Raw genomic sequence first — 262,613 nt, forward strand, 5'->3', positions numbered from 1 at the left:
AATACAAAAGACATGGGAAACTTTATGTCTGATTTCCAGCATCTGCTGTTCTTTTGATTTTTCAAGAGTTACAGCTTGGCTTTACTACTTCAGCTGGCTTTTACTCTTTTTATTAAAAAGCAACAATTTACATTTTGCTGTCAGGTGTAAATTTAGAAAAACAAACAAACAAATAAACTATTCTCTTTCTATTCCTTACATGTTGCCTTCCCACGTATGGTCAATAAATTTGGATTTATTGCACTAAAATAAACCAAACAACTGCAGATGCTAGAGATCCAAAACAAAAACAGATCTGGTAGCAGCTGTAGAGAGAAAACAGCTAACATCAAGTTCTATGGCCATCCTGAACTTGACTTTGGATTCCACTTTAATTCTGTAGGACTCAATCAAGTTAAGAAAGATCATACGAATTGATGTTAACTGTTCTCTCTACAATTGCTACCAGACCTGCTGAATTTCTCCAATGTCTTTTTGTTTGTTTTGGATAATATTGTGCTTCGTCCCTTCATCACAACTATGAATTCAAATTGCAAGTAGCTAAACTCAAAAGATTGAGCCTTATGGTAACCATCTAGCTACATCCTGCCAACTCAATTGTTATGCTCAATGTTTTCTGTTTGCTCACAAATCCTTGATCCATGCCAATATGTTAGCCCTCCCACAGTTATAGTATGAAGTTTTGGGTTGCTAACTACTGGCAGCTCAATTAGCTGGTTTACAATGCAGTGACACCAACAGCAGTTTCAATTTCCATAACTGGCTGAGGTCACCAAAAAGGTCCTGTCTTTTCATTCCTTACCCGACCTGTTGACTGAGGTTACAGGTGCCACCAGTTGCGTATTTCTAATGATTGTGCATCCTATTAGTCCTGTAGTGACTTCATCAGTGGAAGAAGATAATGTTTATGACGTGGTATACTTCAATTGCCAGAAGACATTTGATATAATGCCTCACACCAGACTTGAGAAATAGTGTAGGCCATAAACTAGAGGGACAATGGCAACATGAAAATAAAATTGGCTGAGTGGTAAGAAACAAAAACATAACAGTTTTGTGGAGGAGATCCCCAGAGATCTGAATTGGGAGGCTTGCCTTTCATATTATATATATCTTGGTTATCTATATTTAAACAAAAAGAAGTGGCCTGGATCTTAGTGTGATGGGGACAATTTCCAAATTTGAGCATGACCCAAAACTTGATTGGTGAACTGTGAAGAGGCAGGAAGGAAATATAAAACACATGGAAAACTGAGGAGAAGTGCAAGGTAATGCATTTTGGGTGGAAAAAATATTGCAAGACAATACAAAATAGCAGGTACAATTCTAAAGGGAGTGCAGGAGCAAAGGGACCGTGGTACATACATTTACAACTTATTGAGAACAAGTGGACACCGCAGTGAATAAGCACAGTGGTTTTAGCTTTATTAATATAGACTTTAAGAGCAAGGAGGTGATGTTGAACTTAAACAAGGTACTTATTGACTTCAGTTCAAGATTTAATAAACAGACACTGAGAAAATAGTGACTAGGAAAAAGTGAGGACTGCAGATGCTGGATATCAGGGTCAAAAAGCAGGGCACTGGAAGAGCACATCTCTAGAAAAGCCCAGCAGGTCAGGCACCAGAGGAACAGGACAGTCAACGTTTCAGACATAAGCCCTTCCTCAAGACTGCCCCCCCACCCACCTTTCAATCTTGGAGATGACAAAGCCAGGTGGGAGTGTAAAGTGCAAAGAGGATGGAGAGATGCTTCAGCACGATTTAGACCAAATAGCCAAGTTGCACAGCAGGTGCAGTCTAATGTAAATAAACATGAAGTTATCCATTTGGGTAGCAAAATCTGGAAGGCAGATTATCTGAATGGCTATAAACACAAGGAGGGTAATGTACAATGACTTGCAGGTCTTGTTGCATATCAATCACTTAAGGTACATATGTAGGTGGGACAGGCAGTAAAAGCAGCAAAATGGTTGGTTGACCATCATAGAGACACGATTTGAGTACCTGAACAGGGATGTCTTGCTGCAAATATACAAAGCTTTGCTGAAACTACATCCAGAATATTGTATGCAGTTTTAGTCTCTACATAAGGAACCATATTGTGTCAAAGGCAGTGCAAAAGATATACCACATTGATTCCTGGAATTGAAAGACTCATACAGAAGGAGAGATTGAGACAGCTCAGATTGTATTCACTAGAGTTTAGAAGAACAAGAGGGATCTTCGAAACCTATAAAATCCTAAATAGGACGAAACATAAATACAACATGGATGTTTCTGATGATAGAGGGAGTATAGAAACAAGGGTCATGGGTTAAGGATTAGGGTAAACCATTTAGGAACCAAGATTGGGAGAAATTTCTTCAGAGCATCAGGATCCTGTGAATTTTAATACCACAGCAAGCAGGAGGCAAAAACTACACAATATTTTGAAGGAATTAGATATAATAGTTTTAGCCTGAACTACTAAAAAGAACATGGCAGGGGGCAGTGAAGTAGGAATATGCTAATAAAAGGAAAATGATCAGCCATGATCTTATCTTCAAAGTCAGCCTGAAGTTTTACAATTCTTCCAACACATTCAAAACTGGAACCATTGGTAGGACTGGAGATTGAATATTGTTGACCTGGTTTTGGTTCATTACCTGGATCTATACAAACACTGTACTCAAATTTCTCTTTGATGTCTATAACTGAAGAATGTCTTTACTACTAAGAGTTTTTGGATTTGTTCATGCAAGGACCTTGGCATAGCATTCCAGGCCTGCATTTATTGCCCAATGGGCAGAAGAGTCAAATACAGTGTCATGGGTCTGGAGTCACATGTAGGCAAGACCACACAAGGACATTAGAGAACACCACAAGATTCACCCTACCCCACTGCAAGAGAATATATAGGTTCTTGGTGAATTATTCTTTATTGAAATCATTTTCAAATTCTCCAAATTCCAATATCTACTATAACAATTTGAAACTGGCTCCCCAGAACTTGGCCTAGGTCTCCGGATTAATCTAGGTGATAATCTAAGTCATCACCTGATTAAACAAACACTATCATAAAAGGTAGTTCATTGTGTGACTAAATGTCCAAAGGCAAAGTGAATTGCATTTTAAAGAATAAAGAAAACAGCTTTACTGCTGAAATTCATAAGGGAGACTGGATTTTGGCAAACTAAAAGAAAATTTAACACTGAACCTCTTAAAATCAATGTTAGAGACAATTTTTTTGAAAATATCCCGATCCTACTACCCAATATTATCCTCTAGTCTCTTCAAAAAGAAAAAAAGATGACCACATCTTTTGATTAGATACAATTATGAGTGGGTCACTTCCAAGATGTCAAACATTTGTGGTCTCTATCATGCGTTTCCATCTCCCACACAGTTTAGTTTTGTATCAAGAAGCACATAGTTGTCAGGCATTAGTGCTACTCATTGCATTGAGGCACCACCCTTCAAAACCACAATTTTCCCAGTACTTGCTTTGCTGCAATTTTTAAAAAAAAATTAATTGTTTGTTACCTTTTGATGGGGTACCCTTATTCTTCTGAATTTCTTTCACAGGGGAACTCTTCCATGATGAAATAATCAATTGCCAAATAACATCTAGAGGACCTTTCACTTCATGAATCCCTTTGAAGAAAGACAGCTGTTGTGTTGAAGTCAGTTTTTTTTAAAGTTTATCTTGGATATCTGAGCCAGGCCATTTCTTGACAATATCCTGAAACAAATGTGTTGATGAGTGTTCAGCATGGAACCTTCAAACAGTAAGCAATGTTTAAAATTCTTAATCTGAAGTGTGTTCAGCCTTCACTTCCAGTTACAGATTAGAATCTGTCCTCTGTGGGTGCCTTACTAGCAAACTCAAGATGTTAACCTCAGTCATGCTACTTAAGCACAGCTGCTGATTTAGCTCTGTTGCTAAATTCATTATTTCCTCGAATTCATTTCTTCATTTGAATCTATTGTCACAAATTGGTTCACCAAGTGATGTTGGTGGCAAACAATTGGATTGCTCAAGGAGGTCAAAACATGCCGTCCTAATTTTTGTTTCCATCTGAAACTTTGTTAGCTTCTGACATCTGACTTTATCTCCAAAGATAAATATTTCTTCCAAACCTTTGGTCAGATTTCCATCCAATTGATGGAGAATCAATTTTCTTTCACCAAAATAAGGTAATCTTAAATTGGATTCCACCACAAGTCGAGCAAACCGGATTCAATCTTTTGTCCCTTATTCCAAAAAAAAAGGACTCTGAATAGTTGTTGACTGACTTGTCTTTGGACTGAATTGGCATAATTTAGACTCTGAAGAAAGGCTTATCCCTGAAATGTCGATTCTCCTGCTCCTCGGATGCTGCCTGGCCTGCTGTGTTTTTCCAGCACCACATTTTTCAACCATAATTTAGACTCTACCTGATTTGCAAATAATTGCTTTATTTTTACATTTGAGTAACTTGGAGGGGTTTCTAGGTAATAAAACCAATTCTCTTGCACACAATTTTTGTCTTGAAAGCAGCTCTCAGAACCATATAGTTCTATCTCTGGAGGCTATAACTTCTGTTTTTCAGCCATGATAATTAATCTGTTAAGACCTGTCCTTTTGTCCGGTTTAAGGAAAGCGATACATCCATTGATTTCACATTAATTTTCCAAATGAAGCAAAAAAAATGCTGTGGCTGCTGGAAATCTGAATCAGTACTGAAGAAGATTCTATTGAACTCAACCCTGAACTTTCTCTCTCCAGATGCTGCCAAATCTGTGGAATTTCTTGAGAAATTTTTATTATTTTCTATGGGCCATGGAGAATGAGGCACTCTTTGCTCTTAGTTTTTTGCTTTTTTGGGGAAAATTCCAAAAGCCAACAATCTCTGGTTCACCACTACTACTTGCTACATGCTATTTTTTCCTTTCAGTTTGATACTATTCTCAACTTGCTTGGCAACCATAATCAGTTTACCCTCTTCAAAATCTTCTTCACTAGGAAGAGTCTTTGCTGTGACCCATGAACTATTTCCTCAAACATCTTTCATTATTCCCAAACAGCCTTTTAAGCTAAAATCCTTTCAAAAGTAGAGACCAACCAACTCCACTCATTCCTTTGTAATTACCTCACTGAGTTTAAAAACAGTTGTTCATGATCCAAGTTCCTCCCTCAAACCGAATGCAATTTTCTACTATGTTATGGTCACTTTTCTAGTGCATCTTTTATTCCAAGGTCATTGATAAACCTGCCTCATTTGCACATTACCAGGTCCAAAATAACCTTAGCTCCTGTTTAGATCCACCACATAGTGGAAGAAACTGTCCCAAATATACCCAATTCAGTGTTATTGTTATCTTTACCAATTACATCTTACAGTCTAAAAGAAATTTTAGAAGATTAACATGGACTTTTCTACAGGCCTTCAGTAGTTCCTGATATGTCCTATTGACTAGTTGTTGGAAAGGAGTCTGTAGCACCAGTCGTATGGATGCTACATCATCTGATCAAAGTTAACTTCTAGCTATTGGGTTGAAAACTCTGCCATTACCCTTTTCTCCTTGTCCTTGAGAAAAGGAGCCATGTAGGTCTGAACTTTAATATTCTCACAATGATGTTTCCATAATGTCATGCTTGTTGAACAATTTTCTTATTTCTGAATACTGCATGCATTTAAGTAATATTTGTGCCATACAAATGTCAGGTATGGACAGTCTTGATTTTCAAAATGCCTCTTGATTTTCAAATGCTATTATCATCCCTTAATCCCCCACAACCAATGCTTTGGGGTTACGGATGACCAGAAACTAACTTGGACTGATCAACGCAAGAGCTGCAAGAACAGATCAGAGGCTCAATACTGCAAAGGTAACTCACAGACTGCCCAAAGCCTGACCACCATCTACAAAGTCAAGTCAGTAATGTGATGGCTTAGGCATCACCATCAAACTCAATCACTTCCATCTAGAAAAGACAGAGGCAGTGGATAAGTGGGAACACTACCATCTGCAAGTTCCCTCTGAAGGCAATCACCATCCAGACTTGGAAGTATATTGCCAGTCCTTCACTTTTGCCAATCGAAACCCTTGAATTGCCTCCTCAATAATGGTGTGTCAACCCACAGCATTTGGACTGGAGCTGTTCAAGGAGGCAGTTCACCACTACCTTCAAGGGTAGCTAGGGACAAACAATAAATGCTGGCCAAACAGAGACACCCACATCTCAGAACAGATTTTAGAAAAAGTATAATTTTGCCTATTCCCCCATTTGCATTTTAAGAAATGCTTCGGTACTGTCCATTCTTGTCCAACTCCTTTTAATTTTCAAGCCAATGTATTCCCTGCACCTCACCCAAATCCTGCCCCAGCCATATAATTAGCTTAAAGCCTCATCTTCAATCAGTTATTTGCATTTGCTAGGACACTGATTCTAACAAAGTTCAAATTAAGCCTATCCCTCAACCCCAGTATTGGTACCAGTGCCTTGTCAACTGAAACCTGTTCCATCCACAGCAGTCTTAAAACCACACATTCAACTCCTTGACTTCATTTTGTCATAGTTTACCCATGGCTTAGGTCAGAGTCAGATGTACAACACAGCAACAGACACTTTGGTCAAACTCATCCATTTGAACCTACAAAGCATAACTTCTTTCAAACAGAACCTGCTTTCTAGTCATGAGTACCAATGTAGAGGACAATGGGATCCTTCTCATTATCCTGTGACGATATCCTTAGCGCTGGCACCAGCCAGGTAGAAGCCTTGAACACTCATGACTGTACAGAACAGTATCTGTCTCCCCAAATCATGTTGCCTCTGACCATTACTATATTCCTATTTCTTTCTCCAACTAGAATGGTTGTGTATCAAGATGGCCTAATCAATTCACATCCTTCCTCTAGTTCCCAGTCAACCATTCAACTTGTAAAGAGCCTTGTAATTGTTAGACAGTTGTAGGGGCAGGGGATGTCCTTTGTGTCCCATACCTGCCTTTACAGACAGGCAGTCACTCTTGTGTTTGATCACAGACAAATGTTTCAATTCTCTGAAGCAGGTTGTCACCAACCTCGTAAAAGCGGAGACCATGTAAATTCCCCCACCCCTGATACAGTGCAGGGTCTGCAGATTAGGTTCCTGTTCCTCAACTCACATCCAGAACTGTTCAGACTGCAAACAAGTTGACTGCATTATCTTGGTCTCCAGCAACTGCAAGGTGCTGCAGCACATTGTGTAATGTCTGATTGCTGTAATTGAATTACTATCTTTGTTTTTGTTTTAAAAAATTGAAGTCTCCACTCAAGCTTTTCCTGAAAAGTAGTCAAAATTTTATATTTAAGAGAATATTTTTAAGAGAAGACTGGAAATACCCAAATAGCTACTATGTTAACCAAAAGCAAAAAACTGTTCAGTACAATAGGGGAATAGTCAACTCCAGCACTTCCCCCTGTCACTGATCCTTCCACAAATTTCTCTGCAGGTTTCACGGTGTAGCTGCTGCAGCTAATGACTAGCCATCTGAGTAATTCTTAAATTCAAAGATTTTAAAAGCATAATGCCCAGCACCGCACCTAGATCTACTGAAATTCTCATTATGGTTACATTATAATAGGTAGTCAATGTGATTGAATAAAATGTGATCTGTGAACAGTGTTGTGTTGTATTTTAGAATGCCAAACCACTGGCAGCTTGTGGTCAGGGTAGTTAGATGTTGCTGAGTCTTAAGAGACTTGTAATTTAGGATATTTAAATGCAGGATTACAATGATGTACAAGTAACAAGACAAAAAAAAAAATCATCAAGATCTAATCTCCAAGATTAACCCCTGCAGAACCATTATGTTCTACAACAAATCCCCATGAACTTAATTGTTCCAACTTCTTCGATAGCTTCCAATGCTTATTTGGAACATAGTGGCCACATGCAGTGCATTGGTTCAATCTAAACTATTTATTCTGAATGGATAAGGGGAGGCAGCAACCTGGTGCTATTATCACTGGACAGTTTATACAGAGACCCAGGGAATGTTTGGGTACTTCAGGTTCAGATCCCATGATTTGCTCTGGTGGGTCTTGAATTCACTAAAAATGTAGAAGAGTGTAATGACCATGAAATCTTTGTCAATTGCCAAAAAAAAAAACACTTTCTCAATTGCTAGTTCACAGACATCCTTCAGGAGAAAAAAAAAATTGCCATCCTTACCTGGTTTGGCCTAAATTAACAGCAGACCCATCCAACTGCCCTCTGTGCAATAAATGCTGGCCTAGACCAGGACACACATCCCACGTGAGGAAAAACAACAGCTCAAGTCCAAGATTATTAACTACTAACATTCAACTTTTGAAGCCAAACAACAAATAATGGTAATATTATATTCTACTCCTGAACCTAATGAACCAATTCTGTTCATCTCCAAAAAGACATTGCTATTGAGTTTAACAGGAAACTTAAAGATGAATATCTTCAGCGATCCATTCAAGCCCAGGACAATTGATCCAGCTATTAACTTATGCAAGTTTGATCTTAAAGATTAGATGCTAAAACTGGTTTAAGCGTGATAACTTAAGATCAAACTGCAGTTCTTAACAGATGAATACACTTTCCATTTGGCACAGAACAATTGCAATTAACATGTTTGAACTTGGGAACAATTAAGTATAACTGTTAGGAAGCAATTTTGTTTGTATTGTTGTGATTGGACTTGCTTTTCCAGAGAAGAGAATAAGTAGCCTAAAAGGTCAGTGTTGGACCAGAAATTAAGGAATTATTTCTTAATTGCTGTTTCTCCCTTTTAAAGAGTTAAAAATAAGTTTCCGAATCAACAGTTTTGTTTTTAATTTTTAAAAAAACTCTTCTAACCAGACTAAAGCCCCTTCCTACCTGTATTGTAACCTATGAAACATCAGAACTTTCATTTTTAAAATGCAAATTGGAAGTATTCATTATCAATGGAATTTAAAATCATTGAAGTCAAAGTGACTCATAACACTGAAGTCTGAATACATCAGGTTTAGGAAAGAAAAGTAATCAATTTGAAGGGAGAAAAAAAAATCTACTGAAGAAGAATGAGGTATTTTCTTAATTTTAAGTGTTATGACAGACTATAGTCTAAAATAATGGCAACCATTCTGGATACACGACCAAGCCTGTGCACATACTCTGCCCATACTGACAGCAGAAGCCTTCATGAATTTATCCACCACCTCACACAATCTGAACTTTCAATTGATTCTTGGAAGGATCATCGTAGTAGAACCAAGTACTTAACAAGAATATGAAAATTTCTAAATTAAATATTTAATTCACTATAATGTCCTAGTTCTGAAGCATTCTAAACAGTAGAAATTAATCATAGATTAAATCATAGCATGGCTTAAAAATAAAGCTAGCTTTACAGAGTGAACTAGAGATTGCTAAAGGTAAATTCGTCTAAATATTGGAGACATTTACCATAAACAAGACAAACTGAACTCTTGGCTCAGATTAGCTTGTGGAAAAGGAATATGGGAAAAATGTAGACCTCGCATTTCAATTAATGTTTGTTACAGATTGCAAGAGGCATAGAAGAAAAAATAATAGTGGCCTGGAATTACTGCACAAGATGATGGAAGCAAAGAAATTTCAAAAATAAATTGACTTGGCATAGAAGAAATTAACCTCCCAGGACTAGGGCAATATAGTGAACAACATCAATGAGAATAAAATTCCTTATTACTAGAACCAGGTGCACAGAAAAGATTAGACAAGTCAGGACTGTGTTCTTTGGAGCAGAGAAGTGGTTTGATAAAAATATTAAAAGCACTAGGACCTTATGTTATTATTGCTGGACCATTATTGTAGAGACTCAGGATGGGGGGGGGCAAGGGTAATGTTCTGGGGACCTGCATTGAAACCTGCTATGGCAGATGTTGGAATTGAATTCAATTTGGAATTAAAAGTCTAAATAATGATCATGATTCAATTGTCAGAAGAACCTATCTGGTTCATTGATGCTCTTGAGGAAAATACCATCCTTACCAGATTTGCACTACCCGTGACTCTAGAACCATAACATAGTAATGCTATCGACTTTTTGACAGCCTTATTGACAACAAAATGCAAGTAAAAACTCCTGGCTTGGCTAGTTCTCATTCATATCCCATGAATGAATAAGAAAGTCTGTTTAGTTTTGATGGAGATAAACTACACCTATTGGTAGGGGCATGAACATAACAGGTTAAAGTAATTGGAAATAAAAGGTGGTGACAAAGAAAAATTTGTGACATGGTGATGGTTAGGATCTGGAAATGTATTCTTCAGAAGGGTTAATTAAGGCTTACAAAAAAAAAAGTGGGATCATTATTTGTCAATTAGCAGCTCAAATGATGGTGGTAGGGGTGAGGGGCACCAGCTGAATTGCTTCTTCAGTGAAACATTATAAAGTCATATAGGAAGGATGACATCCTGTGACTTGAGAAGCAGAGTAGTGAAACAAATAGATTGCTCTACAGGCACAGTATCCAGAGGGTCTGTTTCTGTACATCAATCTCTTCAGTCCAACTGTGTTAACCAGCTATTCTAACCTAACTTAGTTCCATTTACCAGCATTTGGGTTGTTTCTCTCCAAACCCTTCCTATTCATGTACTCATTCAGATGTCTTTTAAGTGTTGCAATTGTACTAGCCTCCACCACTTCCTCTAGTGGCTCATTCCATACACATCACTCTCCATTTCAAAGAGTTACCAGAGGCCTTTTTAACATCTTTCCCCAAACTTATACCCTCTAGGTTTGGACTCCCTACTTGGGTGAAAAACCCTATCCACACCCCTCACTTTATGCAAGGTCATCCTTCAACCTCAAAACTTCACACGAAAAAAAACCACAAAAGGCTATTCAACTTCTGCCTATAGCTCAAACCCTTCAACTCCATCAACATCTTTAAGTCTTTTCTGAACCCTTTTAAGTTTCAGAACACATTACTAATAAGCTGTGGGCTGAGAAGAAAATCAGCAATAACTACCACGGTTGCCCTTAAATACTTGCATTACAACTTGACAGAGTCTTTTGTTTCCTCATCAGCATACACAAAGTAGCCACATTCCTCTTGCTGTGCATCAGACCCATACCTTCATAAAGTTACTACAGCCAACTTCACTCAAGATTGAAGATCCCACTTCTCTGCCACAGGAGTTTATCACATCCTACATCCTTCCAGTTAATGTATGCATTTTGGGATGTCACCACTTATTCCTACTTAATGCTTATCCAGTTGTAGAATTTTCTTGAACAGCTCTACATACTACATCTGCAAGCAAACAACTCTGAAGATCATCCCAAGATGGGAGATAGGGAATAATATAGTATATTGTCTGACTACAAAAGGTAATAGATACAGAGCTGAGCATCAAGAGTAAGAAATATTACAGGAAAAAGCCTTTTTAAAAAAAAAACCCACTATGGTTCGTGCAACAAATTCTGAAAAAGAGATACACCATCATTGTGTCAGGAAAAATAAAAAAACTATATCACACAAAATATCAGCTGAAAGAAAAGAAAATACCCAAAATAATCAGTCATAAGAAGGATAAAAGATCAAATCCATAAGAAGGAAAAACTGAGAAGGGTCACTTTATTTAGCAAGGAAATACAAACAGGTGTGTGGCATTGAACAAAAGCAATTTAAAGGGGAATCATGTTGGATTACTCTCTCTTAATTGCTTTGGGTTCTCTTAATGATTGACAGAGAATTCTAGTTAATAAAATCTTGCTCCTGGCCTCAATTAATTTATCATGTTAATTTTTTTCTCTTTGTCAATCCTAGCCTTGAGCACTGTATCCACCCAATTTCCTCACTCAGTATGTCACCAGTCAAATTCATTGAGTGATCAGCTTAAAAACAGACAATAAAAAGTTTAAACGACATATGGAGAATTTTAATTATAGCAGATATTATCCATTCACTGGTCTTTTGTCCCACTGTAACCAGCAGTAACAGATTGGTCATCACAGATTTAATTGTTATCAATTTCCAAAGGAGAGAAATGACCTGTATTTTCCAAGATACAAACCATTTGCACCAACCACACCAACATAGCATTAAAACCAATCTTCTGCACCATATGAGAGTTGGAAAAAAGGGATCTGCTGGGGTTTGGTGATCCAGACTTTGATCTGGCTCAGTCCATTAAAGTTGATTTTGCTGGAGTTCAACTGAATATTTGTGGAGTTAGTTTCAGGAAGGACATTGGTATTTGTTCAACGGTCCTCCCATTACATCTGAAGGGTGGGATGGAGATGCTGCTGATTTTATTTGTGAGAACGATAACTTTTTATTCTTCTATATTTTGATCGTGGACTGAAATGGGAAAAGGGGGAGAAAGTGAGGGCTGGAGATCAGAGCTGAGAGTGTGGCGCTGGAAAAGCACAGCTGGTCAGGCAGCATCTGAGGAGCAGCATAATCGACATTTCAAGCATAAGCTCTTCATCAGGAATGCTCCCGATGAAGAGCTCATGCTTAAAACATCGATTCTCCTGCTCCTCGGATGCTGCCTGACCAGGTGTGCTTTTCCAGTACAACATTCTCGACTGAAATGGGAAAATGACTGCTTTAAAAGCAAAAATTATGAAATAGTTTGCTGTATCTTTTAAAAATAGGTTATTCAGTGTAAGTCATACTTTCACTGCTACTTTGTTCAGTCAGAGGGGTGAGGTTTGTTGCAGACTGACTGGCATCAGGGCATGTGTGCAAAATGAGATTTGGTTGGCAGCGAGTAGCTGATTGGTTTGTGAAGTTGTGACCAGGTGTGAATGACAAAGGACAGCTGCCTGCCAAAAACTATGTGATTGGTTCTTGGGCAGTTGAACAGCTCATGAGTATTAATGCTGTTGTCAGACATCTCTAGACTTCTGGAAGAGAAGGTGGTTTGTCTCTAGTAAAAAGAATCTGAAGCTTGAAGAAAGTTGGTTTCCTTCTCCCACAGATTGCTGATTGCTGTTGTTTTCAAACTGATAAGTCAGATACCCTATAAATAGTGAGCCAGTTATTTTTTGTCACTTGCAAAGTGAAAAGTATTTTTCAAAGTGAGCATGAAGCACAGCCAGTCCTCGCAAAGGATCATCTCAATGAACCCGATGGACTGGAGCCACTGAATATCCTTCCCATGTTTTCCCTCCACCAATAAAACCAACTTTATGGTTGTATAAGTGTAATTTTAAAAGAGCTTAGAATTTTGATTAGTACAGTCTTATGTCACCAATTAATGATTATTTACCTGTAGCTATGATCTATTTATATATAATAATTAGTAGCCTTGTTAAGTATGTCAAGGGCTCTCACTCTTGCCTCATTACATTTGGACTAAAACTGTAATGAGGTCAGAGGGTGAGTGCTCCAGGGAGAATGCAAGCTGTGCATCAGTGAGCAGGTTATTACTGCGTAGATTTATAATGCTGTAAATGACAATCACTTTGCTAATGCTTGAGAGTAGACTGGTAGGGTGGTAATTGTCTGGGCTGGATTTGGTCTGATATTTTGTGGACAGGACATAGCTGGGCAATTTTCCAAATTATTGAGTCAGACTGAAACAGTTTGGGACGGGGTGCAGGTAACTCCAGACAATAAGTCTGGAATGTTGTCACAGTAGTTAGTCTTTGCAGCATTCAATGCTTTCAGCCATTTCTCGATGTCAAATCGAGGGAATCAAATTGGCTGAAGACCGGCCTCTGTGATGCTAGGGATCTTTAGCCAAGATGCATGATATGTTTGCTATGTTTAACCGAAAGGAAGGCAAATGCTTTTGCTTTGTCTTCTGCACTGATGTGCTGGTCTCCCCTATCATTGAGGAAGGGATGTTTGTGCTGCTTCTTCCTGCTTTTAATTGTTACATTTTCCACTACCCATTTACATGTTGAGTTCTGCAGAATGTGGAATTGATCTGGTGGTTATGGGATCTCACAGCCCTGTCTATTACTTGCTGCTGTTTAACATGTAAGTACTCCTGGATTGTGATTTCACCAGGTTGACACCTTAGTTTTAGATATTTCTGGTGCTGTCCCTGACATGCCCTCCTGCACTCCTTGGTGAACCAGGTTTGATGCCTTAGTTTGATTGTAAAGAGAAAGTGGGGGTTACGCTGTACCATAAGCTTATTGATTGTGCTTGAGCATAGTTCTGCTGCTGCTGATATCCCATGGTATCTCATGGATGCCCAGACTTGAGTTGCTATCCCATTTAGTAGACTGTCCCTGGAGTGTTGTTGAACAGAGATTCAGGTACGCAGTTCCTTGAAAGTGCATCACAGATAGATAGGGTGATAAAGGCAATTTGGCATGCTTTCCTTCATTTGGCAGAATACTGAGTACAGGAGTTGGGATGTCATGTTACGGCTGTATAAGATATTACTGAGGCAACCTTTGAAGTACTGTGTACTGTTCTAGCTGCAGTGCAGTTATTATGGATGTCATTAAACTGGAAAAGATGCTGAAAAGATTTACAAGAATGCTATGGGGTCTGGAGGATTTGAGTTATATGGTGAGGCTAGATAGGCTGGGACTTTTTGCCCTGGAGCAAAGGAAGTTGGGGGCTGATCTTAGAGGTTTATAAAATCATGACAAGCAAAGATTAGATGAATAATAAAAGTATTTTCCCTTGGGTAGGGGAGTTCAAGAGTGGAGGGCATAGATTTAAGGTGAGAAGGGAAAGATTTTAAAAAAACCCGAGGAGCAATATTTTCACACAGGATTGTACATATGTGGAATGTGGAGGAGGTGGTTGATACAGGCACAGTTACAACATTTAAAAGACATTTGGATAAGCACATGAATAAGATAGGTTTAGAGAGATATTGGCCAAATGCAGACAAATGGGACTAGTCCACTTTGGGAAACCTGGTTGGTATAGACGAGTTGGACTGAAGGATTGTTTGCATGCTGTATGACTTTATACTACACGTTTTACATACATCTAGGTCCAAGGAGACAGGGAAATTGGAAATGTGTGTGCGTACTTTGAACTTTAGTGATGGGAATGGTAGGTCTTGATTTCCTGGTGCATGAATTACAAAAGGTGAGAATGCAGGCACGGGAAGTAATCAGGAAAAAAGAATTGAATGTTACCATTTGCTGCAAAGGCAATAGTAGGGTGAGGGTTAGTTGTCACAGGGTTAGGCGAAGTAGGGAGGGTATGCTTCGGTCATAAAGGTGTGACCAGATCTGGAGTACTGTGCATAATATTTGTCACCTTTTTAATAAATATGAAGATGCATTGCAATCAGTACAGGGAATGTTTACCAGAACTGGAATGGGCCAGTTTACTGATGAGCTGAAAATGTGTTGCTGGAAAAGCGCAGCAGGTCAGGCAGCATTCAAGGAACAGGAGATTCGACATTTCGGGCATAAGCCCTTCTTCAGGAATGCCTGAAACGTCGAATCTCCTGTTCCTTGGATGCTGCCTGCCCTGCTGCTCTGTTCCAGCAACACATTTTCAGCTCTGATCTCCAGCATCTGCAGACCTCACTTTCTCCTCCAGTTTACTGATGAGGAAACATGGATAGGCTAAGCTTGTACCTGCTGGGTTTATAAGAGAAAAAAGTGATTTGATTGAAACATGTCATATCCCGAGGGGTCTTGACACAATGTGAAGTGTGGGGGAATCCTATGGGGAATCTGGAACCAATGTTTAAAAATCCGAGATCACTCATTGAAGTAGAAATTAGGCAAATTATTTTTTTGGTGGATCAGGTATCTTTGGAACTCTGTACTTGAAATGAGATGGAAGCAGAGGACTTGAAAATTTTTAAGGAAGAAATGGATAGATTCTTAGTAAGCAAGGGTATGAAAGGTTATTGGGGTTGATGGCATCACCAGTTCACATCTAAAGTTTCTTCCTTTACCATCCTTACAGGCAGTGAATTCTAAATCCCCACCAGACTCTGGGTGGCAAAAGATTTTCCTCATATCTTTTCTAAACTTCCTACTTCTTACCCTAAATTTATGACCCTGGTCATTGATCCCTACATGAAGGAGGAACCTTCTTTCCTGACTAGCCTTTGTCCCTCATAATTTTATATATCTCAATCATATAATCCCTCAATCTCCTCTACTGAAAGGAAAACAAATCCAGTCTATCCAATCTGTGTTCATAACGGAAACTATCCAGCCCAGGTAACATCCTGGTAAATCCCACCTCAGCATCCTCTCCAGTGCTATCGCATCCCTCCGATAATGTTGGGTTCCAGAATTGCCCACAATACTATAGCTATGGACTCACCAACATTTTAACATAGCCTCCTGCTCTTAAACTCTGTGTATCAGCTAATAATATGTTTCCTTAACCACTTTATCCGCCTGTTCTGATAACTTAAGGCATATATGCACACCAAAATACTCTGATCCTTGGTGCTTCCTTGAGTTCTACCAATCACTGTGCATTCTCTTGAATAGTTGGTCCTGCCCAAGTACATCATCTCACATTTATCCAGATTCAATTCCATTTGCCACTCTTTAGTCCATCTGACCAGCCATGTAGATCCTCCTGTGATCTAAGGCTATCCTATTTGGTATTTACCATCTCACCAATTTGTGTATCATCTGTAAACTTACTGATCAACCCTCCCACATTCAAGTCTAAATCATTTATATAAACAAAGAGCAAGGTCCTCAACAGACCACCAGTCAGAAAAACACCCCTCAACAATCAGCTTGCAATTCTAATCTCCTACCTATTGGAAGGACGTTGTGAAAGTTGAAAGGGTTCAGAAAAGATTTACAAGGATATTGCTAGGGTTGGAGGATTTGAGCTATAGGGAGAAGCTGAGTGGCTGGGGCTGCTTTCCCTGGAGCATCTGAGGGGTGACCTTAGAGAAGTCCATAGAATCATGAGGGGCAAAGATAGGATAAATAGACAAAGTCTTTTCCCTGGGATGGGGGAGTCCAGAACTAGAGGGCACTGGTTTGGGGGGGAAGATATAAGAGGGACCCAAGGGGCAACTTTTTCACGCAGAAGGTAGTACATGTATGGAATTAACTGCCAAAGGAAATAGTGGAGGCTAGTACAATTACAGTATTTGAAAGGCATCTGGATGGGTATATGAATAGGAAGGGTTTAGAGTGATATGGGCCAAGTGCTGGTAAATGGGACTAGATTGGGTTAGGATATCTGGTCGGCATGAATGAGTTGGACCGAAGGATCTGTTTCCATGCTGCTCATCTCTATGATTCTATTACTCTATCTGCTTCCTGCCAATTTACCAAATACCCTTGGATCCCATGGGCTCTTGCCTTTGCTGTCAGTCTCCCATATCAGATCTTATAAAAGGACTTGCTGAAGTCCAAGTAGACTACATCAAAAGCATTGCCCTTATCTACACACGTGGTCACCTCTTTGAAAAATTCAATCAAGTTGGTCAGACATAAATTCTCTTAAACAAAATTATGGTGATTTGTTTTTGATTTGTCCCTGCAAATCTGTCCCTCGGAATTCCAGTAGTTTCCCCACCATCAAGGTTTGAATGTTGGCCTGTAGTTTCCTGGTTTATCCCCGGTCATTATCATCAGGAAACTATTTCAGGTTTGAGAAATTTCTTGGACATCCAAACCATTGGAACTCAGTCCACAGAGTCATGCAATTTACTCAGTCAATTGGTTTCGGGGTGACCTTGCCAACTGGATATGTAAATGGATTAATGGCAGGAGACACATAGTAATGGTGGAGAGTTGCTTTTGGACTGGAGGCCTCTGACCAGTGGTGTTCCACAGGGATGAGTTTTGGATCCTCTTTTGTTTGTCATTTATATAAATGATTTGGATGAGAACATAGAAGGCATGGTTAGTACATTTGTGGATGACACCAAAGTTGGTGGCATAGTAGACAATGAAGAAATTTTTCTAAGATTACAAGAGGATCTTGATCCAATGGATCAATGGGCTGAAAAATGGCAGATGGAGTTCAATCTGGATAAATGTGAGGTATTGCATTTAGGTACAATAATCAAGGATGGGGTTATAGAATTACTGGTAGGGCCTTAGGTCGTGTTGTAGAAAGAAGTACTGCTGGGGTACAGGTACCTAATTCTTTAAAGTTTGCATCATATATAGTCAGGATGGTTAACAAAGTATTTGGCACACTTGCCTTCATTCCTCAGTCCTTTGAGTGCAGGAGTTTGGACATTCTGTTGAGGTTGTACAGTACATTGGTGAGGCTTCTTCTGGAATACGGTGTGCAGTTCTGGTCGCCCAGGAAGGATATTATTGAGCTGGAGAGGTTCAGAAGAGATTTGCAAGGATGTTGATGGGTATGAAAGGTTTGAGTTATAAAGAAAGGCTGCATAGGCTGGGATTTCTTTGACTGGAGTGTAGGAGGTTGAGAGGTCACCTGAAAGAAGTTTATAAAATAATGAGAGGTATATATAGAGCTGATGGTAGTTGCCTTTTTGGGAATTTCAAGGCTAGGGGGCAAATGTTTTAAGGTGAGAGGAAAGAGATTTTTAAAAAAAGATCTGAGGCAAATGTTTTACATAGAGAGTAGTTCACGTGTGGAATGAACTTCCTGAGGAATAGGTGGATGCATGTACAATTAGAACATTAACAGATCTTTCGACAGGTATATAAATAGGGAAGGTTTGGAAGGATATGGACCGGGGCAGGCAGGTGGGACTAGTTTAGTTTGGGATTATTGTTGACATGGACTGGTTTGACCAATGGGTCTTTTCTCGTGCTGTATGACTCTATGATGGTATAGTGAAAATGTCAGTGGACCGATAATCCAGAGGTCACATCTAATGTCCAGAGGACACCAATTGAAATCTGACTATATCAGCTAGTCACATTTAAATTCAATATAGCTCTCAAAAAATTTTGCAAGTGAAAACTAATCTCAGAAACCATCATTTATTGCTATACCAACCATCTCATTCAGTAATGTTAATTAGGAAAGAAAATGTGCCATCCACGCCCAATTTGACCTATATGTGACTCCAGACCCAGAGCAATGTGCTTGACTCTTAACTGCCAGCTGACGTAGCCTACTCGGAAAAAGGGCAATTAGGGATGAACAACAAATATTGACTTTGCTAGCAATGCCCAAATTCCATGAAAGAATAAAATAAACATTTTTTTGGTCAATTCAATGAAGAATTCCTGTCATAATAAAATAATGTGGATGCTGGAGGTCTGAAACAAAAAAAAATCCAAGTCTGTTGGAGAAACTGATAAGGTCAGGTAGCAACTGTGGAGAGAAAATCAGAGCTAACATTTCCAGTCCAGTGACGCTTCTTCAGCTCTGTTCTGCTCTGAGGAGGAATCATACCTGACTCAAAACATTAACTCCATTTCTCTCCACAGATGCTGCAAAACTGGCTGATTTTTAAAAATGTACTCTCTTTTTTGATTGTTTGAAATGCTCCTGATGTTGCATTTGTCTAGCAACAGAGACTACATCCGAGGCTCTTCTGGATTCTGTAGGCCACATTGTCTTCCTGGGAGGATTTTACCTGCCTGAGCAGTAGAGCAGTAGCTTTACACTTAAATATTTTACCATGACTTCCCTTATCTGTGGGTTTTTTTAAGAATCTGGAGGGTTAATATATTGGCATTTGCTGTTTTGTCAATCTTCATCACTTTTCTATGACATATTTTGAACTATTACAAACACTTCAGACAGTTGAATGACATTGATGTTTTTAATGATATTGTCAGAGTAACCTGTATGTTCACTGCTGTTTGTCTTGTCATGTATGTCGTCACAGTTTGACTTGTTAATCACTTCATTTACGTGCCTCTGGCAAGGTACCAGATAATATTTTACTGTGGTTGGCTGGACCACTTGTTTTCAATGTGGAGTGATGCCAAATAGTACATACGACATCACCCATTTCACAATAAGTGAAAACCTCAGCCATTTTATGTTCCATTTCTGTGTAGAAAGACATGATTTGCAGGTGCTGGTGTTGGACTGAAGTGTACAAAGTTAAAAATCACACAACACCAGGTTAAAAATCACACAACACCAGGTTATAGTCCAACAGGTTTAATTGGAAGCACTAGCTTTCGGAGCACTGCTCCTTCATCAGGTGGCTGTGGAGTATAAAATCGTAAGGCACAGAATTTATAGTCGAAGTTTGCAGTGTCGCAACTGAACTGATATATTGAAAAAGACCTGGATTGTTTGTTAAGTCTCTCATCTTTTAGAATGACCATGTTGGTTTCAGTTCTTTCATATGTAAACTTTTTAAAATTACATTCTCAAGTGAACTTTAACAATAGGTGCCATATTAGCTCAGATAATGCATTGAAGGTATGAGGTGTCCTGTGTGAGGCTGTCTATGTCCCAATGTTCAGACTGATTCTAATCAAAAAAAGGGATTTACAGAATCTTACATGGATTCATGCAGTTTTTGAGCAAAACAAAATATAATTCTGCAAGTACAAATTCACCCCTCAAACCTAGGGGTGTGCGTGTGCGTGTCTGTGGGGGGGCATGCGAGTTTCTGTGAGAGAGTGTGTGTCTGTGTGAGTGTAAATGGGTATATGTCTGCGAGAGGGTGCATGTGAGAGTGTGAGGGGAGCATGTGTGAGCATGTGAGAGCTTGTTTGATTAGATTAGATTACTTACAGTGTGGAAACAGGCCCTTCGGGCAACAAGTCCACACCAACCCGCTGAAGCGCAACCCACCCATACCCCTAATCTAACACTAGGGCAATTTAGCATGGCCAATTCACCTGACCTGCACATCTTTGGACTGTTGGAGGAGACCCACGCAGACACGGGGAGAATGTGCAAACTCCACACAGTCAGTCGCCTGAGTCGGGAATTGAACCAGGTTTCTAGCGCTGTGAGGCAGCAGTGCTAACCACTGTGCCACCGTGCCGCCCACATGTGTATGAGAGAGGGTCTGTGTGTGTGTTTGGGTAAATCAGAGTGTGTGTGTGTGTGTGTGTGTGTGTGTGTGTGTGTGGAGTGGTGAGTGTCTGTGAGACAGTATGAATGTGTATGTATGTGAGTCTCAAGGAGTATAAGTCTGTGAGAGGGTACATGTGTGGCAATGAGTGTGGGGGGTGCATATGTCTGAGCGTTTGAGAGAGAGGTTGTGTATGAGAGAGGGTTTACATGAGTGTGTGGATTCTGTAATTCCCTTTTTTACATACATATTCAGATTTCTGTCCAGTTAAACACACCATGAGACTGTGCATGCCCACATAAACACCCTTCTGGAAGGATGTGCCTTCCCTTTAAATGTGCCCTGCAAGAATTGCCTGCCCCTTTCAATACACTGTGACTGTTGTGCCTGCACCTTTGAACAGGCTACAAGAGGGATCTACCTTCCCCTTTAAACACATACATTACAGAGAGATGTACAGATTCCTTTATACATGTCAAAGATCCCTGACTCTTTTAAACATAGAACATAATTTGTTCTGTAGAAGAACCATACTAGTCTCAGAACATTAACCCTACTTTTCTCCACAGGCACTGCCAGACCTGCTGAACCTCTGCAGCATTTTCTGTTTATTCTGTTTCTTATTATGTATGTGTGCCTCTAAACACATCCCATGGTGGATGTGCCGACTTTGTGAAACATGCTGCAAGGTGGATGTGCCTGCCCGACTGATGAGGGATAGTCAGCATGGCTTTGAGTGTGGGAAAACATGTTTCACAAACTTGATTGAGTTTTTTGAGGAAGTAATAAAGAGGATTGATGAGGGCAGAGCGGTAGATGTAATCTATATAGACTTCTGTATAGTGTTCGACAAAGTTCCCCATGGGAGACTGGTTAACAAGGTTGATCTCATGGAATACAGGGAGGACCAACATTTTGGATACAGAACTGGCTCAAAGGTAGAAGACAGAGAGTGGTGGTAGAGGTTGTTTTTCAGACTGGAGGCCTGTGACCAGTGGAGTGCCACAAGGGTTGGTGCTGGGACCTCTACTTTTCATCATTCATATAAATGATTTGGATGTCAGCATAGGTGGTATAGTTAGTAAATTTGCAGATGACACCAAAATTGGAGGTGTGGTGTTTAGTGAAGAAGGTTACCTCAGATTACAACAGGATCTTGATCAGATGGACCACTGAGCCGACGAGTGGCAGACAGAATTTAATTTCAATAAATGTGAGGTGTTCCATTTTTGGAAAGCTAATCTTTGCAGGACTTATACACTTAATGGGAAGGTCCGAGGGAGTGTTGCTGAACAAAGAGACCTTGGAGTGCAGGTTCATAGCTCCTTGAAAGTCAACTCAAAGGCAGATAGGGTAGTGAAGAAGATGTTTGGTATGCTTTCCTTTTTTGGTCAGAGTATTGAGTACAGGAGTTGGAAGGTCATGTTGCGGTGGTACAGGACATTGGTTAGGCCACTGTTGGAATATTGCGTGCAATTCTGGTCTCCCTCCTATTGAAAAGATGTTGTGAAACTTGAAAGGGTTCAGAAAAGACTTACAAAGATGCTGCCAGGATTGGAGGATTTGAGCAATAGGGAGAGACTGAATAGGCTGGGGCTGTTTTCCCTGGACAGTCGGAGGCTGAAGGGTGACCTTATAGAGGTTTATAAAATCTTGAAGCACATGGATAAGATTAATTGCCAAAGTCTTTTCCCTGGCTTGGGGGGAGTCCAAAACTAGAAGGGATAGGTTTAGGGTGAGAGGGGAGAGATATAAAAGATTTCTAAAGTTAACATTTTCACGGAGAGGGTGGTGCGTGTATGGTATGAGCTGCCAGAGGAGGTGGCAGAGGCTGGTACAATTACTGCATTAAAAGGCAACTAATGGGTATATGAATAGGAATAGTTCGGAGGGATATGAGACGGATGCTGGCAAGTAGGACTAGATAAGGTTGGGATATCTGGTCGACATGAATGAGTTGGACCGAAGGGTCAGTTTCCGTGCTATACATCTTTGTGACTCCATGACTTTATGACTTTCTATATTGCATCAGCCTGCTCTTAACCCCTGGAAGATTAAAGTGGATTTGCTTGCCCCTTTAAATATGCCCCATGATGCATTGATTAGTCGTTTAAACATGCCACATGCTGGATATGCCTGCATCTTGGAATGGACGTGCTTGCTGCCTTTATACATGCCCTACGGTGTGTGTGCCTGCTCCTTGGTAGTTCGTGGTAGAAATGTCTGTCACTTGAAATACACTCCATGGTAGATGTGCATAGGATTTTAAACATGTCCCATAGTAGATGTGTCTGTCCCTTTAAACACGCTCCATGTGAATACTGCTGCCACCTTACACCTACCTTTTGTGAATATATCTGCCCCTTTAATGTGGCACTTGCTGAAGGTGCTTAATCCTCCTTTTCCGTACCCTATGTTGTGCATGCCTGCTCCTTAAGATGCTTCATGGTGGTAGTACCTGCCCTTTTTAAATACACTTTATGGTGAATGTTACTGCCTTTTGAACACAACACATGGTGCACATATTTGCTCCTTCAAATACACCCTATGGCAGACATGCCGGATCATTCAGAATGTCCCATGGAAGATGTGCCTACCCCTCTAAACATGCCTCATAGTATATCTGCCTGCCACTTTAAACAGTCCATGTGGTAAACGTACTTGGCCTAAAAACAGACTCTGGAGTGGAAGTGCTTGCTTCTTATATGTGCCTAGTGGTGTGTGAGTGCTTGCCCCTTTAAAAATACAGTATTGTGATGTGCCTGCCCCTTTAACAATATACCAGTGTGAGTGAACATGCCTGCCCCTTTACACACACCCTATGTTGTATGTGCTTGCTCCTTTAAATGGCCTCATAGTGAATGTGCCTGTTCCTTTAAGCACGAATCATGCACACTGGTGGATATGGTTACTTCTTTAAACACTCCCACAGCAGTGATGTTCTTGCCCCTTTAACCATGCACCCTATTAATGTTCCTGCCTCTTTATATGTGCATTGTATAAATATGCTTACCCTTTCAGACCCATCCTGTGGTGAATGTGTCTGTCCCTTTAAACATACCCCATGGGGTACATGCCTGCCCTTTAAACATACCCTGTGGTGGATGTAGGTGCCCCTTTAAACATTCTCTCACTAATGATTGTGCCTGCCTCTTTAAACATGTCTCACAGTGAATATGCCTGTACCTTTTAAACAAACCGTGGAGATGAATGTGCCTTCCCCTTTAAACACTCTATGTCATGGACGTGACTGTGTCTTTAAACCCTCTCCCTGGTGGATGTGCCTGCCCTTTTAAACACATGTCTGCACGTTTTAAAGTGCCCATGATGGATGTGCCAGTTGATTTAAATCATGGATATGCCTGCTCCTTTAAATCTATCACCTGTTGAATGTGCCTTCACCTTTAAACAGATCCCCTGTTGCATGTGCCTGTGCCTTAATATGCCTCTTGGTGTTAGTGACTGCCCCTTTACATGCATCTTCTGGTAGATGGTGCTGCCCTTTTGAACACATTCCATGATGCACATGCTTATTCCGTTAAATATGCCCTGTGGCAGGCAGGCCTGATCACTTAAAACACCCATAGAGAGTGTTTTACCTCTTCAGTCACTCCCTATCATAGGTGTGCCTGCCTCTTCAAAAACAGCCAGTGGTTGATGTGTCAACCTGTTTAAACAACTTAAATGGTGCGTAAGCTTGCTACTTAACAGACACCAGAGTGGATTGCCTGCCCCTTTACACACAAACAAACACACACACTATGGAGAATGTGCCTGGCACTTTAAACAACCTCATAGTATGTGCCTGCTGATATAAACATGGCCCTGATGAATGTGTCTGGCTCGTTAACAATGCCACTGGAAGTGCCTGCCCTTGCAAACAAGCCCCTGGTGGATGCACCTGACCTTTTAAAAAATTCCCCTTGGTATATAGTTTTAAAAAAAATCACTTGACCTTTAAACTGTTAACTGATTTCTCTCCATAGATGCTGCCAGACCTGCTGAGCTTTTCCAGCTGCTTCTGTTTTTGTTCTGCCGATGGGTGTGTCTGCTCCTTTAAACATGCCCCCTTGGTGTGAGAACATGGCCCTGGTGGGAGACCCTGTCACTTTAACCAAATCCCTTGGTGGGAGAGCCTGCACCTTTAAGAACACCCCCTGGTGGGAGAGCCTGGTCCTTTAAGCATGCCTTCTGGTGGGATAACCTCCCCGTTTAAGCACGCTGCCTCTTGAGGTGTGCCTGCCCCTTTGAGCATGCCCCCTAGTGGGAGGGCCTGGCCCTTTAAGCATGCTCCCTAGTGGGAGAGCCCGTCCCTTTCAGCATGCTCTCTAGTGGGAGAGCTTGGCCATTTCAGCATGCCTTCTGGTGGGATAACCTCCCCCTTTAAACAAGCTGCCTCTTGGGGTGTGCCTGCCCCTTCGAGCATGATCCTGGTAGGGTGTGCCTGGCCCTTTAAGCATGCCCCCTAGTGGGAAGGCCTGGCCCTTTAAGCATGCCCTCTAGTGGGAGAGCCTGGCCCTGTCAGCATGCCCCCTAGTGGGAGAGCCTGGCCCTTGAAGCACGCCGTCTCTTGGGGTAGGCCTGCTCCTTTAAGCATGCCCCCCTGGAGGGGAAAGTGGTGGAAGAATAGCCTATTAAGCACGCCCCCTGGCGGGATGGGCCTTGATGTGTAAGCGCGCCCACCCTGGCGGGGCGAGCCTGGCCCTTTAAGCGCGCCCCCTCTGGTGGGTGTGTCTGTGTCTTCGGAGACGCCCCTCCCGGGGGGGGCGGGGTCGGGTGGGGTGTGGCGCGCGGCGCGCGGCGCGCGATTTGGTTTGTTCTCACGAGATCATCGGCGTCGTCCGAGGCGGGAGCGGTCAGTTAGAGAGACTGAGTCGGAGCGGGCCTCGAGCCTCCAGCCTGACAGACAGAGACACCGCCTCAGGGAGCCGCACAGAGTGAGTTACCGAGATCCCCCTCCCACCGTCCTCCCCGGCCCTGAGAGCTGCCGGAGCGGGCGGTTTTGTTGTTAAACCGCCTGACCAGGCTCGGGTTGGTGTGTGTGTGTGTGTGGGTGGGTGGGTGAGATGGAGCGATCGGGGCTGTGGGCAAGGTGACTGAAAGGGTGAGGCCTATCCCCTCCCCCCTCCCCCCCTCCCCTCATCTCCCCCCTCCCCCCCTCCCCTCATCTCCCCCCTCCCCCCCTCCCCTCATCTCCCCCCTCCCCCCCCTCCTCATCTCCCCCCTTCCCCCCCCCCCCCCCCTCATCCCCCCCCCCCTCCCCTCATCCCCCCCCCCTCCCCTCATCCCCCCCCCTCCCCTCATCCCTGACCCCCCGGTGGTCACCCTCAGTGCTGGGACTGCAGATTGCCCGGTTTGCTGATCAGTCTGGTTCGCTGCATCTCACGTTTTGGCGGCTGCCTTTTTCGCTCCTGTGAGGCACTCGGTGCAGTCTGCGCTGTTCCAGCCTCGGCCAGTCCAGTTTTACATTTTCTGCATTCTCTATTTTTTTTTCAAAAGTTCTGATGCGGATTTGCCGAAACCGTATCTTGTGATGCAGCTGAGGGGGAATGTCTGTCCAAGGTAAAAAAATCGCACAACAGGTTGTAGTCCAACCGGTTTATTTGGAAGCACTAGCTTTCGGAGCGATGCCCCTTCATCATGTGTTTGTGGAAAATAAGATTGTAAGACATAGAATTTTTGATATAAATTCTGTACATTACAATCTTGAGCGCTGTTCCTCCATCAGGTGGTTGTGGAGTGTCAGATTTGAGGATATATAATTTATAGCAAAAATTCTATGTCTTTGCTACCACCTCATGAAGGAGCAGTGCTCTGAAAGCTAGTGCTTCCAACAAACCTGCTAGACTTTAACCTAGTGTGGTGTGATTTTTACTTAGTCCTCCCCCTGTCCAACATTAGCACCTCCAAATTATGACTCCTTCGTCAGGTGGTTGTGTCTGTCCAAAGACAGTCTTATTTTTACAGAAGAATCCACACACTAAACAAACGATTCCTGGTGAAGGGCTCTGGCCCGAAACGTCGAATTTCTTGTTCCTTGGATGCTGCCTAACCTGCTGTGCTTTAACCAGCAACACATTTTCAGTCTTATTTTTCTTTGGCTTTTGTGGTCTGTGGTGCTGCGTACTGAACAAAGCATTCAGATTGACGCAGGTTTGCTGATGCTGGCTGGCTGAAACAAAGCAAAACAGCAACTGTTGGAGAAGGTCAGCAGGTCTGTCAGCATCTGCAGGAAGAAAACAGTTCAAGTGACAGTGACATATGTCAGAACTAATGAAGTGTCACTGGACTTGATGTTAACTTCTGTCCTCAGATGTGGGCAGATGTGCTGAATTTTTCTGGTAATTTTGTTTTTGTTCCAAGCATCCAAATTATTTGTATTGATACACTATCTCTCTGCTTTGTCCCTTGATTTTAAAAGTTTGCCTTGGAAGTTTTTTCTTTTGGAAATAACTGTGACGTGTGTAGCTTGTTGGTTTTGAATGGGGAAAAAAAAAATCATGTTTCTCCATTGGTATTGTGGCTCATGTGCATCAGTGCCTGAGTGGTATTTGGTTTACTGAAGCCTGGAGAACAGTTTGCATCTCATGTTTTACTTTCATTGTTTCTATGCTTAGAGTGGAGGCAACTGTGTATGTATTCCACTGATCACCTTTTCCCATGGCAACTTAATGGAGGCAGCCGATGTAAACCTGTTGCCATATACTGCATGTAGTGGGGTGAGTTGAGTGCAGAATTCAGTTGCTCTAATGACATCACCAGTGTTAGAATATGTACATTGGAAATGCAGACAGAAGTACTGAATGTATGAACTTAAAATGGGATTTATGTTACAGTTTTCACCAGCACCATATGTTGAGAGGAATCACATGCATATTATTTTATTATATTTACCATATTCTAGTCTTAATTTGCCTTTCCAAACACCATATGATGAGCTTGCAGGATTGGTGTTTGGAAAGGCAAATTAAGACTAGAATATGGTAAATATAATAAAATAATATGCAGTGAATATAGTTATATAATCTCTAGTTGATCTAAAAATCATTCCCTGTTAGACACTTGTCTGAGCAGTGCACAGACACATTGCAATTAGTGCTACATTGGCACATAGTTATTTTCTAACTACTGTGATTATTCTGTGTGATTTTGTTGAATGTTTTTGGAAGGATGTGTGTTATGGAGTGAGAAGCTCAACGTGAAGTGTTTAAAACAATCTGAGATCTGAGTTTTTTTTTTGTTCAAGGCTTGTTTCACTGTCGCTGTTTTTACATTGAGAGCAATAGAACAAGTTGGAAATGTAGTGTTCCTGTGTTTAGTACATGGGTGGTGTTGATCGTCACTGTCATCAAGCATGCTGCAAGTTGTCCAAATCTTTGTCCTGCTTGCCCTTTTTATATGTTGCAAAATCTTGGCAGTTATAAACAGACTTTTTTTTTTAAAAAAGCCTTATTTCTCTAGTCAAACCAAAGGATATTGTTGGTATGTGCAACACTAGTCCATATTAGGTACCCATTAGCCCCAATGTGTTAGGACCATAAGATATCAAATTGGGGGATGTGGATGGGGTGAATAGTCAGTTCTTTTTCCAGGGTAGGGAAGTCCCAAGGTAGAGGGCAGAGATCTAAGGGGAAAGATTGAAAAAGGACTTGAGGAGTTGACCTTTTCATGCAGGGGGTGTAATGCATGTATGGAAGAGGAAGTGGTGGTGGCTGGTACAATGACAACGTTTAAAAGGCATCTGGATGGAAAGGTTTAGAGGGATTTGGGCCAAATGCTGGCAAACGGGACTAGGTCAGATTGGGACTTGTAGTCTGTGTGGATGAGTTGGCTGAAAGTCTTGCTTCTGTGCAGTATGAATCTCTACAGGAATGTAATTGGAAATCATCTCTACTCTGCCATTTAGTCATGGCTGACATGTTTGTCAGTTTCATTCCCCTGCCTTGTGTACGTGGCTTTTGATCCCCATACCTACTAAGAGCCTAGCTATCTCTGTGTTAAATACACTGACTTGGCCTGCAACTGTCATCTGCAGCAATTAATTCTACAGATTGACCATCCTGTGAAAAAATTCTCCTCCTCTTAATTCTGAAGGGCCATACCTTTGCTCTGAGGCAGTGCCCACACACCTTTATTCTCCTAATGGAAATATCTTTGTCATGTTCTTTTAGTATTCTGAGAGTTTCAATAAGATCCCCCTCATCCTTCTGAACTCAGTTGCATACAGACCCAGAGTCCTCAACTGCATGTATGACAAGCTCTTCATGCCAAGAATCATGTTTGTAAATATCCTCTGAACCCAACTCCACCCCACCCATGCCCACACATCCATCCTCGGACACGGAGCCCAAAACTGCTCACAGTATTCCAAATGTAGTTGACCAGAACCTTTTAAGCCTCAGTACATCTCTCTTCTTGTATTCTTGCCCCCTTGAAGTGAATGCTAACATGGCATTTGCCTTCCTAACTGTCAGCTGAACCTGCATGTCCACCTTAAGAGAATCCTAAACTAGGACTCCTAAGTCCCTTTGTGCTTCAGATTTCTTACGCCTTTCCCATTTAGAAAATGTTTGTTCTTCCTTGCACACCCAGCTAGCTTGATCAAGTCCTTCTGTAGCTCCCATGCTTCCTCAACACCACAATTCCTCCATCTGTCTTTGTGTCTTTAATGCCATGTACAGAACTTCCTTACATGGACTCTATCTCAGCAATAATTCTACTCTCAGCAAAGCTTTTGTTGAATACCTGATTTTAGAGAGAGGTTGGTGGATAGTTCCCAGTGTTACTGCTTTGGTAGAATTTGCAAGGGCTTCTCATTTTATTTGTATTTAAATGTTGCATCCAGGTGAAGTGCAGCAAAGAGATGATATTAGTTTTTACATGTATGTTGATTACCCCCAGCTCTACCTCAACAGCCACTTCTGTCAACTCCTGCATTGTTGCCAAGTTATCACACTATGCATTCAGCATTGATTATCAAATAAGCAAAGATTTCCACTTAAGTATTGTGAATGAAGCCATGGATTGGGTTACCCACTCAAGTCTGTTCCTTGACTATTCCATCTCTTTCTGGCAACTGTCTTGGATTGAGCTGCATAGTTTATGGCATCATGCTTGATCCTGAGTTGACTTAATCTCATTTGTATGATTTCGAAGACTGGTTATTTCCACCTCCGTAATATTGCTGGATCTTACTCCTGTCTCCAGACGTGAATCCATGCCTTTGTTACCTTTTAGACTCGACTATTCCAGTGCCCTTCTGGTTGGCTTCTGAAATTCTGTTCTTGTTATCATGAGTTTGCAAAAACCCCTATTGCTCATACATCAATTCACAGTTGACCTATATTGATGCCTAATTGAGCAACATCTTGATTTTAAAAAATATTCATTTGCTTTCTAATCACTGTAAACTAACCTCTCCTGATCTCTCATATTCACAACCCTGCATAATGTGATCCTCTGATTCTGGTCTCTTGTGCGTTACCAATCACGTAGATGTACCATTGGTTGTATAGGCTCATGTACTGCAATTAGTTCCTCAACCTCTACCCTGTTTTCTGTCTGTAAGACACGTGTTAAAATTTGTTTTCTTCAACCAAATTCTGGTCATCAGACCTAATATTTCATTATGTGGCTCAGTTTCATTCTGTTTTATGACACTTTGTGACTTTGTGAACAAGCACCTTGTGATGTTTTCTTAACTCCATAACACCTTTTAATGTAACTTATTGTTGGGCTGAATGAATGCATAGCAATCCATGTAGTTTTAGATGCCTTCATTTTAAGGCATCGTGGTGAGTGTCTTGGAGTAGAGTTGTTGGGCTCCCATTCAACTATCTCTCTCAATCTGTTGTGTTGCCATTCTAAATCACCCTTTTGGGAAGTTCTCTCGATTTGCCTTGATATACCTAATTATGTCGTTTAAAAGTATGAAGGCCAGTGACTGCTTAATAGTGAACTTTCAAGGAAAAATTCAGTCTTATTAGCTGTTCACGCTCATCGACTTTGACTCTGCAGCTCTTGTTCAATCATGTGTTTGAATTATTTATGTTTGCTAATCAGACTGTAAACGTTGCTTGGATTCCAGTAGACTATTGCCAAGGAATGTTTGAAATTTTTCAATTTCCACTTGGAGTGGTAACCAGTTAGCAGAACAGTCATCTACTTTTCTGCATTGTTACAGGTCTGTTGGTGAAGTTGTAAAAACTGCACAATTAACATTCTTATTGTACGACATGGCCCTTTCCAAGCAAAATCCTTCTGGAGAAAAGCCTTGGTAGCCACATTATGTTCTTTCTGCCATCTTTTTTCCCCAATTGCTTATCCTGTGTACATTACTGTGCAGACACTTTTGTCATCCTCACCACTTGCTGTTCCATTTATTTTTGTCATCCACAAGCCTGATAATAGCATGTTTGTTTTTCTTGTGTAAATCAGTGTATATTTATAAATAATTGTGGTCTCAGTACTGATCCCTGTGACACTTCACTGGTTAGTTACGGGTTACCATCATGAAAAAAACCCTCTTAATGAAATGTTTTCTATTAATGTCATAGTAACAGAAGCAGGAGTAGGCCATTTGGCCTGTTGAACCTCCTTTGCCAATCAATAAGATCATGGCTGATCTATCCATCGTCTCGGCCCCTCCTACCTGCATTATCCCCATAACTCTAAAATCCTCATCTATGCATTGAAAACCAATATTCTGTTTGCCTTCCTGATAACCTGTTGCACCTGTAAATCAACTTTGTGATTCATGTAGGAGTTCTGCCAAGTCCTCTACACAACAGTATGCTGCAGTCTTTCAGCATTTATTAAATAATACGCTGACCTCTTATTTTTACTTCCAAAGTGGATATGTCACATTTACCAACATTGTATTCTATCTGCCAGACCCTTGCCCACTCACTTAACCTATCTAAATCTCTCTGCAGACCCCCCACATTCTCTACGCAGTTTGCCTTTTCACTCAATTTAGTGTCATCAGCAAACTTGGAAATGTTACTCTCCACCTCCTCTTCCAAATCATTTATACATGTCATGAACAGTTGTGGGCATAACACTGACCCTTGTGGTATCCTGCTCACCACTGATTTCCAACCAGAGAAACATCCATTTATCTCTCTGCTTTCTGTTGGCTAAGCAGACCTCTTTTCATGCTAGTATGTTCCCTGCCAGCTCCATGCATACTTATCCTGTGGATGAGTCTTTTATGTGGCACCTTATTGAACGCCTTCTGGAAATCAAAGTATACAACATCCACTTGTTCCCTTCCATCTACCACGCTTGTTACATCCTCAAAGAACTCCAGTAAGTTTGTCAAGTGTGACCTTCGCTTCCTGAATCCATGCTGCGTCTGCCTGATGGAATCCTTTCCATCCAGATGTCTTACTTTCTTCTTTAATGAAAGCCTCCAGCATTTTCCTGACTACAAATGTTAAGCTAACTGGCCTATAATTACCTGCCTTTTGCCTGCACCCTTTTTTAAATAGTGGCGTGACATTTGCTGTGTTTCAGTCTGCTGGGACTTGCCCGAAGTCTAGTGAATTTCGGTAAATTACCACTAATGGATCTACTATAACTTCCGCCATTTCTTTTGGAGCTCTGGGTTGCGTTTCATTAGGACCAGGGGACTTTAGACCCTCGAGTTTGCTCAACTCTATCCGTTTGGTGGGAACAATTGAATTGAGGTCCTCTCCTCCCATTGTATCCTTAACATCATTTTTTTGGCATGTTAGACATATCTTCCACTGTGAAGACTGAAATAAAATAGTTAGAATGGAATAGAATCCCGACAGTGTGAAAACAGGCCATTTGGTCCAACAAGTCCACAATGACCTTCCAAAGAGTATCCCACCAGACCCATTTCCCTACCCTATCACTCCACATTTCCCCTGATTAATGCCCCAACCTACACATCCCTGAAGACTCTGGGCAATTTAGCATGGCCAATTCACCTGACCTGCACATCTTCTGATTGTGGAGGAAATCAGAGCACCTGGAGGAAACCGATAGAGAGACATTAGAAGAATGTGCAAACTCCACACAGACAGTCACCCAGAGGCTGGAATTGAACCGGGGTCCCTGGTGCTGTGAGGCAGTAGTGCTAACCAAGAAGTCATGGTGCCGCCCCACTCAAGGCCTCGGCTGTTTCAGCATTAACCAATATTAATTCACCTTTCTCATCCTGCAAGGGACCTGTGTCCACTTTAGCCACTCTATTCCGTTTTTATACCTTTGTATTAGGTAGCCACTCCTCTGACCATAACAATATAGTGCTGTCAAAACCACGGGCTACGAGTCCAGCATGTGTTACTTAATAAAGTGCCTTCTGAAAATCAAAATATATTACATCTCTTACCTCTTTATCAATTCTGTTTGTTACTTCTTCAAAAAATGATTGTAAGTAGTTTATCAGAAATGATTTTCCTATCATGAAGCCATGCTAGCTTTGCTTGATTTATATAATGATTTTCTATTCTCTGCTTTACATCCTTGATAATAGGCTAATATTTTCTCAACAGATGTTACACTAAATGGTCCACAATTTTGTTTTTTTGTTGTTGCCTTTTACTTTTATTCAAAGAAGTATGTTGTGAATTGTCAGAGGCTTGGAAAACTGCCAATTTTCTGCAATCTCAGGAAAATTATTAGAATATCACTACCAATGCTTTCACTAACTCTGTCGCTGCTTTCTTTAACATCCCAGAATGCATCCCATAGATCCAGGGAACATCAGCTTGTAACTTCCTGAGTACTTTATGTATCGTGATAGTTATATTTTGTTTCTTCTCTCTTATGCTCTTTGACATGACTTTATTATTTTTGGAATGTCTTCTAATGTAAAGATTGCTGAATATTATTTGTTCAACTCCTGCCTTTTTCACGTGAGCCTCTCATTTTTTCATGCTTAAAGAAACTCTTCCTGTCTATCTTGATGCTACTTGAAAGTTCTTAATCGTAGTTTGTCAGATTTTAGAACTTTTTCAACTCTTAACTTCAGTAATTAACCATGTTTGGTTGTCCTGATCCTAGAATCCTTCCTCACTGAGATAGATTTGTTGTGAGCCATGAATGTATTTTCTTGAATGTCTGCCCTTGTTCTTTAATGACCTTAGTTGCTAAACCCCTTTCCCAGTCTGTTCCAGCTAGGTCTGACCTCATTCCTTTGTAAGCTGAGCACAGTAGTTACAAGACCCATGTATTCTGTTTGAGGGGAGAAACATGATTTGACCATGTTATGGTCACTGCTTCATAGAGGATCTTTTACTCATCATTTATGAAACCTGCCTCATGACATATTTTCAGGTTCAGAACAGCCTGATTGGGGTGGGATTCACAACATATTCTTCTTGGTAATTGTTCTGAATGTATTTTGTGTATTTTTCCTTGTGTCTATCTCTGCCAATTTGGCCTTCCCAATCGACATGTAGATTAACGTCATGCATGAGTTCATATTGTGCCTTTTTTAATATGTGCTCATTCTCTCCTGATTTATGTTGCCATATCAAAGAATAATACAGAACAGGCTCAGGCCCTCTGACCATGCGCTGATACATTTTGCCCATCGTCTCTCACAGAATCTGTATCCCTCTCTTCCCTTCTTATTCAGGCATTCGTCCAGGTGCTTATTGAATGCTGCTATAGTGTCTGCTTCCACCACCATCTCTGGCAGCACTTGGCAGGCATTCACTATTTTTTTTAAAAGAAAGGAACTTGCCTCACCCATTTGTTTCAACCCCCCCAGCCCATCTCTACCTGCACTTTGAAACTGTAACCATGAGCAATTGACTCCTCTGCCCGGGAAAAAAAAACACAACTTCCACTCTAACCATGCCATTCGCAATCGTATAAACTTTATCAGGTCACCCACTCAACTTTACAGTGAAACAAACCCAGTCTACCCAATCTTCGTAGCTAAAATCCCTCATACCAGGCAACGTCCTGGTAAATCCATCGTTTTGCCACCGTTAGAGGGGCTGTAGTGCCATCTTCTGTTATTTTTTGCTTTCAGCCAAACAGAATCTACATTTCCTCATCCAAGATCATTTCTTGCTTTCATACATATTTCATCTTGTATGAACAAACAGTTTTTACTTTCTGCCTGCCCTTTGAAAAGTTAAGGTATAGTTCCCAGCCTTGATCTCCTTGTAGTTATACATTATAATGCCTCTAAGATCATGCCCATTATGTATTTGTACCTTTTTTATTTGCTTTTTTTTCCCCTGAATGCATTAATGTGATCTCTTTATCACACACCACCACCTCCCCCCAGCCCTGTTTACTGCTGGTTTCCTATGTTTATACACTGTCACTTCCTGCCCCAATATGGTTATCCAAATAACTGCTGTATGATGCTGCCAAATTCTTCTGCTTTGTTAGACTACATTTCCCCTTTCCTGCACCACCACCGCCTGCCCCCCGCCCAATGACTTTTGAAGTCCTTTTTGTGTTCCAAGTTATTTGATTCATGAGGGCACTCATCCCAGCATAGTTCAAATGAAACCTATCCAGCTGGAACAGTTTCCTCCAACAGCAGTGCTGATGCCCCCATAGACTTAAACCCGTTAGATATTTGCTCGTGAGAGGGATAATGTGAATATAGAAATTAGTCAGAAGGGCGGTGGTATACATAAAGAAATTAGCATAGAGGAGATTGTTAATCGTCTGTCAGGCTTATAAGTAGATAAATCTCCAGGTCCTCATAAAATGTATCCCAGGGTTGTTGAGAGGCTTGAGAAGAAATGACAGGGGTGTTGGCATTTTCTCTCTGGCCACAAATGTCAGAGGATTGGAAGATATTAGAGTCACAAGGAATAAACCAGGAAACTGGGTTATAAGAGCAGCGAGTTTGTGGTGCAGATCTTTCATTCGGCCACAGTTGCAGTTCTGGTATCTGCACAACAGGAACAATGTGATTTGCGCTGATGGTTGCAGAGGAGGTTCATCAGAATGTTTCCTGGGATGCAGCATCCGAGTTACAAAAGCTGGATTAAACTGGTTGTTTCCTTTTAGAGCAGAGAATGTTAAGGGAGATCTGATAAAGATATAGAAGGTTCAAGAGTATTGGTAGGTTGGTTAGAAAGTAGTTGTTTACATTGGTTGAAAGGTTGATTACAAGGATGCACACCTTTTAAAGTGAAAGGGGGGAGGTTTAGAGGGGATTTGAAGAAATGCCTTTTCACCCAGAGGGTGGTAGATATCTGGACTGCACAGCTGGGGAGGATAGTTGAGACAGGTAGCTTCAAATCTTCTAAACCATTTGGGTAAGCATGTGAAACATCATAACGTTAAAGGTTATGGGCCTCCAGTGGGAAAGTGGTTTAATGTACGTAATAGTACATTTTTGGTAGAACAGACTTGATGGGCTCCAGGGCCTCTTTTGTATTGTGATACTGGGTCAGTCAGTCTAACCTCAGTGGATGGGGTACCACTGGAAACAATTCTGCAATAGGGATTGAGCAAGAGCATTCAGCATGGTTCTGAGGGGAGGTCATGGTCTGACCAACTACTTTTGAATTTTTCACTGGTGGCCAGGTTCTGTCCTTTTTCCCTGATGTGGGCAAAGTCTCCAGCTGGAACTCTGGTTCTTGAACTCAGATCCAAAAGTCCTTCAGCTTCAATGTGTTCAGTCTGAAATCATTGTGTTTAGCAGCTTCCATGATTGTGCAGCAGCAATGTATTACCTGTTCGATCATCCCTGTCATAGTTCATTTAATTTATAATTATTCTAGATTTTGTTCTTTAATTAGTTTTCTTAAAAACAACTTGTACTTAATCAGCTATTTCTTACAGAGGAAAAAGCGCTTGAAACTTAAATGCAAACTGAACACCTTGTTTTTTGTTTGAGGACTAGAAGTATTCACCAGTCAGCTGATTTTAATGTATGACATTATGATGTAGTTCATGATCGCACTCTGCCTTTGTTTCGTCTATTATACCTTCTATCCTATCTTACAGGAGTACTTACATCTTGTAGTTAACCTTAATTAAAGCGCTTCTAGCCCCCCTTGCACCAAATTGCCAGCGTAACTCGTTGGCCTCTGTTTCACTCTGACAAAATCTTCACTTTAATTCACACTTGGAGAAAATGAGGACTGCAGATGCTGGAGATCAGAGTCAAAAAGGGGGGCCCTGGAAAAGCACGCCTGGTCAGGCAGCATCCGAGAAGCAGGAGAGTCGACGTTTTGAGCATAAGCTCTTAATCAGGAATGTTAATGATGAAGAGCTTATGCTCAAAACGTGGACTCTCATGCTCTTTGGATGCTGCCTGACCAGCTGTGCTTTACCAGCACCACACTTTTTAACTCTGCACTTCATACGCTTGTAATGCAGTGTTTAAAAAGGGAAAAAAAAATGGCTTCGTATGGATTTCCTCAGTCACTTCTGACTGTTGTCATCCAGCATTTCATGTGTGTTATGATCCACTGGTGTAATGACTGCCTCATCTGTGTCATACTGTATTGTTGACTGTGTACTTGTACTATGCGTGACTCGAATATGTTCAGCAAGTGTTGGTGATGCTGCTGCTGCTTGTCCAGTACCTTACAGTTGTGCACTTTCTTCGATCCAGCACATTGTCAAACTAATTTTGTAAGTTTTCCACAATAACTTGGCATCAGCCGCAAATTTGATGGCTTAGCATTTTTAAAAAAAAGTAACTTTTTTTTAGCTGAAAATGTGTTGCTGGAAAAGCGCAGCAGGTCAGGCAGCATCCAAGGAACAGGAGATTCGATGTTTCGGGCATGAGCCCTTCTTCAGATTCCTGAAGAAGAACTTATGTCCGAAACGTCGAATCTCCTGTTCCTTGGATGCTGCCTGACCTGCTGCGCTCTTCCAGCATCACATTTTCAGCTCTGACCTCCAGCATTTGCAGTCCTCACTTTTTCCTCGATAACCTTTTTTTTAATCAATCTGTTCAGAGATATTGACAGTTCTGGAGCAGCTGGGACTTGAACCTGAACCTCTTGGTTTAAGGGGTATGGGCATCACAAATGGGCCCCCAAAAAGATTTAACCTATTTTCCCAATCAACCTGTTCAGAAATGATGAAACACCTCTCGAGCAAGTGGAACTAACCCTTGGACTTGGAGGCTTGGGTTTAAGGTCTCTACCACTGTGTCACAAGAGGGCCCCACTTAGTATTGATTGACCCTGTCATTATAATTGGAAATACCTGTGTTCCGATGACTGAATTGCTGAGTCACCCTACTTAGCACTTCTCCCCTTCACTGGACATTTGTTCTTTGGTACCAGTTCTGGTACCAGCTCTTTGTTAGCGTTTAGTGCTGGACTAATAGCAGTTTATCATAACTTTTTAGGTCTTGATATGCAAGAGCTTGGTGACTTTTTGTCTTTTTTGAGATACCAGCAATTCAGCTTAAAACCATTGTAATGATCTGCTTGGGGACTCTGCAGACTTTTCGACTCAATATCGAGTTCAATAACTTGATGGACGGCACAATGGCTTCATGGTTAGCACTGCTGCCTCAGCGCCAGGGACCCAGGTTCGTTCTAACCTCGGGCAACTGTCTACGTGGAGTCCGTACATTTTCCCCGTGTCTGCATGGGTTTTCTCTGGGTGCTCTGTCTTCCTCCCACAATCCAGAGATGTACAGGCTAGATGAATTGGTCATGCTAAATTGCCCAGAGTGTTCAGGAATGTATAGGGTTGGTAGATCAGGGGTAATTATAGGGGAGTGGGTCTGGGTGGGCTACTTTTTGTACGGTCACTGTGGACTTGTTGGGCTGAATGGCCTGTTTCTACACTGTAGGGATTCTCTTATTAAGAGCAGTGTAATGATCCAGGCAAAACATAACTAACCAGTAAGAGGAACAGAGGGGATTTCAAATCGCCTTCTTCTGTTTGTAGCTAAAAGGTCTGTGCAACTTAAATATCCCGAGAGTTTCTTATGAACTACCATTTCTTGTTTGACTTATTTTTCTGCAGTTAACTTATTTTTATCTCATTGCACACTTGCTGCAACTGCATGTTTGGCTGGTTGAGAAAGTAGGGTTCCAGTGCTTAAATTTAAATAATTCTCCACTTTATAATGTGATGCATTGCCTTAATGGATACGGATTCTATTTCTAATTTATTTATGGCTGGTCATGTTCTGATGTGTTCCCGTTGTAGTGACTACTACTGCTGATTGAGGTTGGACTATTGAAACAGTCAGTTTATCTCAAAATCTGGACTGGTGTTCATCCTGTGTTGCCTAATCCAGCTGTCTTGCTAATGAGATAAGAGTGTATCTGGAGTATTTGACTGGATGGTGAAGTTATCGCAGTTGTTTCTTCTTGAGAAATTCACTATAGATTGACTATTTTTTTGAGTGGAACCCAACTGAACCCCTCTGATGTGGAGTGCGAAAATTTAAACAGCCTGAGTTCCTATGCTGATTAAACCCCAATGATGATTTACCTACCATAAACCCTAATTTTTAAAGAATTTTTTTTGCATCAATTTTTTAGAATTATATTAGCTTTCGCTGTGTTGCACTTGGGACAGTGCCAGGTTGGTTTAGGGGAACAAAAAGTGAACAATTTTAAAATTGAAGTGCATAAAGTTGGGAAAGGAGTGCCTAACTGGCTCCTGCAAATTGAGGGCTCTTTTCAATCAACTTTTGAAGAATATGGGCATACTTCAAGTCTTTTGTTACACTATGAAGATCGACACCCAAATTAACTCTGCCTGCGTAGCACTATATTTGTGACACAGCAAAAATTAAAATATGCAGTGATCCTGAATTGATTCCAATATTTCCCTACCAGACTGTTTGAATAACCAGTCCCATACTTTGTCAATCAGTGTCTAGGTTTATAGCTTTAACAAAAGCTTTAGCAATGTACTAATAGTACAGTGGCTTTAGCAGAGCAAAGTTCAACAACAATATAATTGAATGAGTGTTTGTGATTTCAACCCAAACTCTATGGAATGTACCCAACCGCCGCCAGAAGGTACTTCTACAGTGCACAAACTTGGTTGCCAAGTATTGTGTAGGCTTGGATTTTGGTCATCGAGTCCTGAATGAGACTTAACCCTTGGGTTTCAGCAAAAGTTTCTTCTCGAGCCATTGCTAACACTCTGGGCCATAGGGTATTATTGCTGTGATTCTATGCAAGTTAAAATTAGCATCGTCTGCAGAGTTTTTGTCTCAACTTTGTTCCCTTCCCAGCTGTGCAAACCGTGTTCATAATTCACTGCAGTTTGAAATGAATGCACGTGCATGCGAGGGAAGGGAAGGTTTCCATGAAGCCTTTGTTCTTCCCAGATGTAAATCATAATTACTTCAAAGTTATCAGTTGTATGGAAAGTACAGGACTATACTGTAAGATGTCACAATGAGACAGAAGTGCCCCTCCTGATGTTTGTATTCCATGCTTGGTATATGGTTTGAAGTTTTCTTTATATACTGCCTTTGGGTGATCACTATTCATAGGTGAGTCTTAAGAACAGTGGGTGGAGCTGAGAACTATGTTTGAGCATGATTGGATGAAGGATTTCTTGTTCCCAAATCAGGGGCAAGGTGAAACCTGGATACTTCTAGCCTTACTGTTGCAGATTGTCACTGGACCCATAGGGGAGTGATTGGGTACCTTGCTGAGATACTTGTCTCATTGTTAATAGTGGTGAGGTGCCAGAAGACTGGAGATTGGCTAACGTGCCACTATTTAAGAAAGGTGTTTTAAAAAAAAACACCAGGGAACTATAGACCGGTGAGCCTGACATTGATGTTGGGCAAGTTGTTGGAGGGAATCCTGAGGGACAGGATGTATATGTATTTGGAAAGGCAAGGACTGATTAGAGATAGTCAACATGGCTTTGAGCGTGGCAAATCATACCTAACTTGGTTGAGTTCTTTGAAGAAGTAGCGAAAAGGCTTGATGAGGGCAGGACAGACATGATCTATGTAGACTTCAGTAAGGCGTTCAACAAGGTTCCTCATGGTGGACTGGTTAGCAAGATTAGATCATGTGGAATACAGGGAGAAGTAACTACTTGGATACAGAACTGGTTCGAAGATAAAAGACAGAGGGTGATGGTGGAGGGTTGCTTTTCAGACTGGAGGCCTGTGACCAGTGGTGTGCCACAAGGATCTGTGCTGGATTTTTGTTATTTATATAAATTATTTGGGTGTGAACATAGGTGGTATAGATGGTAAGTTTGCAGATAACCCCAAAATTGGAGATGTAGTGGACAGTGAAGAAGGTTACCTCCGATTACAATTGGATCTTGATCAGATGGGCCAATGGAACAAGGAGTGGCAGACGGAGATTAATTTAGATTAATATGAGGTGCTGCGTTTTGGGCAGGCAAATCTGAGCAGGACTTATACACTTAATGGTAAGGTCCTAGGGAGTGTTGCTGAACAAAGAGATCTTGGAGTGCAGGTTCATAGCTCCTTGAAAGTAGAGTCGCAGGTAGATAGGATAGTGAAGAAGGCATTTGTTATGCTTTCCTTTATTGGTCAGAAGTTGGGAGTACAGGAGTTGGGAGGTCATGTTGTGGCTTTACAGGACATTGGTTAGGCCACTGTTGGAATATTACGTGCAGCTCTGGTCTTCTTCCTATAAAAAGGTTGTTGGGAAACTTGGAAGGGTTCAGAAAAGATTTATAAAGATGTTGCCAAGATTGTAGGATTGAGTTATCTGGAGAAGCTGAATAAAGTGGGGCTGTTTTCCCTGGAGTGTCGGAGGCCGAGTGGTGACCTTCTCGAGGTTTACAAAATCATGAGGTCATGGATAGGGTAAATAGACAAAGTCTTTTCCCTGGGGTGGGGGAGTCCCGAACTAGAGGGCATAGGTTCAGGGTGAGAGGGGAAAGATATAAAAGGGACAACCTTTTTTCCCACAGGGTGGTGCATGTATACAATGAACTGCCAGACGAAGTGGTGGAGGCTGATGCAATTACAGCATTTGAAAGGCAGCTGGATAGGTATATGAACAGGAAGGGTTTAGAGGGATTTGGGCAAACTGCTGGCAAATGGGACTAGATTAGTTTAGGATATCTGGGTATGGAGTAGTTTGACCGAAGGGTCTGTATTCATGCTGTACATCTTGATGACTTTATCTCAATTAATTTCATTGATTCCATTCATGATTTCAAACTTGTATGTACTTAGATCTGCTCTTTGCACAAACCCATGTTAGTCAGTCAACTTAATTCTTGAGGCTTCTTGTTCAAGATTCAATCATCCTAAGACTGTAAGAGAGGAGCATAATTTGACCCATTGAGTCTGCTCCACCATTTGATCATGATTGATATGTTCTTCAACATCATTTTGCCTTCCCTCCTTCCATAACCTTTTATCCCCTGTCTAACCAAATCAAAACTATCTGTTTTACATAAAATCAATGATTTTTCCACAACCCCATGAAGCAGTGAGTTCCATCGATCTGCTATCTTCTAACTCCTCCTCCTGTTCTGAAGGGTTGTCCCTTCTCTCTCTGCGGCTATCTCCCTGCGACCTAGTCTCTTCTTGTGGAAACGTCATCTCCATGTACTGGCCCCTCAGTGTTCCACAAGTTTGAATGAGATTCCCTCTTCATTCCATCCTGGCCTTGTCCCCACCCTTCATCCTTTTAAACTCCACTGGCTACATACCGGCAGTCCTCAGCCTTTCCTCATATGATGCATCATTCTTGTAAATACTTTTAGGACTTTATCCAAGGCCGGCACGTTCATCCTTGTGACAATGTGTATAGGATATGAGCAGGTAGGGAAATAGTAAAGTTTTGAGAAACAAGAGGTTGAGCTAAGCATTGCTTTCCCCATTTAGAAAATAGTCTGTTTCTATTCTTCCGATCAAAACTCATAAGCTTTTGCTTTCTCACATTGTATTTTGTCAGCCACTTCTTTGCCCACTCTTCTAGCCTGTCCAATTTCCAGGAATTTGAGCTAGATTGTCATGCCTCCACTGTTGCTCGGTCGAAATCCTGCTGGGTAAGATTACAGCAGATGGACTGCAGGTCCTGGTAACATTAGGTACAATTAGGAATAGGTAGTAATGTTGGCATAGCCAGTGACATTCACATCCGATTAATTTTAAAATAAACCTAGGGTTATATGCAGCTCTGCTCTTTTCAGTAACTATTAAGTCCAATTCATCCAATGCCTGCTGTAACGTTTAAAAACTGTTTTGAGAATGTAACTGCTTCTGGTCAGGCCAGTTTTCATCCACCTGGAGAAGGTGGTGATGATGGTACTGAGTTGCTGCCTTGAACCATTGTAATCATGTGGTATAGGGCAATCTGTAGTGGTGTGATGAAGGGAGTTGCAGGATTTTGCCCCAGTGAACACAGTGCTAATCACCTTTTTTTATATCTTTGTTTATTTTGCACAGTAAATGCTTTATACAGGCCAGACACAGCAGCATTTACAAATACAGAACTTGGTGCTGGGCAACTATGCTTTGCACGAATGTCTCGACCAGAAATCTGTCAGTTCATTGTTTGTAGTATTGGATTTATTCAGTCTGAAAAGTAGTCAGTAGAATGTGTGATTGAGTTGTCTGGTTAGTGATAAGTTGAGTTTCTTTCATGAACCAAGGCTGAGAGTTGGGTTTTGTGTTGAAAGCAAACAACAGGGTCACTTAAACTGTGTTCAGCCAGCTTATTTGTTTTGCTGCTGCATCTTTGTATATCAGCTACTGGGGAGATCTCCAGTTCCTCATGGGCCTTACAATAAAATTTTGTGAAATATTCCTTCTGCAAGGCTTACTGACTTCAGTTATTTTTGTGTATCCTATAATCTTGACTTGATAAAATTGTAATAATTTCTCCTCCTTTCTGACCCCCTACCCTCACTTTCCCCTTCTAAAAGTACAACCTATTGCAACATGTTCTTATCAGGTATATTCACATGGATGCTCTTGGGATTCACTGCATTTCCATGCTCCATACCTGTTTTCTGAATTGTGGTACCAAGACCACCTCTGTTGACTTGGATGTACTAGACTAGACTTAGTGTGGAAACAGGCCCTTCGGCCCAACAAGTCCACACCGACCTGCCGAAGCGCAACCCACCCATACATTAACCCCTTACCTAACATTATGGGCAATTTAGCATAGCCAATTCGCCTCACCTGCACATCTTTGGACTGTGGGAGGAAACCGGAGCACCCGGAGGAAACCCACGCAGACACGGGGAGAACGTGCAAACTCCACACAGTCAGTCGCCTGAGTCGGGAATTGAACCCGGGTCTCTGGTGCTGTGAGACAGCAGTGCTAACCACTGTGCCACCGTGCCGCCCACCACTGTGCCACCGTGCCGCCCACCACTGTGCCCCCGTGCCGTACTATTCTGGCTGAGATCTCGGTACATAATGAAATTTTAAAATTTTGCTACTTTCTCGACTTCCGTTTACACAATTGTTGTGTAATTTGCCAACTTGGATTCAATTAATACAGTATTACCCTTGAACATCAGATCTTACATCCTGGCAGTTGGATATTTCCCTTATTCCTATCAGCTCCTGTCAACAAATTACTAACTCATTTTACAATGTTACTTGCAATTTTGTGCTATCGATTTTACTGATAGGCTGCTTGTAAGAGATCAGCCAACACACTTTTTGGAAACAGACAGAATTCATAGTCACTTCCCTAACCACCATGATAGTAGTGATTACCTCAGGAATTTATCTGGATTAGTCAAATGTTTCTTAACTCTGTGCTGGTCTCTTTGATTTTGTCCAAATGCTCAGTCACATAGAGTCACAGAGATAAACAGCACAGAAATAGACCCTTTGGTCCAACTCGTCCATGCCAACCAGATATCCCAACCCAATCTAGTTCCACTTGCCAGAACCTGGCCCATATCCCTCCAAACCCTTCCTATTCATATACGCATCCAGATGCCTTTTTAATGCTTTAATTGTATCAGCTTCCACCACTTCCTCTGGCAGCTCATTCCATACACGCACTGCCCTCTGTGTAAAAAGATGCCCCTTGGGTCCCTTTTATATATTTCCCCTCTGACTCTAAACCACCCCAGGGAGAAGGTTTTGTCTATTTATCCTATCCATGCCCTCATGATTTTATTAACTTCTATAAGGTCACCCCTCAGCCTCTGACACTCCAGGGAAAACAGCTCTAGCGTATTCAACCTCTCCCTATAGCTCAAATCCTCCAACCCTGGCAACATCCTTGTGAATCTTTTCTGAACCCTTTCAAGTTTCACAACATCTTTCTGATAGGAAGGAGACCAGAATTGCATGCAATATTCCACAAGTGGCCTAACCAATGTCATGTACAGCCGTGACATGACCTCCCAGCTCCTGTACTCAATACTCTTACCCTTAGGAAACATTATTGGTCAGTTCCACACATCTAACATGAAACTGACTGTCAGATCTGTAGTTTCCTGGTTTCTCCCTTCTTCCTTTCTGTGTTAAATGATGGATTGGCATTTTAAGTCCAGAGGTGTAACTTTTGATTATAAGGAACCCTTGGAAATAATTTCTTTTGTTTTTGATTCCTGAGGGTGACAACTATTGGATATGGAGATTTCAGTCTGCATTGTATCCCATTATGTTCTCCATTAACTTCAGTAAATTCCTCAGCTTCAGTTATTTTCAGATTCCTTTGCAAGTTCAAATGTCTTTTTCTCTATTGTGAAAATGGATGCAGTATGAACTTAACAGATCTGTAATTATTACCCCTTTATAGTTCTCGTGTATATTGTCTTTCATTGGTCCACCAACATACACTTTGTGTAACTTAATGAATCTTGCAGAAGTTTTTCTATTTCAATGTTTTGTTCTGTCCTTGCATTGCTTCATGATTTCCTTTTGCTTTGTTGGATTTCCATATTTTCTTGCATTTGTGTAAGCCACATTTAAATGTCTCTGGTCTGGTTTATTATTCACAGTTGCTTAAATGTTCACTTTTTCCCCCCTAGAAGAGGTAAGTGCTAATGCCATACCAAATTTACCCCTCAGATGAATGGTTCATAAAGAAAATCAGATGACACTATGTTGAACAAATGCAGGCGAGTTTTTCATGGTATCTTGATGAATCCCTCGATCAGAAACACGTTTGTGCAATCATTATTGTCACCACCTCTGGATGTTGGTAGGGGTAATGTTTTTGTCCTGTCTGTTGGCTTATTTGTCAGTAAACAATACATCTCAAACTTATGGACACATGTCACTGAGACTTGGTGCACAGGATATAGCCCAATGAAGGGCAGATCAGCTTTTGGTGATGGTGTGGATCTGGATGCCAGAAAAGTTTTTGAATGATCTGTTAACATAATCAGTTTTTCTACAATGCAATGGTTGTGTTCTTGTACAACTCTGCATTCGAGAAAAGTTTGCTTTAGAAACCGCACTTGAAGTGTTGGTACCGTTGTTCAAGTACCTATTTGAGACAGTTCAGGAAATGTCTGATGGACTCTACTCTTCGTTTGTCCCAGAGATCATACTCCGTGGTAGTCTAGAATATAAAACTCTTGCAGACAGTTTAGTTTAAATGATTACCTTTATTTACCAATGGCATCCATGTTACACGATAACATAGATACCTCCAAGCCAGGCTTGAGCTAAGGTTCTGCAACCTTCAGCAGAGTAGTGGTGCCAGCTTTTATCCCAAAGAGCTCTCTCGGGCTACTCCCATTATTGCTGCAAACCAGCTGTCTTTATATGGAAGTTGGTATTAAAATTACAGAAATGGCACTTGTCCTTAATCAATAAGCAGCAATAAAATAGCAAAAGTTTGCAGAGAATTAAAACTGATTGCTAGGTCTGAGTACGCTGGACTAATTAAGCTACATGGACATCAAAGCGGTAACCCTGGATCAAGGCAGGTTAGACGGTCAGTTGTTTTGGCTCGTACATCATAACAAAAGATGACTCTAAGTTATGCGGAAAAGGTCATGAGGTAATCTTGCTCACATCTGTCCAGTATCATTGTCCTACAAAATAGCTTTTTCTTTTAAAATCATAATTCCCAGAATGCAAATTCAATTCATAACATTACTGGAACAATGCACAAACATTCAATCCATGACAAACCAGTTTTCACTCATATCAGACCACAAAGGGTTAATTTTTCCACCAGCTTTCATCATATCTCAGTTTCTGTCTCTGTCCCTTCAGCCCTTCAATCAGTGAATGTAATTTACAGAAGAAAGTTTTCTTTCTCTAGCACCTTACTATGCCACTTTCAGTCGTTGTGTTTTCCTAGCCTGTAAGGGTAATGAGACATTCCTATTTCTAGGACAGTCAAAATGAGAGAGCTGAGCTTCATAAATTCAAATCTGCTCAGTCTGGTATACATGAAAATATATCAGGGTTGTTCTATTATGTGCATATTCCACTCAGCTTATTAAATTAAAAGTTCTTTTCCTGTTGAGTATGAGTCTTGTTAAGAGTCTTGGATAACTAAATTGCTGGATAATATCAAACATCCTATTGTGAAATGTATGCCTCTGGTGTGAGAAGGAAGTACTGCCACACATTCCACAAGTGAATAAATGTTAACACCTTATTTACACCGATCCATTGACACTGAGAACAGATGTCCCCAATTCTTCTGAACAAGCACTTTCCTGCATTCTCTGCAGCAGATGTGTCACATATAAGGCTATGTGCATTCTCACTGTAATCACGTTACGACCAACACGTTTTAAAAGTTCGCACTTTGCAAATAGTGTTCCCAATTCGTCAGTTCTTTGCATTGAAATGTGCATTTCCTGAAAACAAACATAGCAGAACAACTTTTAATTGGTAGATGGGCTAAATCAACTTTTGTGCTGTTTCCTGGAGTGGTGTGCTGGAAATCAAGCCCTGCTAATTCCAAGTTCAAGGTTTTAAAAAGTAGGCAAGATTTCCCAATTTCTCTACTAAAATAAAACTAAGAACTGCTGATGGTGGAGATCTAAAATAAACAAAAACAGAAATTGCTAAGATGATTCTTTTGGCTTGGCAGGATTTGCTGCTGCTTGATTCTACTTGTCTTGAGTATTTTCACTTCCTTGCAGGGAATCCATTCCAATTAGTTAAAAAAAATTTAAGTCTCTGATATATTGATTTTTAAAGGAACAATTTACAGCAACTATTTGGAAAATAAACGGATTTTTCTTCAGGCTTTAACTGTTTATTTTCCCAAAAAACAGGAAGACAAATCCTTCTTTTCCAGAGGTCTGAAGGCTTCTGCCTTATTGTTTGCACCCACAACTGTTTAGATAACTTGGAATCGATCACATCATTGTTGGCAGACAGAGGGCCTTTGTCATCAACAATTGCTAAGTAGTTTGGAGACTGATAGCCAGTTGTAGATGGCTGAATCTCTGTTTGTTCACTAAATTACTGAATTATGGGTTTGAACATTTAGATATTTTGTATGACTCCTATTGGAATTGTATGGAGGACTTGTCTGTTGTTTGGAATCTGAATTCTTCCCTGAATTCATTTTCCTTTCAGTTTCAGCCTTACAAACCTTCAAGAATAATGCATTTTTTCATTTTGACTGTTGCATTTATCTATTATCTTGGTCTGCCATTAGTAGCTGTCTTAAGATGTCAATATCTCTATTCTAAAGTTCTAGAATTACCCACCTAAAACCCTCCAGCCACTTCTTGTTTCTTTGTCTCTCCCTCAATTCATCTCCTTCTCCCCAAACCCAAAAAAAGCAACAGAAATATTGAAAAACCTACCTATTTGATCAAACTTTGGTCTCTGATCCAAAGTCCCCTTATGGTGCTTGGATCTTCTTTCATCATGCATGGGATGAGGTTGTCGCTGCCTAGGCAGCATTTAATACCCTTCGCTGTAATTGCAGCGAAGAGGGCAGTTAAGAGTCAACCTAATGGGTCTGGAATCGCGTGCAGGTCAGAATGGCATTTCCTTCCCTGAAGGTCATGAGTGGACCAGATGGGTTTTTTAAACATCAATTCATGGTCATTATTAGACTCTTAATTCTAGATATGTATTGAATTCAAACTCCAGCAACTGCTGTGGTGGAATTTGAACCCCAGGTCCTCAGAATATTGCCTGGGTTTCTGGGCTAACAGTCTAGTGATAATATCACTCTACCTGATGAAGGGCTTATACCCAAAACGTCAACTCTTCTGCTTGGAGGCTGCCTGATGAGCTGTGCTTTTCCTGCGCCACTCTTTTTTTTGACTCTGACCTCTAGCATCTGCAGTCCTCACTTTCTTCCCTTCTTATTGGTTGGTTATACTCCTGAAAAAGCATGAGGTTATTGTATTATCTTGTTTATTTTCAGAAAATGCTAAGAATTTCAGTATTTCATTACCTCTAATTTGTGTCTGTGCTTTGAGCCTTTGCCTTCGCTTAGTTTCAAATGCTTTCTGGAAAGTTTAAGGCTGAACCTTCTCTAGAACTGAAGCTGATCGTCAAAGCAGTGTGCTTTCCCTCAATTGTGCATACAAAATGCTGAAGGCCTGCCCAAACCTAGGTCTTTATTACGTGCAGTAGTTTGTTATTGTACTTCATTTGGGTTTTCATTTCATAAACTGGTTTTAAAAGTTTCCTGAAAAATTGACTTGGATCATTGATTTTAAAACTTTCTCCATTCTCTGTTTGGAAAGGAATTTATTGATCATTTTGGCCTCACTAACCTTGTTCTTTGTTTAAAAAAAATCACACTCAAATGTGGCAATAGTTTGTAAATATTTAATGAGGGATTTATGTTGACCAATGACAGCTGTGTACATAGCAGTGTCTCCAAGTTGTGGTTAGTCTGCTATGTGATGTGAAACGTATGGTATTTTCTCCGCCTTTTCTGGAAATATTCAGAAGAAGCAGGAAGTCATAGACATTGGCCATGGTTAATGCTCTTCATTCCTATTTTTTGAGTGCCTATTTTTAGTGACTTGCACTCCCAGTTTGAAATCAGAGTATTATAAATTACTTAACCCAGTTTCCAGTAGTTAATTTTAAAATAGCTTGAATTGTGGCATATTTGTTCGGGTAAGTATTCTTACATTTTGTATGTACAATCACTTGATATTAGCTTAGATGTTGAGTGATGTGCAAATTGAGCTTGTGCAAATAACTGGCAGGATAGATAAAAGGGGAGCAGTAAATATACACTCTCTCTAATTTCTAAAAGGCATCTGATAAGATTCCATAGGGAAGGTTAGAGATAAAAGCTGTAGAATTGGGATTGCAGATTGGCATGGCTGGAGCATTTGGTTAATGGACAGAAAACAAAGTAGAAGTTTCTGTGATTAGGAATGCTGAAAAGACCAGCTTCCGCTATTTACAGTTGAGAAAGCAGGTAGCCTTACACATCTGCTAAGGAGATGTTGGAAGGTAGTTGACCATAGTAGGGGGGTGGGTCCATTTGTTCAGATGATTTAAAGATGTCTGTTCTTAGTGTCAATGGATTGGTGTAAATAATGTGGTAACGTTTATTTACTTGTGGAATGTGTGGCAGTCCTTCTTCCTTACCTCCGGGGCTGCAGGCATGCATATGTCACAGTCGGATGTCGGATAACAGGGCCAGTCAAAGACAGAAATGGGAAGTTGTGTGCGGACCCTGTGGAGATCAGAGAGGTGCTGAACGAATTTCTCATCGGTTTTCACTCAGGAAAAGGAGAATATGTAGAGGAGGAGAATGAGATATGAGGTCCTTAGACTAGAAAGGATCGAGGTTAGTAAGGAGGTGGTATTATCAATTCTAGAAGGAGTGAAAGTAGACCATTCCCCTGGGCTGGATGGGATTTATCTGAACATTCCCTAGGAAGCTAGGGAGGAGATGGCGGAGCCTTTGGCTTTGATCTTTGAGTCATCATTGTCTACAGGTTTAATATCAGAGGACTGGAGGATTGCCCTTTTTCAAGAAGGGCAGTAGAGCTGACCCAGGTAATCGTAGACAAGTGAGCCTTACGTCTGTTGAAAGAAAAGTTTTGGAAAGGATTATAAGAGATAGGATTTATAATCCTCGAGCAAGCAACAGTTTGATTTCAGATAGTCAGCATGGTTTTATCAAGGGCAAGTCATGTCTCACAAACCTCATTGAGTTTTTTGAGAAGGTGACCAAGCATGTGGATGAGGGTAGGGCACTTGACGGTGTATATGGACTTCAGGAAAGCCTTTGATAAGGTTCCACATGGTAGGCTGCTGGAGAAAATGGAGAGGCATGGGATTGAGGGTGATTTATCTGTTTGGATTAGAAATTGGCTGTCTGGAAGATGGCAACGAGTGGTGGTTGATGAAAAATATTTAGCCTGGAGTCCGATTACTAGTGGTGTGCCACAGGGATCTGTTTTGGGACCACTGCTGTTTATCATTTTTATGAATGACTTGAATGCAGGCATAGGTCACTGGGTTAGTAAGTTTGCAGATGATACTAAAGTCTGTGGAGTAATGGACAGTGGAAGAATGTTGCACATTGTAGGGGGACTTGGATAAATTGCAGAATTGCGCTGAGAGGTGGCAGTGGAGTTCAATGCAGCTAAATATGAGGTGATTCACTTTGGGAAGGATAGCAAGAAGGCAGAATACTGGGTCAATGGAAAGATTCTTGGTAGTGTAGATGTGCAGAGGGATCCTGACGTCCATGTACATAGATCCCTGAATGTTGCCATCCAGTTCACAGTGCTGTTAAGAAGGCATGTGGTGTGTTAGGTTTATTGGTAGAGGGATTGAATTCCAGAGCCATGATGCTGCAACTGTACAAAACGCTAGTGCAGCCGCACTTGGACGATTGTGTACAGTTCTGGTCACCTCATTACAGGGAGGATGTGGAAGCATTGGAAAAGGTGTAGAGGAGATTTATCAGGCTGTTGCCTGGTCTGGAGTGAAGGCCTTTAATCTGCTCTCATTGGAGAGAAGAAGGCTAACAGGGGATTTGATAGAGACGTAAAAAATGATCAGATGGTTAGATAGGTAGGCAGTCGGAGTCTTTTTCCGAGGATGATGCCGTCAGCTTGTGTGAGGAGGCATAACTGTAAATTGTAGGGTGATAGATTTAAGAAAGATGTCAGAGGCAGGTTCTTTACTCAGAGTGGTAAGGGTGTGGAATGCCCTGCCTGCCAATGTAGTTAACTTGGCCGCATTAGGGAGATTTAAACGATCCTTGGATAAGCACATGGTTGATGATGATGGGATAGTGTAGGGGGATGAGCTTAGATGAGTTGACAGGTCGGCACAACATCAAGGGCCATAGGGCCTGTTCTGTGCTGTATTGTTCTATGTTCTTGTTCTATAACTAAATTTCTGGTCTATATTGAAGACTGTTAACAAAAAACTCATCCTCAATAGGAAAAGAACGTGTAATTTAATAAGCTGAGTGGAATATGCATTAGAAAAGTCCTGAAACATTTTCGCGTATACTGCTCTGAGCAGATTTGAATTTATGAAGCTCAGTTCCCTCATCTTGACTGTTCTGGAAGGTGACTGTCTCATTACCTGTACAAGCTAGGAAAGCAAGAAGGCTGAAACTGACATAGTAAAAAAGTTGCAAGTTGCTCATATGTGAGAGAGAGAAAATATTCTCCTGTAAATTACATTCACTTACTGAAGGGTTCGAGGGGTGCAGAGAAGGGGCGAGAGACACAGAGCGGAAGCTGGTGGGAAGATTAACTCTTTTGTGGTCTGATTTGAGTGAACACTGGCTTGTCGTGGATTGAATGTGTGCTGTTCCTGGGAGCTCGAGATCCGGGAATGTTTGAATTTAATTTGCATTCTGGGAATCTAAGATCTTTTTAAAAGAAAAAGCCATTTTACAGGACAATGATGCTGGGTTTGTGAGCTGAGTGAGGTTACCTCATGACCTTTTCCACATTAGCTTAAACTAGTTCCTCATTATGATGTACTAGCCAAAACAACTGGCCATTTTGGCCTGGCTTGATCCAGGGTTCCCACTTAGATGTGCATATAGCTTAATTAGTCAAGCTTACTCAGACCTGTTAATGAGTTTCTCTTCCTCTGCAAACTTCTGTTATTTTATTGCTGCTTATTGATGAAGGACATGTGGTGATTTTGTAATTTTAATATCAAATTCTGGATGAAGACAGCTTGCTTACAGAAATAAGGCGAGTGGCCAGAGATAGCTTTTACGGGTAAGAACTGGTGCCACTACTCTGCTAATGGTTTTAGAACCTTAACTCAAGCCTACCTTGTAGGTATCTATGTTATAGTGTAACATTGATGCCATTGGTAAATGAAGATAATAATTTAAACTAAACTGCCTGTAAGAATTTTATATTCCAGACTACCACAGTGTATGATATCTGGGACAAACCAAGCAAGGCTTATAGGTAGAGTCCATCAGGGATTCCCTGAGCTGTCTCGAATAGGTACTTTAACACAATGTACATTAACACCTTAGACCAGGCCTTCCTAAAGTGGTTGGGGTTACAAACTGAAATCCTGCTCAAGATTGAATGCATTAATGGCTATCAAAGAGCCTAGACCAAATAAATAATGTCAGTGCTCCCTGCTCTAACAGGGCCCTGCTCGCTCAGCTCCCTCCTTTCCAAAACTCCACTGTTGCACTTCTCACTGAGGGTTGTGCTAATTTTCAAGCTTCAGTTGAGAAAAGTTTGGGGTAGCAATGCCTTTATATATTAGTCTGTTTCTTTGTCTGTTGATGAGACAAAGCTCAATGGGACTGCTAAAATATGTTAAGTGAGTGGGTAGCAAGATAGGTGGCGTATTTTCTGGGAAATGTGAGGTTATTGACATTGTAAAAATTTTAAAAGCGTGTGGGATATAGGTAAAGTAATGTTACTTCTGCAATTATAATTAATTATACAAAGTAAATGAACTCTCACTTGTGTGTAATTGTTTCAGCCAAGAGCGGAGTCAACAAGAATGGAAACTATGTAGAGGAAATGCATAATTTTTTTTTGTATTAGCTAAAAATGTATGCAAGAAAGAAACGGGACTGCAAAACAATGGTAGAAATACAGGCGAATAGATAAGATGCTGTGAGGAGAGGCTAGATACGCTAGTTAAGCTAGATACGCCTGTACAAACAGTAGGTATAAACATCTGTTTCCCACTTTTACAGAAACACAAGAACAAACCCCAATTAAAAGGGTCTTAACGATCTGTATGAGAGCGGTGGCACAGATGGAGGGAGTAGATGATGGTAAGGAAAGGATATGCCTAACAATGACCCACAGCGGGATGAGGTCAAGAGATAAACAGGAGTAATGGGTGCCATTCTTAGGGAAGTGGAAGATGTAAACAGGGGAGGAGCAATGAAATAAAAAAAATTATAGAAACCAAATTATATAAATATCAAGTGTTCGTTGAATTCGATGTGTGAGTCCCTTGCCTTATAGACTTCACACCCTCTTGCAAGAGTAAAATAAAGGACACTACTGATTCAGATTTTGTCTCGGACTGAAATTATTGAAGTGTGTGAGCTTAGTTTCTCACAAGCGGAATAATAAAAATGTCTAACTTGTAACTGTTCAGAGACAAAGGTGTATTTGTAAGGAGCAGAGTATGCAGGCGCATTAAGCAGTGAAAGCAAATGGGAAATACTTGTAGTTGATCTTTTTCAAACATGTTATGATGTGTGTCTTGCGTAGGTGGGAGTTGAACCTGGGTTTACTGTTTGAGGTAGGGACATTATCACTCGCAACAAGAACTGTCCAAGTAATTTTTTTCATTCACTCACTGGTGGGCGTGGCTGATTGGGCCAGCATTTATTGCACACCCCTAGTTGCCTTAAGGAGGTGGGACTGAGCTGCTGCCTGAACAGCTACCGTCCATGTGCTTTAGGTAGACTGATAATACTGTTAAGAAGGGTGTCCAGGATTTTGACATAGTGACACCTAAGGAACAGCAACTATGTTTGCATGTCAGGGTGGAAAATGCAAGTGGTGGTGTTCCCATGATCTGTTGCCTTTGTCTTTCTAAATGGTTGTGTTTGTGGGTTAAGAAAGTGCTGTCCAAGGAGCTTTGGTGAATTTCTGTGGTGCATCTTGAAAATGGTACACAGTGGTCTGTAGCAACATCTGAGGACTTAGTGGATGTTTGTGGATTTGGTGCCAATCAAGCAGGCTACTTTGTCCTAGATGGTGTCAAGCTTCTTGAATGTTGTTTGAGCTTTAACATTTCTTGAGCATACATGTCCTAAGAAGAAGTGTTTTGCATCGGATTGCATTTCTATTGACCACGTTGTTTTTCCTCCCCAGGTCAAAAGTAAAATCAAAGAGTAGCATAATGTGTTGTTGCTTCATTCCTCCTTTTTTTTTCTCAGGAGAAAAGTATTTAAATGTCTGCATACTCAATGAATGACCGCTTATTCATTAACTCAGTAATTTGACTACAAAATCCCAAGAAAAATGAGTTGAGGTTAAGAATGAATAAATCTTGCTTTGTGAACTCTGAAATTGATGCTAATTTAGATAATATCTTGACAGGTTTAAAAATTGCTGATCAGTTGATTGTTGACTTTAATCATTGGATTCAGCATTGAGCCCTATGGGATCCTCAAAGATTGGGTTTCATGTACATTATCAGAATGGTGTTGAAGGTTCGGGTTCATGAGTTAAACAGAGTAAATGATAAACAGTGTGAGAAACAAAGCTCACTCACTTCAATAATTTCAGTCCAAGACAAAATCTGAATCAGTAGTGTCATTTATTTTACACTTGCTGTCCACAAAACACACCAGATTCAACAAATACTCGATATTTATATAATTTGGTTCCTGCATATTTTTTCTTATTTCATTGTTTTCCTCCCCCCCCCCCCCCCCCCCCCTGCTGTTTACATTCTCCACTTCCCTAAGACTGGTACCCATTACTCCTGTTTATCTCTTGTCTTATCCGGCCTTGTCTGTGATAGAAATGCTTATTCCTGTTCTCAAGGCCATTTGACCTCATCCCATCCTTTGCTCACTATTATCTACTCCCTCCATCTGTGCTGCCCCTCACAGCATCTTATCACTAAGCCCTTTTAATTGGGGTTTGTTCCTGTGTTTCTGTAAGAGTGGGAAACAAATGTTTATACCTACTGTTTATACAGGCATATCTAATTTAACTGCCTCTCTTTACAGCATTTTATCTAGTGCCTGTATTTCTACCATTGTCTTGCAGTCCCGTTTCTTTCTTCCATACATTTTTAGCTAATACAAAGAAACAATTATGCATTTCCTCCACATAGTTTCCATTCTTGTTGACTCAGCTCCTGGCTGAAACAATTACACACTGATGTGAGTTCACTTATTTTTATATAATCAATTATAATTGCAGAAGTAACATTAATTTACCTATAGCCCACAACAGTGAGCAATACCTTGCTCATGTAGTTTTGTTCCCTTTTTAAATAAAAACAAATACAGGAAACTGCTTTCGCTGCATTTCACAGCAAGATTTTTTTTCTTTCTACTGGTTGCCAGAAGAGTCCTTTCTTCAACAGTTAGTATTCCATGAGGACAGGGATACTTGCAGTGTGCAGTGTAAGTAATTATGTTGAAGGCAGCCAAATTTTTTGTGTATTTTGTTATACAGTTGAATTATTTGCACAATTTTGTATCCTAGGCACTGCTACCAGTGTTCTAATTTTATTTCTTGCCAGTTTCTTCACTATATTTAAACAAAACTTTGTTTTACAGGTGAGAATTTCCCATCTCAACAATGTCGCAATCTTCAGACAAGTTTAAGGTATGGTTTTTTAAACTTATGCTTGGAACTGTTAAGTTGGTGAACTAAGTACACTTGTTTTCCTCCTTTTCTAAGAGACACTTAAGAGTAATAGAGATGGAAACTGACCCTTTGATCCAATTCTCATACGTGCCGACCAGATATCCTAAATGAATTTGAATGGATTTGTTCTCGGCTGAGGCTGAAGAAATAAATGTTTGAATGCCTGTGTTGAGATGAGTGAACACCTGATATATGAATGAAAATATGCATGAAAGTAACTCCTCCCAGGTCTTCCGCCTTTTTATTTCCTTGTATATAAACAAAATATCGAAACCAGGAGCAGTAGTAGAGCAAAAGGTCTTTGACCCTTCTTTGCCATTGTGTATTTGTGGCTTATCCTTTGTCAGTGCTATATTCCTGTTTATCCATACCCTTTACCTCCTAACAGCTAAAACTGTATCTATGTCTTGAATATTTTCAGTGAACTTTGCCTCTATAGACTTCTGTGGCAGAGGATTCCACAAGTTTGTTACCCTTGTTGAAGGAAAAATTTTTTAAAAAATTGATCTAAAAGGCTTACCCTGTCTACTGAGATGGTAATCCCTTGGTTCTCCTAAGACCCCAGATGGGTAAAGTATCCTCATCCTGTACAAGGTACAAGAATTTTATAATTGCAATTGCATTCACACTCAGCCTTCTGAACCAAAGTGAAAGCAGGCTCAATGGAGCTAATCTGCCAGTTTCCAAAGGCTCTACTGTCCTAGTTATCAGCTGAATGAATGTCTGTTGCACTCCCTCTCTGGCAAGTATAACATTACTGAGGAAACCAAAACTACATGCTATGCTCCAGATGTGATTGTATCAAGACCCTGTACATTTGCAGTAAGATATCTTTAATTCTGAACTCCATTCCTCTTGCACAGAGGTCAGTATACCAGTTGCCTTCTGAGTTTATGCAGTTGTCTGTTAGCTTGCTGTCTCTCCATGGATGATGTTTGGACATGCTGTGATTTCCAGCAACTTTTATTTTCAAAGTAGATGCCAGCATCTGCAATAATCTGCTCCTGCCTGACTTCATTGTCTGGTGTATAAGAATGCCCAAATGCTTTGTACATCCGTGTTTACTAATGTATCACTGTTTAAATAATACTCTTCTGGTTTTCACACCAAAGTGTATAACCTTTTACCGTCAGCTACGTAATGCTGCATTTGCCCATTGTTTGCCCACTTGCTCAACCTATCTAAATTACACTGAAGCTTCCATGCATCCTCTTCACTATTTGCATTCCTATCCAGTTTTGCTGTGAGCAAACTTGCAAATGTTGCATTTGGTTCTGTCCACATATATGCACCTATGTAGTGATTACTTGAGGCCCAAGTAGCCATTTTTGTGGTACTCCACTAGTCATTGTTTACCACCCTGGGGGGAAAAAATGTTTTTTTAAACACTTTTTCCTATTAGGCAACCTGTTTTCTCTCTATGCCAATGTATTTTCACTCTCCTGTGTATTTTTGGTTTTGTTCCACTAGCTTCTTGGATGAGACTTCATCAAAGCCTTGTGAAAATTGAAATTATATCTGATCACTGGTTCTCTTCCTTTGTGTTAATTACATCTTCAGATTTGTTAAGCATGATTTACCTTTCATAATCCATGCTGGTTTTGTCCAATCCTGCTAATGTTTTGCAAATATTCTGTTATCCCACTTTATAGTAGACTCCAGCATATTTCCCACCACTGATGTTTGGCTAACCGGTCTCTGTAATTCTGTTTAAATAGTGGGTTACCTTTGCAACCTTAAATTTGAAGAACTGTTCCAGAGTTAGTAGAATTTTGGAAAGTGGCCACTAATGCTTGGTGTATTTCTGTGGCCGCTTCATGTATTCCTGAAGAATTCAGGGATGTGTGTTATTGGACCCTGATGATTTGTCAGCGTTTAACCCCATTCATTTCTCCAGCATTATTTTCTCATGAATATTGATTTCTTTAATTCCACCTTTCTTTTGCTGGACCCTTGAACTGAATGGCTCTTTCAGCCATTTTTTGAGTAAAGTTGAGTGTTAAATAGTATTAGTGTTAGTATCAGTATTAATCTGGATAGATTGGGGAATGTTACTCGAAGTGATGATGGTGGAAGGCAACTTAAATACTCAAGCGCATGGATGAACTGCAACATTCGGTCATTCCCTGTCAGGTGCAGGAGAAACGTGGAAAAAGGTTGCTACATGTTACGGAGTACAGTATGAGATTCCAGGAGGTGGCATATAAATTGACCAGAAAAAAAACAACAGACTTAAGAAGTGGGAGCAGCGTAAAATTCAACAAGGAGGGCCAAGAGTTTAAAGGAAAATTTAGGTATCAGAATAATCTTGCAAGGAATGTAAAAACTGATCATAAAAGTTTGTGAAGAGAAAAAGGTCAAAGACGAATGTTAGTCCGACAGTCAGAAATGGGTATTTATAATGGGGAACAAAGAAATGACTGACCAGTTAAGTATGTACATTGTGTTCACAGCGGAGAACACACATAACAGGGAATGCTGGGGAGTAAAGGAGAATATGAAGGAAATCTATATTGGTGTTGGGGAAATTGATGGGATCAAAAGTTGATAGCTATAGAGATGTACAGCACGGAAACAGACCTTTCTGTCCAACTCGTCCATGCCAACCAGATATGCCAACCGTATCTAGTCCCATTTGCCAGCACCCAGCCCATTTCCCTCCAAACCCTTCTTATTCAAATACCCATCCAGATACAATTATAACATTTAAAAAGGTATCAGCCTCCACCACTTCCTCTGGCAGCTCATTCCACACACATGCCATTCTCTGCATGGAAACGTTGACCCTTAGGTCTCTTTTATATCTTTTCCCTCTCACCCGAAACCTATGTCCTCTAGTTCTGGACTCCCTCACCTCAGGGAAAAGACTTTGTCTATTGACCCTATCCATGGCCCTCTGCAAGGTCACCCCTCAGCCTCCGATGCTCCAGGGAAAACAGCCCCAGCCTATTCAACCTCTCCCTATAGCTCAAATTCTCCAACCCTCGCAACATCTTTGTAAATGTTTTCAGAAGGCTGCCTTCACTGTCCTATCTACCTGTGACTCCACTTTCAAGGAACTATCAACCTACACTCCAAGGTCTATTTGTTCAGCAACACTCCCCAGGACCTTGCCATTGAGGTATACAAGTCCTGCCCTGATTTGCCCTTCCAAAATGCAGCACTTCACATTTACCTAATTATACTCCATGACCCATTGGCCTAACTGATCAAGGTCCCACTGTACTCTGAGGTAATTCTCTTCGCTGTCTGCTACACCACATATTTTGATGCTATCTCCAAACTTATTAATCATACCTCCTGTATTCATATCCAAATCATTTATTATGTGACAAAAAAAGTGGACCCAGCATTAATTCTTGCGTCTACCACTACTACCACCAAGACTACCAAAGCAACTCTACCATCACCACCCTCTGTCCCCAACGTTTGAGCCTATTTTATACTTAAATGGCTAGCTCTCCCTGGATTCCATTTGACTTAACTTTGCTAACCAGTCTACAATGTGGAACTTGGTAAAATGCCTTGCTGAAGTCCGTACAGACAACATCCACTAATTTGCCTTCGTGAATTCTCTATGACACTTCTTCCAAAAACTCATTCAAGTTGGTGAGACACGATTTCCCCACATTGACTATCCCAAATTAGTCCAAGTGCATACAAGTCCCTCAGAAACCCCTCCAACAACTTAGCCATACTGTTTTCTACCAGTCAATCTTCTATCCATGCTGATTTAACCCTGCATTGAACTTGCCTTCCACAGTAACGTATAGTGTGGCACCTTACCAAACGCTTTCTGGAAATCCACCTGAATTACAAGTTCCCCATTATCCACTGTGGACATTGTCTTCAAAAGAACTGCAAAAAATTGGTTAAACACTCTTTCCCTTTGGAGCCATTCTGACTCTTCCTGATTACCTCTTTTTTTTTTCTAAATGCACTGTATAATTTCTAATAACCTATTTGAAGATCTACACAACAGATGTCAAACTAACTGATCTCTTGCTTTATTCTCTGCCGCCTTCCCTCCTTGAATAGAGTTTGCTGCTTGCTACTGCAAGGAAACCTTTCCTGAATCTAGGGAATTTTGGAAAACAAACATCAAGGTATTACTAGCTCATTGACCACCTGTCGAGGTGTGGATGAAATCCATCTGGAGCTGGATACTTGTTAGTCAGCGATACTTGTAGTTTGCTTGATGCCTCTTCCCTATTGATTGCAATTACACCACGTTCCTCTCTCTCTTTCACCTAATTTATAACTATTGCTAGAACCAAGTAGTTAAAAATGTGAACAGAGGTTCTGTATTTCAGTTGACCATCTAGCTCTCCTAAATGACTCTGCAAAATCTCCTTCAATTCTCTGCCTATGCTGTTGGTACTTACGTGGACCCCAGCCATGACAAACTTCTCTCACTCTTGTGTTTTAAACTCAGCACCAGACAGGCAACACAGCAGTTTGGACTCATGCAGAGAGTAGCAGTTACCACCCACCACAACAATCACCCACTGCTTCATTTCTTGTTGCTTCCCCACTTGAATGACTTTCTGTACCATGCCAATTTGCAAATTGTTTTATTCATTCATGGGGTGTGGTTATTGTGGTTTGGCCAACCTAAGTTGCCTATCCCTACTTATCCAAAGAACAGTTAGAGGAGTCAATACCCACAGCAATGTGGTTGACTCACACAAAGGCCAGAATAGGTAAGGATTGCAGACTTCCTTCCTTATAAAAAAAATGACAATTGGCAATGGTTATATGGTCTCTATTCCAGATTTTAGCAGATTCCAGTTTCACTGTCTGCCATGATGGAATTCAAATCAATATCATCAGAACAATTGCCTAGTGGTCTTCATCAGGCCAGATATTACCATTATGCCAAATACAGTGCAAAACTATAGTTGCATTTAAAATATAGTCAGTATACGTGCACTCACTGAAGATATAGTATGGAATGCATTGCAGCTTTATTGTAAGCATATACATGCACTAACTGTTGCAGAAAAGTTACAGAATCCATTGCTGAAAGTTTCATTTTCCCGGCAGCAATTTAAATACCTAGCTCCAGCACTTACGAGGAAGTCGTGCAAAACCTCATCAGCGAATACGAAAAGCAAACACAACTTGAGAGATTAACCATCATCCAGTTTTCTGTGGAAACATAGAAGTAGGCCATTCAGTTCTTTAAGGCTTCTCTGCCACTTATTAAATCACAGTTGATTTAATAATTCAGTGGTCTGTACCTGTTTTCCATCCCAGATCATTTGATCCATTTAATCCCAAGTGTAACATCCAACTCCTCAGTGAAATTTCACAACATTTTGGCCTTAACTTGCTGTGGTAGCAAATTCTATGAAGCTCACCATTTTCTGTCTAAAGAAATATCTCCTCTTAAATGGCTTACTCCATATCATTAGACAGTGACACCTGGTTCTGGATTCCTCGTCCTCAGAAACATCCTTCCTATTCCATATGGAAAAAAAGAGATCCAGGCGATGCTCCCTCATTCTTCTGCAAATATAATCCTAATTGGTTCAACCTCTCCTTTTATGACAGTCCCACCATCCCAAGGATCAGTCAGGTAAATTTTCAATAACCTTCCTCCATACCAACAATGTCCCTTTCCAAATAAGGCAGCCAAAACTGCACACAATTTTCCAGGTGTGGTCACACCAAGGCTCAAATGCATGGCTGAGGAGCTGGTGTACGGGAGAAGGATTCACATTTTTGTATCATTGGAATCTCTTTTGGGGTAGAAGTGACCTGTACAAATTGGACGGATTGCACCTGAAGTGGAAGGGGACTAATGTACTGGCAGGGAGATTTGCTAGAGTTGCTGGGGGAGATTTAAACTAGTAAGGGTGGGAGGTGGGACCCAGGAACATAGTGAGGAAAGAGATCAATCTGAGACCGGAACAGTTGGGAAAAGGAGCTAGTCCAAGAGTCAGGGCAGACAGGGACAAAGCAGAGAACAAGGTAGGACTGATAAATTTGCACTCAGGGTATGGTTAGGAACATGGGACTGGAATATCATAGCAATTCCAGAAATGTTTCTCAGGGATGGACAGGACTGGCAGCTTAATATTCCAGGATACAAATGCTCTGGGAAGGACAGAAAGGGAGGCAAGAGAGGAGGGGGAGTGGATACTTTGATAAGGGATAGCATTACAGCTGTACTGAGGGAGGATATTCCCTGAGGTACATCCAGAGAAGTTATTTGGGTGGAATTGAGAAGTAAGAAAGGGATGATCACTTTATTGGGATTGTATTATAGACTCCCTAATAGTCAGAAGGAAAGTGAGAAACTGATTTGTGAGGAGATATCCGCTATCTGTAAGAACAATAGGGTGGTTATGGTAGGTGATTTTAACTCTCCAAACAAATTGGGACTGCTGTGTTGTTAAGGGTTTAGACAGAGAGGAATTTGTACCAGAAAATTTTGATTCAATATGTGGATGTACCTACTAGAGAAGGCAGGAATAGGTGATTGAGGTGCCAGTGGGGGAGCACTTTGGGGCCAGTGACCATAATTCTATTTGTTTTAAAATAGTGATGGAAAAGGATAGACCAGATCTAAAAGTTGAAGTTCTAAATTGGAGGAAGGCTAATTTTGACAATATTCGGCAAGAATTTTCAAAAGTTGATTGGGGGCAGATGTTCACCAGTAAAGGGACGACTGAAAAATGGGAAGCCTTCAAAAATGAGATAACGAGTGTCTAGACACTTTTAGGGTGAAAGGAAAGGCTGGTAAGTGTAGAGAATGCTGGCTGACTAAAGAAATTAAGCGTTTCTTTAAGAAAAAGAATTAAACATATGCCAGGTATAGACATGATACATTGAGTGAATCCTTAGAGTATAAAAGATTAGGAGTATACTTAAGAGGGAAATCAGGAGGGCAAAAAGGGGACATAGCTTTGGCAAATAGAATTAAGGAGAATCCAAAGGGTTTTTACAAATACATTAAGTACAAAAGGGTAACTAGGGAGTGAACAAGGCTCCTCAAAGGTCAGCAAGGCGGCCTTTGTGTGGATCCGCAGGAGATGAGGGAGAATACGAAATGAGTATTTTGCATCAGTGTTTACTGTGGAAAAGGACATAGAAGATATATAATATGAGGAAATAGATGGTGACATCTTGAAAAATGTCCATTTTACAGAGATAGTGGTGCTGGATGTCTTGAAACAAATAAATCCCCAGGACCTGATCAGGTGGACCCCAGAACTCTGTGGGAAGCTAGGGAAGTGATTGCTGGGTCCCTTGCTAAGTTATTTGTTACATCGAAAGTCACGGGTGAGGTGCCGGAAGACTGGCGGTTGGCTAACGTGGTGCCCCTGTTTAAGAAGGGCGGTAAAGACAAGCTATGGAACTATAGACTGGTGAGCCTGATGTCGGTGGAGGGCAAGTTGTTGGAGGGAATCCTGAGGGACAGGGTACAGAATTGGGAGGGAAGATGTGTTGTGTTAGCTAAATGGGATATCAAGGTGGACAGGTCCCCAGGACCAGATAGGATCTATCCCAGGTTGCTGAGGGAGGCGAGAAAGAAAATAGCTGGGGCCTTGACAGATTTTTGTAGCATCCTTAAGCACAGGCGAGGTGCCGGAGGACTGGAGGGTTGCTCATGTTGTCCCCCTGTACAAGAAGAGTGGTAGGAACATTCGAGGTAACTACCGACCAGTGAGCCTGACGTCAGTGATGGGCAAGTTGCCGGACAAGGTAGAGGGATAAAATCTATTTATATTTGGAAAAGACTGGGCTTATCAGTGATCGACAACATGATTTTGTGCGGGGGAGATCATGCCTTATCAACTTAAGAGTTCTTTGAGGAAGTGACCAAGTTAATAGAGGAGGGAAGGACTAGATGTCATATACATGGACTTTAGTAAGGCATTTGATAAGGTTCCCAATGGTAACTTAATGGAGAAAATGAAGTCACATGGTGTTAAGGATGTTCTAACTAGGTGGATAAAGAACTGGTTGAGCAACAGGAGACAGTAGCAGTTGAAGGGAGTTTCTTGAAATGGGAAAACCCAGTGGTTTTTCACAGGGATCAGTGCTGGGGCCACTGTTGTTTGTGATATACACCAATGATCTGGAAGCGAGCACTGCTGGTCTGATCAGTAAGTTTGCAGATGACAAAGATTGGTGGAGTAGCAGAAAGCCTAGGGGACTGTCAAAGAATACAGGAGAATACAGATAGACTGGAGAGTTGGAAAGAGAAGTGGCAGACGGCGTTCAATCCAGGCAAATGTGAGGTGATGCATTTTGGGAGGTCTAATTCTAGAGCAAACTATACTGTAAAGGGAAGTGCCTTAGGAAAAATTGATGAGCAGGGACATCTGGGAGTTCAGGTCCATTGTTCCCTGAAGGTGGCTGCACAGATGGATAGAGTTGATCAAGAAGGCATATGGTATACTTGCCTTTATCGTATGAAGTATTGAGTATGAGAGCTGGCAGGTGGATATGATCGTGAATGCAGCATTTGATATGGTTTCCTTTATTGGTCAGAGTATTGATTACAGGAGTTGGGAGGTCATGTGGAAGAATATTGTGAAACTTGACAGGCTTCAGAAAAGATTTACAAGGATGTTGCCAGGGTTGGAGAATTTGAGTCATCAGGAGAGGTTGAATAGGCTAGGGCTGTTTTCCCTAGAACGTCTGGGGCTGAGGGATGACCTCATAGAGGTTTACAAAATCATGAGGGCATGGATAGGATAAATAGATAAAGTCTTTTCCCTGGGGTCGGGAAGTCCAGAACTAGAGGGCATAGGTTTAGGATGAGAGGGGAAAGATATAAAAGGGACCTAAGGGGCGACCTTTTCACGCAGAAAGTGGTACGTGTATGGAATGAGTTGCCAGAGGAAGTGATGGAGGCTAGTGCAATTGCAACATTTAAAAGGCATCTGGATGGGTATATGAATAGGAAGAATTTAGAAGGATATGGGTCAAGTGCTAGCAAATGGGAATATATTAGGTTGGGATATCTGGTCAGCATGGACGAGTTGGACTGAAGGGTATGTTTCCGTGCTGTACGTCTCCATGACTCTGACTAAGTACTGGACAATGAAGGGTACCCTGTCTGTTGCAGCTTGTATCTGTCTCCTGAGGAGATCATTACGGTTTCTTGCTGTGGCACATTGGAACTGGTGGTCGATGAGTTGATCGTTGTACCCTCTTCTTATGAATTCATCCTTTAAGTGTCGTCACGTTCCCTCTCATCTGAACGTAGGGCTTGTCCATTGGGGATGGCTATTCTAATGTTTTGGGTGGGAGCTAGAGAAGTTAAGCATCGTGGGTTTGCAATAGTGATTTACTGAGGTGCCTGTACTTTATGGAGATGCATGTGTCCAAGAATGCGACAGATACTGAAGAGTAGTCCATGGTAAGTCTAGTGGAATAAAACTCATTGATGTCCACTGTGTCGCTTATGGGGTGAATTTGTTTTGGGAAAATTATATTTTATTTCACTGCATGAATCCATGTAAAACTCTGTAGAGCTATACAGAGGGTTTGTCAGTCTGACATAGCATTGGGACATAGACAGCCTTCGCACGAAAGCTAGTGTGCTTCCAATTAAACTTGTTGGACTATAACCTGGTGTTGTGTGATTTTTAACTTGTACACCCCAGACTCCACATGTAAAAAAACTGAGCTACCTTGAGAATGTAATTTAAAAGTAGTTCTGGGATTTGCATATCAAAGTGCAGAAACCATATCCCATTATAAAAGATGCAAGTTTTCATCTAAGTTTGTTTACTGTATCACATCTCCATGATACTGGACTCCTTTGGTATAAATTCTGTGAGCATGATCTTAACCTCCACAACCACTTGGTGACTGAGCGGTGCTCCAAAAGCTAGTGCTTCCAAATAAACGTTTTGGACTATAACCTGGCGTTGTGGATTGTTAACTTTGTCCACCCCAATCCAATACTGGCACCTCCAAGTTATGTTTGAACAGGAGGAGAGTGGCCACCCTGGGAATGTTTATGCTGCTGTCTGAAGGATGTATATTCCACCAGTATTTCTGTTGTGTAATTTGGTATCTCTGTAAACACAGCTATTTCTTTGCTGCCATCAGGAGACAGAGGTGATATTTCAGTCAGGATTTGTATTAGTCAGGATTTAGTTTGGGGGCGCGGGGGTGGGATGGTGCAGTGGTTCATTTAATTATTTGTGGTCTTGAAGTAAATCGAAACACTACGAAACAACTGTTCAAACAGACCAATATTTCTTTATGAATAAAAACAGACAATTGTAGCAATACTCCAATCTATTTGGCAGTCTCAGTGGAGAGAGAAACAGTCAGTATTTCAGAGTTTTGACTCTTCATCAGTTCTGAAGTAATTTGTTTTGTTCTGAACCAGATACTGCCAACCTGTTTTTCCTGCGTTTTGTATTTACGCATCTTAGATTATCTTGTTTTAGTCATTTGCACTACTTTGTTGTAAGAAGTGTTACAGTTGAGGCAAAACTCTTATTCTGTATGCAGTTTATAGGGATGGGCCATTCAGCTCCTTGAGCCAGTTTTGCTGTTCAATGAGATCATGGCTAATCTCAGGCCTAGCTCCATATACCTGCCTTTGGCCCATATCCCTTAATAGCTTTTTCTTATCAAAAATTGATCTATCTCAGATTCAGAATTACCAATTGATCCAGCACCCACTGTCATTTGTCAGCTTTTAATCCCTTTCTGCTCCAGTGAACAAACGTCCCAGTCTCTCTCTCTCCCTCTCCCTCTCTCTCTCTCTCTCTCTCTCTGGCCTTCTATTGGTGGGAAGACAATTGTAACAGCTGAAAATGGTTTGATCAAAGACACTTCCTTGAGGAACTCCTGGAGTTTAGATGACCACTGCATGATCCAACCACTGTAACCATCTTCATTTGTCCATATCTTCATATGACTTCAGTCAGGGAAGAGATCTTTTTCCCACATTTTTCTATCGACTCCAGTTGTGCTGGTCCTTGTTTTAAGGTACAAAGGAAAGATAGAAAACCCATGTCTGTTGTTCAGTGTCATATCTTATGCACAATCTGATTCTTGTGACACTATCACTTCTGCTGGCCAACCTGTTTGGTTCTCTGCATGAAAATGGCTAATTAACACCCCTGTTTAAGCGTGGAGGGAGGCAGAATTATAGGCTGATTAGCCTGGCATCTTTTGTAAGATTTTAGAGTTCATTGTTGAGGAGGAGATAATGGAGTACTTGGCAGGGTTTGGTAAAATAGGGCTCATTTTGCACAACATCATCAAGGGAAGGTCATGCCTGACAAATCTGATAGAATTCTTTGAAGAGGTAATAAGCAACTTAGACAAAGGAGTGCCAGTAGATGTGATTTATTAGGATTTGCATAAGGCCTTTGACAAAATGCTGTCACAGAAGGTGTTAGGGCCAAAATGCTGATGTAGATAGAAGATTAGTTAACTTGCAGAAAGCAGAGAATGGGGAATAAGGTGGGTTTTTCAGGATGGCAGCTGGTGATGAGAGGAGTTCTGAATGAGTTACAATGAATTAGAATTCATTGCCATGAAAGGCTGTGGAGGCAAGGTCATTGAGTGTATTTGAGTCTGAGGTTCTTGATTGTCAAGGGGATCAAGGGTTATGTGAAGAAAGCAGGAGAATGGGATTGAGAAAGATAGCCATGATTGAATTGCAGAGCAGACTCAATGGATTGAGTGGCCTAACCTCTCCTTTGTCTGAGGGTCTTACGAGTCCGTGTTAGGTCTACAACTGTACATTAACAATCTGGACAAAGGAAGTATGGGCCTTGTTCAAGTTTACAGATGATAAAGATAGGTAGAGGGGCAGGGGAAACTGAGAGGCTGCAGAAGGACTTGAACACGCGAGAAGACTAGGCAACGTGGCGCACAGAATACAATGTGGGAAAATGAGGTTTTCCATTCTGGTCAGAAGAATAGAGGGTTCGTCTATTTTCTAAACAAGGAAAGGTTTCAGAAATCTGAGGGACTTCTAAATCCTAGTTCAGGATTCTCAAGGTTAACATGCAAATTCATTTGGCAGTTATAAAGGCAAATGTATGTTAGCATTCATTTTGAGAGGGCTGATACAGATGCAGAACCTCTATAAGGCTTTGGTCAGTGTGCATTTGGAATGTTGTCAGCAGTTTTGGGCCCTGCATCTAAGGAAGGATGTGCTGGCATTCGGGGTCCAGTGGCAGTTCATGAGAATGAACCTGGGGATCGAGGGTTTGTCATAATGAGTAGTTGAGGACTCTAGATCTGTACTTGATGGACCTTAGAAAGATGAGGAGGGAATCTGGTTGAAACTTAGAGTATATGATTCAGAGAAGACAGAGATTTGGATAGTGGACATTTGAAGATGCCTCCACTAGTCAGGAGACTGGGACCAAAGTGCAGAGTTTCTGGGATGTGCCTTTACAACCGAGATCAGGAAGACTTTCTTCAGCCCGAGGGTGATGAATCTGTGGAACTCATGGTTGCAGTAAACTGTAGAGACCAATTCATAGTGTATTTAAGACATTCTTGATTGGTAGGGGGAATCAAGGATTACAAGGAGAACCCAAAAGAATGGGGTTGAGAAACATCAGCTATGATTGTAAGGTAGAACAAACTCCATAGACTAAATGGCCTAACTTTCCTTCATCTTATGGTTCTATGGTGCTAAAATGTCTGGTCAATGACATTTTTTTCAGAGCTGGAAAATATTGCTCTTTAGCTTTTTCCAGTTCTGGCAAAAGTTTGTTGACCCAGGACATGAACACTGTTTCTCACTCCATGCGCATTTTCAAACCTTCCCACTGTTTGAATCAAATTCTGTGTCTTTCAGATTGCCAGCATCCAAAATGTTTGACTTTCAAACTGTTAGATGAACTTGGAACTGTCAAAGCCAATATACAATCATAACCAGGGAATGCAAAATACAATTTAAGATCATAGAAGTGTCAGTAGTATCTCAAATGTTTTATTGATGCTTTCCTGACCACTATCCATTTTAGTTTCTGGGCATGCGACGTAGCTCCATCCAGCTGCTTGGGACAACTTTTGATCCAGTTATGTACACTAGAAATGAGTGGCAGAGCAATGGTGAATGTAGTTGGATTTGATTCAATTGAATGAGATCGCAAGGAGTATGAGCAAAATTAAGGGTGAAGGGTGTTTGAAAATGTAAAATTATCCATTTTAAATCAATTACTTGCCCTGACCTTCAGCAACATCACCATAGCCTCATCCATCATTCTACATCACTACTTAAGCGCCATCTCTAAGAGCAAATCAGAAGCTTGGTAACCTGCTCTGGTTGGCTAACTGAAATCCCTTTGTATACGAGGTGGAAAGTTTGACTTGTTAGGTGTACCCAAGAAGCCTGTCAACATTTAGGATGAATGTATTGCCTGATTAGCCCAGGTGCTACTGGGCTCTATTCATTATCTTAATTTCAAAATGCAAAATACATCTTTCACCTGCAATCTGTAGGATGCATCTTGTACCATGTTCGCTTTGATACCTCACTTGCATGCAACTCCTCCCATGAGAAACTAGACTGGAGTGTAGAGTGTGGTGGACACCATTGCCGCGTACCACAGCTTCCGATGTGGATCTGTCTAACTGTTGATTTTATCTCCAGTGGTCAATAACTAGAATTCCCTGTAACACTATGTGGGGTATTAGTATCACAAAGATTGCAGAGTTGGGAGAAGCACCATAAACTATGTCAAGTTGAATGGGACTGGGTATTATTGACCAACTAATGACGCATGTTACAATAATTAATAACTCACTTATTCCATTAGGTCTACGCTCATGTTTTTACGCAAATGGGCATCTTTTCTCATCACCTCTTTGGACCCTGTCAGCATATCTATTTCTTTGTTCTTCATGCCTATTGAGATTTTGCCACGAATGAATGTAATTTTTCTCAAATACACCATGTAGTAAGTTCCATATTCTCTTTACGTTCTCCGAAAAAGTTGGACCTGAACCACTGTTGGTAGAAGTGTAAGGTCTTTGCTCTCTGTTTCTCCCCACTACTAGTGAAATCTTCACATTTTCTCTCTAGTACTCTTTCGAACCCCTTCACCATCAGTTTGACCTCTTCTCCCCCTCACAGTTCTGTTCTCCTCTTGTTCCCATGTGCATGCGGCATGCTTTCTCAGACCTTGCTGTTAAGGCCACTATTACTGTCTGCTGTTCAGAAAATGTGGTTCATCTCCTTGAACTGTTGTGGTCCATGTAGTAGAGGTACATACAGTAGTAAAGAAGCATTGGAATTTTTACCAGAGAGCCCACTCAGCCTACTTTATCCATGCCAATTGAGGAAGAAATAGTGAACTTAAATTCACCTTTTTGCACTAAGTTCAATAGGTCCCTGCTGTTCAAATGCACTAAAGTTGTTAAATGTGGTGTTACAGAAGGAATTTCAGAATCTTGGCAGCCATATTGAAGGAAGTGTGGTGTCACAGACCAACTTGCCTTAGAACGATTTGAGAATATATAAGTATTCTAGGATGGTAGAGGTTGTTGATTTAGGGTTGTGTGTAAGGAGTCTTGTTGATGGCTTTTTGATAGTGCATAGAGGCAGTGTGGAAGAAGTGAGTGTTTAATTTGAGCAGTGTCAATCATGGACTGTTTATATCCTGGATGATGTTGAGCATCTCGTGTTGTTGGAGCTGCATTCGGGCAATTGGAGCTTATTGAGTCACACTCCTGGCTGACAGACTTTGGGAAGTTTGAGTTGCTTGCTGCAAAATAACTGTCTCTGACCTGGAAGCCTTAGGTATTTGTGTGGTGGGTTCAGTTAAGCTCCGGGTTAATATTAACCACAGGATGTTGAGATTTAGCCATTACGTGTCAAATGGAGATACCGGTAATTGTTTCTGTTAAGAAAATTTAATCAGTGCCTGTATTGGTTTGTTGATGTTACTTGCTGTTTTATTAGCCTAGCCTGAATGTTGTTCAGACCTCGCTGCATCACCTTCCATTTTGTGACGAGTAACAAATGGAGTTGAGCACTATTTCATAAGAGATCGTTTCTATTTCTGGTCAAATGGCAGCAAGGCTATAGACAAAACAGTCGAGAACCCAAAATAAGTTCTACAGTAACATTCTGGGGCTAAACTGGTGTTTAGGCCCAAAAGTGCACATCATTTGAAGGTATGGGCTAATCTTTCAGTACTTTAAGAATAGACTTATTTAAGTACCAGTGTTGAGTATAAACTGAAATTGGGAAAATGTAGTTGATTAATATTTCTGATTAGGTGGGCTATTGCATTTTCAAATGTAGAAAATGTAAAAAGCTGTATGGTGAGGAGTTGTATGTGGACAACAAAAGAGTCCATGAGTGCATTTGTCCTCTGAAGAATTCTACTTTTTTAATCACATTTGTTCAAATTATACCTTTTAAACTTTTTTTTAGTTTTTAAAAATCTTATTTTGGGTATTAACAGTTTCTTACCCAATCACTTAAAATTAAAACAAAATTCAGCATTTTTAGAGGTAGTTAGAATTTTGTATTGCCCTGCAGTTGCATGGTAACTACTGAAGACTTGAATTTTAAAGCATTAGAGAGAGAGAGAGAAGTCTCTGCAGATGGATAAACAAACTTTGCTTGGCCTCAGGGCTATATTGTTACGTTGTGTACATATGACTGGTGTTTCAGACTACTTCTGTGAAGAAGCTGGAGCAGGATGGAATGAGTCCGAAGTCTACAACTCTGAAGTTGAATTGAACGGTGTGATAATCAAGTCTGAATCCTTTGAATGTTAACTGTCAGCAAAATTGTTTGCAATACAAGCAAAACATCAGTATGTAGTGACTGGAGAGAAGCAAATTGATTTTGAGCACTGCAAGAAGTTGAGTAACTGATGAATACAAATCAAATATTTTTCAAATGTTCTTCAGTCTCTTTTAAGTGTTGAATCTCTTGTAAATGTACTGTGTTGGGAAAACCTTCCATTTTGCTTAAGTTTCAAGCTGTTTGTCAAATTTAATGCATTAGTCTTGCGTTTGGGGAAAAAGGTGAAGAAGTGCGGCACGGTGGCACAGTGGTTAGCACTGCTGCCTCACAGCACCAGAGACCTGGGTTCAATTCCTGCCTCAGGCGACCGACTGTGTGGAGTTTGCACGTTCTCCCCGTGTCTGCGTGGGTTTCCTCCGGGTGCTCCGGTTTCCTCCCACAGTCCAAAGATGTGCGGGTCAGGTGAATTGGCCATGCTAAATTGCCTGTAGTGTTAGGTAAGGGGTAAATGTAGGGGTATGGGTGGGTTGTGCTTCAGCGGGTCGGTGTGGACTTGTTGGGCCGAAGGGCCTGTTTCCACACTAAGTAATCTAATCTAATCTAAGTACAAGAATGGTATAATTCATTAAAAGTTATGATTTACAGCATTTGGACCAAGGAGGATTTGCTATGGATTTACAGGAAGATTACAAATTATTTTTGGATTCACGTTTTGTGAAGTGCAGGTGCTAAAAGATTCAATGTGGAACCACAGCAGTTTCTAATTTTGTCTAAACTCATGTTTTGCAGATGCTGCAGCAGCAGCAACAACAACTGTTACAGCAACAGCAGCAGCAGCAGCAAGCTCAATTCACAAACCCAGAGACTCCTGGCTATGTGGGGTTTGCCAATCTCCCTAACCAGGTGCATCGCAAATCTGTGAAGAAGGGGTTTGAATTCACACTGATGGTAGTTGGTAAGTGCGATTTGCTTGTTTTCCTTGAGTTTTAGTATTTCTGTAAATGTTGGTCTTTTCCCGTGTTGGAATGGGCAACTGAGGATTTTCTTTTCCTGTCGACAAGGTGTTTCATTTTGAGGTTTTGAAGTGTTGAGTCTCATTCTAGCGTTGGGCAGTTCCTTGCTCAGGTTTAATACAAAGTTGAGTATAATGTCGAGAAGTATGAAAGTGTTCACTTTGGCAGGAAGAGTCGGGGGGGAAAAAATCAAATATTACTTAGTTGGAGCACCACTAGAATTTGAGGGTGCAGGGAGATCTAGGTTTCTCCTGTACGAGTCACAAAAGGTTAGCATGTAGGTAAGCAAATCATTAGTAGGCTAGTGGAATGCTATGCTTTCTTTGACAGGAATTGAGTATAAAAGGATCAAAAACAAATTGCCAGAAAAGCTCAGAAGGTCTCATAGCATCTTTAGAGAGAAATCAGAGTTAACCTTTCGGGCCTAGTGACCTTTCATCAGAACTGTTCATAGCTAGGAAATGTTTTTTATTCAGAAGATAGGTGGTGAGGAGGGGTAAGGAGTCAACAAGAGGTGGAGACTGCTTAAAGAGGGAGAAGAGCAGTTGAACAGACATAGAGATAGATAATCTGATTTGGAGACTAATTCGCTATTAATTGGGATGCTAAGTGCCTACTGATGGATTGTGTGAGATAGCAGCCCATGTGGTACCAAGGCCTGCTGTGTCGGGGTTGGGTTAAGGATATGGGAGAAGGTGCCTCAGTTCTACAATTGTTGAACTTATTATTGAGTCCAGAGGCCTGTAGAATTTCCAAGCAGAGAATGAGATGCTATTCTTTCAGCTGGTGCTGAGCTTTGTTGGAGCACTGCAGCAAGTCTGAGACCGATTATGTTATGCAGGGAACAAGGTGATGTGTTGAGACCAGTCAACAGGCCTCCATTAGCTTAGGACAATGAACAACTACTAATCATTTATTCACTCCTCCTTTTTCTGTCCAACTGTTGTTCTTTCTATTTGGGATCCATCTCCACCTATTATTAGATTAGATTACTTTATTAGATTAGTTTTTTTATTAGATTACTTAGTGTGGGAACAAGCCCTTCGGCCCAACAAGTCCACACTGACCCTCTGGCAACCCACCCAGACCCATTCCCCTATATTTACCCTTTCACCTAACACTAGGGGCAATTTAGCATGGCCAATCCACCTAACCTGCACATTTTTTGGGCTGTGGCAGGAAACCGGAGCACCCGGAGGAAACCCACGCTAACACGGAGAGAACGTGCAAACTCCACACAGACAGTTGCCTGAGGCGGGAATTGAACCTGGGTCTCTGGCACTGTGAGGCAACCATGCTAACCACTGTGCCACCGTGCTGTCTATTGTTGCACTCCACCCACCACCACCAACCCAAAGTCTTTGGCATAGAAACTTTTTCTCTAGCTGCTGTCAGCTCTGAGGAAGGGTTCTGGACCTAAAATGTTAACTCTGATTTCTCCACAGATGCTGCCAAACCTACTAGGCTTTTCCAACAGGGTTGGAGGGTATGACCTATAGGGAGTGGCTGAATAGGCTGGGCTGTTTTTTTTTCCTGGAGCGTTGGAAACTGAGTGACCTTGCAGAGGTTTATAAAATCATGAGGGGCATGGAAAGGGTAAATAGAGAAGGTCTTTTTCCCTGGGCTGGAGGAGTCTGGAACCAGAGGGTATAGATTTAGGGTGGGAGGGGAAAGATTGACAAGGGAACTAAGGGGCAACTTTTTTCTTGCAGAGGGTGATGGAGGCTGCTACAGTTACAACATTTAAAAGGTATCCGGATGGGTATACGCATAGGAAGGATGAATCGAGGTATGTGGGCCAAGTGGTGGCAAATGGGACTCGACTTAATTTAGGATATCTAGTTGGCATGGATGAGTTGGACCAATAGGTCTGTTTCTCTGTTGACCACCTCTAAGACGCAATGTGGAAAGAATGTTTCTTGTGAGTGTAGAAAGGATGTCTCTTGTGAGCACAGTTTTAAAGTTTAGAAATTGCACTTTTAGGATGGCCATGAGGTGCAGTCATTTCCTGAGGGTTTTGTGACTTTGGAATCGTCCACCTTGGAATGCGGTATAGGTGGGATCATTAAATTTTTTTCAATACAGGTGTTGATTCATTTTAGGAAGTGCAATCAAAAGTTATTGGAGATCAAAAGTGGAATTCAAAATCCAGATCAAGCATAATTTAGCTGAATGATGAAGCTGGCTTGTAGGACTGCATGGAATTGAATGTGATATTGTCACTGAAGTAACAATTCAGGAACCCAGCCTTGGATTCTAGGAACATGGGTTTGAATCCTATCCGAGCAGATGGTAAAATCTTGAATTTATTTCAATAAAAGTCTGAAATTAAAAGCATGTAATCACTGTTGTTTGTTATTGGAAACCATCTGGTTCACATATGTCCTAGGAGAAGGAAATTTGCCATTCTTCCTGGTCTAGTCTACATGTAATTCCAGACCCATAGCAACATGACTGACTTGTAACTGCCATCTCAGCAGTTAGACCAACACTTATTGCCCATCTAGCGACATTGAAATCCCACTGAATGAACTTAAAAGAGAATGCCCTATTTTGTATGTTGTTGAGGGTGGAGGATAGATGATCAGCCAAAATTTAAAATTTGATATATCAATTTGTTACAAAATGATATTTACATTTTCCTTGAGGTTAATTGCTTCAGAAAAACTTTACATTCATTTTAAAAAGGAAACAAAATGAAAACACTGCTTAGTTTGATTAATTTTGTATTTAATTTGGGTAAGATTAAATGACTTGGAAGTTCTTTGAAGTACCTTCCATTTGGAGCTGAGGCATTTTGAATGCACTTTTCTTTGTGCAACCGCTCTTCAGACCATTGTATCCACTCTGGTCACCAAGAACCTATCTACTTTAATCTTGTAGCCTGTATTCTATGATACTTGAAGTGATTTGTCTCATCTGAATAAAATGTTGTGACGATTCTTGCCTCCCTTTTGTGTGTTCCAGAAACATGCTATCCTATAGGTGACAACATTTTAAAAAAAAATCTCCCTTTAAACCTCTTGCCCATGTCCCTAGAACCCAAGGCTGGGTTCCTGAATTGTTACTTCAGTGACATGACGGCCCCAGGTTATTGATCACTACTAATTTGTTTCCTATGTACTTTATCCATGCCTTTGATAATTGTGTACCCGTCAATCAGGGCCCCCCCACAACCTTGTCTGCACTAAGGGAAACAACTGCAACCAATTTGTTCTGCCTTCATAGTTGAAACACATTATCCCAGGCAACATCTTGGTGAACTTCCTATGCGCTCTTTTCTACTGCAATCACATCCACACAATAGTGTGGTAACCAAAGCTGTACACAGTACTCTAACTGTGCCCTACATAACATGTTGTTATACAGCTCCATCATAACCTTTCTGCTGTAGCCTTTATTAGCAGAGGCATTGAATATCGGTCTCTTGTATGTCTTAACCAACTTATTCACCTGTCCTATTGCCTTGAAGGATTCTTCTGATCATTTGTACTTTGAAGGGTCATACAGCTAATTGATATAAATCTGAATCGTGAGTACTACACACTCCGTTTTATGTATTTTTGCCTAGTGGTATGCTCTCTATGCAGTTTTTTCCAACTGAGTTTGTGTGGCATTGGGTGCAGTGAAGTCCAGCACACATTCGCGGTGTAGAATGTTGTGCAGCTTCAGCATGGTGCCTGGATCTTAGCTCCAGCTTTGGCTCCAAATCTTTCATTTCATTTGCTTTCTCTCCATTCCTTGTCTGTTCTGGTTAGGTCTGGCATAGTTGTCCTCCAGCTATGAATGATTTGAAATCTCAGTAGGAAGCTGGTTGAGCTGTGATCCACACAGACCATGTTATGGGAATCATGTGCTTGAAGCATTTGTACTTCCGAAAGTGAGTATAGTAGAGATAATCATGGAAGAATTGCATAGGCACTGACTGAAAGTTAATCGTGCTTGGAGGAAGAAATGGAATGGGGGTTGTAAAGCCCTATGTTTAGTTGAGATTTTGTTCCTGATATCAATAGCACAAAGCAACTTGGATAGTGTTCTTCTAAATGTTGTACATCTTTATTGAACTACTGAGTAATTCTACATACAATGATGTTAGTTGCTTAGTTCTATAAACTAGGATATGTCTTGGGTGGCTAATCCATTGACAGATCTCCAAACATTCCTTTGACGCAATTGATCAAACTGTTCTCCCCACTGCAGCCACAAGTCCTTTTCTCACTCATTTAATTGTTTTAATTAAACCGCTGCACTGTTGGAAGCTGTACTGTCTCTGGGCCTTTATCTCGAGGCTACATGTGAACAAACACAGATGTATAAGCTCCCATCTCTGACATCCTAAACAATCTCCAATGCTGCAGTGAAGCATTTTTATGGTGTCACATTCTGGGTCCATCTTAAACTTGTGAGAGCTAAGAGAGGAAGAATTATTAATTTAGTGTTATTGATCTTAGTATGTCTTGGATTGAGTTTCACAACCAGTCTTTTTGTTTTCAAACCCACAGTGTAATTCTTCAGTCAGGATAGAATTTTTCCTTCAATGCTGTGTGCCACAGCCATGAGATGGACTCTGCCAGAGCCAGAGTATGCCATTAATTTGCAAAAAATATTCTATGATTCAAAGTGTTTACAACGGTGCATAATTAGATGATACCTTGGTTTCCAGTGGCCTGAGTGTTTGTGAAATGCAATGACATGACTGGTTTGAGCACAATGGCACCAGGTGTGCTTCTGAAGGGAGTTTGGGAAGCGCTGGATACTAAAGTAACTCTCTCTGATGTTTAGAAGAGGTATAAACTGGGAGCAATTGTTCCACGGAGAGGACACAGCAGACATGTGGAGACTGTGTTTAAGGAGCATTTGTTGTGAGTGATGCACAATTATTTTCCTCTGAGACAGGTAAGGATGGGTAAGATTAAGGAACCTTGAATGACGAGAGGAGACTATCTTCCCGTCATAAGGCAGAAGGCAGCTTACATAGGGCGGAGGAAGCCAGAATCTAGCACAGCTTTAGAGGACTAGAGGCTTGTGAGAAAGGAGGTCAGAAATGGACTGAGGAGAGCCTGGACGGAGCACGAAACAGACTTGGTAAGAAGGATTAGGGAGAACCCAAAGGCATTTTACTTATACGTGAGGGATAAGAGAATGATCAGGGAGAACATAGGGCTGATCAAGGATACCGTAGGGAACTTGTGCGTGGAGTCCTTGCAGATAGTGGAAGCCCTGAATGAGTTTTTTGCTTTGGTTTTCACTAAGGAAGGGGACCTTTTTGTGAATGATAACTTTGAGGAGCTGGGATATAGGCTTGAACAGATCAATATTGATGATGTTGATGTGCTGAAAAGTTTGGAAAACATTAAGATTGCGAAGTTCCCAGGGCCAGACCAGATTTATCCTAGGCTGCTCTGGGAAGCAAGAAAAGAAGGTGCTAAACCGCTGGCAAAGATCTTTGCTTCCTCACTTTCCATGGGAGTAATCTGGAGGATTTGAAGGAGGAAAATGTTGTTCGTTTTTCAAGAAGGGTAATAGGGAAATCCTTGGCAATTACAGGCCAGTCAGTGTTACGTCTGTGGTTAGCAAAGTTTTGGAAAGAATCCTGAGGGATAGGATTTGTGACAATTTGGAAAAGCACAGCGTGATTAAAGACAGTCAGCATGGCTTTGTCAGGTGCAGGTCATGCCTCCCAAATCTTATCGAGCTCTTTGAGGAGGTGACAAAACAGGCCGAGCAGTGGATGTTGGGGTATATGGACCTCAGCAAGGCATTTGATAGGGTCATTGATAAAGTCAGGAAGTATGGGATACAGGCAGATTTCGCTATCTGGATTCGGAATTAGCTGGCTGACAGAAGGCAGAGAGTGGTTGTAGATGGGAAGTATTCTGCCTGGAGGTCAGTGAGTGGACACCTGCAGGACTCTGTTCTTGGGCCTCTGCTCTTTATAGCTTTTATAAATGACTTGGATGAGGAGGTTGAGGGGTGGGTTAGTAAATTTACAGATGACAAAGGTTGGAGGTGCAGTTGATAGTATCAAGGGCTATTGTAGGCTGCAGAGCGACATAGATAGGATGCAGAGCTGGGCTGAGAAATGGCAGATGGAGTTCAACCTGGATAAATGCGAAGTGATATATTTTTGGAAGGTCGAACTCGAATGCTGAATATAGGATTAAAGACATGATTCTTGGCAGTGTGGAGGAACAGAAGGATCTGGGTGTACAAGTACATAGGTCCCTCAAAATTGCCACCCAAATGGATAGGGTTGTTATCGAAAGCCAAAACACCATATGCTTGCTTAACAGGGCGATCAAGTTTAAGAGCCGCGAGGTTTTGCTACAGCTCTACAAGTCCCTGATGAGACCACACTTGGAATATTGTGTCCAGTTCTGGTCGCCCTATTATAGGAAAGATTAGAGACTTTGGAGAGGGTGCAAAGAAGGTTTACCAGTATGCTGCCTGGACTGGAGGGGCTTGCCTTATGAAGAGAGGTTGACTAGCCTGTGACTTTTCTCTCTGGAGAGGAGGAGGAAGAGAGGTGACCTGATTGAGATATGCAAGGTAATGAGAGGAATGGATAGAGTCAATAGCCAGATACTTTTCCCCAGGGCAGGATTGACTGGCACAAGCGGTCATAGTTTTAAGGTATTAGGCGAAAGATATAAATGGAACGTCAGAAGAAGGTTCTTTACGCAGAGAGTTGTGAATGCATGGAATGCGTTGCTAGCGGTGGTGGTGGAAGCAGAGTCATTGGGGACATGTAAGCTACTGCTGGACATGCATGTGGATAGCAGTGAATTGACCGATGCGTAGTTATAAGTTATTTTATTTTACATTAGGATTAATCCTTGGCACAACATCGTGGGCCAAACGGCCTGTTCTGTGCTGTACTTTTCTATGTTCTAATTTTCTATGTTCTAATTGAGGTATAGCAGATGCTAAAGCGCAATGATCAAGTAGATGTACAGAGGAGGTTTTCTCTGAAGGGGCAACCTAGAGCAAGAAGTAGTCGTGTAAGATAAGGAATGGCAAATTTAAAACGTGAGCAATTAATTCTTTCAAAGGGTTGTTAATCTGTGGCATTCACTACCTCACTGGAGTGGATATTGAGTAAATGAGGTGATATACATTTTACTTGTAATGGAATAAAAGGCAATGGATAGTGGGCAGGAAGGCAAAGTTGAGGCTAACATGAAATTAGCTGTGATTGTATTAAATGGTGGAACAAGCTCGAGAGGCTCAATATGCTTATTCCTGCTCTTGATCCTAGTTTTTAGCATATGCTTCTGCATCTGCAGTGCGGTTTCACGTGAATCAAACTTGATTGAGTTTTTCGACAAAGTAACAAAGAGGATTGAGGATAGAGTGGTAGACGTGATCTATATGGACTTCAGTAAGGTGTTTGACAAGGTTAGATCACGTGGAATACAGGGAGAATTAGCCATTTGGATAAAGAACTGGTTCAAAGGTGGAAGACAGAGGGGGTGGTGAAGGGTTGTTTTTCAGACTGGAGACCTGTGACCAGCGGAGTGCCACAAGGATCGGTGCTTGGTCCACTACTTTTCATCGTTTATAAAAATAATTTGAATGTGAGCATCAGAGATTTAGTTCGTAAAGGTTGCAGATGACACCAGAATTGGAGGTGCAGTGGACAGTGAAGAAGGTTACCTCAGATTACAATGGGATCTTGATCAGATGGGCCAATAGGCTGAGAAGTGGCAGATGGAGTTTAATTCAGATAAATGTGAGGTGCTGCATTTTGGGGAAATCAAATCTTAGCAGGATTTATACACTTAATGGTAAGGTCCTAGGGAGTGTTGCTGAATAAAGAGACCTTGGAGTGCAAGTTCATAGCTCCTTGAAAGGGGAGTTGCAGGTCGATAGGATAGTGAAGAAGGCTTTCCTTTTTGGTCAGAGTATTGAGTACTGGAGTTGGGAGGTTGTGTTGCAGCTGTACAGGACATTGGTTGGACCACTTTTTTGGAATTGCGCGTGCAGTTCTGGTCTCCCTCCTACCGGAAGGATGTTGTGAAACTTGCAAGGGTTCAGAAAAGATTTCCAAGGATGTTACCAGGGTTGGAGGATTTGAGCTATAGGGAGAGGTTGAATAGGCTAGGGCTGTTTTCCCTGGAGAGTTGGAGGCCGAGGGGTGACCTCATGGAGGCTTACAAAATCATGAGGGGGATGGATAGGATAAATAGACAGTCTTTTCCCTGGGGTCAGGGCATTGGTTTAGGGTGAGAGGGGAAAGATATAAAAGAACCCTGAGGGGCAACTTTTTCATGCAGAGGGTGATGCATATGTGGAATAAGCTGCTAGAGGAAGTGGTGGAGGCTGGTAGAATTGCAACATTTACAAGGCATCTGGATGGGTATATGGATAGGAAGGATTGAGGGAAATGGGCGGGATGCTGGCAGGTGGGACTAGATTGGATTGGGATACCTAATGGGCATGGACAAGTTGAACCGAAGGGTCTGTTTCCATGCTGTACATCTGTGACTCGCTATGACCAAATGAGTCTGAGTAAAAATTAAAAGAAAGACACAAACTCTACCTACAATTGCAAATCCTATGGCTTTTTTGGGGAATTTATGCTGGTTTCAAGTATTAGCACCTAATTGTCAGTCCTTTAGAAAAACATGCATTGTCTATTAGAAGGATGGGAAGAAACCAATCCAGAAACCACCCAATCATTCACCCTAACTATACTAACCTTTATATGTTAAATTTCATTTGCCACTTAACTTGCAGACTGGATAGCTTATCTTTTTCTGCTTAATGTTTACCTTTCGATTACTGATCATGTTTTAAATTCAGCCCTTGAAGTTCCAAGATTGGGTTATCATTAAGGAGCATTTAGCAGGGGCTACACTCTTCATCTAGACCTAAGGTCATTGATTTTATCATAAACAGAAGATACCACAAAACAACATCATATCATTATCATCATTTTCAAAAAAAAATGTCATTCCCATTTATAAATAGTCTAGCTCCCTACAAAATTCTTGAGAATGCATTGAAGATAGGCTTCATTCAGGCAATAGGTTTCGGTGATGAGGATCAGCTTTTTTGAATGTTGACTTGAGGGCCATCAAACCGCTTTGTGTTGATTTGATGGTGAATCTTACAGCTATCCATATGGGAGTTCCATGTGGACTGCTTGGAGTTGGAAAACATGATAACGATTAATACACTGGCCTCCAGAATTTCAACTTGTAAATTTTCACTTGCTTCATTTCCTCAACAATTGGGGTAAAATTGTAAATTGTTTTGCACTAACTAATGCGTTTCAGTGTTCCTAGCAGTGTGGAAATCGTCTATTTAAACATGTTTATTTTATATTTAGGTGAGTCTGGCTTGGGCAAGTCAACATTAATCAACAGTCTCTTTCTGACTGACCTCTATCCTGAGAGAGTTATACCTGGAGCTGCAGGTAAAGTGCTGCTGATGTAACTACTTTTATAAATATCATTAAACGCATGTGCATGTTATGCAGAATGATTGAGCTGAAGGAAATGTTGGTTACAGGGTGGGGGATCTAGTTTGATATTATTTTTTGAAGAAAAGGGAAGAAGAGCTTTTCTCATCAGCTGGCGTGTTACTTGTAGTCTTGGATTACTGTTCTGCGCAGATCTCACAATCTCAAATGTTTGAGTATGGAAGGAGGCCATTTGGCCCACTGGCTTTCTGAGCAGTTTAACTTAATGCCACATCTTCTAGCTTTTTTCCTTGTAATCCTGCACATTGCTTCTTTTAAATAGTTATTCAACACCACCTTGAATGCCTCCAAGTGACCATCCTTCCACCACTTCCCGACAGTGCATTCCACACTCTTTTAGTACTTGCTGTTCGAAAACTCTCTTCCTTGCCCCCTCGCTTCTTTTGCAAGAACACTAAAACTCCGTCTTCTGGTTATTAATCTGTTTAGAAGTGGGAACACTTTCTCCCTATCCACTCTGACCATTGCTTTGCAAGCTATCATTATTTGCTCTTAGCTGTCTCCTCTCCAGGGAAATCAGTCCCAACCTTTTCAATTTATCCTTGTAACTGCCCAACCCCTAGAACCATTCTATACTTCCTATTGCTTGTGCTGGAGGCATACCTCAGAAGGAGTTCAGTCCTGGTTTTGTTCAGGTGTACGTGCTGTCTTTCCCCAGGAATCTGAAGCCCTCCTTCATGCTCTACCTTTTGTCACACATTCACTCACCTTTCACTCTCACATTCTTCAGTCATGTCTTCCTATTTCTGTACTCATTTGTATGTGACACTGCAAATATTCCAAAGATCAGCTACCAGGACCTCCGAAGGTAGTAATTTTCTACCTGCTCCATAAATTCCTGTTCTCTTATTCATGTGGACAAGACCTCTGACTGTTCACTCTGCTCTGATGTCATTGACCGTAGCACCAGCAAAACACCAACCCACCTTGGAATCGCATGCCTGTCTGTTCCTATAACTGAAGAAGTCCCAATCGGTATTGTGCTTCCATTCCTCTTCCCCTCCTGTACAGCTGGGCCGCCTGTGATGTCACAGCCTTTGCTTTTGCTGCACTCGTTCAAGGACCTGTCTCCTCACCAGTGAACAAAATGAAAACCAGTTTGTGAGCTGGACCTCTCTGGGGTCATCTGCACTCTGTTTCTCCTTGCCCAAATTTGCAGTGTAGCCACCTCTTTGAGCATGCTATCAATGTAGTTCTCTGCCACGTTGGTGCATCTCAGTGACAGCAGCTGCATCTTAAGCTCTGAAACTGAGTGCTCCACCTTGTGCAGCCAGTGACATTTGATGCACATAGGCTCATCTAGGAAGTGTTCACTGCTCCCCACATGTCACAAAATAAACTTTCCACTTGGTCATGATCTTAACTTTTAAGTTACTCACTTAATGTAACTTAAATTACTATAACCTTATTCTTGTGCTGTTAACAGGACTGCAGCTTAGTTGAAATTAGAATTTTTTCACCTTTATACTCAAATTGGCTTCTCCCCTGGTGCTTTTAGATTCTTCCTTTATCCTTTGCTAGTTTGGAAATTTTGGTTTTCAATTTTTTGCAGTTAAGAGTCCCCTAAGGCAGCTGCTCAACAACTTAATGTATTATTAAGAGTCATTAATGCACAGAACAAACAATTGGGATTAACTGGTTTCAAGCCCATTTTATAATATGGTTTTCAAATTCACTGCCCTCACTCCACAGGAAATAGAGAATGAAAGGCACCTTGGTGTGAATTTCCACAGATTCTTGAAGGCAATAAAAGTTTTTTTTTGGAAAAAAAGGTGGCTTTGAGGGCAAATGGAATATTTGCCTTCTAGTCTCGGCATTGAATACAAAAGCAAGGAGGTTATGATGGAGTTGTGTATAATACTAGTCAGGCCACAACTGAATAATGTGTGCAGTTCTGGCTGCTACACAAGGGAAGGATGTAATTGAACTAGAGAGAGTGCAGAGGAGATTCATCGGGATATTGCTTAGGCTGGAGTGAGTCCACTATGAAGAGCTGGGGTTGTTTTTCCTTACAGTGGAAAAGGCTGAGGGGAGCCCTGATTTGAGAGGTACAAATTCTGAAGATGTTTAGACAACTTGTTGTTTTTGAAAACTTTCCCCTTCAAGGAGTCAGTAACTGGGGAACAGTTATAAGGGAAGGAGCAGGTGGTTTTGACAACCCAGAGGACAGTAAGTATCTGGAAGTCCACCTAAAAAGGGTGTTAAAGACCAGAACCCTGAGATATCTGAAATATTATTTGGATGAGTATTTGTAACATAGAGTGCCAAGTGTTGGATAATGGGGTTAGAATAGATGGATGTTTGACTGGCAGAGACGCAATGAGCCAAAGAGCATCTTTCTGTGCTGTGTATATTGACACTGACTTCCCGATTGCTTGGGCTTCTGGTCCTGGTTTGTACTGTGTTTCTTGTCCTTGTTGAACTACATGATTTATCTTGGCCTCTGTCTGCTGTTCTAGCTCCCCCTCCTATAATATGATTTCTTTCGACAGTTTGTGGCCTCTTTCAAGGCCATGTTTGCTCCTGGACCCATTGTTCAAGATTCTCCTCTGATTTCTTAAGTCCCATCTTTCAACTCTGACCTCAGAATTACAATATTACTCTGGGCAAGTAAGATCCCAGACTGGAACTTGTCCTTTCAAGCCGTGGTTTGATTGGTTTTTGTTTTTTTTAAATTAAATGGTCTGTTGCTGAAACATAAGCATTGCTGCACATTTCGCTTTCACAAGAACAAATTTATGAAGTAAAGAAACAAAGATAAAATATAATGAACCAAACCATCTACATGTACAAATTCAAAGTTTTTTTTAAACACCAAGTGTAATCTCGTTAATCCCAAATCACCTGATAAATTAAAAGAAAATCAGTTTTTGTTTCATACCCAAAATATAACTTGTACACGACTCTCGCCAGAGTTCCTGTATTCTAACGTCTTGGCACATTTAAGCTCCTTAGATTGGAATTGCAGAGAGCTCTCAGTATACTCAGTTTTAAGAAATCTCTTCAAGATTGTATTCCAACACTTCTGATCTGGGACTAATACTAATTTTTCATTTGAGGTAACCTAGTTCAACTGTCTGTCCTTCTCCATCCTAAAGCCCTCTCCCATTGTCTCATTCTACTTGGCTCTCGGCAGAGAGGATCCATTTTTTTCTCTTCCACATCTTTAATTTATACCCATTTTGTTTTACATCTCTGCTTTCAACGCAGTTAGCAATCCCTTTATTTTCTGAATGGAGCCTCCATAGCATGAGTTTCCCTCACTGCTCCTTTGCCTGTGTCAAAAGTACAAAAGCCACCATTTTTTAAACACTTTTATTTTAGTCCTGAAGCAATTTTAGTAGACTGTGATATGAACTATTTCTTTGGATCCACTTCCAAACCTCCTGAGTTTCTCCATTTTTATGTCAATTGTAACAGTTTGATACTCAAAGCTGTGCAACTTTTGGATGTGAGATGTATCTGGTGCCTCATTATTTTCTATAATTGCTCTAAAATCTGAAAAGCTGCAGTCCATACCAAGTAATCTTGAAGCGTGTACCCAAACTATCTGATTCCTATGCTGTACAATTTCTTTTTTTGTCTTTGCCATAACCTTTTTTGCATCCTCCTCTCTTGCATGATGAAACATATCTCCCACATTGAAACAGATTTCTGATGGCCTTGCCTTCCTCCTTGAGGTTCACTAAAGGCCTTTCTCCTGCAAGCAGTCTATTCGAATACTCTGGAAAAAGTACCAAGACAAAAAGTGTTTTATTCTTTATCCCATGCCCTTAAATCAATTGCATGACCTTGATGACCTCTCTAAGGGCAGACTTAGTATATGTTTTGATACTGTCCTTCAAGATTTCTTTCAAACCTCAAATCTATCACTTAACTCTTCTATGAGCTTATTATCTTTTTCCCTTTTAGTTCAGCATCCCTTGCTGTAAGTTTCTATCTTGTAGAAGATAAATGATCCATTTGCCTATATCCTTTTAACACTATTGGCTTTTGTCTTCTAATTCTAATTTTTCTAAAATCTATTTGTGCACATCTTTGGAGCAGGTGGGACTTGAACCTGGGCTCTTGCTTCATTAAAGACACTGGCATAGCATCGCAAGAGCCGTAAATCAATTTGATTATACTCTGAGCATTTCTGGGTTTCATTTGGTTATTGTAAATCCCAAATTCTCTTCATTTCTCAAAATGATCAGTACTTCTGTTCTTGTTTCTGTTAGTTACAGCTCTCTTTTTGTAGAGTCACCAATGAGCCATTTTCTGCCAATTTTATACTCCAAAAAATAAGTATTCAAACAGAATTCAATTAACTACAATCAAGCTCTTGCATAAGCCCTTCTTCAGGAATGAGGAGGGTGTCCTGAAGAAGGGCTTATGCCTGAAATGATGATTCCCCTACTCCTTGGATGCTGCCTGACCTTTTTCAGCAACACATTTTTCAGCTCTGATCTCCAGCATCTGCAGTCCTCACTTTCTCCTACAATCAAGCTCTACCACTGATTACTATTTTCCATATTTTTGCAGCTAATTCAAACCCTTAATCTATCCATCACCTTTTCCCTCATTCCATTAAGTCTCAGGCATTCCTCCAGGTCCTTATCATCTAATGTATTGACACAGTGGACATTAGGCTGTTTCGGCTTGTGGGTGAGTCCATGACTAGGGGACACCTTTTTAACATTTTAAGATGGAGATGAGGGCAAACGTTTTTTGAGGTTTGCGAGACTTTGGAACACAGTGTCAAAAGGCAGTGGGCATGTAGTTATTGAATACCTAAGGTAGAGGTAGATTATTGTTAGTCGGGAATTGAAGGATTATTGGTGTAGATGGGAATGTGGATTTGGGAACACATACTGATCAGAGCAAGGTTAAAGAGCCAAATGGTCCATTACTCTTGATTCCAATGTTCATTATGCATGGAGAAACCCAAACACTGTTAATGAAACATCAGTTTGGTCACATAGTGGCTCATAAGCATTTGTTTTTATTTCAGAGAAAATTGAAAGAACAGTCCAGATTGAGGCTTCAACTGTTGAGATTGAGGAGCGTGGTGTAAAACTGCGCCTGACTGTGGTTGACACGCCTGGATATGGGGATGCCATCAACAGTCAAGACTGGTATGCTAGCTTGTTGTAAATTGCAATTGGAATGACTTTTGTGATCCAAGTTTCAACAAGCAATTGTTTAAACTTTGGTTTCTTGTGATCTGTTAGCAGTTTGCAAGTGTCGTAAGTCTACCTAAGAGTGCTTGCTGCCATTTTTAATGGCTTGTCAATCGGTACATAAAAATGCTTCTGCTCGTGGAGCGATTTTATATCTATTTTATTTTCTACGGCTGTAGTGGTGTTCCTTACATTGGCACTGTCATAGGATGACATACTTTCAGCTTCTAGCAGTTTATTACTGGGATTTCTGGAATAATTGTGAGCATAATAAAATTTGACATACTGACTTTTGAAGAATTGCTGCAACAGTAACACTGTAGACAGGTTGCAAAACATTTGGATTGCAAGTTTGAGTTTTTATTGAAGGTTTGTTTGTCCCTGTCCAGTTTGTTGATTGTTATGATATTTTTCAGTTTTAAGACAATTATTTCATATATCGATGACCAGTTTGAGCGGTACCTTCATGATGAAAGTGGATTGAACAGAAGGCACATTATTGATAACCGGGTCCATTGCTGCTTTTATTTCATCTCTCCTTTTGGCCATGGGTAAGCATGATTCCTGGTTTGGTGTAATAAAATAATTTGTGTTCATTTTGCTTCCAATTATTGATATGGTTCAAACTATCACTTGGACTTTTAAAGCAATGTGCAATTGTATATCTAATCTGTGGTCAGGAATGGAAAACTGGCGAATGCAACCACAAACTATTTTGGCATGAATGATTACCTGGTCAGTATGCCTGCTGAAATGAGAATGAAAGAGCTTGGTATTTGTGCATAAAATTTAATTTTTATCCATATCACTTTGTCATACTTTCTCTTTCTATCTACCAAGCATAATTGAAGGAAAGCTGTATTTAGGAGGCACATCAGCAGTGCTTAAAATAGCCTGTCAGCAAACACTTCCCACTATCTGTTAATGGAATCATAGAAAGGATACAATACAAAAGGAGACCGCTTGGCCTGTTGTCTGCCACTTCTCTGCAAGAACAATTTTAGTTGGGGCCCTTTTTTTTAACCTCCAACCCTATAATTTTTGTTCCTCTTCAGATTATCTTCTAATTCTGTTTTGAAAGCTATGATTACATCTGCTTCCATCACACAATTGAGGATTGGTTTCAAGACCTTTAAATATTTGCTGTGTTTAAATATAAAAAATCTTTTTTTTTATTAATGCTGCCATTGCTGCTTTTGTCAATCACTTTTTAATTCAGTATCTTCTGGTTCCCAATCTGACCAGAGGGAACAGTTCATCCCCATCTAATCTGTTCAAGACCCCCCTGGTGATTTTGAATAACTCCCATGAACTAGCTCTTTTGACCTTCCTCTAAGTAAGGAGAATAGTCTCAACTTTGCCCATATATCTGTACAACTGAAGTTTCTTAATCCTGGAACAATTTCCATAAACGATTCAGCAGCCTAATACCTGCTCATTTTTGCTGAAATCTGATGTCAAGAACTGACCACTATACCAGTTGAGGCTAAGCTAAGTTTTCTGAAGGGTTCAACAGAACTTCCTTGCTTTTGTTCACTCTGTTTCCATTTATTAAGGCAAGGCCCCACATGCTTTCATTGTTCTCTCCACTAACCCTGGCACTTTTCTAATGATTATCTTCCCAGCCCCTCCTTCTGGTGCGCTCTCTCCAGAATTGTAAGTTTTCTTCTATTCCCTCCTCACTATTCTTCCTATTAAAATGAATCACTTATGCATTAAATTCCATCTGTCACTTTTGTCCAGCCGTTTTACCAAAATGCCTGGTCTGTCTGTCTTTTTTTAAGGTCATCTCAACTCCGATTTCATAATATTTCCTAGTTTTCTTTGCGCATTTTGAAATTGTGCACTGTACACCAAGTATTGGTAATTAATTTCAAAAGTAGGGGATTCGAACAGTGACCTTTGCGATTGCTGAAGTGCTTATTTAATCTGAAGACAGTTGTTTTCCACTACCATTTCATGTTACTCAGCCAACTTTATATCCAAGTTGCTACTCCCCTTTTATTCCATTAGCTCAAACTTTGCTCACAAATCAGTGTGGTGTGTTATCAAATTGTATTTGTCTGTTTTTTTTAAAAGACTGAAGCCCCTAGATGTGGAGTTCATGAAAGCCATACACAATAAAGTGAATGTTGTTCCTGTTATTGCTAAGGCAGACACTCTTACACTGAAGGAAAGAGAGAGACTCAAAAGAAGGGTAGGTATAGTAAAAAGTGTTTGGAAATTTAGTGTCACTGTCAAACTTTATGTGGAGAAATTTGAAGCTCTATTATTAGTGTGAAATTGATGTATGGTGCCAATGTCTTAAACCGAATCAGGGTTGCCATCTTTCCATACCCTGGTCTTATGGTAATGCTTTTCTTGAGCTTCCATTCATGAACTGCTTGGAAGTTAACTGTTCGTCTCTTTGTATACAAGTTGTGCAGTCTCTCTCCATTTCCAGGTGCAAAGTTTCACAAGGACACTTCTATTAAATGATCATTTACAACTGATTAACATGATTTGAGAAAGAACATCCTAATATGATGTGCTGAAGGTTTAATCAGCCAAGTGCAGCACATTGGACTGGACGTGGTTCTGTGTCTAGTTTCCCACAAGTTCCTAATTCAGTCAAACTGATTTGAAGCAATTACATAGTGAGAGGCCTAAAGAGAAGTAAAACCACAAGGTCACCAGTATTGTTTAAATGGAGTCTACCTACTTCCCCAGATTTTGCATTTGGAATACTGTTTAAATGGAGGGATACTTCAGAACTCGACAACACTGGGATCTGGGCATTCTGGTACATGAGTCCTAAAGTTGTAAAGGTGGAGCAGATGAATTGGAAGGCAAATGCAATGTTGTCATTTATTGCAAGAAAACAAATGTAAAAGATTTTTTTTCAGTGTTACAAGATGTTTGTGAGACCAGCTGGAGAATTATGCGCAGTTTTGGTCTCCGTTTTTGAAAACTGATGTAATTGAATTAGAATCCATTTGGAGAAAATTCATTTAAATGTTTCCTGGCATAAGAACTTGAAAGATTTGTCAGGGTTGGTCTAAATTCATTGCAGTTTAGAAGAATGAGAGGTGGTTATTGGAATGTAAGATCTAAACTGGACGTGATAGGGCAGATACTGACAGGATGTGTCTCCTTGAGAGAAAGTTGAGCGAAGGAGCCTGGTTCTAAATAGTGCCTTTCAATTAGTATGGTAATTAGAATAAGTTAATCTGTGGAATTCTGTTGGAGAGCAGTCAAGACAGGGTCATTGCATATTTTTAAGGCACAGTTAGGTAGTTTTTGTTGAATAAGTCAAAAGGTGTAAGATGTCAGCACAGTTGAGTTTGCAATCCAGTGACAGGCTCAAGGACCCAAGTGATCACTCCCTACTGTTTTGCGTGTGTTCGCTGGAGACTGAAACAGTCTCAAGTTCTAGAAGTGTTTGACATGTCAGGTTTGTGATCAGTTGTGCTTTAAACTATCCTTGTTCTTAGTCTGAAGGGTTGGATTCTCAAGTATTTCTACCTATTTATAGGACTTGTATTGCCATCCACACAGATGTGCAGGAAGCCATTGTGAAGACCTATTTATGGACTTTCCCAGAATGTCACTATTTGGAGTCTCTGATTCCAGGACAAATTGAGTAGCTGAAGGCCAAAAAATCCTACTGGTGAACTGTGCCGCAATGTTTGTGGACCTCCTCACTTGGATTGAAAAGACTAAATTTGTGATGAGTTAAATGAGGCTAAATAAGTTCCCTAGCTTTAGCTGAACAGAGTCACGAGGAAAGGAGCCTCATTTGGAATGTGCTGGCTCTTTGTTATTTACAATTTCCTGCCCCATAGCTACTAATGTCTTGATGTCATTACCCTATAAATCTTAATACCAAATCATGATTTGTTGAACATTGTTACCTACATATAATCAACCGCACTGGCCTTATTACTACTCCATAAAATTACACTGTGAAGTTTTGTCAAACGTGATTTAGCTTTAAGAGGTCACTGCTTATATATGTTCGAAAAAATGTTATCTAGTTTGGACCATGAAATCGCAGATTCCTGCAGAAGATTGGCTGCAGGGGCTGGTTTATCCGCTCTTTCCACCCCCCCCCCCACCCAATACAGCTTTCCCAGTCTTGTGCACCACCCCATATCTAAAAGAGGATTTGAACATTGACCAGTTGCTCCACAGTTTCCACTCCTCTCCTTTCTCAAACTTGGATATGTCCCAAAATCCACACTGAGAATTTTTTAAAAATCCTACTCCACTGTTATTTCTGTTTTTATTGCTACATAGAGTCATAGTCATAGAACATAGAACATAGAAAAATACAGCGCAGTACAGGCCCTTCGGCCCTCGATGTTGCGCCGACCGAAGCCTACCTAACCTACACTAGCCCAATAACCTCCATATGCTTATCCAATGCCCGCTTAAATGACCATAAAGAGGGAAAGTCCACCACTGCTACTGGCAGGGCATTCCATGAACTCACAACCCGCTGAGTAAAGAATCTACCCCTACCATCTGTCCTATACATACCGCCCCTTAATTTTTTTAATAGATATTTTTATTAGAAATTTAACATTTTAACAAATTTACAAAAATAAACAAAACTCTCAAGTACAAACATTGATATAGAAATAAATCTTAAATATACAATAATCAAAATTTAACAAAAGAAAAATACCAAAAGAGAAAAACAAAACTCAATTAACTACTAATCTAACCTACAATTAGCTAGAGTGTATAATTGAGTCACTTACATCTTTCAAATAGAGAAAATGAGAGAAAAAAAAAGAAGTGGGAGGGATAAAAAAACCCCCCAATGATTAACATAGAAGTTGGATATTAAAATACTTGCTCGGAATGTGTTAACATCATATATAACAAAACCCGTATTCGTATGGGATTCCTCTTCCAAGGGGCCCCGGACCAGCCATGTTTGTAATCTCAATTAAATAAAAGCCCTTGTTAGGATAGCCAAAATATCTATGTAAAAGGGCTGCCATATTTTATAAAAAAAAATTCGGTCTTTCGGTGCACCATATTTATAAGGAAGTCAAGGGGAATACATTCCATGATTAATCTATGCCAATTTGAAAATCCAGGGGAACCTTCAACCACCCAGTTTACCAAAATAAAATGACTGATCAACCATAATCATCTGGGTAAATCCGAGACCCCCCGGGAGGGGAAACCCTATCTAAAACATCTCGAGCAAAGAGCATATAGAATTTATAAAAATAAAGGTTCTCTAATACACTCATAACAGTATGATAAAAAGGAAACTATTTCTAAATAATAAAAAAAAACATATTTGAATGGAGATTATCCCCCTTATTCCCAGGGGGTATCACTTCTTTTCCAATGGTCCATCATATCCTCTCCCAACCAGTGCCCCACCCTTGACCCAGGCGCTCCTTAATAGGATGAGGAGAATTCAGATATAATACCGAGCTAGAGTTAACAGTGAACACCCTACAGCCCCCCCCCCCCCCCCACCACACCTGAGTATATTTGGTAGTATCAATACCATGTATAAACATATATAACTATAAAATTACAACTTCAACAAATTATAATTAAATATAATAATATAAAATAGCAAGGGAAAATAACCCCGCTCCTGGAGGCAAAAATAAAATAGAATAAGATAAGCACCTCTCCCCACCAACATTAACTAAACCCCCTGGTTTTTATATATATATACACACACACACACACAAATACACACTTACATACGTATAATAATAAAATTTTTAAAAACCCTAAGGGGGGGGAGAAAATCGTTAAATGGAAAGCAAATAAATAATTCCCTCTTTTCCCCCCCCCCCCCCCCCAAGATGATAATAAACAGTAAGATAGGAGAAAGGAAAAAAAGGGGGGATATAAATCGGAGTGGAGAAAAGGCAAACCAACATACATTGTCTCTTACGATTTATTTAAGAGAGTCCAAAAATTCCTTAGCCTTTTCTGGTGATCTAAAATTATACCCGGAAACTTCGTGGTTAAAACATAGCGTCGCTGGGTAGCGTAAGGTGTATTGAATATTTAAGTCCCTTAAACACTTCTTCACCTCATCGAACGCCTTCCTCCTTCGGGCCAGAGCCGGGGAGAAGTCCTGAAATAACATGATCTTGGATCCTTTATAGATCATGGCTTTAGGATCTTTTCCAAGATTTCTAGAGGCATCTAGGAGTATCTGCTTCTCCCTATAGCTCTGCAGCCGGAACAGGACCGGGCGCGGGCGCTGGTTCGAGCCAGGCCCGCGTATTGTGACCCGGTAGGCCCATTCTACCCACACCTGGCCTGATCCAGCCTCCAGATCCAAAAATTGTGGCAACCACTGCTCCAGGAATGCTGTGAGCTGGCCTTTCTCTTCCCGTTCGGGAAGGCCCAGCAAACGAATATTTTTTCGGTGACCTCGATTATCGAGGTCGTCGATGTAATTCTCTCTAAGGTCCGGACTCGCTGTTCGAGAGTCCGGACCTGTTCCGCAGCTGATTGAGCTGCAGTTTCGGAGGTCGCGGCCTTTAACTCCGCCCCTCCAACTCAGCACTCGAGTTCCTGGATGTCTCGGCCGTGCTTCTGCAGCTCGGCTGAGAGTGATTCCCAGCGATGTCGGGACTCTTCGATAAATGCGTCGATCTTCGCATCCAGCTTGGTAATCATCTCCACAAGGCTCGTTATTGTCGGTAAGTCCCCCCGGGGCGGCTATGGACGCCTCAGCTGCAGCTGGAGAGGGAGAGGGTAGGGGAGGGGTTCCTGCTTGCTGAGAGCTGTGGGCTCTCCTCCGTTTAGCCATTTTTCCTAAGAGATTAGATTATTTAAATTTAATACTAACACTACCAAACAACTAATTATATTAAATAAGAGCTATTTTAGATGATTTGGTGAGTGTGGTGGGGGTGGGAGATCCACTTTGCCCAAGTCTTGGAAGGAGCACTGTAGGCTCAGACTTGCTGAGTTGCCGCCATCTTGAATCTCCCACCACCCCTTAATTTAAAGCTGTGTCCCCTAGTAACAGCTGATTCCATTAGCGGAAAAAGCTTCTCACTGTCAACCCTATCTAAACCCCTAATCATCTTGTACACCTCTATCAAATCTCCCCTAAACCTTCTTTTCTCCAATGAGAACAGCCCCAAGTGCCTCAGCTTTTCCTCATACGATCTTCCTACCATGCCAGGCAACATCCTGGTAAACCACCTCTGCACTCGTTCCAATGCCTCCACATCCTTCCTATAGTATGGTGACCAAAACTGCACACAATACTCCAGATGAGGCCGCACCAGAGTCTTATACAACTGCAACATGGAGTTGTGCAGTCATAGAGATGTGCAGCATGGAAACAGGCCCTTCAGTCCAACATGTCCATGCCAACCAGATATCCTGCAGGATCCTCTTTGAAAATTAGTTTCAAGTAATCTTTTAATGCCTCTGGCATTCATATTGGCTCCACAGATCCCTTTCGAGCCATAATTAAGCCCACTGTTTGCCTATTTGTTTTGTAAATGGGTCCTCATTTATTTAACTGCAAATATTCTCCCATTAACTGTGGATTTATTCCTGGCTTATGTTTGAAGCAAACCAGGTGAATTTTCTAGTCAAGCGGTTCTGGGAATTGACTGTGTGACAATATCAATAAGTGTTGAATTCTGTGGGACCAAGGTAGAAAGCTCAATCATGCACTTATTTAAAAAAAGCACCTGTGGGATGTAGGTGTTGCTGGCTGGACCAGCACCTATTGCCTATTCCTGGTTGCCCTTGAAAAGCTCGTAGGGAGCTGTCGTCTTGCACTGGTGTAGACCACTTGCTGAGGGTTGACCCACAATGCTTTAGGAATGAAATTCACTTCTAGAAGCTCTAGTTTTCTAGTTGACTGGCTACTCTGGTATCAGACACTCGACGACTGTGGACCTCCAGCGCAATAAGTATAATATTGCATGCAATCAAAGACAAGTAAAAAAAGACCATCATTGTCTAACTACAAAATAAATAATGGCATGGCACAAGAATGTATCTATCCCTAGTCTGGACCAATATCCATCATCAAAGATGGGCAGTGTTGATAGATGACACGTGTCACACATTATTTGAGGAAAGGTGATGGCCTAAGTGGCATCATTGTTGGACTGTTGATCCAAAGTCTGGATCATGTTCTGCAGACCAGGGTTTGAACACCACCAAAGCAAATTGTGGGAATTTGAATTGAATTTTAAATATCTGGAACCAAGAGTCTAAATCTCTATTGTCAATTGATTCACCAGTGCCCTTTAGGGAAGGAAACTGCCATCTTTACCAGGTCTGGCCTACATTTGACTATGAATTAAAAGAAAGTACTGAAATGCTATGGTTACTGGAGCTCCTCAGTGATTTCTTATACTGGAATAGAGTTGTAATTGATCCTTTGTGGTTGGAGTGATACTTAGGATTCAAACTAATTAGATAGTACTTCATGGGCAATTCCTAACTGATTCTTATTGATGGAGCTTGAAATTTAATAGGTTGCAAACTGAACCAATGCTATACAGGTTATATATAGATATTGCAGGTGGGAGGGGATTAACAGCATGGAAATGGGCCATTTGTTCCTAAAGATCTATGCTATTGGCATAATCTTGTTTCCTCAGCCTTGCTGTTTAGAACTGAATCCTCAAAACCCAATTATGAGCAAACCGCCTCTTTGTAGCCCTCCTAACAAAAGCTTGTTTATCTTTGTTTATCTTTCTCCATTAATTGTGTGAAAACAAACTGAATAAGATGAGGTAGAACTTATTGCATGCTTGACTGTTATTCTATCAATTCTATCATTCTGCTATGGAGCTGGCTTAATGATTTGATCCCATATCTGAAGTCATTTTAGGAATAACTTGTTTGTAGAGAGAAATCTGACCGAAGTAGAACTATAGATGCTGTAACTCTCCAGTTCATTCTTTGTTTGTAGCCATACTTGAGTATGGAGAAAGTGTGGATTGCAGATGCTGGAGTTCAAAATCAAAAACTGTGGTGTTGGAAAAGCACAGTCGGTCAGGTAGCATCTGAGGAGCAGAGAATTGACCTTTTGAGCATAAGTTCTTCATCAAGAATGCACATTCCTGATTAAGAGCTTATGCTTGAAACGTTGACACTTCGACTCTTTGGGTGTTGCCTGACTGGCTGTGCTTTTCCAGCACCACATTTTTTGATCCCGCATTACTTGTGTGCCAAGTGTATCATTTTGTAGGTGTTGCTAATGAGCAAAAACACTGATTTGAAGAAAACGATGTCTCCTGAAAAAAGCCATAATGTGTATTCAGTTGCCATTGTCTAGGATCCTAACCATGTGTAGATTGTTCTGATTCCCAAAGTTAAAATTCTCAATTGAATTTAAACTCTTTAACTAGCGTGAGGTAGTGACTTGATTGTTGTGTTAAGCCTCTTTCGTTAATTTCATCTTTTTTAAAGATCCTCGATGAGATAGAGGAACACAGTATTAGGATATACCATCTTCCAGATGCGGAGTCTGATGAGGATGAGGATTTCAAGGAGCAAACTCGAATCCTTAAGGTATTTAAAAGCAGGAATTAAAACAGAAGTTGTGATTGATGCATAACTAGTGGGTGGGGGGATGTGGTAGAGTGGAATGTATTTCTTGCTATTGCATTGGGAAACAATCACCTTTGTCGGTCAGCTTCCACCAAAAAAAATAAGTGAGCTGCTGTCCGAATGGTAATGTTGGGCCATCATTCGTTGACATCTTCTGAGTTTATTTCATTTTGCTCGTACTGAAATAATCTCTTGCAGTCTTATTTGGATTGGTTTATTTCTGCCATTGTTAAGAATTTATAAGAAAATGAATTGGTCAGTTCTTGAAGGTTGTATTACATTATACATGGGCCAAGATTGTGGTGATGATGCTCCTTTAGTAAGGTTACGTTGTCTTTGCTTTTTTTGTCCCCCAGAGGGGTCATAAATGCAGAGTTTTCAAGAGGTCATGGTTTGAAGGGTTTAGAGCCAATTTGATTATAGCTACACAAACTGCCTCAGGCAGAGGCTGTCAAGTTTTTTTTTAAATCTTGTACAATGAAAGGGCAGTGGCCTGTTCTCCCAGTTTGTTTTTTTTTACTCTGGTTTGGTTTGGGTTGGTTTTAGCAGGCAGTCAGTTGTAAACCTGCTCGACCCAATAAAGTAGGTCCATGCTGATCCTCCCTCAACATCTCTTGTGCCAAGGGGTGTTTATGAGGATTGTTGCATGTATTTGGAACAGCATCATTGAGTTGGGATAGTCTGTTGAGTTTTTGGGTAGATTAAGTTATTCTGAATTCTGTTCTCTTTGGTTTGTGTTTGATTCGGTAATTTTGCAAATAAATTCTGTTTTGTTTGAAACTAAGTGGTTGGGCCAGCTTCAAATATTCCTGCTATATCCACTTCACATTTGCTTAACACAACTGGTACATTTAGGGTCCGGGGTACTACCTGAAATGTTTTGAGGTGGTCTGGCCTGATCCATAACAATATTGTATAAATGTGCATTGGAATTAAAGTTTAAACTGTGAATTTAGAATTTAGGAAGCTTCACTGTACTGATAAAACAAATATAGTCTCAGGAACAATTTGAAGAAATTGAGAAAAAAAAATTGACTATAACTTTTGAGTTGGAAATTTTTGATTGCTCATTGAGAGCCTAAATCGGAACTGAGACTTATATATCATTGTCTAGACTAATTGAGAAGAGATTTGGTTCTAAGGAGAATCAAACAAATTCCATTGATGTTGGATAATGAGGTAAATAAGTGGTTTTTAAAAAATATTTAGCAATTCCTTAGGTCTTGGAGGTCATTGTCTTCCATTAGTATTTTCCTGTGACATGTCAACAGAACAATAGAATTTGTGAAATTAAACTACTGTCTTAAGGTATTATGGAAATTTACAGAATTTGTCCATTTTGGACGTGCCTAAATTGTCATTTTAAAATTGAACACACAAAAGCTTACCTCGCCTCATAATTGAGTGACACAGAACTACCCAAATTCCACTATTTAAAATTATTAATTTTATTCTTTAACACTAAAAGTGAACATTAAGCAACAGCAATTTACAACTCTCAGCCTCCTTTCTCTTTAAAGAGTTGTTATCTACCTTCCACTCTTTAACAATATACTGATTCCATAAAGCTTCTATTAAATTTGCAACAACTTCATTTTCAAAACCAGACAGCAGCTGTCCAATCCAGTGTTGATCTTCCTGTGTTTGTAGATCTCCCTGGGTCATCTTCGGTCTTTGGCTGCAAAGATGTTTCATATAAAAAAAGGTACCTTTTTACAGAGTGTGGTGAATAGCAGTTTTTCAATGACAGTTGGTGCTCTTTTTGACTAACTGTCGAAAATGCCTGCTTTTTTTGATACCCCAAACATTAGATTTGTCCTCATTGGTTCGATGTTGTGAAAACCGTAAAATTGAAATTCAGTTGGGTTTTAGTATCTTGAGGCATAATTTAAACTGGTTAAATTCAAACAGCTATGAAAACAACGGCGGTATCTAGGTTACAGCCAAATGTTACATCTTTCAATTCTCCAGCACACTCTGACTGCCAATCAGTCACACTACAGGTGCTTGCCAGCTTTCAGCTTTTACTGACTCTAAAAGGTACAGTACGTGCCTTCAATTTCATAATCGATCTGACACTCATGGGTTTTCTACTGTAGATTGTTACTAATACCTGAAATACAGCAGAGGCAACACTGTGGTGTTCTTCATTGTTCATGGTGGCTCAGCATCCACATCAAATAACCATGCTTAAATATCAAATTAATTTTTTTAACTGTTTCTTCAGTTGCCCAGATGGCAGTCAACAGCATTAAGTTGATAAGACAGCTTATTATGAATCCATCCTCATCCATTTGTGAATGTTACATACGCATTTTTTTCAGAAAATACCTTTTTTTACACTGTTAAGACATATCAAGTGTCAAATTGTAATTATTGACAATGAGTGGTAAGACCATCTGCACTTTTGTCCTTGTGTTTTGCGATCAAATTAAATCAACTTCAGCTAAGTTAGCCCTTGGTATTCCACGTCTATCCATTGATGTGTAAAAAGTAAAGGAGATAGAGCAACACAAGGTTTTTTTTTGGGTAATGAGATACAATAATTTAGCACACCATCCTTTTTGAGATTTTAGAACTTGAGAACTCAACCTTCCTCAGAAATTAAAGTAGAGAAAATCAGTGTTTCTGACGTATAATAATGTTAATTCACTTGCTTTGGTAGCCATTAGACGTGTGATCAACATGTATGGTGCACCCATACATCAGTAATCTGAGTTTTCTGTTCCTGGAAATACCAGATGTGTAAATATAAGATCATACTTGGTCTTTAAGATTGATGTATTTGTGTTTTTGTACTGTACGGAACAACTGAGATTTTTGTGCAAATGTTTCCAAGTTTTGGTAGCAAAGCCTTGCAGAATTGTTTCTAGTGGATCTGTCTTGGAAAGCTGTGATATTGTCCTAAAATGTTCTATCTTTTGAATGCAGGCCAGTATCCCTTTTGCTGTGGTTGGATCAAATCAGTTGATTGAGGCAAAAGGTAAAAAAGTCCGAGGGCGTTTGTATCCATGGGGAGTAGTGGAGGTGGAGAATCCGGAGCACAATGACTTCCTGAAGCTAAGAACCATGCTCATGTAAGTTCTTTAGCTAGACATGGTATAGTAATGTTGATGCATGTACCCCCTAAATTGGTATTCAGGTTGATGTTGAGGGAAGGCTGTTGTACAGTGGTAATGTACTGGACTAATACTCCAGAGGTGCAGGGTAATGGGAAATGCGTTTGAATATCAAGACTGATATCAAACAATATATCGGGTTCACCATTTGCAGCCAGCAGCATGCAACTCATGCTCAACCTGTGCTTCCAAGCCATAGAAAAGCATATCCACCATTAGGTGTGATTTTATTACTGGAAGTCATTCATAACTAAACTGGTTTCCAGTGAAATAGTTGGCACAATCCAAATCAAGATTGAGTCAAGCCTGCAGTGTGCATAAATTATTAGGACCCTGGTTTTTATGTAGGCAAGAGAAATTTTTATATGCTTTACACCTTTTTCAAGAAAAGCTGTATGAAGACTGCCAAACTCTGCAGCATCCCCTGTCATTTATCCGCCTGGTCTGAGACTCAAAATTGACAGTTAATTGTCGCTCAGATCCAGCCAATAGTGGTCCAACCAGTGAGTACCCTCTACTCATTGTGTTAAGTGCTGTTCCTCTTTACTTGCCTGTTTCTCATGTCCCAGTTCTGGCAAGTGAAAGTTGACAAGTTTTGACTTCAATCTCCTCTTAAGAAAATCTACAAGTGAAATGTAGCCAAATAGCAATCAGGCTAATTAAGTAGTATCATATAGTTTGTTCCTAAAAAAATTTCTGGTTCTGAAATTTGTATTTCTCTTAACTTGTTCAGAACACACATGCAGGATCTGCAGGAGGTGACCCAGGATCTTCACTATGAAAACTTCCGCTCGGAGCGTCTCAAACGGGGTGGCAGGTTGTCATCACATGGTTACGTTCTCCCTCTCTCTCCTTTGTACGTATCTGTCACCTGTCTCTTTACCTTCTCACCCTCTGAAAGCAATTTAAGCAGAAGTTTCTGGTATACCATATCCTACACCCAGTGTGTGAAGGGACAGAAAGGAGTTAGCATGAGACAAGGGTATGCAATTGATCTAAATTTCCATTCATCTAATTCTCCTATTGGGAATTGTCTGGATTAACCCAAATAGGATTCCTAGCCCTGAATGGACTAAATTCAACTAATTATTACCGTAGCCTTGGGACTGAAACTAGGCACATTCTTAAAACCAGAAAGTAAGAATCCTCTTCTCTGACAGATGGAATTGTTTCTTTGAAGCCATCTAATCTGTGTCTGAAAAGGAAATTGTGGAACATGTCAGCCTCCGCACAACCTGAATTGGACCTTTGCCTTCTGCTGCTCAATTTTAAGCTGGTTGTTAACTTGTTTTCTGTGAATAGCCGCCAATAAAAATGACTGACTGACTTCAAGACTCCAATCAGGCTATAAGACACATGAGTGTGTGAATTATTCAGCTATTTATAATAACATTTCAAAAAGTCTTAAAACATTGTCCCTGACCCACTTTGGTGAAATTCATGGCCTCACCTCATGTTAAGTACGCTTTCAGAAATAGTCTTATTATCTCTGGGCTTCTTTCAGAGATTGACTAATGTTGGCACTCTAGGCTTTAGCTAGCTAAACAGATGAAGCAGCACAAGATTGACGAGATGAGCTTGCAGCCTGCAGTAGCTGCTGCACTGAAGCTGTTTTAATTCTGCCAACAAGGAAATGCTTTTGAAAAATGAAGTCTTTAAAGGTAAAATTGTTTGAACTTTTTTAGTGTTTCCAGTTTCAGGAATATGCTTAGCGGTATTACTAACACCAAAATGTTCACCTCATGCTATCAATTCTATTTTAACCTTCAATTTATTGCACTCCTGCAACAAGACATGGTACTTTTGGGCGATTTAATGAGTACCTTCTTGCCCTTCCAAGTAGGATCCAAAATGCATTATCTCATGTTCTGAACAACAGTGTTTATAAAACTGATTCCAGAGTGAATAATATGTATGAGTTGGTCTCTGGGAGTTCCAGAATGTTTGTTTGACACACTGGGGTAAGGTGTGGTATGCAGCAACATTGGCAAAAACCTGAGGAGTTGAGAAGGTCTTTTTGATCTATTTCCTACTATTCTTTCTTATTAAATCTTTTGTATCCAACGTATGACCAGAGGTGAGAGCCAATGGGGGACACTAATGAAGAAACTGGTTACAAACTGTGCTGTGAATTGAATCTTCGAGTCCATGAGGCCAGACTTTAGTAAATCTTTCAAAATGTTTGAAATTCAAGAAGATTCTCTAGTAATGTTTTAATATTTCATAATTTCCCTGAGCAGCACAATTCCTGATATGAAGGCATATGGATTAAATAAACAATGTTTCTCTGATTTTGGTAGGAATAACTTTAAGATTGTTTTGAACTCAAAAGTACATCCAAACCCGCTTTATGTGCCTGTGACTGATACAAGATGCACTGGTACAACTTTGTTTCCATGGATGGGGCAAGTTTACATAGTGTAATTGACTGATTGCAGTAAGGTAATCAGCTTTGATATTTGTTTGTATTGCTGCAGCTGCTCATCTGTTGTTGGTTGATGCCATTGCTATGAAATTGCAGCTCTTTTGCGATGGGTAATTGGCAAAAAATTATTAGTTTGTTGATTGAAAAGAAAGTCACTTCATTTTAGTTGGGTTACTGGAGGAGCAGAATCTACTGTATTCATACTTCAGCCTATTTTTTTCCCCATATCAACTGAATTGTCAAATGGGCATACTTTCTTTTATTATTAAATACCATCCTGCTACAAAAGCCATATGGATCTTTGCTGAATGGTCTACCTTGGCTTCCATAGCCTTCATGACTGCATGCATTCTGCTGCACATAGAAAGATTAAAGTGTGTGGTATTCATCATGCTAATTCATGTTCTGACTGTATGTTTGAGCCAGAATATTCAATCCTTTAAAGAATGCCAACTGAAATATATTCAAATCTGTATATGTGATTGGTTGGATGAGAGAACATTTACATCAATCCTGTACAACTTCACAAACTTCAGTGGAAACAAGATAAGCAAATTAAACAAATATTCAATTTGCCTATGTAGGAACCATGCAGTCTGACCTTACTTTCACCGTTTTTTGAGTGGTACCCTCCAGTAATTTGTTGAATTTCCTTTTTAAGTGTTGTGATAAAACAGTCCACACTATCAACATATTGTGTGAAAACACTTCCTGAAGATTAACAAGATTAACCCAAACAGCTTTACCATGATAAGTTGCCCATAACTAATTTGGTGCCCTTCAAACAAAGTAGTAAAGCAGTGTGCTTCAATGCTTCATTAACAAGTGGAAAAGTGGTGTGTGTCAAACCTAGCCTTCCAATAATATCTAAACAAGCTGGAACTTCATTTTGCTTCCTTTTTCCCGTTTTGTTTTTGTTTACACTTTATATTTGAGAGATGACACACAATAATGATTGTGATTTTAAAGTTGCTAGTTGTTGAGATTAATCATCTAAAGAGTTTGTTGGTGACGCTTCGCATTTAATCCCATTTTTCTGAAATGGGAAGCAAGTTCTGAAGAAGAAATTGAGCAGTCTTGCAGCTTTTGTGGAGAGGAACAGTTTATGTTAGGAGTATACTATAACTCCTATTCAGAACTAAAAAGTGTTAACATCTTTAAATACTTTGACCAAGGCAGTAGCAGAGGAAGAGCAAGACCACAGAAGGTGCAGGTGCCTTGTGCAAAAGACAAAGGGGCTTGTTAGTGCTGTTGAAAGAGATACAAAATAGGTATAATTCATTTGCACCCATGTTACATTACTGTTTCTGTTTCATTACCATTAACAAGCCCCTCTTGTCTTTTTCACCAGTTTTATATATCACTTCTGCCTCTGTCATAAGTATTTACAAAAAAAAAGTTCCAACTGCTTTCAGCTCTAAAGAGGAATACTGAAGCAGAAATGTTAACTGTTTCTCTCTGTACAAATGCTGCCAGGCCAGCTATGTTTTTCCAGCTTCCTCAGCTTGTTTCAGATTTCCAGTTTCCACGGTGTTTTGCTTCTATTCAGCTGACAGATCTGAGTTCGTACAATTTTCCTTATCTTTACTACTATTTTCCTCTTTCCTTTCATATGATTGTGCTTTTTTTCTCTTTTTCAACATTCATCTTCACTGTTTCAAAGTGTTTTCCAGGGTTTCATCATGTTAATTTATTGGATGGGTTTGGAAGTATGGAAAATGAGAACTTGAAGGAAGAGTATCTTGATGCTCACAATGACAAGTGTTAGTGGCATTGGGCCTGATATTTCAGAACAAGCATAAATATGAACAAATATTGTGAATAGATTGTTCTTATTTGGGTTCGATTCCTTTTAATGACAATCTCAATGTCATAGTAAGCTGCTGGCTGAAGATGTCAAATTTAAACTAAGCTGAACCTTTTGAAATGATATTCCATTACTCTACCTGTGGCAGACCATTTACATCTTGATGCTGTATGAAGCTTAATGGTTAGGGTCACAAGACCATTACATGGAATCTGCTTTCTATGTTGGTAGTTTAAAAAATAACTTTTTGGAAGTATTGGGTTGGGAATTGTGCTGTTCCCAAGTTTGAATGTAGCTCAGCCAGATTGAGGTCTGATTTTGCCCAGGACAGGACAAATGAAAGTGCCTTTCACTATTAAGGAATATGTTGTGAAATGGACCTGAACATAGTCTTGAGTGAGTTGAAAGCACAAATCAGTTTGTTATTGCATGGAGAGAGCAGTTGTGCTGATACCTTTTTGAGGCTCTCCACTTGGGAAACAAAAATTGTTTGGGAAACCACTTCTGATCACTTGGTTAAATTATATGGGGAGGAGAGAGACTGAATTGCCTCAAATCAGGAACTGCTCCACTTGCTGTGCCTTGCCTCAAGTCGTTGCAATATTGTCTACATGGTTAGCGCTTATAAAATACCAAATCTTTGAGAACTGTTGTAAATTGTCAAGGTCATTGAGCCTTTTCATTACTACCTGTTAGGAAACTAAGTGTTTAATCAAATAAAACTTAAATATTCGAATTGGCTACAGGAATGGTTTTCGAGTCAGTGTAGGACTTTCAGTTTTGCCTCCAGGGTATATTCCTCTAATCTGCCACTGTTTTTTATCTACCTATGACAGGTTGACTCTGAAAGGCATCAAAATAAACATGTAAATCAAAGTAGTATCAGGCCCAACGTTTTTGTGAAAGGAACACAATGTGAGAATAAGTTGAATCAAGTTGTGATTGTATGGGAGACCTATTTTAATCCAAGCAGCAATTTGCTGGTAATTTGAAGACCAGTGGGGAGAGTGTTTGTTCTAAATGTCAGGTGCTGAGGTGCTGTATTGTGATCCAGATGAGGCTGGGTATGTGGTTTGGAATAGATCTGTGCTTTTGTGTCTCTAATACTGCCCTATCTCTCAGGAAAGGGGAAGAGCATCCTCAAGATAAGGACCAGATCCTGCTGGAGAAAGAAGCTGAGGTAAGAATTGAAATCTGCAGAAATTATTTTCCAAAAGATCTATTGCTCAGTACCAATGGCTTTTCTCAAGGACTGGCTTAATTTCTATAAGACAATACAGTATACACCACTTCAGGCCCACCTGTCATAAGTTATTTTTATAGATGTAGTTGGAAGGTGAGACTTGTACATTTTTGAGCTTTCAAATGGCTGGACTAATTGTCTCAACTCCTAGACTGCTGTGCAATTGGGCTGTTGTGCCACCAAGACAGCTTGCTCTATTGCATGTCATGTACAGCACAGGAAGTACAGAATCCTTACTTGGAGATGAGATTCCATCCTGTAAGTCAGATTCTTAATGAATGTTCTCATTTTTTGTGAAAAAGGTTTGATGGCTTTTAAGTTATGGTATGCTGTAAGTTATGGTAGGCACTTCATCAGTTCCCCCAGTTTGAAGCCATAACTTTCTATGAAGTCTGACATGTTTGTCAATCTTTTTTTTATAGTTGCTGCTTTATCTTTGAGGAGATAATATCTCTGTATTCTTTTTCACAGTTACGTCGCATGCAGCAGATGATTGCTCAGATGCAGGCTCAAATGCAGATGCAAATGCAGAAGCCAGGAGGAGATGGAGATAGCAGCAGTGTGCACAGTCAACATGTATAATCTGGAGAGTGAGTATTTATTCTTGCAAGCTACCATTTAACCAAGTTAAAATGATTTGGCTAGGAAGTTTAAGTGGAATTGGTGTACAGCTGTTATCCCTGTAATCTGATGGAGCAATTTACAGATGCCACTGAAGCAGTCAATATGGGCATTGGCATGGAATGTGGTCAGAACTCTGAAATGAATATATGATAATCCTGGGAAAGAGTTCAGTTACTGTAGATCAAACAGAAGCTGGAAGAAGGGCAAGGTGCTGGGAAACAGTAAGTCTGGGAAAAAGAGATGGAGAGCTGGTATTTTATATCAATCTGGATATTTGTGGTTTAGATTTGAAATCATTAGGGCAGTATTTAACAAGCTTTTTCCCATTGTGGCACCATTTTTGTGACTTGCAAGTTGTTGAGAGCAGGGGTGAGAGCAATGTACAAGAGCAGGTGATTGGGTGAGAAGGTCTGTTCAAGTGGAAGCAAAGGGGGCAAAGCTCCTCAGTGGCCTTGACCCCACTTTAGGAAGCCCTGATTTAAGGTCAGAAAGCTTTCTGCAATACAGTTGTATTTCAGCATAAAAAGAGCGCAGTGTTTGAAATTTGAGTCATATAGGAGGGAATATTGTCTGTCTATATTTCAGTCTAATGAAATTTGAAGGATAGTATGTTTTTAAAAACAACTTCCAACAACCCAGAGCACATTAAATGAATAAAATGTAAACAATAGCTTTTCTATTGTTTTAAAACAGTATTAAATAAAATTTCTAAAGGAGTCTGTTGTGCAATGTACGAAATATAAAGTCAGAACTGAAAAGTGACCAAATGTTGTTAGTTAGATTTCATGAAGGACTTGAGGAAAGGTAAAGAGGGGTTTCAAGATAGCCTCAGCTGTTAAAGACCAATCTGCCACTGGGGCAGGTTTTATAACCTATTCCTGTTATTTGAGTATGGACCATTTTACTTGCTATCTCCTGAGTCTGTATGGTTCAGTACCACAGATGTTAGATTTGAAAGAGAAGACCAAATGTAGGATCTAGTTCTTGATCATTGTTGTCAGTAGACTTTCAGGATATATGCTAGACTGCAGAACATTGTTGTACTGATTTAGGAGATCTTAATACATAAATCTCAAAATAGTTCAGGTAATAGGCAAGACAAATGAATGTTGACCTTTGTCAAAGGTATAAAAAGAGGCTAGTCTTGTTAAAACTATAAAAGGCACAGGTCAAACCACAACTGGAATACTGTGAACAATTTTAATCCCTTTTATGTAAGGAAACCTTGAAGGCAATCCAGTAAAAACTAACCAGATTGATCAGTTGCTCAGTGGAAGCAGTAAGTACTGCAACCTCACAGTGCCAGGGACCTGGGTTCAGTTCCAGCCTTGGGCGAATGTCTGTGCGAATTCCAGCCTTGGGCGAATTCTCCCTGTGTCTGCATGGGTTTCCTCCAGGTGCTCTAGTTTCTTCCCATGTCCAAAGATGTGCAGATTAGGTGGATTGGCCATGCTAAACTGCCCATGATGTCTAGGGATGTGTATGTTAGTGCAATAGTCAAGGGAAATGAAGAGTAGTAGGGTAGGGGAATGGGTCCGGATGGGATGCTCTTTGGAGAATCGGTGTGGATTTATTGGGCCAAATGGCCTGTTTCCAAACTGTAAGGATTCTACGATCTTGGATTTGGAGGGATTTAACAGATTTTGGGTTTGTATTCACTGGAGATTTGAGGTGACTTTACTGAAACAAAGGATTCTTAAGGGACTTTTCAGGAAAGAATTAGAAAGGTTATTTCCCCTTGTGGGAAATAGGACCGAGGGCAAAATGTCAGAGTAATGGATCGCCAGTTTAAAACAGTGGACAATCAATCTGTGAATATTCTCAATAATCCAACCTTGAAAGTCCCTGGTGTGAAGACTTTAAAAGCTGAAGTTTCACAGTACTGAACCATGAAATAAATCCAGGATTATAGGGAAAGACAGGAAAGTAGAGTTGAGGATTATCGTTTCTTTTATGATATTATTGAATGCGCCGTGTTGTCTACTTCTCCTGCATCTTTATACAGGTGTACAATCCTTTATCTGACATGCCTGGGACCAACTGGTTTTTGGAAATAAGAATTTTTCAAATTTCAGAATTAGTGACAGTTTGGTGAAATTGTAAAAAAAACAATCTTAGCGGAGGAGCAGCCTCGCTGAATAAAACAGGCCTTGAGACAGAATTGAGGTCTGCCAGTGCTGGGCCACCGAACCCCCCCCCACATCAAATCTGAGTGACACACATCAAGTGGTTGTTGTCTTGGGTTAAGTGTTTGCATGCCAAATAATCTTGTTAATGAGAAAAATAGTTCCCAAGAAAACCTTCAGACTTTGGAACTTTCTGGATTTTGGATAAAGGGTTGTCTGCCTGTTTAGGTCTTGTGGTCGCCACTACTAATATACAATCATTTATCACAATCTGTTACAGACAAAGATTGAAGATCACCTTGAAGCAGAAGTGGAGAGGGATTTAAAGTGTGGAAATAATGGCAGCCAGTGTTGACAGCTAATTTCAATGTTTAGTTCACAATGCAGTATTGTAATCCTTTGTACCCTGATTTTTGCCATTTTTTTTACTGTGGTAATTTTTTTTTATATTGTACTGTGATGTTCTTCCGTTACACTTTTGGTTAATTTTTGTACACATGAAGTTGTAGCTTTCGAGTATGAAGTATTAACAATGATGATTAAGGGTGCAAAAGCCACTATTTTTGGGAAAGCATTTGCTTATAAAAGAACTGTAGCCTGTTCTATTAAATAATACAATTTGGTTTAATGTGTGAGGTTGGAAGGTGTGGAGAGACGAATGAGGTATAGTTGCTCTATAGTTACTGCAGATAGATGCATGCTGTACTTTGTCTCTGGATCTTAATGTTTAATACTTTTATGGTGATGTATGTACAAAGACTTACTGAATGCTTGCTTCTCTTGTGTTCTGCACAATAGTATCTCTCGGGGCTAAGAACTGAATTATTCCTCAAGTACATCGGTTTAGTGACTAGTTTGATGCCCTTCTCTTGTTGATGACTTGCTCCTTTGCTGCAAGGCTTCTATTCTGTACTTCTCGTGAAGGGACAGGCCCATGATTCCACTTGGCAGACAGATTTGAAAAGCATGCTCTTTTATGGTGTTGGCTCATGTGACAGTGAGTTTTGATGTCTCTTGGTGTAGATCTGTGTGTTGAATTTCCCTTGTGTAATATCAAATTGACTTTCTGCACCCCCCTGCACTGCCCCCCCCAAAAAAAAAACTCATTCCTTGATGGAAGGAGAGAGATAGTGGCATTTTGTAATTGCTCCTGTTTCCTACAAGTCAATGTTGTCTTCTCACAAGCTGCTGCTTTTTTATAAGAGACGTGTAAGTAGATGGTATGAAAATTGTCCTTTTTTTGTAACATGGACAAAATTAGGTAGAACCTTTTGAATAACTAGGGAAGAGGTTTGTTTACCATATGATCCTTAAGGATAAATAATCCACAGAATTCTCCAGTAGATTTTATATTTTTAATCCTTTGTACCTTCATTCAGTAAAATGTTTTGATGTCCTCTAGAAATGGTGCAATATGCACACTGTTAGACAATGCAATTGCAAACAAATCTGTTGTAATATCCTCAGTGCACTGTCACCATTTGATCTGATCCTTCATTAATTTACTACTTCAGGTTTTTGTTAGTACATTTCGCTGGATAGCTGGTCTGTGATGCCGTGTGACTCCAAAAGTATGGGTTCAACTTCACACCAGTTGAGGTTACCGTGAAGGACTTTTCTTCTTCTCAACCTCTTCGCTGTTGCTCTTGCTGTCTAATGGGAGAACAACCCTATGGTCACTCAATCTTGCCTTCTTCTGGGAAGCTATACACACAAGATCTGATGCCATCAGTAGTAAACACTTTGTTATTTCATTTTCAGTCCTATTTAAAAAAAAAACCTGTGGATGGCTTGACTGAAATACCTATTTCTAAATCATCGATCTGTCTTTGAGCTCACACCAGATTCATCACAAGCTACATTAAGATGTTAGAATGGTTATTGAATGGAAGACGGTTATTCATCTCCTGCTGCTGTGTTATAATGATTGCTTTTGATAGGCTTTGAACTAGCTTCCTAAAAGGTTTAGTGTGATTGAGTATAGTGTATCTAGCTTACACATTGAGTAAATGCTGATGTCAGTGAGTACAGAAATGTCAGCGACCTTAAATCTTTGTAAAAAGAGTACTGTCATTATTAACAGCAAATCTGATTGAAGTAAATTCCTTGCCAATTGTTCAGATTTGGGTCAGAGCACATGCTTTTAATTTTCTTGGTGCTCAGTGGCGGTGATTGAATACTTTGTGACTTGCTGTTCTGAGTTAATTGCCTGGAGGTTTAGTTTGTTGAACACATCCAATTACAATTTTTCAAGAACTGGGCATTTAAAATAAAACGCTGCCCCAATGAATGTAGCAGAAGAAGTACGGCATTGCATTTTCAAGCCCTGAAGTTTCTTAACAACGTATTATAGTAATACCCTAAATGTACAGTTTATGCTTATTTTTACATATTTGGTTTTCAAATTGCTTTCATGGCTCTCACATCTGTAATTTTAGATGATAGTGATGCTCATTACAATATCCTATGTTTAACTCCCTCTAAACATGGCCAAATAAATTTATTTTCTGTAATTAGACCAATAGCAGAGTCTCTGGGCACTGTTTTTTGTGGTCTATATGAATGAAGACCTGCAGCCTGTGATTGAGGAAAGTTGCTATCAAGTCCAAATCTAAATCCATATTCCCACTCTCAATCGGAGTATAACTGAAGTTGCTAGTTGTGTCAGACTTAGGATTTACTGATCAGCAAAGAAAAGCTGTTTCCAAGCATGTGGGTATGAGAAAAAGCAGTTTGGATAGGCTGCAGTGCAGTCATAAAAATGAACTGAATATTACAATATTTGGAGCAATGGATGCTAGTGGAGTGAGACCAACAGAAGATGATTGACAGTTTGTGATGATCACAGTAAAGTTGGATATGGATAGACATGAAACTAATTAATTTTCCATCTCTAACATCTGATAACGTTAAGATGCTTGCGATTAAATGAATGGTGTGCCTTGGGCTGAAGTGAATTCATTGCAGAAGTCACCATTCCCTAGCAGTCCATAAACCTATGCTTTGTACTTGCAGTTGCATATGTTTAGGTCTGCACTTTTTCTTCAAGTACTTGCTTGATACTAAAGCCATTGTTTTTATTTAATTGGCGAGTTCTATAGTTGCTGAACATGGGCCTGTTGCAAAATGGGAGTCTGTTGTTCCTTGACCTAGTATAATTGTTTCTTTGCCATCTTATGATATCATATACATCAGCCCACTCTTGTATAAATGTCTGCACAACATTAATATACTGTGAATAAAGTTTGTGAGAAGATTTGTAGATCGGGTGCTCGTTGTTGTGGTTCTGTTCGCCGAGCTGGGAGTTTTTGTTGCAAACGTTTCGTCCCCTTTCTAGGTGACATCTTCAGTGCTTGGGAGCCTCCTGTGAAGCGCTTCTGTGCTGATTCCTCCGGCATTTATACTGGTTTGAATCTGCCGCTTCCGGTTGTCAGTTGCTGTCCGCTGCAGTGGTCGGTATATAGGGTCTAGTTCGATGTGTTTGTTGATGGCATGGCACTCATCCACAAATGCCGGAGGAATCAGCACAGAAGTGCTTCACAGAAGGCTCCCAAGAACTGAAGATGTCACCTAGAAAGGGGACGAAACGTTTGCAACAAAAACTCCCAGCTCGGCGAACAGAACCACAACAATACTGTGAATCCAAAAGGTTTCTTTCTATCACAGGACTAAGTCATAGTCGTAAGGTCACACAGCCAATGATTCTTCCCTACATTTAGTTTTCAAATTGGCTCAGGTTTATAAACTAGTGTACAAATGAGTCCTGGAATTGAGGTTTTTTTTGTAGTTTTCACAATTTTTCTACTTAAAGTCTTAAACAAATGAACATTGTAGTGGTAGAGTTGGCCATCTGCCTCAGTGAAATGTCATGATTTAATATCACTTTCTAAGTGAGCTTTGAGAAATGGGATAGTAGGAAGGAAAAAGTCATTTATGTACTTACCTAATAACTATAACTGTTTTACTTTTGAAACTTTTATTCCTGATCCTAGTGTGTGTGGTACATGTTGCCTATTTTGAGACTGAAACAAGAAAAAAGTACAAACTTGTTTGTTCCCATCATGGGAGTTACTTCCAATATTAGTACAGATTTTCCCTTGTAATTTCAATGAAAATTTTGAAAATAATCCAGACTGTGCTTATGTTTTGGTTTAATATTTATTTAGAAGGGGCAAAACTGATTTCAACGTGAGGGGAGCTACAGTTCTCCCAATTATGCAAGCTGTTTCTGGGCAATTCTGGAAGAGTTGTGTATCTTTTTCTGATTTGCTATTCCATTCTGATTGGAGTGCCACTGATCGATTTGGACACCAAATTGCCAAGTTGTGAAGCTTTATTACTGCCAAAATATTGACTGACTGTGTTACTTTCATATGTTTTTCAAGTCTTGGATTTCAGAAGCTATTTTGGAACGATTAACCATTACAGTATTGTGTCCAATGTCTGAGTTCTCTGGTAGATTTAGAAGTGATGCTGGATTCTCAAGTATTGTCTGATTAGCCTGCAGGTCAACTGCATTGGCTGATATACTGCAAGTTAAGGCAGTAACAATGATACAATCCTGCCTGACTTAAGTTTAACAATGTCATTACATGTATATTCTTCACTAAAATGTCACAATAAACTTGCAAAAACACCCAAATAAGTTGTCTTTTTTTAATAAATCTAGACTAAAATAATTATGACTTGTCACAGTTTTCATCTCCCAAAATCAGTGAAAAGGGGATCTTACAGTTTGTCATACCACTGCTTTACGCTCTTCAAAGCAATATGCACAGTGCTGAGCCTAACTAACGCAAACTGCTCATAATGCAGAATTGCTGCCCTTTGGGGTGAGAGGCTATCAAGATAGGCAAATTGGATAGCTCTTCTTACCCACTTCATATTTCAATTTTCTTTTCCCTTTGCTTTTGTTTTCGTGATAGGGTGAGAAGGACAATAAAATGCAAGATTTCAGGGTGCTGAGATTTTGGCAAGATTTCATAGTGTATGACCAAGGGAAATGGAACAAGTGAAACAAAATCTGTCGAGACGATGTGTCAGTGTCAGAATTGCAGTAATCTGAATGCAAAATAAATTGAGAAATTGAAATAGTTGGGCTGAATTGATCTAATCATTGAAATCAAAACTGCCTTCTGAGCTCAGCATTATGATTTTATTGTTTGTCTTGGTTTATTTCTTTTTCTTTGGCAGGATAGCAGCTGCCTAAACAATCATATCTTTTGGACCACTTTTTTTGTTTCTTGTACCAATACCATTCAACTTGGCATTGCAATATGAAACCTTTTGCTGCCTAATTCAATGAGCAGTCACAGCATTTTCTACTTGTATCCCCTGAGTAATTGGTAGATGGAGATGAAGCCCAGAGAGAGAACAACAACTGGGGAGACAAAGAATGGGTAAACATCAGCCTTGGGGAACCAATAGCTGCTAATTGGGATCATTTGTAGCTAACAATGAGTTGGTTGTGGTAACAGTCTGTGATAAGGCCTGGTCCGTGGGGGCTGGCGTAAGAGTATGAAAGAACGTGCTCAGGCCCTAAATTATTGAACTAAACATTGAGTCCCAAAAGCTGTGGAGTCCCCAAGTGGCAAATGAGATGCTGTTCCTTCAGCTTGTGCTGAGCTTTATTGGAGCACTGCAACAAGCCTGAGACAGAGGTTGGCCAGGAACTTGATGTGTTAAAGTGTCAGGCAGTAGGATGCTAAGGATCACTTTGTGTTCAGAATGTAGGTGTTCTGCAAAGTGGTTGTCCAGTTTGTTTCAAGTTTTATCTTCCCAGTGTAGAAGTGCCTACATTGTGAGCAATGAATATAGTAGACTGGATTGACTGAAATGCAAGTAAATCTCTGCTTTATCTGGGGTCTTGAATAGTGACGAGGGAGGAAATAAATGGGCAGATGTTGTGCATTCTGCAATTGGATGGGAAGGTGCCATAGAGTTGTGAGGAGATGTTGGAAATGGAGGAGTGGACCATGGTGTCCTAAAGATAACTGCCCCATTGGAAGGACAGGAGAGAGTAATGTGTCTGGTGGCATTCCACTGGAGGTAGCAGAAATGGCAGCTAATGATCCTATGGTTGTTAATGCTGGTGGGATAGAAGTGAGGACTGGGGGATCCTATCACAGTTGTGGGGGCAGAAGAGAGGAGTGAAGGCCCAAGGGCCGGAGATGAGTCAGATTGTGGCCTGTGTCCACCATCCACCATGGTGATGGGGAATCCTTGGTTGAGGAAGGAGGTGGACATTTTGGAGGCTCCCTTATAGAATCTAGCATCATTGGAACAGATGCGACAGAAAAACTGGGAGAATGGAATAGAGTCTTTACGGAAAACACAGTGTGAAGATGTATAGTCAAGGTAATTGTAGGATTAGTGGATATTGATGGCCAGCCCGTACAGAGAAATGGAAACTGATGTTGAGGAAGGTAGGAGTCAAAGATGGACCAGGTGAAGGTGAGAGTGGGTGGAAATTGAGTGAAATAGAAACTTCCATGGGTGAGAGGGAAAAGATATAAAAGAGACCTAAGGGGCAACTTTTTCACGCAGAGGGTAGTACATGTATGGAATGAGCTGCCAGAGGATATGGTGGAGGCTGGTACAATTGCAACATGTAAGAGGCATCTGGATGGGTATATGAATAGGAAGGGTTTGGAGGGATATGGGCCGGGTGCTGGCAGATGGGACTAGATTGGGTTGGGATATCTGGGTGGCATAGACTGGTTGGACCGAAGGGTCTGTTTCCATGCTGTATATCTCTATGACTGTGTACCCCACAAAGAGACTAGTATAACCAGGGTTACCTTTTGACCTGCAGCAACTGAGGTGAGTTAAAGAGGGACAAGTTTGGCTGGGCAGATGAGGCTGGCGGTAGATGGGGTTGATTCAGGAAGAATCAGAACTTTGAGCTCATCCTGATGGGGAATGGACATGTACATCCATGGTGAAGAGACAGTGGCTGGAGTCCATGAACTGGAAATTCTGAAACTGTCATAGAGTATCAGAAACATCATGAAGGTAAATGGAATGCGACTGAACTTGTGGACCAGACAGGCGCTGTTTCTAGCATCTGCTCCTCATCAACATTCCTGATGAAGACCTTGCGCTCAAAAGTCAACTGTCCTCCTCTGCTGCTGCCTGACCTGCTGTGCTTTTCTAGTACCACATCTTTTGACTGATCTCTAGCATCTGCAGTCCTCACTTTCTCTCTCAGAAAAAAAAATCTAGTCTAGGTGAAAGAGATGAGTTCTGTTGTGGTTGAACAGGCACAAACAATAGATCTGCGCAGGCAGTTCTGTTTATGGCATTTTGGGAAGGAGGTAAAAGGTATTTAATGGTTTGTGAATTCAGCTTGTGTTTACAAAGAGGGTGTCAACATTAAACTAACCTGACTTAATTTTCCTGATTACTTAAAGTACAAAGTACTGCAGCCTGATATGAAAACAATAATTGCTGAAGATCAGAGCATCCATGGAGACAGCAAGGTTCTAGGTGATGCTTACAGCTGTTGTGCATTCGGGCATGTCTATGAAATGCTGACACACTCTAGATCGGGTTTGCTCCCAAACCAACCTTGAATCTTGGCTACCCATTTCCTCTAATTGTTGGCTTCTCCAATTTCATTGCACTTGCCAATAACAAGAACCAGCCCCAAACAACTGGTCCCCTCTCACCTTACACTAACTCTTGCACCACTTATGAGATCATAGTACTTATCTCCCACCTATCAACCTTGTGTATTTTTAATATAGATATGACAATGGTATATTTGTTGGTAAAGGGATATGTGATGTATAATAACTGGTGAATGTTCAGCAGTCAAAACAAGTTACAGCTTGCTTGTAATCTAAATTTTGATTGTCTAATTTTGGTTTGTTTCTCATCAATTTGACTGTCTGAGAACATCTTGCAAATGGTGACAGTCATTTCATTCCGTTTGTTGTTCGGAAGAAGCAAAATCAAGAATCTATGTTTTGGTAAGGCAAAGGGTTGTTGAAGTAAATTGGATGAGCTATTCTCAGATAAATCCTCTGACAAATCGTGGAGAGGCTTACATAAATGCAAGGAGCTATTAAAATAAGAGGCAACAAATTCTTGAGTTACAATAAATATGAACCAAGACTTAAAAATTTGTTTGGTAGGAAAAATTGAGTATTGTTCAAAAATACATTTTCTTAAAACTTTTAATCCACCACTGAACAGGTCAACTCTCAAAACGATTCAAGGGGGAAAGTCAGCAATTTTTTTTGCTGCAAGATGTGAGTGCAGATTGCTTGTTAACTGGGTTCCGATAGAGGTGTTGCTAACATCATGCACTCATTAATTAGATTGTTAGTTAATTGCCTAGCTGTGTTTAAATTTAAAGCAAGCAGGTTGACTTTGGTTAGGGTGTTTCCCTCAAACTCACCAGTGGATGGTTGTCACCTAACACATACACATACTCTTTCACACTTTCACCATAAAGGCACTTCAGGATAAGTAATTTGGCAACACAATAATGCCATTGAACATGAAGCAAATCTCTCTCCATTTGTTTTCGAGAGAGGAGTTTGTCTTTGTGCAAGGCTTCAATTTTGGTGTGCCTTTTTCCAAAAACAAACAGGAAGAGATGTTTGCCAAGTTTGAATTCCTTTACTCCTAGTCATCCTGCCACAAATCTGGCTTCACTGAAGATGCTGAATCCTTGAAGGCATAACTCCTATCTGATCTGGTACACACACACATTCATATGGTGTAAAAATGTAGCAGAGCTGCAAGGCCTCAAGGCCAACCTTTACATTAATATTAGTAAATCTAATAAAGGGACTGGAATTAACAAGTGTGACTACGTCAACAAGGTTGTATTAATTGGACCTGCCACTCAGCATTACTCAAATGTAACCTAAAAGACACAATGTTAGTTGGACTTTTGCAAGAGCAATGAACTCCCTGATGAAAAATACAATATGTTTCAGCCTCACCATTCACTGTGTATGTATAGGCTGTCCAAGACACGCAAAACGTTATGTTATTTTAATCCATATTTTTACTATTTTTACATTTTTACAAATGAGGACTACAGATGCTGGAGACCAGAGTTGAAAAATGTGATGCTGGAAAAACACAGCAGGCCAGGCAGCATCCGCGGAGCAAGAGAATTGACGTTTCGGGCATGAGCCCTTCTTCAGGGATTCCTGAAGAAGAGCTTATGCCCAAAACGTTGATTTTCCTGCTCCTCGGATGCTGCCTGGCCTGCTGTGTTTTTCCAGCATCACATTTTTCAACTCTGTCCCATTCTGAATAAAAATTGCTCCTCCTTTTACCTGCTGGTTTGATGACAATGTTGCGATTGGTTTTGAGACCAGGGATGGTGTTGGGTTGTGATCAGGTGATGTTTTGCTCTACCTTGTGGGTGTGGCTGATGAATCTGGCGTATATACATTTCCTGACAGTTTGAGCATACATCTCAGGCGGGGCATTGGCCCAGTAAAGGGGTCCAAATCGACGACAACTTTCATCGTTTCTCTATGGATCTCTGTGATGACTGTTAGCTCATCGGGATCACTGCTGACATCTTCGAAGAATTCTCATCCATCTGATGAATTCCTCTATGTCTGCCGTAAGACCACTAGGGTCCATTTTGGTCACGGGACAGAAATTGAGCTCTCTGATGAGAACTTCAATCTCTTCCAGTTGAAGGGTGTGGTCTGATAAGTTGATGATCAATTTCCCTGTGGTGATAACGTTTTCAACTGTGGTGCCAGGGAAGGCTTGGCTACTGCTGGTGGTGATGTCAAGTTTCTTCTTGGTGTGCATGTACGTGGTGTAGTTCTGTAGCCTCGTCTGCTTGGCAGTGTCACATAACTGCAATACCGTGTTTTGAGTGCAAGCTGAGTGTGTGGAATCTATCTTGATTTCCAGGTTATGGCACCCGCTGTAGAGTTGATGCACGGGCTGTTTGAGGAGTTTGTGAAAGGTGTGGCGGCAAAGTCTCTCAGTGTAGTCTATGTTGTAGGTCGACTTGAGTGGGTTAGTGATCTGTAATCCTTTTGGAATCTTTCCTGCTTTCTTGCATTTCTGCAGAAATTTGATGTCTGTGCCAATATTTGCAATCTTGGAGATCCTCTTCATTTTGAGCTGGCAGTTAGCGGTGTCGATGGTAGCCATGATGTTGAGGAGCCGGTGTTGAACTGGGGTGGACAAAGTTACAAATCACACAACACCAGTTTAAAGTCCAACAGGTTTACTTGGAAGCACTCTCTTTCGGAGTGTCACTCCTTTTTCAGGTGGTTGTGTAGCAGGACCATAAGACGCAGAATTTATAGCAAAAGATTACAGTGTCATTAAGTAAAATGATATATTTAACAAATCTCAATTGTAGTTAAGTCTTTCATCTTTTAGAATGGGTTTCAGGTTGTGGTTCATTAATATGTAAATATTACATATGATATGGATTGACTGTCTGCATTGACTGCCTACCGGTTGTGTAGTTTTTGAGAAAAATAGAATACTTCTGTAAATATAACTCTGCAAATACAAAATCACTCCATAGACTTATTCTCAAGATAAATTATGTTTTATAAAAACATAATGAGCTGAAATGTCTGCACAATCTGTAGGCAATCAATGCAACAGTCAATCCATATCATATTTTGTAAATTCCACTTTGGGTATAGAATCAGTCTAAGTTGAGACTGGGATACAGACATACTCTCACCTCACATCTTTAACGCACTGTCTGAGGTGAGATGTCACCCTTTTTTATAAAATCTTAACTTATCTCAAGAATGTGACTTAAAAGGGATTTACATATTAATTAACTGAAATCTATAACCCGTTCTATAAGATGAAAGACTTAACAACAATTGAGGTTTGTTAAATATATCATTTTATTTGTATGACATTGTAATCTTTTACTATAAATTCTGTCTTATGGCCCTGCTACACAAACACCTGAAGAAGGAGCAGCGCACCGAAAGCTAGTGCTTCCATATAAACCTAGTGTTGCGTGATTTGTAAATTTGTCCATCCAGTCCAACACCAGCTCCTTCACGTCATCCCTGAAGGAAGCCAGACATCTGCACTGCAGTACTATGTGGTGATGTAGATTCACCACCCTTGTGTAATTAATCAGTACTCATTGAATTTATTAATTCAGCAAAGTGCACAGTTGTGATCAGTTTTGACACAACCATGCATGTCCAGTAATTTAACAGGAAGCAATTAATTGAATTTACTATAAATTCTAAAAGGTAAATATGGAGAATAATGGGACTTAACAAACTTCCACTACATTGTATTTAAAAGTACTGGTAGATAAAGTACAGAGCCATAGCATATTTGCATTTTCAAAATTTAAAATGTAAGTTTTAACAAAATAGGCATTTTTGGCTTCGAGGGTCAGGATGAGAGACTTAAATCTAAAACAATTGGGCAAAAGTGCCTAACTCTTTGCATCTTAGATTTCTTTAGAAAATATTTTATTCAAATCAAATTAGGGCAATTTAAACACACTGCTTCATTGTATTTCCTCTCCTTGACTCCAGAATTATTTTTTCAAAATGCAAGTCTTCAAAAGAAGAACTTCTCTCTTCACCTCAACTTAAAATGTATTATTTACTGTCCTTTGTGAGAATAAGCATATATTGAGAAAGACTCATGAAGTGTGCAAGGAATCTGCATCTTCCTGGCAAGTAGGCAACAATGGACAGCAGGCTTGAGGATTAGTTGTGAGCTGAAGCATAGTATGGCAAAAAATACAAAATGCCTCAAGAATAGGCTTTTCATATAGTGAATCAAAATAACCAATGGAGAATAGGTTTTTTTTTGTTTTCACCTGAATTATAATAAGCGATACTATCATATAGACATTATCCACTTTACCAATTTATTATCTAGGCAGTTAGGATAAAAATTAACAACAATATTATACTGACATTGAGACATATTGAGTACAAGCAAATGTTTCACATCTGAAAACATGATAAAAGTTTCCAATAATATAAAGCCACCATTATAAATCTTCTGATAAATGGCAAGTTAGTAAAATAGCAAAGAATTTGATCCTGCATTTGTAGATAATCATTTAGGGACTCTTGTTTGGTGATCAGGTACAATGGCCATAATGTTTTCCCTTCCACATCTTAATCATTACAAAAGTGATTTTCAAAGTTTCTGTTTAGCAGCTGCAGCTTACTCAGGAGTAATAACATCCTGTTCCTGTGCCCTTTAACCTGTTTTTATATAATTCCATGTGTGATGCAATTGTCATTTTGACCATTTGTAATATAATAATAGATTGATTTAACTCAAGGCAACTAAAGACTAGGTTATTCTTCTGTCCTCAAAGGTACACGCTGACAGTTCTGAAAATAAAGCTCAGTCAGAACTCTCCACCTTGATCTTCATCATCCCAGCCACATGACTCAATCTGCTCATCCTCGGGGAAATCCACTTCCAGATCATAAACAAACTTTGGGTCACTGGGTTTTTTCTGGTTCTTTTCAAACAGCTCATCCATGATTTTTTTCTTTTTTGCCAACTCATTGTCGTCAAGTTTGTTGAGATCCTCCTCTGGGTTGATAGAGTTTTCCTTCAGGAAGGTCTCCAGGCTCTGGTTAAGACTCAGCCCATTCAGGCTATCCCTCAGGAGCTGATATAATTTCTGCAGCTGCTGCTGCGACACTCTATCGAAATATACTTGGTGCCGAGGGTTATTCTTCATCTGTTCTGCAGCTTGGCCACAATCTATGATCAATTTTCAAAATGGGGAAAAAATGCTGTCATACTATTCAATGCTTCACCCATTTCTTCAACTTTTTCACAATACTGACTAACTAAAGTATACATTAATATAATCTAATCAAGAAAGAAAAGAACTTCAGTTATTAAAGCTCAGATAAGAGATGTAATACAATCCCAGTAAAAATCATGGAAAAAGGAATGAAGACGTCTCATTTTTGTCTAATTTACATGTTGGTGTAATATTATACTTGAGCCTCCTCCCACCTTTTTTTTCATTTATCATCTTAACCCTCTTCTCGCTCAAATATTTGTTCATTTTCTCCTGAAATACATCTATATTATTTCACTCCAATCACTAACTGCAGTATCAAATTCCACATTCTTCTCACTCTTTGGGTGCAGAGATTCCATCTGAATTTTTGATTGGATTTCCGAGTGATTATTTTACACTGAGCCATTGCTGTTGCTTCCAAGAGGAAACATTATCTCTAGCTCCTCTATCAACATCTTTCAGTTTTAAAGACCTCTATTCAGTCATCCCTGAAACTCTTATCAAGACAGAAGAGAGCCAGCAGGCTATCATTTCATGATAAGGATAATATCCAAAATCTATACATATCTGCATGCATGCATGACTGATGTACTGTTTATTCCTACACTTGTACTTTGTCTATTATTTGAATATTCTCCATTGTATTATTATTTTCTTACGTGCCCATTTTTCCTGATTTGCTATCTAAAAGTATTCACATTGAAATTTCCCAGCCCAGTTAGAGGCCATACTTTGGAGAATTGGATGTGTTGGGTTTGGAAAGGGAGCATGCGGAATGGGGAATATAGCACACTGTTCTGCTCAAAGGTGACACACCAGCTATATGGGTAAATGTGCCACTCGCTCTAGTTGTAGACTTGCCTGTGAGGAGTGAGACAAGCATTAATTTGTGTCTTTGTGATGGTTGCAATGGTTAGGAGATTGGAATCATGAAGAGATTGTAAGAATCTTCTGCTCTTAAAGGAATTTTTCATCAAACTTCTGTTTGTGAACATATTTCTGGCACTGGGTGGCATGGTGGCTCAGTGGTTAGCACTACTGCCTCAGCACCAGTGAATTGGGTTCAATTCCACCCTCAGGCAACAGTCCGGGTGGAGTTAACATGTTCTCCCAGTGTCTGCACAGGTTTCTGCCAGGTGCTCTGGTTTCCTCCTTAGGTGGATTGGCCATGCTAAATTGCCCACAGCATTCAGGGATGAATAGGTTAGGTGTGTTAGCCATGGGAAATGGAGGGTTACAGGAAAAGGATAGGTAGTTGGGTCTGAGTGGGGTGCTCTTCGTGGGGTCAGTGTGGACTTGATGTGTCGAATGGCCTATTTCCACACTGATTCTGATGCTGACATTTGAGTGGGTTTAGCTTTTATATATAAAAAAACAAATTGCATTCATACAGTGTCCTTTATCTTCACAATCAACAAACAATCCCCGAAGTGCAATATATAGCCATTACAAATTGTCACCACACTTTATGTAAATGTATTAACTTAACCAGATATCTTTATGTTGTGTGACAGCAATGGTTTGTATGGTTTAAGCACATTATCTTAAATTGTTGCCATACAAACAACATTGGTGGAAAAATGTATAACACATGACCTAACCTAGTGTAATTTAATTAATTTTGAAAGATTTGAGTCCCAATAGTGTGGAAACAGGCCATTTGGCCCAATAAGTCCACACTGAGCCTCCAAAGAGTAACCCATCCAGACCCATTTCCCTACCCTATTACTTTACATTTGCCCCTCACTAATGCATCTAAACTAACATCACTGAACACCATGGGCAATTTATCATGGCCAATTCACCTGTCCTGCACATCTTTGGATTGTGGGAGGAAGCCGGAGCATCCGGAGGAAACCCACCCAGGCATGGGGAGAACATGCAAACTCCATACAGACAGTTGCATGAGGATGGAATCGAACCTGGTTCTCTGGTGCTGTGATGCAGCAGTACTAACCACTGAGCCACTGTTCCACCCATTTTATATAAAATGTTCTAAGTTTAGAAGGGAAACTGTTGTATTAACGTAGTTATTTTAATTATCCAAGTAGTGTAAGAGTAAAATACTTACTTACCATGATTGAATGAAATTGTATCAGCAACAATGCACTTCCACTCCATGTTAAGGCGAACTTTACAATGTCTCCCTGCTTGCTATGATTAGCATCCACATTGTTGATGCAATATTAGATGGGTCATTTAAGATTAAACATAAAACTAGGTTCTCACCTGAAAATTTGGAGAAATTTCGAACAGGTATCATCCTTTGTCGAGTTTTCTTAGTATTTTCATCTTCGTAGATTAAAACAATAGCAGGTGGTTTGAACTTAACACCACACTTCTTTGGAATGTAAGCCATCACATTTCAGCTAGAAGATTCTTTCAGCTTACAGGCAATTCATAACAAGATCAAAGAGTTGGTGATGTTGGGACAGTCAATAACTTTTGTGTCTAGCTCCAGGTATTTTAATAATCATTCTTCTACATTTTAAACTTTTAATAAAAAATAATCCACATGAATATCCTGTATAGGGAAAAATAAAACCATCTAAATCTAAGTGTCAGAAACTCTCTTCTGAACTTCAAAAAACGTATTATGTCGAACATATGGCAGTAAGGAGTAACAGTATTGAATATAGGTGTATTATATCTCTTGAGAGTAAATTGGAACCGGTCATCTATATAACTGAAATAAATAAAGTGCTGAAAAACTCAGCAGGTCTGTGAGCAACTGTGGAGAAGAAAGCACAGTCAACGTTTTGAGTCCAGTGTTCTGAAGAAGGGACACTGGACCTGAAAAATTAATTCTGTTTTGTCAACATGGATACTTACCTGCTGAGTTTCTCCAGCAATTTTTGAAAGTTGGCACTCCCCAACCGTCCCTTCCACCCCACCCGACAACTGTATGAAAAATGAAACGATTATCTAACAGTGTTGTTTAAAATGGTAAAATGACTTCTTCACAGAAGGTAGTCGAAATCTGGAACTCACACCCCTAAAAATAAAGTGCCTGAGGCTAGAGGACAATTGAAGATTTCAAAACTGAGGTTGGTAGAATTTTGTCTGTCAAGCATACCTAGAACAGGGAACGGAGATGGATTCAAGAAGTAAATCAACTTTGATCTAATTGTAGGACAGAAAAAGCTTCTGAAGCTGAAAGACCTACTCTTGTTAGTAATTACAGACTTGAGGTAATTCTCACAATGCCAGAATAATTACTTTAAACCTCAACAAAAAATCCTTGGCATTGTACCGTGAGAAAAATGCTAGTTCTGTGAAATGCTCACATCAAACCTAAGTGGAAAAAAAACCCTGTGAATAAATAACTAAGAAATATCAAAACTGGAGACCTAAAAAGTGAACTAATCCATATTTTCAAATAAAATTATCCCAAACCCAGGGCAATTTTGTATATAAGTGACTTCTGATTTGGTTACACAATGTTTCAGGGCAATCCCTGATGATCCTGAATACACAGGGCAGAGGATAGGTGCTCCTTTGTCTGAAACTAGGTGTATATTCATTTCCAAGGTTAGAATTCAAAACACCATGGAAGGGAACAAGTGCAGGCTAAGATAAATGTTATTTCTCTATTTGACAGTCTGATCTTGTAATTACAATATTTGTTCTGTAATACTGAGTATTCTAAGAATTACACTGACAATCAAAATTTAATGTCATCAGTTGGGCTTGCAGTGTGGAGCACTTTTACGCTCTAGAAATGTTAAACACTGGTCCCTGTTATTTGGAAACAGAACATGTACAGACATTGCACCTATTTAATTTAACAAAATAGAAGACAGATACTTTCTAATTCATCCTCAGATAATACCTTGACTAATCAGTGAAAACCTGTTTGGTATAAATTTTAACAAAGCTTGGCAATTAACTGTAACTCATCATTTAACTGGTACAATATCCTATTAAGCAATCAGCACTTTTCTCATACAATTTAAAATATACTCCCCTTTTAAGTTAGTATTCTCGCGAATTGTGCTGATGAGTGAAAGTTGAAACTCTTCAACAGAATGTCTTTTTTTCAGAAAAAGACAAGTTAGTAATACTTATCGTTATTATAACTCCGGTAATGATTACAGTTAATTACATCATAGTTCTCAATATTAATGCTGGATAGACAAGGTCAAGAGTGATTGATCACAGAAAGGAGTACATATGCTGGAAGCAGCCAGACTAGCTCAGAACAGATAGCAATGGAGTGAATTAACTGCTGAGCTGACTGAGAATTTAGAGGCAGCAATTATTGGTAAAACCAAAATCATTATCTTTGGTTCCCAAGACAGACTCTATTATCCTCCCTGTCCCCTAAAGCTGAAACTGTTTGCACCTTCTGTATTTTATATAGTGTGAATTGATTCTCCTTCCCCATCCTTTCCAATACAATAACATCACTTGCCTCTGCAGTGTTTGTATTTGCTGCTGAAACTGTATCATCTTCAAACCTAACTACTTCTGTACTCTCTTACCCATCCTCCTCCTCAACATCAGTAATTGTCATCTCATTCAAAATCCTACTAACCTATTCTGCATCAGGTCCAATCAGTCATCAACTCTTGCTCCTCTGATATTTGCTTCCATCCCACAGTTGAAATTTACCCAGATTGAAAGAAAATCACAGGAACACATCATTCAGTTAAAGGTAAATGTTTATGATCTTTACTAACTTCTTCCTACCTATCTCAACCTAACCCCACCATTCTTCCATTTTCTTTCTCTGATGTATTTTTCTATATTTCCTATACGTTTCTCAGCAACTCACCTAATCTGCTCCTTACTATAATGGTTCCACATTCTAAAACCAGATTGATGTTGTGTTGCTGTTGTCTTATCAGACCATAGGACCGCACTCTCATTAGAGAGAGAGAACTGGTGGTGATTTAACCTGAGCACCACCATACCTCAGGCAAGGGGAGATTGACAAGGAAAGTCCTTCGTGCTAACTTCGGGAATTGAACCCGTGCTGTTGATTTGCAAAGCAGTACCATGTCAATCATCCATCTAAGCTGACCCCCCAATCACAGGAATTGATATTACCTAATTCTGAATCCTCCCACGGGTGAATAATTTTATTTTCTGTGAAACCATAATTTTTCAAATTATCTTCAATACTGTCATCCTCATGTTTAAATCTCTTCACACCCCCACTGTTTCCCATCTCTAAACTCCTTTAGATGTGCAACCCTCTCCAAACACTGCTTGTTCAGGCCCCAGGGTCTGGAATTTCTTGCTAAACCACTGCTTCTTCATCTCTTCCAATATTTCCTTCTCTGGTGAAACAGCAGTGAGAGTCATAGAGATATACAGCATGGAAACTGCTTCTTCAGTCCAATCTGTCCATGCCAACCAGATATCCTAACCCAATCTAGTCCCACCTGCCAGCACCCGCCCCATATCCCTCCAAACCCTTCCAATTCATACACCCATCCAAATGCCTCTTCAGTGTTCCAATTGTACCAGCCTCCACCACTTCGTCTGGCAGCTCATTCCATACACACACCACTCTCTGCGTGAAAAAGTTGCCCTGTAGGTCTCTGTTATATCTTTCCCCTCTCACCCTAAACCTATGCCCTCTAGTTCTGGACTCCCCCACCCCAGGGAAAAGACTTTGCCTATTTACCCCATCCATGCCCCTTATAATTTTGTAAACCTCTACATGGTCACCTCAGCCTCTGACGCTCCAGGGAAAACAGCCCCAGCCTGTTCAGCCTCTCCCTATATCTCAGATCCTCCAACCCTGGCAACATCCTTGTCAATCTTTTCTGAACCCTTTCAAGTTTCACAACATCTTTCTGATAGGAAGGAGATCAGAATTGCATGCAACCCAGGGAGCCCGGATCATGCCTGCTCCCCCAATTAAGGTACTCTTACTATAGAATATTAAGCTAATAGGAATTCGTAACTAAAGTAATTTAGATCACTGTGGGTAAGTGATCTAAGATCACATTTGCTACAAGGGGGTAGTTCTTGAGGCAGACTATTGACTTGTATACAGTTAGTGTTTAGTTTGTTTAAACAAAAAATCTCATTTTACCCTTGATTAAAAGACTCCTGCAATATTTAATAATTTCTGAGATCAAATCACCACAAATGTATCAATTCTTAAAAATTGATGTTTATACAGCATTTAGTAGGAAAAAAAGTTCTGAGAGTATTTCACAAAGGTGTAATCAAATATACAAAAATAAGTGATTAATATAATTTTACTTTCACTGGTGGAATCTCTCACTGGGGGATTGCTTACGGAATAAGAGAGCTGCAAATGTGTTGCTGGTCAAAGCACAGCAGGCCAGGCAGCATCTCAGGAACAGAGAATTCGACGTTTCGAGCATGAGCCCTTCATCAGGAATAGATGAAGGGCTCATGCTCGAAACGTCGAATTCTCTGTTCCTGAGATGCTGCCTGGCCTGCTGTGCTTTGACCAGCAACACATTTGCAGCTGTGATCTCCAGCATCTGCAGACCTCATTTTTTACTCTACGGAATAAGAGAGACTCATTTAAAACAGATGTGAAGGAATTCACAATTCCAGAGTGCCGTGGTCACTAGGTCACAAAGTATTTAAAAAGGAAGTAGATTTTTGAAAATTGACCACAAAAGACGCAGATCAGCTGTGATCTAATAGAAATGGCAGGGCAGGCTGAAGGGACTGAATGACCTACTCCTGCTCTGAGGAGAAAGTGAGGGCTGGAGATCAGAGTCGAGAATGTGGTGCTGAAAAAGCACAGGTTAGGCAGCAGCGGAGGAGCAGGAGAATCGACATTTTGCCATAAGCCCTTCCTGATGAAGGGCTCACGCCTGTTCCCCAGATGCTGCCTGCCCTGCTGTGATTTTCCAGCGCCACACTCTGTCGTCGACTCCTGCTCCTGTTTCTTTTGCTCTTTACACTAATATTACTGCTGTTAGGTAGTAATAAAATACTAACTAACATTAGTAACATTCCCACCCATCACAGTTATAAATCGCAGTTCCCAGTAAAACTCTCAATTATCACTAATATTGCTCCATATCTATAGTTACCGACTAACCACAATACATTCCCAAAGCACTTTACATCCCGCAAATTGGCTGCCTCTGCACTGATCATGTGAGAGAGTTACCATGCTTTCATGAGTTTTATTACCTTCATAAATCACTAATTACATTTCTATTTCGCTATTTTATTTGTAATCAAACCTGAACTCGGCCCTTGACAACCTCCTCATCCTCATGGCAACCCACCCAATAAAAGACCCCTTCTGCGACTGATTGATCTCCTGCCTGACAGTGAACCATGACTTACCGGCGCCTTGCGCCCATTCTGACAGGGAGGATCGTTCAGGTGGACGACATACCTGTCCGTTCCTCGGTTCCCCGCTGCCACACCGTCAAGGAAGGGACGGTGAACCGAAGGGATGAGCAGGCGGTGCGCTCAGGCAATACAGAGGGCAGCCGCAGTCCGGGTCCTGGGCCGGGCCGCGGGGAGAGGCTGGTGATGGATGTGAGCCGGGCCGTGCTCAGAGCCTGGTGCCTGTGTCTGTGTGTCGCTGTAGTCACATGTAAGAGCAATTACAGGGTAGTCCGTGGGTTCTGGATAGACGGTGGGCTGTTTATGAGCGGAGGCTGTGAATCAGCCTAATTTGACGCGGGCCGAGTCTAACCGCGTCCGGGGGTTGTCAGGGAAGACACCAGACCGACACCTTCCTTTCCCTCCTCTCTGACAAATGCAACTCAGAACTTGAGTCATGTCAGGGGAAGTTTGTTGTCGTTGTCCTCCTCGACGGCATAACAAACTATCACCAAGCGTCAGACGTGAACTTGTCCCTCAGCGAAAAGCCCCGCGGAATCTACAGAGGCTGTTCGGCCCAATAGTTCTCTACCGCCAAAGCGACACTGGTCCCACTTTCCAGCACTAGGCCCATAACCCTGAAAGTTAGGACACTTAAAACTGCAGGTGCTGCAAATCGGCAGCAAAAACAGATATTGCCGGAAATACATAACAAATTTGGTAGCATTAGTAGGGGGAAAACAGCTGGTATTTTTGGTCAATGAAAGGTTAAAAAATGAATATTCGTTAACTTGAAACATTGAGTGTATTCCTCTCTGAAGGTGTTACCTTCCCTCCCGAGTATTTCCAGCATTTCCCGTTTTTGTTTCAGATTGTACCTTGCTTATGAGGTGGGATGATCGTCGAGTCATATAGCAAAGAAACAGACCCTTTAATCTAAGTCTTTTGTGCTGACTATACAATCCAGACATCCTACTCTGGTCCCACTTGACTTAGCTTGGCCCATATCCCTCTAAACCTTTCCTATTCATAAACTCATCCAGGAGCCTTTTAATGTTGTAATTGTACCTGCCTCCACCACTTTCTCTGACAGCTTGTTCCATACGTCCACAACCCTCTGCTATAAACGTTACCCGTCCCAGGTCTTTGTTTAAGTCTTTCTCCTTGGAGCTATGCCTTTTTAGTTTTGGGGTCTTCCCATCCCAGGAAAAATCCTTGACTATTCACCCTTGCCATGCTCGTTGTCCTTTTATAAACTTCTATAAGCTCACCCCTCCGACTCTGACGCTCCAGGGGGAAAAAACCCCAGCCTATCCAGCCTCTCGCTATAACTTGAGCACTGCAGTCCTGGCAACACACTTGTTAATCTTTTCTGCACCCTCTCAAGTTTAATAACATGGTGACCAGAACTGTAGTGGCCTTACTGCTATTCTGGACAGCCACAACATGACATCCCAACTCTTTTGTACTGACCAATGAAGGCAATTCTCTGTTGACTTTTTATTGTCTTGCTGGAATTAACTCTGGAGTTTCTGAAACTACGTGTCATTGTGGAGATAAATTCCTGCCCACAGCTCAAAATTGTCACCTGCATTAATAAACAGCTGAAATTTCCCATCTAGTCACTGTGAAGCAGCAATTGTCGATGTCAGCAGGGAAAGCATAGGTCACTGGAATAGAGAAAACTAATAAAATACTTGGTGTTAAGATCCATGTTTTACCCCATTTTGATTTGAAAATTGTTGGGTGCAGCCTTTGAAATGAATGATGTCATTCCTTATCTTGCAATGGAAGAACATTTATGAAGCGTACAAGGAGGACAGCCAGTTTTCTTTTTCTAGTATCTGGTAGAGGTATGCCTCCTCACAAAGGTGGCATATTAAGATGGGACAACGTATGGCTGCAACACAGTAGAGGTGATAGAGTTCCTGAAATTAAAACTTTAGCCCTTGAAGATAGAGCAAAAGAGCTCCTGAAAGTAAAACTTTAGCCCTTGAAGAAAAACGATCTTGATCTCTACATGATACATTACATCGATCAGTGACAAACCACTGATACACCAGTTACGAGACTACTCAGCACAATTGGTTCCAAGTTTAGGAAACACCCAGTGCTGCTACTCCTAGGTTTAGGGAACATAGCACTAATACTCCTAGGTTCTGAAACGCAGTGTTAGTACTCCTAGGTTTCGGGAACATGCAGTGTTAATGCTCCAAGTTCAGAGTATGTGCCATGCCCATCCAAATAAGTTAGACTATGGGGTGTTGTACCATATAATTAAGGGAAGGTATCATTCTCTTTCAAGTTGGTGAACAGTGCTCAGCAGTTCAAAGAAAGTGCAGTTCTCACCCTTGCATTTCTCAGGCCTCTCTATTCCTGCACCACTTTAAAGATTGTAGTACAGATTCATAGATATGTACAGCACTGAAACAGACCCTAGGGTCTAATTCATCTACGCTGACCAAATATCCTAAATTTATTGGCCCATTTTCCAGCAGTTGACCCATATCCCTCTAAACCCTTCCTATTCATATACCCATCCTGAGGGCTTTTAAATAGTGTAATTGTACCAGCCTCCACCACTTGCTCTGCCAGTTCATTCATACACACACCACCTTCTACATTAAAAATTTGCTCCTTATTTCCCTTTTAAATTTTTCCTCAAAACCTATGCGTCTAGTTCTGGACTCACCCACCTCAAAGTAAAGACCTTATCTATTTATCCTATCTGTGCCACTGATGATTTTAAAACCTCATAAGGTCACTCCTTAGCCTGTGATGATCCAGGAAAAACAGCTGCAGCCTATTCTGCTTCTCCCAAAAACTCAAACCCTCCAAAATTGGCAACATCCTTTGTAAATCTCTTCTGAACCTTTTCAAGTTTTAACAATATCCTTCCTATAGGAGGGAGACCAGAATTGCACACAATATTCCAAAAGTGGCCAAACCAATGACCTTTCAACTCCTGTACTCAATGATCTGGCCAATAAAGGAAAGCATATCAAACACTGTTTTCACTATCCTATCGACCTACGGCCCCACTTTCAAGGAACTATGAACCTGCACTCCAAGGTCCCTTTGTTCAGCAAGCCTCCCCAGGATCTTACCATTAAGTGTATAAGTCCTGCTCTTATTTGCCTTTCCAAAGTGCAGCACCTCATTTATCTAAATCAAACTCCATCTGCCATTTCTCAGCCCATTGGCCCATCTGATCAAGATCCAATGCTAAGATAACCTTTTTTGCTGTCCACTACACCTCCAATTTTGGTGTTATCTGTAAATCATTTATACAAATGACGAAAAGCAGTGGACCCAGCACCGATCCTTGTAGCACACCGCTGGTCACAGGCCTCCAGTTTGAAAAGCAACCATCCACTACCACCCTCTGTCTTCTACCTTCAAACTAGTTCTGTATCCAAACGGCTAGTTCTCCCTGTATTTCATGCAATCTAACCTTGCTAACTAGTCTACCATTAGGAACCTTGTCGAATGCCTTACTGAAGTCCACCACTCTGTCCTCGTTGATATTCTTCGTTACTTCTTTAAAAAAAAACTCAATCAAGTTAGTGAGTCATGATTTCCAATGCACAAAGCCATGTCGACTATCCCTAATCACTCCTTGCCTATCCAAATGCATGTAAATCTTGTCCCTCAGGATTCCCACCAACAACTTGCCCACCACCAATGTCCAGTTCACCAGTCTTTAGTTCCCTGGCTAATCCTTACCACCTTCTTTAAATAGTGGCACCACATTAGCCAACCTCCAGTCTTCCAGCACTTCACCTGTGACGTTTGATGATCTAAGTATCTCAGCTATTTAGTTAATATTATCTTTTACAATGCATCCCTTAACATTTGTTAAATTTCATCTGCCATGTTTCTGCCCATCACATCTTTCTGCACTCTGCCATTATCCTTCTCACTGTTTACATTTCCAAATTCTTTGTCATTGCAAACTTTTAAATTATGCCTTGTATGCCTACGCACAGGATAAAAAAAACACAGGGATTCTAATTCTGGGAACACCACAGTACACCTTCCTCAGCCATTTATACATGTATGTACTTTAGTTTTACTAACAACTTCATTATTTAGAACTTTATCACATGCCTTTTGAAAGTTCTGTACAACTCCATTACCCTTACCAACACTGTCTGTTAGTTCTTCAAAAAACCCAGTCAATTTTGCCAGAAGTTAGTGATCAATTTGTAAAGATTATGTTTTTCCATGTGTCAGACTGTTGGTCAAATTTCAGATATCGTCCTTAGAATTATTTATAAATAGAGGGCTATCATTCTGATAATTTTTCAACATTACAATAATGATTTGCTTTTATATAGTGTCTGGTCCCTGGACAATCCAAAATACTTTATGGCTAATTAATTTGAAGTAGTCACTGATGTTAAATAGTAAATGTGTAATCCGTTTGAACCCAACAAGATTCCACAAAGAGAAATATGATAATGACTAGATTCACTTTTGTGATCTTGATTTGAGAAATTAATATCAGCAAAGATATCTGCTTTTCTTTGGGATACTGCCATGTGATCCATAATGTTGAGCTGTGAAAGCAGACAGAGCCTTGGCTCAACATCTCAACTGAAAGACAGTACCTCTGACAGTTCAGCACTCCTTCAATACCAAATAAGAGCACCATCCTGGATTTTTCAGTTTGGTTTTCTGGAATGGGATACAGAAATCTTCTGACTGAGCAGTCTTCCCCACTGAGCATGCTGAAACTTCTAAAGAAAGTATTCCATTGGCTGATAATTGCTTTGGCATACCCTGAGTTTACCAAAGATGTGATATAAAAATGCAAATGCTTTCTCCAGTGTTGCTTTCTCTTTATTCTGTGCCTCTTTTAAGAAACAGTTTGATCAATGTTTGATTTCCAAGGCATGTCACACTGACAATTCTTTAAATGGCAATCAGCCATTTGCTACTTACCTATGTGAAATCTCCCATCTTCAGCATATCCTGAAATCTAGGTGCCCTAGAATTCAAATAGCTTTTAGATTTTTCCAGATTTCAGTAGCATGGCATTTGGAAGAAAATTTTCTCCAGAATGTGCTGGAGGAGACTGGATGTAGGTTTGTTCGTTGAGCTGGAAGGTTTGTTTTCAGACATTTTGTCTCCATATTAGGTAACATCTTCAGTGAGCCTTCAAATGATGCACTGGTGTGTAGCCCGCTTTCTATTTAGATGTTTGAGTTTCCTAGGGTTGGTGAGGACTTACGGAGGGAACACAGATGAGAAATTTCTATGCATCTCCTGAATTTGAAAAAAAAATTCTTACCTTGTTCCACTTTTTAAATAGTGTTTCATACTAAGTGTGGAGTGTTACTGTTCTGTGTTTATACAGGTGATGATCCTTTGTACTCTGAGCCCTGGCTTCGATCAGTGAGTTTGAACAGACATATTGTAAAGAATGGATTTCATAGGTAAGACTGTCAGATTATAAATATGTTGCTGTATTATTTTAATACAAGACAGGTTGAAGCAGTGTGCTTTTCAAAAGCTGTCTTTCTGTCATACATTCATTTAATTAGACAGATTTGTAATTATTGTAACAGATTTCAGGGGTGAAAATGTATTCTGTAAGGAAAAGCACTTATAAACTATTAAATAGAATAAGATTGGCATTCTACAGAATTACATAATTCCAAGCTAGAATTATGTTAAAGTACACCAGAGAGAGAGAGAGAGAGAGTATGTTATCAGACTTTTGAATGGACCTCTTTAATGTTAATGTTGACCTTCTCTGTACTTTCTTGGCAGCTATAACATTATATTTTACACCCTGTTCCATTACCCTGATGCACTTGTAGGTATAATCTGCCTGTAAAACATGTAAAATGACACTTTTCATTGTGTGTTGGCACACATGACAGTAATAAATCAGATCAAATGACCAGCAGTATGCCGCAGGGGTCGGTGCTGAGTCCATTGCTTTTTATCATTTGTGTAAATGATTTGGATGTGAATATAGGCGGTATGGTTAGTAAGTTTGCAGATAACACCAAAATTGGTGACGCAATGGACAGTGAAGAAGGTTAGCTCAAAGTAAAATGGGACTTTGGATGGACAAATGGGCTGAGGAGTGGCAGGTGGAGTTTAATTTAAATAAATATGTGATGCTGTATTTTAGTATGGCAAATCAGGGCAGGACTGATACACTTAATAGTAAAGTCCCGGGAAGTGTTGCCAAACACAGACACCTTGGAGTGCAGATTTATATTTCCTTGAAAATGGAGTTGCAGGTAGACATGGTGGTGAAGAAGATGTTTGATATGCTTGTCTTTATTAGTCGGCGTGACTCTATAGGAGTTGAGAGGTCATGTTGCGGCTGTACAGGATATTGGTTAGGCCGCTTTTGGAATATTGTGTTCAATTCTGTTCTCCCTCCTATAGGAAAGATGTTGTGAAACTTGGAAGGATTCAAAAAAGATTTACAAGGATGTTCCCAGGGTTGGAGGGTTTGAGGTATAGAGAGAGACTGAATAGGCTGGGGCTATTTTCCCAGGAACATCGGAGGCTGAGGGGTGACCTTACAGAAGTTTATAAAATCATGAGGTGCATGATAGGGTGTGTAGCCAAGGTCTTTTACCCAGGGTAGGGGAGTCCAAACCTAGAGGGTATAGGTGAGAGGTGAAAGATTTAAAAGGGACCTAAGGGGGTAATTTGTTTATGCGGAGGGTGGTGCGTGATGGAATGAGCTGCAAGAGGAGGTGGTGGAGGCTGTTACAATTACAACACTTAAAAGGCACCAAGGCGGATATATGAATAGGAAAGACTTAAGAGGGATATAGGCCAAATGTTGGCAAATGGAAGTAGATTAATTTAGGATATCTGGCCATGTTGGACCAAAAGGTCTGTTTCCGTGCTGTACATCTCTATGACTCTAAATCTGATAAGCATTTATCACAGTGGTAATGGGGGCGGTAGAGAGAACTAAAATAAATTTGTGTATATTGATGAAAACTGGTACTCTTCAAATACATATTAAAAGAGAGAAAACACAAAAGATGCATGCAGCAGAGGGTGGAAACTAATAAACTAAATAATAGCAGCTATCAACAGAGTACGCCGATTAAGGCAGTGATACCACAATGATCAATACATTTGTCCTATGCAACTTTCAGGAATAAACCCATGTGCTACTTAAAGCTAACAGACGTTTGTTAAGGCAACCCTATGTACAGTGCTGCAAGAGTCTCAGCATTTACCCTTATCCAACAGATTGGAGGTTAGGGTGAATGAGCAAACTGATCATGGTACTATCAACCATTCAATTCATGGAGAGGAAAGGAATGTGATAATGATAAGGGACAGTATAGTCAGAGGATAGGTACTATTACATTTTTGTTATTTGTAGCGAGCTAGGAATTAAGCATTGAGGTTATACATCTAGAATTCCACATTTACTGCTGCAATCCAGTGTAGCAGCAATGCATCAGTGCACCAGTCATATGGTGAGCTCTAAGGAATAGCTTTGAATCTCCACCATTGAGTCTAAAATTGTGAATATTTCCAACATATGGAAACCAGAATACATTATAGCCACTGTTCCATGCAGCCATGACCAGGACCCTGAACAGTGTGTTGCCTACGTGATGCTTTGCTTAAGTACATCTCCTTGAAGCTGGAGAAGAACTTAGGATGGAAATGGGAAGAATTAATTCTTAATATCCTTTTGGGAGCCAAAAGGTTTTTGAGGATATTGCTAGGAGAGTCAATATAGTGGAACCAGTTGATGCACTGTATTTAGATTTTCAGAAGACTTTTGATAAATTCCTGCATGGGTATTAGTAATCAAAATTAACGTGCATGTAATTGGGAGTAATATACTAGCACCAGTTGATGATTGATCAAAGGGCCTGTTTCTCTGCTCTATGACCCTCTGCCTGTTAAGCAATAACAGCAGGGACTAGGAACAAATAGGTTAGTCTCAGGTTGACAGGCTATGATCAGTGAAGTACTGCAAAGATCACGGTTTTGGTCCTCAGCTGTTCACAATCTATATTGATGATTTAGATGTGGGAACCAATTGTAACATTTCTAAATTTGCTGATGATTCAAAATCTGGTGGGAACAAGTGTTGTGCCAAGGATGCAAAGAGATTTCAAACGACTGAAAGTGGACAACAGCATGGAAGATGGGCTGTAATATGAATAAGATTGAGGTTGTCTACTTTGCTAAGAGGAATGAAAGTGTAGTAAATTTTCTTCAATGATGAGAGATTGGTAAGTGTTGCTGTCCAATGGGACCTGTATGGTGTTCTTAAGTCACTGAAAGCTAGTTTATTGGTGCACCAAGTAATTTGGAATGCAAATTATATGCTGTCCTTCACTGCACGATGACCTGAGTTCAGGAGTAAAGTCATCTTACTTCTACTTGTATAGAACAATGGTGTGTATTTGATGCTGTTCTGGTCCCCTTGCCTAAGGAAGGATATATTTACCCTAGCAGAAGTGTAGTGGAGGAAACCTTTTTTAATTGTTTATGGGACATGGGCGTCACTGGCTAAGCCAGCATTTATTGCTCATGCCTAATTGATTGGAGGGTAATTAAGAGTCAGTCACATTGCTGTGGGTCTGCAGCCATATGTAGGCCAAACCAGGTGAGGACAGAAGTTTCTTTCCTGCAATGACATTAGTGAACCAGATGGGTGTTTTCTGGTGATTGACAATGGTTTCATGGCCATCATGAGACTCAATTCCACATTATTATTGAATTCAAACTTTACCATCTGCCATAGTGGGATTTGAACTGGATCCCCTGAACATTACCTTGGACTCTGGATTAATAGTCCAGTGATAATACCACTATGCCAATCATCAGATTTATTATTGGGATGGTGGAATGCGATAAGAGGAGAGATTGAGAACACTGTGTCTGTATTCTCTGGACTTTAGAAGAATGAGAGATGATCTCATAGAATTTGCACAATTCATAAAAGGCAACAACACGATCTCTCTGCTTGTCTACACTGCCAAGAATCTTATCATTAGCCCAGTACGCTTTATTCCTTATGCTCCTTCCAAAGTGAAACACCTCACTTTTACACATTAACTCAATTTGCCACCTCTAAGCCCAGCTCTGCAGCTTATCTACGTCCCTCTGTGACCTGCAACATCCTTCTGCACTGTCTGCAACTCCACTGACCTTAGTGTCATCTGTAAATTTTCTAATCCATTCTTTTATGCCCTCTTCCAGGTCAATTATAACAATGCCAAACAGCAATGGCTCCAAAACAGATCCTTGCGGTACACCACTAGTAACTGAACTCCAGGATGAGCATTTCCGATCAACCTCTGTCTTCTTTCAGCCAGCCAATTTCTGATCCAAACTGCTAGATCGCCCTCAATCCCAGGCCTCTGTATTTTGTGCAATAGCCTACCTTGGGGGACCTTATCAAATGCCTTACTGAAGTCCATATGCACCCCATCAACAGCTTTACCCTCATCCACCTGTTTGGTCACCTTCTCAAGGAAATGAATAAAGTTTGTGAAGCACAACCTACCCTTCACAAAACTGTGTTGACTATCCCTAATCCTTTCTAAATGATTATAGATCCTATCTTTCATAACCTTTTCCAACACTTTATCCACAACCAAAATAAGGCTTACTATTCTATAATTTCCAGGGTTGTCTCTATTCCCCTTCTTGAACAAGGGAACAACATTTGTTATTCTCCAGTCTGCTAGCACTATTCCTGTAGACAATGATGACATAAAGATCAAAGCCAAAGGCTTTGCAATCTCCTCTCTGGCTTCAGAGAATCCTAGGACAAGTCCCACCTGGCCCACGCCATTTATCTATTTTCACACTTTTCAGAATTGCTAACACCACCTCCTTATGAACCTCAATACCGTCTAGTCTAGTAGCCTGTATCTCGTATTCTCCTTGACAACATTGTATTTTATCAGTGTGAATATTGACAAAAAAAATGCATTAGCGCTTCCCCTGTCTCCTGGGCCTCCACACACAACTTCCCACTAATGTCATTGATTTGCCCTAATGTTACCCTAGTCATCCTTTTATTCCTGGTACACCTAGAGAAAGCTTTAGAGTTTTCTTTGATCCTATCTGCCAAAGACTTCTCATGTCATCTCTTGGCACTTCTTAGCTCTCTCTATAGGTCTTTCCTGACTAGCTTATAACTCTCAAGCGCCCTAACTGAGCCTTTACGTCTCATCCTAACATTAGCCGCCTTCTTCCACTTGACAAGAGATTCAACTTCCTTAGTAAACCACGGCTCCCTCACTCAACTACTTCCTTTCTGCCTGACCGGTACATACTTATCAAGGACACACAGTAACTGTCCCTTGAATAAGGTCCACATTTCAACTGTGCCCATCCCCTGCAGTTTCCTTCTCCATCCTATGCATCCTAAATCTTGCCTAATCCCATCATAATTGCCTTTCCCCCAGTTTTAACTCTTGCCCTGAGGTATGTACCTATCCCCTTCCATTACTAAAGTAAACAAAACCAAACTGTGGTCATTATCACCAAAGTGCTCACCTACCTCCAAATCTAACACCTGGCCAGGTTCATTACCCAGTACCAAATCCAATGCGGCCTCACTCCTTGTTCAGGAGATCATCTTGCACACATTGGACAAAAACTGACCCACCTAAAGTATTCAAACTATATTCCGGTCAATGTTTGGAAATTTAAAATCCCCCCAAAACATCTACCCTGTTAGTCTCGCTCCTATCCAGAATCATCTTTGCAATCCTTTCCTCTACATCTCTGGAACTATTCGGAGGTCAATAGAAAACTCCTAATAGGGTGACCTCTCCTTTCCTGTATCTAACTTCAGAACATACTACCTCAATAGACGAGTCCTCAAGTATCCTTTCTGCCACTGTAATACCATCCTTGGCTTAGAAAGTCGCACCTCCCCCCTCTTTTACCACCACCTCTGTCCTTACTGAAGCATCTGAATCCTGGAATGTGTGACAACTATTCCTGTCCCTGCCCTATCCATGTCTACAAAATGGCCACAGCATACAAGTCCCAGGTACCAACCATGCTGCAGGTTCACCCACCTTATTCTGGGTGCTCCTAGCATTGAAGTAGACACACTTCAAACCACCTTCCTGCTTGCCAGTGCACTCTGGTGACCTTGAAGCCATATTTTTGACCTCTCTGCTCTCAACCTCCAAGACACTACAATTTAGGTCCCATTCCCCCTGCTGAATTAGTTTAAACAATCCCGAAGAGCATTAGCAAATTTCACCCCCAGGATATTAGTGCCCCTCTGGTTCAGATAAAGACCATCCTGTTTGTAGATGTCCCATCTACCCCAGAATGAGTTGCAAATATCCAGGCATCTGAAACCCTCCTCCTGCACCATCCCTGTAGCCACATGTCCAACTCCCCTCTCTCCCTATTCCTTGCCTTGCTAGCATATGGCATGGGCAATAAACCAGAGGTAACAACTCTGTTTGTTCTTGCTCCAAGCTTCCTCCCTTGCTCCCTGAATTTCTGCCTTAAATCCCCATTTATTTTCCTGCATATGTTGTTAGTGCCTATGTGGACAACTTGGGGCTGCTTCCCTTCTTCTCAAGGATCCCGAAAACATGATCTGAGACATCACGAACCTGGCACTTGAGAGGCAACACACCAATCGTGTGACTGTCTCGTTCCCACAGAACCTCCTATCTGTCCCCCTAACTATGAAGTTGCCAATGACTAATACTCTGCTCCTCTCTCCCCTTCTCTTCTGAGCAATAGGGAAAGACCCTTGGTAAGTTGTCCCCCCACCAACTATATCTAAAATGGTACACTTGTTTTTGAGGGCAACATCCACAGGGGATCCCTGCACTGTTTGCCGGTTCCCTTTCTGTCCCCTGACTGTAACCCATCTGCGTTTTTCTTGTACCTGAGGTTTGACTACCTGCCTGTAACTCCTCTCAATAACTCCCTCCGCCTCCTGAATGAACTTAGGTTCATCCAGCTCCAGCTCCAGTTCCCTAACATGATTTTCAAGGAGCTGGAGTTGGGTGTACTTTCCAGATGAAGTCAGCAAGGACATGAGTGATGACCCTTACCTCCCACTTCTGCAGGAGGAACATTCAACTGCCCTAACCGCCATTCCCACTATTCTAAATTCCCAAAGTTTTCATGCAACTGTAGTGATATTCAAAGTTTGGGGGATATCTCCTAGGACATGAGTGTTTTGGCACCTCACAGCGTCATAGAGATGTACAGCATGGAAACAGACCCTTCAGTCCAACCCGTCCATGCCGACCAGATATCCCAATCCAATCTCGTCCCACCTGCCAGGCCCATATCCCTCCAAACCCTTCCTATTCATATACCCATCCAAATGCCTCTTAAATGTTGCAATTGTACCAGCCTCCACCACTTCCTCTGGCAGCTCATTCCATACACGTACCACCCTCTGTGTGGAAAAAGTTGTCCCGTAGGACTCTTTTATATCTTTCTCCTCTCATCCTAAACTTATGCCCTCTTGTTCTGGACTCCCTGACCCCAGGGAAAAGACTTTGCCTATTTACCTCATGCTAAGACCTTAAATAATGCATGCAAGAGGTCATGTTTTATTATCTTAGTATCCTGCTTGAACAAAGAATATTAACCTAACATCTTCCTGGTTCTGTCTCTGTGAATTTGTATGACCCTATCCTGTAAAATACAGGAAAAATCAAATGTTTTCTCCCATGGCAATTCCACGTTAAACTGTCAGTTTTCCACCTTGCCCTTGTATATAAGACTAAATTGTGAACTTTCTGTTCTAAAGCCTCAGTGCTGTGTGATGTCTTTGCTCAATGAGACAGAGTTGCAAAAATCTGTCAAGGTTAGAATAAAACATGTAAAACGACAAAATGAATCTAAATGCCATGTTCATGTGGTGAACTTTGAGGAAGCATTGATGAATAGGTAAGAACCTGACTTCTAGTGACTAATTGACTGCTTGTTACATTTTGTAGAGAGTTAGTAATGGATGTTGACCTTGGTGAAGGTGCTCAACCCGGCTGTCGCATTGTGATTAAGGAACAGTTACCGCAAGGGCTTTATGTGGATCCATATGAACTTGCTTCAATGCGAGAGCAGAAGAGTAAAGAGGTATGAGAAACGCAATCTGCTCCATTTATCTTTTGTCATTATTAAAAGTGTCACTATGAGGACGTTGGACATCTTTTTCATTACATTCATGTTAACATCCATTTCTCCTATGTGCATCACTGATATGCATCTTCTGACAACCCAAGTTCTCTTCCTGGCTAAAGGCAAAATGTGCGGATTCTAGAAATCTGAAACAGACACCGAATACTGGAGAAACTAAGCTGGTCCAGCAGCTCTGAGTAGCGAGAAATAGTATTAACATTACTGCTGAGTTACTCCAGTAGTCTGTGTTCGTTTCCCTTTCTGGCTCCTAAGTTAGCTGATATTGTTACTGGTTATGTCTCCTTAGGTTCTGTCTGTCTCTCATTCAAATCTGCTGCCATTATCCCTCTCCTGCAAATAAAACAAACCTTTACACACTATCTGTGCAACACCCATTTCATCTCCATCTTCTCTTTCTTCAAAAATTTCTTGAAAGTGTTGTCATCTCCCAAATTTGTCCCCATCTTTTCTGGAATCGGCCACAGTGCAGAAGGAGGCTATTTAGTCCATCTTAATTGTACTGGCTCTCAGAAAGATTCATTCTCTTCATTGCCATTTCCTGACTTTCTTAATGTAACTCTGCACGTTATTGTATGGGCTAATTTGTTTTTAAATACTTAAGTTGAAGTTGCCTCCACCAGCTAATATCCCTTTATGTGACTGGGTGTTATGCTTTGTTTTATTATGCCTCAGTGAAGTATCTTGGACACTTAATTAATCTTGAAGGTGCTAGCTAAATATGAGTTGTTACAGTTAAAACTACAAGCAAAGTCCAATACACATATATGATAAACATTCTTTACGCTGTCTGATTAAATAATTCCAGCCGAAGGGTAAAACAAGATGGACATAGGATAGAAACAATCCATCTTAAACTCAACTTCAGGTCTGTTTGCTGTGGTGCACTGCTCTTATAATGCTTTGACTAACAGCTTTTATAGGGTAAACCTATTTATTTAGATCTATTATCCTTTGAAGTTGCTCCCTGGTGCTGATTTTATTGAGGCTTGTAAGTGATTTGCTGCTATGTTTTAGTGTGGACAGCATAGCCAAATACTCTTTTTTTTAAAAAAGACCTCTTGTGACAGCCAACCTTATATATGTGCAGCTGCTGTGTCTAACAAAATGAAGGAGGTTTCAGTTAAGTCCTCTTGGAACTTGGTTGCAATATAAAAACTGGTGTACCTAATGTCAATATTGTGAAATCAGATGCATTGTCACTACTACTGGGTATTTGTTTTTATTAGTAATGTCACTGATTTCAACAGCGGCAGTGGTCCTAGTGAATTATGGCTGGTAGTTATGAATAGTCCTGATGAAGGATCCTGCCCGAAACATCTACTTCTCCAGCTCCTCAGATGTGTCTAACCTGCTGTGCTATTTCCAGTGCCACACAGAGTGTTATTCACTTAAATGTAAGGAGCAACTGGCAGTGGCTATTCCTGCTTTGTGCTATTGGTGCTCGCTTAACATTTGCAAATTGTGTGCAGATATTCGTTCAGGATGAGATCGACATTGAAGCTCCAGAATATTTATCAGCAACACATGCAATTATCGTTTATCTGAAGCCTGACCTGAGACATCATGGACATTTTACTGGTACAGTCCCAGTACATGTACGATATCATCGGCCAACAGACAGAGAGGAAGCCATTGCTTTGGTGACCCTTCCAGGTCCACAGTTGATGATTCACTGTCAGGAAAGTATGTAAAAAATCAGAATGGGTGCCTTCCAGTTTTTGTTTTTTGCCTTGCATATTTCTGTCCTCTCGCTTGGCTCATCTTGTTGTTTGCTTATGGTTTCATAAGGGAAAACTATTGTCTTGTTCCCCATCCAGAAAGCCTACATTCTTTATTTCACAGTGAGGAGGGGAAATTGGGGGCAGTGGGAAAGGGAAGGAACTCTGGTTGGCTATGTGCTTCATGGTGCAGCCCGAGATGAAAGGAATTGATTTTGATTTGATTCTGCCAAAAATTAATAGTAGCTTGCTGAAAGAGCATTGCTAACTTGCAGTAATTCGAGTGAAATTTAAATATACTTCACAACTGGCAGTAATATAAATGACCCACTTAAGAACTGGGGGCAGGAGTAGGCTGTTCTGTTAAAGTATCTATTTGAGACTGCTCAGAGAATCCCTGATGGACTCAATGTGTAGCTTCTCTTGGTTCGTCTCCGAGATTGTAGTCTGGTAGTCTGGAATATAAAACTCTTACAGACAGTTTAGTTTAAATGATTACCTTTATTTACCAACGGCATCAGTGTTACACTATAACATAGATACCTACAAGCCAAGCTTGACCTAAGCTTCTAAAACCACTAGCAGAGTAGCAGCGCCAGCTCTTACCCCTAAAAGCTCTCTCGGGCTTCTCTCTTATTACTCTCTTATTGCAAACAAGCTGTCTTCATACAGAATTTGGTGTTAAAATTACAAAAACACCACATCTCCTTATTCTGATAAGCAATAAAATGGCAAAAAGTTTGCAGAGGAAGAGAAATTCATTGACAGGTCTGTGTATGCTTGACTAATTAAGCTACATACACATCTCAGTGGGAAACCTTGATCCAGCCAGGCCCCTATTGGCTGATTGCTTTGGTTAAACTTCCGTTTAAAAGTTCATCATAACGAGGCATTGGTCTAAACTATGTGGGAAAGGTCTTGGGGTCACCTCGCTCAGCTAACATGTCCAGTATCAAGCTCCTACAAAATGGCTTTTTCTTTCAAAATCATCTTAGATTCCCAGAATGCAAATTAAATTCATAATATTCCCAGATCTCGAGGTCCAGGGAACAACACGCACACATTCAATCCATGACAAGCCAGTGTTCACTCAAAACAGACCATAAAAGGTTAATTTTCCCTACAGCTTCCGACTGCTGTCTCTCTCTCTCTCTCTTCTGCCCCCCCCCCCCCCCAACCTCTCTCTCAGTATTCCTTGAACCCTTCAGTCAGTGAATGTAATTTACAGAAGAATGTTTTCTCTCTCTCACTCACACATAAATATCTTTCACCTTCCTTACTATGTCGGGTTTTTCCTTGCTTGTAAGGGTAATGAGGTATTCGCTCATTGATGACTGTATCGGCGCTGCCTCGTGCTCCCACGAGGGGGTTGAACAGTTCATCCACTTTACTAACACCTTTCACCCCAACCTCAAATTTACCTGGACGTCTCAGACTCCTCCCTCCCCTTCCTAGACCTCTCCATTTCTATCTCGGGTGACCGAATCAACACGGACATTTACTATAAACCGACCCACTCCCACAGCTACCTAGACTACACCTCCTCCCACCCTGCCCTCTGTAAAAACACCATCCCATATTCCCAATTCCTTCTGCTCCCAGAAGGACCAGTTCCATTACCGAACAACCCAGATGGCCGCCGCCTTCAAAGACTGCAATTTCCTGCCAGACGTGGTCGACGATGCTCTGTACCGCATCTCCTCCACTTCCCGCTCCTCTATCCTTAAGCCCCGCCCCTCCTACCTGTCGTCATTTCCGCGACTTCCAAACGGACCCCACCACCAGGGATATATTTCCCTCCCCTCCCCTATCAGCATTCCGAAAAGACCACTCCCTCCGTGACTCCCTCATCAGGTCCACACCACCCACCAACCCAACCTCCACTCCCGGCACCTTCCCCTGCAACCGCAAGAAATGCAAAACTTGTGCCCACACCTCCCCCCTTACTTCCCTCCAAGGCCTCAAGGGATCCTTCCGTATCTGCCACAAATTCACCTGCACCTCCACACACATCATTTACTGCATCCGCTGCACCCGATGTGGCCTCCTCTATATTGGGGAGACAGGCCGCCTACTTGCGGAATGTTTCAGTGAATACTTCTGGGACGCCCGGACCAACCAACCCAACCACCCCGTGGCTCAACACTTCAATTCCCCTTCCCACTCCACCGAGGACATGCAGGTCCTTGGACTCCTCCATCGCCAGACATAGCAACACGACGGCTGGAGGAAGAGCGCCTCATCTTCCGCCTGGGAACCCTTCAACCACAAGGGATGAACTCAGATTTCTCCAGTTTCGTCATTCCCTCCTCCCCCCGCCACCCAGCCCCCACCCTGTCTCAGTCCCAACCCTCAAACTCAGCACCACCTTCCTAACCTGCAATCATCTTTCTGACCTCTCCGTCCCCACCCCCACTCCGGCCTATCGCCCTCCCCTTATCCTCCTTCCACCTATCGCATTTCCAACGCCCCTCCCCAAAGTCCCTCCTCCCTACCTTTTTATCTTAGCCTGCTTGGCACACTTTTTCCTCATTCCTGAAGAAGGGCTCATGCCCGAAACGTCAATTCTCCTGCTCCTTGGATGCTGCCTGACCTCCTGTGCTTTTCCAGCAACACATTTTCAGCTCTGATCTCCAGCATCTGCAGTCCTCACTTTCTCCTATTCACATTCCAGCACTGTCAAGATGAGGGAGGTGAGCTTCATAAATTCAAATCTGCTGAGTGTGGTATACGTGAAAATGTGTCAGGGTTGTTCTATTACGTACATATTCCACTCGGTTTATTAAACTACCAGTTCTTATTGAGTATGAGTCTTGTTAAGAGTCTTTGATATAATCCAGCAATTTAGTTATTTTACATTCTGTTGTGAAATATGTGCCTCCGGCATGAGAAGGAAGTACTGCCACACATTCCTTCGTCTCCAAAACTCCATCCCATATTCCCAATTCCTTCGTCTCCAAAACTCCATCCCATATTCCCAATTCCTTCATCTCCGCCGCATCTGCTCCCAGGAGGACCAGTTCCAACAACGCACAGCCCAGATGGCCTCCTTCTTCAAGGACCGCAGATTCCCCCCAGACATGATCGACGATGCCCTCCACCGCATCTCCTCCACTTCCCGCTCCTCTGCCCTTGAGCCTCGCTCCTCCAACCGCCACCAAGACAGAACCCCACTGGTTCTCACCTACCACCCCACCAACCTCCGTATACAACGTATCATCCGCCGTCATTTCCGCCACCTCCAAACGGACCCCACCACCAGGGATATATTTCCCTCCCCTCCCCTATCAGCGTTCCGCAAAGACCACTCCCTTCGTGACGTCAGGTCCACACCCCCCACCAACCCAACGTCCACTCCCGGCACCTTCCCCTGCAACCGCAGGAAATGTAAAACTTGCGCCCACACCTCCTTCCTCACTTCCCTCCAAGGCCCCAAGGGATCCTTCCATATCCACCACAAGTTCACCTGCACCTCCACACACATCATCTATTGCATCCGCTGCACCCGATGTGGCCTCCTCTATATTGGGGAGACGGACCGCTTACTTGCGGAACGCTTCAGAGAACACCTCTGGGCCGCCCGGACCAACCAACCCAACCACCCCATGGCTCAACACTTTAACTCCCCCTCCCACTCCACCGAGGACATGCAGGTTCTTGGACTCCTCCACCGGCAGAACACAACAACACGAAGGTTGGAGGAAGAGCGCCTCATCTTCTGCCTGGGAACCCTCCAACCACAAGGAATGAACTCAGATTTCTCCAGTTTCCTCATTTCCCCTCCCCCCACCTTGTCTCAGTCGGTTCCCTCAACTCAGGACCGCCCTCCTAACCTGCAATCTTCTTCCTGACCTCTCCGCCCCCACCCCACTCCGGCCTATCACCCTCACCTTGACCTCCTTCCACCTATCACATCTCCATCGCCCCTCCCCCAAGTCCCTCCTCCCTACCTTTTATCTTAGCCTGCTTGGCACACTCTCCTCATTCCTGATGAAGGGCTTATGCCCGAAACGTCGAATTTCCTGTTCCTTGGATGCTGCCTAACCTGCTGTGCTTTAACCAGCAACACATTTTCAGCTGTGATCTCCAGCATCTGCAGACCTCATTTTTTACCCATTCCACAAGTGAACAAATGTTATCACCTTATTTACACCAATCCATTGACACTAAGAACACATGCCCCCAATTCCTTTGAACAAGCACTTTTCTGCATTCTCTGCAGCAAATGTGTTACATTTTAGACTCCACACTTTCTCAGTATAGCCCTTCAACTTGATAAGATCATGGCCAATCTTTTCATGGACTCAGCTCCACTCACCCACGTTTTCACCATATTCCTTAATTCCTTTTATTTTTTAAAAAATAAACCTTCGCTTTAAAAATGATTACATCAGAGACTGGATGTGTAATTGGAGATGCGTGTTAGGACCCTGTCGAGGTCCTGATGCATTAATTCCATGGGAATTGCTCAAGAAATTTCTACTTCGTGGGAAATTCCAATGCTCCCTAGGACGCTTTGGAAAACGCCTGAGTTAAAGTTGGAGGTATCTCACAGTTCCAATGCACCTACATTGATATTTATCCAGGAAATATTAGACAGAAATATGCTTGCCTAATTCCTGGGTAATTATTCAATTAAACCACCCCTGCTCTACCTTAACAGCCTGACTATACCTAAAGAGATTATATTCCTGACCATCCCTCAACAACTCCTCCCCACCCTTTCCAATGTCCTGTCTGGTCACACTACCTATCTTCTGTGATCCAAGTACCCTTGTGACCTAACTACCTCTTCTTGACTAGTTTAACTTCTGACAGTCCTACCCACCCATCAACGCTCTCTGTCATGCACTTGCTCTCTCTTATAACCTGCTGGTGATCATGATCACTTTGGCACTGCAGCTAGAATTCTCCTGCATTGTAACTGCTTCTTTCTTTTTCTGTCAGCATGCTAGCAAGGAAGCAACTCGTTCCAATGCAAACAGCTGAAACTTTTTAAAAGGGAGATCTTTAAAATACTTTTTTGGACTACATCCTCTAGTTCTGGTCTCCCCCACAAGAATAAGTATCAGTCAATACCCATGCTGTCTGGTCTGACCTAGAATCTTTTAAGTTCCAATAAGAATGCCGTTCAATCTTTGAAATTTCAAAAGGTGTAATCTAATGGGGTGGCATGGTGGCTCAGTGGTTAGCTCTGCTCTCTCAGCCCAGGGATCTGATTTCAATTCCAGCCTTGTGTGACTGTGTGGAGTTTGCACATTCTCCCCATGTCTGCATGGGTTTTCTCCAGGTGCTTCGGTTTCCTCCCACAGTGCAAAGATGTGCAGCTTCTGTGAATTAGCCATGCTAAGTTGACCACAGTCTTCAGAGATATGTAGGTTAGGTGCATTACTCAGGGGAAATATAGAGTATTCGGGTAGGGGAATGGGTCTGGGTGGGTTACTCTTTGGAGGGTTGGTGCGGACTTGTTGGGCCAAATGGACTGTTTCCACACTGTAGGGATTCTATGATTTCTATGGTAATCTGTTTGGTAAATCAAATTCTGATTTGAAAGGAGGATCACCACCTCTTATTCACTTTCGTCTCTTTTTAGATAGTCCATTACCGGAAAGTTGGAAACTTGGTGTAACACAGGCTCCCTGCTCAGCAAGTAATCACAGTATCTGTATCTGGCTGAATGTTAACTATCAGAATGTAAGTAGGTAACTTTTTAAAGAAATATCACCATATTTTTGCAGGTGAATCTGTATTTTGTTTGTATTTTTTGTTGGGGAATAAAACAAAATTGTCATTTACTTATTGGACTTAAGATACAACCAATAATACTTCATATAAATATAATTGTAATGTTCCTATTACATGTTACTTTATAACATATTTCAGTTAAGGGAAGAGCTTCGGTCTGTATAGCTTGTCCATCCACAACAGATCATTTGTATTTGAGAACCAGTCTGATTTTGTCATCTTGAAATTGCTTAAAATTCCTGAAATCACCTTTCCCAGTAATCTGTTCACATTCTTGGCAACCCTTTTTTTTAAAACCCTCTTGCATTTCCTTGAATTTAATTTAAGGTAGCTATTCAAAATTTTCTTGATAAGTAGAGAAAGTGATAAGGGTTCCAAAATGACAATTTTGTTATGAAGTGTACCAGCTACCATATCCCTGAAATGGGGTGGCCAGCTCTGCCTAATGTTTGCCAGATCTATGCAGAGTGGGCAGGTCATGGTGTTAATCAGTGTGCAATGTTGAATTGACATCAGCACTGCCATTTGGAACACCAAGGTCCAGACAATGACTTCTCTTGCCCTTGTGCAGCTAAAAATGATGTTATGACAGACACACAGGTGCAGCAGACAAATACATGCATACACACACATATGCACTCATGCAAACACAATATAAAGAGATCAGTTGCTATTTATTCTGGCTGTTGCTGCGATTCTACATATTTTTGGTCCTTTTCATATTTCTGTTCATATGATTGAAATTTGTTTCTGGTAATTAAAAGTTTTGTGGACAAATCAGTTCCTTTTAGACATGGATGGCTTTTGTGTATTTCATCTTGGCATTGAACAGGAGAATGTGTGCAGAGACTGCACAGTAGGTAAAGCTGCTAACAGAGGGAGAAGAATGGGGAGAAGGTCTCCTAACAGGAGGTTGTATCTGCAGAGATTCTTCAGGGAGCAAATCTAATGTAGAATAAATTGCAGGAATGCTGTTAATATGGCACCCTTTGTGTATTGGCATCAAGAACCATGATGACAGAAATCTGAGTTTCCATGGCAACAAGTGAGGTAGCTAGACAGCATTTTGATACTGCAATACTCAGGTGGCTGCTGCTTGTGCTGTAGTGGATGTTGAGACATTGGCCTTAAGACACTACATCACAGTTGATCCTAGTGTTGCATTGGTGGATTGTGGCCTCCCCTGACACAACACCACTTCCCGTTCCATTTGGGAAAATGGGGCTTTAAACCAAGTTGTCCCAAGGTGGTGCTGAATTCCTCCAAGCTCCTTAACAGTGAGTGCAGGCTTTCCGATTAGTGGAGCACTTTTGTGCTTAAGTAGTCTGGCCCAATAAAGTAATCATCAGTATTTTCAATGTGTCCCAGAACTAGTATGCCATTTCATCTTTGTTCAGTTGCTACCAGTGTGTTTTTTCCCTCTGTTTAGAAGGTACTTGTACCTACTGTGTTACCAGAATTAGATGTCATTTCTATCCTCTCCTCCAATGACACCAAATATAGGTGGGAATTCAAGGAGTTAAGATGACAGAGTCTACAAGGGATATAAGCAAGTTAAAACTTTGCAACCTGTGCAAAAACCTGACAAATGTAATGTGAGAAATTGTGAGCTTGTATGCTTTGGCAGGAAGAATATTATTTAAACAGAGAAAGACTGCTGAAAACTGCAGCAGAGTAATTTAGGAGTGTCCTTATCTAAGGAAAGATGTACTGGCATTGGAGGCAGCCCAGAGAAGGTTCAGTAGGTTGATTCTCGGTGTGGAGGGTTTTTTCTTACAACGAGAAGTTGGGTAATTTGGGGTTACACTTACCAGAATTGAGAAAAATAAGAGGCAAAATTACTGAAACATATAGATTATTAATGGGCTTCACAGAGTAAAGATGGAATGGTTGTTTACCCTTTTGAGAGCTTCTTAGACCAGATGGCATATTCTCAAAGGAATAGGTCACCCATTTAAAACAAATTTGAGGAATTCCTCACTTGGAGGATAGTGAATCTGTGGAATTTTTTACGGCAGTGGGCTATTGAGACTGGATTGTTAAATATATTCAAGGTTGACATTGACAGATTTTTAATCAGTAAGGAAATCAGGGGTTATGAGGATAAGACAAGGAAGTGGAATTAAGGATAATAAGATTAGTTATAATCACATTGAAAGGTGGAGTGAATTCTGGGCTAACTGACCTACTCTGAATCTGAGTTATGGTCTTATGGTCTAAAACTACAAACTGCGTAGGCATTTAACTTGGCACCTACAACTGTGAGACTGAATTACAGTATCTCTGTCTTCATTCATTTCTTGATTTTCCGTTGCCTACTCAGATTCCACTGTTTGAATATCTGAGAGGGGAACAGATCAAGATTAAGGTAGTGATGAGGGCCAAGAAGTCCATGCTTGCACCATTATTATTTTCTTAATTGGAAGATGTTGTGATTTTGAGAAATAGTAATAGATCCCAAGCCAGTTTTGTGATGCAGATAATACATGCCTTGGATATCCTCCCATAACCGTGTAGTTATTCAAAACTCCACTTTCTACGAAAACAGCACCACCAGGACAAAGCATGCCACCTAATTGGCACCCCATCCACTAACTTTAACATTTCCCAATGCACAGTGGCAGCAGTGTGTTCTAACTACAAGATGTACTTTGCATCATTCATTATTTTGATAATATCTTCCAAACCCATGACTTCTAACAACTAGAAGGACAGTGGCAGTAGATCCATGGGGACATCATCCCTTGCAAGTTCTCCTTCAAGCCACATATCCTAACTTAAAGCTATATCACCATTCCTTTCACTGTCACTAGGTTGTAATCCTGGACCTACATCCCAAAGACTGCAACAATTCAAGAAGACAGCTCATCACCATTAATTTAGGGATAATTAGGAATGAGTAATAAATGCTGTCTTAGCCAAAAATGCCCACCTCCTATGAAAGAATAAAGAAAAGACACATATTGAACTTACTGGGTTCTGTGCCAGGTCCTATCTCTGCTGTTTCAAACAGGACTCCATCAGGAATTGGGTCTCCGACTTTGGGAATTTATTTTTTATGCAATTAACTATCTTTCATTTGTTTGTTGTACAGAAGTTAATGTTGTGTTATTCTTAAAAAGAACTGCTGTCATATTGGAATACTTGTATTTGAACTTTAGAGCATGTGTTTATTAAGTATGGATGTGTTGTGACTGTCCTCTGTCTTAGAGATTGCCAAGTCGCAGGATCACTTCCTGTCTCGGGTTGCTGGGTATCACAATTCCTCCTTTTTGTAGGTTGTGGAATCCCTAACACTACAGGTTCCTGTTGGACAGAAGAAACATGTATTGGCTGTGGTCACTGCAACGCTGCTTGTTACCATTCTGTGCTGTAGCCTGCTTATCAGAGCTGTGTGGATACATGGCGAGTTTGAAGACTGGATGAAATTCCAGTAAAAGGTGAGATTTTCAGTCTTGGATTTTATTGGAATTGTTTGGAATAACTCATTGCAGTGGCGTCCCCTTTATATATATTAATTAATTAATACGTACACTCAGTAGTTCCAGCAAATCTACATCCAATGAAGTTAATATTGTATCAACTTGAATTCTTCAATCATCTTGTACATGCATGTTAGTGCAAAGTACATGCAGCTCTGCGCTGTTTTAGCATTCCCATGTGCTTGGAATATATCACTAAGGGTAGCAGAGAGTAGTGGAATTGCTCTGTGTATGAAGGATAGATTTATTCAAAACCAGAGTTCATTTGGCCCATTGTATTTAAGTCAGCATTTTGATGGAGCTATCACTGTTCTCTCCTCTGTAAATATATATATAAAAAACTTACCTGGAAACTAAACTGTCGAGTCTGAGGGGCGTGTCCTCGGCGCTCGGAGGTCACGTGGTCCTCTGATGCGCGCGCAGAGGATGATCACGTGATGCTCTGAAACGCGGGCACGGTCACGTGGTCTCCCTGTTTCGCACTCTGGGAGGTCACGTGATCTGCCGTTTTGCGCCCCGGAAGTGGGCGAGACTGCCGTTTCGTGCTCGAAAGGAGGCCGCATGGTGGTCCTTTGTCTCCGAAAAGGGAAGATCACGTGAGGTCGGACAGCCGGAAATGCGAGGAGGTGGGGAATGGAGGCAGAGCAACAGCCAATTAGAAGGCAATTTCACTTGAGTGATGGTATGATGTTTTCTATGGTATAAAAGACTGTATCAGGGACAGATATACGTCTTTTGTTCTTTCTGAACTGACTGACTGAGTAGTTTGTCAGGGACAGAAAGGTTTAGACCCAGAGCTCTGTGTACTTTATCCACTTACTGCTAGAATAAAACTAAAAGTGTAAGATTAGATATTTTTTTCCTATTGCTTTATTTAAAGAGCACGCAGGACTTGGCTCACACATAAAAGATAATAAGTTTGTAGATTGAGCCTAAAGTCCGTCACCTCATAGCTATGTAACTTTGTTTCCTTTAAGTATCTATATAAAAATGAGTAAGCCATTCAATTCCTCAAACTTGTTTGGCTGTTTGTTGAGATGACAGCTGATCTACACCCTTACAAGAGTTCCAAACTCCTGTAACCCTTGTGTGTGGAAGTGTTTCTCAATTTCACTCCTAGAAGTTTTGGCTGTAAGTTTTAGATTATGCCCTTACCCTGGACTCCAGCTAGGATAAATAGTTTCTCTATGTCTCTCTGTTTTCCTAAATATCTTTAAACTTCACTTGAATCAACATTCAATCTTCTCAATTCCAGAAAATAAGAGTGTATAATTTCTCTTAAAATTTTAAACCTTTATGTGCTAAATTTGCACTGCACTCTCACCAAGGAAAGTTGATCCTTCCTAAGCTGTGATGGTCACAATATTCAGAAGTGTGGTCTGATTAGGCTTTGTCGAACTGAATTATGCTTGTAGAGTCATACAGCACATAAACAGACCCTTCAGGCCGGTCCACACCGAACATAATCCCAAACTAAACTAGTACCACCTGTCTGCTTTTGGCGTGTATTCCTCCAAACTTTTCCTGTTCATGTATTTATCTAGGTGTTGTTTTTAAATGTTGCAACTGTGCCCACATCCACCACTTCCTCAGGAGATTCATTCCATGTGTGAGCAACCTTCTATTTTTAAAAGAAATTGCCCATCATGTTTTTAAAATCTTTCTCCATTCACCTTAAAAATATGTCCCCTGTCATGAAATACCCCATCTTAAGGAAAAGACACCTACCACTAACCCTCCCTATACCCCTCGTGATTTTATACCTCCTATGCTCCAATGAAAAAAAGTCCCAGCCTATCCAGTCTTTCTTTTTAACTTGTATCTTGTCATACCCAGCAACATTCTAGTAAATCTCTTTTGAACTCTCTCTAGCTTAATATTATCCTTGCTCTGAAAGGGTGACCAGAACTGGATACAATACTCCAGAAGAGACCTCACCAATATTCTGTACAACCTGAACATGACTTCCCAACTGCTGTACTCAAAGGACTTCTATTCCCTTGTACTTATTCCTTTAGATATAAAGGTCAATGCTCCCTCATTCTTTTGAGTATTTTACTGCTTGATCATTGCATTTTAAGGAACTGTGCACTTGGACCCAAATCTCTTTGGATCTGTACTATTTTTCCAAATCCTTACATCTGCTTTTACCACCCTTCCAAGCAATACATTACAGATCACAGCAACTTGCTATGTTTAAAGAAAGGCAACAAGAACATTTCTTTCTCTCAAATTAGGTACAGCAAAAAGAACTGGTCTGTTTATCTTCCTATGCACATTCCACAAATTGCACGTTTCACTGTCTATTTCTGATACATAAGGAGGGAACACATGCTTGGAATGCACTCCGGTTCTTTCGCTCAGCCAGCATTGTTGATTGATTAAACTCTGTTAATGGATGGGATTTTTAAATTTTTATTGAAGTTACGCAGCTAATTAAGAGAATCTGCAATAAAATTGTCTGGCATTTTCATTTACTGCCACATAAGCTTTTATCTAGTGCCATTGGTTAGTTGCAGGCAAACTTTGGAGGAAAAAGCTGTTTTCATAATTTTTCTGCATATTTGTGCTGATCTTCTGCCAGATTTACAGTGGAAAGATTGGGAAGGGGAAAAAAACTGTAAACGTTCCATGATCTAGTCTAAAAAGGAATAATTAAAGTCACTGTTAAGTTCATGAAAACTTGTCTGTGCAGCCAGAATTCAAAGTTTTGTCAGACAAAAGTACAGAACTAGATAAATGTTCTTTAAACCACCCGGTACAGATTCTCTGGCATTCTCAATCTGCTATATATCAATTTTCTTGATGTTCAGAATGGCTGTAAATAGCAGCCTAGTGGAATTGAGGATTTCAGACATTAAGGAAGTCACTTAACATTTCTCAAATATTTCTTGTGTTTGGAGAATGTCTTCACATGAATGCCAGATACTTGAGACCAGACAGGAAAGACCTGTTGAACTACCAATTTCACTGTCCCATAATGTTCAAAAAGTCCTGCCTGAAAGACCTCAGGCAATTTTTGCACTAATGCAACAAAATAATTTAACAGCTGCACATATTATATTTTCTGCATTTTGGACTTGCTAAATCAGTTGTACATGGCTATAATGGCCAAGTTTTTTACATGCGCTTTCCCCTAGTCCTCTCCTACTTGTTATCGAAAAGGTAGTATCCTGAGAGATATTTGCCGTGCTTTTTTTCTAAATTTGCTAATTAAGTAACAAATTAAGTGTTTTGTGAATAAAGTTACTTCTGAAATCTGAACTATATAGGTCGTGTTCTCTTTGTCTGCTTCCCAGGGTCTCCTGAGGGGTCAATTAACTGAACATCAACCGGTCCTTGATGGTCTGCTCTTCTGAGGCCACTTTGATAGCTGTGCGCAGAATGGTGTTTGGCATGAGACTTGCTGCACTTAACTCTCCACCACTATGCTTAGAGCTGAAATAGAAACTCATTTGTGCAAAGACAGGTGGATGGAATAACCGGCTCTTCCCAACACACTCAGAATCTACATCTGAATTGTGTGGGCTCTCTTCCCATCTTCAGTTTCCTAACCTAATATGGATTAAATAATAATATGGTCTATAACACTAAACAGCTGGAATATACTTTTGAAGAACAGTGATGATATCCTTAACTCTGAGCCAGGAGGCATAGATCCAAGTCCCACAGCTCCAGAGGTGAGTCATAACATCTCTGAACAAGTTGATCTGAAAATATCTACACATACTGCCTCAACAACAACGCAAAATACTGCAGATGCTGAAGATCGGAAATACAAATAGGAAGCCTTAGAGATACTTAGCAGGTCTAGCAGCATCTACGAATGGAGAAACAGATTTTAACACAAGTGTGTGTGAGAGACTAGCTGGACCATCACTAATTTCTCTTGAGAAGGTGGTGGTGACCTGCCGCCTTGAACTGCTGCAATCCGTGTGTAGGTAGAAGCATAATGCTCCTTTGGCAGAGATTCCAAGATTTTTAATTTTAGTGACAGTGAAAGAACAGCGGTACATTTCCATGTCACAGTGGAGGGGAACTTACAGGTAGTGATGTTCCTATGTATCTGCTGCTCTTGTGCTTCTGGATTGTCGTACTTATGGATTCGGAAGGTGCTGTCTGAGGAGCTTTGGTAAAATTCTGCTGTGCATCTGTTTCTTTATTCAGAGATGCTTCTACTGAGCATTGCTGGTGGAGGGAGTGAATGTGATCCCATTCAAATGGGCTGCTGTGTCTTGAATAGTTCCTGAGTTGTGTTGGAGCAGCATTCATCCAGGCAAATAAAGACTATTCCGTTACAGTCCTCACTTGTGCCTTGTAGGTGGTGGGACAAGCTTTGGTGAGTCAGGAAATAAGTTACTAATTACAAGGTTCCTAGCCCCAGACCTGGTCTGCTTGGAACTGAAAAGAGATGGAAAACTGTATACTATAGAAAAAGGTAGGGATTAAGAAAGTGGCATAATGGAAAGGTCAGAGGAAGGTTAGACAGTGAACAAGGTTAGAGTTCAGCTTTGTTACATAACAAAAAGCCACGGGTATAGTAATAGTTGTAAAGAAGTAACATTGATCCAGAGTAGCTGTTAATAGCAGGATGGGTCAACTATGCTGATTCAAAATCATGGAAACAAGAAGCTAGAGTGGTGGTAGTTGGGGTGAGTGGAAACCAGAATAGAGCTCATGATTACAGGTTGTGAAACTTAAATGTTGAGTCCAGAAAGCTATGAAGTGTCTAAATATAAAATGAAGTGCTGTTCCACCAACTTGTGTTGGGCGTCACTGGAACATTGCAGCGAATGTGAGCAGTAGGACAAGATGGTGTTTTGAAATGGCAGTGGACTGGAAGGTCAGGACCATGCTTGAGGATTGAACATAGGTATTCAGTAAACATGCTTTTGATGTCCCCAGTAGAGTGGAGACTGCAGTGTGACCTTGTGAGCAGCAAACATGATGGTTTCTGTCACGAAGTTAATATGTAAAAATAGTAAAATTGTAAAATGGAGGGAAAGCATTGCAACATCCCTTTAAGAGATGATGTTCTTTTCGGTGTTTAGAGATTTGAAAATGGACATCTGAACAGCAGTTTAAAGTGCAGAGAGCATCCAAATTGAAACCTTTTGTATCAAACAGCCAAGTAACATTTTTACCAAGACAACAGTTTAAATTCAGCCGATTAATTTGACAAGACACTTGAAGACTAAGGACCAATTGAATTTAAAATGGATTGTTTTGACACCAGGAAGCCAATCAAATTATAAGAATTTAATGTGTCATAGAGGAGTATGTAAAACTGGGATTTTTGAAAAATAGCAGACAACCACCTGCCATCTGAAGGGAGAGCCAAACTTAAGCTGCAGCGAAAGCAAGTTCACCATCTGAGACACAAACCTGGCTTTCACGCAAAGTTACTAAGCTCTCTAAAAAGACCCATCAAAGGTACCACAATATTTCCAGCTCAAAATTCTCTCAGAGGAATCATCAGAGGGATGATTGTGACATGAGATCAACAGAAGGAAGGTTGGAGATAAAAACAAAGACATAAACTTTGCGAATTTGGAGAGATTAAGTTTTAGTTTATTGCTTTCTTTATTAATTGGGTTTATGTAAGTGGAACTTATAAAGTGGCAGGGAGTTTCTTACCTCTTGACCCACGTTAACAGATTATGAGGGGACAGCTGAATGTCTCTGGGTGTTTTGGATTTAATTATTATTAGAAGAGAGCCTCTACTCCCATCATGACCGATTTGAGGTTTGTGTGTCAGTTCATTATTGGAGGGGCTCGACCTCACACCCGTATCGGTTGAAACAAGTGTTTCTAGTAAAAGGAATGTTGCTGGACTTGGTTAGGGCAGACAAACTGTTGCATTTCCTGCGATTGCATGAGAAAGGCTGTGGGAGAGGGATGAGGTTATTCAGGAGTGGGTCCAGGTAAACTCCTTTTGGTTTGCTGACAAGGATGGTGTGAAAGCGACCCTACATTGGAAAAACCAAACGCAGACTGGATGACCGCTTTGCTGAACACCTCTGGTTCATGCATATGCATGACCCTGACCTTCCCGTAGCTGGTCATTTTAACAGTCTCCTGCTCACCTGCCCACTTGTCTGTCCTCAGCATGCTCTTTAATAAATCTTTTGACATATCATCACAACTCTTCTAACATTTATACCTCCATTGGATTTGATCTTCAGTGATGAAGCATATTTCTAAACATTGGTTCAGGTTGGTAGTTCCTGATGATTTATGATGACTTCATGTCCATTTTGATTCAGTTATTGCTTCTTCAGTAACAGCTGTCAGGATGTTGCTATGTTTTGAGTTCTACATGCACATCATTGTTACATATGTCTCCTTGATAAATGAGGGAAGTCTGATTGCCCTGTCTCAGTGGGGTTCAGTACTCAAGTTTGCAAAGTGCTTCATCAGCCAAACTGCCTGAGAGTTATCAGCTGGATCACTTATACTGAGACTTGCTATTGATATATTTCTCAATCAGTTCAAGAGCTTGTCAGTAGTGTTTTCCTTTCCCTTTGCACTGTGGTTCCTTAAAGCTTGCCAATGTTCAAGCTTCCTTTTTTTTGCTCCACCTCAAATTTCCAATAGAAGTCCCTGTAATCAGTCATGAGTTGTTAGTTGTGCCTTTCTCTGAGTAACTTGAATTCTAAAAACAAATCATTTTATTCACGTGGTCATATTTCTGTTCTCATTTCCTGAATTTTTGTCAGAGATATAAATCAAGTCCTGCCAAATTCCCATTTTCGGTTTAAATAATTTGTTTTATAACCTTTATTAACACCTGATTTCCACTCTAGTCCTTGTACAGTCTCATTATTAAAGCTCTCTATAAACAGAGATGAAAGCTCTTCCCTGTTAAGTTTATCTCTTTGTACTTTGAGGAAGCTTGGATTGGGTAGGGCTAAAGATAGTAAACCATAAGCCCTGACTTCACTTCTGTTCTCAATATATTTGAGTTTGGAGGAGAATATGAAGGTTTGTCGAAGATACTAAATAGAAGGTTTGGCAAACACCAAGAAAGACTAACAGACAAACTGGGGGATAGCGCATTCAATTTAATATAGAAAAATATGCATTATTTTGCTCTCATAGGAAAGACATGGAATAGAAAAGAGGTTGTATTTATTTAGCATCTTTCAAATTCATAGAACACTCAAGTGCTTCATAGCCAATGAAATACTTTACATCCTGCCTGTCGTTGTAACACATACGTATGTATGAACATAAACTATTATGAGCCGAAAGGGGCCATTGGGCCGGGTTTCCAGTATCATAGACTCATCTGATTCAGCCCTCTCATGGCTGACTTTACTGTGGTTACAACTCTAATTTTCTGTCTGCCCTCTATATCCTTTCACACCCTTGTCAATGAAGCATCTAACTAACTGAGACTTAAAAATATTTAGTGATAACTCACACCTCCACATTCCTCCCTTTTGGGAAGACAGTTACAAGAATGCCTTTCGACCTATTGTGTCCACACTGGTGAAAAATAGCTACCTAACTATTCCAATCCTATTTTCCAGCACTTGACACATAGCTTTGTTTTCCTTGACATTCTGCATTATGAGGATTTCTGACTCTGCGACCTAGAGTGTGTTCTAGATTCCCATCACCCTCTGGATGAAAATGTTTTTTTGCCTCACATCTCCTCTAAATATCCAGCCCCTTACCATAAATCTATGACCCTGGTCATTGATCCCTACTCCAAGGGGAAAGGTTTCTTCTAGCTTAATATATCTTGTGTTCCCTCTCAATCTCCTCTGCTTTAAGGAAAACAAGCACAGTCTGTCAAATCTTTCTTCAATATTGAAACTTCACAGCTCAGGCAATATTCTAGTAAATCTCCTGTTCTACTCTTAGGTGCGTTCACACCTCTCCTATAATGTGAGTTCTGGAATTGCACACAATACTCTTGCTGTTGCTAACCAGCATTTTATACAGTTCCAGCATAACCTCCCTACTCTTAAACTCCGCCTCAACTAATAAATGTAGTTATACCATATGCTGACTTAACCCAGCACCAATTTTTTTTGTGGCATGGCAAAATCCCACAAAAAATAATGGAATATGAATGGAGCTTTAGTTATGTTGAATGACAATTAATAGCAGTTGGGAGACTTGGAACAGCCATTCAATGGAAAGGAAATGTAGGATGTGAATAAACAGCATTCAAATAAATAATTACGATGATGTTAGGGGGAGCAGATAACTTTAGCATAAGTGGTTAAGTGCAGAAATACAGACTTTACTAATGAATTTGTGCAAAGCAATGGTGGCCACATTTGGTAGTGTTTGCAGTCTTGGTAGCCTCATTGTTGATAGATTTTGAAAGCTATGGAGAGAATGAAGCAGATTCATAAAATGGATGCCAGAAATTTAAAGATTGTGATTTGAGCTGAACTCTCTGAAAATAACAGTGAATGTCTTCACTTTTGACTATGCGATAGAAGGCCATTGAAGAAGTAGCTGAAGGTGGTTGGACCTAGGACACTCCCCTGAAATAATTCTGCAGCAATGTCCTGGGGTTGAAGTAATTGGTCTGTAACAATCTTTCTTTCTGTTACCTATGACTCCAGCCAGTTGGATTGTTTTGCCCTGAATGCCATCAATTTCAATTTTACTGCAGTTCAAACATAGTTTTTTAAGAGCATCTTCTCACTTTTCAGTTCCTTTTAAGGAAATTCATGCTACGTTGATGTTTTTCCTTTCATTCCATATTTCTCATTCTGTTATTGTCTTTATTTCTACTGTTCACATTTTTTTTCTTTTTTGTACAAAAGTACTTAAAAATGATAACAATGCTGTTCCACTGGATTCCACTCCTCTGCACTGTAACACGCAGATGCTACAGCTATAAACCTGAAACTAGCTTTCAGCTCTATTTTGCTGCAGCATACATCCTGAATAGAAATGTGTTTCACCTGAGTCATAGTCCATTTCTCCACTGCTTTGAAGCTTATATTTTGCTGCTGTTTTCAGAGTCTGAGAGTGTGAACTCTCTGCTGGATCATCTTAATTCCAGTATCTGGTCTTGGTGTCACTTCATAGGACAATAAGAAATAGAACAAAAATAGGACATTTGGCCCATTTGAATTTGCTCTTCATTCATTAAATTCATATTGGTTTACTACCTCAGCTCCACCTTCCCACTCTGATGCCACATCTTTTGATTTCATTAGAATCCAAAAATCTGTTATCCTTTGTCTTGAACATACTCCATGTTCAAAGCTCTTTAAGGTTGATAAATCCAAAGATTTACAACCCTTTGAGTAAAAAAATGTTTCCTTGTCTCAGTTCTAAATGGCATGTTAATATTCTGATATTATGACCCTTTATTCTACATCTTCCTACTGCGAGAAACATCCTCCTTTAAGAGTTGTATGTTTCAATGATATATCTTCGCATTCTTCTAAACTTAGCCTGGTCCATTCAATCTACCTCATCTCAGTATCTGTTTCATGAACTTTCCTTGTAATTTATCCTTCCTTCAATCAGGAGAACAAAACTGTGAACAGTCCTCTAGATGTGAACTGAATAAGGCCCTCCACCAATGTAGAATTATCCTTCTGCTCTTCCTTTCCAATTCCTTTGCAATAAAAGCTAAATTTGGTTTTCTAATTTCTTGCTGTACTTCCATGTTAACTTTTCATGATGTGTACAAGGATATACAAGTCTTTGCCAATACCGATATTTCTAAGACTTGCAAGGTTGGAAAGGTTGTTTTCCTACTTTTTTGTGCTAAAGTCAATGTTTTCAGATTTTTTTCCTATTATATTGCATTCACAATATACTTTCCCACACATTTAATCTATTCATATCCTTTAGCAGCTTCTTTATGTCCTCCCCACACTAATGTCCACCTAGTGAATTTGGATGCATTGCTAATGCCACCTCATACAAGTCATTGAACTGGATTGTAAAAATGAAGAGGAAGTGCTGGATGTCTTGAAGCGGTTAAAGGTGGATAAATCCCCAGGACCTGATCAAGTGTACCCGAGAACTCTGTGGGAAGCTAGAGAAGTGATTGCTGGGCCTCTTGCTGAGATATTTGTATCATCGATAGTCACAGGTGAGGTGCTGGAAAACTGGATGTTGACAAACGTGGTGCCACTGTTTAAGAAGGGCAGTAAAGACAAGCCAGGGAACTATAGACCGCTGAGCCTGACCTCAGTGGTGGTCAAGTTATTGGAGGGAATCCTGAGGGACAGGATGTACATGTATTTGGAAAGGCAAGGACTGATTAGGGATAGTCAGCATGACTTTGTGTGTGGGAAATCATGTCTCAAACTTCATTGAGCTTTTTGAAGAAGTAACAAAGATTGAGGGCAGAACAGTAGATGTGATCTATATGGCATTTGACAAGGTTCCCTATGGGAGACTGATTAGCAAGGTTAGATCTCATGGAATACTGGGGGAACTAGCCATTTGGATACAGAACTGGCTCAGAGGTAGAAGACAGAGGCTGGTGGTGGAGGATTATTTTTCAGACTGGAGGCCTGTGACCAGTGGAGTGCCACAAGGATCGGTGCTGGGTCCTCTACTTTTTGTCATTTACATAAATGATTTGGATGCGAGCATAAGAGGTACAGTTAGTAAGTTTGCAGATGACACCAAAATTGGAGGTGTAGTGGACAGCGAAGAGGGTTACTTCAGATTACACCAGGATCTGGATCAGATGGGCCAATGGGCTGAGAACTGGCAGATGGAGTTTAATTCAGATAAATGCGAGGTGCTGCATTTTGTGAAAGCAAATCTTAGCAGGACGTATACACTTAATGGTAAGATCCTAGGGAGTGTTGCTGAACAAAGAGGCCTTGGAGTGCAGGTTCATAGCTCCTTGAAAGTGGAGTCCCAGGTAGATAGGAGAGTGAAGAAGGCATTTGGTATGCTTTCCTTTATTGGTCAGAGTATTGAGTACAGGAGTTGGGAGGGCATGTTGCGGCTGGACAGGACATTGGTGAGGCCACTGTTGGAAAATTGCATGCAATTCTGGTCTCCTTCCTATCGGAAAGATGTTGTGAAACCTGAGAGGGTTCAGAAAAGATTTACAAGGATGTTGCCAGGCTTGGAGGATTTGAGCTATAGGGAGAGGCTGGAGCTGTTTTCCCTGGAGTGTCGGAGGCTGAGGGGTGACCTTATAGAGGTTTACAAAATTGAAGGGCATGAATAAAACATTTGATTTTTTTCCTGTGTTTTACAGGATAGGGTCATACAAATTCAAGGAGACAGAACCGGGAAGATGTTAGGTTAATATTCTTTGTTCAGGCAGGATACTAAGATAATAAAACATGACCTCTTGCATGCATTATTTAAGGTCTTTGAATGAGGTAAATAGGCAAAGTCTTTTCCCTGGGGTCGGAGAGTCCAGAACAAGAGGGCATAAGTTTAGGGTGAGAGAGGAAAGATATAAAAGAAACCTAAGGGGCAACTTTTACACACAGAGGGTGGTATGGGTATGGAATGAGCTGCCAGAGGAAGTGGTGGAGGCTGGTACAATTGTAACATTTAAGAGGCATTTGGATGGGTATATGAATACGAAGGGTTTAGAGGGCTATGAGCCAGGTGCTGGCAGGTGTGACTAAATTGGGTTGGGATATCTGGTCGGCATGGACAGGTTGGACCGGAGGGTCTGTTTCCATGCTGTACATCTCTATCACTCTATGCTTCTTTTAGCTCCTCATCAAAATCCAAATACACCAGATACACTTGTTCCCTGTTGTCTGTCTGCTGCCCTTCTAGGTGAAAGTGGTCAAAAGTTTGGAAAGTGTTGTATAAGAATTTTTGGTGAATTTCTATAGTGCATTTTGAAGATAAAACGCACTGCTGCAACTGAGCGTCAGTGGCAGATAGAGTGGATATTTGTGGATGTGGTGTCAATCAAATGGGCTGCTTTGTTCTGAATAATATCAAATTTCCTGACTATTATTGGAGCTGCACTCGTCCAGGCAAGTGAGAAGTATTCCATCACACTTCAGAATTATGCTTTGCAAATGGTGGGCAAGCTTTGGGGAGTCAGGAGGTGAGTAACTTGATGCAGTAATCTGAGCCTTTGACCAGTCTCGTAGCTGCAATAATTATGTGGCGAGTCGAGTTGAATTTTTGGTCAATGGTAACCCCCAGGATTTTGATAATGGGAGATTCAGCAACGGTAACGCCATTGAATGTCAAGCAGTCGTGGTTAGATTATCTCTTATTGGAGATGGTCATAGCCTGACATTTTTGTGGCACGAATGTTTTATGTGCTATTTTTCAACCCAAGTCTTAGATATTGTCCAAATTTTGCTGCATTTGAACATGGACTGCTTTGGTATCTGAGGAGTCATGAATGGTGCTGAATATTGTGCAATCATCAGTGACCATCCCCACTTCTGACCTTAATGATGGAGGGAAGGTAATTGACGAAGCAGCTGAGGATGGTTGGGCCACAGCCAATGCCCTGAGGAACTCCTGCAGGGATGTCTTGGAGCTGAGGTGACTGATATCCAACAATTACAACTATCTTGCTTTGTATAACCAGCAGAGTTTTTCCCGATTTTCCATTAATTCCATTTTGCTAGGCTCCTTGATGTCACACTCAGCCAATACAACCTTTGATGTCAAGGGCTGTCACTCACCTCACCTCTGGAATTCAGCTCTTTTATCCATGTTTAAAACAAGATTGAAATTAGGTTAGGAGCTGAGTGGTCCTGGCAGAACCCAAACTGGGCATCAGTGAGTAGGCAGTTGCTAAGCAGGGTTCCTTGGTAGCATGGTTGATGACATCTTCCATCACTTTACTGATAATTGAAACTAGACAGATCAGGCAATAATTAGATGAGTTTACTTGGTATTGTCCAAGTACCAAGTTTGACCTAAATATTTTCATAGTATTCCTGTCTTTGCAACCAACAGCTTTTGTTTTAAGTTCATCATCCGCTACTTCAATTCCTCTGAGTTCACTCTGTCTGTATAAACTCCTGTCACCACTTTTGAGACACACATCGATTTTATTATCCTTCATGGTCTTTTTACTCCTGTGCATCATTCACAGATAATGCTGTCTGTGATCACTTGCCTGTGACCTTCTACAACCATATCCCTCTTCCCATGACCAACCCTAATTTCCTACTGTCCCCCAGATGAAAATTCACCAGGTCACTTTCACACTCCTAATTATTGAGCTCTTTGGTCCTGTATTTGCAATAACAATTCTACTCAATCTTACTTGCAGCTCTACCTTTGATGCCCTTGATCCTAATAAAAACCTCCATGTCCCACTCTGCTCATTCCACCTTTTTAAGCTCTAAGGTTTCTGTCCCTGCTTCCGCATGTCAAGGATTAGAGGGTTCCTCATTTATAATGGACAAATAGTTTAGTCATTCATCAACAAATCTGCAAAATCACTTCCACAGGCCAGAATTGTCCTTGAAATTGAAGATGTAATATTTGGATTTGTTCGGGTGGCCCAGCGGCTCAGTGGTTATCCATGGTAATGACAAAGACCTGGGTTTGATTCCACCCTCTGACGACTCTGTAATATTCTTCCCATTCCTGTGTGGGTTTCCTCCCACAGTCCAAAGATGTGCAGATTAGGGGGATTGGCCACCTAAATTTCCCCGTGGTGTCCAGGGATATGCAGGGTTACAGGGGTGGGCCTGGGTGGGATGCTCTTTGGAGGGTCGATGTGGAATTAATGGGCCAAATGGCCTGCTTCCAAACTGTAAGCATTCAGTGACTCTGATTTTAGAATGCCAGTCAGGATTTCGAAGCGTATACAAACAATGATGGAGAAACAATGAAGCAGAATGAACTAATTAAGAAATTGAGAAGGCCATTGTCACATTGGTTCCAAATCAGCCCCCAACCCCTGTAAACCTTTTACGCAGAATACATGCATTTTTTTTTACTGTCTCTGGAATGACATTACCAAATCTCTGCATTGGAGTTACGGTGCAGGAACACAACTATCAGCCCACTGCAGGCCATTGTGCTATGTCTTTATCAATTACAATGTAATATTAAATAGGCAATGAAAACATATATCAATTGTGCTAATTTGAACAGCAGTGGAGAAGCACCTGGACTGTCCAGTATTGGTTCCCCACAGGTGTGATAAAGGCATTACTTGACTTTGCAACTCAATTCCGATTATTGAAATTTCAATAACACAGTATTTCTCAGACTATGGTTAAAATCCCATGAGAGACAGAAAATAAAAGCAGCATTGACAAAACACTACTTTGTTAGCCAACCTATACTCCAAACAGAAAAGATCCTCCATTTAACATTTAAAATGACTGAAAAGTACATCTGTGAGGGGTAATTTAAGTGGCCCCTTAAAGTGTCTACTTATTCTCTAAGAACAAGTCTGAAGAGGCTCCTTATTCCTTTTACAGCATGATCATTTCTAATCCTTGAATTGATTTTCATAATGTGGTTCTCTGGAGCTTCCTTCCTCTATCCAAAGCTAGTCAAATTTTCCAGCCTCATTTAAATCCTCAGTTTTGATCTCTTCAATAGTAAAACAATTCAAACTTGCAGATTTTTATCTTTTATCACCCTTCTTCCCCATCTCTTGCAGACTGTAGCCTCATATTTAAAAATCTCCAATTAGGTTTCTGTGTGTCACAGCATAGTGGCATTATGGTTTTGTTCTTGTATTTGTAATCCAGAAACTTAGACTAAAGATTTAGAGATTTGAGTTCAAGCACTACCATGGCAATTTGCAAATGTTAATAAAAAGCTATTAAAATAGTAATGACCTCCAGTGCTCATGGATTATTGTGAAAATCAAATTGATTTATTAATATCCTTTTAAGGAACTTATTGTCCTTTCCCAGACTGGCCAGTATGTGACTTCAGTTGTGGAGGAATATGATTGACTCTTAATTGGCACTGGATCTTCGTATTTTCTTCAGCCACCAAGAGGTTACACCCAAGCCACTAATCCTGGCAATGTCCTCCTTGAGGACAGCACAAACCTTTGCAAAATTGAGATATTCAAGAAACAGCCTGTTCAGATTCATCTCATACCAAAACCAGCTATGTCCTAACCAGCAGCTGGACAGATCCACCAGAGGTGGCAGCATGGAGCAGGGGTGGAATTCCTCAACATTGACTCAAGAATCCATAAGACTCGTGGCATTAGATGAAATATGAGCAAGGGAAACTCCTACTGATTAACATCTACTGGATGAATCCATACTCCTGTATGCTGAACACCAATTGATAGAAACACTGAGGATAATAAAGGAATAGAACATATTTTGGGTCCAGGCTACAATATTGATTATCAAGAATGGCTTGGTAACATGACTATTGGTTAAGTCCTGAAGGCCATATCTGCCAGACTCAGACAGCTGGTGAGAGAACCAATAAGAGTAAAAACCTACTTGGCCTTGTCCTCCTGAATCTTGCCTGTTCCTGATGTCCCAGTAGTTATAGGGGGACTCGTTGCATCATTCCTAGTGGATACTAGGTCCTCACTTCACAATGAAAATGATCTCCATTGTGTTATGTGGCATTGTAAAGAATGGATTCAGTTCAGAAGTACAGCACCAAACTGGGCATCGATCATCAGCAGCAAAATTGTATTTATAGCCTCAGGGTCCATCATTTCCCTCGCTCTACCATTGCCATCAAGCCAGGGGATGAACCTTGGGCAGTATAGGAGAAACTGCCAGCAGTAGCAGTCTTACTGAAAATGTTATGTTAACCTGATGAATCAGTACTTGTCTATTTGGTAAAGCAGGACTCCACATATGCTAAACAGTGAAAAACGATGTGCTTTTGACAAAACTGGGTGGGGGGAGGTGGCAGACGTCGACCTTTTGGTGGTGTCACTGGACTAGAACAAGGTAAGATTCTGGGGACTTGTGTGTGAATTCCACTACAATAGATGGTCGTAAATTCAATAAAAATCTGGAATTGAAAATCTAATGATGACCATGACACTATCCTCAGCTGTCATAAAAAGCCATCTAATTCATTAATATCCTTCAAGGAAGGACAACTACCTTAACTGGTCTGGTCTACATGTGAGTCCAGACCCACAATGTGCTTGACTCTTAATTGCCCTCTGAAATGGTCTAGCAATTCAGTTGTATTCACAGCTAGCAAGTCTCAAAAAAACAATGACACTGGATGGACCACCTGACAGCAATCTGGAAAGGTTGGAACCAACAGTGGCATATACAATCCTGCCGACTCTGTAAAGTGCTTCAATAGGAGAGCTGTCTCACAGACTGACATAGCAATTCTTATAGAATCTTACAAGTAATGCCCCAGATACCATGATCACCATCCCTGGATATGTCTTGTTGCAGTGGAAGGACAGATCCAACAGGGATGGTGGCACAATGATATATGGGAGAGAGTTCCTCTTGGAGTCTGGAGCCCATTAATCATGCCATCAGGTTAAATATTGGCAAGGAAAACTCCTGCTGATTACTACATATGAAGTCCCTTTGGCTAATCGATCAGCACTACTTCATGTTGAATACAACTGAAGGAGGCAAGGGCACAGAATATTCTCAAGTGGGGACTTCAATGCCCAGTGCTAAAGTTGTTCAACAGTAGCATTGCGGATTGAGCTGTTTGAGTCTGAAAAGATGAGCTGCACCCAATGGTCTTTCTGTTCAGCAACACTCCCCAGCACCTTACCATTAACTGTATCATTTATTTTGATCTGAATACTATGAGCAATTAAGATAGGCAAGGGGCTGCAAGAACACAGCAAGCCAGGCAGCATCAGGAGATGGAGATGTCGACAATTTGGGTGTAACCCTTGTTTCTCCAATTAAATAAAGAAGCATTAATTTTGCTCTTTTACTTTTTTCCTCCTTTGATCTTTTTTTAAATTTGCGTATGCTCTCCCACTCTGGATAATATTATGTAAATAGCTGCCCTGTAATGTTGCAATATCTATACTCATGCTTTGTAAGCTTACTTTTCCCTTCTCCCAAACCCTCCCTGCTCTAATTGGTTTAAAGCCCTCACTGCAGCTCACTGTCCCATCAACTTTGAAATCTATTCCACTTAAACTGATCTTTGAACTAGACATTTAATTCTGTGGATCCGATATGCATGAGTAAACTCCATGTGAATCTGTGTACCCCATATGACAATAGAGCAAATTCTAATTCTGTGTTGCATACGCATGTGCGTGCTTCTGTTCAACTGTGTTATATGTGTATATGTTTTATATTTCCTATGTTAGCTATAAATAAAAATTGTGTATAATAAAACCAACGTGTTTTGCTTTAATTTGAAACAGATCCACGCTTTTAACCTTTCGACAAAACATTTCGCGTTTTAAAGAACAAATACCTTCTTGATTTTCAGTTGGCCAGAAAGCGGCAGTATGTCTACAAGAAGTAGTCTTCCTGTGTTTAGTGCGAGATGCCGAGAGTGAGTGAGTGACAGAGAGAGAGAGAGAGAAAGCCTTGTTTTGTAATGCAGGGGTTGCCTGTTGTCTTTGTGCGTGAAGCGGGTTGGTGAGCACTTGAAACGGTGGATGTGGTTGGACCTTCTGATCACAACGCATTATCTTTTCCATAAATGGGGCTGCTGGCGAAAGTTGCTGGAAACCCGGAGGCATTTTAGCAGGGCTTACAATCGGGTTTATTTGCTGTAAAAATCGTCTCACCCATAAAAGGGGAGCAAGCCGAGAGGGAGAGGCAGCGAGGGAGGCGGTGCAAGCACATCTGCAACTGAATCACCCTGAAGGAACAGCCGCGAAAAAGGGCGAGAGTGAGAAAGATCAACCACCCTCTACAATCAGAGGTTCCTTGAAAACAAGGCAGGAAGTTTAATTTGCAGCACGTCCCGGAGCAGAAGATCAGTGTGAGTCAAACCCTCTCCTTTGCCTCTGCTTTAAGCCATGTTGCTGGCTCGATGGAAAAGCAGTCTGTTCAGCATTGACCCATTCTATCTCCAAACTCACCTGGAGACTGCTGTACCTCACCTCTCTAACCTTTCCTCCTCCCTCTGTCCTCTCCTTCATCTCTCCCTCTCCTCTGTCCTCTTCTTCGTCATTCCCTCCCCTCTAGTTCCCGGGAGCTCCGCCGCTGCCGTTCCATCTGGATTTTGAAGATTTCGCGTTTTCCAGTTCCCCCCTTGGGAGAGGGGCATGTTTTGGGTGGGGTGTGTGTTGGTGAGAATTTGTTCTCTTCAGACGTTGTTTCATTTTTTGGACGGCTCCTAGCGCCTCTCACAGGGTAGTTTGCTGGGATTGAGGCTGTTTCTCTTTTCATTTTTCTTTCATCTTCGGATTTGGAAAAGAAATCCACTCAATGGGTTTAATGGTTTACTTATGCAGATCCTTTGCATGCAGATTTTTGGGTTTTGCATTTGTTTGATTGTTTTTCAGTTGTAAGTTTTTGGTGATGGCTGTATCGTTAATGCCTGCCTGAACTTTGAGGATTTGACTGGTTTAAGTTTGGCGCTGGCATTTGTTGTTCATTTTGTTCCACGTTTCCAGAGAGTCTTGGATGAAAAAAAAGCTTTCAGCTTGTTTGAACACGAACTGAGTGGCCTCCCAAATTGTAACCATTTCGTGAATCTAATCACCCAGTTGTAGCAACGTCTACTTCTTAAATCTGCAATGAAAAACAAAGTGCTGAAGAAACCCAGCAGAGCTGAATCATTTGTGGAGAATTAAGAATTCATATTATGTCCAAGATAATTTTAATATTTTAATATCAATGATTTTAATATCAATGTCCTAGCCTTAAACCTTTCAGACAAGGGAATGAATTCCAATCAAACACATCTCTGTTAAAAGAGAAAGGAAAATCTGGTATCTGCAGCTGTGGCTATGTGGTAGCATTCTGGCCAAAGATGTTTACTTACCACTTCACTGACTAGAGCACAGAATAGAACTTTAAACCTGGATCTTGCTTACCCCTCTCCCTTTGAAAAGGATGGGTTTTCTTTCTGGGTCTCTCAGCCTCAATAAGCAATCACAAAAAAACCATGATTTGGAGATGCCGGTGTTGGACTGGGGTGTACAAAGTTAAAAATCACACAACGCCAGGTTATAGTCCAACAGGTTTAATTGGAAGCACACTAGCTTTCGGAGCGATCGAAGGAGCGGCGTTCTGAAAGCTAGTGTGCTTCCAATTAAACCTGTCGGACTATAACCTGGTGTTGTGTGATTTTTGATAAAAAAACATAACTGTCACTACTGTGTCAGATGTTTGAATTGTTGTTAAGCACTTTGAGACATCAGGAAGTGAAATGTGCTATACCAATATAAGTTCTTTCTTTGAAAATTGCACTCCATGGCCCTTAGCTTGTGCTTTCCTATAACAGAAGAAAGTGAGGACTGCAGATGCTGGAGATCAGAGCTGAAAATGTGTTGCTGGAAAAAGTGAACCCTTCTTCATGCCCGAAACGTCGATTCTCCTGCTCCTTGGATGCTGCCTGACCTGCTGTGCTTTTCCAGCAACACATTTTCAGCTTTCCTATAATGAACTGGATTTACCACATCCTAGAAATGGTGGAGGCCATACACTGAATGTTTTTAAGAACGGGTTAGATATAGTTCTTAGGGCTGAAGGGAATCAAAGGGTATGGGGAGAAAGCAGGAGCAGAGTACTAAGTTGGATGATCACCTGTGATCATATTGAATGGCAGAACAGGCTCAAAAAGGCTGAGTGACCTACTGTATTTTCTATGTAAACGTAGATAGCTTATCCAGTTCTTTTGAACCTGTCTTCTGATGATCCCTTCTATCTTCACTATCCTCGGCATTGCCCTTTATGTTTCAGTGACTAGATCTGCTCTCCAGGAAACCTAACAATGATAGTGCCTAGCTTCAGCATTGCCTTGGAGTTCCAACTCAAATTTGGAAAAATATAGCGAATGAAGCTCGTCACAAGTAAAGGTGAGGTAGTACATCTCAGCAGGGGCAAAAAAAAGTCACAAGGGGTCACTTGTAAAGTGCAACTCAAGGAACTAACGAATTTCATGAGTACAAATGTACCAATCACCAAATGTTGTGCCATAGGTTAGCTGTGCAATAAAAGAAGTAAACTAAGCACTTGGTATTATTTCCAGAGGGATAAAATTCAGAAGTAGGGAGATTACATCAAACCTTGGTTTGCCCACACTTAGCAGCACTACATGCAGTTCTGGTTGTTGTATTTTAAAACAGTCATAAGCAGCAGGGGAGAGGGTGCAAAGAACTCCAAGTGTGCATGTATCAGGAAAGGATGTTTAAAACATTATTCAACAGGATATGAGAATCACTACAGTATTCATTTCCCATCTCCAATTGCTCTCAGAGGCCTTCCTGAACGGCTGCAGGCTGTGTACTGTAGGAACATTCACAATGCTGTTAGGAAGGGAGTTGCGTGATTCTTATCCAGTGAAACTGAAGGAACGGTGATATATTTCCAAGTCAGGATGGCTTGGAGGAGAACTTGCAATTGGTAGTGTTTCTATGTATCGACTGGCCCTGACCTTCTAGATCCTAGAATTCACAGGTGTGGAAGGTGTAATTGAAGAAGCCTTGGTGAGTTGTTACAATGCTTCTTGTAAGTGATATGCAATGCAGCCACTGTGCATCACTGCTGGAAGGAATAAATATTTTAAGGTATTGGTACTTCTCTGCGCCAGATGTAAGGGCACAGAGGGAGTATGCACCCAGGTGGTTCAGGATGTGGGGTGTGGGTACCTGAGAGACTTCCATCCGATGTGGAATTCTGAGCAGGAGCATGCCCAGTTTGGAGCACACAGCTCCCTAGGCTGTCCTCCAAACCTTACACAATATCAGCTCCAAGCACCGCTATTTGCAGGCAATGGATGGCATCGGCCATGAGCTGGGTGTCCATTGCCACCCTGTTTGCCAATTCCTTGGGGAACATCTAGCCCAGGCCCCTGCCACCCAGCACATCCCCAACACTGGTCACCCCCACAGCCAAATCCCTCCCCTTTTCCAGGCACTTGAACCTGCAATAGTAGAAATTTACATCACATGTAGACAGGGTGGTTAAGAAAGCGTTTAGCATGCTTGCATTGTTGACTCAGACCTTTGGAGTATAGGAGTTGGGATGTCATGTTGGGGTTGTACAGGATGTTAGTGAGGCCTGTTCTGGAGTACTATCCAGTTCTGGTTGCTCTGTTATAGGAAGGATATTATTAAGCTGGAGAGGGTTGCAGGGAACGGAAGGTTTGAATTAGAAGGAGAGGCTGGGACTTTTTTCACTGGAATGTAGAAGGCTGAGGGGTAATATTATAGAAATTTATAAATTCACAAGGGGTATGTCTTTAGGGTTGGGAATTACAAGATTAGGGAGCAAATTTTTAAGATGAGAGGCAAAATATTTTAAAAAACACGAGGGGCAGCTTGTATTTTTTTAAGAGTGTATGAAATGAACTTCCAGAGGAAGTGGTGGATATGGTTACAGTTACAATGTTTAAAAGACATTTGAATAAGAGCAGAAGGTGGCTCAGTGGTTAGTACTGCTGCCTCACAGCGCCAGGGGCGTGGGTTCAATTCCAGCCTCGGGTGACTGTTTTTGCACATTCTCTCTGTGTCTGCATGGGTTTCCTCCAGTTTCCGCCCACTATCCAAAGATGTGCAGGTTAGGTGAATTGGCCATGCTAAAATTGCCAATAATGTTTAGGGATGTGCAGGTTAGGTTAGTAAGAGGAAATGTAGAGTAATACGATAGGGGAATGGGTTTAGGTGGGTTACTGTCTGGAGGGTTGGTGTGGACTCAGCCTGAAATAGCCTGTTTTCACACTGTAGGGATTCTGTGATTCTATGATAACTACATTTAATAGGAAAAAATTGGAATTATATGGGCAGATGGGACAAGTTTAGTTTGGGAACTCGCTCAGCATGAACAGGTTGGACTGAAGGGTCTGTTGTCGAAAAGTATGGCACTGGAAAAGTACAGCAGGTAGGCAGCATCCGAGGAGCAGGAGAGTCGACGTTTTGGGCATAAGCCCTTCATCATGAATGTGTGGGTCTGTTTCCATACTGTGTGACTCTATGACATTTGTAGCTGATTGCCAGTTAACCAGCACTGACAGGGAGTTTCTGCTAAATACTGACTAACTTGCAGTTTTTAAGTTTTAAATTGAATTCAACTAAATTTCAGTTTGACACACTGTTGTTTATAAGAGTATCTCACATACACTAAATACCCATCTCCTACCCTGTTTGTTATGCACCCTTTTCTGTCGCCACTTTGTAGACCTTTGTTTGGATATCTTCTAGTGTAGTTCAGATATTATCTGATCATAATGTTGCTTTTCTACCAGATGGAGATGCTTCGACGTTCCTCTGTCTTTGCTGCTGAAGTGATGGATGTTTTTGACCGCTTTCCACCTGAGAAAGAGCTCATTTCTCAAGCTAAAGCACTGTGCCGAGATTACATCCATTCCCGCCTGATCCGAGCTGGAATTGTTTGGAGTAAACCAGAACCTGCTGTTTCTAGTCCAGCGAGCAAACTTACTGAGGTTTCAGCCGCACTTCTTCACTTGGGTAAGTTTACCACCACAGGAGCACAGGAGAATCCGAGAGAGAGAAGGGAATCAGCAATCTTGATGATAGGAATGGGAAGAGTCAGGACAGTTGAATGGTGAGAGTTGGAGTGAGAGCAAAAAGAATAGAGGACGGGTGATAGAATTGCTTGGAATGAGTTATGGCAAGAGACAGAAAAGAGATTCAAAATAATCAAAAATCAGGAACTCAATGCTCGTTTTTCAGTTGATACTAAACAATGAGAGGTTTGGAATTTGCAGGTTCCTGTGGTATTCAAATCTGACGATGGACACTGCATTATAAGAAGGATGTGGAAGCTTTGGAAAGGGTGCAGAGGAGATTTACTTGGATGTTGCCTGGAATGGAGGGAGGGCTGAGGGACTTGAGGCTGTTTTCATTAGAGAGAAGAGGGTTGAGAGGTGACTTAATAGAGACATATAAAATAATCAGAGGGTTAGATAGGGTGGACAGGGAGAGCTGTTTTCTAAGAATGGTGACGGCGAGCCCGAGGGGGCATAGCTTTACATTGAGGGGTGATAGATATAGGACAGATGTCAGAGGTAGTTTCTTTACTCAGAGTAGTAAGGATATGGAATGCTTTGCCTGCAACGGTAGTAGATTCGCCAACTTTTAAGTACATTTAAGTCATCATTTGACAAGCATATGGACAAACATGGAATAGAGTAGGTTAGATGAGCTTCAGATTGGTACGACAGGTTGGCGCAACATCGAGGGCCAAGGAGCCTGTACTGCGCTGTAATGTTCTATGTTGTTCTATGTATGCAGTGGGAATTACAGAGAATCCCAACAAATCAGATGGAAATTAAAGTTTCTTTGTTCTGTCATTATAAAGCACCAGTCAAGAAAGCAAACACGGCGCTGCAATACAGAGGATTATTTATGATTCAATGCTGCCACGTGGGCTGTGCCATCTGGCAACATTAATCTGAAACTTGGCTGGCACAGTAAGGACACAGTCTTTGTCTGAGAAGTCGAGCAGGCAACTTCCTCAGTTATCGATCAATGATCTGAAATCCCTCAGCAGATAGAGGTTGATTACCGTAACAGGAAGTTAAGCAAGAGAGTGACATATCGTAGTTCCATGAAAGAAAAAGGATTTCAAAGCACATGGTCAACCTAAGGGAGACTTCAGCTAAGTGGTTACATCTGGGAATTTGGTTCAAAGTTGCAATATAGAAAGAGGTGTTGTAAATGAGGTTGCCTGGCGGAATTAATGTGTGCTGACTGGGAGTTTGCTGAAAGATGGGAAGGAGGTGTTCTTTTCCTCCTTATTTTTTCTAGCCTCCAGCATTTGATTTCTGATTTTGTGCTGTGAGGGAACTGCTAAATCAGGACCTGGTTTTAATAAAGCTGTAGACTCTATAAACCTTAAATCTTATCAGTGTTGTAAAACAGTCCTGAAGAAGGGTTACACCCAAAACATCGACTTCTCCACCTCCTGATGCTGCCTGGCTTGTTGTGTTCTTCCAGCCTCCTGCTTGTCTACCTTGGATTCCAGCATCTGCAGTTTTTTTTTCTTGTAAAGTTTACTGGCAGGGCTGAAGCATATATTTGGAGTTGAAGGCTGTATTACATTAAATTAGATTCCCTGCAGTGTGGAAACAGGCCCTTCAGCCCAACACCGACCCTTCGAAAATTAATAGTTAGTTAACACATATTAGAGGTGGCATGGCAGGAAATGTGCAACAGTTTCAAACTGTGGGAGCTTCTGGATGCTGGTGTGATCCAGGGCAAACATATTTGCAGTAAGTGCTTATGGCTGTGGAGTTTCAAGCTCAGTGAGTTAGAGGCCAAGCTGCACATACTGCAGCACACTAGAGAGGGGGAGAGTTACATGAACACTTTATTCCAGGAGACGGTCACACCACAATGGATGTGTTTTCTGATTTGTTCAGTGGTCAAGGACAGGAAAGTGTGACTGCAAGAGAAGCTGGTAAGAGGACCTGGAGGGAGGAGCGCAGGAATTATCCAGAGGCTTTGGTGTTTTTTTTCAGCTAGTTTGAATGAGAGTGAGGACTGCAAGGTGGATGTGTTAACTGGCCATGGCACCTTAGCACAAGAAGCCATTCATGAGAGGAGACGGGGACCAAGAAGTGGTTGTAGGGCACAGTGCAGTGAGGTGGACTGACCCTGTTTTCTGCCGCAAAACGTGCAAGTTCAGGTGGCAGTGTGGTCTGCCTCGTACCGGAGAAGGACGTACAGTAGGAACGGGAGAATCCGGTGGTTGTAGTTCACGTTCATACCAATGACCTTCGTGGAAATAGGAAAGAAGTTCTGCTGAGGGAATTTGAGAAATTAGGTACTCGATTAAAAAAGCAGAACCTCAAAGGCAAAAATCTCTGAATTTTTCACCTGAGCCATATGCAAATTGCCATATGATGAATAAAACTCGAGGCTGAAAGATGTGTATAGACATAGTGAAGTCTGAATTGTGGAGCACTGCCATAGCACTAGGGAAAATGAGATCTGCACCAATGGGGAAGTCTACTCGTGAACCTTTTTGGGATTGGTGTTCTCAAGAAATGTCTAAGTAAGGAAGTAAGTAGGCTTCAAACTAAACAAGGAAGATTGAATGATCAAGCTTCAGTAAATGTAACCAATCAAGAATAGACTTGAAGCAGGAGATCAAAACACTAATGTGGAAAGTGAAGGTCAGAGAGTGGCAGGAGGGACACAGAGAAAAACCTAAGAACCTACCATCTAGGCTAGATTCTGCCAAGATAACAAAAAAACACAAAGGTTCTATGCCTAGCATTCATAATTAAGTAAATTAATTAATATCATAGAGTCATTGAGTAATTCAGCATGGAGTTCGGTCCAAACTGGTCCATGCTGACCATGGTGCCCACTCAGCTAGTTCCAAATGCCTGTATTTGGTCCATATCCCTCTAAACCCTCCCCATTCATGTACCTATCCAAATGCTTTTTAAATGTTGCTATTGTAACTGCCTCAACCACTTTCTCTGGCAGCCATTCCATATATGCACTGCTCTGTGTGTGAAGATGTTGTCCCTCAGCTCCTTCTTAAATCTTTCCCTTCTCATTTAACCTATGCTCTCTGGTTTTCAATTCTCCATCCCTGGGAAAAAGACTATCTGCATTCATCCTATCAGTGCCCCTCATGATTTTATACACCTCAATAAGGTCATCCGTCATTCTCCTACGTTCCAAGGAACAAAATCCTATCTTGGCCAACTTCTCCCTATAATTCAGGCCTACTAGTCATGGCAACATCCTCTAAATCTTCTTTGCACTCTTTCCAGTTTAACTATGTCTTTCCTATAACAAGGTGACCAAACAGGACACAATACTCCAAGTATTGCCTTGCCTTCTACAACTGTAACATAACATCACAACTCTTATACTAAATGCCTTGAATGACGACGGCCAGCATGCTAAATGTCTTCCTCACCACCCTGTCTACCTGTGACACCACTTTCAATGAACTATGTACTTGTACTTCTAGGCCCCTCTGTTCTACAACATCCTGAGGACCTTACCATTTACTGTATAGGTTCTACCTTGGTATGACTCTGCAAAGTGCAACACCTCACATTTTTCTGTATTGAAATCCATTTGTCAATCCTTAGCGTACACCCCATCTGACCAAGATCCCTCTGTAATTTTTAATAACCTTCCTTCCTATCAATTATACCTCCTAATTCTACATCATCCGCAAACTTGAATTGATATAATCTGGTAGCCTTTACTGTAAAGTGGCTGCAGGATGACAAGGATTGGGTTCAGAATACTGAGAGAGATCTGACAATCAAGAATCATAAGAAGTGAGGTAGAAGTGGAGGAGAGCACTTTTCATCAAAGACCTTTGTTCAGGGGATCAGGATATGGAATCAGATTGGGTGGAGATGAGGTATAATAAGACCATGAGACATAGGAGCATATGTGGGTCATTCATTCAGCTCATTGAGTCTGCTCCACCATTCAAGGAGATCATGGCTCATAATCCTCAACTCCACTCTTCTTCCTTCTCCTATAACCCTCAATTCCCTTACTAATTAACAATCTGTTTATCTTAGCCTTAATGACCCAGTCTCTTCAGTCGTCTGCAGTAAAGAATTCCACACATTCACTAGCCTTTGAGAGAAGAAATTCCTACTCATCTTTGTCTTAAATGTGTGATTCCTTATTCTAGGATTATGACCTGAGGTCCTAGAATGTCTCTCAAGAGTAAACATCCTTTCTGTATCTACCCTGTCAAGTCCTCTAAAAATCTTGCCTGGGAAAAGAGGTGTCAAATGGGAGTGATCTACCCTGAACAGTAACCGTAACATAGGAAGAAGTATACATGAAGAAATATTGGGTGCTTGTGATAAAGAAACATCGATAATCAAAGGTGATTTTAATCTACCTATAAACTGGAAAATCAGATTGTCAGTAGTATCTCAATGAGAAGTTTATAGAAGGTTTTGACGTAATTTCTTGGATTAGCATATATTGTAACTGATCTGAGGACAGGCTATACTAGACTTGGAATTATGTACTGTGGAATTAATTAATGACCTCAGAGTAAAGACTCCTCTTATGATTAAATTTTATTTGAAGTTTGAAAAGGGAGTGTGAGCATCATAAACTGAAATAAGGGCAACTATGTTGGCATACGAGCATGAATAGGAGGTTTGGTGACCAACAGAAAACTGAGTATGCATAAATGAGTCTTTTTCAGATTGACAGGATATGATGAGTAGAGTCCTGCAGGAATCTGTGCTGGGCCCTCAACGTTTACAGTTTATATCAATGAACTAGATGAGGGCATTGAAAGCATGATGACTAAATGTAAAGACGACAAAGATAGGTAGGAAAGTACATTCTGAAGAAAGGATAAGAAAGTTGCAGACAGGTGAAGATAGGTTGAATGAGAGCATATAATGTGGGAAAATATGAAATTGTTCATTTTGGCAAGAAGAGTGAAAAACAAAGAATGACTTCAATGGAGAATGACTGCAAAATATTAATATGCGGAGGGATCTAAGTATTAATGTATAAATCATGAAAAATTAGTATACAGGTATTGCAAGAGATTAAGATGGCCAGTGGAATGCTATCCTTATGATAAGAGTTAAACAATAAAGTAAGGTTATGCTTCAGTTATACAGGGCATTGGTGAGGCCATGTTGTGACTATTGCCCTGAAATTAATAATTGGAATGAGCAGACTGTGTCTTATGAGGAAAAATTGGTCAGGCTGGACTCATTTCCACTGGAGTTAGAAGAGTGAGAGATGACTTGATTGACATCCTGAATGGTCTTGACAAGGTGGTCGTGGAAAGGATGTTTCCTCTTGAGAGTGAATCCAGAGTTTAAAAATTAGGGGTTGCCCTTTAAGCATAGAGATGTGAGGGAGAAAAGAATTGTTTAAGGGTTGTGAGTTTGGAATTTTCTGTCTCAGAAGGTGATAGAGATTGGTCATTAAGTATTTTTAAGGCAGGGTTAGATTGATTCTTTTTGGACAGGGAAATCAAAGGTTATGTGGGGTAGATGGGAATGTGGAATTTGGAATGCAGACAGATCTGCCAGGATCTTGTTGAATGGCAGAGCAGGCTAGGAGGGCTAAGTGGCCTGCTTCTGCTCCTAGTTCCCATGTTCATATGTTTTTCAAACGACGGATCAAGGGCTGTTTGAACCCAAATTTATAACCTGTGCTCCTCCATCTTCTAGCTATCCCCAGCAACATATGGTCATAATGTTCTCTTTTCTTGTAACACCATTGAGTTATGATGCACCATTTTGTACCTGAGCTTCATAGTGAATACTGGGTCATAAACAAAACAGGAAGGTGGTGTCAGGAAGTACCATGGAGCAGATCTCTGTCCTATGTCATGAGGACAAAAAGAATTTAAAAGGGGTGAATAAGAAGGAACTTTAAAATGTATTTACACTCACTCTTTCTCACTTTCCCCCACATTCCCTCTCACACCTCTCTCTTTCTCCTTGATCTATCTCTTTCCTCCCCTTTCAGTTGCTACTTTCCTCTCTTTCTCTCCAAATCTGCGTGTTTCACATTCATCCTTTCTCCCCATAACCTGAGTCCAACATTATAGTAACTGTTGAAATTGATTTTTACCTAGTAGAGATCAGTCTAATGCATTTTCTCAAGTTAAACCAGAAATGCCAAAAAATAACATAGGCATAAAAGAGAAAAACAAGCATAGCGCTGATTTCAAGAAAGTATGTTTACACAGACCTGATAGCTTAAAGATATAGTGGAGGGGGAAAAAAATAGTCCTTTGTAAGTTGTGGTGTTTGGACAATGGATTTCAATAGAAGGATTAGTTAGTGAACTCTGAAGTGCTCCTCTTTAGTTTGGGATCTCTGTAAATTCTAGGATGAGAGGTCATAGTCTTAGGATAAGGGGTAGAAAATTTAAAGTGGAGTTGAGGAGAAACTACTTCTCCCAAAGGGTTGTGAATCTGTAGAATTTGCCACCCCAAAGTGTGGTGGATGCTGGAACAGTCAGTAAATTTGAGGAGCAGTCAGACAGACCTTTAATTGGTAATGGGGTTGAAGGGATATGGAGAAAAGACAGGAAAATGGAGATGAGGAGCATATCAGTCATGATCGAATGGCAGAGCAGACTCGGTGGGCTGAATGGCCTAATTCTGCTCCTATATCTTATGAACTTGGACTGTTTAGGGATAGTCAACATGGCTTTGTGCATGGGAAATCATGTCTCATAAACTTGATTGAGTTTTTTGAAGAAGTAACAAAGAGGATTGATGAGGGCAGACTGGTAGATATTATCTATATTGACTTCAATCAGGCATTTAACAAGGTTCCCCATGGGAGACTGGTTAGCAAGGTTAAATCTCATGGAATAAAGGGAGAACTAACCATTTGGATACAGAACTGGCTCAAAGGTAGAAGATAGGGGATGGTGGTAGAGGGTTGTTTTTCAGATGGAGGCCTGTCACCAGTGAAGTGTCACAAGGATCGGTGCTGGGCCCTCTACTTTTCATCATTTATATAAATGATTTGGATGTGAACATAAGAGGTATAGTTAGTAAGTTTGCCGATGACATCAAATTGGAGGTGTTGTGGACAGCGAAGAAGGTTACCTCGATTTACAATGGGATCTTGATCAGATGGGCCAATAGGCTGAGCAGTGGCAGATGGAGTTTAATTTAGATGAATGCAAGGTGTTGCATTTTGGGGAAGCAAATCTAAGCAGGACTAATACACTTAATGGTAAGGTCCTAGGGAGCGTTGTTGACCAAGGAGACCTTGGAGTGCAGGTTCATAGCTCCTTGAAAGTGAGGTGGCAGGTAGATAAGATAGTGAAAGCAGCGTTTGGTATGCTTTCCTTTATTGGTCAGAGTATTGAGTACAGGAGTTGGGAGGGCATGTTGCAGTTGTACAGGACATTGGTTAGGCCACTGTTAGAATACTGCGTGCAGTTCTGGTCTCCTTCCTATTGGAAAGATGTTGTGAAACTTGATAGGGTTCAGAAAAGATTTACAAGGATGTTGCCAGGGTTGGAGAATTTGAGCTATTGGGAGAGGTTGGAATAGGCTAGGGCTGTTTTCCCTGGAGCATTGGAGTCTCTGTTCACAATACACCCAAAAGAAAGGAAGAAAGATTTTAATATATGTAAGCACCTTTAGTAACTCCAGGATGTTCCAAAGTGTTTCTTTCTTTTTTGTTTGTTTACAGCATGTGAGCATCACTGGCCTGGCCAGTATTTATTGCCCAGGCTTATAGAGGCTTATAAAATCATGAGGGATAGGATAAATAGACAAAGTCTTTTCCCTGGGGTGGGGGAGTCCAGGAGTAGAGGGCATAGGTTTAGGGCGAGAGGGGAAAGATAAAATATCTGGTCGGCGTGGACGAGTTGGACCGAGAGGTCTGTTTCTATGCTGTACATCTCTATGACTCTGAACTTCCGAACAAAGGAAATGGGAAATTGATAGTCCAAGTAAAAATATTTTGACTGATTTTTATGCAAGAATTATCACTGCAGATCCAGGTGATATACTATATTGACAGTTTGTAGGCCCCTGGGAGTTGGGGGTGATGCAGATTATATCTTCCATTCTCCTGAATTTCTAATCATGGATATATGGGCCCATCATTATTGTGTGGGTGGGGGGGTGGGAAGCTGCAATGAGGAAGCTGGATTCTTGGATTTCCTCCTTCCAGATGACTCATTCTCGTAGAGATTTGTTAGAGAGAAAATAATAATAGAACTGTAAAGTACAGGCTAGTCATTTGGACCATGGTGCTCATATCAGTTCTTGTAGGGGACACCATTAAAAGTGTGATGCAGCTGCTTATACAGACTCCTTATATATCAAATCTGGAATAATCTCAGGAATTTACATGTTGTTTTTCTTTTGGAATATCCTCATAACAATTTGCCGTACTTAAAAGGGATGAAATTGGTCTTCAGCCAGAGCTCAAAATGGCAGAAACAGCTTGTTTCTTCCCCCCCATTCGGCAGTATTTTCCAGGACCGGCAGGTTCTTGTAATCGACCCAATGCATCACCAATCCCCTCTGTTCACAATACACCCAAAAGAAAGGAAGCAAGATTTTAATATTTATAAGAACCTTTAGTAACTCTAGGATGTTCCAAAATGTTTCTTTCTTTTTTGTTTGTTTACAGCATGTGAGCATCACTGGCCTGGCCAGTATTTATTGCCCAGCCTTGATTCCATTCCCTAGGTGTCAACCATACTGCTGTCCTAACAAAGTGGACATGGAAAGGATGTTTTATCTTGTAGGTAAAAACAATGACTGCAGATGCTGGAAACCAGATTCTGGATTCGTGGTGCTGGAAGAGCACAGCAGTTTAGGCAACATCCAAAGTGCAGCGAAATCGACGTTTCGGGCAAAAGCCCTTCATCTTGTAGGAGTATTCAGAATTAAGAGGTTTAAAATTAGGGGTCACACTTTCAGGACAAAGATGAGGATAATTTTTTCTGAGTGTTGTGCAAGTTCAGAACTCTCTGCCTCAGAAGAGCACAATATTGAATATTTTTAAAACTGAGTGGATAGATTGTAGTTAGCAGAATCAAAGTTATTAGAAGTATATGGAATTCAAAACACAAATAGATCAACCATGATCTTGTTGAATATCAGAACAAATTTGAGGGGCTGAATAGTCACCCAATTCTCAAATGTTATCATCCTGGTGGTGAGTTGATGAAGGATCAAACTGGAGCCAGTCTTTACTCAATTTAGATTTATTTACAGCATGTGCAAACGTATATTAACTCAAGCACCACCAGAGTGTCAGTATTTAAGGAAAATATTTTAATTCATCTGTTTGGACATGTTACAATGCATCTCCAGGTTAGCTGTGACTTGTGTCTGGACCTTCTGGCTGAGAGGTCTGGATACTACCACTACCCTGCAAGGCCATAAAACATGGGGCTTGAACCCACAATGCTGAGATTTGAAGATATTAGGAGAAAGGCATAAAGGAGACATTAGAGGTAGGTTCTTTACGCAGAGAGTTGTGAATGCATGGAATGCGTTGCTAGCAGAGGTGGTGGAAGCGAAGTCACTTAAGCGACTGCTGGACATGCACATGGATAGCAGTGAGTTGAGGGGTGCATAGGTTAAGTTACTATATCTTACATTAGGATTAAGTCTCAGCATAACATCGTGGGCCTAAGGGCCTGTTCTGTGCTGTACTTTTCTATGTTCTAACTGTCCCATGCTGTATTGATGGAGCTAACAGGCCAGTGTCTAATTTTATGTGTTCAAGTAACATTGCAATCAATGCCCTCCATCTGAATATAGTTAATCACAAATTGATATGCAGTTAGCAGGTCTCTCTTGTGGAACGGTGATAGTGTCTCTAGCCCCTGCCCTGAGAAGCTGGGGTTCAAGTCACACCTGCTCCAAAGATGTGAAATAACATCTCTGAACAGGTTGATTAGAAAAATAGGTTAATAAAAAAAATTATACAATTAACAGTTGATGCTTTCTGTCCACTGCAAAAACAGCAGGCAGTTTTACAAAGAATATAAATGTGAATTTTTAAAAATCTAAATCAGGGTGTTTAATTCACTAGCTCTAAACATGGAAACCTAATGTCTGGACGTTCCTGTTGCACACAAACAGTGTGCATGTTGAATAGACTTCTGAATACAATAATGAGATTGGATCATCTTGAAAATTGATGTCTGTTGAAAACCCAAAATCAATATGAATCAAACATTAATTGGTTAGATTTTGGTCCTAATGTCCTTTTTCATGCAAAGAGGCTTTGAGGCTCAGCACCAATCGTTATGGATTTAAAATAACAGACACTGGAGTTTTCAGACCTACAAGAATAAAGATTATCAAATCTGAACCTTTCAGGCCTACAGCCCAAAATCTCAAACGAGAGGGATAGAAGCAGAGGAGAGGAGCAGCTGTAACTCTTGGCAGGCCAGACTTTTGTAACGCCTACGACATTAGGTGAATAGAGGATTAGAAACTGTTAGGGCTTAACACAGCAATGGTTGAGGAAAAGTCAGCAATGAAACTTTCCATTCAAGAGGCTACAATGCACCCTTAAAATAACTTGGAAATGGCTGTCTGCCAAAATGTGTTACTCATGATTTGTGGATTGTTTGAGGAATTGAACAGAACTGAACAGGCTGAGGCTCTTTCCTTTAAAAAAGGGAAGGAAGAGAGGTGACCTGATGGTGGTCTTTAAGACTCTGAAAAGAAGTAGGGGTCTGCAGGATAAGGGTAGGGAAGACCATTCCATATCTGAAGAAAATTGAAAGTGGGCATTGTCACAAAGTAATTTGAGGGGAGCTCTGGAGAAGCAATCCAGAGAAGGGTTAAAATGTGAAACTTGTAACGAAAGGGAGTAGTGGAGGTGAATAATGCAGATTAATTCAAGCAGAACCTGGATAAGCATGCAAGGAGAGATGAACTAAAATGGTGTGGAACATAAGCACTTGCATAGACCAGTTAGCTGAAATGGCCTGTTTCTATGCTGTTTAATTTTATGTGACTGGCATTATGGAAGAAGATGGCATTGGGAAGTTAACGCCCTGATTTGTTCAAAGTGATTCCTTATTTCCAGCACAGAACATTTAGTTGGAAATGAGTGGACAGCTCAAGTGAATCCCCAGCTCAAACTTTATGCAATCTTGCTCTCTCCATGACTTTGTTTTAAGATGTGTTTTGAGCATTACCAAGATAAGTTATCTTGATTTGTATGTTGTCCATTTGCAAGCACTAGATCATTATGTCTCAGCTACCCATTTACCAAGGAAGACCAAACAGACCACGAAGCTCTCAGTGAACAGAACATCCAGTTTAAATAGACAGGCTAAATTTTACATCAGAGTTCTGTCCATGACCAGCATAAGCCACTGTAAAATAGAGATAGCATGACCTGATGTTTATGTTCATAATTCTGCAGTCAGATAATGTTTGAATATTAATACAGTACAAACACAAAGAACCCTAACATACGACTGGGGTCATGAGACCTTATGGCATCATCCTGTGTAGCTAATGCTATTATGTTATCTGCATCAAATGTGATGGGTTGAATGATCTTTTCATACCGGCATCTGCTGCAAATATAAATAAAGAAGGTTTGTTGTTTCCTAGAGATTTTTTCCCTTCAAATTTACCTAATGTAGTTAATATTGATGTGGCCTCAGAATTTATACAAAAGCAATTAAAAACGTAAGAAATCAAAGCAGAAATAGACCAGCTAGCCCTCAAGCCCTCTTTGCTATTCTCAGATTGTGGCCTTAACTCTGTTTTCTCGCCCTCCCTGCCACAACCTTTGAACTCCCCTATAGATTACAAATCTGTCAAATTCAGCTTCCACTGCTCTCTGAGATAGAAAACTTCAAAGGTTGGGCATTGTGGGTTGCATGATTCTACAGGCTCGAAATGACAGTCAAAGGTAAGATCTAAATTCATAGTTTCATGTTAATGAGACAATTGCCATCCAACAGAGCTACCAGACATGAGGCTTTACACCTCTATTTTTATCCTGAATGGTAAATTAACGCTCGCCATTGTGGAAGGGAGCTCACCCCACCTTCTCAAGGGCAACTAGGGATGGATAATAAATGCTGACCCAGCCAGCAGAACCCACATCTCGTGAAAGAATAAATAAAGCTCACAAGAAAAGAAATTCTATCACTTCCTCCTTGACTGGATTGAATGGAGCTCCCATGCATAATGTCATAAACATTCATCAGCTGATAGAGAATGTATCAATTGTGAAGAGATAGAGCTGTCACTATCATTGCTGTCACTCAGAAAACAAAGTACCAACTAGCAACATTTCTGTTTTCTCTCTCTCTCAAGGTGATGAATTGGAGTACATCAGACCAAATGTCTACAGGAACATTGCTAAACAGTTGAATATCTCAGTCAGTTCTGAAAGCATCGTATCTGATGCATTCCTGGCTGTCGCCACTGAGCTTTTCTCTGCAGGTAAATCTTGGAAATATTACTTTGCATGTATGTTTGACTGGTGGGAATGGGATGCTGGTCCCTGTTGCTCTTGTACTGCCGAACAATGTCTGCTCCATGTATAAAACATACATGACTAATGTTAATATCCATACAGCTTCAGCTCTTCCATGCTGTACATCTCTATGACTCCATGACTATTGATGTCATTCTGGTTTTTTGTGTAGGTTTTGGTACTTGCACCCTGCTTTCATTCCTGTGGTTCTTTCCCTGCAGAGCAGCCTGAACAAGCAATCTGCTTCTAGATCTCAACTAATAACTTAACTGTGTTTTAGAAAATAAACCATGTGGCCCCTTTCCTGCAATGGTAACATCTCTGCTTGGCTCATCTCCCACCACTGTGGTAATTGAGATGAGGAACTTCAGCTTCAGCTATGCTGCAAACACAAATGGCAGCTGGCAAGTAGCACAATCGTTTCTCAAATTTTACAAGTTATTTATCACTGCCTTGCTGATCATTTAATTCATCTCTCCACAGATGCTGCCAGGCCTGCTGAGTTCCTCCAGCATTTTCTGTTTTTTACTTCACATTTCCAGCATCAGCACTATTTTGGTTGTAGGCAAAAGTGAGGACTTGCAGATGCTGGAAATCAGAGTCTAGATTAGAGTGGTGCTGGAAAAGCACAGCAGGTCAGGCAGCATCTGAGGAGCAGGAAACTTTTGCCCGAAACGTTGATTTTCTTGCTGCCTGATTTCCAGATGCTGCCTGACCTGTTGTGCTTTTCCAGCACCACTCTAATCTAAACACTATTTTGGTTGTATCCAATTGATCAGTATTTTTAACTTCTACCTCTGGTTTCCTTAATTACCATATCATTGTCTGTCAGTACTCCCTATAATTCAGATCCAGACTTGCCAATTACTCCCTGCATAATAATGAGGGAGTTCGCAGTCCAACATTGTAGAGACTTGCCTGTTTCTGTCATCTTCCACAGAGAGAGGAAATCTGAAACTTTCTAGGGTGGCACAGTGGTTAGCATGCTGCCTCACATTCGATTCCCACCTCCTGGTGACTGCCTGTGTGGAGTTTGCACATTCTCCTAGTGTCTCTGTGGGTTTCCTCCAGGTGCTCTGATTTCCTCCCACAATCTCAAGATGTGTGGTCAGGAGAATTGACCATACTAAATTGCCCATCGTGTTAGGTACATTAGTCAGGGGTAAATGTAGGGGGATGGGTCTGAGTGGATTACTCTTCAGAGGGTCAGTGTGGACTTGTTGTGCTGAAGGGCCTGTTTTTATACTGTAGGGAATCTAATCTAAAATTAGTTGCTGGGAGTCAAGTGGGTATTCATAGATCTTTGATAAGGTCTTGAGAATGATAGAATCACGCTGGGTAGATAGGGTTAAAAATACTGATCAGTTATGATTCAACAGAATATGCACAGTGTGTTGATTGGCTTCCTCCTCTTCTTATGTTACATAATAATTTCCAACACCTACATACTCATTAAAGCAGTTGCATTATCTGCTTACATTCTGCAGCCATCTGTCCCTCCTCCTTCGACAGTGTTCTCTGGTTACGCAATGACTTTTCCAATGAATTTGGAGCCCTGGTCAAACTGAACAGAAATTGGCTTTGAGTGTATCATTTAGGAGTTTATTTTCGATTGACTAGATAGAAAAATATGGATTATTCATGTTCTTTTATTTCCTTGTGTCCTTGCTCACCCAATTAATAAAGTTTAACATTTTGCCATTAGTCGCTGAGCTGGATTTGAGTCAGTGGAATGGGTTACAATGGCAAATATTGCTCAATAGTAGAGTTTCTTTATTGACCCTTCACTTCACTGAAGTTTGTACTTTAATTAGCTCTTCAAACAATAATGGGTAGGGCGTTGAAAGGTCATTGATTTGCAAAAGCATTGCAACTTGTAGATTTTTCTTGGAATATGACTTCATTGGCAACCCAGCAATATTTGTTACAGATCTCTAATTGTTCTTGAGAAGATGAGCTACTTTTTTCAACTACTATGCTGCAGATACACCCCCTGTGCTGTTTGGGAGGGGGTTCCAGGATTTTGATTTGGTGGCAGTGAAGGACTGAGAATATAGTTGTAAATCAAGATGGTGAGTGATTTAGGGGGTCACTTGTAGGTGCTGTTGTTCCCATTTATTTGCTGCCCTAGTCCTTCTAAATAAGTCATAGTTATACATCACAGAAACAGACCCCATTGGTCCAACCAGTCCATGCCAACCGCAATCTCAAACTAAACTAGTCCCACCAGGCTCCGCGTGGCCATATCCTTCCAAACATTTCTTATTTACGTGCTTCTTTAAATGTCTTTTAAATGTCTGTTGTGACTGTATCCAGATCCACCACTTCATTCCATATACGAACTATTCCATGTGCGACAAAAAGTTGCCTTGTATGTCTTTTAAAAATCTTTCCCTTAAGATTCTGCCCCTTAGTCTGGAAATTTCCAACCCGAGGGAAAAGACACCTGCCATTCAACTTATCTATACCACTCATGATTTTATAAACCTCTACAAGGTCACCCCTCAATCTCCTCCACTCCAGTGAAAAAACTCCCAGCTTATTCAAGCATCTCCTTATAACTCAAGCCCTCTGTTCCCAGCAACATCCTGGTAAATCTTTTCTGAGCCTTCTCTAGATTAATAATATTCTTCCCATAATAGGGAGACCAGAACTGGACACAGTACTCCAGAAGAAGCCTCACCAACATCTTGTACAACCTCAACATGCCAACTCCTACTCTCGAAGGTCTGAGCAATGAAGGCAAGCCTGCTAAACACCTCCTTAAACACCCTGCATTGACACAAACTTCAAGGAAATGTGTATATGAACCCTCTAGGTCTCTTCATTCTACATTACCTAAAGCCCTACTTTTAGCTGACTAAGTCCTGCCCTGGTTTGTTCTTACTAAAATGCAATATCTCTCATTTATCCAAGTTAAACTAGTCTACTACTCCTCAGCCCATTAACCAAATTAATCAAGATCTCTTTGCAATCTTAGATGTCCTTCTTCACTGTTCACTCTACCACCAATTTTAATGTAAGCTGCAAACTTATTAACCATGCCTTCTACATTCTCATCTAAATCTTTTATATAAATGACAAACAGAAGTGTACACAGCACTGATCCCTATAGAACCCTGCTGGTCACAGGCTTCCAGTCCGAAAAACAATCCTCTGACACCACTTTCTCCTGCTGTTAAGTCAATTTTGTAATCAATTGCCAGCTTACCTGAATCCTATGTAATCTAACTTTACTAATTAGTCAACTTTGTCGAAGACTTTACCAAAGCCCAGGTAACGATATCTACCGCTCTGCTCTCCTAAATCTTCTTGGTTACTTCCTCAAAAAACTCAAATCAAGTTTTTGAGACACATCCTCCCTCACACAAAACCATGCTGACTATCCATAATTAATGTCTTCCTGTCCAAATGCATATAAATCCTATTTTTCAGAATCACCTACCAACAATGTACCCACTACCTAAGTTAGACTTGCAGGTTTATAGTTCCCAGGCTTCTCCTTACATCTCTTCTTAAACAAAAGCACAACATTAGCCACTCTCCAGTCATCCGGCACCTCACCCATAATTATATATGACACGAATATTTCTCCAATGGGCCCTTCAATTTTCTCCCTAACTTCCCACAACCTTCTGGGATACACTGTATCAGGTCATGGAGATTTAACCACCTTTATATTTTCTAAGACTTCCTGTGCTTCCTCTTCTATAATGTAAACTGTTTTCAAAACAGCAACATTTATTTCCAGTTTCTCTTGCCTCCATTTCTTTCTCCACTGTAAAAACCAATGCAGAACCTCCCATCTCCTGAGGTTCAACACAAAGATGACCACTTTGATCCTACTTTCTAGTTGCTCTCTTGCTCTTAATGTACTGGTAGAATATCTTTGGATTTCTCTTAACCTTATCTGCCAAAGCTATTTTGTATCCTCTCTTTGCCTTCCTGATCTCCCTCTTAACAATGCCCCTACACTCTTTATACTATTCAAAAGATTCATTAGAACCCAGTTGTCTGTACCTAATATATGATTATTTTTCATTTTGACGAGAACGTCAATATCTTTATTCATCCATTGCTCCTTAATTCTACCAGCCTTGCCTTTCACTCTAATAGGATCATAATAACTCTGAACTCTCGTAATCACACTTTTAAAATCCTCTCACTTATCTCATGTCCCTTTACTTGTGAATAGTCTACTCCAGTCAACTTTTGAAACTTCCTGTTTCATTCCATTAAAATTTGCCTTACTCCAATTAAAAACTTGATCTTTTATGGAAGGCTTATCTTTTTCCTTAATTATTTTAAAACTAATAAAATTACAATCACTGGACCCAAATGTTCCCCTACTATCATTTCAGTCACTTGCCCTGCCATATTACCCAAGAAAAGGTTAAGCTTTGCTCCTTCTGTAATTGGAACATTTAAATATTGACAGAGATTTTGATAGAGATTGTGGGTTTGGAAGCTGCTGTTGAAAGAGCACTGGTGAGTTGCTGCAGTCACACTGCTGCCACTGTGTGTTAAAAGTGATACAATGGTGTATGAATCAAGCAGACTTTTTTGGTCTGAATGCTGCTAAGCTCCTTGAATGTTGTTGAAGCTGTATTCATCCAGGCAAGTGAAGGGTATTCTATGGTTGAAGCAACTGAAGATGATTGAGTCTAGAACACTAGCATGAGGAACTGAGCTGGAAGGTTTGGTTTCAGATGTTTCGTCACCATACTAGGCAACGTCATTAGTGAGCCTCCGGATGAAACACTGGTGGTATGGCCCATTTTCTATTTATGTGTTTAGGTTTCCTTAGGTTGATGATGTCATTTCCTGTGCTGATGTAATTTCCAGTTCTCTTTCCTAGGGAGTGGTAAATGGGATCTAAGTCAATGTGTATGTTGATAGTGTTCCGATTTAAATGCCATGCTTCTAGAATTCTCGTGCATGTTTCTGTTTGGCTTGTTCTAGGATGGATGTGTTGTCCCAGTTGAAGTGGTGTCCTTCCTCATCTGTGTGAAAAGATACTAGTGAGAGTGGGTCATGTCTTTTTGTGGCTAGTTGATGTTCATATATCCTGGTGGCTAGTTATCTGCCTATTTGTCCAATGTAGTGTTTGCTACAGTTCTTGCAAGTTATTTTGTAAATAACATTAGTTTTGCTTGTGACTGTATGGGGCCTTTCAAGTTCATTAGCTGCTGTTTTAGTGTCTTGGTGGGTTAGTGGGCTACCATGATGCTAAGAGATCTGAGTAGTCTGGCACTCCAACCAGAACGCTTTCAACAAGCACATTGACTTAGATTCCATTTACCACCCCGTGAGAAAAAAGAGCAGGAATTGACATCACTACAGGAAATGACAACACCAACCCAAGGAAACCTAAACACATAAATAAAAAGTGAGCCATACCACCAGTCCTTCATCCGGAGGCTCACTGATGATGTTACCTAATATTGTGACGAAACGTCTGAAACAGAATCTTCAAGCTCAGCGAGCGAACCAACGTCCAGAACCTCAACCTGAGCTACAAATCTTCTCAAAACTCACTGAAGAGCTTCTATGTTGATGTTCTGGGACTGAAATGATTGATCACCAGTAATCACAACCATTGTGCTAGATATGACAATAACCAGTGAGTGTTTTACTCCGAGTGTTGTAATTGTACTGGAGGAACATCTTGGCTAGGGGCACGATTAGATCTAAAGCACGAGTCTTCAGTATTTACTGCAGGGATGTTGTCAGGGCTCATTGCCGTTGAAGTAGCTAGTGCCATAAGGCATTTCTTGATATCATGTGGAGTAAATCAAATTGGTTGAAGACTGGTCACAGTGATGCTAGGACCTTAAGAGGAGGCTGTGATTGATCATCTGCTCAACATTTCTGGCTGAGATGAATGCTAATGCTTCAGCCTTGTCTTTTGCCCTAATGTTCTGGGGTCCTGCCATTGTTGAGGATGGTGATAAATGCTCTGAATCTATTGCTCAAAGTGAAGGAATCAAACTTTGGACAAAAATTAAGGTTCAGTCAAACATTAGAAAGAAAGTAGGGCACATATTGAAGTGACAATGGACAAATATTGTAAGAGACCGAAGGAGAGAAGAAAATAGAAGATGGATGCAATGAACTGGATTCAATTGGTCTATGTGGAGTGGGTAACGGTAGCATAGATCAAACTGAGGTGGAGATCGATCCGTGGTTGATGTGGAAATTTATGCTTTTAACCATTAAACAGTAGGAAGCAGTTGGGATATAAAAAGTGAGAACACATGGGATATCGCTATTATCTGAAATGCTGTCTGTAGGACTTCTTCAAGTATTGGTGTCAGTATTTTTTTTAACTTCATTGTGTGCTTTCATTTGTGAGTTATAAAACATCTGAAGGTATGGGAAAAGCTGTTTGACTAATAGTCAAGAATCAACCAGTCAGATAAGTCAGAAGTTGCTTGTATCCTAATTAGTATAAGTAGGTGGGGCACCATTAGGTTAAACATACTGGGTGACCAGTAGTAGTAGCATGGGGAGGTTAAATCATGTGAAGAAATCTACAGGATACATCCATCCATGCCAAAGCACCCTTTGTGTTGATGATTTTGCTGCAGTTAAGGGTACATTACCTCTGTGGTAGAGGCACAGACCGAACACAGTGCGACACGCGAAGTTGGTGTTCTCCTTGGTGCAAAGAGAGAATTTGGGTGACACTGTTTGAGGTTTGCAAGCATTGAGTTGCACTGCTGCAGTTCTTTACTTTGCAATTTATGCATTTTTGTTGAGGCTGACGTTAAAGTTTTGGCTCTCTGTTTGCGGTTTGATTGCAGCAACTGCAAGCCACAAGAACATAAAAACATGAGAATTGGGAGCTGGCCACTTATTTGACCATTCAAGAATACTCTGCTGTTCAGCAAAATCTTGAATGATCTACCTACTTAACTGCACCTTCTCACACTGTCTCATGTCTCTTAAATCCTATTGTGCTCCATATTCCTGTGCTGAGCTCACTGCAGTTGCATTGCAGAATCTGAGTTCAGAGAATTTTATATATTTACGGCACAGAAACAGGCAATTTAACCTATCTACTCTAAAATGGGGCTTCTGCTACACACAAGCCTCCTCCCACTCTACCTCATGTTACCTCCTCCACATTGCCATACTCCCTTGTGTTTCTGAAGTGTGCTTCCCCTTAAATACATCCATATAATTGACTTCCTTGTTAGTGTCAGCCTTGGCTTTGCTGGTACCACATTCACATTTGAATCACAAAAGTTCCAGGTTCAAGTCCATTTAGGGTGAGCATGAAATCCTGGGCTAAAGTAAGTGAAGCACTGAGGAAACACTGTCCTTCTGGAGATTCTGTCTTTCGGTCGAGATGTTAAACTGCCCTTCTGTTTGAGTGGTGATGTAAATGACCCCATGTGATTGTTTGGGGGAACAGCAAGAGAATTATCCCTGATCACATTACTGTTATGGTATTCTTCTATACACAAATTAGCTGCTACTTTTCTTCCCTCTTAATGCTAACATCTCTTCAAAGAAATCTTTCTTGTCCATAAAGCATTTTGAGATGTCTACTGGTCTTAAAAAGTGCTTCAAACGACTCCATATGTTAACATTGTCAACATTCTCACTAAACTAAACAAAGGATTGAAAGGATATTATGAGAAGGAGAGAATCCAGCCATCAGATGTATGAGGCCTATGTTGGAGAGCCTGAGGAGCAAGGGGCTGAATTGAAGGATCGTAAGGGGAAGTCATTATCTAGTTCACTAATGTTTTCTATGGAGTTGAGCTGTTGATGGAGGTGAACACTAGGTTGAAGATTGATGTTAGAAAGAGGGAGTTCCATTTCATGGGATAGGAAGGAACTGTACCTTTGGGACAGACAATGGGCAAGAATCAGTGCCCCAGGAGAAAGGGTAAAGAGGGTGGTCACAAAGACTTTGAGCTAGTGAGTGAGTTGGGGGAAGCGGAAGGATAGCTCAGATGGGAAGGGTAGTATAGATAATAGTTCAAAAGAAAACAAAAAAGATAGAATAAAGAAACTATCAGAAATTGTACATTTGACAGGTAAGAAGGGAATAAAACATGTAAAGAGACTAAATAGGCAGAGAAATGAGAAATAAATGTGTAAAATATTCAAAAAGGTGGCCAGGTTGGGGTGCATGACCCAAATAACAGTTCTTTATACAAACTGTAACTAACTGACTTCATGACTGAATAAAGTTATTGGCTTTCTCACTTCCCATCCCAGTTGGGCGAACAAGTTAACCTGTAGAGAGGAGGTTTACACACAGCCCTCGCCAGGAATCTCAGGCATGGTTCCCATCTACGCCTCCAGTGAGTGAGAACATTCTCACTCAACAGAGATGTCCCACAGAGGAACAATGTCACCCTCCCACTCTCTGTCTTGCTGGATCGAAGATTTCAATCTAACCCCAGTGAAACTGTTCTACTTTTTGAAACAACGGAGGTATGAAAACACACACACATGTTCACCAGTACAAATGGTGTACCATAACCTCAGTGCTCATGTTAAAATAGCTCCTTCCAATTTAAAATCAACTCTGCAACAAACTGGTAAGTTAAAATAGGCTTGCACCTGCAATGGCTACATCATAGAATCATGCTACAGGAGTCTATTCAGCCTATCAAGAACTTTACTGTGGAACAATCTAATCTATCCCACTTTCCCACGCTATTCCCATAGCCCTGCAAGAACTGAGATGAGAAATTTCTTCACCCAAAGACTGGTGAGCCTGTGGGATTCTCTGTTATAGTAAGTGGTTGAGACTGAAACATTGAATGTTTTCAAGAAAGAATTAGTTATAGTTCTTAGGGCTAAAGGAATGAAAGGGTATGGGGAGAAAGAAGGAACAGAATACTGAATTGGATGATAAGTCAGGACCATATTAAATCACAGAGCATGTTTGCAAAGCTAAATGGCTGACTTCTGCTCCTATTTTTTATGTTTCAACATTTTATTTCCTTCAATTTATAATCTTTTTTTAAAAAATATTGATTGTCTCCTCTTCCACCACCTTTGTAGGCAGTCAATTCCAGTTAATTACCAATTATATCAGAAAAATCTTCCTTATGTCCCAAGATGTCTTACTCAAAATGTTAATTTTGTGTTCCCTTGTCCTTAAGCCATCAACTAATGGGAACAGCTTTTCTTCTTGTCTCAACCTGTCTTAATCTTGTGTACTTTAAAAAAATCATCCCTCTGTCTCCTTTGCTTCAAGGAGAAAGTGAGGACTGCAGATGCTGGAGATTAGAGTCAAGATTAGAGTGGTGCTGGAAAAGCACAGCAGGTCAGGCAGCATCCGTGGAGCAAGAAAATCAATATTTTGGGCAAAAGCCCTTCATCAGGAACTTAGCCGCTAGGTTAGGTTGGAAAGGCAGGGTTTGTTTCCTTGAGAAGCATAGCAGGTCAGGCAGCATCCGAGGAGCAGGAAAATCGACGTACAGGCAAAAGCCCTTCATCCATTCCTGATTTTCCTGCTCCTTGGATGCTGCCTGACCTGCTGTGCTTCTCAAGGAGTACAAACCCTGCTTTTCCAACCTAACCTTGCAGCTAAGCTCTGTGAAACCATTCTGGTTAGTGTCATCTTTATCCTGTTGAGGAGTTTCATTCTTTCTTAATGTATGGTGAGCAGAATTTTAGGGTATTTCTGGGAGTACCTCAGTATTTACAGGAAGTTTGAGGAATGAGGCAGTAGTTGCATGGAATGCCAGGAATTGTCAGCATCTTCAAAGATTCTTAGAAGTTTGTCAACAGATTGAATGGTTTCAAAGCCTTTGATTTCTCTTGGTACAGAATGAGGTGGATGCTGCAAATCTGAACAAAAACTGCTGTAAAAACTCAGCAGATCTGGCTGCATCTTTGTCGAGAAACAGAGTCAGTGTTTTTAGTGCTAATGACCTTTTATGAGAACCTCACTAATTTATGCGATACCTCAGCACAGAACGAAATTTAGAAGGATATGGGAAGAATGACTCTAAGAAAAATGGTGAAAGCTGTTTCAGTGAGCTGCCCCAGGCACAAATTTGAAGAATGATCTCCTGTATGATTCTAGAATTCTAATTCTAACTGAAGGAAGACCATGTACAGATGTCCACCAGGAAATCATATGTTAGTTCTATATATTGAATTATCCTTTATGTTTACAATCCTGCATGTTGAGTGCTCTGGTATCTTTATGATTCCATATGTTGAACAGTCCTGTTCTTCTGCTGTTGTCTAGGTATAACCTGGGGGAAGGTTGTAGCCCTCTATGCTGTAGCTGGAGGTTTGGCCATTGACTGTGTGAAACAGGGACAGCCTGCCATGGTACACACGATAGTCGATTGCTTGGGGGAGTTTGTCCGGAAAACACTGGTGACGTGGCTCAGGAGACGTGGTGGATGGGTAAGAGATGCTCTTTTCAATTGCTTTCAATATTTAAACTCATCAACAAAATGCATCAGGATTTTCACCCAAGAAAATGCATTTCTAATTACTTTTCATGTGATGAGAAGGATCCCAGTTTTATCACCAGTTGGTGCTGTTAGAGCAGCGTTAGGAGCTTAAAATTTGCTTCAATGCCCCTGGATTTAAATAAGGAAAAATCAAGCAGGATTCTCAATCTGAATAGTTGCCTGAATTCTCAGTGTACCTATACTGGTTAAGGATTCAGGTTCTATAATAATTCCAGGCCACGTGTAACCAAAGTAATTGGTTGCTATAAAATTCAAAAATTCTAATCCTTATATTCTAATCCATCTCTTGCCTCAGCTGTTCCATTTTCATTACCTCTTCCATGCCTACTAGAACTTTTGCTAAGGGCCTGCTTCCCTTCACCTCACCACTGTTAGTCAAGCTTCGGTTTGTCTTCTTCCAAAACACTAGAATTCCCTTCTCTCTCAGCATCTCAGTTCCCCTTTTAAACCCCTCCTTAAAATCACAAATCTTAGCTAAGAAAGTTAACATTGGTATCAATTGGAAGAAATGATGTACAGCTCTGATTAGACCTGAAGATGTGAAAATCTTAGAAACCAGCAGAGGATGACTAAAGGATTGATAAAGAGAAAAAAAGTGACATTCTGAGAGCTAGCAAGGAATTTTAAATCAAACTCATAGCTTCTAAAGATAAAGAGTAGTGACAGTGAAACTTGGTTCCGGAGATGTTGAGATTAAGAAACATAAAGACATCAGTGAAACTTTGAACAAGTATTTTATATCTGTCTTTATAGTAAAAAAAACACAAAAAGTCCCAAGAACACTGGGAAAGCAGTAGGAGGAAAGTTAGAGATTAATTTAAAACTGTCACATGAAAATAAAATCTAGGGAAATCAGTGGGACTAAAGGCTGACAAGTCTAAAAGGAATGGCTGCGGGTTTAGTAGACGCATTAGTTGAAATCTTCCAAAATTCCCTCGATTCTGGAAAAGTCCCTGCAGATTGCAAAGCCCTAAATAAAATGCCTCTCTTCAAGATAGAGTATAATCCGTCATTGGGAACATGCTAGAAACTACTGTTAAGGAGGAATCAATGTGTTTTGGTGTTTAATAGAGTTTTTGAGAACGTAGCAAGTAGGGTAGATAACGGAGAACCAGTGGATGCAGTATATTTGGATTTCCAAAAGGCCAGCATTAAAGTGCTGCTTTTGATCCAGATTAGAGCTCATGGTGGTGGGAATGATATATTTGTATGAATATAGGATTGGCTGACCAATTGGGATAAATGGTTAATTTTCTAGTTGGCAATCTGTAATTTGCTGAGTGCCGCCAAAGTGATTAGTACTAAAATCTCAATTATTTACCGATTTATGTTGAGATGGATAAAGGGACTGACTTTACTGCAGCTAAATGTGCTAACGACACAAACATAGATAAGAAAGCAAGTTGAAAGGAGTTGCAAAGAACTTGCAAAGGAATATAGATAAGCTAAGTTCATTGGGGAAGCTTTGGCAGATGGAATATAATTTGGGAAAATGTGAGGTCTACACTTTGATAGGAAGAAAAGGAAAAATACAGGATGATTTAAATGGAGAGAGACTAAGTTTCTGCAACACTGAGGGATCTGGGTGTCTTTGTATATGAATCACAAAGCTAATATGCAGGTACAGCAAGTAATTAGAAAGACAAACTGGAATGTTGCCCTTCGGTGCAAAGGGGATGAAGCATAAAAGGATGAAGTCTGACATACAGACCATTAGTGAGACCTGATCTAGAATACCATGTACATTTTTGTTCTTTTTACTTTAGTATGTGCTTGCAATTGGAACAGTTCAGAGAAAGTTAATTCCTGGAAAGAATGGGTTGGTTGTGCAGACTGGACCTATACTCATTGGATTTTAGAATGAAAGATGATCTTCTTGGAACACAGAAGCCTTAATAGAGTAGTTGCTGACAGTATCCTGACAGATTTTCTTTAACGAGAGAATCTAAAATTCGGGAGCTTGCTACAAAAATAAGGGATCTCCAATTGCAGACTGAGGTGAGAAAAGGTAAAAAAGGTCACAGCACTCCCATACTCAGGTGAGGAAGAGACTGAGAAAAAGAATGCTTCATGCTAACCTCAGCTCGTCCAGCGATGGAACTCATGCTGTTACCTGCCTCTAAATTGCAAGTCAGCTGTCCATCCAACTGAGCTAAATGACATGGCTCGCCTCACAGCCTGCATCCTTTGTAAACTTGAGATGATCCAAAATTCTGCTGTTCATAATTAAACAAGCTCCAGGTCTTGTTCAGTTAGTGTGCTCACTGACCCACACTAGCTTCTAGTCTGGCATTACTTCAATTTAAAAACGCTCGCTCTTGTTTTCAACTGTTACATGATCTTGCTGCAACATTCTGCAGCTCCAAGATTACTGTGCTCCTCCAATTTTGATCTCTTGAGCTTGCCCAATTTTAAACATTACGTTATAGCAGCTACACCTTCAACTGCCAAGGACCCGATCACTAGAATTCCATTCTTAAATCTGTCACCCCTCTCTCCTGCTTTAAAACATTGCTTAAAACCTAGCACTTTTCCAAGTTTCTTATCACTTTTGTCATAAATTATGGGTGGCGGTACTTCTCAAATAATTCTGGGGGCATTTCACTTTATTAAGAATTGGAAGTTGCTGTTCAGCATTAACAGAGCTGTGGCGTAGAGCTCAATACGTGTGTAAATCTGTCCAATTCCTTGTACTCATCTCATATTTATTTTATGTCATTTAACAGCAGATGTCAACTGATGCTTAAGCACAAATGGTTTATTTTATTTCTAACCTGAGTAACATGATGACAATAAAATAATTCCAAATAGAATTCAGCAGCTTGAGTCTCCAGTCAGGTGGTGTTCAATAATTCTCATCTGTTCTGATTCTAGGCTGACATAACAAAGTCCGTGGTTAACAATGATCCCAGCATTCGGGATCATTGGCTTGTCTCCTTCCTCTGCACCTGTGGACATTTCCTCAAAGCAATCTTCTTTTTCTTTCTGCGAGAGCGATGATCCGAACTGGGACAATGTGGCCACCGTTTGCTGCCCTTTTCAAACATAACACCTACTTAACAATACGCCTGAATTAACAGAAGCAATTGGAAGCAAATTCAACACTTGGCAGATTGGAATATGAATCCTTTCAGAGTCATTGGCTGAACAAGGAACATGTAAATGGAACAGGCAGTGGAAACTATGACATCAGAATTCTACTGACTCTTTACAAAAGGCTTTGATTTCTAAATGTGTAAAAGGTTGATCTTTCACATGGTAATCGTTGAAAGCAGCAGTCCCAGCTGGTCTGCAAGTGAAACATTTCTTTCGACAGGGCAGCTACTTTGAAGAATCAAGAATGAACAGCTGTGAACGTATACTATTATATCTTTTTAAGCTGTCATTCTAATAGCTCCATCTTTGATTCTGCAAACTAGCCACACCAGTTGAATTTCTCTAAGATGAAAACCAAAATAAAATCTATTAAATTCTAAGAATGGAAGAATAATCCAAGCATTTACAAACAGTTTTTTTTAAGAAGATGGTAATATCTAGTCATACAAATCCCAGATTCTGCTGCTCTGTTTTGGATTTAGTTTAAGGTTTTGCATAGCTTTGCAAAATTAGGAATTACTTTAGGTTTGTTACAATGACTGTTTATTCCATTTATATAAAATCCTGTCCAGGCTAATCACTATGGTGGGAGTCATTTTTCCAGCATCAACCTTCAGTATATTGTCTGTCTCCATGATTTAATTGAATGGGATCTTAATGCAATTCAAAAATGATGTTTTTATTACCTTGGCATCTCTTCAAGGTCAAATACAAATGTGACTTGGCCCAATGACCTCATCATTCCATGTAAACCATAGCCCAACTATGTAGTCATAATTTGGAGATTGGGTGTACAAAGTTAAAAATCATGTAACACCAAGTTATAGTCCAACAGGCTTAATTCGAAGCACTAGCTCCAAAAGCTAGTGATTCCAATTAAACCTGTAGGACTATAACCTGGTGTTGCCTGATTTTTGACCCAAAAATCTAAGATCACTGTGCCCATTTTCAGGCATGAACCAGGTTTCTACACCTCCAAAATGGTAACAGGAAGTTTGCATTCATTTAGACTATGTGCCATGTCGATGTAGAATGGAAAAAGGCATGTAGAACAGTTTCTCAGATGGGTATTAGGCTTTTTTTAATGTAAATAGCAGGCCTAATGCCTGATGGAGGTGAACACTGCAAGATAGATTGCTCTTAAACAGTTAGTGCAACCAGAAAAACAGATCAACATATAACTTAACCATAGATCCTTTAAAAGGAATCTCTGCAGTCCCGCCACAAAACAATTAGGTTCTTAAAAATACTTTCTATGTAAAAGGTGGGTGGGGCCAGAGTACTCCTCCTATCTCTACCACAGATCTATAGCCAGGACCCAGTCTCTGCAGCCCCCTTTCTCTTCCTAAATAAGGCCTCCATAGGGTCACTGCCAGCAACACAGACATCTGCAAATCTATTCTGCACTGACCACACTGCCTGAGGTTACCTGCCTGGTGCCTGCTGCTCACCAGTCTCCTTTATCTGAAGCCACAGTGTTAGGTACAGTTAAATAACTATAACTTTCTCAAACTTTAACTCCTGTCATTCTGAATTAGCAGGGAGCTCCTTGTCCTCAGGAGTCCATGGCTGACTCTATTAGTTGTGAGAGAAGTCATCAGGTGAATAAGTTTGACCTATACAAAACAAAATGATTATAACTGATATGGGGACAAATAATAATGTTGAATAACAGTATAACTGTTTATGGTTTGGGATGTATTCCAGCTCTTTCAACTTTGTATTCACAGTGCCTGTTCAAAGTCAGGATTTTCCTCAGGATCATGGAAAGATGTCTACTGTGTGGGATCACTTTGCATTTTTACGATGTTGTTATTTTCTATCAGAAGTGAAGCTAGAAGCCTGAATTGGGTGCCCTGGTATTCACCAAAAACGGATACCCGCGCAATTTCATCAACAGATGCCTAAGGGAAAGACAACGGAATGAGGACATGCCGCAACCCAAAGGACTAGCCACACTACCATACATCAGGAGCATTTCCGAACTGACAGCCAGACTACTGCGACCACTAGGACTCATAACAGCACACAAACCAACAACCACTCTCAGACAACTCACCAGAACGAAGGACCCAATACCCAGCATGAGCAAAACCAATGTAGTGTACAAAATCCCAAGGACTGCACAAAACACTACATAGGACAAACAGGAAGACAGCTAATGATCCGCATCCATGAACACCAACTAGCCATGAAATGACATGACTAGCTATCCTTAGTAGCCACACACGCAGATGACAAGCAACATGAATTCGACTGGGACAACGCTACTATTATAGGACAAGCCAATCAGAAAACAGCCAGGGAATTCCGAGAGGCATGGCACTCATCCACAGATTCAATCAATAAGCACACGGACCTGGACCCAATATACCGACCACTGCAGCGGACAGCTGGAACTGACAACCGGAAGCGGCAGATTCAAACCACTACAAATGCCGGAGGAAAGATCACAGAAGCGCTTCACAGGAGGCTCTCAAGCACTGAGGATGTCACCTAGACAGGGGACGAGACGTCTGCAACACAAATTCCCAGCTCGGCGAACAGAACCACAACTACGAGTACCCGAGCTTCAAATCTTCTCACAAACTTTGAATAGTAATTAGTAAACATACTGGAACCTGACCTACAACCCGCTCTCACTTTGAGAGCCACCTAGTGAATATCTTTGCCACTCTGATTTTATGTACTAGTGTGTCGCATTAATTAGGCCTTAAAGTGGTCGTTACCCTTGAAGGACAAGATGTATATTCTGTTACGACAACAACAGAAACAAATTGCTGGAAAAACTCAGCAGATCTGGCATTATCTGTGGAGAAAAAGTAGAATTAACATTTTAGGTCCAGTGATCCTTCTGCAGATCATGTATTTTGTTCTTTTGTTAATTCTAGAAGTCAGTATTGTGTTCACCTTTAAAATAATAGTCAAGTTTATTTATAAGTAGGAATTTTACATCTAAATAATCATATCAAGCTGATGGTACAAATAGACAATAAATGTTGACCTTGCCAGCAATATCAATATCCCATCAACAAATTTTTTTAAAAATTGAACTTAATAAAGATAGAATTAATTCACGAGTTTAAATGGTTTTAAGAACATATTCCACACACAACCAGACAATCAACAAGGCTTGTGGAAGGAGTACAGGTAGTCCTTTGATCCAGGTTGTTGATTTCAACTCATAACTAGTTGCAAGTGCGCTAAAATGCAAAATACTTCTGTTTGAAGTTAAGGCAACATTAAAGCGGTTATTAACCAGAGTGATGGATTAGTAAATTAGAATATTGATAATGCTAATTTTTGGATTAACTGGCTCAAATCCAACTCAGAAAAATCTGTGAAATTGCAGGAAAGAAGCATTAAAAGAATGTTACTTGATGGCCAGATATCACATTGTTTCAGAAAGGACGGCACGGTGACTCAGTGGTTAGCACTGCTGTCTCACAGCACCAGGGTCCCAGATTCGATTCCACCCTCGGATGACTGACTGTGTGGAGCTTGCACATTCTCCCGGTGTCTGCGTGGGTTTCCTCCGGGTGCTTCCGTTTCCTCCCACTGTCCAAAGTTGTGCAGGTCAGGTGAATTGGCCATTCTAAATTGCCCATAGTGTTAGGTGCTTTAGTCATAGGGAAATGAGTCTGGGTGGGTTTCTCTTTGGCGGGTCAGTGTGGCCTTGTTGGGCCAAAGGGCCTGTTTCCACAGTGTAGGTAATCTAATCTAATCTAGTGAGGTTTGAGTATCAGCAATGATTTGAAAGATGACAGTGCAGACTTTCAGAACCAGTTTGATAGTTCAAACATTTGAAGTGCCAATAAACCTAACGGTGCACTTTGTGAAACACCCCAGGTGACCTTCTATACTCATTACACATAGTGCGAACATTCTTAGAACGCAGAACAAGCCCTTCAGCCCTCGATGTTGCGCCAACCTGAGAACTCATCTAAGCCCATCACTAACACATCTAAACCCTACACTATTCCATCATCATCCATATGCTTATCTAAGGACTGTTTAAATCTCCCTAATGTGGCTGAGTTAACTACATTGGCAGGCAGGGCATTCCAAACCCTTACCACTCTGAATAAAGAATCTTCCTCAGACACCGGTCTTAAATCTATCACCCCTCAATGTGTAGCTGTGCCACTCGTTTAAACTGATGTCATCATCCAAGGAAGACGACTCTCGTTGTCTACCCTATCTAATCCTCTGATAGAGACTTGTATGTCTCTATCAAATTCCCTCTAAGCCTTATTCTCTCCAATGAGAACAGACTCAAGTCTCTCAGCCTTTCCTCATAAGACCTTCCCTCCAGACTAGGCAAATCTCCTCTGCACCTTTTCCAGTGCTTCTCTATCCTTCCTGTAATGGGTTGACCAGAATGATACACAATATTCCAAGTGAGCACGCACTAGCATTTTGTATAGTTGCAGCATGACAATATGACTCTGGAACTCAATCCCTCTACGAATGAAACCTAACACACCGTATGCCTTCTTAACAGCACTATCAACCTGGATGGCAACCTTCAGGGATCTATGTGTATGGACACCTAGATCCCTCTGCACATCCACACTATCACAAATCTTTCTACTGACGCAGAATTCTGCCTTCCTGTTATTCTTCCGAAAGTGAATCACCTCACGTTTATCTGCTTTGACTCCATTTGCCACCTCTCAGCCCAATTCTGAAATTTATCTAAAGACCACCCCCCCCCCCTCCCCCCCCGCAACCTGCAACATTCTTCCACACTGTCTACCACTCCACCAACTTTGGTATCATCTGCAAACATACTAACCCATCCACCTATGCCTGCATCCAAGTCATTCATAAAAATGACAAACGGCAGTGGTCCCAAAACAGATCCCTGTGGCACACCACTCGAAACCGGACTCCAGGCTGAATATCTTCCATCAACCACCACTCGCTGCCTTCTTACAGAAAGCCAGCTTTTAATCCTAACTGCTAAATCACCCTCAATCCCATGCCTCTGCATTTTCTCCAATAGCCTACCATGTGGAACCTTACCAAAGGCTTTACTGAAGTCTACGTACACCACATCAACTGCCATACACTCATCCACATGCTTGGTCACCTTCTCAAAAAACTCAATGAGGCTTGTGAGACATGACCTGCCCTTGACGAAACCATGTTGACTATCTCCAATCAAATTGTTGCTTGCTAGATGATTATAAATCCTAACTCTTATAATCCTTTCCAAAAAACTTTTCCTACAACAGACATAAGGCTCACTTGTCTATAATTACCTGGGTCATCTCTACTGCCCTTCTTGAACAAGGGCATATTTGCAATCCTCCAGTCCTCTGGTACTAAACCCGTAGACAATGACAACTCAAAGATCAAGGCCATAGGTTCCAACATCTCCTCCCTAGCTTCCCAGAGTGTCCTCGGATAAATCCCATTCGTTCCAGGGGACTTGTCTACTCTTACTCCTCCTAGAATTGATAACATCTGTTCGTAACTAACCTCGATCCTTTCTATTCTAATATCCCGTATCTCATTCTTCTTCTTTACAATATTCTCCTTTTCCTGAGTGAGAACAGATGAGAAATATTCGTTTAGCACCCCTCCGCTCTCCACAGGGTCCACACACACTTCTGTTTTTGACTAGCCCTATTCCTACGATGGTCATCCTTTTATTCCTCACATAACTATAGAAAGCTTGAAGATTCTCCTTTATTCTACCTGCTCATGTCCTCTCCTTGCTCTGCTTAACTCTCTCTTTCAATCCTTCCTCGCTAAACTGTAACTCTCCATCACCTCATCTGAACCATCTTGCCTCAATGTCATATAAGCCTCCTTCTTCCACTTAACAAGAGATGCAATTTCTTTAGTAAAACCATGGTTCCCTTACTTTATCACTTCCTCCCTGCCTGACAGGGACATAACGATCAAGGAAAGGCAATATATCTTCCTTAAACCTGCTCCACATTTCGATTGTCCCCACCCTCTGCATTTTGCTGCCCTATTCTTACCTAAATCGCTTATAATTGTCCCTCTCCCATCTACAACTCTTGCCCTGTGGCATGTTCCTATCCCTTTCCATTGCTAAAGTAAACGTAACCATATTATGGTCACTCTAAAGTGCTCATCTACCACTAAATCAAACACCTGGCCTGGTTCATTACCAAGCACCAGATCCAGTGTGGCCTCCCCTCTTGTCAGTCCTTAGACATACTGTGTCAGGAAACTCTCCTGCACACACTGGACCAAAACTGATCCATCCAACGTACTGGACTTATAGCATTTCTTGCTTCTTAAACTTGTCTACTACATGTCTCATATTATTTAATGATGGAATGTACCAATAATCTTAGGAATTATAAATAGTTTGCATTTCTAAACCCTCAACGATTTTTTTTAACTTGACTACACACTACTGCCAATGCATTATTTGGTTTTGTAGTGACTTTATTAATAAAAAGTATTAATCAAATGACTCTGTCTTTCAAGCCAAGGGGCTGGCACTTAAAGTAAAAAGTTAAGGATTGTCTCCCAATTCTGAGAAAGGGTCACCAGACCCGAAACATTAACTTTTGATTTCTCTTCACAGATGCTGCCAGACCTACTGAGCTTTCCCAGCAACTACTGTTTTTGTTTCTTATTTATAGTATGCACACTTCTTTCAGTTTTTATTTAGGATTGTTTCAAGATTGGCTATCACCTGAGGAAGACTGGTCAGGCAATTAAAGTACAGAAAGAAGTTTTGGGAGGATTTTAAGGTCGAATGTCTTGAGCAAGGAAGGCCATAATTTTCAACCTGGCCCTATTTAATATGGAGGGTCTCTTTTTACCTCCCAACAGCTGGCAACCTGTCTTCACCTGGTAGGAAAGCTCTTCCATAAGAAACATGAGGCCCATTAATGTTGAATTTTCTCTAAGAGGTCACATCCCTCTAACAAAGCTGTTCCATTTTGCTTTGAATTAACAGAGGCAGTTTAAAGCATAGCTTTCTTAAAAAGTCCAACCTTCAGATAAACAAAAATGAAAAATATTTTTCATAGTAATGATTTTTATATATCGAAATATAACTTTATAAACATTTACTGCCTTACTAAATGAAGCACAGATTGTGGCAGATCTGACTGTAATGTCAAATCTACATTCTCATCTACCCAATACCTTTTAACACCCTTATCAAGAATATATCCACCTCTTCCTTAAAAAAATTCAAAGGCTCTGCTTCACCTCTTTACAGAGGGTTCCAAAGACTAGTGATCTTCAGAGAATTATTTTGCCTCATCTCAGTTTAAAGGGGTGGTCTCTGATTTTTGAACAGTAACTCTTAGTTCGAATTCTTCAACTGTCACTAATCTCTTGCTTTCAGTAAATGACCTTTAAATATTGACAGTTTGAGCTTTGGAATCTTTATTGAACTCAGATTACACCATCTGCCATGTAGGGATTCAAACCTGTGTCCTCATGTCTCTGGTTTAACAATTCAGCAATAATACACTCAGCCATCACCTCCCATATCCATATTTTTACATGAAACAAGAATTTTTGTAGTCAGATTATTGAAAGTCAGGATTTTTTATGTCAGTTTTAACATCTTCACCATGCTCTTCAAAAACCACAGGCATTGGCAAATCTTATTTATAGGCAGGTCATTTCCTAATAGACAATCAACATCTTTAATGGGTAACTTTGCTATGACTCCCAAAACAAGCAAATCAGTGACCAAGTCACACCTTAAGTTAATTTTACATAATGGGATAAGTAAACAATTTACATCAATTCTATAATTTTCCTTACTCTGATCGGTTTTAACAGGATGTACAATTGAAACCCTAGTTAATCATTAGCTCCACCTACTCGTATAGTATTTCTTGAAGAAACAATCCAACTTTAAAAATGCTACAGATTAGTCTTTTAATTGTCAACAGTCCACTTTTACCTGCTCTCACATGACATAAAAAATGATTTCCTTTTAATCATGCCACCCAAACAAACAGTCTTTTGAACAACCAAGGTCATACAATGTTCAGCTAATTTTTGTTACATTCCAACTTTCCATACTTGTCTCTGTAAAATATTTATCCATCATGAGCTGGTTATGATAGTTGTTACTGTAGCTTCTATCATGATATTGCTATTCCAAATTATCAAGAAAAACATCAAAATGCATGAACAAAAAAAATGGGAGAGGGAGATGAGCATTTGTTCCCTTGAGTGGTGCTGGAAAAGCACAGCAGGTTAGGCAGTATCCGAGGAGCGGGAAAATCGACATTTCAGGCAAAAGGAGGGCTCTGATGAAGGGCTTTTGCCCAAAACGCCGATATTCCTGCTCCTCGGATGCTGCCTGACCTGCTGTGCTTTGCCAGCAACACACTAATCTTGACTCTGATCTCCAGAATCTGCAGTACTTACTTCTGTCTATTTATTCCCTTGAGCCTGCTCTCCACTCAGGAGGGACTGTTTTCCCCCACGGTACCTTCTCATTGTCCCCATGTCTATGAATTCCTCCGTCTCCAAAATTCTATCAATCTCGGTCTTTAACCAAACTAAATATCCAGAGATATCTGGGGTAGAGAACTCCAAATACTCATGACATTTTGAGAGAAGACATGAAGTTCAGTCCCCCAAAAATGCACTGAACATAGTCTGAACTCCAAATGGACCTAAGCAGGCCGTGCACATGTGAAATGCTCATTTGAATTCCATTTCCTTTATGATGGGGGCAACATTGCACAAGCTTTTCGGATTATTTCTTTTCCACAACTTCTAATAATTGGTATGGCGAGAAATCTAGGTTTCTAAAGTATCTTATTACTTTGATTGTCTGTGCTCTGATTTCAATAGTTTCTTCATCATTCACTATAGGGTTTCCCAAGAGGTCAGTACTGGACGATTAATGCTATTTGGTGGTCCACACATTACTCCAATCAGTTAGGCCACTGGAGGATTATCCCACTAAATGTTATTGCATTCAGAAGAGAAAAGCAAAACTTCAAAGAACATTTATCTACAGAGGCAATGGAGAAACTTTCTATTTTGCTTAAGGTTCACAGTTTAATGCTGACATGCTGTAGCTCTTAGAAAAGGATAGAATCCCTACAGTGTGGAAGCAGGCCATTTGACCCATCCCGTCCAAAGAGCATCCCACTCACACTCCCTGTAACCCTGTATTTCCCAGGCTCATCCACCCTAACCTGCACATTTTAGGACTGTGGGAGGAATCCTGAACACCTGGAGAAACTCCACCTAGACTCAGGGGGAACATGCAAACTCCACACAGACTGTCATCTAAAGGTGGAATTGAACCTGTAACCCTCGTGCTGCGAGATAGTGATGCTAACCACTGAGCCATTCTGCCACCTCTATGAACCAACAATCACACTATTGATGGACACCGTAAATATATATAAAACCACAAATAAGCCCGCATGACCAAATCCATAACTTGGAACTCCCTCCCAAGGGTTGCATCTGTTCTTAAGGAAGGCCCAACACATAACTAAGCATTAAATACAGCTTGGCAGCACCAAACCTATCCCATTAACAAATAACAAAAAATTACTAGGATGTCAAAGAGGTCATTAGTCCTCATTATTAATTTTCAAGTTCTACAACAGTTGACACATCAGTTTGGTGAGTTTCTCAAAGATGCATCTCAGTAGATTTTCATGAAAATATCTTTAAAAGCTTAGGCAACACAGGGCAAAGTGGTGAAAGCTCTGGGGTATTTTCAGCATATGCTTTTCTGGGAGGAATCAGTTAGTCCCTTTCAAGGCGAATCAATTCCAGTCATACACCTCTGAGGAGCTGACTGCATTACAGTGAGTCCCAGGACAGGGTTACTCACTGCTCTTTCAGTTGGAAATGCCAGGAGAAAAGGGAGGACTGTAGCTGCTGGAGATCATAGTCAAAACGTGTGATACTGGAAAAGCACAGCTGGTCAGGCAGCATCCGAGGAGCGGGAAAGTCGACGTTTCGACCATAAGCTCTTCATCACAAACATGAGTGGGCCCCAAAATACCGGAAGGAATGCGGCTTGGGAAAAGGTAGCTGGGAATGTGATGTGAAAGGTGGGGTGTTGTGATGGTGATAAGTTGGAGTGGAGGGTGGAGCAGATAGATGGGACAGAAAGCGGACAGGTAGGACAGTTCAAGAGGGCAGTGCCGTGGAGGGGTGAATCTGGCTTAAGGTGGGGGAGGGGAGATGAAGGAACTAGTGAAACTCTGGGACCAACATATTAAACAACCCCACTGCCCTGTGACCGAACATGTCAACTCCTCCTCCCACTCTGCAAAGGTTGCAAGTCCTTGGCATTCTCCACTGCCAAATTTGAGCCACCCAACACCTGCTGGAAGAACACCGCTTCTTCTGCCTTGGGAGCCTCCAATCATACAGGATTAATAACAATTTCACCAGTTTCCTCATCTCCCTCCCCCCACCTTATCCCAAATCCATCCCTCCAACTTGGTATTGCCCTCTTGAACTGTCCCACCTGTCCATTTTCCTTCCCACCTATCCGCTCCATCCTCCACTCTGACATATCACCATCACCCCCCACCTTCATCTACCTATCGCATTCCCAGCTACCTTGACGCCTGCCCCATGCCCCTCCCATTTCTCACTCAGCTCCCTTGGGCCCCCCAGATTCCAGATGAAGAGCTTAAGCTCAAAACATCGGTTCTCCTGCTCCTCGGATGCTGCCTGACCAGCTGTGCTTTTACAGCACCACACTGATTTGGAGATACTGCCTGAAACAAGATGACAGATCCAAGATCCAGTTTTTAAAAAATCAGGAGATCGTCAGGCCCAATGTAATTTAGTGGAGGATGACATCTGTTAGGCATTCCTGAGTTACTTATTTACAGTTTCGTTTTTAGTGACTGAACAAAACAAACATGAATCTTGTTCAACTAGAGGGCAAAGCAAAATAGCATTTCAGAAAGTTTCCCCGATTACCCTGACATCCTACAAAATCAGTTGCATGGAAGCATCAATAAACCTCCAAAGCACCCAGTAACAATGATTCACAATTAGAATAATGCATTTTTTTGTAAATAAACTATCAAAATTGAAAATTTAAAGCTCCAACCTATAAAATCTTCAGGTTTATCACAAGGAGGCTGGAGTATAAACGGCAAGTATATTGAACAGTCGATGCATCTACAGACTGGAACAAAAATTTGTATGTGGATGGACTTTTATGAACTTCGTGTGTAGGTTACGTGAAGATGCTGCAATAGAGGCTGTTGATCAGTTGCCATTGAAACTATTTGCTCCAAGTTCCCTTCTTCTGTGAGTCTGAATGTCCGTGCAATCTGAAAGTAAAGAAACAAATCAAGGAAATGTTGTCTCCAAGAATGATACAGATAAATCCTGGATTACGCGTTTTCCAGCAGCACAATTTGGCTATAACTTCTCTGAAGAATTAGAGAACAGTATTTTCAAGAATGTTCACCCCTGTTCGCAATAGTGGAGATCGGTTCACATGCTTTGTTCTGCAATGTCAGCTGCCGATACAGCAGCTTTCTGCGAGAGGTAATGTAGAGAGCAGCTTTCTTATATTTTTTAAATGTACTATGTTAAATTTACTGTTGTTTCATTAATAACTATGATGTCCATTTTCATTCAGACTGTGCTATACTTTGTAATAGACTTTTGGGCGATTTTTTGCTGGTCTGCTCCTAACCCCACTTTTCCCGTAGACGCCATTATTTGTATTAAGCGAGATTTCACTAGAACGTAACTACAGTGTTAAAGGAGAATGACTTGTATTTGATGAAAACAAAGAGTAACGAACATTCCACTCTAGCAATGATACAGTTCACATCAACCATGTAGCTATTGTGAGACTTGGGTTCAGCTAGTAAGGACTTCAATGACCATTGATGTCATCAAGTCTTCTTCCAGTAACTTGAATACATAGTCTAGCTTGGCTAAACAAAAAAAGTTAAATATTTAGTTTTAATGTTAAGCTGAGTAGGAGGGTATGCTGTGAGGAGGATGCATAGAAGGCTCTGTGAGAGTTCATAGAATTGCCTACAGTGTGGAAGCAGCCCATTCAACCCATCGAGTGCATACTGACCCTCTGAAGAGAATACCACCCAGACCACCACTCCCCTCTCCCCTCTCTCCCCCCCCACCCCCCCCCTCCCCTCTCTCCCCCCCCACTCCCCTCTCTCCCCTCTCTCCCCCCCCCCACTCCCCTCTCTCCCCCCCCACCCCCCCCCCCCCATCTCCCCCCCCACTCCCCTCTCTTCCCCCCCCTCCCATCTCCCCCCCCCCACTCCCCTCTCTTCCCCCCCCACTCCCCTCTCTTCCCCCCCCCACTGTAACTACTATCCCTGTAACCCTGCATACCTGGCTGACCCATCTATCCTGCCCATCCCTGGACACTCTAAACAATTTAGCATGTCCGATCCACCCTAACCTGCACATTTATTTGGATTGTGGGAGGAAACTGAACCACCTGGAGGAAACCCACGCAGGCACAGGACAAATTGAGAGGGCAAATGCACGGCACATGCAGTATAATGTGGATGGATCTGGGGTTATCTGCTTTGGAACCAAAAACAGGAGACAGATAATTATGTGAATAGTGACAGATGGGAGAAGGGGGAAGTGCAACGAAACCTGAGTACCATTTTACACCAGTCATTGAAAGTAAACATGCAGCTGCAGCATGTTGTGAAGGAGGTTAATGATTTGTCAGCCTTCATAGTGAAAGATTCGAATACAGGAGCACATTGTCCAGGACCTTGGTGAGACCACACCAGGAGTACTGTGTGCAGTTCTGGTCTCCTTATCTAAAGAAGAATGTTCTGGATTTGGAGGGAGTGCAAAGATGGTTTACCAGGTTAATTACCAGAATGGCAGGACTGACATTAGGGAGGAGACTGGATCGGTTAGGACTATATTCATTAGAGTTTAGAAGTTGAGAGGGATCTCATGGAAACCTATAAAATTCTGACAGAATTAGAAAGGATGGGTGCAGGAAGGATATTCCTAATAACCAGGACCAGGAGTCTTGGTATAAGGATAGAGCATGCTTTTTAGGACTGCAATGAGGAAAAATCTCTTCACCCAGAGGATGGTGGGCCTGTGAAATTCCCAGAAAAAAATACTGAAGACTTTGAAGAAAGATGCAGATATAGTTCTTATGATTAAAGGGATCAAAGGGGATGAGGAGAAAGTGGGAACAGGGTACTGACTTGATCAGCCATATCATTGAATGGTGGAGCAGGCTGGAAGAGCCAAATGGCCTCCTCCTGTTAAACCAAGATCCCAAATGGCTGCTTCTGTGATTCAGGTGGGCATTAAATATTTGACAACAACACTGTAACGTGAGGCAAGAGTTCTCCCAGGGTCGTGAACAACATTTCACCCGCAACCAACACCATCACAAAAAAGATTAAATGACTATTCCTCCAGTGGTTGTGAAACATTTTAGGCCTTTTGCCTGTTCAGCCTAGAACCGCGACAAAGGGTTAACATTATATATTGCATAGCCATTGTTGGAATAATTTTCAGTCAATGCACTCAGCATGGAGTTCAGCTGAACAAGCAGCACTATCTCCACAAAGCCAAAAGCTTCTCATTCAAGCTGAAAATTTTGCTCAGCAACACACACTATCAAAAGAAATAGGACATTCAATCTATCACAGCCATTCCATCGTTCAACAAGATCACAGCTGACCTGATTGGTCAAACAGCACTTTGCTAATTACTGTAGTCATAATTTGGAGGTGCCGGTGCTGGATTGGGGTGGACAAAGTTAAAAATCTCACAGCATCAGGCTATAGTCCATCAGGTTTATTTGGAAGCACTAGCTTTTGAGATGCTGCCTCTTCATCAGGTGGTTGTGATGTAACCTGGTGTTATGCAATTTTTTTTTTATAGATATTTTTATTGGGAATTTAACATTTTGACAAATTTACAAAAATAAGCAGAATTTTCAAGCTCAAACATTAATATAAAAATAGATCTTAAATATATAATCATCAAAATTCAACTAATCCACAATCATCCAGAGTGTATAGTTGAGTCGCTTACATCCTTCAAATAAGAGAAAATGTTCTCTAATACACTCATAACAGTATGATTAAAAGGAAGCTATTTCCAAACAATAAGAACAAACAAAAAAAAAATTAAACATGTTTGAATGGAGATCTTCCCCCTTGTTCTCAGGGGGCCTTACTACCTTTCCAACGTTCCACCATATCCTCTCCCAAACAGTGTCCCACCCTCGACCCGGGCGCTCCTTAATAGGATTTAGATATAATACCGAGCTAGAGTTAACAGTGAGCGCCGCACCCCCACCCCACCCCACCCATACCTGAGTATATCTAATAGCATCAATGCCACGTACAAACACACACAACTATAAAATTACAACTCCAACAGATTACAGTTAAGTATAACATAGCAAGGAAGACAACCCCGCTCCCAGAGGCAAAAGTAAAGTAGAATAAAGTAACCATTTCTCCCCACGGAGTGTGGGAGAGGCAAGCCAACATAAATTGTCTCTTACGATTTATTTAACCGAGTCTAAAAGTTTCTTGGCCTCTTCCGATGATCTAAAATTATACTCGGATCCTTCGTGGGTAAAGCATAACGTCGCTGGGTAGCGTAAGGTGTATTGAATATCTAAGTCCCTTAAACATTTCTTCACCTCATCAAACGCCTTCCTTCTTCGTGCCAAAGCCGGGGAGAAGTCCTGAAATAACATAATCTTGGATCCTTCATGAATCATAGCTTTAGGATCCTTTCCAAGCTTTCTGGAGGCATCCAGGAGTATCTGCCTCTCCCTATAACTCTGCAGCCGGAACAGGACCGGGCGTGGGCGCTGGTTTGGGCCAGATCCGCGTACTGCGACCCGGTAGGCCCACTCCACCCTTACCCGGTCAGTTTCAGCCCCCAGGTTTAAAATCTGCGGCAGCCATCGCTCCAGAAATGCTACTAACTGTTCTTTCCCTTCTTGCTCTTGAAGGCCCAGCAATCGAATATTCTTTCTCCGATTTCTGTTGTCAATATCATCCATGTAAATTTCAAAGGCCCTGACTCTCTGCTCCAGAGCTCTCACCTGTTCTGCAGCTGTTTGAGCTGCAGCCTCGGAGGTCGTGGCCTTTAGTTCCACCCCCTCCACTCGGCCCTGCAGCTCTTCCATGGTTTGATTCTGTTTCTGCAGCTTTTCTTCGAATGCATTCCATCTCTGTCTGGATTCTGCGATGAAATTGACGAGTGTCGATTCCAGTCTAGCAATCATCTCTATAAGGCCTGTTTTTACATCAGCTGCAGCCAGAGGAGAGGAGGGTGGGGGAGGGGTCTTTGTTTTCTGAGAGCTGCGGGGTCCCTTTGATTTACTCATTATCCACTCAGTATTAGACTATTTAAATATAATATTCAGCAGCTAATTAAGATTAAAGAAATTTTTTGGGTGGTTTGGCAAGTGTGGTGGGGACAGGAAACCCACTTTACCCAGGTTTTGGGAAGGGCTCTGTAGACTCAGACTTGCTGAGTCGCCGCCATCTTGGATCTCCGTTATGCAATTTTTAACCGATTACTGTAGTAACTCAAAGCTATAATTCAGCCACATTTATATTCAATGACCCAGCCTCCATTCTTGCTGGGGGAAAAGATTTCCGAAGAGCAACAACCTTCAGAAGAAATTTCTCTTCATCTCTTCTTACTAGATTCTTTATTTTGAAGGTCAGTCTTGAGTTTTAGATTCTCCCACACGAGGAATCATTGTCTTAATATCAATCCTTCTCATAATCCTACATATTGCAGTAAGTCTTCTGATTCTTCTAAATTCTAAAGAAACTTAATCCCAATGTGTGGGATTAAGAAACTTAAAAGTGTGGGCATCATTTGTTGCCCATCCCAGAGGGCAGTTAAGAGTTTACAACATTGCTGTGGTTCTGAAGTGATATGTAGGCCAGGTAAAGATGGCAGTTTCCTTCCCTAAAGGACATTAGTGAACCACATGAGTTTTTCTTGACAATCAATGATCATTATTAAACTCTTAATTCCAAATTTTCATTGAATTCAAATTCCACTATCTGCTGTGGTGGGATTCAAACCGGAGTCTGTGGATTAATAATTTTGCAGTAATACCATTGGACAAACATAAATCAAGAGGAGTAGGCTATTTGGCTGTTTGAGTCTGCACTGCCATTCAATCTGATCATCTAACTCAGTGCCTAGTTCCTGCTTTCTGTCCAAACTCATTGATACCTTTAGCCACAACAACGATATCTTATGGCTGGCATGGTGACTCAGTGGTTAGCATTGCTGCCTCACAGTGCCAGAGACTCAGGTTCGATTCCAACCTGTCTGTGTGGAGTTTGCACATTCTCCCCGTGTCTGTGTGGGCTTTCTCTGGATGTTCCGGTTTCCTCTCACAGTCCAAAGATGTGCAGGTCAGACGAATTAGCCATGCTAAGTTAGGTGCATAGTGTGAGGTGCATTAGTCAGAGGGAAATGGGTTTGGGTGGGTTTCTCTTTGGAGGGTAGGTGTGGACTTGTAGGTCGAAAGGCTTGTTTCCACATTATGAGAATCTGATCTAATTATAGCCGAGCTAAACCTGGAGGATCTAATCTAACTGCTTCTTGAAAACATTCAATGTTTTGGCCTCAATCAGGTCCTATGGCACAGAATTCCATAGGCTCATCACTCCCTGGATGAGAAGATTTCTCCTCATCTCAGTTATAAGTGGCCAACCCTGTACCCTTAGGCTGGTTGCCTTTTTTTCTGGACTCCCCGATCATCGGGAATAGCCTCCTCAGATTTTTTTCATTCATTCAAAGGATGAGGGCGTCACTGGTCAGGGAGCATATATTGCTCATTCCTAATTGCCCAGAGGGCAGTTAAGAGTCAACCACATTGCAGTGGGACTGGAGTTACGTGTAGGGTAAGGATATAAGGATGGCAGTTTCCTTCCCTAAAGTACATGAGTGAACCAGATGGCTTTTCCTGACAATCAATTCATAATCGTGATTAGATTCTTAATTCCAGATTTTTTATTGAATTCGAATTTCACCAGCTGCCGTGACAGGATTCATACCCAGGTCCCCAGAACATTATCCAAATCTCTCAGTTAACAGTTCAGCAATAATACCACTTGAACATCACCTCCTCATGTTAGAAAGCCTGTTAGAGCTTTAAAGATCTCTAGGAGTTTTCCACACCTCCATTCTTTTAAACTGCAGCAAATACTATCCAGTTCAGATCCAACCTCTATTTATAGGTCCGTCCTGCCATCCCAGGAATCAGCCTATTGAAGATCCTCTGGCATATTTCCAATGCAAGTATATTCCGGGGACCAAAATATGTTCACAGTAATCCAGGTGTGGAGTCACCTGTATAGCTCAAGCAAGACTTCCCTATTTTTATACATCATTCCCTTGCAATGATGGCCATCATTCAGGATGCCTTCCGAATTACATGTTCCACCGGCATGCTAACTTTTTCTGATGCATGTAAATGAACACCTATATTCCCCTGCACTGCAGTATTCTACAAATTCCCTTCATTTAAGTAATATTTTGCCTCTATTCTTCCTAACAAGTGGACAACTTCACATTTTCCAAAATTGTATAACATCGGTGAATTTTTTTGCTCCTTCACTTAGCCTAACCAGATCCCTTTTGAGTCTAGATTAGAGTGTCACTGGAAAAGCGCTGCAGGTCAGGCAGCATCCGAGGAGCAGGAAAATCGAAGTTTTGGGCAAAAGCCCTTCATCAGGAATGAAGGCAGGGAGCCTCTGGGATGGAGAGATAAATGGGAGGGGGTTGGGGCTGGGAAGAAAGTAGCCAAGAGTACAATAGGTGATGGAGGTGGAGATGAAGGTGATAGATCAGAGGGGAGGGTGGAGCAGATAGATGGGAAGGGAGATTGGGAGGTAGGACAGGTCATGGGGACAGTGCTGAGCTGGAAGGTTGGAACTGGGATAAGGTAGGGGATGGGAAAATGGGGAAACTGGTGAAGTCCACGTATTCCTTTAGACTCTGCATCATTCTTAAAACTTGCTCTCTCTCATTCAAGTCACATCTTTTTTATTTTTTGATTGTGGACTGAAATGGGAAAAGATCCAGTTTAAAACAGAGACTGCTAAAGGATTACTACAGTAAGTACTGGTTACACAGCTTCTAGTTCAAGCAGTAGTCGATTTGCAAAGGAGCTGGAACCAAGGCTCTGTAGAACTGGAGTGCCTGCCAACAACCTTGTGATTGGTTTGCAGGGAGCTGAACAGCTTCGGGCTGTGAAGAAAGAGAGAAGCCCTAGGTGTCCATAGGTTCAGGAGATTTTTGTTCTCTGCAGAAGATATCATCTTAAACCCAAAGAAAGCCAGGTTATTTTTCTTTCAGCCGATGCTATAAGCTGTAACTTCTATGAGTAAGTCAGCGACCTGTTCTAAGTATGAACCATTTGGAGAAGGGAGATTGAGAAGCAGCATTCTGATCAGCACAAGAATTCTCAGCAAATCCAGAGAACACAAACCACTGAGCTGCTTTCCTAGTCTCTCTCCAGCCGTAACATTCATTTTTTTCTTTCTTGCTATTATGAAGTGGGAGTTAAACCTTCTGTTAATCAATCCAAACTCCCAGCAAAGCTCACCTCGCCTCAGCTTCTGTTAAAATGAGAGTGACAGAACTCCCAAATTCCGTTCTGTACATCTCTATGACTCTTATGACTCCACAATTTAAAAATAATATCAATTTATTTATCTAATGCTAATAGTGAACATTAAACAAAAATTATTCACAAATCTAAGCCCACCCTTTCCCTTAACTACTTACTATCTGACCCCAATTCTATTAAAATATGCAGTTCCAGTTAGACACTTATTAAAATTACATTAACTTAATCTCAAAACTACACTGTCTTTGTCTTCCCCGCCATCTTCAAATTTCCTGCTACTGATCCCCCGGGTCGTTTTCTTTCTTTTCACTGTGAATAGGCTTTACATGAAAAGGTATCTTTGAGAGAGAGGGTTTTTTTCTGATTTCTTTAAGAGCACAATGTTGGCAAAACAATAAGTTCAAACTCAATCGGGTTTTAGTATCCTGGGGCATGAATTTAACCAATCCAGTTTAAATTAAATGGTTGTTAAAACAGCCACCAAAACTCAGATATCCATTTCACAGCCGAATGTTAAATATTTTGAATTTTCCAGTACACGCGGAGACTGCCATCCAATCGTATACAGAGGTGCTTGTCATCTCTCAGCTTAGAAAAGCATTCACTCTCTCTTCAAGGTATAGTACACACCTTCAACTTCATAACACTATCTTGTCTGTTTGTGTGTATCAGGAGGCATTTATGAAGGATTTTATAAGATGTTAGAGGTTTAACTGGTGAGAGTTGTATGCTGACAGTTCATAATTGCTGACAATTCATTCACAATAAATAGTAATTTTTAAGTACTGAAAATTGGTTCCACGCTTTCTGTCAATGTGTCCAAAAGTCAGGAAAATTGGGGAAATTCTACATAGTCATAAAAATATAACATATAACAGGAATAACAGGGCTCAATTTCCAACATACTACCTTAAGTGGGTGATTGGAAACCCTCGAGATTCCAGCACTGATCTCTGCTGTTCACTAGTTACTGCTGGCCAAATAGAAAATACTCTGTCCACATTACTCGATCAAACCACCACACCATGAGCTCTCATCTTGTGTAATCCAATATGTGACAACTTAATGAATACCTTTTGGAAATCCTAATACAACTTTTAAGTTACAGCCAAGGTTTCAAATACTTCCTCTTCATCAGTTTTTAGCGTATTCAATATCTTAACTATCTCATTTCACAATGACTTTTCTCCATTTTGGGGTAGCACAGTAGTTAGCACCAATACCTCATCGTGCCATGGGCCCAGGTTCAATTCCACCCTCAGCTGACTGTCCATGTGGAGTTTGCACATTCTCCCCACGTCTGTCTGGGTTTCTCCCACAGTCCAAAGATGTACAGATTGCCATGCTGAATTGTCCTTAGTGTCCAGGGATGTGCTGGCTAGGTGGATTAACCATTGGAAATGCAGATTACAGGGATAGCGGGTGGGTCTGGGTGGATTGCTCTTTGGAGGATTGGAATGGACTTGATGAGCCAAACAGCCTGTTTCCACACTGTAGAGATTCTGTGATCTCAATTGATAAAGTCACATGCAAAGTATTCATTTCCTCAGTCATGAATTTCTATCCCTAATAAGTCCCACTCCTTTTACTATTTTTTAAATTACTTGCATGCTGAAAGATGATGTTTGGATTTTCTTTTATGCTAGCAGACAAAGTATTCCTCAATATATTTCTTATTTAATTTCTCTCAAGAACATTCTATATTCAGTCCGCTTCTCAAGTTAAATTATCAGTTTGACATCACTTTTTCTGCTTTATTACTCGGTATTTTGTTTGTCAAGGGGCTTTCCTTGTCCTATCTTTGCACCTATTTGGGATGTACCACAACTGTATCCATGTCATCTCCTTTTGACAGGCAGCCCACTGTTCTCTGTGTTTTCTAGTAATCTTTGAATACCAGTTTGCCAGAGTGAGGTTTGTTCCAACTGAAATTGGCCTAGCTCTGAATTTTTCTTATTCTGATTTGCTCCTTGTCCTTTTCCATGGCTAACCTAAACTTTATGGTACAATAATCACTGTCCCCTAAATGTTCACTCACCGATACTTAACTCACTTGATGGGATTTATCACTGCTTGAACAACACAGACGGTCAATACATGGCACTACCAACTGCATGCAGAATAACGAACAAAATCCAATCCAAGCTTCCGAGAATTCATGGAGTAATTTTTGCCAGCAATGAGCAGCAGGAGACGGTTACCGAAGTTTTAGTATTCACAGTTAAAGTGAGAGATCGCAGACTCTTGATCCTATAGTTAACAAAAGCTCTCCTACCTCAATCTTCCTCACTTATTTTACAGCTTCTGTCAAATTTGTTCAATGTCAACTATTTGCAAGATGTGAACACTTTTTCAAAGGTTTGCAAACTTATCACTCTGTATGCTCAGAAAGTAAGTTGTCAAATTAGAAGTTCAAATGTCTATAGCAGGCATGGATGTGTACTGGAGTTCAGTTTTTCTTTGAAGATTAGCATTTCCTGTTTGTGCAACTTAATACACAAGCTCTTACTCATAAGAGATATTTTCAAAGGGAATGTAAAAGACAATTAGCCTCAATGTCTGCAGGCTAAGCGTTGAGTAGAAACAAAATCAGTGGAGACCGTCTCTCTGGGCTTTCACTGGAAAATAGACATTAGCCATGCAAGTGTCAATTTCACCCACAAAACCCATCTCCATCCCTCTTCACCCACCCCATGGATGAGAAACCAACAAAATACTTGCTAACTAGATGCCAAGATGAATAATTAGATATGAGAGAGATACTAGAGGGCTACAGTCGTAAGAATCATAATCAGCAATCAACTACATCAGGTCAAAAGAAAAGTGATGGAATATTTCAGGACCAAAGCGTGAAATTGACTTTAGTGATGAAGTTACAACCCTATGAGCTGTCAGTCTATTGAGACAGGGATACTGAAGGGTATAAAACTCACCTAATGGTGCAGTATAAAGCATTTTAGTTATCAAGGTAAACTAAGAGCACTGGGAGTCCGTGCAGTCAAGGAACCCAAAACCACTCAAGGTAAGTGATTTCCCACACTAGATTTGATTATCTGGCTTCAGAGGAGCTGGTGAATATTATTTGAGACAAGATATCACAATTGCGTTTGATAGGCTGAGTGGGCCATAAAGTCTTTACTTGTCTAAATGTACCTCTGCATTTTCATAGCACATTCCAAAAAGAACACAGTAAGCCTACAAGTAGCTGAGGGGAATACAAAGGAATTGCATGATGTTTGATGTTAAGGGTTAGGGAAATGCCAATCAGGAAACCTGCAGGCTCTGACTTTGGACTTCTCACACCATCTAAAAAGTCAGACAGATCCTTGATTCAACAGATCAACCAAAAAAACCAAATGCTGAAAGTTGAGCCCAAATTAGTTGGGTTTGAAACCACACCCTTCTGATGCAGAGGTACAAGCACTCTGAACCTAGGCAGGCAAGTAAAAGCAAATGCATTAAATATTTATCTTTACTTTCATTTCGCTATATATTGTGAAGGTCAGTAGACTTAATGGTACAACAGAAGAGTACCCCCTGCGTGAACTCTGCTCAAGATTAACTAAAAAAAGAGTAAGTCCAAAGTTATAATTGTGCACTGGAACAATGGGCGGTGCTAGGTTTCATATCTGTCATTGTAATCTCCACCTGCTCACCTCACTGTGAGGAAAGGCCTGCCATTGGACTAATCAACTTAAGCTAGGATGTTGCTGCAGATAACTATCTACCCACATAACACAGAATGAAACTTAAAGCTGACATTTTCCACCAAGATCACGGATATGTTTTTCCTACACAACTGCGTCATTTTTGTTGCACGGTATAGAATTATTTGTGGAATTGACCAGAACCAGACAAACAAACATCCCACAGCATCTTTATAAATACTGTTCCCATGTCGTAAAACAGTTCAGTCGGAGCAGGACCATGGTAGACTGCAGCAACGTTACAAACCAACACATAATACAATGCCTTGTGTTTACAGAGTACCTTCAGCTGGGAGATTTAAGTTGTTTTAGTTGTTGGACTGTGAACTGAAAGTGTCAAAAAAAACTACTATAGTAATAAAAAGGAAAATAAAACAGGTGAAACTAAATGATGCATATGAGACAACATTATTGGAACAGAGTACAGCCAAATTAGGTTGTGGGTTCGGGGGAACTCAGCACAGTAACAGCTTTGGACTGATCCAGTGACAGCTTAACACAGACCCTGTGAACAAAATGGGAATAGAACTTTCCAAGAGCTGACTGAAATGTCTCTATCATCTTTGTCACCCATTCTGTCAAAACAACATAACTAAAACTACATTCAGAGACACTGAAGGAAATAATTTTAAAACAAAGGAAAGATAGAATTTAACCAATCTGCCAGTGAAATAAAGACCGTCCATTGCTTTGCAGACAACATTGTGAGAAAAATTGATAGAAATCAAAAGTACAGTCAGAACAACTCTATCTATTTTTGTGGTCTGGACTGGTGATACACATGTGTTTTGCCTGGTTATATTTTTTCCACACCCATAGTATTTGTGACAACTATGTATCTGTGATATTTGTAAGTATATGCATATTTAGGGTAAAAAAAGTTTAATAGTAATTTAGTAATTAATGGCCACCTTTATCATTTGTTAAAGTGCCTGCACTAATAGAATTACTTTTCCTGTTCACTTTGAAATCTGGTGTTTATTACTTTTATGTTCCAAATTGCAGTCAATGTGTCAGGTAAATTAAAATTTGTGATTTAATTACAGTCATACACATTTGTCATTCAATGTGGAATACTGGGGCTCAATTTTTTAAGTGCACAATGCCCAAATGAGTCATACCAAAATACAGTTCATCAATTTGCAAAAGTAATAGGTACAGTCTTGGGCGATGTGTAAATAAGGATAATGTCTCAGAGATGGTTGTGGGTGAAGTGAGAACTAGTATGAATGAGTTTAGTTGTGAGGTTGGAGATGCACACATGACAAGGATAATACTGCAGAAACTGCATCTGAAGGTGACAAACGTTAGATGTGCTCAGCACAGGATAATCAAAATACTTAGTGTACACCGCTAACCTCAACGCGTGCGTGTGAGAGAGAGGGGTGAGAGTGACCAAGAGATGTGAGAGTGAGAGAGATGAGAGTGGGTAAGAGTGTGAGTGAGAAAGAGAGAGAAGGGGGAAGAGAGGGGGAGAGGGAGGGGGGAAGGGGGAAGAGGGGGAGAGAATGAACAAGAGTTGAGCATGGTTAAATTATAGAGAAACAGTTATAGAACATAGAACAATACAGCGCAGAACGTGCTCTTCGGCCCTCGATGTTGGACCAACATGTAAAGCTCATCCTCCTTCACTATCCCACCATCATCCATGTGCTTATCAAAGGACTGTTTAAATCTCCCTAATGTGGCTGAGTTAACTACATTGGCAGGCAGGGCATTCCACGTCCTTATCACTCTCTGAGTAAAGAATCTACCTCTGACATTTGTCTTAAATCTATCATCCTTCAATTTATAGCTATGCCCCTCATACAAGCTGAAATCATCATCCTAGGTTAAAAAAGTCTCACTGTCGACCCTATCTAATCTACTGATCATCTTAGCCTTCTTCTTTCCAATGAGAACAGACCCAAGTCTCTCAGCCTTTCCTCATAAGACCTTCCCTCCAGACCAGGCAACATCCTGGTAAATCTCCCCTGCATCTATTCCAATGCTTCCACATCCTTTCTGTAATGGGGCGACCAGAACAATATTCCAAGTGTGGCCACACTAGCGTTTTGTATTGTTGCAGCATGACATTACCGCTCCGGAACTCAATCCCTTGAACGATAAGACCTAACACACCATATGCCTCCTTAACAGCACTATCAACCTGGGTGGCAACTTTCAGGGATCTATGTATTTGGACTCCAAGATCCCTCTGTACATCCACACTACCAAGAATCTTTCCATTGATCTAGCATTCTGCCTTCCTGTTATTTTCCCCAAAGTGAATCACCTCACATTCATCTGCATTGAACTCCATTTGCCACCTCTCAGCCCAAATCTGCAGTTTATCCAAGTCCCCCTGCAACATTCTTCCACGCTGTCCACTACTTCACAGAAGTAGGTCATTTGTCCCAATGAACATGTCCTGCATATCGCTTCCAGTAAGTCCCACATTCATCACGGTTTTCTTCCATAGCTCTGGAATCTTTTCAGTACTGAATCTCTTTCCACCAACCTTACGGGCAATCCATTTCAGATTCTTAATATGCATAAAATGATTCCTTGTTTCTCGTCTGGTTTTCCCTCCAATTACGTCAAATCTGCTTCTGGTTTTAACCCTCCCCCAACAGTGAACGGGTTTCCTTATTTATTGTACAAGGATTATGAATGCTTCTGAAGTCACAGAGGAGGGGACAAGACTTTAAGAGGGCTTGTACTTGTTGAGAATAATGCAATTTTATACAACACCAATGCTCCCTCAGGGTAAGGGCTGGTCCAGGACAGAAACAGCAGAGTAGCGAAAGCTGGAAGAGGTGAAAAATTGGAAGACAATACCTGAGGTTGTACCATTGCTTTAATGACCTTTCTGTTGTCATAAGTCAGAAGGAGTAACTTTTGCAACTCCTCAGATAACGATGCAGCTCAAGCTCACTGGGAGCAAGACATGAAAGAGTGGGGTTTGGGCAAGTAACATTCATACTGAGTGAGTCCCGAGCACTCAATCTTCAATGAGAGAAAATTTAACCATCTTCCCTTTACATTCAATAGTATTACCACCACTGTGTCCACCATTACATCAGGGCTGGGTGGGGAGACAGAGAAGAGAGAGAGAGAGAATGGAAGCCTAACTGCAGAAGGCACACAAACAATGCCTCCACAAAAATGTATTGGAGGCTGCGAATCCAACAGCGACTAGCCTCCCTCCTGACTTTCCACTGTTTATCAAGTACAAATCAGGAGTGTTAGAATATGCTCCACTTGTCTGGATGTGCACTTCCACCAATGAGAAGTTTGACATCATCCAGGACAAAACAGTCTGCAGGACTGGCACAACATCCACCACCGTCAACATTCACTTTCCCCAATGTACAATGGCAGCAGCATCCACAAGATGCACTACCAGATCAGAGTCAGAGTCAAAGAGTGCGTTACTGGAAAAACAAAGCCAGTCAGGCAGCATCCGAGGAGAAGAGTCGACCTTTTGAGCATAAGCTCTTCATCAGGAATATGGTGGGGGTGGTAAAGGGGCTGAGAGGTAAATGGAAGCAGGGGTGGGACTGGGGGAAAGGTAGCTGGGAATACAATAGGTAGAAGTTCGGGGGTGATGGTGATAGGTCGGAGCAGAGGGTGGAGCAGCTAGGTTGGGAAGGAAGATGGACAGGTTGGACAGTTCAAGAGGGCTGTGCAGAGTTGGAGGGTTGGATCTGGGATAAGGTAGGGGGAGGGGAGATGAGGAAACTGGTGAAATCCACATTGATCCTGGTGCGGTTGGAGGGTCCCAAGGCAGAAGATGAGGCGGTGTCCCTCCAGGTGTTGGGTGGGTAGAATTTGGCGGAGGCGGCGGCCCAGGGCTTGCATTTCCTGGGCGAAGGTTGAGGGGAAGTTGAAGTCCTAACTTACTACCAGATCAGCAATGCGCTAAGGTTTCTGCAACTGCAAATTTGTTAGTGTCTGATAGAACAAGTAGCTACAAGCCCCTCTCCAACTTGCATATCACCCTGTGACACTGCATTATATTGCCATTTCTTTGTTAAGTCAAAATTCCTGGATGCCCACACTCAACAGCACTACATTTATCACACTTTATAAACTGAAGAACAATAATGACTGATGTGAGGAATCAATGGAGTAACATGTTGGAAACAAAGGTCTGCTAGTCCCAGAGTTGACAAAGAAGTCCCATTTTATTTAAAAAAGAAATATACAAAATTCTCAAGCTGCATGAGTTTCAGACCATGTTGATTGAAAGCGAGGGCCATGTTTCTATGCTTAAATACTACTACTTACAGGTAATTAGATTCTAGCCCAAGTAAATCATTAAACAAAGTAAATCCGACAAATTAAAACTCAACCCCTTTTAAACTCTCCCATATACACACACATGCAGGAGAAAGAAACGACAAGACAGAAAACTGGAAAAATAACAGCTCTGTGGTCTTTATTCACAAGATCTATTGGGTTGGCTCTTGCTGATCTGAAGAGTTCTCCTTGGCTTTTTTTCTGGATGCCTCTGCTGGTTCACACCTTTTCCACTTCTTACATTTCTGACTTATCCAATTCAAAATCACAACTTACAGCTTTTGCTGAAGGAAACATAAGCTGGCTATCTTCAGGATTGAAGTGGCTTATTGCAGAGAACTATGAGTGTGCATGTAGATCTGCTGGCTTCTCTTCTGGTTTGACTAGCTTCTCTGTCTTATTCACAGCTCAAGCTATTCAGCTCTCTGACAAGCAATTGCATCGCTGTTGGAAGTTGGTTATCTTTGCGATTTATAATCGGTATTGGGTTCACAAACCAATCAATCAATCAGCCTCACTTGTAAACAACCCCTTAACTGCACATTGGTTGTGAATCCTAATGGTATAAATGTTGGTTCCAACAATTAGTTTTTAAAAACATGCATTTATTCCTGTAAATACCTGGTTTTCTAAACATTTCTTTCTCATTTCAGTCCATGATTTTAAAAAACACAAAATAAAAACATACTGAGTTGACACTGATATATGAAGGGTCATCCCAGTGTTTTGGAACAGCTGTTTTACTACATTAGGCATCTGTAACAGGTCTTGCTGCAGATTTTACACATGGACAGAGTACAGGCTTTGATGAACATGGTTTTACAATGGAAACTTGATAAAGCTGCTGCAATCAAGAGTAATGCTGGAATGTACCACCTTGGAATATTACCAATAATTTCCACAGTCTCTTTACTGAACAGACAATCTTAGATGTACTACTGAACAGCACTCACTGTTAACAGATTTTGCTAGGAGTTGGTATTCTATAAAGTAAATCATGCACATTAAGTGCATTAAGTGTCTGAGTTGTTGAATATTTCAGGTCCAGACAAGCCCCGTGCTAAGACTCGAGCCCAGGAATTAAATTCACACTTAAGGCAGCTTTGAGAGATTGTTTCATGAATAGTTGTTCAAAAAAAAAAAGCACTGTCTGCTGGGTCAGAAGAACATAAGTAATCCAACTGCAATGTTTGAAGCACAGTGGAAAGTTTTGTTCACTGACACTCCTCCCCCAGCTAACAGATTATTAGGCCATTCTTCGCAATGCAGTTGAAAAAGGATTCTGTTGTGTACTAATGGAATGTCTGGTTCACACAAACATAGTCAGCAATTCAAAAACAATTCACTGGCGACAATCTTGTGATGTATTTTGGATATCCTGGGGAATGGGATTCTTGAACTTGAGTTTCATTCTCCTCTTAGTTCATTTTTTTTTAAATGAAAAGACACAGTGAATGGGAAAGGTTGGGCTGGACAGCTAGGGCAGCCTGTCCTGCCTCAAACCATAGGGACATCCTTTTGGCAAGTTAGGTATCATTTGTGGTAAACTGCCAATAAAAATGGGGGAAAATACAAATGTTCACAGAATATGATGAAAGTGATTAAAGCAAACTATTGTTCCAAGTGCTCAACTTCTTGAAGCCAATATTATGCCAGAGTCGAAATGTAGTTTCAGCTGTCTCAATTCACAGCATGTGTGGTATTCAACGCTGTGTTACTCTGGCAAATGTTTAACATAGAAAAATACAGCGCAGTACAGGCCCTTCGGCCCTCGATGTTGCGCCGATCCAAGCCCACCTAACCTACACTAGCCCATTTTCCTCCATATGCCTATCCAATGCCTGTTTAAATGCCCATAAAAGAGGGAGAGTCCACCACTGTTACTGGCAGGGCATTCCATGAACTCACGACTCGCTGAGTAAAGAATCTAAACCTAACATCTGTCCTATACCTACCACCCCTTAATTTAAAGCCATACCCCCTCGTAATATCTGACTCCATACATGGAAAAGGATTCTCATGGTCAACCCTATCTAAACCCCTAATCATCTTGTACACCTCTATCAGGTCACCCCTAAACCTTCTTTTCTCCAATGAAAACAGCCCCAAGTGCCTCAGCCTTTCCTCACATGATCTTCCTACCATACCAGGCAACATCCTGGTAAACCTCCTCTGCACCCGTTCCAGTGCCTCCACATCCTTCCTATAGTATGGCGACCAAAACTGCACACATTACTCCAGATGCGGCCGCACCAGAGTCTTATACAACTGCAACATGACCTCAGGACTCCGGAACTCAATTCCTCTACCAATAAAAGCCAGTACACCATATGCCTTCTTCACAGCACTATTTACCTGGGTGGCAACTTTCAGAGATCTGTGTACATGGACACCAAGATCCCTCTGCTCATCCACACTACCAAGTATCCGACCATTAGCACAGTACTCCATCTTCTTGTTACTCTTACCAAAGTGAATCACTTCACACTTAGCGGCATTGAACTCCATTTGCCACCTTTCTGCCCAGCTCTGCAGCTTATCTATATCCCGCTGTAACCTGTCACATCCTTCCTCACCGTCAACAACTCCACCGACTTTTGTATCATCCGCAAACTTGCTTACCCAACCTTCTAGCCCCTCCTCCAGGTCATTTATAAAAATGACAAACAGCAATGGTCCCAAAACAGATCCTTGCGGAACACCGCTGGTAACTGCACTCCAAGATGAACCTTTACCATCAACTACTATCCTCTGTCTTCTTCCTGCCAGCCAATTCCTAATCCAAACCTCCAACTCCCCCTCAATGCCATACCTCCGTATTTTTTGCAGTAGCCTACCATGGGGAACCTTATCAAACGCCTTACTAAAATCAATATACACCACATCTGCCGCTTTACCCTCGTCCACCTCCTTAGTCACCTTCTCAAAGAATTCAATAAGGTTTGTGAGGCACGACTGGCCCTTGTGTACTTCAGAAACAAACACAGAAATTGCTGGAAAAGCTCAACAGGTCTGGCAGCATCTGTGCAGAGAATTCAGAGTTAATGTTTCAGGTCCGGTGATCTTTCCTCAGAACTGATGGTAATTAGAAAAATTTTGTTTTTTATGCAGCAGATAGAGTCGGGGTGGGTGTAGGAGTTAACAATAGGTGGGATACAGCCCAAAGAGAGAAGAACAATTGGACAGACAAAGGAGTTGGTAACAATCTGACTAGGACGATGAATAGCCATTAATGGAAACTGTTAGTGGCTAACAATGGGTTGTGTGTAATAGTAGACTACGATCACAAGTCAAAAGAAGTGGTACTGGAAAAGTACACCCGGTCAGTCGACATTTCAAGTTTTAGCCCTTCATCAACAACGTTGGAATGGGGGGTGCTCCGGTTTCCTCCCATAGTCCAAAGAAATGCTGGTTAGGTGAATTAGCCATGCTAAATTGCCCAGTGTTCAGGGATGTGCAGGCTAGATGCATTAGTTAGGGAAAATATAGAGTGTAGGGAAAATATAGAGTGTAGTTGTGGTTCTGTTCGCCGAGCTGGAAGTTTTTGCTGCAAACGTTTCGTTCCCTGGCTAGGGAACATCATCAGTGCTATTGGAGCCTCCTGTGAAGCGCTGCTTTGATGTTTCTTCCGGTATTTATAGTGGTTTGTTCTTGCCGCTTCCGGGTGTCAGTTTCAGCTGTAGTAGTTTGTATGTGGGGTCCAGGTCGATGTGTCTGTTGATGGATCTTCTTGCCGTTTCCGGGTGTCAGTTTCAGCTGTAGTGGTTTGTATATGGGGTCCAGGTCTATGTATCTGTTAATGGAGTTTGTGGATGAATGCCATGCCTCTAGGAATTCCCTGGCTGTTCTCTGTCTGGCTTGTCCTATGATGGTAGTGTTTTCCCAGTCAAATTCATGTTCCTGGTTGTCTGAATGTATGGCTAACTAGGGATAGCTGGTCGTGTCGTTTTGTGGCTAGCTGATGTTCATGGATGCGGATTGTTAGCTGTCTTCCTGTTTGTCCTATATAGTGTTTTGTGCAGTCCTTGCATGGTATTTTGTAAACTACGTTAGTTTGGCTCGTGCTGGCTATTGGGTCCTTTGTTCTAGTGAGTTGTTGTCTGAGTGTGGAAGTTGGCTTGTGTGCTGTTATGAGTCCTAAGGGTCGCAGTAGTCTGGCTGTCAGTTCTGAGACGCTCCTGACGTATGGTAGTGTGGCTAGTCCTTTTGGGTGTGGCATGTCCTCGTTCCGTGGTCTATCTCTTAGGCATCTGGTGATAAAGTTGCGTGGGTATCCGTTTTTGGCGAATACCTTGTATAGGTGTTCCTCTTCCTCTTTTCGCAATTCTTTGAAACTTTCATAGTTTCAAAGTAACCACCCCAACACACACAAACGAAGCTGCATCAGGACACTATTCAAAAGAGCCGCAACACACTGCAGTACACCAGAACTGCGGAAGAGGTGAATGGGCAGGTGCTTACACCTTCCTCGATTGCAGAGGAAGGTGCCATCGGCCTGTTGGTGGGGCTGTTGGGAATGAAAGATGAGTTGACCAAGGTGTTCTGGAGGGAACGTTTTCTGCAGCAAATGGACAAGGGAGGGGAGGGGAATGTATGCCTGGTAATGGCATCTCGCTGGAGGTGACAGAAATGGCAGCTAATGATTTCCTGGATATGGATGCTGGTGGGATGGTAGGTAAGGACATGGGGAGCCCTATTGCTTTTCCAAGAGGGAGGAGCGGGGGGTGAGGGCCAAAGTGCGGGAGATGAGTCAGACCTGGTTGAGGGCCCTGTCAAAGATGCTGGGGAATCCTCGGTTGAAGAAGAAGGTGGACATTTCGGGGGCTGCCTTGTCAAAGTTGCCATCATCGGAACACGCAGTGGAGACGGAGGAACTGAGAGAATGGAATATAGTCTTTACAGGAAGCAGGATGCGAAGATGTACAGTCAGTGTTTCTGTGTACTTAATGCTTAGAGTAAATTGAACAGTTTGCTAAATTCATAAATATTCTAGGAATTTTGGATAATGTACAAATGCATTTACAAGGGTAAACACAGCCATGAATATTAAAAAAAACAATAAATCCAGCAAGGAATTCAGGAAAAATCTCTTTCCTCAGTGGTCAGTATGTGGAAGTTGCTGTGATATTTAGTTGTGGAGGCAAACAGTACATCTGAAAATAGCAATAGGATGAAGTCATTCAGCCCATCAAACCTGCCCCGCCATTTAATATGGCCACGGCTCATTGAACATTTCAATGTCTTATACCCATCCAATCCCACAGGTAATCAGCAATCTCTATTTTCAACATACTCAAAGAATGAGCCTCCATAGTCATCTGTGGTAGAAACTTTCAAGGCCTTTATTTCCAAATTATGTCCCCAAACAGGGGAAATGTCAGGCCTGCATTCATCCCTTTAAGCATTTTGTAGTTTTTAATAAGATCACCTCTCAATTGTTTTGAAGCTCTGGGTAAACCAGGCATGCATTCTCCAATCTCTCTTCATAGGTGAGTCCTGCCATCTCAGAAAAACATCACATGAATTGCAGACCTACTCCAAGTGTAGTCTAACTAAGCTTATATACAACTGAAGCAAGACTTCACTATGACTGCATTCAAATCCTCATTCAATGAAGGCTAACATTCTACAGCCTTCAGTGATCTATTGACAAGGATAGCCAAGTCCTTTTGCACATTTACACTTTCCAACTTAGAGTCATACGCTCACAGAGATGTACAGCACGGAAACATACCCTTCAGTCCAACTCGTCCGTGCCGACAACATATCCCAACCTAATCTAGTCCCACCTGCCAGCACCCGGCCTGTTTCCCTTTAAACCCTCTGTATTCATATACCCATCTAGATACCTCTTAAATGTTGCAATTGTACCAGCCTCCACCACTTTCGCTGGCAGCCCATTCCACACACCCACCACCCTCTGCATGAAAACGTTGCCCCTTAGGTCCCTTTTATATCTTTCCCCTCTCACCCTAAACCTGTGCCCTCTAGTTCTGACTCTCCCATCCCAGGTAAGAGATTTTGTCTATTTACCCTATCCATGCCCCTCTATAAGGTCACCCCTCAGCCTCTGACACTCCAGGAAAAACAGCCCTAGTCTATTCAACCTCTCCCTATAGCTCAAATCCTTCAACCCTGGCAACATCCTTGTAATTTTTTTCTGAACCCTTTCAAGTTTCACAACATCCTCCCAATAGGGAGGAGACCAGAATTGCAAGCAATATTTCAACAGTGGCCTAACCAAAGTCCTGTACAGCCACAACATGATCTTCCAACTCCTGTACTCATTACTCTGACCAATAAAGGAAAGCATATCAAATGCCTTCTTCACTAACCTACCTACCTGCGACTCCACTTTGAAGAAGCTATGAACCTGCACTCCAAGGTCTCTCTGTATAGCACACTCCCTAGGACCTTACCATTCAGTGTATAAAACCTGCTAAGATTTGCTTTCCCAAAATGCAGCACCACATATTTATCTAAACTAAACTCCATCTGCCATTCCTCAGCCTATTGACCCATCTGATCAAGATCCCGTTGCAATCTGAGGTAACATTCGCTGTCCACTACACATCCAATTTTGGTGTCATCTACAAACTTTCTAACTATACCTCTTAAGCTCCCATCCAAATCATTTATATAATAGTGGACCCAGCACCGATCCTTGTGGCACTCCACTGGTCACAGGCTTCCAATCTGAAAAACAACCCTCCACCATCAGCCAGTTCTGTATCAAAATAGCCAGTTCTCCCTCTATTCCATGAGATCTAACCTTGCTAACCAGGCTCCCATGGGGAACCTTGTTGATCGCCTTACTGAAATCCATATAGATCACATCCACCGCTCTGCCTCATCAATCCTTTGTTTCTTCTTCAAAAAACTCAATCAAGTTTGTGAGACATGATTTCCCACACACAAAGCCATGCTGACTATCCCTAATCAGTCCTTGCCTTTCCAAATACATGTACATCCTGTCCCTCAGGATTCCATCCAACAACTTGCCCAGCGTCAACGTCAGGCTCACTGCTCTATACTTCCCTGGCTTGTCCTTACAACCCTACTTAAACAGTGGCACCACATTAGCCAATCTCCAGTCTTCCGACACCTCACCAGTGACTATCAATGATACAAATATCTCAGGAAGAGGTCCAGCAATCACTTCTCTAGCTTCCCACAGAGTTCTAGGGTACACCTGATCAGGTCCTGGGGATTCATCCACCTTGACCCATTTCAAGACATCCAGTACTTCCTCCTCTATAATATGGACAGTTTTCAAGATGTCACCATCCATTTGCCTACATTCTATATCTTCCATGTCTTTTTCCACAGTAAACAGTAAATATCTCCCCCATCTCTTGCTGCTTCACACAATGGCTGCCTTGTGGATCTTTGAGGGGCCCTTTTCACTCCCTCGTTACCCTTTTATCCTCAATGTATTTGTACAAACCCTTTGGATTCTCCTCAACTCTATTTGTCTAAGCTATATCATGTCCCCTTTTTCCTTCCTGATTTGCCTCTTAAATAAACTCTTACTGTCTTTATACTCTATGGATTCACTCAATCTATCCTGTCTATACCTGACCTATGCTTTCTTCTTTTTCTTAACCAAACTCTCAATTTCTTTAGTCATCCAGCATTCTCTATAACCATCAACATTTTCTTTCACCCCAACAGGAATATTCTGTCTTTGGACTCTTGTTATCTCATTTCTGAAGGCTTCCCACTTTCCAGCCATCCCTTTACCTGTGAACATCTGCCCCAATCAGCTTTTGATAGTTCTTGCCGAATACCGTCAAAATTGGCCTCTCTCTAATTTAGAACTTCAATTTTTAGATCTGGTCGATCCTTTTCCATCACTATTTTAAAATGAATAGAATTATGGTCGCTGGCCCCAAAGTGCTCCCCCACTAACACCTCATGTCACCTGCCCTGCCTTATTTCCCAAGAGTAGGTCAAGTTTTGCACCTTCTCTGGTAGGTACATCCAAATATTGAATCAGAAAACGTTCTTCTCCATACTTTTAACAAATTCCTCTCCATCTAAACCCTTAACACTATGGCAGTCCCTGTCTATGTTTGGTAAGCTAAAATCCCCTACCATAACTAACCTATTTTTCTTACAGATAAGTGAGATCTCCTTACAAATTTGTTTCTCAATTTCCCTCTGACTATTAGGGAGTCTATAATACAATCCCAATAAGGTAATTATCCCTTTCTTATTTCTCAGTTCCACTCAAGTAACTTCCCTGGATGTATTTCAGGGAATATCCTCCCTCAGCACAGCTGTAACGCTACCCCTTCTCAAAAACGTCACTCCCCCTCCTCTCTTGCCTCCCTTTCTGTCCTTCCTGGATCATTCAGCTGCCAATCCTGTCTATCCCTGTCCCATGTTCCTAACTATGCCCAGAGTTTATCTGCCTTCACTGTTAGGCCACTTGCATTGAAAGAAAGGCAGTTTAATTTATCAGTCCTACCTTGTTCTCTGCTTTGTCCCTGCCTGCCCGACTCGATTAGATTAGATTATTTACAGTGTGGAAACGGGCCCTTTGGCCCAACAAGTCCACACTGACCCGCTGAAGTGCTACCCACCCATACCCCTACATTTACCCCTTACCTAACACTACGGGCAATTTAGCATGGCCAATTTACCTGACCCGCACATCTTTGGACTGTGGGAGGAAACCGGAGCACCCGGAGGAAACTCACGCAGACACGGGGAGAACATGCAAACTCCACACAGTCAGTCGCCTGAGGCAGGAATTGAACCCGGGTTTCTGGTGCTGTGAGGCCGTGCCGCCCACCAAAGTTGAGAAAAGTAGCTTCTTTTCTCAACTGTACCAGTCTCAGATTGATCTCTTACCTCACTATCTCTGTGGGCTCCTCCCTTGTTTGAAAGGGGGATAGCTACAGAAGAGCTGAAAATGTGTTGCTGGTTAAAGCACAGCAGGTCAGGCAGCATCCAAGGAACAGGAAATTCGATGTTTCGGGCCAGAGCCCTTCATCGGGAATGAGGAGAGGGTGCCAGGCAGGCTAAGATAAAAGGTAGGGAGGAGGGACTTGGGGGAGGGGCGATGGAGATGTGATAGGTGGAAGGAGGTCAAGGTGAGGGTGCTAGGCCGGAGTGGGGTGGGGGCGGAGAGGTCAGGAAGAGGATTGCAGGTTAGGAGGGCGGTGCTGGGTTCAAGGGAATCAACCGAGACAAGGTGGGGGGAGGGGAAAATGAGGAAACTGGAGAAATCGGTGTTCATTCCTTGTGGCTGGAGGGTTCCCAGATGGAAGATGAGGCGCTCTTCCTCCAACCGTCATGTTGTTATGTTCTGGCGATGGAGGAGTCCAAGGACCTGCATGTCTTCGGTGGAGTGGGAGGGAGAGTTAAAGTGTTGAGCCACGGGGTGGTTGGGTTGGTTGGTTCGGGCGTCCCAGAGGTGTTCCCTGAAGCGTTCTGCAAGTAGGCGGCCTGTCTCCCCAATATAGAGGAGGCCACATTGGGTGCAGCGGATGCAATAGATGATGTGTGTGGAGGTGCAGGTGAATTTGTGGCGGATATGGAAGGATCCCTTGGGGCCTTGGAGAGAAGTAAGGGAGGAGGTGTGGGCGCAAGTTTTGCATTTCCTGCGGTTGCAGGGGAAGGTGCCGGGAGTGGAGGTTGGGTTGGTGGGGGGTGTGGACCTGACGAGGGAGTCACGAAGGGAGTGGTCTTTGCGGAACGCTGATAGGGGAGGGGAGGGGAGGGAAATATATCCCTGGTGGTGGGGTCCGTTTGGAGGTGGCGGAAATGACGGCGGATGATACGCTGTATACGGAGGTTGGTGGGGTGGTAGGTGAAAACCAGTGGGGTTCTGTCTTGGTGGCGGTTGGAGGGGCGGGACTCAAGGGCGGAGGAGCGGGAAGTGGAGGAGATGCGGTGGAGGGCATCGTCGATCACGTCTGGGGGGAATCTGCGGTCCTTGAAGAAGGAGGCCATCTGGGCTGTACGGTATTGGAATTGATCCTCCTGGGAGCAGATGCGGCGGAGACGAAGGAATTGGGAATATGGGATGGCGTTTTTACAGGGGGCAGGGTGGGAGGAGGTGTAGTCCAGGTAGCTGTGGGAGTCAGTCGGTTTATAGTAGATGTCTGTGTTGAGTCGGTCGCCCGAGATAGAAATGGAAAGGTCTAGGAAGGGGAGGGAGGAGTCTGAGACAGTCCAGGTGAATTTGAGGTCGGGATGGAAGGTGTTGGCAAAGTTGATGAACTGTTCAACCTCCTTGTGGGAGCACGAGGCAGCGCCGATACAGTCATCGATGTAGCGGAGGAAAAGGTGGGGGGTGGTGCCAGTGTAATTGCGGAAGATGGACTGTTCCACATATCCTACGAAGAGACAGGCATAGCTGGGGCCCATGCGGGTGCCCATGGCAACTCCTTTAGTTTGGAGGAAGTGGGAGGATTGGAAAGAGAAGTTATTCAGGGTGAGGACCAGTTCAGTCAGTCGAAGGAGGGTGTCAGTGGAAGGGTACTGGTTGGTGCGGCGGGAAAGGAAGAAGCGGAGGGCTTTGAGTCCTTCGTGATGGGGGATGGAGGTGTACAGGGACTGGATGTCCATCGTGAAGATAAGGCGTTGGGGACCGGGGAAGCGAAAATCATGGAGGAGATGGAGGGCGTGGGTGGTGTCCCGAACGTAGGTGGGGAGTTCTTGGACTAAAGGGGACAGAACCGTGTCGAGGTACGCGGAGATGAGTTCGGTGGGGCAGGAGCAGGCTGAGACAATGGGTCGGCCGGGGCAGTCAGGTTTGTAGATTTTGGGCAGGAGGTAGAAACGGGCGGTGCGGGGTTGGAGGCGGTGGATGGGAGATCCCCTGAGGTGATGAGGTTATGGATGGTCTGGGAGATGATGGTTTGGTGGTGGGAGGTGGGGTCATGGTCAAGGGGGCAATAGGAGGAGGCGTCCGCGAGCTGGCATTTGGCCTCAGTGGTATAAAGGTCGGTGCGCCAAACTACTACTGCGCCTCCCTTGTCTGCCGGTTTGATGGCAAGGTTGAGCGCCAAACTACTACCGCGCCTCCCTTGTCTGCCGGCGCCAAACTACTACTGCGCCTCCCTCGTCTGCCGGCGCCAAACTACTACTGAACTCAGCACCGCCCTCCTAACCTGCAATCCTCTTCCTGACCTCTCCGCCCCCACCCCACTCCGGCCTATCACCCTCACCTTGACCTCCTTCCACCTATCACATCTCCATCGCCCCTCCCCCAAGTCCCTCCTCCCTACGTTTTATCTTAGCCTGCCTGGCACCCTCTCCTCATTCCTGATGAAGGACTCTGGCCCGAAACGTCGAATTTCCTGTTCCTTGGATGCTGCCTAACCTGCTGTGCTTTAACCAGCAATACATTTTCAGCTCTGATCTCCAGCATCTGCAGACCTCACTTTTTCCTCGATAGCTACAGAAGACTCCTGCACGACCTGCCTGCCTTTTTTACCTCTCCTGGAATTAAACCACCTTTCTGCCTGTATCTGCGACTTTCTCCCTTCTTATAACTGCCATCCATCACACCCCCTTGCTCTTGTAAATTCCTCATTACCTCTAACTGTTGCTCCTGATAGGATTTGCAACCAATGGCATTTATTGCAGATATAATCCTCAGTAACACGTAAACGCTTCCTAAACTCTCTCATCCGAGAAGAAGAGCATTTCACTCACAAAGGGGCATTTTTGCTTCTTCCAATTTGCAGACCCAGAAAATAGCCCATCTGGCCATTTCAGAAATACTCTGTACATCGGTTTCTCCTACCAATGTGGATAGCCTCTCACTTTTCCACGTTATATTCAATTTTTCATATTTTTACTCATTTAACAAACTTGTTCAAATTCTGCTAAAGCCACTTTACATCATCTTTACAATTCACATTCCCCTTTAGCTTTGTACCATTTGCAAACTTGGAGATGTTATATTTGGTCACCATTGCCAAATCATTGATAAATCATTGTATGTAGTGGACAGCAGGTCCAAGTACTCGCCCTTGTGATATCCCACTCAACACAGCTTGCCAATGCCAGAATGACCCATTTCTTCCTTCTCTGCTTTCTATCTGTTGGCCAATCCTTAATCTATGCTAGGACATTGCTTCCTATCCTGTATGTTTTAATTTTTCTCAGCAGCCTCCTAATGCAGACTTTATCAAAAGCTTTCTGAAAATCCAAGCAGATCTCCTTTAACAATTTTGTTAGTAACATAATCTAAAATCTCCCAACAGTTCATCAGAGATGATTTCCCACTCAGGCATCCATGGCTGATTATGCCCAATGACACCATTATCAACCAGATGTTGACTTGTTCTACCTTTTATAATAGATTTCGTAATTTTCACAATCACTGACATAAAGCAGTTGACAGTTCCCTACCTTGTCTTTCAATCCCTTCTAAAGTAGTGGAGTGACATTTACTCCTTTCCATTCAGCAGGAATCTTTCCAGAATCTATTGAATTTTGGAAGACAATCAACAATGCATTGAATATTTCTACATGTTCAGCTCATTGGGATGAAGACAATCAGACCCTGAGCATTTATACTTAAGCCCTGTTAATTGCTCCTGTACAATCTGTTTCTATATTTCCTTAAACTCCTCATTCTCCCTAGCCACTGGAACTCTACATCTGGAAAATTGTTTGTGTCTTCTGCAGTGAAAAAAAAGAGATTTAAATGTAAGCGAGATAAGTGGTAGTGAAAGGAATATAAGGATACACTGCTAATGTGAGATAAAGCAAGATGGAAAGAAGTCTAAAGACCATTAAATGTAGGAGCAGTACGCCATTCAGCCTAGCTGTTCAATGACATCATGATTGATTTGATAATCCTCAACTCCCCTTTCCTGCCTTTTGCTTATAACACTTGCCTATACCTCTTCGTCTCGAATATATTTAATGACCCAGCTTGAGAATCATCTGCAATAAACTGATCCACAAATTCATGACCCTCAAAGAAGAAATTCCTCATGTATCTTAAATATTTACTGAAATTCTACCCTCTGGTCCTCAACTCTCCCACAAGAAAAAAAAAACAGCCTCTCTATATTTACACTGTCAAGACCCTTGCATAATTCAATAAGGTCACCTCTCATTCCAACGTATGTAGGCTCAAGTAGTCAACCTCTCCTCATAAGATAGCACCTCCATACCTGGTGTCAGCCTATGATCTTTACTTCGATAAGGCACCCAAACTATTTACAGTATTCCAGTTGTGTTCTGACTAGTGTTTTATATACTTCCAGCAAAATCTCCCTAATTTTACACCCCATTCCCTTTGAAATAAATGCCAACATTTCATTTGCCTTCAATATGACCTGCTGAACTTAGATGCTAAGATTTTGTGATTCATGCAGAAGAATTCCCAAATCCCTCTCTTCTATCACTTTCTGCAGTCTTTCCCCATTTAAACAATACTGAGCTCCTGTATACTTCCTGCTAAAGTGCATCTTCTCACATTTCTCCACATATATTCCATCTGAAAAATTTCTGCTCATTCACTATCTCCCTTACATGGAACATAAACACTGGCCTAGGCCCATTGGGTTGAATGGCTTGCTTCTGTGCTGTACAAACCTGATAAACTTTCTGTACTTGCACTCCTTAGTTTGGATGCTCTTTTCAACTGCATGTAAGTTCTGCATTTCTACTGCATTACAGGCAAAAGGAAAGAGCTTGTATTAAGATTTTTATCAGCATCTCAAACAGTACGGCAACGAGGAGAAGGAAGTGGCTAAGTGGCTAAGAGAGAGATGGCTTAACAATAACAATTTGAGGTACAAAGGATGGCCAGAGTATGAGCAGCTGCAAGAATCTAAGTCGAGACAGATGGCTAAGCAGAGTCAAAGTACAGTTAAAACAGTCCTCACATCAGAGAGGTCCATATCCAATTGTGTTTTTTAAATATTAAGCCATAATAAATGTTAACAGGGCATCTAATGCCATATGTTAGGTTTCACATTTTTTGCGTACCAGAATGCTGAAAGGCTGAGCTGATCACGTCACAACAAGGGAGATAGGTATCTGAGAGCCTAATGATTTCTGCAAGTAACTGTACATCTCCTTAACCAAAATTAGATTTCAAAATATCACAGGTACAGAAAATAGAAATTGCAGTGGTAAACATAAAATCAAATCAGGCACATCAACAAAAAAAACATTGACAGAAAAAGAGGTGGAGAGGAAAACGAAACTTAAACATTTAGAACAAAACGAACCTTCCAGCTCAGTGAGCAAACCTACATCCAGAACTTCAACGTGAGCTACAAACCTTCTTAAAACTCACTAACTTAGAACTTTATTTTTTTTTAAATGCGAGTATTGATGTGTGAAGTACTGCTGTGAAGATACAACCAATGGCTGTGTAAATGAGCAAAGAATTGAAATAAGACTGATAATTTGACTTCAACTGGATCTTTTACTCCATTTTTCAGTCTTTTCTTGTAGATCTTACAGACTTATACTTTTCAAAGGTATCTTCAGATAAAAATCAAGGTTTGGGAAAGCAATATCAAACTAACTGGTATGACTGTGGGAAACCAACATTACACTGTCCTGCAGCTGCTTTCTTCTTGGCATTGGAGGTCAGTACAGAAAAGACAGGCCTGGCTTGAAGTGTGTGGGGACAGCCACATACTTGTTATCAATATCAAACAAGTACATTTTTCAGTGAGCAAAACAACAAATATTAAGTGTGTTTCTTCAGTTCTTCAAATAACTGAACTATTGTAATTCTTTCAACTGTCAGTTTCCTGTAAAATTGTTCATTTCCTGCAATTATACATCATGCTTTATTCTGTCATATCATTTCCAGCCACCCAACAATATTTGGCAGTCCTGAGAATAGGCCACCGACCCTGTTTGAGTTTCAATTTTAAACACATCTCAACAAATTAGTATTTAGATAGAGTCTTAGCTTTCATCCATCCTTGTTCCCAACATTGGCCATGCTATGAACAATCTTTCTCCACTGTCTCTTGCACAGAAAGGCCAGTCCACATTTTGATATTGTGCACCCATGTCATTGAGGTTTTGTTGTGTACTGCATCCAGGTGCTACACCTTGTATAATTTGTTTCTCAAAACACTTCTCTTCTGCTCGCAACTGCCCAAAATATCTGCCTCCTCCTGAAATCACTATCTGAAGCAAATTTCTTTTAAACCAGCTTTCTAAGGAACCTGCTCACTTGTCTGCCCATAGTGCACAAAGTAGTCCTTTCATCTTAAAAATCTCTTAGAGCCCGATGACACATCATGGTCCAGCCTTCTCAACTGCATAGAGTCACCGGCCACATAAGCACATTCAGAAAACAAACTTCCATTGCAATAGACATGCTGTGACTACTCTATCATCTTCAATGCTCATAACGCTACCATATTATGATTAATAAATTATTAGAAATTGTTTCTACTAGTTAAACTTGAGGGTCATAACCATAAAGGGACAGATTTTAAGAAGATTGTGAAAAAAAAAGTTGACGCAAGGAAAATATTTTTATGCAATGAACTGATTAGGATTTTGGATCCACTGCTCTATAGGGACACAGATTCCAGAGTAACTTTAGAAGGAACTAGATAAATACTTCAAGGATAAGAAATTGCAGAGGCAGGATGAAAAAGCTGTGGAGTGGGACAAAGTGGACTCATGGAATAGACCAAATGGCCTGCTGTGCTGTATTATCCAGTGATATTTCGAGAAACTAATACCTGAAAGTTCACACTTTTCATAACTAATGCTCCGCGCTATTTGCAGTGTTGAGCACATCCTGTTAAAAGGGTACTTCCACTCAAAATAACAAGAGTAAACTGGCAAGTTTAGTTCTACCCACCAAGCAAAAAAAGCAGCTTTGTGCCATTCTGTGCATTTCAATGATGTGCACTTGACAACATTGCAAACCGAAACCCTTGGACATCGGTGTCAGTCCCTTGACTAAAACAGCTGTACCACTTCTGCTGAAATAAGTTTGGTCACCAGTGGTCTCAAGGTCTTAATAGCAAGATCTGGACTATTGCATTTTGGGGAAAATGCACATGCACATTACTGAATAACTTCAGCATGAAACACCTTGTGCAGTTACTCTGGTCAGCAGACATTTGCATCAGATTCTAATATGTTTAAATGGTGCTTCTCCTTGTTCTGAAAACATGCATTATGTCACCGTGTTCCTTGCAGAATGATAAAAAAAAGTCTGTTTCATTGACTGATCTCAGGAAAATCGCAGCAGAAGTGCATCAATCTCCTCAAATCAGCATGTGAAGTCTGGCCCAGCAATAATTACATATAGCCTGACTAACGCCTTGGTTTTAGCACTGGACAACTGACCTAAACCTAGGGAAGTAGTATTTTGAGAAGTGTGGCTTCACAAAGAGTCTGGAAATGGGCGGGCTAGAGATTACCCATATAGAGTCATCTCCCCTGATTAACAACCAAAATCTGGTCAAGGGCATTTTGGTGAAGACAGGATCAATCTTGGCCAGCATATTCCCCATGCTCACACAGTTTATCAACTTCGAGCCATTAAAATCATTAAGCTTTTCAATCTGTTAATCCAGCTGCTCTCAATCACAGAGGGGAATGGGAAAAGTGAGATTCCTGCTCACATTTGCTTTCAAATGATTCCTATTCATGGTTGACTCTTGATCAATAGGGCAACAAAAAGTTACCTGGAAAGGGTAGGAACATGGAATGTTGGATCAGCCAAGATCCTACTGAATGATGGAGCTGGCTCAAGGGACCGAACGGCTTCCTCCTGTTCCTATTACTTATGATTAGTAATAAGCTCAGGTGTTGATATGACACCTGGCAAGTGGTACCAAAAGGTTTTGTAGTAGCAGTGGTGCCAGAATTTAAATGGTGCATTCATAGTGATACAGGAAAACATGCCATGGGAGACTTAGAAGACAGTAGATGCCAGGTAATAATATCTCATGATCAAACCAGGTCAGACCCCTTTGGGGGCCTCCCGGAGGACGATTGGGACCTTTGTGTTAATGAAAAGACTCGTCCCGACGCCCCTACAAGCCGCATGGGTGCTGTCCTCTTCCACGCTAAACACTGTATTACGCCTGCACTTAACGGGACATTTTGGTTATGCAATCACACAGCCTATGAATACCTACCTATTAACTTTAAGGGCACCTGTGCGCTGATATATCACCTCCCAGCATTCCGGTTATTGATTTCAACCCAGAGGTTAACAGCGAATGGAAGAAGTGGCATGCTCTTAATTCAAATTACAAACCTCATGCTCGAGGCAGGAGAGATCTGTTCCACCAACAGACATTTTGGAGCAGATTCTTTGGCGCCCTTCTGCCCAATTATGGGGTCATGCAAGCTCTGGACCAGATTCGTGATCTCAGTCACGAGCTTGAGGAAATGGCTAAGGCCACTGCTGATGCCCTGGATCATTTGGAACACGAGCAGACTGCCCTGAGAATGATGACCTTACAGAATAGGATGGCTTTAGATTATCTCTTAGCAAGCCAAGGGGGAGCATGTGCAGTTATTGGCCCTGAGTGTTGTACCTATATTGAGGATGAGAGCTCGGCTGTATATAATGACACTTCACTAATTAACGATGTTGCCACTAAAGCATATGATCTGGACCATACAGACTTAAAGGAGGCCTGTGCCTGGTGGAACCTACTGTGTCAGCTGTTGGGATGGCTAAAGTCTATTGGGCTGGACATTCTCTCCATTCTGGCCATCATTCTTGACATTTGTATTAGTATTCGAATCTCTTGGGCCCTTATTAAAAGAAGTTGTCAAACTTGTCCCGCACGACACCGATGTAAAAAGGAGACAAGCCCTATATGGACACAGGAGAACAGATTGACACCTACACTTTTGACTGATGGCAATTTAGATGTAGAAACAGAAAAAGAGTTTGCTCGACTTCAACGTATTAATATCTGAAGGTTATCATGAAATGATAAAAAGGGAGGAATGATAAGTTGGAAATAGATATAGTGACCATATAGAAAATGGAGCTTAGAATGTTAACTAAAATGGCTGAAGCACATTGGCTATATTGCCCAGCATCCTGAGCGAACAAATTGCTAATACAGCAACTTGCACAGGCTGGGTAAACATGTCCAATCCCACAGATCTGTGAATGACATAGTACCAGCATTAGGTCAAAGGGCAGCCATCAGAAGAGTACTGAAGCCTTACGGTCTAGTTGTAACACACTAATGAGGTTTGAATGTTTACATTTAAAGAGCATCTCTGAGATTTGACTGTTGCTTTGAAGGGTTAGAAAAATAATGGGAGTTAATGTCAGACTTTAAAGATAGTGTTAAGATCTTAACCAGATGGGTGCTGGTGTCTGTGTGTTAGATTTAAAGCATGTTTTGATGTGTAAGCTTACAATTATGTATACTTTGATTAATATTCTTTGTGATAGCTTAATGACACGGGACTCTGTATTGCGTGAGAAGTTATGTATAAATGTAACAACTTTCCCTATCTACGGTGAGAGAATCCACTCTTTAGTAACCAGTGTGGTCTGAGTGGCTTTTCTCTCCCAAGTCTTGTTAGTATATTCATATACTAACAGTCTTGAATAAAAACAGTACTGTTGAAGTGTATTAATTAAGTGGTGGTTCTCTGTTCTTGGACAGGCGTTCACAGAAAGCCAGGTAGCGTGGCTGAGCTTTCACACCACCTGTTTTGATTGTTTAATAAGAATAAATATGAATTCCCTGTAGTGTGACACATATCCATGAAGTATATTACTGGACTATCTGATTGAAGTACGTGCAAGTGAGTATTGCAGATGCTGAAGATGAGAGTCAAGATTAGCGTGATGCGAGAAAAGCACAGCCGGTCAAGCAGCATCCAAGGAGCAGAAAAATCAACGTTTCAGGCAAAAGCCCTTCATCAGGAATGAGGCTGGGAGCCACGGTGGTGGAGAGATAAATTGGACCGGGTGGGTCTAGGGGGAAGGTAGCTGAGAGTGAAATAGATGGATGGAGGTGAGGGTAAAGGTGACAGGTTGGAGTAGAGGTTGGAAGGAAGCTTGATGGATGGGACAGGTCATGGGGACGGTGCTGAGCTGGGTAAAGTGGGAAGAGGGGAAATGAAGAAACTAGTGAAGTCCACATTGATGCCATGGGGTTGAAGGGTCACGAGGCAGAAGATGAGGTGTTCTTCCTCCAGGTGTCAGGCAGTCAGGGATGGCGGTGGAGAAAGCCCAGGACCTACATGTCCTCGGCAGTGTAGTGGGGGGGGGGGGGGGGGGGGGGGGGGGGGGGAGTTGAAATATTCGGCCATAGGGCAGCGGGGTTGATTGGTGCAGGTGTCCCAGAGATGTTCTCTGAATTGCTTTGTGAGTAGGCATTTAGTCTCCCAAGAGTAGAGGAGTCCATATCAGGAGCAAGAGATACAGTAAATGACAGGGGGTCACTTGAAATGTTGGGAATTTTGCAACAGAAAATCAGACCTCAGTCCCCTTACATATACTCTGTGGACCAAACCAAAGAAATTGAGTCCCAGATGTGGGCTGACTCTAGTCAGGGAGCTTGGCTATACCTGTTGTCCTCCGGCACAGATCCATCAGCTATGATTGAATGGCAGAGTAGACTTGATGGGCCGAATGGCCTTACTTCCACTCCTATGTCTTATGGTCTTCTGGTCTTATGATCAGACACTGCCCTCAATTCTACAGAATCCCATTAAACCGGAGGCAGAACAGGGAATCCAGACCCTTATTAATTCTCTTCTGGCACAAAGTATTCCATTCCGTTCAAGTCACCTTGCAACACCCTGATCTTTCCAGTTCCCAAACCAGGCCAGCGGGACTTGCGATTAGTCAGGACCTGAGGAAGATCAATGGCATTGTTGTGCCCTTCCACCCCACTTGTCACAAACATGGCTACTATTTTAAGTTCTGGAAACGTCGATTTCGCTGCTCCTTGGATGCTGCCTGAACTGCTGTGCTCTTCCAGCACCACTAATCCAGAATCTGGTTTCCAGCATCTGCAGTCATTGTTTTTACCTCTACTATTTTAAGTTGCAGAACTGCTGATGCCTGCATTTTTATGACTGTTGACCTACAGCATGCATTTTTCACTGTTCTACTGCACCTGGACTCTCACTATTTGTCTTCACATACCAGGGCCAGCAGTACAATTGGACCCATCTGCCCCAAGGTTTTGTCCAGTCTCCTACTCTATTTTGTAGGACCTTCCATGATCAGTTACAGACCCTGGGCCTTCCGTAGGGATCAATGGTTGTTCAATGTGTCGACGAGCTGCTTAGTGCCAGTAGCAGCTTGTCCAACTGTGAGACCGATACCAAAGTACGGCTGAATTTCTTGCATTCCGTCGGGCATGTCATCCCACCCGATAAGGTACATCTTTGAGGTTTGTCCTCTCCGTGGGGGACTGGAAACTGACAGATGATCACGTATGCCTCATCGTTAGGACCCCACTGCCAATGACCTCTAAAAAGATGCGAGCTTTTCTCGGACCTTTGAATTTTTGTAGGCAATAGTTACACAAAGTTACTCTCTCCTACTTGCCTACCGACCTCGCTGGCATCAATCATTGCCCCTCCCAGCTTTACACTTATGGTCTTTACTGAGCCTGAACACCAGCTTTCAGCAAGCCAGGATCCTAGGTTGACTCCTATACAACCGACCATTCCAATTGTCAGTCACCATTACAGATGGTTGTGCTACTGCCATCCTGGTCCAAACGCACGGTGACAGGAGGTGACCTGGGGCACATTATTTGACTAAACTGGACCCGCCCTGCTCACAGGTACTTCCTGGTGTACATGTTCTCCCATCTGCTGCTTCCAAAATAACCCTGCATCAGCCGGTTGTAGTTTTAACCCACACTCTATTGTTGACCTTCTCTCCTCCCAACAAACCCAATATTTAACACAGACACTTAGAACAAATATGAGACAGCCCCACTCAACGATCCACTGCTGAGCTTCTCCCATTGCACCACCTTGAATCCTGCTACATTACTGACAGACTCCCCTGCAGCACCTCCCCTCTCCTGACCACGACTGCCTATTGCAGAATCACCTATTTACCTCCGCCCGCAGTGATTTAGCAAACCAGCCGCTGGAACATGAGGACTTCACCTTTTATGTGGATCACCTCTGGGCCAGTGATATTTGGGGGTGGCACGGTGACTCAGTGGTTAGCACTGCTGCCTCACAGTGCCAGGAACCCGGGTTAAATTCCCACTTCGGGTGACTGTGTGGAGTTTGCACATTGTCCCTGTATTTGCATGAGTTCCCTCCATGTGCTCCGATTCCCTCCCACAATCCAAAGATACGCAGGTCAGGTGAATTAGCCATGCTAAAGTGCCCAGACTGATAGTGCATTTGTCAGGGGTAAACATAGGGTAGGGGAATGGTCGGGATATTCTTCGGAGGGTTGGTGTGGACTTGGGCTGAAAGGCCTGTTTCCATACTGTAGGGAATGTAATCTAATCTAGTATGTGGTTGCCACTGATTCTGAGGTTGAGCACGCAGTGTTTGAGATTCCACTGTCAGCACAGAAGGCTGAATTGTTTGCTCTTACTCATGCTTGCATTTTGGCGGGATGTAAATCAGCCAATATTGATTGACTCTCGCTATGCTTTAGCTTTGCCCATAATGCCTGCACATTATGGGACCATAGGTAATGTCTTCACATTATGGGAGCATAGGAGACTTTTTACCTCCATGAGGCAACCCATTAGTAGTGCTGTTTTGATCATAATCTCTCAACACCCCTCTGTATAATACCTTTTGGCATTTAGCCTACCAGACAGACCATGTGACAGAGAGAGACACTCATTGCTGGGTATTGCCCACATGCCAACCACTCGGGGCATGTTCCTTTGTGGCCCGTATCTTTTTGCTGACATGTTGTGGCCAAATGGAGCCTTTCCGGTGATTCTGCGAACACGGATGATGCACTGGAATGGCAGTCAGCAGGGTATTACAGGACATTATTCAGGGATTGGTACCGGCCTGACTACAAGAAAAACTGAGGATTGCAGATGCTGGAGATCTTTCTTGATCAAGGGCTCTTTCCCGAAATTTTGATTCTCCTGCTCCTCGGATGCTGTCTGACCTGCTATATTTTTCCAGCACCACACTCTTGACCAGCCCAACAACAGCAGATCACATTGACCGCCATCCCTTGTAGTTGTGAACAACACCATTGAAGACATCATTTGTTTTGGAAGGGATGGGAAATTCTCTGAGGGCACTTATGTGGGGTTATGGAAATGCTCCTTTGACATCCCCTGGGTTGAGCCGATTCAGAATGCAATGGAATATGGCTACTTTCTGTTTGATTGGTGTGCCACCCTTATTAAGGCATCAGGCTTCCTCTGGAATAAGGCTGCTCCCAAGTTGTGGGGTGAGTGTAGTTTCCAACCTAACACCCTACAATGGCACAGATTATAATTGTGTGTTAACCCTACCTGTGGTTTCCCTCAGATTGGAGGGGTTCGTGTTACGTGGTGTATGTAATACCTCACCTCCGGGTTTTGGACAGATTGCTTGCACTCCTGAGATCCCGAATGTCCCTTACTGTGTTCCTCACATGGGTTAGGATGATTCTCCTCCCAAGGGGAATCTCTTTGCAGGCCCAAGAACTCAGTAAGCTCAGGACCAAAGACCCTACCAATTCCCAAAATGAAAATCAACATTGAACTACTCATAGTCAGGACAGTGGCCCTCCAGAATCACTTCGCCTTAGATTTTCTACTGGCCAAGGAGCGTGGCACTATTATAGGAGTAGAGTGCAGTACGTACATGCCTGATGAGTAAACCAATATCACCAATCTTTCGAAGCACATCACACAGGAAATCCAGACCCACCACACTATTAATTTGGGCTTAGCAGTGTCCTGGGATAGTGGCTGTTTGGAGGTCTCCTTGGGAAAATTGGGGGAATGTTGCTACATTCCAGGATTATCAGATTGATTGTAATCACTTGTCTTCTAGTGCTCATTTGTTCATGGCCACTGTTATCCGATTGTTATCATTATAGGCTTTCAGGGGTTCGTGGGTGATCATTGAATGATCAATAGGAGGAAATTATAAAGTTTGGGAATCCAAAAACATGAAGTCCTATTATAATGGCTTCTCGTAACGTTTTGGAGTTTTGGGATTTCCACGGTTAAAAATCCCCTATTGTAGTGATTTATTGTATGTTTGACTGTGTACCTGTCCTTTGACAGGCTGAGACCGAAAATCTCAGTGGGTGTCGGGCTATCCCCGAACTGTTGGAATTGTCTGGAGCCATATGTGTATATTTTCTCCCAGCCTTGGGCAAAGGTATTTGTTTCCCTGAATAAGACTCTTGCCCCTGGTTTTCGATCTTATTAACTGCCTCTTGTTCCTATTAACATACTTCCTACCTATTAACAAAGGTATGTGAAGACCAACAATGAGACAATACTAGATCCAGTACCTACATCCTTACCTATTAGCACAAGATTGTGAATGATACAGTAACTGGCTCATTTGAACAAATTGGTCTTTGTCACAGGATGATAGCAATTTCTAGTCATTGTAAGATTGAGAAATACCTGTTTTAACAATGTAATAGTGTTTAGCTATGTGATGTTCAGAACTTTGATTTAGTCACAGCCAAATGATATTTAAGATGTACTGCTTGCATGTAACATTCGGAGATCTGTCGAGGGGACAACCACGAGAGTCCAAGGCTCTTTTGTTGTCACCCAGGGTCTCTTGCCGGCTGCTCAGAACTGCTTTGAACTGAAACTTGGGTTTCGGAATGAAGAATCCGCACCCGAACTTGGTGTCAGCAGTGACTCAGTTGGTAGAACTCCTGCTTCAGGGATGATGGTTATCAGCTTGAGCCCCTCTCCCAGGGAAAGAGTGTATATTTCTGGCAGCTGATCCACCTGGCCCTGAGAGAGTGCAGCAGTGTCAGAGGTGTTGTTGTTTGGAAGAGATGTTCAACCAAAGCAGCAAGTGTTGTCCCAGACTGATGTCAAAGTTCCCATGAAGCCATCATGAAAATTAACAGCAGTGTTTCCCTTCAGGGCTTTGGTGAATGTTTATCAATACAGGGAAATATACATAGAGTAGGATCAAGCCCTTTGACCCTAATCCATTATTTAACTCCATCGTGATTGCGATTGGGTGGAACCTCGCTTTTCCCCCATGAGCTCCATCTCCTTGTTCTCTTTAATATGCAAAAATCTATAGACCTCTGCCTTGAATAGATGTGACAATTGAGCTCTCTGCAGTGTTGTATCAGGCAGTTAGTATCTGACAGGTTAACTGAAACCATAATTTACCCCTTTCACTACAAGGACCCGTTCTTGGGTGGAGCATACCAGTTTTGTGCTATCGTTCAGTTTCAGTCCAGTCCTAAACAATCAAACAAATTGTAAAGAAAGCAAAGTACTGTGGCTGTGGGAGATCTGAATAGAAAAACAGACCTTGCTGGAGATAGTCAACATATCTTTTCGCATCTGGGTGGATAGAGAAACAGAGTTAAAAACCTGACCCTTCTTCAGAACGGAGAGGGATTGGGAAATGGCATTTTTTATGCTGTTGAGAAGGGGAGGAGGAGCGAGTGGAACAGATGAGAATGATGGTAAACACAATGTTCATGGAGAAGTAGTGATGAAAAACAATTGATGGGAGTTGATGTATGGACTCCGCCAATGACATGCAGGCCCTTGGCCTCCTCCATCGCCAGACCATGGCATCACGACACCTGGAAGAAGAGTGCCTCATCTCTCGCCTAGGAACCCTCCAACCACAAGGGATGAATACAGATTTCTCCAGCTTCCTCATTTCCCCTCCCTCCACCTTATCTCAGTCCCAACCCTCGGACTCAGCACCGCCTTCTTGACCTGCAATCTTCTTCCCGACCTCTCCGCCCCACCCCCTCTCCGGCCTAGCACCCTCACCTTAACCTTCTTCCACCTATCGCATTTCCAACGTCCCTCCCTCAAATCCCTCCTCCCTATGTTTTATCTTAGCCTACTTGGCACACTCTACTCATTCCTGAAGAAGGGCTTATGCCCGAAATGTCGATTCTCTTGCTCCCTGGATGCTGCCTGACCTGCTGCGCTTTTCTAATTACTGACATACCCAGTCACCTGTTTATAATAGAACCGTCTCTACAGATCAGCACCAACATTCCACCCAGGGCCTACTTGCATTCTGTACCTGGACATTAGTTTGCAGGTTCTCTATTCTCTGGCCAATCTGCAAGCTAATTTCATCACATTATTGGATCTTGGAGCTTAATTCTGAACAAAATCTGTCCCTGAGCTATTTAAGGAGAAGTTAAAATTTAATGGGAAAAGAAAGAAGTTCAGGGTGGGAAGCTTAGGGCTTTGAGAACTGAAGGCATTGTCCCCAATGGTGAAGTATTTAAAAAATCAAGGGTGTACAAGAAGCTGAAATATTGGAGTGCAGCAATCTTGGGAGGATTGTAAAGTGCAAAAAGACTTTTACTTTACTCCCCTCCCTTCCCCCCAATTCTTCCACCACCGCCGTACCTGCTCCCAGGAGGAGCAATTCCACTCCATGACATCCCAGATGCCCTTCTATTTCAAGGACTGCAGTTGCCCCTCCCGCATGATCAAGAATGCTCTCCATCGCATCTCTTCCACTTCCTGCATGTCCGCCCTCCCAGCTGTAACAAGAAACTCCCTGGTCCTCACATTCCACCCTGCGAAACTCCAAATATAGCACATCATCCTCCGCCATTTTTGCCACCTACAGTCAGACCCCACAACCAAAAATATATTTCCCTCCCCACCCCTACCTGCATTTGGCAGAGACCATTCTCTTTTCAACTCCCTTGTTAGGACCTATCTGTCCATCTTCCATACCATCCATCCACGCGACCAGTCTATCACAATGACTCCGAAAGAGAGAAATGGGGGGGAAAAGGGAGAGAGAAAGGAAAGGAGAGAGTGCGAGAGAGTGCGAGAGAGTGCGAGAAAAAGGAGGGGAGAAGAGAAAGGAAAGGAGGGGAGAAGAGAAAGGAAAGGAGAGAGAGAAGAGAAAGGAAAGGAGGGGAGAAGAGAAAGGAAAGGAGAGAGAGAAGAGAAAGGAAAGGAGAGAGAGAAGGGAAAGGAGAGAGAGGGGAAAGGAAAGGAGAGAGAGGGGAAAGGAAAGGAGAGAGAGAAGGGAAAGGAGAGAGAGGGGAAAGGAAAGGAGAGAGAGGGGAAAGGAAAGGAGAGAGAGAGAGAGGAAAGGAAAGGAGAGAGAGAGAGGGGAAAGGAAAGGAGAGAGAGAAAGAAAAAAGAGAAAAAGAGAGAGAGGAACCGCTAAATAACAATCACTTGAGGCTGCAGAAAGCTTTAACACTTTGCTTCTTCGCATTACGTGGTCTCTTTCACAACTCCAAAGCGCCCAAAAGCACTTCACAGTTAATGAAATTTCGTCACCATTTTTGTGATTATTAACGATTTCTAAAGCACTAAGACCCACAAAGAGGAATAAGACAACCTACCACACAAGGTCTTAAAAATGTCTGGTCGAGGGATAATCAATTATTGAGTGTACAGCATTGTATATTTCTTTTTGAGTCAGTCCTAAAGAAGTTCAATATCTTTCTACTTGAATTCTACAGCCCAATGTTTTTCTTGAACCAGCAGGCAGAAAACTAATTTTAGTTTGAACATTCAGAAAACATTTTTTTTAAAAAACAACAGTATGTGTCCTGTCCAACTAGAAAGGATGCACTGTTGGACCTGGTTCTTGGAAATATGATGGGCCAAGTGGATCAAGTGTCAGTGGGGAAACATTTAGCAAATAAATATTTAGTTTGATGATAGAAAAGAAAACAAGCAATCCAGAGTAAAAACAACCAACTTAGGGACACAGTTAACTTCAACGGACACATATAGAACTGGACCAGATAGACTGAAACAACAGGCCATGGCAAAAAAAAAACCTGTAGCTGAACAATCAGTTATTTTCAAAGAGGAGATAGTTTGGTTACAGTTTCCTCAAAAGGGAAAGGGTGGACAAACAAATCCACAGCTCCCTGAATGAGGAAGGAAATAGAAACTAACATAAAGAAGTGTGTTTATGACAGGTGCCAGATAGAAAATACGATTGAGAACCAAGAGGAATACAGAGGGTTGATGGGAGAAGTGAAAAAGCATATTAGAGAAGCAAATAGGGATTATAGGGAAAGACTAGTAGTCAACATAATAGGGAATTCCCAAAGTCTTCTCCAGGCGCAAAGCTAATAGAGCGGGAAAAGGAGTCTGTCTGATTAAGGTGCTAAAAAGCAGATTTATATATGGGAAAATGAGGCAATGAATATTTTGCATTTGACTTTACCAAGGAGGTAAATGCTACCCAAGCTTTTGTAACACAGGAGGAAGCTTGGTCATTGGAATGGTTCAAAATTGATTTGGAGGCAGTGTTGGATAGGCCATCAATATTTACAGTTAACAGGGTGCCAGAACAGATGAAACGCATTTAAGGATACTAAAAAATTGAGAGAAGCTTTAGGGCATTGGCCAGAACCTTTCAGTGGTTCCTGAGACTTAGGATGGTGCCAAAAGCCTGGAATGTTCCAGACCGTATAGTTCATGTCAGAAAAAAATAATTAAGGCTCAGCTTAGTGTCACACCTCACTGGGATAGTGCACTGGAAATCAAGTCCCACTATTTGCACAGTCATCATAAAAGTTAAAAGATGTTAAATTGTTCCCCCTCACCTTATATTTTAAAACATGCAAAATTATCCAAATTCCATGTCGTTTAGATCTTAGTTAACAGAAAGCATGGACCAACTTTCTATCCTTCACAGGAATTACAATTTATTCTAAGTAATTGGACTCAAACTACAGCTAAACAGTGATGAACTGACAGCATATAACTCTACTACTGAAAACTCTAATCCGTTTATAAACCAACCCAGACAGAGACAGACAGGAAAAAGAAGCAGGGGGCGTTATGATGTGGAGATGCTGACATTGGCCTGGGTGGACAAAATCAGAACTCACACGACATCAGCTTATAGTCCAGATTTATTTAAAATCACAAGCTTTTGGAGCATTGCTCCTTTGTCAGGTAAAAGAGAGAAAGAGGCACAAAATATATAGCTGGAGAGATAATGGCAAGGCAATTCCAGGTAATTACAAATTTCAAGAGATAAATACAGAGGGAAAGATTGGGAAGGTAGTTCATGATACCTATTAACAGGATTGCTGAGATTCTTAGACTAGTCAGAACATTGCTTCTCAATTTTTCTTCTTCAGAGGCTTTCACTGCTTTGCAAAGGAATAGAGTGGCTGGCTCGCTTAAAAAAAGGTCTCTGGCTTATCTATTAAAAGTTTCAGCTTACAGCAAGTACTTAAGGAAAGATACTCTGGCTTTCCTCATGCCATAAATAGCTTTAACTTCAGTCAGAGACAGCACCTGAGCTGATGGAGATCTGCAAAGTTTCTCTGGATCTTGCTCATAACTTCAAGCTCTACAGCTCCATAAAAACCAGATCACACAGTAGTTGACAAGCAGAAAGCTTTGTCATTGGTAACTGGTAATTGAAGTCACAGAGCAATAAAATATTTGTGCCAACAAAAACATCATCTGTACATAATCCCTCTGCTCCAGTTCATCTGCAAACACATTTTAATTACCACTCAAACAAGCAACTGCGTAAACTGGGTTTACAATGAGTGGCAGGCTACTTGCCGTCTATACATTCAACAATCCCAGGTCTTAAAACAGTTGTGTTTTCTCATTTCAGTCCACAACTAAAAATACAGGACGAAAAAGGAATCAAGTGTTTACACCAGCAATCAAAGATCACTCCGTTTAATTTGAGCAGCAGAGAAGCTTCAAGAAACAATTATCCAGCATAGAGGTAATAGCTGCATGGATAAAAAGTGGCTGTTTATGATAGCCAACCGCATTCTGAAAGGAAATATAGTGTTTAACTAACCTGGAGCTTTTGTTGAAGAGATTACAGAAACAATCAATGATGGTAATACTGTTGATGTGGTGTAAACTGAATTCCAGAAGGCATTGAATACAGGTCACACAAGACTTGAGCAACATTATAGCTCAAATAATAGAAGGGTCAGTAGCAGCATGCATATAAAATTGATCAGATGACAGGAATGTAATGAATGGAGGCGGCTTACGGTGGAGATCCCCATAGTTTGGAAATGGGATCCTTACTTTTCCTGATATATATTACCGATCTAGATCCTGGCACACAAGGGGCTCTTTCAACATTTGCAGAAGCATTGTAAACCGTGAGAACAGTGTAGAATTTCAGAGAGACATAACCAAGTTGGAGGAGTGGGCAGATAGGTGGCAATTGAATTTCTATCTGGAGAAATGTGAGGTGATACATTTTGGTTGGAGAATCATTAACAAGCAACATACAAGATCTGGACAATATCCCGGCTTAGGCTGAAAAGTGACAAGTAACATTCACATCACACAAACGCTAGGCAATGAACATCTTCAATAAAATAGAATCTAACCATTGCCCCTTGATTTTAATGATGTTATCAACACTGAATTCCCCACTATCATCATCCTGGGAATTACCATTGACAAGAAACTCAATGGCACAAACTGAGGACTGCAGATGCTGGAGATCAGAGCTGAAAAATGTGTTGCTGGAAAAGCGCAGCAGATCAGGCAGCATCAAAGGAGCAGGAGAATCGACATTTTGGGCATAAGCCCTTCTTCAGGAACTCCTGAAGAAGGGCTTATGTCCGAAACTTCAATTCTCCTGCTCCTTTGATGCTGCCTGACCTGCTGCGCTTTTCCAGCAGAGAAACTCAATGGGACTTGTCATGTAAATACAGTGGCAACATGACATCGGTGGTGGGCAAGTTGTTGGAGGGAATCTTGAGGGACAGGATTGACACGTATTTGGAAAGGCAAGGACTGATTAGAGATAGTCAACATGGCCTTTGTGCGTGGGAAATCATGTCTCAAACTTGATTGAGTTTTCTGAAGAAGTAACAAAGAGGATTGATGAGGGCAGAGTAGTGGATGTTATCTACACAGACTTCAGCAAGACGTTTGACAAGGTTCACCATGGGAGGCTGCTGAGCAAGGTTAGAGCTCATGGAATACAGGGAGAACTAGCCATTTGGATACAGAACTGGCTCAAAAGTAAAAGACAGAGGGTGATGGTGGACGTTGTTTTTTAGACTGGAGGCCTGTGGCCAACGGAGTGCGACAAGGATCGCTGCTGGGTCCACCATTTATGTAAATGATTTGGATATGAATATAGGAGGCAAAGTAAGTAAGTTTGCAGATGATACCAAAATTGGGCATTTAGTGGACAGTGAAGGAGGTTACCTCAGATTACAATGGGATCTTGATCAGATGGGCCAATGGACTGGAGTGGCAGATGGAGTTTAATTCAGATAAATGCAAGGTGCTGCGGTTTGGGAAAGCAAATCTTAGCAGGACTTATACACTTAATGGTAAGGTCCTAGGGAGCGTTGCTGAACAAAGAGACCTTGGAGTGTAGGCTCATTACTCGCTGAAAGTAGAATTGCAGCTAGATAGGTTAGTGAAGGAGGTGTTTGGTATGCTTTCCTTTATTGGTCAGAGCATTGAGTATAGGAGGTGGGAGGGCATGTTGCGGCTGTACAGGACATTGGTTAGGCCACTTTTGGAAAACTGCATGCAGTTCTAATCTCCTTCCTATCAGAAAGATGTTGTGAAACTTGAAGGAGTTCGAAGATAAACAAGGATATTGCCAGGGTGGGAAAATTTGAGCTATGGGGAGAGACAGAGTAGGTGGGGCTGCTTTCCCTGGAGTGTCAAAGGATGAGGGGTGACCTTATAGAGGTTTATAAAATCTTGAGGGGCATGGATAGGATATAGACAATGTGTCTTCCCTGGGGTAGGAGAGTCTAAAACTAGAGGGCATAGGTTTAGAGTGAGAGGGGAACGATATAAAAGGGACCTAAGGGACAACTTTTTCACTCAGAGGGTGGTGCGTGTATGGAATGAGCTGCCAGAGGAATTGGTGGAGGCTGGTACAATTGCAACATTTAAAAATAATCTGGATAAGTATATAAATAGGAAGGGTTTAGAGGGATATGGGCCGGGTGCTGGCAAATGGGACTAGATTAGGTTGAGATATCTGGTCTGCATGGACCGAAGGGTCTGTTTCCATGTTGTACACTTCTGTGACACCATGACTCTAAGTACAGAGCAATTAACTCATCTCCTAACTCCCCAAAGCCTGTCCACTATTTACAAGGCACAAGTTAGGAGTGCACTTCCTACTCGGCTGGATGAGTGCACCTTCAGCAATACGTAAGAAGCTTGACACCATCTAGAACAAAGGAGTTCCACTTGACTGGGACCACATTCACAAATATCCACTCCCTCCACCACCACTGCTCAGTCACATCTGTGTGTACTTTCTGCAAGACACACTGCAGAAATTCACCAAAGATCCCTCCATCGAGAACACAAGAACAGCAGTTAGATAGGAACACCATCATCTACAAGTTTTCTTCCAAGCCACTCTCTATCATAACTAGGAAATATATCACCATTCCTTCAGCATCACTGGCTCAAAACCCTGGAATTCCCACCCTAGGGGCATTGTGGGTCCACCTACAACACATGGACTGTAGCAGTTTAAGGTGGCAGCTCGCCACTACCTTCTCAAGAGCAGCTAGGGACAAGCAATAAATGCTGGCCAGCCAGCGATGCCCACACCCAAAGAAAACATGGCAGAGACCATGTAGGTGTGGGTAAAAGGCCCTCAAGTGTTCAATTGGTCATGATCCAATTAAATGGCAAAGCAAGCTTAACAGGCTCAATGGCCTATCTATGGTTCCTGTGCGTTCAAATGAAAAACACATTCAGCATTTATCTAGTTGCCAAAGTGAGTTTCACTGAGGAGTAGACAGTTTGCTAAATTGCTCAAACTAAAACAAATAAAAATAACGCTCATCAACAGCATTGCGAACTAACTGCCAGCCTGAGAGGAGAGAGAACAAGAGCATCAATATGGGAAAGGGGGAGACTGAGACGCAGCAGTATATTCCTACCTTAGATGCAGGAAAGGGAATGGATGGAGCAGCTTGAAGCCCATTCTTACCTGCTGGACATGAGGTTCTTTTGCAAAGGACATTCGAGCTACAGATTGAGAAGCTAGTGTCAGTTCCTGATCTTTTACTTCCCCTTCTTCAATTTCCACAATACCTTGAGAAGAAAAGCACCAGTTTAAAAATAATCCTAACATCAAAACAGTCTGAAAAGAAAAATAACAGTATTTGCGCAAAGACCACTGAGAATTTGATCTGCAGGATAAAGTGATGGGTATTACCAATTATGCACTCTATTGATCTGCATGATTCTGAAGCAAGAAACACTACCTGATTAACACTTCAACAATATTCTTCTGATTTGCATAACACTCAACATTGGATTATAGATAAACATAATAGAGAAACGTCTTCATAAAGATATACTAACATGAAGAACTTGCATCAACTCATTTTAATTATGTTACACCAGAGGCAAATATTTGAACTGGACAAAGTAGGAACAACAACTTTGAACTCTGAAAAAGAACCACAAATACAATTCCACTTCAAACAAAAGCAGCTGCAGTGACCGAGATAACCACCAATTCGAAATCTGGCTTGGTTCATTGTGTAAATGCAAATACATTGCACCTGACAAGACTGTCATCCAGAGCAGGGATCAGGGGAGCGAAGATTGAGAACACTGAAACCATCCCTCTAAAAGGCATATTACATTAAATCAATGTCGCCAAAGGCAAATGTGTGCTGTATTCACCATTCCCTCCATCTGTAAATGTAATTTTACTTTTGCTGACAAGGCTAACATTGCCTATCCCTAATTCCATTTGAATGGAGATGGTTGCTAGGTCATTTCAATGGGCAGTTAAGAGTCAACCACTCCTGAGTCTGGAATCTCATTAGGAACAGACTAGCTAAAAGGATATTAGTGAAACAGATGGGTTTTTATAATAACCAAATGATTACTACCACAGTTGTCATTACAGCCTAGCTTTATATTCCAGCTGTGGTAGAATCATTGATCTTACAGCACTGCAGGAAACCATTAATTAGATTACTTACAGTGTGGAAACAGGCCCTTCGGCCCAACAAGTCCACACCGACCCGCAACCCACCCATACCCCTAACCTAACACTACGGGCAATTTAGCATGGCCAATTCACCTGACCCACACATCTTTGGACTGTGGGAGGAAACCGGAGCACCCGGAGGAAACCCACGCAGACACTGGGAGAACGTGCAAACTCCACACAGTCAGTCGCCTGAGTCGAGAATTGAACCCAGGTCTCTAGTGCTGTGAGGCAGCAGTGCTAACCACTGTGCCACCCTTTTTTTTTGCATTGCAATTATACTCACTCTTTGAAAGAGTTAAACAATTAGTCCCATTGTAATTTTTTTAACAAATTCTCTTTCGAAAGTCAACATTAAGTCTGCTTCGTAAATCCATTCAGGCAGTGCATGAATTTGAACCAATGTCCCTCGTGCACTAGCCTGGGCCTGTGGATGACTAGTTCAGTGACATTAACATCATGTCACTAGTCTCCCCCGCACCCCCCCCCCCCCCCCCCCCACACACACAAGTGACCCAATCTATCTTGTAACAGCAGCAGAATGTTGTCAGCCTGCTCACGATATTTATATTGTGATTTGACATGAGAACAGAACTAAGTTAAATAACTTGGTGTTGCCTCCTGGTTAGCCTACATACAGTTCAATAACAACAAAATAAAATACTGATAATATCTTTGCTTCTCTTTCCTGCAGGGCCACTTGCGGCTGATTTGGAAAGTCATAGTGAAGTACGGCTTTATTTACTGAACCTCGTTTCGGCAAGTCTACATGAGACAGAGAGAGAAGGGCGAGAGGGGGAGGGCGAGAGAGAGGGGGCGAGAGAGAGGGGGCGAGAGAGAGAGAGAGAGGGCGAGAGAGAGAGAGAGGGGGCGAGAGAGAGAGAGAGGGGGCGAGAGAGAGAGAGAGGGGGCGAGAGAGAGAGAGAGGGGGGCGAGAGAGAGAGAGAGGGGGCGAGAGAGAGAGAGAGGGGGCGAGAGAGAGAGAGAGGGGGCGAGAGAGAGAGAGAGGGGGCGAGAGAGAGAGAGAGGGGGCGAGAGAGAGAGAGAGGGGGGCGAGAGAGAGAGAGAGGGGGCGAGAGAGAGAGAGAGGGGGCGAGAGAGAGAGAGAGGGGGCGAGAGAGAGAGGGGGGCGAGAGAGAGAGAGAGGGGGCGAGAGAGAGAGGGGGCGAGAGAGACGGGGCGAGAGAGAGAGAGAGAGAGAGGGGGCGAGAGAGAGAGAGAGGACGAGAGAGAGAGAGAGAGAGGGGGGCGAGAGAGAGGGGGGCGAGAGAGAGAGAGAGAGGGGGGCGAGAGAGAGAGAGAGAGGGGGCGAGAGAGAGAGAGAGAGAGAGGGGCGAGAGAGAGAGAGAGAGGGGGCGAGAGAGAGAGAGAGAGGGGCGAGAGAGAGAGGGGCGAGAGAGAGAGAGGGGGCGAGAGAGAGAGAGAGAGGGGGGCGAGAGAGAGAGAGAGAGGGGGCGAGG

General features: G+C 41.4%; 4 protein-coding genes across 9 annotated transcripts; 3 read left to right on the forward strand and 1 right to left on the reverse strand.

Moving 5' to 3' along the window:
- The first annotated feature begins 25,663 nt into the window (after positions 1-25,663).
- LOC132821970 (septin-2) lies at positions 25,664-112,329 on the forward strand. Its single transcript, XM_060835010.1, has 13 exons — positions 25,664-25,793; positions 56,409-56,457; positions 73,001-73,166; positions 82,559-82,645; positions 87,705-87,828; positions 88,290-88,424; positions 89,953-90,070; positions 97,300-97,401; positions 100,372-100,517; positions 101,293-101,376; positions 105,914-105,971; positions 106,506-106,624; positions 109,065-112,329. Exons 2-12 carry the CDS (start codon positions 56,431-56,433, stop codon positions 106,614-106,616), a joined length of 1,158 nt encoding a protein of 385 aa, XP_060690993.1. The 5' UTR covers positions 25,664-25,793; positions 56,409-56,430; the 3' UTR covers positions 106,617-106,624; positions 109,065-112,329.
- Positions 112,330-120,653: 8,324 nt separating this feature from the next.
- cep19 (centrosomal protein 19) lies at positions 120,654-129,317 on the reverse strand. 5 transcript variants are annotated; one of them, XM_060835014.1, is made up of 4 exons: positions 128,747-128,784; positions 124,389-124,457; positions 123,786-124,080; positions 120,654-121,507 (listed from the first exon to the last, which is right to left on the reverse strand). In XM_060835014.1, the coding sequence occupies exons 3-4, from the start codon at positions 123,913-123,915 to the stop codon at positions 121,143-121,145; spliced, it is 495 nt and encodes a 164-aa protein (XP_060690997.1). In that variant the 5' UTR covers positions 123,916-124,080; positions 124,389-124,457; positions 128,747-128,784; the 3' UTR covers positions 120,654-121,142. The 5 variants fall into 5 exon arrangements, with proteins under 5 accessions (XP_060690997.1, XP_060690999.1, XP_060691001.1 ...); XM_060835016.1 differs by lacking the exons at positions 124,389-124,457; positions 128,747-128,784 and adding an exon at positions 128,905-129,317; XM_060835018.1 differs by lacking the exons at positions 124,389-124,457; positions 128,747-128,784 and adding an exon at positions 128,853-129,317.
- pigx (phosphatidylinositol glycan anchor biosynthesis, class X) lies at positions 128,844-152,752 on the forward strand. Its single transcript, XM_060833963.1, has 6 exons — positions 128,844-129,108; positions 134,200-134,278; positions 141,797-141,932; positions 143,465-143,678; positions 149,307-149,407; positions 152,669-152,752. The coding sequence occupies exons 1-6, from the start codon at positions 128,844-128,846 to the stop codon at positions 152,750-152,752; spliced, it is 879 nt and encodes a 292-aa protein (XP_060689946.1).
- An 83-nt stretch (positions 152,753-152,835) lies between these two features.
- boka (BCL2 family apoptosis regulator BOK a) lies at positions 152,836-204,493 on the forward strand. Of its 2 annotated transcripts, none has more exons than XM_060835012.1 (5): positions 152,836-152,898; positions 175,208-175,430; positions 187,744-187,872; positions 198,135-198,298; positions 201,244-204,493. In XM_060835012.1, exons 2-5 carry the CDS (start codon positions 175,208-175,210, stop codon positions 201,367-201,369), a joined length of 642 nt encoding a protein of 213 aa, XP_060690995.1. In that variant the 5' UTR covers positions 152,836-152,898; the 3' UTR covers positions 201,370-204,493. The 2 variants fall into 2 exon arrangements, with proteins under 2 accessions (XP_060690995.1, XP_060690994.1); XM_060835011.1 differs by lacking the exon at positions 152,836-152,898 and adding an exon at positions 170,323-170,776.
- Positions 204,494-262,613: the final 58,120 nt, after the last annotated feature.

This window comes from Hemiscyllium ocellatum, chromosome 13 (genome assembly GCF_020745735.1).
Source record: "Hemiscyllium ocellatum isolate sHemOce1 chromosome 13, sHemOce1.pat.X.cur, whole genome shotgun sequence".
Lineage (NCBI taxonomy): Eukaryota > Metazoa > Chordata > Chondrichthyes > Orectolobiformes > Hemiscylliidae > Hemiscyllium > Hemiscyllium ocellatum.

Excerpts from the sequence above, each read along its gene's own strand:
- LOC132821970 (XM_060835010.1), top strand. The coding sequence starts at position 56,431 with ATGTCGCAATCTTCAGACAAGTTTAAG. Across the intron at positions 87,829-88,289 it reads GCCATCAACAGTCAAGACTG|TTTTAAGACAATTATTTCAT; the intron begins GTATGCTAGCTT and ends GATATTTTTCAG. Across the intron at positions 90,071-97,299 it reads GAGAGAGACTCAAAAGAAGG|ATCCTCGATGAGATAGAGGA; the intron begins GTAGGTATAGTA and ends TCTTTTTTAAAG.
- cep19 (XM_060835016.1), bottom strand. The coding sequence starts at position 123,915 with ATGGCTTACATTCCAAAGAAGTGTGGTGTTAAGTTCAAACCACCTGCT. Across the intron at positions 121,508-123,785 it reads AAATTTCTCCAAATTTTCAG|ATTGTGGCCAAGCTGCAGAA; the intron begins GTGAGAACCTAG and ends AATTGATCATAG.
- pigx (XM_060833963.1), top strand. The coding sequence starts at position 128,844 with ATGACTTACCGGCGCCTTGCGCCCATTCTGACAGGGAGGATCGTTCAG. Across the intron at positions 129,109-134,199 it reads GTGTGTCGCTGTAGTCACAT|GTGATGATCCTTTGTACTCT; the intron begins GTAAGAGCAATT and ends GTGTTTATACAG. Across the intron at positions 134,279-141,796 it reads GTAAAGAATGGATTTCATAG|AGAGTTAGTAATGGATGTTG; the intron begins GTAAGACTGTCA and ends TACATTTTGTAG.
- boka (XM_060835012.1), top strand. The coding sequence starts at position 175,208 with ATGGAGATGCTTCGACGTTCCTCTGTCTTTGCTGCTGAAGTGATGGAT. Across the intron at positions 175,431-187,743 it reads AGCCGCACTTCTTCACTTGG|GTGATGAATTGGAGTACATC; the intron begins GTAAGTTTACCA and ends CTCTCTCTCAAG. Across the intron at positions 187,873-198,134 it reads CACTGAGCTTTTCTCTGCAG|GTATAACCTGGGGGAAGGTT; the intron begins GTAAATCTTGGA and ends GCTGTTGTCTAG.